Raw genomic sequence first — 256030 nt, forward strand, 5'->3', positions numbered from 1 at the left:
TATCTGTTTTCCGACGTCGATGTTTGTACATGTGATGCATTTTTATAGAGGCAGTTTTCGGATTATGCATTTTTGCGCGTAATGCATCCTCGTATCCATGGCTAAAATGGCGCATGGGGCAGAACTCGGGGGTATGCTGAGTATACAGAACTATCACACATCGGTGTAAGGGTAAAACCAACTTTTTAAGAATATTAAAATATTCTTTATCCCCGACAAAAAGAATTACAAAATATATCAAAACGTCGGACCATTGACAATTATGTTTGTCTTATGAGAAAATAGTTTGCTACTGAAACGTTTCTGAATGACAGACACCCTCTGCCAAATATGGCATGATGAAAGCAAATTGCAAAAAATTGTTCGACCCGAATAATTATTTCCATTGCAAAAAAAATGATCATGAGATACGATCAATCAATAAATTAATAAATTAAATGTCAATTGTATAGAGCGCCAAAACAACAAGTTTTCTCGAAGGCACCTAGGAACATATGAAAAGTTATAGTAAGTCTGCTTGAATAGGTGAGCTACGAGTGTATTGAATGAATGTATAAAAGAGCTTGCAATTATCATTTGTATAGGAAGCTTATTCCACACTTTGAGGCCGTGTACTCTCTGCAAAAGTGTAATAACATTGGCCCTCAACCATAGAGTTATATATAAGAACTAGAGGGCGCACGAGTGATGCTTCGTGCACAAACGCCACGGGACCGCAAGATGACAAGCACGCCATTCTGCACGCGCGTTGAATATGAACGCTCACGCGATGCTGTTTGTTCAACTTACAAAATGGCCGCACAAACACACGCTGTGAGATGCCAGTTTTGTCAACTTAGAAAATGGCCGCCTGGGCGCATAGACCTTATCGCAAATACCAATGCGCAAGCGCAGACTGTTGAATGAGGTGCATTGTGGGATATATATGGATCAAATTTTGATACCAGCAAGACCACAATGCACCTAATTCCAAGCTTTACGCGCGCGCCCCGGTATTTGCGAAAAGGTCTATAGACCTTGAGGTGCATTGTGGTCTAGCTGGTATCCAAATTTGATCCATAATCCCACAATGCACCCCATTCAACAGTCTGCGCTTGCGCATTGGTATTTGCGATAAGGTCTATAGACCTTATTGCAGATAGCAATTTTGAACAACTGCGCATGTGCGCGCAAAGGACTGTGGGAAAAATTTGGCACCTCGCTCAAAAAAGTAAACAACGTTCAACGTTCGTACACGATCGATCGGTTTGCAAAATGGATGTGGCAGGAGTGACCGAGAAAGAGCTGGTTGATAGAATAAATAGTTCTGGCATAGACAAACTAAGGTAATCTTTAGCTAAAGTGAATGTGACAAGACACAGTAGTTAAAGACAAACTCCAAATGCGACATTTTTTCGCGATAAAATTACTGTTTTTAGGTTTGCCCGTCTACGTCTGTAGGGCGTCGGAAGACTGACATTGACAAGGTCAATGGCGAGAAGTTGCAACACGGATCAGTGAACCTCCCACAACCATCAGTCACCCTCGAAGGATCGGAAATAACAACCAAAACTTCCCACCAGTGACTCCGATTTGTGCTGATAAATACTTCGACAAAAGCATGGACGACCTCAATGACAAAAGTAAGACATTTTTTCTGTTACAAAACAGAGAAACATTGCCAAGGTCATGATGATCGAGGACTGTCATGACTGTTTTACAAAAAATAAAAACATTTCTTATTCCTGGTCTAGATAGAGTCTAGATATAGCTCTATGGATAAAGCCCACCAATGGTTACATTGTCTTGATTCGATTGTATCTGTAATACTGATCAGCAATGACGTGGACGTAAATAGAATAGCTTTCAATCATGGTAGTTGTACATTTTTAAAACTTTATGTGGCAGATGATACTTTTTCCTTATTTCTCACACCATCAACTTTTTAGGTCTACCACTGATATGGTTCAAAATTAAAGTGACCAAAAGTGACTAAGTAATTGTGGTTTATGTTTATATTTATTAATATAAATCTATTTCTACCTCCATGGTTATACCGTAGATCATGACATGACAAGTACGACAAGGTTCTGGTGTAGGTCCTAGCATACTTCTAGTTTCTAGAACTTAGAAGTAGTCCTAGCATAAACATGTTTTTATCAAGGGTTCAGTTTATACAAGTTTGATGTACACGTATTGTACGAACATGATTCTGTGCATAATATAATTACATACTTTGTGCTTTGTTTTGTGCATGTATTACAAAAATGATACTTTTAGTACACTGTACCATAAAGCATCAAGTTATAAGCTTTATTGTTAGACCCTACTGGTACTGTAATAATGGTATGTTTGTTATGCCTATAATTTTATCATATGATATGAGACTATGAGTTTTTGTAGGTTTGTAATTCGAAAAGCAAGGACTAGGTCACATGAGCGAAACCCTTCTTAAGGTAGGAATTTGAAAAAAGAATATAATTTCTTTTTAATTTTTGTTTTCAAATAAGTTTGATTTATTCAACAACAAAAATAGATTCTGCATTGGGCATCCTCAAAAAATAAATCCTTTTGGTTTTACTTGGAAATTGTTACCATTTAACTTTATTATTTTGGGGGCAACTATCCCAATTAATACATTTTTGATTCTAAACGATTCTAAACTAATTATACTGATAGGTCTCATTTTGTAGTTTAAGTGGGTGAAAAGTCATTTCAAACCTTGCCATCAAAGAAGAAGTATTGTGAACACTTAAATGTGATTCTCTGCAAACTCTGCATCTTAAAAATTTGGATTTAAATTAACAAGTAAGTTGACTGGCACTGTGGTCAGGTGGTTCAGGGCCCACTAATAATGGGTTCAGTACTGCCAGAGGCAATTTGTAATGTATTAAGCTGTCTCATGACTTCACAAAGCCAACATTAAAACAATTGATATTTATTAAGCTGCAGCCACCTTTGGCAAACACGGCATGCATGTCAGAGTCCTTGTTCACAAAAAGACTCTAGAAGAGGGATCAGACTATCTTCTACACCCACAGGTTGGAATGGAATCTAAAGATGACAGTGCCATGATAAAACTGCAGCTTTGTATAAAACCTGTGACAAATTCTTGTTTGTGAATGCTATATCATGCATGTTGTGAGTTTAACTCCCGGGGTTGGTGTGAAAACAATTGTTCACAATCTAACCAGCATCTGTAATTATTTGACCCATTTTATGGTGAGAGTTTAAAGGTTTCATTGATAACTGTGGGTACACATAATTTAACTCTTGCTGAAAATAAATCCAAACCTGTCACACTTTTTGTTCAATATATTTGTTTACAAACACTTTTATTTACAATTTCCATCCTTTAATTTTTTTCTTCAAATATCTAAATTGGTAATATTAACTTTATAACACACTTGGTATTTTCATGGCCCCTTAAAAACACTTACATTGCAGTTTACTTCACTCAATTATTATCTACCCTTGTTTGCCTCAGGTATTGTTCATGTTGACTGTACTGAGGCGGTTAACTACAACCCTCTAGATCTTTGCAATTGCAACCCTTGGTATTATTTAAATCTTTGCATTATGAAGTATTATTGTATGATTTAAGTAACCAGAATAAATGAAGCTTTAAACTCTTCAAGACAGTGGAAATGGACGTTTGGACAGTGTTATTGTTTGTATTGTATTGTATTATTCTACTTTCTCTGAGAATTGTAGCCTACAACCGCAGGACGCCACGCACAGGCATATTAAGAAGCATTTGCGATACCTTCGCTTGCGTCACAGTTCACTCTGCAATTAACATTTATCTTTTCATCGCCAATTTACGTGTCATCAGTCAAAAATGGCCTCAAGAGCATGAAGACACACATACAAACACACAGCCTTTAGTCAATTCAGAAGATGGTCAATGAGCTCTCCTGCAGCAAAAGAAGTAGGATGTGGGAGGTCGAGTCCACAAAACAACAGTACAGATCACATCTTTGGAGTGAACACAGAACTGGGAGAATAACTGCTTCCAATATGAGTCCTGTCACGAAGCATGTTGATGCACAAGTAATTATCTGAAAGATAAAGCAGACAAAAACTAAGGGAATAAATGAGTGGTTACAAGTTCTTAAAAAGGCGTTTAAAACAGGCAGGGTCGTGGTCGTTCAGCCCTTGTTTCCTCTTTTACGTATCTTATTTGATGACCTGACATGTGTTGCATTTTAATGACTGAGACAGTTTTCGGATGCATTGTGTGGTGTGTGCGTAGTTAGTCTTGGTGCAAGACGTTTCTTGTTTTGCTTTCACACCCAGCGCGGCCAACTCACAAACATCACCCGTATCGGTGAAACATCTAGCACCAAGACCAGCACATATTATGCATCTAAACATATCAAAAACAACCGGTTATAAACATCTCCAGCTGGTCTTTATCACTCGTTAACTTTAAACACCCTGACCCCACGTGAAGCGCTCTCCACCACAACTCAACAGGAATGCAGATAGCGAAACTGATTGAGGCATTTATGAATGATCTTTTGCCTTGTAAATCATAACCAAACACTCTGCCCTGAAAGTCAGTCATGACTAATATGACTATGAGCTAATTAATGAGCAGTATCATTATCAGAATATTGATATTATAATCTGAATATAATATCAATATCTGTTATCTCTAAAAAATGTTGAGGAATATATAATTGAATAGGCCTATGTACGTTTCTTTTTTAGTTTCTACCACAAATCACACATAAATCTAGCCTATACAATACTCAAATTGTAGCCTACAGCTTGTTGGGTTTGACATGCTTGATGATTTAATCATGACCCGGTCATGATTAAATCATAAACAAGCTTTATTGATATTTTATTAAACTATTTTGTGTTCATTCAAAGTCAAAAGAACATACATGGACCTACCTACCTACACGTATGTACATACATGTACAGTCCCTCGTTCTTCCGTTGAGTCGCAAAGCACACACTGGTCCGATGGCATTATTGTCGTAGTTTTTTATATTAATATTACACATCTGGACTTGGCTAAATAAAGCATGGAGGTACACACATTCGTGGGTGAAACTGTCTTCCGCCACAGAAGCATGACCGTCCACCAAGAACAATGTCAATGTTTACAAACTTATTGTTTACAAAAAAACTTTGTAGAACACGTTATTTACGTGACGACCGTATAACTGGAGGTGCAAAATATTTCCCACAATCCTTTGCGGGACGTCGGATTTTTGCTATCTGGTGCAATAAGGTCTATGCCGGGGCGCGTATTTAGGCCAGTGCGCCCTCTAGTTCTTATATATAACTCTATGCCCTCAACAAATTAGTGTCGCACTCTGCTGATCTAACACCCGTCTGAAACAGTTAGAAAGATCGACTGTTGCAGTCGGTCGGAACGACTATGGAGCCCCTTGGTTTCAGACGTCGTTCTTGTCATGAGCCGTACCAATGTGAATGTTATGTTTAGTTCGACTGTGTGAAACCAACATTTATTCGGGTCGACCAAGAGTCACTCTTAATCTATTTGGTTCGGCGCGACTCTAGAGCGCCTGTGTCTAAAACGGGTGTCAGTCACCGTAAGCATTTCTCGAGTGATGGGATTGGTTAACTGTATATTATAGTTCCCCGTGTAAATGACTAATCACGTGCAGTATGTTTTAGAAGAACGTGCCGTTTACGTAATGTTATCGGTGACTAGTGGTGCCCACTGCACCGCATAAGTCATGTTTGCATGCTTTTAATTGACCCAGCTCCGCCCATTTCAAGAAACTTTACAACAACAAACTCTGATATTCTTGAAACTGTGTGTGCCAAGTTCATATAATAACCCGTAATGCGAAATGGACAAAATAATAACAACTGAGCCCGGAGGGAGCGGGTGAGTTGGACGACAACTCTTGACACTAAAGAAAGTTTTACAGCAGAATCGTGAGATCAAAGGTATGGCATATAAACTAGATGAAGAGTGTCAAAGAATTGGAAAAAAAATTCAGCTCGACGCCACCACTTTCTCGATTTTTTTTTTTTTTTGCAACTTGGATGTGTTTTATCAATTGGATAAATATAGAAAGTGTAGAAGTTTTCATGGGAACCGGTTTTAACTTTAATTTTTGTATGAATGTATATAACATGCGGTGACCCTTTTGTTAGGTAAGTTTAAAATTCAGTATAATTTGAGCAAATATAGTGCGGATAAATTGATGGCGTTCAACGGGAAAGTTGCACAGAATTGTCACTTGTGAATAATGGAAGGTTGCATGGACTGCAGCTAACGTATACAGATTTCGTCGGGCAGGCTTTCAATTTAAACGCACACGTTGTTTTTTAGAAGCACTGGACACGTTAAGAAAATTGTCAAAGACAAGTATTCTCACTTTGTGTAAATGTCATGTATAATTATGCGAAATGGAGGAAATTTGTGAACTTTTTTGCTCAATAGGTCATCATAAGTTGCAAGAAAATGATGAAAGATAAAACACCAATATTGCACAAAGTTGCAAGCTTTCAGATGCCTTAAATGCATTACATGCGTTCATGATCAGAGGGAGCCGTTTCTCACAATGTTTTATTCCACCAACAGCTCTCCGTTGCTCGTTACCAAGTAAGTTTGTATGCTAAGAAATATTCTGAGTGAATTACCAAACAAGTCCAGTGCCTTTAACCAACGCACATACCTTCGGATGGGACGGAAAGCCGTTGGTTCCATGTGTTGTGTAACGCATGTAAAAGAACCCAGTGCACTTATCGAAAAGAGTAGGGGTTCGCCCCGGTGTTCCTGGCTGTGGCTGCTGTATGCGCCGTAGCACCTTGTTAAACCCTTACAAGGTGCTAAATAATTGGGTCTCGGAATCCATCACTGCAATAACTTATCTTTCTGAAAGTTTGTATATACACTCGGCGCATTGAGTACCTTGTTTGGTAGATACGTGCGTTGTATAAGACTTCGATATTATTATTGTTAGCGGTATTTTCAAGTTGAGCATCATGATAGTAGGCCATAAGAAATACCACTACTAGGATGGTTTTTTTTTCGGGTATAATCCACTTCTTGCTGAGACCAATGTTATTCAAACTGATGCTTTGTTAACTCCACTGCAAATCAGCTTTTCCCTCCAAGTTTGTAAATACAATCCGCAAACTCGGAATGACCAAACTGTATTACATTATCTACCCACTTAATAACGAGGATAATGTTGGAAGTTTCTAAAAGCTTGAGCAATCTTACGCAAAGTGCTTTTATAGAGTCACCATGAGGGATTATCAGTCACCTATCTATTCATTCGTGTACTATAATAAAAGCTTGCCGTAGCAGGCACCGGTGATCACGAATAGGGCCGGTGACAAAACCAACCCAGAGTTGTGCATTGACCAGTTGATAATGATGGTCATTTGAAAACCAGCAACAAAAAACATCAGGATCGTTTGCAACTCTCGGACGGTTAAAAAGCTAATGGTGGACATACGCGTGTATTTTCCAGTGTGGACAACATGTAACCTAGGTATGTAAGAATACGGATACGGACACAAGTAGCTTCAGTACGACAGGTAGGTAATAGACATGGCACTTAACACAGTTTGGGCATGGAGGTTCCTTCATCCATGGTTATTATAAACAGCATAGAGAAAGGACCAATAATTCAATAATTCAATAATTCAATATACGTTTATTTCATACTCTTGTTGAGAACAAAAAAACAATTGTGAGAATTAGACAGTACATAGAAATTTAACAAATCTAAATTGTATTAAATTATACAGAAAAACAATATAAACTAAAAGCAAATAATAAATTAATAACTAGGAATTAACTATGTACAATACAGGAGCGAGAGCATGAGGCTGTTAGTTAAGCCGTGGCTTATAGACAACAGCCTTTATACAGACAAGAAAACAAACAAACAAACAAACAAACAAACAAATAACCACGGAAGGAGTTAGAACGAATATCCACAGGCACAGACCAATTACTCTGGCGATCACCTGAAGTCCTGGGCCCAATTTCATAGAGCTGCTAAGCACACAAATTTGCTTAGCATGAAATGTCTTCCTTGATAAAGACAGGGTTACCAACCAAATTTTCATTTGTTCCATATTGCTTGTTACTGGTTACAGCTGTAGTGTGCTTATTCTGAAAATCACGTGGATGGTTGGTAATTCTGTTTTTATCAAGACAAAAATGTCATGCTTAGCAAATTGTTGTGCTTCGCAGCTCTATGAAATTGGGCCCAGAAAACATTGAGAAAACATTAAAATAATATCAATTCTCGATAGCGAGAATTACGGATTTATTGTAAACACATGTTATGACACGGAGAAATGCGCGGAAACAAGAGTGGGTTTTCCCGTTTTTTTCTCCCGACTTCGATGACCGATTGAGCATAAATTTTCACAGGTTTGTTATTTGATATATAAGTTGTGATACACGAAGTGTGGGACTTGGACAATACTGTTAACCGAAAGTGTATAATGGCTTTAACCATCAACAAAACGCATAAATTAAAATAATAAATTGGTGGACGACGTTACGACCCTCGAGGCAGAGTATTCATGCGATTGCCCTGAAGTCAAACTCTTTGACTTTGTTCAACAAATGTATTTGTTGCTTGTGTTTAAGAAGGCATAGTTCTCCAAACTTTCGCGTTTTCTGCCCTGAAATTTCTGTCCAGAATGCAGTTTAAAGAATTTTCCAGATAGCAGACAAATACAAGTTCTTAACACGTGTATTTTAAGAACTTCTTACAAAAACAATTTGCGATGCGTTCATTTGTGCTTTACTTTGTCCCTGTATACACTTAACAATTCCCTATAGGGGACTTTGTACACAAGTTTTCATGTGGAGCACCCCAGTCCGTTAGGGAATCATTTTCTTTCTCTGTTTGGTTTCGTCCTTGGTATCGAGGACACCCTTTTCACACTCGGGGCCTTCAACCTTTTTACTCATAATGTGTTTCTGCTGCGTGGTTGGACCGTTGTAAAGCCTTTTTGAGAACCTATGTGGGATGCCATGATACGTGGTATCAGTTTGTTATTTTATTTATTTTTTTTTTTTTTTAACATAATATGTACTCGCAAACAAACAACGAAAATGCAAAAAGGAGGAAAAACATAGAAAACATATCAAGCAACGACTAAACCATAAACCCCACTTATGCATTGTGCTTGAGCCAATCGCAACCTTTTTTCTTATTCATGTTATATTGGAATTGATTTATTATCATAACTTTCTTATCATTGACCACTTTGCAGGTGCACCGCCATTTGTTCTTTTCCATTACGTCATATTTTTATTTTAGTTAATTAAGAGTTGTTGTTTGTAAGTTGGTTTGTTTGTTAGTTGTACGTCCTCTGTTTGTCACTTTATGTTGTCTCTGTCTGTCCACAGGCTTGTACTATCATTTTCTTTGACTAAAACACACTACTCTGTTCGCTGTAACATTGTTTTCCGCACCCTGTAACGTTTTGACAGTATAAATACATGAGTGAATTATGATCGGAAGCAATGGCGGACAGGTTTTGTTGATATTGGATAATGGATATTCACGGTGTAGTTGTAGCAGCGAATGTAAAAAAAAACCAACGTGAATGTCCCATGTCCAATATCGAAAAAGCAACATTGGATATTGGCTGTACGACAGGAATGTCCAATGTCCAAAGTCACATAACTTTACTGTCATTCGGAAGCAGTGTCTGGTACACAAGTGAGCGTCACAAAATTACTATTTATCGTTTGATTTGGGGTTGAATAAAGACAACATTTACTAGAGTGGGACTAGAACCAACGAACTCCGGATTAACGTGTCGGTGCACTGAGCTATCAAGCCCTATGTTGGCGTTCTTCCTATTTTGTCAATATCTTTGTTCGGGGATGCCAGTCATGACACAGAAGCCATACAACCGTTAACTGCCGTGTACCAGGGATCACATCCAAATTACGTTGCAACCTGGAGCCAATTTCATAGAGCTGCTTAAGGGAAACAAAAATTGCCTATAAGCACGAAAATAGCTCGCTTATTTTACACATGTAACTGGCCAAAATTTCATGCCATATACATTGCTTGTGACTGGTATTTTGCTGTAAAGTTGTTTTACTCAGCATAACACTTGAGTGGAGTCTTGGCCGGTAATCCGATTTTACTAAGCAAGGATTTGTTTGCTTATGCAAAACTTTGTGCTTAAGCAGCTCTATGAAATTGGACCCTGCTGGGAAGCAGCAGCCAGGGGATCACCTAAAAATTTAGATCATTACCCAGTCAGTTTCCCTTGTAGTTTATAACACTTGCCGTCGATTTCACAAAACTCTTCTTAACTTAAGACTAATCTTAGGACTTATAGGACGAGTCCCAACCCTGCACTGTAGCATGCAAACCCTAAGATTAATCCTTAGGACGAGTTACTCGTCCTAACTCGAGATAAGACGAGTCCTAACTCTTTGTGAAATCGACGGTTGGTACCATAATCGCTGGTTGATCTTACAACACTTTCAAGTAGTAAATATTATGTGGTAACGGTTTATATACACAGTGTGTCCTTGAACAAGATTATTCAGTTCATGGAAAACAAATTTATTGGTTTCGCCAATCAAGGAAGTTAATTATTGTATTACTATACATGTAGTTTAAACTGAAAGTGAAAAGACTGGTTGTGAGAGATGATTTTAGCCTACAACTCTATCTTCTCTATTTCTTATGATTACTGATGCAGACTTTTTAATCGCTCGTCAATTATTGGTATGTACGCTCTATTTTGGTTTTATTTCTGATTATATTTACTCTGTTTTTAATAAGACCCGTCACTTTTCCAATCACATACACTGCAAAAAACGTGATGTTAAAACGGGTAGTGGACACCATCTAGTTGTTTTTCAATAACAACAATGTAAGGTAATTTCAAACTCTAATTAAAAAAATATTACTTCAGGCCTGCAGCTTTTTTATCAGGCATCTGAAAACACACGAGTGTTTTTTCTTGCATTGTTTTTCTGCAACTTCAAAGATCAAGTGAATCCAAGTGTTCACAGATGTGTTATTTAATGCATTCTTGGGTACCAGTAGATGTGCCTTTAATTTTTTTTTTTTTTAAGTTTATATATATTTCCTTATTTTGTTTCAAATTACGGTTTGTCAACTAATTTTAAATCTTAGGAACTTTAGAATCGTTAAACCGAATTGTTTTGAGGGTTGGTTGTTTAGTGAAAACCAAAAAACCTAATTTCGTTCAGTATTCGAGAGGGCGAGGCCTATTTTAATTTTGCAAAGGGCACGTCCATTGGAAATCCTTAAAGTTTATTGGATACTTCCGAAGGGGCACCAAGGCCAAGACTTTTGTCTCATTTGCCTCCGTTTTAATTCCACGCCTGGCACAAATTAGTTAAAAAATGCGTCTTAAAGGATTTGGGTACCTTTCAAAATGTCCATAGATTTACATTAAACTTACAGGGTTTGAAGATAATGACAGTAGTTATTGAAAAATGAGTAAAACAATGTCATGAAAATACGTTTGTAAATAATAAAAATAATTTTCGTCTCATGAGACGAAAATTGTTTTCATGACATTGTTTTACTCATTTCGCAAAAAAACTACAGCACCTCAGCACGTAATATTTTCAGGGAAGCTTTCTACTGTCATTATCTTCAAACTGTGTAAGTTTAGTGTTAATCTGTGGGCATTGTGTTTTTTTGTCCTACAAACGTTACATAGACCATTTAATCTAGTGAGGAAATGTTTACTTGAGATATTTGAAACAAATGCTAGTGATAGTTATATGGACGGTTTTGATTTAGCCCTGGCAGCCGAACACTTTCGTATTATACTACAGCACCGAGGAAGAGTCTTATATAGGGCTAGTTGGGTTGAACTCAAACCAACTGCATGCATGTGTGACAACAAAACCTTTTTTTTTTTTTAGTTAAAACTATATTACAAGACCAGTGAGTATGAACTGTGGAGAGGCCCTCTAAAAACCCCAAACTAAACATTTAAAGTTGGTATTTTTATTAAATAATAATACATAAAAAGGCTACAACCACTACACATTATTAAAGACACTGGACACTATTGGTATCTGTCAAAGACCAGTCTTCTCACTTGGTGTATCTCAACATATGCAAAAAATAACAAACCTGTCAAAATTTGAGCTCAATTGGTCGTCGAAGTTGCGCCGAGATTATAATGAAAGAAAAAACACCCTTGTCACACGAAGATACTTGATTTCGGGAGCTCAAAATCTAATTCTGAGGTCTCGAAATCAAATTCGTGAAAAATTACTTCTGTCTCGAGTAATACGTCACTTCAGAGGGAGCCGTTTCTCACAATGTTTTATACTATCAACAGTTCCCCATTCCTCGTTACCAAGTAAAGCTTTATGCTAATAATTATTTTGAGTAATTACCAATAGTGTCCACTGCCTTTAAAAGCAAAACAAAAGCAAAACAAAATCATGAAATGTATACAAATCAAACCAAAAAGGCAAAAACTTTAAAACAATATTTAACGAGGGTTACCCATCCAGACCTGATTATTTCGGACCCTCACATAATATAAAAATACATCAAAGATAAAACACAGAAGGTGAAAAGACTTGGCAGAAGGACTGTAAAAAAGGATGTTACGACTGAGCCATTCATATAACTATTCTAGAAGTTTCTTCGAGTTCTTTTTGTATTCAAGGCCTTGAAACAGAAAGTAGCAACATGCCTGCCGGGGTAAAGCGAAAGGAGGGGATCCAGACTGTTATTAGTCAGTCCTTTTAATTCGGAGTAAACCGGGAAATACCAACACAAAATTAGTTTCGTTTATAGGCCCAAAACAAAAGCAAACATTCCATTTTGTTTTGTTTTTGATTAATTTGCAAATGCAGTTTCAAAACTCGTAAAGGAACCAAGAGTAAGCAACTGGGTTCTGTGACAGATTTCAAGATTACGGTTGTTCTTTCATCGATAGCATCGATGGTTCTTAACTGCAAGTCATGTTTTTAATAAGCCATTTCTGAATTGAATAATGATTTTTGATGTTTTTTTTTTTGGTTTTTCTTTTTTTGGGGGGAGGTCTTTTGTTTTTGTTATCTTGGCTTTCTTATTTTTTTTAATATAAAATGTTAATGTAGCCAGTAAAATCAAGCTTCTGAACCTCAGTTGTTTTGTTCATTTTTTTTATTTTGAGCCATATGCCATTGACTCATTTTCCTTGCTGTTTTGTTTTGCTTATTCATGTTATGCCGAATAAATAATAATATAAATAGTAATTCCCCGAAGGACCAAGGACGCCAACATCTTTTTTTGATGCGTCATAATCATGACTTTGTTGTTGTTTTTGTCTTTTGCAGATCGTAAAAGACATTTGATCAACCCATTACTTACATCAGGCCAAGTGCTGGCCAAGCAGCCAGCGGTATGACGCCACCGTCATACGGCAAGCTGTCCAACTGCACCTTGATGAAGATCTGGCTGGTCTTCATCTTGGGCGTTGGAACATTCACCTTGGAACCGGTGCTAGCCAGTTTCATCCGGTTCAAGGCGGACACAGAATACATCTACAATTTCCAGTCATCAACAGAACTGAAGACCGTTGAAACACTTCTTGCAAAATCCAAGGTAATAGTTTGAAAAAAACATTTAAATTTCAAGCTTAAAACACTACACTAAACAGCAGTTTATGGACAACACCTGAAAACTTATCTGGAATATACTATGGAGATTTGTGGTTTTACAGTGGCTCTTTTTTTAATGAATTTCAGGAAGTAGTTTGTGGAAAATTCATTACGCCTGATAAGTGAACTTCAGGGTGATGCACTACGTATAGGTCAAGCTCAGGTCGAAACACTCGCCGGAAATCGGCCTCAGTCAAGTCATTTTAGCTCGGGCTCAACTGGCAAGCAGACACGGGAACAACACATGTTGTCCCCTCTCTGTTCCCCACCCTTACCTCCGGCTTACAAAGCCTCTAATCCACTTGCTGCCAAGGAATTAACTCTTGTGATTGTGATTTGACTCTTGTGATTTGCGCAAACTTTTGATCCAAAAATGTTTTACTATTACACTATTCAATGCAAATTTACGTATATGAATACATGAGATGCAAATGTTTTCCAAACTTATGCGCTACATCTTAAAAAGTTAATTGTTCATACGAATTCAAAACGGGGAGACCGCAAACATGGAGCTAGATATATTATAGCCCAGTTGGTTGGGCAACGCCACGTTAAATTCGTAGGTCGTTGGTTCGAGTCACAGTCGAGTAACTTGCTCTTTGTTCAACCCCGAAATCATTTAGAAATTTAACCAGTCGGGGTTTGATTTCACACAGAGTTAAGACAACTCTTATCTCGAGTTAAAGGCAGTGGACACTTTTGGTAATTACTCAAAGAAATTAGTACATGTAGCATAAATCATTACTTGGTACCGAGTAATGGGGAGAGGTTGGTAGTATAAAACATTGTGAGAAACGGCTCCCTCTGAAGTGGGGTAGTTCTCGAGAAAGAAGTAATTTGCCACGAATTTGATTACGAGACCTCAGATTTACAATTTAAGGTCTCGAAATCAAGCATCTGAAAGCACACAACTCCGTGTGACAAGGGTGTTTTTTTCTTTCATTATTATCTCGCAACTTTTTCACAGGTTGGTTATTTTGTGCATATTCTGAGATATAGCAAGTGAGAAGACAGGTCTTTGACAATTACCAATAGTGTCCACTGCCTTTAAGACAAGTCTTATCTCGAGTTAGAACGAGCTTAACTTAGCCTTAATTCTTTAATATCCTAGGGTAATAAGGACTAGTCTTAAGTTAGGACTTTTTTCCTAACTTGGGACTAGTCCTAACACTTTGTGAATTCAAACCCAGTTTCCCTTGTGGTTTATATTGAATTCAAACTTTGTGTATATACTTTTTCTTAAAGATTGGGTTTCTGGTGGTAACAAGTCCTTATACCGAAGTCGGATTTCAACATATCTACCTGCGGGTTCATTCAGCAGCAATCACCAGCAGTAACAATCAAGGTAAAACGAAAGCTCTGTCTGCATTTTCCATTCGGATAATCAATCAGACCAAAGCTTGGTTTTGTTAACAATTAAATAATTTTTGAAATATTAAATGAATAGTAGCACTTAACAGAGTTTATAGCAAGAGGGGTATTATGCCTCCCTAGTGGAAAGTACTTTGTATTTTAGTCTGAATATCTTGTATTTTGTACCTGTATTTAAATAAATATTTTTATTTCTTAATGTTTTTCTGTAATTTTAAAATAGTATATATTATATTTTCTTATGCTCTGTAATTTTAAACGCAATTCAGCCTTTGGGCTGCCAAGTTTGGATGTTTTTAAATAAACCAATAAATAATATAAAAAAAGAAAAAAAAAATTAATAATAATTGTTATGAAGATTTCTCCCCAGCGTGTGGAGTGAGAATCATGTATTGAAAAGCAAGCTTTAAAGACACTGATCACCATTGGTAATTGTCAAAGACCAGTCTTCGTACTTGGTGTAGCTCAACATTAAAATAACAAACCTGTGAAAATTTGAGCTCAATCGGTTATCGAACTTGCGAGATAATAATGAAAGAAAAAACACCCTTGTCACACGAAGTTGTGTGCTTTCTTTTGCTTGATTTCGAGACTTCAAGTTCTAAATCTAAGGTTTCGAAATCAAATTCGTGGAAAATTACTTCTTTCTCGAAAGCTATGGCACTTCAGAGGGTGCTGTTTCGCACAATGTTTTATACCATCAACCTCTCCCAATTACTCGTCACCAAGTAACGTTTTATGATAATAAAATGCCTTTAACATAATAATTAATAATAATTGTTATGATAATTTCTCCTCGCGTGTGGAGTGAGAATCATGTATTGGTGAAAGGCAAGCTTTAAAGACACTGAACACCTTTGGTAATTGTCAAAGACCAGTCTTCTTACTTGGTGTATCTCAACATATGCATAAAATAACAAACCTGACATGTGAAAATTTGAGCTCAATTGGTCGTCGAAGTTGCGAGATAATAATAAAAGAAAAAAACACCCTTGTCACACGACGTTGTGTGCTTTTAGATGCTTGATTTCGAGACCTCAAAATCTAATTCTGAGGTATCGAAATCAAATTCGTGGAAAACTACTTCTTTCTCAAAAACTACGTTACCTCAGAGGGAGCCGTTTCTCACAATATTTTATACTATCAACAGCTCTCCATTACTCGTAATCAAGAAAGGTTTTATGCTTATAATTATTTTGAGTAATTTCCAATAGTATCCAGTGCCTTTAAACAAGTTTGAGGTGTCATGTGCAGTTATAAGTTACAGAATTACGTATCGTTGTAGTATTCCAATTTCATATTGATTACCACCTTACGGTGGCCGAGAACAAAAGCGGAAAAGGGAAAGCAAAATATCTTCACAGGGGAATACTGAAGGAAATTCGGCGCTTGCACAGTAAGCGGAGAATCTTGATCGTAAGCACCGAATTCGGCCACAGTAAAGCTGACCATGAGGTTGGCACTGAGCTTAAATGCAGTGGACACTATTGGTACTTGTCAAAGTCTAGCCTTTACAATTGGTGTATCTCAACATATGCATAAAATAACAAACCTGTGCAAATTTGAGCTCAATCGGTCATCAAACTTGCGAGATAATAATGAAAGAAAAAATTCAAATTCGTGGAATTTTACTTCTTTCTCGAAAACTATGGCACTTCAGAGGGAGCCGTTTCTCACAATGGTTTATACCATCAACCTCTCCCCATTACTCGTCACCAAGAAAGGTTTTATGCTAATAATTATTTTGAGTTATTACCAATATTGTCCACTGCCTTTAAAGTGCAAACGGGATTGTTTTCATGTTACCCATAGCAACGGCCAACAAACAAATTTCTTTCAAATTCCCGCCTTTCAACAAAATACACAAACAGTGTCATTACTCACTCGTGTGTGTGATGGCCGTGGCTGCTTATTGTTACGTTGCGTCAAACCTACCCCAAGGGTTTAACAATATTGAAAGTTGTTTGTTTGTTACGAGGTTAACTTGTTGTTCAGATTTTGCCCAGGGGGTTTTTCTTATAAAACTAGGCCATTGTTAATATACTAAGCGAAACGTACCTAATCCGCTTTTATGAAAAGGTATTTTGATACCTCCGTTACTTATAGCAGATTAGGCAAACACACGATTAGATTCACTTGTAAACATCCAATGATAAACCTTCAGAGCTCATGTATATGTAAGACGTATTTAAATGCACGAGACACTTTTTGGTAGTTACTCAAAATAATTGTTAGCGTACAATCTTACTTGGTAACGAGCAATGGAGAGCTGTTTAAACAATATTGGCTCCCTCTGAAGTAATTAAGTAATTTTTCACTAAAATATTTGAATTTGATTTCGAGACCTCGGAATTAGATTTGAAGGTCTCGAATTCAAGCATCTGAAAGCACACAACTTTGTGTGACTATGGTGTTTTCTTCATTGTTATCTCACAACTTCGACGACCAATTGAGTTCAAATTTTAACAGGGTTGATATTTTGTGCGTATGTTGGGATACACCAAGTGAGAAGGCTGGTCTATGAAAATTACCAATAGTGTCCAGTGTCTTTAAAATACATCAATCAGGCAAATAAGGAGAGAACAACGTCGAGCTCATCGTATTTTTTTTTGTAGACTCCCAAAATATCTAGTTCAGACAGATTTGAGAGCCCAACAAAAAGGTTTTAGTGTGAACTTTTTCCCCCAAAATGTGACCTTGAGGTTGTTGACTTCCAACTCGATGTATTTTGAAAGAAAATCGCCCCACAAAATGGGGTATGCTCGAGCGTTTGGAAAAATTACACTGGTACCCACCAGTATGGGAGTAGGTGTTTTTGCTTGGAGGGGATTAACTCGACGAGACAGGGACTCACCATAGTTATATCAAATTAAGCAGAGTGTTAAAGTTCAAGAGTCAATGGATAATTTCCCCTTTACTAAAAGAAACTGTGAGAATTATAAGTATTGTTTGTGTATGGTTTAATAGTTGCACCGAATGTTATGGGGAGTTTGTTTAGTTGGGTGCAACCCAGTACGGTTGGAGTTCACCAATAGTCTAGTTTTAAATTTTAACTTTTCCAGTGCATTAACAGAAAGTACAGGAAGTTCTGGTTTAGAGTTCATAATCATATGAAGGAAATAAAAGGTGCAGTTGGAAACCCAGTCAAGCCTAAATATTCTTTGATCGGAACCGTTAAAACAGATTTGTTTCAACTGCACTCTTAATTTTCGTTTAAAGGCAGTGGACACTATTGGTAATTACTCAAAATAATTATTAGCATAAAACCTTACTTGCTAACGAGTAATGGAGAGAGGTTGATAGTATGAAACATTGTGAGAAACGGCTCCCTCTGAAGTGGAGTAGTTTCAGAGAAAGAAGTAGTTTTCCACGAATTTGATTTCGAGACTTCAGATTTAGAACTTGAGGTCTCGAAATCAAGCACTCTGAAAGCAAACAACTTCGTTTGACAAGGATGTTTTGTTTTCATTCATATCTCGCAACTTTGACCACCAATGGGAGACTTTCTGGGACGATAGAGGGCAGCAGACTTACCGGGTAAATCCATTGTTCTCAGAATTATGCGCATGTTCAGAACTACGTAAACAATGGAAATTTACCCGGTATGTCTGCTGCCACCTAGCGTTGGAAAGTCTCCTATTGAGCTCAAGTTTTCACAGGTTTGTTTTTTATGCATATGTTGAGATACACAAAGTGAGAAGACTGGTCTTTGACAATTACCAATAGTGTCCACTGTCTTTATAAGGGATACTGAAACTTTCTTTGTCGTTTGTTGAACCATGCAGTGCAGCATTCTACAGCAGTTCGGGTGCTCCAATTTACAATCGCAGGAAATATGAACCGGACTTTTGTTATTATATTTTCAAATAAGTGCTCAATTGTTCACCCATTTGCTTACGTTTTTCTTTTCAGTTCTTTTGAACGAGGAGCATGACTTTGAAGGATGGTAAGTTTGTTTTTCATTCAAATTTTGTGTCAAAAAACGGAAAGCGCTGATCCAAATCATAATGTATTTCTTTCTCAAATTTGTATTGCCAGGATACCAGTCGCAATTTTTACACGTGGCATAGAATTTTGGCTGGTAACCTTATTCTGGAAGGCATCATTTTGTAATGCTTAGCTACTATTTTGGTGCTTAAGCTGTCAGCAGCTCTATGAAGTTGGAGGCAGGGCCCAACTTCATAGAGCTGCTAAGCACAAAAATTACTTCCTTGATAAAACAGGATTACCAACCAAATTTCAATGTGACTTTCAAGATAAGCAAACAACAGCTGAATACCAGTAAAAAAAAACATAATGCAACAAATGGAAGTTGGTTGGTAATCATGTTTTTATCGAGGAAGAAATTTCATGCTAAGCAAATTTGTTTGCTCAGTTCTATGAAGTTGGAGGCAGGTCATCGTTCTTTATTTTATTTGCTGTAAACAACTACACAATTTCCCACTGATATGATTGCAATACCCATTCAGAACTCCCCGGCCTGTGGTTAAGTTTTGCTTTGTCTAATCATGAACGATTCTGAACCCCTCTTTTTCATTTTTTTCAACAGAGACAGACGTGTTGATGTTTCAGATTTGTAAACAGTATTTTTGTAGTTTGTTGGGATGTTTGTTGTAGTTTCCCTGACAACCATGGTTTTGGTTGAACAATATAAACCAGACGTATCTATTTTGCAACTTATCTTGATAACAAAGACAGACGTGTTGATGTTTCAAAATTTGTAAACAGTATTTTGCAGAATTTGTTGGGGATGTTTGTTAGTTTCCTTGACAACCGTGGTTTTGGTTGAACAAAAGATCAGGCAAATATTTTACATGCGGGTTGACTTGGGTAATTACCTGAACAATTACTGGGATATAGTCGATTAGTGATGGTCTCGCATGAGGAATCCAATTAAATCTGATGAAGAGAGTTAATACTTACTCATTTAACTAAAATGTGTTTCATTGACACTAATAACAAATCTCAGTTAAACTTGTGATGTGTTGTGTCAATGAAACTTACTTTATTTATTAACACTTGAGTTTTGACACAACAAATCATATATTTTATTTTATTTGTGATTTGCTGTGTCAGTGCAACTTATTTGAGTTATTATAATAATAAATGAATTTCATTGACACAACGAATTACAAACTTAAGTTGTCACAACTTAACTTGTGATGTGTTGTATCAGTGGAACTTATTTTTTGTTTCTTACATAAATGAGGTTCATTGACACAACAAATCACAAAATGAATTTTGAACGTGTTGTGTGTCCATGAAACTTGTTTTGGTTCAACTCCATGGTTTAATGGAGGAAAGATGCAATAAGCTGAACATCTGACTTCGTTTTCAAGAGCAGGTTGCAACCGTTTCCAAAGCGTTTGAAACCGTTTCTTATAAAATGCATCATACTCTATATGGTTGTAAAAAATGTTTTAGAATATAACGATCCACATGCCTCGAATTGCATGGTTTTCCCTTTAACATTGTGAAGTTACACGCTCGTCCATTTTCTGGAGTAAAACAAATGTAATGTTATTGCCCTTTATTTTTAAGAGTGAATGTCAAACGTAGATAGAAAGAAAACGAACAGTGGCCGTCATTATAGTATCATGAAACGGAAACTCAATGTGGTGCATGTGAAAATTTTGCCAAGTGTTTGCTATACTTAAAAAAAAAAATACTCTCTTTAAAACGTGAAATTGGTCTATGCATTTTTTCTTTTTTTAAGGTTCTCGTTCGAAATCAGTGAAAACGGTACGATTGGTCACGTGTACTACCCTGGTGATGAGAGTGAGCACGTGATAGCAACCAAGAAGGGTATGGCGAGCCTATTGGCTGCAAATCTTCAGCATCCTCTCGATGGATCGGTATGCAGTAAATACATAAACTATTAATTGTGGTTTTGTATACAGAATTTCAGGTCACAGTTCATTTGTTTTAAACTGTTCCCTCGCCCACCCCATTCCCTGCGGTTCCCTCTCCCACCTTTGCAACTCTAGAGATACTTGCCAAGTAGACCACCGCGATTACCCCGGTAGCTAAAAAGGCAGTTTGAATCCTATTTTTTTTAGCAGCGGGAAATTCTATCTGGGATAAAGAATATTAATTTTTGTTGTACCCACATTCAGATTGATGGGCGGTCTGACTGGAGCTACGATTGCAACGAGACAGGTCACGAAGGTCACCATGAGTCGTCATACAATGCCCGGATGTCAACGGACAATGATGGCATCATCGTCTTCACCAAAACCAGACGAACGCACCCGATACCGTACGGGAAATCCATGCATCAAAAGGTATGATCGGGTGCAGTTTGACAGTCAGGCATGTCAGGTGAGGGGCGACCTCTGTCGATCTCCAAAGTCAGAATAAATTCAGGAGTATTTTTTTAAACAGTCCATTTCATCCCCTTTTTATACGTTCTGAGGTTGTATTAACAGTTGAATGATACGGTTGTTGTTGATGTTTTGTTTTTGTTACTTGGTGGTGTGTTTTTTTTTTTTTTTTTTTTTTTTTTTTTTTTTGGAGGGGATATAGGGTAGGCGCGGGGGTCGTGCAACCAAACCATACTTCAACCGCTTTTAAGCCCAACCGCTCAAAATTCTGCAATTCCTTAAGACCTACAAGACAAATCACAACTGAGACAAGTGAACAAACCACTTTATTTGGTTTTTATGTACAACACCCAACAGCACAATTTGGCCCCAAAAGCCAATCACCATAGGACGGATAGTTAACGAGAAGAATTAATGTTCGGTTTAAGATGTGGTAGGAAAACCCAAATAGGGAAACACCTACGTTATCGAGAAGGGTTCACAGAGGTGAAAGGAAGGGATTTAAAAACCACGACACAATATATATGGGAGGACAACCCCAATAGTTAAAACCCGCGGAAGGTAGGGACTGAAAACCCAATCCACATGTAAGACTCCAGTTTGAGGTGGGATACGAACCGGGGTCCAAAGAAACCACTAAGCCAACCTGCCTGGTCCCCAGTTATTTGGAATCGTTGCTCTCTAAATGTAAACGAGTGAAAAACACCACTCTTTACATTTCGAGCTGTCCCTCATATGGCTCTTCAAAAAGAGTGGTGGTTATTTCACTCTTTTAGAGGGGTTTCACACCAGGACAGAGTGAAAAATCACTCAAAAGGATGCAAACTTCAATCTAATAGAGTGGAAGACCACTCGAAAAAGAGTTGTTCTTCATATGGCTCTTCAAAGAGTGCTTTTTCACTCTTTTATATTAAGAGAGTGGTTATTGACTCAGTGTGTCAATGTATTTGGTTTTACAGGAGATTCATTATCACCCCGGTATGAAGCTACCAACTCTCGTCAAGATTCTGGATCACTACGAGGCACCAAGAGAATCAACACAAGAGTAAGTAAAATACAATTGTTAGCGGGGAAACATGCCCAGGGAAAACAGACCTTGAAAACAGTAATCTTTTTAGGAAACGTATATTATGCACATTGCCGTCACTCATATAGAGTCTGTACATAGTCCATCAATACATTTCTTCTTGGGTATATCAGATAAAATGTTTTTTATTAGCTTATTAAACTATTTCTTTGACGTCACTCTTTTGATGAAAGTGTAGATTATTTTTTTGCGAATTTAAACTTGAATAATTGTAAACTGATCAAAACATGGTGCTCGGTAATGTTGCAAGTACTATAATGTGCTTATAAAATTGGCAAAATTGAAATGTAACCAAACATCGTTTGCCAAAGTACAAAGTTTCGGGAAAATAGTTAAAGACCTGCTTGAACGAAAGTGTCAAGTCGTGAACTTTGCTGAATTCCACTTAAAATGTTTTCGATGAACAAGGAAATCGAATCATATGATTATAAATAGGTTTCAATTGTGTAAAAAAACAATCATTTTGTATGCCCTTGTCCAGAGCTTTACTGCGAGATTTGCGAAAAGCCCCGTTACGTAATCACTCTCAAAACGTCATAAGTAGATAAAGCCGCTTTGTTGCAGCGTGGATGTATAACAAAGCAAACTCCCACAAATGACGTCAGCGGCATTGTCCTTTGACGCCCGCTAGGTAGGGGCCTGATTTTTTACTCGATAATTACGAAAAGTTCAGAAGTGTACACATATCAAAATTACATTAAAATGGTAAACAAGTGCATTATAAACAAGTAAAAATACCATTACTGTTGAAAACATTCCGCTCAGGTAGCTGTTTAGGTCCGATAAAAGACAGCAGTTTTATCGTTTCTTTTTTCCTGTTTTCAGGTTTCAGGATCAGTTTAAGGAGAGTACAGACAAAGAAGGGTTCGGTAAGTCTTTGAAAGTTGTAGGCTTATATTTTTTTCTTGCGACTTGTTTTTTGGGGGGTAGATTTATGTTGAAACAAAGCATTAATTTAGTTTATGTGGGTTTTGTTCTTGTTCTTAAACTGGAACAACGGCTATAACACTTCACTCATACGTGCTTGTGTACAATTTTTTTTTAATGAAGTAGGCGCATTAAAAAATCAACTCATTTGTATTATTATTAATAAATTAATTTTATGGTAAATAAATACTTCTTGGCAATCAATTAATGAAGCCCATGTCGTCTCTGTTTAGACTTTCCAGAGATGCGAACTGTTTCAGATGGTCAGCTGACATTCGTGCGTGAGATGTACTCCCCTTCTCTGGCTCCGCCCACTAATGGGGATCTTGTGACAGATACAATTCACATGAAGAAGGTAAATTATAATACAAAACTGAATCCGAAATAGTTGAACAATTTAGAACTTTGTTTAAGTAGAAATATTGTTGCAAAAAGCAACTTGGCAAAAAGGCATCAGTGTCAATTAGTTGACCTATAGGGGTTTTTTTTGGTTTTAAGTTCGTACCATACCTTCTGAAAACAAAAATCATTTAATACTTTTAAACTATGACGTCACTATGAAAGTGAAGAATCTTTACAAAATCAATTTAAATGCTACTTCAACTGAAATTTAATGCTTTTCCAAATTGAAAGATATTCAACACGATGTGCAAAGCATAGCTGAACACATTATTTTAATATTATTTCAGTTTCCAAAAACATTTGCCAGTTAGTTAAAGGGAAGGTACACGTGTGGTAATTACTCAAAACAAATAGTAACTTAAAAACCGACTTGTAATGAGCATTGGTGGAGAGTTGTTGATTGTATAAAACATTGTGAGAAACGTAGCATAGATTTTGAGAAAGATGTAATTTCTCACTAATATAATAACCAGAAGTCTTTTATTCCTATCTGAAAGCACACAAATTCGTCCAACAAGGGTGTCATTTTCTCTCTTTATTTTCTCGCAACTTCGATGACCACATCACAGGCTTGTTATTTTAAGCTTATGTTGGGATACACCAAGTGAGAATACTGGTCTTTGACAATTACCAAACGTGTACCTTCCTTTTAATTTAAAGTACATATGTTGTAAACTGATTAAACCATGGATCTCGGTAATGTTGCAAGCATTTATAGCAATTGTCGTTTTACATTAGAGTACATGTACAAAGTTTTTGGAAAAAAATAATTGTAAAGGTCGGCTCGTACATTCATCCAAGAATCCTATACTAACTCGTCCATTCTCCTTTACATACCGAACTTCACCATGACTGTATTAATTTGGGAGTGTCGTGGCCGAGCGGTTAATAGCACCGAATTCAAACTCTGGTGTTTCTGATCAGCAGAGTGTGGGTTCGAATCCCAAGCCGTGACACTTGTGTCCTTAAGCAAGACACATAACCATTGCTTCGTCCTTCAGATGGGACGTAAAGCCGTTGGTCCCATGTGTTGTGTAAACGCATGTAAAATAACCCAGTGCACTTATCGAAAAGAGAAGGGGTTCGCCCCGGTGTTCCTGGCTGGATTGGCAGCATATTGCGCCATAGCATCTTTTAAACCATTACATGGTGCTTAAGGATTAGGTCTTATAATCTCAAAATTCACCCACTCCTTGCAGTAATAATACCTGGCGCTTTGTATCCTTTGGCAAAAGGCGCGTTATAAATACGGTCATTATTAATTTGTTCTTCATAAACCATTCTCATTAGTATTTTACCCAGTTGATTAACCCCTATTTGTTGTCGCTTGTCTACTATTCTGTGTCGATGCAGTTATTAAACGGACAACATCTTATTGATGACATTACAACACTGAAGGAATTGGTGTCTGGTAACCTGACGTGCATGAGGAACGCGCCACTGAAAGGTATTGTTTTAAATTATGAACCCAACTCCACACATAATTATTGTCTTTGTTCAACCCAAAATTACCAAAAATTGTGGTTTCTTACTTCAAGTTTAACGTTTCTTTATTAGAATTTGATATTTACAAATGGGTGGGGAAAATTACACGGCGCGAGGCATGGGCCCAATTAGCAAGCTGTATAGACCATGAACTTTGTTTACAAAATTGTGACCTTGTACATTCTTTGAGTATTCTGGCAGGCAAGATACTACACTGGTCCTATGGGAAAATTGACATTTTGTGTCGTAATGTCCACATAGAACCTAGAGTTATGAAAGGAAAAGCTGGACAAGTTTTGAGATGTGCCCCCTTTCATCATATCAAAAGTTGATAAGAATTAGACAGTGTGCAGTCTCCATAAAATATAATATTTTATGTTTTCTTCCATTGAGCTGTGTACAAATCATGCCTGTAGGAAGTTCAGGCTCTGTGGCTCTTTTGTAAACATGTGTTGTCACAGGTCACATCGTCTACATAAAGAAGAACATTCTTTAAAGGCAGTGGACACTATTGGTAATTGTCAAAGACTAACCTTCACAGTTGGTGTTTCTCAACATTTTATGCATAAAATAACAAACCTGTGAAAATTTGAGCTCAATCAGTCATCGAAGTTGCGAGATAATAATGAAGGAAAAACAACCCTTGTCACACGAAGTTGTGTGCGTTTAGATGGTTGATTTCGAGACCTCAAGTTCTAAACCTGAGGTCTCGAATTCAAATTCGTGGAAAATTACTTCTTTCTCGAAAACAATGGCACTTCAGAGGGAGCCCTTTCTCACAATGTTTTACACCATCAACCTCTCCCCATTACTCGTCACCAAGAAAGGTTGTATGCCAATAATTATTTTGAGTAATTACCAATAGTGTCCACTGTCTTTAAAGCAGTATACATCACATGTCTATCTATCTATCCAGCCTATGTCGCTCCACTGCAGAAGGAAGGCCTCTTTATCACCATTTCAACTTGATCTTCCTTGTGCTTTAATTGTCGTATCCATGTGATGCTTCTAAATTATCTGATGTTTCTAAATTATCTGATGTCGTCCATCCAACGTCTCGTTTGTGTGTTCTTGGGATCTATTATGTCATACATCACATGTATATATTAATTTTTGTTAATCTTCAATAATATTAATACTCATTAAGATTTATGTTTAAAAAAAATCATCCGAAATGATTAAATGTTGTTTTATGTCAGGGTCACACGAGAGGAGTCATTGCTATCAGGATCTCGTACATACCATGCAGTATAACATCGATGAACGGAAACTTGCTGAGATTGTCAAACCTTTGTATCAACTTCCACTCTCCAGGTATTTAGATTAACATGATCTTAAATTAATACATTGACAGTAAAGCTAGTTTGATATTGGATGACGCAGATTTACTAATGATTGTACAGTGAATATCGATGGTGCTTTATCGATATTGACATTCGACATTCCCGTAGGTTTGTACAATGAATGTCTACCTTGTACATCGATATTGGACACTTTATTAGGTTTGTACAACGAACATCGATACTGCTTTTACCCGACCGTCTGTGAAGATATCGTCGAATGATTTTGAAGGCCCATGAGCAATGTTGGCGGCATTGGTGCTGCTGCCGAAAGTTGAACATGTAGAGGCGATGCTAGATTCCAAACACAAGTTAATTTTACAAGTTAATTTTACATTTAACGGACGTCCAATGATAGCAAAGGACATACATATTTTTTTTTTTTTTTTTTTTTTTTGGGGGGGGGTATATGAAAAGTAGCATATTTTATGAATTATATTCAATTTGCAGTATACAACCATTTACTTTGCTGTTCTTTAGAACTTGTATTGCTATATTTATTTATTTGTTATTTTCTGGCCAGTTTGAACTGGTTGTCTCTGTTCCTATATGCCCTGCTGTTTCCTCTCCCAGCCCATTTCATGTCTTACCCAATCTACACTCATCTCCAGCTCTCATTTATTCTTCACATGTTCCTTGTTGCATCCAAACCTTCTGTCACTTATCTTTATTCAACACCAGTTCTTTAGTTTTGCGGCAAGTATTGTTTATGTACTTTGTGAGATGGCCAAAAAGATGATAATAATAATAATATTTTATTCTGCAGCCTGAAGCAGGTTTTGGGAGACCACTTATTAGGTCTTTAAACACATATTTTGTTTTCTTTTAGACGCCATCGTGACAAGGAAGACAGGCTCAATATGTTAGATGCTGTAACCGCGTTGGAAACCGACTTCTCACAGTCTCTCCTGGCTGATCTCATCCTCCTGTCTCCAAAACCAAACAAAGACCTGGTGGAGAGACTACTCATCGCGTCTGCCGGATTCACTCGAGCTATATCAAAGGTATAGTACGCTTCATTTGATAGTATGTTCTCAAGGCGGTGTGTTTCTATTTTGCACCATCGGTAGCGAACTGAATGGAAAAATCTTTCATTTTCACAAAGTCAGCTCAAAGTATATTTTGCACAATAATACATCCCGCTGCCATACTTGTGTGCAGCCAGTAGACCGAAAACATATTTTCGCTAATAACTTGATCAACTTTTAGCAAAAACAAAAGAAACCCTTTCAGTTCTATCATCAGACAGACCCGGCCGATATGGTATAGGAACCTCTAGACAGACTAATAGATTCGGATACCTCCGGTTAGAAAACACTATCTACATCTATGCTTGTGCACACACAAAACTGCAGTTTTACAGTGTACTCGGTGGTGTACTAATAACACTTTTTAAAAGAATAATATTTGTTACATTTTGTTTTCCATATTGTGTCTTCAACATCTGGGAAATAGACAAGTTACCAATATTTCTGTAATTGTTGTATTCTTTTCACAAGTTATAAGGAGTTTTAAAACTTTTCATGCTTTACCCTTAAATTATATTCCTTTAACCCTTAAATTATATTCCTCATTCACAGCATTATCTAGAAACATTGGAGGATATTGTTTTCAACCCTCAAGTCTTTCCAGGTGAGCCATTCTTGTTCATTCAGGGGTTTCTTCGTATTATTTGAATAAAAAAATATACTACAGTATGTCCTCGCTCTACTTTTAAGCGTTTTTTTTTTTTTTTTGTAGAACACAAAACACAATTTCCACAGATTTACATTAAACTGTTTACACGGTTTGAAGATACTGATGGTAGAAAGCTTCCCGTAAAATGTCACTTGCTAATGGGTTGTAGTTTTTGAGAAATGAGTAAAACAAAGTCACGAAAATAATTTGTTTCTCGGGAGACACAGTACAACTGATTTATCAGTTATTGTATTAATTACGCGACTATAATAACGTTCGTTTCGGGCGGGCCCGGGCTACATTTAGGGCTCGGGCTACATTATGGTGCCGCACAGGCGGGAGACGAAAATTATTACAGCGTGTATAACGTCCACAAAATTGAATTAACGCGACTCTCCTGAAAACATCGCTAAGTAGTTTTCCCTTTCTCCTCGAAAGTTTTATGTCTAATGAAGCTAAACATTCTACTGGTAAATTATGTTACATACATCTTAATTCATAGTGAATAAGAATCCATGGCCAACAAGCTAATATACAAAAGGATATCAGAAACCCTCTAAATCTTTTTGCTTTTAAAATAAATTAACAAATAAAGTACACCTCAATTTTGCTTATCAAGAAGCATCTTAGTATCGGTTCATTTTGATTGTTTCAGAGCCATTACGTGACCCGGAGATACAGCGAGTTGCTGTGATGGTACTCGGTGCATTAGCTGGTAACCTATGGACTGCTGGATACAAGTCCCAAGCTGAGGCGATCGTTGTGAAGATTGAGGACAAACTTGGTGTTCACGGTAGGTTTAGTTTGTTTACTATTTTGATTAGATGGTTTTCCCGCCAAGGGACCTCGGCAAACTCCCACATGGGGATGTAAAAACCAAACTGGCGACAGCCAATATCTCTCATACAAACACCTTGTTTTACGTCTATATGATTATGAATTGCACAATGTCAAGAAATTGCTATACTTTTTACATTTATCCTGCTTACTGCTACTTCAAGGCACTGGACACTATTGGTAATAACTCAAAATAATTATGTACGCATAAAAACTTACTTGGTAACAAGTAATGGGGAGCTATTGATAGTATAAAACATTGTGAGAAACGGATCCCTCTGAAGAAACGTAAGTTTTGAAAAAAGAAGTAATTTTCTACTAATTTGATTAGATTTAGAGGTCTCGAAATCAAGCATCTGAAAGCACAGGTTTGTTATGTTGTGCATATGTTGAGAGACACCCAGTGAGAAGCTGGTTTTTGACAATTACCAATAGTGTCCAGTGTATTTAATGTTTACTATAGTTACATTGGATTGTACTTTTTTCATGGAACTATGGAAATTACACATCCAATGTGTATTTCAATTGATATGAACTGAGATTAACAGATGTTCAATAATTAATTGCACCTTGTTTGAATCACTAGATCCATGGAGATACAGCAATACTGTCACAACTCTTTCTGAGGATGAGCGGGACGAGTTCCACCACGACACGGTAGCGTGTATTGAAGCTCTCGGCAATGCTGCCCTCCATCGTTCCTTTCCACACATCCATAGTTATACTAACTCGACCACCACCCATCCTCTGCTGAAAAGAGCTGGTTTACACTCTATGAGAGACTTCCACCACGACAAGGTAAAGGAGCTTACTAGGCTAAATTAAATTTTAAAAAAACAGTTTAGCGTCCGGCCATTGTTTTCAAAGTGGCCGCCCGACACATTTTTAAAGACAATCGGCTGGACTTTTTCTCAACAAAAAACAATTTGTATGAGATTGTCAAAGGGTCTGTACTCTTTGTAGGACACAAAACGTAATGTCCACATAATTAACATTAAACTTACACGGTTTGGATATAGTGATAGTAGAAAGCTTCCCTTAAAGTATTACTTGCTAGGGTGCTGTAATTTTGAGAAATGGAGTTTTACATACTCGGATAATGTTCGTCTCCTGAGACGATTTTTTTTTTCGTGCCTTGTTTTACTCATTTCTCAAAAACTACAGCACCTCAGCAAGTAATAGTTTCAGGTAAGCTTTCAACTATCATTATCTGCAAACGGTGTAATAATGTAAAAATTGTGTTTTTTTGTTACAAAAAGTAGGCCTACCAAAATCCTTTAAATGTCAGTCTCACCCGTTTGAATACAATGTTTTGGTTTCCATTGCAGGCTGCAGGTATCCTGCTCAAGTCGGCCCTGGATGAAGATGAAGACGAACATGTTCGATATGAGGCATCATTGCTTTACAAAGATCATCCAAACGGTGTCTACAAACATGCCTCAAAGTTTGTCAATCCAGAAGAGTAAGTAGGATTTTACTTCATGAGTTTAAAGGCACTGGACACTATTGGTAATTACTCAAAATAGTTATTAGCATAAAACCTTTTTTTGGTCACGAGAAATGGAGAGAGTTTGATACTATAAAACATTGGGGGAAACGGCTCCCTCTGAAGTGACATAGTTTTCGAGAAAGAAGTAATTTTCCACGAACTTGATTACGAGTCATTAATTATCTCGAAACTTCGAAGACCAATTTAGCTCATATTTTCACAGGTTTGTTATTATGCATGTTGGGATACACCAAGTGAGAAGACTAGTCTTTAACAATTACTAAATGTGTCCAGTATCTGTAAAAGGTAATAAGTTGTACGCTCAGTGTTTCATTCGTCATCATCATCTTCAATTTACTGTGCAGAAACTGGAGTATACTCGCACTTGGTTCAAACTAGCAGGTGCAGACAAAACTCCATGCATACAAAGATCAGCATGTGAAAGTAAATGCAGTCATTTATGTTAATATTTTGTGCGAGGGATTAGTAATTTAGGTGAAATGTTTTCCGAAGTATCTGCTCAAGTAAGTTTAATATTAATTACTTTTGAAAATGTGTATGCAGTTATCCTTTGGGAATCGCTTACACATTTCCGTGGAAAAAACGTAGTTGCTGGATGTTGTAACACCAATTTTTATTATGAAGTGGAATAACAAAAATGGTTCCGGTGTTCCTCCGTAAATGTTGACATTGATGTTTATCTTCCTTTCCTAGATACATGGGCTCCACCAACTCGTCCGAGATGATGTCCACCGAGGGAGCGAGTTCCCCGTCCAGACGGCGAGTACGGCGTGGATTCTGGGAGGGGATTGAGTTCCACTTGGCCAGCCCAGCGTATCAGTGGAAGAAGCTTATTGGAAGCCCCGATACCGGAGCAGAGTTTGGGTTTACTATCAGAAATGCACTCGACATCAAAATAGGTGAGGCTGATTAATAATAATTGAGTCCCTCCATAAAAGAAGTACACATGTACAGCAAGTAGGCCTTAAAGTACAAGTGCAAGTACAAGTCAGATATAACCTATCCCGCATAAGCACACAAAATGCGAACAGACTGGGCCTAATTTCATTAAACCTGTAAGCACAAAAGTTTGCTAAGCATGACATTTCTTCCTTGGTAAAAAAAACAGGATTACCAACCAAATTGTTATTTGTTGCAAATTGCTTGATACTGGTATTCAGCTGTTGTTTGCCCAATCCTGAAAATCACTTTGAATTTGGTTGGTAATCCTGTTTTTACCAAGGAAGAAATTTCATGCTAAGTAAATTGTTTGTGCTTACAGGCTTTATGAAATTGGACCCTGTTGAAAACCGTGCGATGGCCTCATTGAAGATTTAACCTATCAGAGACACTTATGGACTAACAAGGACCCAAAGTGCTTCCTCTCTTTTCCGAACTTATTGACAAATTGAAAATAACTTTGCCACATTTTTTAACGTTCATTGTCGCAGTTCCATATGCAGACAAGAACAATTGAATAATTGCCAAAAATGTATGCGGCGATCTTGGGTCAAAACTGTGGGGGGGGGGGGGGGTTACAAGTAAAAAATAACTAACAATTATATATACACTGTTTCAGTCCCTTTTAGGGCTATATTAATCAAGTTTGTAAAACAAAGGTTGAGCATATAAGAGGCTTCCCGTTTCGGTAAGCAAAAACGTTACAACTGCATTTGTTTTTATTACTATACTTTTTGATATTTTCAGCTCCTCTCAGCGGCCATCTTCGTTTAGACATTCTGGACGATGCTTATGCAACGGTACTAGTTGGACTTGTGGATACGAAACTAGATATCGCAAGAGCACGCTTCTGTTTCAACGGACACATTGAGTACAATTTGAATATTCTACAGGTAAGCCTACGCTTTGAAACATGCTTCCTAACAATCTCCCTAACAACATAAGATAGTCAAATACAATACATATTTTTTAGACATCAATCCAATCTAACCTGTTTACGAAAGCTTACTGTACGGCACCATGAGCGATGATTGTTGAAATATGACGCCATATAAATGTTAAGATTTATTTGTTGTACATGTATTTGATCATGTTCAGGTTTCAATGTTTTTTTTCAATGGTGACGTTATACGGAGGAGGTTATAACACGTTTTAGATTTCAATGGTGAGAATTTTTCGAAAACTGTCACTGCATTGTTAAAAGTTTCCTTTTAAATTTAGGTCCAGCGATCGAATTGTCCCTTTTTAGTCCGGATGCATCTGTCAACCAATCAAACTAGGAACGCCGAGATTGCGATTCAAAGATTCTCAGCCATCTGGAAACTTTTGATTTCATTAAAGGCACTGGACACTATTGGTAATTGTCAATGACCAGTCTTCTCACTTGGTGTATCTCAACATTTTTATTTATTTTTTAACAAACCTTTGAAATTTTGAACTCAATTTGTCAATGAAATTGCGGGATAATAATGGAAGAAAAAAACGACCTTTACACACGAAGTTGTGTGCTTTCAGATGCTTCTCGAAACCAGATTCAAATATTTTAGTGGAAACTTACTTCTTGCTCAAAAACTTCAGAGGGAGCCGTTTCTCACAACAGCTCTCCATTGCTTGTTTACAAGAAAGTTTTTATGCTAACAAATATTTTGAGCAATTACTGATAGTGTCCAGGGCCTTTAACAATTGCTTTATAAAACATTGTTTTTGCGTTTTTCCAATTAGGAGTTTGGTGTTGAACGCATCAGCGACCTGGTGAAAGTCTATGATTTAGTCATAGAGCGAGTTGTTGGAAACATAGTGAGGGCGGTAGACATCGTTGTTGACCTCTTCAATGGAGATACCAGTATCAACAAACTTTTTGATGACTTCGTTGAGGCACTTGAGAATATCCCGAGCCGCATCAGTGTAAGTGGGTTTTTTTTCTTCAAAAATTACAAAATAAAATAAAGTGTTTTTTTTTTTTTATGTAAATGGATAGCAAAACTTATTAAGTTTGTCCCGATTGCATCTTACGATTACACCTTACATACAAACAAAAATGTGTGTATTCGTGAAAACCGTGCAACCAAATTCGAAACATCATGGTTTTTGTTGGTTCTTGTATTATTCTTAGGAACAACAATTTCGAACCATTCAATTTATAATTCACATTCAACTTAAAATCCAAATGTTGACAATTCTTTTGTATCCTGTCATTGTAAGATTTTTGTATATAAACACTATGCCTATATCCAGAAAATTTATTTCAATGGGAGACTTTGGAACGCTAGGAGGCAGCAGACTTACCAGGTAAATTTCCATTGTTTTCGTAGTTCTGAGCATGCGCACATTACCGAGAACAATGTATGTTTACCTGGTAAGTCTGCTGCCACCAATCGTCCCAAAAGTCTCCCATTCAATTTATTTTTGTAATTTCCAGGGTATGCGATCGGTAGCGGCCAATGCCGTTGCTAGACTCTCGCAGTTTGATCCGGATCAACTCCCGCCCTCAATCCGTGGCGTGATCATGGTAGTCAACAAGGCAGCTCAATTATTCAGTGATATAAAGACGGACGTCATGGAGTTCTACCAGGTAAGTTAAGCCTGTTGAAGAGCCGTGTCCTAAGAGGTGCACCGCACTAAATAGCGGCAAAATTCATGAGCCAAGTCATAATTTTTAGGCCCTCAAAATATGTTGGATAAGAACGTTTTGGAGAGCTGTTCCCTATAGGGTGTACCACCATAAATCAGCGAACATTGATGTGCCAGTAGATTATCATAATTTGAAGGCCCTCAAAATATGTTGAACAAGAACGTTTTGGGGGTCATGTAATTATTATATTGGTGGATTACAACAATGTTTCGGAACCTGGGGGATCTGTGCTTCAACTTTTGAGGAGAACTTATAAATTTAGGCTTTAAATTCAGTTCGGTTTGACTTTGGAGTTGGAGGAAAGCGTCGTGGAAACTTGCAGCCAGGCGGTTTTGGAAATAACACTTTTTTTTTTTTTTTTTCTGGGGTAATTTAGCAAAAATTACAAACAGCAGACCTGCCGAAAATTGAAAAGAAATCTAAAGTTTTAGTGTTTGAAATATATCTGATTGGTTTCCAAGGCTGAGAGACTTTGAATATTGTTGAATATTTTTTAATAATAAGCATTTAGCATTAGTTACTATAGGAGTTTATGATGCACCCAGTACGTGCGGGCGTTACACAGTGCGCCACCAAGAGTGTGTGCCGTAGAAGTTATTTTTTACGGAAGGTAGTCAACAATCACAGTATGATATGACTATAAATGACGTCGTCCTTTACCAACGTAACTGCACAAAAAAGACATCAATATATTAACTAAACGAATTGTAAATTTTAAGTCGGAAACATTATTTTGAATGAACATTACAAGAACAAAACTTGTATAAGGTCTTATAATGATGAAAGTAGAAAACATTCCTTAAAAATTATCTTTCTGAAACGTAACATTTCGTGAGAAATTAAACAAAATTAATTTCCCTTTTGGAGTTATCAAGTGACACTTTAATTCATTCTTGTTTAATTGGCGTCATGCAAAAACAATCGGTTTTCATTATTATTCTCGTGACTCAGGTGGCCGATTGATCTCAAACTTCTACAGGTTTGTCAATTTATGTATATGGTGGATTACATTAGGTGCTCACACTGCCAGCAACACCGGGTCTGTAATGTTCCTAAATAAAAAAATAAAAATGTTAGTTTCTGATTTTGTGTTTTTTAATTTTTGTTCATTAGGCTGTAAATGAGGCTATCACCGTGACCTTACCCTGGGCAGCCGAACAAATACAGATGGCTATAGAGAGTATATCTGACGTCATCGGAGATTTACTCAAATCACCACTCAAGGCCATTGGAGACATACTCAAGGGAGTTATCAAGTGAGTCTTGAAAGTCAACAGAAGTCAAGTTTCCCCTGTAGTAGAAAAATAAGTTAGAATAATACTCAAATAAAGCAAACAATAATACCAGCCACATCTTACTGAGGTAGAAATTACTGATTCACTGTGCCCTGTAAGTTTTAAAGGCGTTGTACACGCTTGGTAATTGTCAAAGACCAGTGTTCTCACTTGGTGTATCCCATCATAAGCATAAAATAACAAGCCTGTGAAAATTTTAGCTCAATCGGTCATCGAAGTTGCGAGAAAACGATGACAGAAAAAACAACCTTGTTGGACGACTTTGTGTGCTTCAGATAGGAATAAAAGACTTCTAGCTAGAAGTCTTTTATTATTTTAGTGAGAAATTACCTCTTTCTCAAAAACTACGTTACTTCAGAGGGAGTCGTTTTCCACAATGTTGTGTATACTACCAACAGCTCTCCAATGCTCGTTACCAAGTCAGTTTTTAAGTTAATATTTGCTTTGAGTAATTACCAAACGTTTAACCTTCCCTTTAAAACATTACCTTACTTTGTAACGAGAAATGGAGAGCTGTTAATAGTAACAAACATTGTGAGAAACAGCTTCCTCTGAAGTAAGGAAAGAAGCAATTTCTCACTTAAATATTTGAATTTGATTTCGAGACCTCTGAGATTCGGATGTCTCGAAATCACGCATCTGAAAGCACAAAACTTGTGCAAAAAGGGCATTTTTCGACGACCAATAATTGGGCTCAAATTTTCACAGGTTTGTTGTTTATGCATATTTTGAGGTACACCATGTGAGAAGACTGGTCTTTGACATTACCAATAGTGTCCAGTGTAAAGGGTTTTGGTACCTCTAATCGTAAATCACGTTTTTGTCTAAGACATGGATCCCAACTCACTGTGCATAAAGATGTATAAAATAAATCTGTGGATTACAAAAAGTACCCAAACCCTATAAAGCTTTACAATGTGTTGTACCCTGACACCGATGTGTATTTCATCCCTCTGAGTCCTGTGAATAAATTCATAGGTAACAGTCAGGTAGATCTTGTCCCTGAGACCTCCCATTCTGGGGCATTTGTATTAGCAGCAGGTATACCGCAAAAGTTTAACTAAAATATGTTTATGTGTAGCTTTCAGCTTATTGCCCCCGTTACAGTCATGTGAGAAGAAAAACAATTATGTCATTTCTCAACTGACTTGTCTAATCTCTGTTTCCGATCGTCAGTAATATAGATAAATATATTCTAAACTGGAAAAGGGCAAGTTGTTTGGCCAATATGTTGCTTTATTAATAACGTTTTGTCTTCTTTTCAACAGCATAAAAACAGCCGTTGATGCAATATTCGAAGCTAAGAAGCAAGTGGAGGAAGCAAACTTCTTTAAGGAAGGTACGTACGGGAAAGATTAACGATCAGTGCCCAATTTCATAGAGCTGCTTAAAGACAATGGACACCTTTGGTAATTGACAACGGCCAGTCTTCTTACTTGGTGTATCTCAACATCAGAGCAAAATAACAAACCTGCCAAAATTTGAACTCTCGCAACTTCGGCGACGAATTGGGCCCAGTGGAAGATGAGAGTATCAGAAACGTTTGTGAACTCTTGTGTTTCCTTTTGAATTTGACTTGTTTTTTGGTGTGACATTTTCATTAAATAGGTCAAAGACCATACTGGTTTGATCTACCCAAAGTCATTGGCGACATGATCGAAGAATTGGCCATGCATCTTGGAAACATCAAAAGAGATCTTAAAGTGTGGGTTGATGAGGTTCAGAGTGCAGATGATCCCATCAAGAAGTTGACTGGTGGCGCCCTTGACTCGGTAAGATATATTGCAAAGTGCCAAATATTGTGATGTATTATATGTATTTTATTTTAAATTTTTATTTTGTTATTCTTCGGACAACACAATAATTATAAAAAACAAGCAGAGGCCGTCAAGTGAAAGACAAATGTAAAAAAAAAAAAAAAAAATCAAAAAAGATGTGCTCTCCCAGACCTTGCTCGCAAAAAGGGTAAAGTTTATATTATACTACACATAATACATAAATCTAAAATTGTAGTGAGAATTAAACCAAAAGATGGCAAGTAAAAGCAATACACAAACGATTATAATTATAAAAGAACCACCGTACAAAAGCTGAGGCCCCTATTTTTGTCAAATGAAAGCAGAAACGCCAACCAGACGAGATTAATTTGGGGAAAAAAGTAAAATAACAAATAAATGAAATAAAACATTTGTATTTAAATCAATGATTACTGTATACGTAGTCTCCCATATTTGGGATGTTTTATTAAACGTAAAATAATGAAGACTTTTCGCACATAAAAAAACACATTGGGCACACCCTCTTGTGGTCTTTCGTCCAGAGGCGTGGGTACTGGGTCATTGTGGCTGTGTCTCACATGCCAAAGTGGGAGATTTGGCAACCCTTGTGTAACAACCTAACAAATTATCTGAACACGGACATTTGTGCTTGAATTCCAGCTCCATTAAAGAAACACTTAGTAAAAAAATGAACTGTTGAGAAGTGTGAGTGGAGAGGGAATCGGGCTGCTTTTAAACCTGTTGGTTGTACACTTAATTGAGCAAAGTTTGTCAGCATTTTTGAGATTATTCTTTATTTTGGGTGGGAGCAAATGTCTGTAGTTATTAGAACTTAGTTGTTTTTATATTTTTAAATTGAATTGATTTCATGTTCTCAGTGCACCCTGAGGACTCAAGTCCAGTCAGAGATCGAGTCAATCTTGATGGATCTGATGGGACCAATTGAACCAATCAAAGAACTCCTGGCTCCATTCTTTGAGATCTACGACCTCGTCTTTGACACCATCAAGGCAGTCAAAGAGGCTTATCAGACGCTGAAAGTTTCGTAAGTTTGTGTGGTATCAATTTCTTTGTAAAAAGAAAAAACTCGACAATACGCCTCTCTTAAAATTCATGCATGATGTGATTAAATGAAGCTACAGCGCACGTCCACCACTACTTGCAGTTGCTGCACTAATGGCCTCGTTTTTAGGTTAGAATTGCGACATACCCCAATGCATAAATGATGACCGGCTCTACAAAAATGAGTATTAAGGGACATAATAAATAAATTGAGTTACATACACAGCTGAATTTGTTTTACTATAAGCTTTATTTTGGTGTAGGTTTGAACCCTGTGGCATTTTGCCTTCTGGACATTGATATTTGCATATTTTACAACTCAATGAAAGTGCCTTTCATAGATACAGCCCCTTAAACATAGCAAAATTTTAAGGAAATTCACTAAAATTGATACAAAAACCTTTGTTTTTAAAACCCCCAAAAAAGTAAAGAATATTTCTTTAAATAAAATATGGAGGTTCTTTTTATAGAATAGAATCCAATAAACCATGAAAGAAAAAATCATGTTGATGAATTTGTTTTCAGCAATTCCACATTGAACGCCTCTTTGAATGTAGTTAGCATAGCGTCCCTTAATACCATTTGTTTGCAGAGCCGGTCACAAATATTAAAAGAAGCGTATACAGCCCAGTTCATTCCCCCTGCGAATGCGATACAAATATTGACGTCAACAAATCACAACTAATAATTAGCATCAGTTGAAATGTGCTCAACTCCTGCGACATACGCTGCCAGCCATGTGAGATCAAAATTCGCTTCGAAATCTCTTTCGCAGGGAGTATGAACGGGGCTTTGGAGAGCCAAATTTAAACAGTTATATCCCAGCCGATTCACTAGCTCAGTCTAAAAACAGTTTCACTTTAATTGTTTTACAACAGTCATAAAAGTAAAACTTTGTTACATAGTTTTGGACTCTTTTCATTATTTAAAAATTAGTTAATGTCCTGATTTCGACCTTTGATGACAGAGTCTTTCTCGAAGACTAAAGAGAAAGACTCTTCGAGGGATCGAAACATCGAAACATCGAAACATCGAAACCAAATGTGGTTGGTAAGGAGTTTGCAACAGTTAATTCTTTTTCCTGTTTTCATTATTGACTCTTCCTTTTGATTTGGTCGGTACACTTAAACATTGAAATCATCTCGTAGATTAGTTTAACATCCAGCCTTTCACCAAAATGTTGTATTTCTTCAGATACCAGAAGTCCTTAACTCTTGTTATGAAGCTGTTCGGTCCGAAAGCTCACAAGCAGTTTCCGAGGAAGTACCGTTCACCGGGGACCGGAGAGTGCGCCTCGGGTGGGTTCTATCCAACTGACTCAGCCGGACACTACGAGGACCAGGGTGTCGATCTGGAGATGCCTCAAGGAGCAAAGGTGGGTAATTCAGAAGATTTCACATACAACAATAGTAAACACTATTCTCCCCCCTTGTTTAGCCTGCCTCATTCACTTAAAGACACTGGACACCTTTGGTAATTGTCAAAGAACAGTCTTCTCACTTGATTTATCTCAAAACATGCACAAAATAACAATCCTTTGAAAGTTGGAACTCAATTGGTCGTCGAAGTTGCGAGATAATAATGAAAGAAAAAACAACCTTATCACACGAAGTTGTGTGCTTTCAGATGGTTGATTTCTGGACCTAAAAATCTAATTCTCAGGAAACTAAATCGGGGAAAAATTGTTCTTTCTCCAAATTATTACTTTTTCCCCCTTGATAGGCCTATATTCCTTTGTGTTTCAATCTATTTGTGGTCAACCAAGCCCCTTCCCTCCAACCCCCTTTGCCTCCAACCCCCTTTGCCTCTCTATTCATCTTTTACCCTTCTTTTTCTGTGTCTCTCTCCATTTGAGTATTTCCACTTCACTGAATGAATGTCTTTCGAACTATACGTGAATTTAAGATGTGAAATCTTATGCACTTGTTTAGCTTGTTTTCTCTTTTTTTCTTTTTTTTCTTTTTTGCGCCAACAATATTTTTATTCGGGCTAATGTTTCACTATTATCTCCTAAACCGAAGTTCATGTCTATTTTGAAATTGTGTAATTTGTTCTTACTTTTAAATTGTGTACTCTGTGTATACTTTCTTGTAAATCGACCCTTGGTCGCCATGGGCATTTGTTTTCTACGAGTAAACCATTAACAATGAATAAATATACATATTATACTATTCAAATTTCCAAAATCTGTTAAATGCTTTTAAATATCTTCGTCTCTGTTTGATGTGGTTTGTAGTTGGTGGCGCCCTTTTCCGGTTTGATCTACAGGAGCTCCAGTCAGCCAAACCAAGTCATACTTGAAGCGAAGGGAGGTTCATTCCGCAATATTAAGATATTCATTGATAACATTACACCAAATCGTACAATATCAGCAACCCGATATATGAATGTAAGTACCGAGTTTGTTTATATTTTTATTTACTTCAAGAGCTAGCTTTTTTTTAGTATCCGTTTGCTTCAAAGACCAGTGTTCTCACTTGTGTATCTCAACAAATGCATAAAACAACAAACCTATGGAAACTTGAACTCAAGTTGCGAGAGAATAATGGAAGAAAAAAGTTGTGTGCTTTCAGATGTATTCAATTTGAGACCTCATCTGAAATCTCTTTTTTAAAGTTCAAATAGTGACAAGTTACTTCTTTCTCAAGAACTACATTACTTCAGAGAGAGCCGTTTCTCACAATGTTTAAAGTCACCTGGAAATATTTTTTTTTTTCTTTCAAACATAAGAGTATATGTTTTTTTAGTAATTGTTTGATTTATATGTTTTAAAAATATATAAAGTTGTTTGGGGCTGACTCCGCCTACCCCTTTTGTGAGGTCAATCGAGGCAGACTTTGCCTGCAATGCGTATAGTAAACACACTTGCAAAGTACATGTACGTCCAAGTCGTGAGTTGGTGCTTTTCAAAAAGTGTTTTTCTGCATTTAGCAGCAATACACCTGGTCGGCATTGCCGGAAAAAAAAAAAAACTCACGACTTGGTCCGTACATGTACTTTGCATTTGTGTTTACTCTACGCATTACAGGCAAAGTCTGCCTCGATTGACGTCACGAACAGCGCCCTCTCGGGTCGGGGTCTACTCTTAAATTTGTAAATAACATAACAACTGATTTTTTTAAACCTTAGTTAACTGTTTATTCACATTCCACACATCAAAACACATATATTAGTGACAAAAGCTTTATTTTGAAAAAATACCACTTCCAGGTGACTTTAATATTATTAACAGCTCTCCATTGCTCATTAACAAGTAAGTTTGTATGCTAACATTATTTTGAGTGCAATAGTATTGTCCGGGGGTCGATTTCACAAAGAGTTAGGACTCGTCTTATCTCGAGTTAGGATGAGTAGTAACTTGTCCTAACTTAGGATTATTCTTAAGGTATGCATGCTACAGTGTAGGGTTGACACTCGTCCTAAGTCCTAAGATTATAGTCTTAAGTTAGGAAGAGTTTTCTGAAATCGACGGAAGTGTCTTTAAAGGGTTTTGACGTAGATACAAAAAAAATTGCGAAGACATGAATCCCTACTCGCTGTGAATGAGGATCTATGTAATATAATTTAGCTCTAGAAATTTCAGCTTAATTAGTCGTCAATTGTTTTTAGAGAAACAAGTGGAAATAACCGAGCAGCCGATTTCACAAAAATAGTTTGTAACTTGCACCATATCGCAAAGTTATGGCACCTTAATGTTGCGCAGCTGCACCACTTCCTTTGGTTGCATGTGTGGTACTTACTTAATTTTTGAAATGTTCCTATAACTTGAATCGTTAATACTTTGGTGCTTTCCCTAAAACAGGTAATTGCCGGTACTGAGATTGGCAGAGTAGGGAGTGCCACAGCTTGTGCACCACCTAACTACATCCATCTATCAATGAAGAAAAACAAACCAAACCGTCTAGCTTCGATTCTAGACAGTGCTCTTAACGACGACCCGACCGCTGCAGACTTGGCTGCAAAAGAAGGATACGTCGATCCCAGTAACTACCTGGCTAAACGACCACTGGAGATACCGACATGGATACAAGTCTGTGACGATTACAAACTAGTTTGGAAGGTAAAGATTCACATTTTTGTTATGCAAGTCACCCAAAACAAGGCTAAAAGCCACTCTAGTTAAAGGGCTACAAGGAAGAAAACATAGACATGCAGAAACTCAATGGAGCTGAAGGTAGGAATTGACATTCCTCTTAAAAGATGGAAGATCATAGGATGAAGGGAAACATGCACCAGGCAAGGAGTTCCAAAGAGATCCAGTACGACGGAAAAATCTACTGGAGTAGCTCTTCGTTCTACTCTCGGCACAGCCACAGTATAAGGATGAGAACAAGCAGAAAGCCTGGTCTCGCGCTCAAACACCCTGACAGGACATTCAAATAATAATACCCTTTTACTGTTGATGACGTCACAAAAAAACAAGTTTGTTTTCACCAACAAGTCAACGCAGAAGGCCACTTGCATTAGTCCCCACCTTTTGATGAAAGGCTACCATTGGCGTATGAGAGTTGTGCCTTTTTCCATTGTTTTTATATCAAAGATGCACATTCGAAAAATTGTTGACACCAACCACACATTCGAAAATGACAATATTTTTACACCAACCAGCAACCACACATTCGAAAATAAATTAATTTTTGAAACCTACCACACATGTTACACCAACCACACATTCAAAAATCATTAAAAAAAAGATACCCCCTTTTGACACCAACCACACATTCAAAACTAAAAATATTTTTAACACCAACCACACCTTCGAAAATCTAAATATTGTTTGACATCAACCAACACATTTGAAAATCTTGAAAAAAAAAAAGGCACCAACCACACATTCGAAATTAGAAATATTTTTTTACACCAACCACACATTCGAAAATAAAAATATTTTTAACACCAACCACACATTCGAAAATAAAAAAAATTTTTGACACCAACCACACAGTTGAAAATAAAATTATTTTTTGACACCAACCACACATTCGAAAATAAAAGTAATATTGTATCACCCAATATCAATCTTAGAGATATTTTTGAGGCGCAGGGACAATGTAAACAAAACAATAATTTTTTATGTACGTATCCAGTGAAATGAAAGCAAAAAAACAATAAAATTTACATTAATTGACAATGGAAAGCAACCAAACTATGCATAGAAAAAAAAACCATATTGAAAAGGTGAGTTTAGTTTCTGGGCAACTTTGAACTTGTGTATCATTGGAAATAATAGGGAGTTTTGAGGGAGTTCGTTCCAGAGGTAAGATCCAGCGTGTGGGAACGATCCCCCATAAGGAAGAACAAGTGAAAATGAACTTTAGAGGGATGGTAATGAATGAGCATATATTGGTCTCAAGAGCAGAACCCTATAGGCAATAAAAAAAAATAACCAAGGTAACAAGTGTTATAAAATAACTTTGTATTCCTTCAATCACTACGAAATATAGGGCAGAACTGTGAAAGAAGGATCTTTACTGGGACGCAAGAATAAGAAGGGTAAAAAGAAAGACACGACTCCGAAGCGAAAAACACCTCCACCCACCTCAACAAAGAGGCCCGACCGAGCTAAGCAACCTCCCCCGCGGCAATCAGCTCTGAAACAGGCAAATACACCGAGTAAGATATAAAAACCCATTATCCTTGTTCTTTTGGGATCTTACTAATGAACAAGTATTGTTTGGAGCTTTGCATGGTGTGGATTAATATAAAGAAACTATACATGAATAATAAGTTAACTTACAGTTGGCTTCAAGTCGACCTTGCGTGTTGCGTCAACAAAAAACAGTCGGCGACTAACTTTTCAGGATCACACTGCGCCTGAGCTAAGATCGGGAACTTTTCAGTCGGCGATTATTTACGACCCGAGCGTAACTGTGATGATTTTAAGACAATCTGATAAAATTAACAGTTGCAAGAGTAGAACGATTTCAATTTGTAGGACGTGATCCCGACGGTCGGGAACCAATCGCAGGCGCACAATTTCTCAGCTTTTGTGCACGTTGCCGATTGTTTGTTGCGGGCGTTAGAAAATCGTAGGTCGACCTGAGGCCGGCTTAAGGGTACAGCTTTGTGTAAATCTCTTTTCTGTGAGTGGTGGCTCTGAAAAGAGCTGGTGTGCTCTCGACGTTTCCAACAGTATTCTCTGCTCTTCTTCTGCTCGTCCTATTGTGTTCGTTGGAAATGACGTGTGAGTAGTTCACATTGAAATGTATTTGATTGTTCACCACTGTCAGGTAGTCGAAATGACACCAAGGAGTCCCTCGGCCTTCCAGAACCCGAAATGGGCTCTGGATCACCCTTCAAGAACTTCACTCTTCGGAATCTGAAGATAAGCTCCATTCTAGCGTTTGCCCGCAAGCTCAAACTGGAGGATACATCAGACGAACTGCTTAAAGTTGTCAAGACGATAGTCGTAAGTTTAAATAATAACAATAATAGTATTACTAGTTTTATATAGCGCTTATACACACATGAAGGGCGTCTCAAAGCGCTGCCAGCATTATTACCCCTCGATCATTACGAAACGTTACGCTACGTTATGATACGTTATGTTACGTTACGTAACGTTTGAAATGTTGATATGTTACAATTTGTTTTACGTTACGTTACATTACGTTATATTTTGCATTTTACGTTACGTTACATTATGTTACGTTCTGCTACGAGTACGAGATACTTACGCCATGGACCAAGACTGGTATGGAGCACATTGGGCATAATAAGCTCGGGAGGGGACTTAGACGAGTGTGCGTTACAAACAATAATAACTGGAGAAAAAAAATACATTTCTGTTACCGGAACGTAACTACTCCTATAGTCGTCAAAGTATGATACCCTACACAGCCGCATGGACTCCCACCATTGTCAGCATAAGGGAAAATGCTTCCTTACTAAACAAAAATTCCTTTGTTTTTTTTTTAATGTAAGACTCTACAATGTCAAGTCAGTGTAATTCCACCAAGGCAGCATGACTGTCGCCATTATCAAAAACAAAATATGAATTGTTTGTAATAGTTTCTATGATAAAACTTTTTATATTATTACTAGAAACTTGTGAGCGACAAGCCGTGTGTTCTTCCAGAGTCTATGACAAACGATGCTTTAAGGATTGAGCTTCAACAGAGAGGTCTGAGCTCACAAGGAGACAGAAAGATGCTCCTCCAGCGATACAAAGAACCCGAAGATCGTAAATGTTCATTCTCTTTTAACGTCTACCTTTGGATTTTGGAACTGCTCGATTGTTTTAATGTTATGTAAATGTAAATAGCAAAGTTTAATTTCAAAAAGTAAAGCGTTTTTGAGATATCGCCGAAATGATACCCCAGTAGTGGGTCTCCGTTTCAATTCAGTTTTAAACGTTCAAACTTTTCTCTTAAAAAAAGTTTTTTTAAATGCACTAGATCGTATTATCACAATCAGGACAACTAGCTGTTGTTTAAACTTTTTTTTCAAATTTAATTGACTTCAAAATAATTTGAACGGTGGAGAATGGTCAAGTTTATGATAAAAAGCTGATCAAGATCATAATATGAAGGTTTTTTGAAGATGGAAGTTTACATCGGGGGGAAGAACTTTGATTCTGTTTTTACCCATATACACCGATGAGTGTTGCACTGTATGTATTCAATACTTTTCCAAGCTCTGTAAACAAAAATCACAGTCATATCATATATACTCGAACCCACGACCTTTGCAAATCTAGAGTAGTGTCTTACCAACTAGTCAACTGAGATTGCCCAGTAGCTAAGGTCGTGGGCTCGAATCCCACCCGAGTTATCTATGAATGGTTAACGTGAATAATAACAAACACAAAGTTTGTTAGTATTAAAAGACTACTTTTTGTTTTCAATCCGCCAAATAGGTTGTCCTCTACTTCAGTTATCCCTACCTAAGAATGTCTATTGTAAGATTGACGAGAGCTGCCTGGGTGTAGAATGCTGTATGAACATTAAACTCTTCATGGTGTCTCTGGCTTTCAAGGCATTCATGAGATTTGATCCCTGTGAGTTTCAGTTCATCATTGGAGTCAACTCGTGGAACTACACTGTCCAAATCCTGACGGCAGAGTGGGGTAAGTGAGGAGTGACGTCACTGAAGTAGGGCGCCTAGAGATAAAAAAGGATGATGTTCGTTAACGCTGTGCGCATACACAAATCAATGCGATTCCATTGTTGTGTAGTCGGTTTGTTTGTATAGAATTGACATCCTTACAAATTTTCCTTGTCTTTTTTTATGGATTCTCTTTTTTTAATCGAAAACAAATTTCCTCATTGAAAAGCACCAAGACAGTTGCAACTTTGATGAACAAAACAAATGCAGTCGGATTACCTCTAAGATGGCAGCTTGACGACATCAATGTAGAATATTGGAATAGTAGAATATTGGAATAGTAGAATATTGGTAGAATATTGGAATAGTCTTCCCATACATTTTAAGCAACCTTCTACAATCAGTACATTTTCACGAAAACTTAAACACTACTTGCTAGATACTTATCTGTAATGCCATCAAACTCTAATGTTGTTCTTTTTAATCGTTTGCTTTGTTTGGTCTCAGCTGTCAGCTTGTGTATACCTGTGTGTCTGTTTTGTCTCTCAAATAGGGAATACTTTGGTACACTAGTAGTAATCGGCGTCTTACTTCACGAAAGCGAGATGACGTTCTTTTGTTGTTGTTTTTTTTTTTTTCTTTTCATACTGTTGCATTATTTTGTTCTCTGATTTTTATCATTGATATTAGGCAAATTTATGTACAATTTAATCGGCAATAACTCAAGCTGTATTTTCGAACAAACTACAAAAACTGCTACTCAAATGCATATTCCTTATAACCCTATAATTCATGACTTTAATAGTACGAGTCCATTTAATGATGACTCGCCTTTGTGTTGTTTGTAGGCCTACACCTATCGTCTGACCATGTTGTCCCTTGTCTTTGTCTTTGTTTGTGTTCCTTAGTATCATGTTTGTCTGTCAATAGGTAAGAAACAAAAGCATTTTGCTTAACCTTACACCTAAATGTTGTCTTTAAATTACTACTTGTTTATTTTTTTTTTAAGTATTGTGTACCTAATCATACCTCATACTATATTGCTTGTTTTAATTTTGACATAAATGTACGTTATTGTATTATTGTTTTGTATGACAGCATTGAAATAAATGTACTGAATACTGTATATTCCACACTTTTTTAGAAAGACTTGATACTCAACACACCACCTTGTCAACCATAACATGGTGCTATGTACATGAAGAAGGTCTCAAATTCAAACATCTCACAGGAAAATACTGAGTGTGCGTTTAGAAACAACCGTATTAAGCGCCAAATAATACATGATATGTACTATTAGAAAGTTGCTCTCTGATGAGACGAGAGGTCGTAGAAAATGAGCTCGCTGTAAAAAGTGAATTGTGTGATTTTCAGAAATTGTGACTGCAACTCCGGAGACTATTAAATCCCATCTTTACACAATCTGCGCATTATCTAATGGTTTTATTTGCATATTAATTCAGGTAAACAGTGGGAGGTACCAGTGCCCTTTGATGTACCGTTTGTTGATGACATGACACTACATCTTAGGTAAGATCGCTTCTGTAAATAAAATAATAATCATTGATTAAAGGCACTGAAACATATTGGTAATTACTCAAAATAATTATTACCTATTACTTGGTAAAGAGCAATGGAGAGCTGTTGGTAGTAATAACACATTGTCAGAAACGGCTCTCTCTCTGAGGTAATGGTTTTTGAGAAACAGGTAATTTCTCACTCAACTATTTAAATCTGATTAAAGACTTATGGCCTAAATCCTTTGGTGGTATCTGAAAGCACACACACATTGTGCATTCAGGGTTTTTTGTCTTTCATTCTTCTCTTGCAAGTTTGATGACTTTTTGAGTTCACATTTTCATACATTTGTTTTTGTTATGCATATGTTGGGATAAACCAAGTGAAAATACTGGTCTGTGTCAATTACCAAAGATGTGCAGCTTGTATTAAGTTTAAGCATGTTTTTTAAGTTACTTTTTAAGCATTAAACATTAAGTTTTTTAAACTTACTTTAAGCATTCAAGTTGAGAAGCTGTATATTCATTGGATAAAGTGGTATAGTGATTGTAACATCTCATTTGAGTAATGGTAGCTTGGAAATAAGAGTGATCTAAAGGATTAATCAATCTTTAACTGATGGAGAACAATTTATTGGATCTGTCGAGTTGGTCATTGAAAAGCGCTTGTAACCTTTTTTAATAAAGTGCATATGGGTAGAAAGATGTTGTAAAAATAGAATACAATAATCCACGCAAACACGCCTCGAAATTGCAGGGTTTTCCTTTTGCCTCGTCGACTACCACGGTCGGCCATTTATGGGAGTCAAATTTTTGACTCCCATAAAAATGGCCGACCGTGTTAGTTCGCAAAGTAAAAGGAAAACCACGCATTTTTGAGGAAAATCTGTGTGGATCGTTGTATTCTACTTTTAAAACATCTTTCCAACCATATGCATTTTATAACAAACGGTTACAAATGCTTTTTATAAACCAACTCGTCCGATCCAAGGCAACGTGGTCCTTTAAGGCTCAGTTACAGTACAAGTAATTTTCAATGTTAATCAATTTGTAGGTTCGGCATTGAAAAGACAAGAACTCAACTTCTTGCCAGCATGAGTGTGGGTTTCTGCCCTAAGAGTGGGGACGCAGAGTGCCTGGAATTCCTTCATGTACTTCAAGATTCCGCTGTACCACTTCCCACCTGCAATCCTGATGGAACATTCACTTGGCCAGAAAGTAGGTCATTTTAAATCCAGTGCCCATTTACATAAGGTTGCTCAACACAAAACAACAAGTAGCTGAGCACAACAATTATGCTAAGTGGAATAAGGTTACCTGCTAAAATACCATGCCATGTGTACAATATGCGACTGGTATCCTGCTTGTTTTTGCATAATATTGTTAAGCATCATTGTCTGCTTAAGCAGCTCTGGGCAAAACACTCTAGGAAGTTTGGCGTAGTGGTGTAAACCCTGATTGGACGAGTTAGTTCGCAAAGTAAAATGAAAACCATTCAATTTAGAGGGGGAAAAGTGTTGATTGTTATATTATTCTACTTTCAAAACATTTTAACCATGCATTTTATAGCAAACGGTTTCAGCCGTTTTTCATAAAACAACTCACCCCAGCCAAGGCAACATGTCCCTTTAAAACAGCTCGCGTTCCTCACTAAAATGACCATCTTCCTCTCTCGTGAGTGTAACCCACCGAATTGACTTTCTTACCCCATTGTTTTCCCCATACGCTTCATTTGATACAAAAATCAATCCATTTCAACATTCAATGCTTTACTATAAATCACACGTGTTGAAGGTGCAGTTTGAACAAGCCCTGAGCAACTTTCCCCAGTGGAGAATGCCCATTTCGCAATACTTTGGGATTAACAACTTTTTTTCCAAAAAATAACATCACAATTAGGCCAAAACTGCAAATTATTCGTAATCCTCTTTTGTCTCACCTGAGTAATATGCCTGTGGGGGATTTTCACAGAACTCGGGAAAGTACTGAACATACAGTGCTAAAAACACACATCGGTGTACGTACACCAAAATGAATATTCTGTATTCCCGATGCAAGTTTAACATCTATTCAATCGTCTTTTAGTTGACGTCAAGGAGTATTTCAGTCGTGGCAGGCTGAAGATGTTGATCCAAGAGACAGGCGAGGAGCTTCTCCGGGCAGGGCTAGATGCAGCGATTGAGTATGTCCTGGAGGAACTTGGCATTGATAAAGTAGGTATCATTGTTTTAAAGGCAGTGGACACTATTGGTAATTACTCAAAATAATTATCAGCATAAAACCTCACTTGGTAACGAGTAATGGGGAGAGGTTGATAGTGTAAAATATTGTGAGAAACGGGTCCCTCTGAAGTGACGTAGTTTTCAAGAAAGAAGTAATTTTCCACGAATTTGATTTCGAGACCTCAAGTTTAGAATTTGTGGTCTCGAAATCAAGCATCTGAAAGCACACAACTTCGTGGGACAAGGGTGTTTTTTATTTCATTCATATCTCGCAACTTCGACGACCAATTGAGCTCAAATTTTCACAGGTTTGTTATTTTATGCATATGTTTAGATACACCAAGTGAGAAGACTGGTCTTTGACATTTACCAATAGTGTCCATTGTCTTTAAAGATACTGGACACTATTGGTAATTGTCTTCTCACTTGGTGTATCTCAACATATGCATAAAATTTGAGATCTGTTGAAATTTGAACTCAAATAGTCGTCGAAGTTGTGAAGGAATATTGAAAGAAAAACACCGCTTTCGCTCAACTTGTATGCTTTCAGATGCTTGAATTCGAGACCTCAGCTGATCGTATCGAATAGTGAGAAATTACTTCTTTCTCAAAAACTGTGTTACTTCAGTGGGAGCCATGTGTCACAATGTTTTATACTATCAACCATTGCTCGTTACCAAATAAGTTTTTATGCTAACAATTGTTTTGAGTAATTACCAGTTAGCCCAGTGCCTTTAAGGGGATCGGGCAAGTTGGTCTGTGAAAAGAGTTTGTTGTGAAATGCATAATTGGTTAGATCGATGTCTTAAAAGTAAAATATAGTGATCCACACAAATATGTTTCGAAATTGAATGGTTTTCCTTATACGTCGTGAACCAACACGGCACGCCAGTTTGTGGACGAGTCAAAATTGTTGACTCAACAAAGTGTTCAACCGTCTTTTAGTAAAAGGAAAACCACGCAATTTCGGGGCTTATTTGAAAACGTTGCTCTTAAATTTTCACCATTTCTAAAATGTGATTTCGAGACCTCGGAACTAGATTTTACGTTCTCGAAATCAAGCATCTGAAAGCACACAACTTCGTGTGACAAGGGGTATTTTCTTCCATTGTTATATCGCAACCTCGACGACCAATCGAGTGCATATGTTGAGGTACACCAAGTGAGACCACTGGTCTTTGACAATTACCAAAAGTGATGAGTGCCTTTAATATACGCAGTTATCTACACTGATGCAAAAACATTTGGGGGGTGTGCTATAACAAAAACACAAAACTTGCAATGACTGATGACACGCATTAGTTCCGTCTCCCATCTCCCATTTGTCTATTAACAGGAACTTCTGGATGGAAAAGAACCTTGTCCAACACCAGCCAGTTTGAGCGACTCTCAACTCATTGGTGCACTTGAAGGCAGGGATCTTGAAACAACAGGAAATAGAACCGAGAAAGAAGTCCGACTCTCAGATGATGAAAGAAGTAGGTTTGAAAAAGGTGCAACCGTTCACAAGAGGGTCAATCGCTCTTATGGTTATTTGGAAAAATGCTAAAGCCAAAAGTCCTTTATCACGCTGTCACCAACTTGTTCATGTTCCTGATGCCAATAACAGTAACGAATGCTAATATTCAATGCGCATGGCACCAGACTATTATTTCGTCCAGCCTCAGTTTGGTAACAACGAGTTGGAATGGAGTAAAAATCAAGTTGACCACACCGTGATAAAGGTCTATGCCACGTTGGGCCTTGCCATGGATGGAATGTGTTTTATAAGAATAATTCATTTTTAAAGTTCACTTAGTGGAGGTAACTGATTGCCAAATTACTTTTTGTTTGAATTAAACATTTCTCTCCATGCAGGTTGTTCAATATTTACACTACCAGCATTCTCCGAGAAGGTTGCAGAGATTGCTTACTGCTCACTCAGTGAGAGCTGTCTCCGTCTTGATTGCTGTCTTGAACTGAACATCAAAAGGTTGAAGTTCCGCCGCTCCTTCAACGCATTCATTGATGTCAATGCTTGCGATTTCACGATTACAATTGCCTTTCAGCATTTGCGCTACTCTAAGTTGCTGCTGAGTTACGACTGGGGTGAGTGTTTACTGAGTATGCACGGCCCATTTTCATCGAGCTTCTTTTAAGCAGAAAAAGTAGGCCGTGTCCGAAACGACGACTTCGGCCACAGCTACGTCTAGATCAGCGCGTCTATCAGTGTTGAAGAATAGGCAGACGCGCGCGATCTAGCCGTAGCTGTAGCCGAAGTCGCCGTTTCGGACACGGCCGTAGCTATTTTAAGAGAATTAACAAAATAAACGCTCACCAGAATAAAGTTAACAGCCCAACTACCATGTACCGAATTAAGCGGAACACTAAGCAATATTTCCTGCTTAAGCGGCTCCATGAAATTGGGCCCAGCTATAGAGGAAATGTTTAGAATTGGAACAAGTGCATCTATCACTTTTAATCGAGTGAAGGATAGCATACATTTTGCATTTTGTGCTTAGTGGACGGATACATTCATTGTCAACTTCAAAAGATGGTGGTAGAGTACAAGAACAGTATAAGAGAAGGCAGGAATAGAGAGACTGGATGTACACTGGGCTAACCAGGGGGGATAGAATAGAACATAAGAGTGAGGATGATGGTGGTGGGAGGTCATTAGAAAACCATGTATTTATTTAAGTACTAGAGACCCAGTCTGGACACTGGTGTTTCGGGTGGACATTGTATTATTTGGGATGGGTTGTAAGCAAAAAAAAAGGATGTACGAGGCGCAACAAAATACAAGCTCACATTTTGTTGTTGTTTTTTCTTTTCTTTTTTGCAATATTTGTTCCTGCCTTTTGTGATTTATGATATTTGGGTGCTTTTGAAACTTGTGCGAGCAAAGTAATTTCTTCTTTTTTGAAAATTGATCAAGTTTCTAATGTCCTTTGTCTTGTGGATTCTTTCAGGCGATGTGAAGCAACAGAGGATCGGACCATTTACGCTGAGTTACACAATCGATAAACTGGATGATGAGAAGCAGTTCCAGATTGACTTCGGAGCATCGGTTTGCCCCAACAACGGGGATGACTGCATCTTTGACATTGACATCATTCAGGACTACAGAGTGCCGATTCCGTTCTGCAATTCTAACTTTTCACTGTCTCTACCAGGTATGAACTTAACTTTAATCATGGCATTATTGACATGGGTTCCCTACTTAAACAACATTTGTAACTTGTTTAAGGAGTTAAGAAACAGAGTTTTGGGCGAAATAATGAAACAGTATTAAATCCTCATAAACTAGTAATCAACCTTATGCACATGACGTCATTTCAGTGGGGCCCCCTCACCTACAGGTCAAAAGGAGGTTGTTCATTGGCCAATCCTGTGTGCCTCGCGTACAAATCTGTGCGTTTCGATTGTTTCGACACCGTTTTTCCACTAAAATGGCCGCTGGATGACGTCAATGCATAAGGTCTATTGGATGAAGAAAACATAAATTGCTATGAATCTAAAATGTTCAAATAGAATAACAACCGTTTCATTACTCGTTACCAAGTCAGTTTTTATGCTAACAATTATTTTGAGTAGTTACTAATAGTGTCCACTGCCTGTACTTTTTGACAATTGTCATGTGTTTATACTTATTTTACTGATATATTAATTTTGATACACAGGGAAGAATAGCCTGACTGATTTTATCACTCAAGTTGGTCAAAATGCCGGTCAGCAAGCCATAAACATTCTTCTACAGTTTATTGGTCTAAGAGATAAGATTGATGATGGACCATGTGCCTCCACGACTCAGGATGGTATGAACAAATAATCAAGTTGTCCATTAAAGGGTGGTTTTAAAAACACAGTGTACAAACTTTCTGTACTTAAGTTCATATTTCAGTTACTTGTTTCTTCAATTTTCTCGCAGTTTTTTCGCAGTGTCCTTTTTGTAGTGGGAAACATTACAACACACGCCTCTCTTAATATCCATGCATGACTTAACCATTCTAACCCAAAACGTGGCCGGTGGCGTGTCGTGCGCCGATGGCCTCGTTTTGGGTTCGAATTATGACATCATGCATGAACATTAAAGGAACACGTTGCCTTTTAAGGTCGAGTTGGTCTTTGAAAAGCGTTTGTAACCGTTTGTCATAAAATGCATACGATTAGAAAGATATTTTAAAAGTAGAATAATAATGATCCACACAAGTATCACTCGAAATTGCGTGGTTTTCCTTTAACCTCGTGGACTAACACGGTCGGCCATTTATGGGAGTCAAATTTTTGAATCCCATAAATGGCCGACCGTGTTAGTTTGCAAAGTATAAGGAAAACCACGCAATTTCGAGGCAAGTGTGTGCGGATCATTGTATTCTACTTTCAAATCATCTTTCTAACCATAATTGTTATGCATTTTATAACAAACGGTTACAAACGCTCTTCAAAGACCAAGTCGACCGATCAAAGGCAACGTGTTCCTTTAAGAGAGGCGTTTAGTAGTTGTTTCATATTTTGTAAGCTTCTCTCTGTTTTCAATGAACAATTTGTTTTTGCAGTACGAACAAATACACGTACAACCTGATTTAATAAAATAAGTGAAACAAAAAACAAAATTGTTCTGATAAAATATCTTCAAAGCAGTCTTCTTCGTTTCTGTATTTCAGTGTGCACTGACGTCACTCTCCCTCGTCTTCCAAGCACATTGACCTGTGACCTTTACGATCGCTGCCTTGGTGTGCGATGCTGTGTTGATCTGGATCTTCAAATCACTGTGTTATCAAGTACTGTATGGCTGGAACTTGATCCATGCGAGTTTGCACTATCCATGGGCTTTGGAAAGTGGTCGATAACCTTCACCATATTTGACTACCATTGGGGTGAGTATTTTGTAGCTAAGGCATTGTTATTAAAACCAGATCAGGTGTTTTCTTAAGGAGTCAGGAGTGTCGCCTCCAGACTTGCTCGGGAAAAAAATATATATATATTTTTTTTTCCCTGTTACTATAATCCTATTTGCAATTACATGAATGTTATTGTTCTTTATGAAATGGCCGAATAAATAATAATAATAACAATAATAACACCATCTCGAAACTAAGATGAATTGGGGAAAGTGTATCTTCCGTTTATTATTATTATTATCAGGCACCCAAGAGGAACTAAAGATCGGCAAGGCCTTAACCTTGATCTACACCATCAACAAATTGACCGAAGACAAGGTATTTGTCTTGGACCTCGCGCTGTCTCTTTGTCTTCCCGATTCTGATTGCGGTACAGCGCCCTCTATTGACATCTTGAAAGGAACACGGGTACCGATTCCATTTTGCAATGAGAACGCAACATTTGCTCTTCCAGGTATGTACGAAATATATTATGTAAAGATATGAAAATGTTTGTGAAGATTTGAGAAGAGTTTTAGAATGGTCTCAACTATACTCTAGATCTTGGACGGAACAGTAATATATAATGTAGCCTATTAGCGTGTTCGCTCGTCCCCAGCGCCTTGCTTTAACCAAAGGCGCTGGGATGGGCAAACGTATCATGCACTGTCATTGGTCTAATAATGCGCAGTCCAATCATGCATCACACTCACACTGCGCCATATTTCTATGCACTGTACGCATGACGTACTTCCTGAACAAGAATCTGTTCAAGCGATTAGCCCAACCCAGCGGTCCTGGATAGATAGACTGGCCGCTGGTGCCGAGCGAAATTAGCTTGTACAATACTAGGCTGTGTAGTCGTTCTCGTCTGGTCCCCTGTCTGTATCCGCACGAGTGATTCCATTGGATACAAAGATTCCGTTGGATAAACGTGCAGTGACGTATAGCTTTCTATATCTGGAGTTTGATTGGTGTCACGTTTTGCAGCTGCACTTTCGGTCGTCTGCATATGAATGTAAGTGAAAGGTGAAGATGGACAAGGATTGACCTAGGTTAGAGAGGCCACTCTCTGGCGTAATTTACGAGCCTCGAAGCGTGACGTCAGATGCTCATGGTAGATCAAATTAAGCATGTAGCTGTACATTAAATAATGAACTCTCACCCAGAATCAGGTTTGTTGGGCTTTCGGTTTGAAAGGCCGCGCAGAAAAGAGCAATTTGATTTGAATTTTTTATTATTTTTACTAAATACAAATTATAAGTGTAAAATAATAGTTAGCTGGTATATGTGATGTCTAACTAGGAAATAAAGAATATATTAAAAGCAACTTAGAGCAATTCTGTAATAAATCGATTGAAAACTCAGCCAATAAAGGCCAATACAGTTTTTCTGTTCTCCATAATTTGAGGCCTATATTGCAGTTCTCAAAGTACACACTGAGCTAAAAGCCAATTTCGATGACGACCGAGATATTACCAACAGAACATTGACTTCCACACAGTGTATGCAAATCAGTGTCTACCCATCATTAAACAGACCAACAATAGATACGCAGTGTCAACAAAATCTGACTCTGATAATTGCTATAGAACCTTTGTAGGTCTCTGTTACTTTAGAAAGCTAAATTGACTTTTACTGAATAACAGACCTAATGGAAAATTGATTAATCCACGGACTAATTTCCTCTAGTGACGTGCTTGTTTACAAACTTCCTGAATAGGGCCCTATTTCATAGAGCTGCTTAAACGCACAAAGTAACTATAAGCACAATAAAAAAAAAAGGCTTACCAGAACAAGCTAGGTTACCAGCTAAAATACCACGTGCACAACTACGATTTGTGTCTGGAATCCTGCTCATTTTTGCTTAGCAGAAAATTGTTAAGCAAACTTTTCTGCTTAAGCAGCTCGGTAAAATTGTGTGAGGCCAATCATCAGTCTGAAGGTTGCCTAATAGCGAGACCCTTGTAAATTTGAAACCTCTGTGATATGTTTACTCGCTATTATAACAGTTTGAGAGGCTGAAACTCCAACTTAGTCAAACGTGAGCTGAACTACTGGAGACGACAGGCAATTGCGGTGCCTTTGTAAGACACAATTTGTCTCAGAACTCATCTACTAGAGACGACAGGCAAGCTGTGCCTTCGTAACACAAAACATTTTGTTAGCATATTATGCATTTATTGAAAATTGATGGCAAAATTACTATGTCTATTTTGACCATGAACTCCACAACAGCAGTACCTTTGGGTCTGTCTCCAGTCCTCATCGCACTCCGCACTTGTTTCATCGCCATCATTGCAATGCTGATTATATGTGGGAATATTCTTGTAATTGCCGTGACTCGCCGTGTAACCAACTTAGCTGATAGCACCAAGGTTCTAATGACGTCACTGGCTGTACATGATCTCTTAGTCGGCGTTTCAGCAGTACTCTGCTCAGTGGCATCTGCTCTTGATAGATGGCCTTTTGGTGAAGCTGGCTGCTATTTCAATGCCATTTTTATGACAGTTGCGATCTCCATGTCTATACTCTCGGTTACTTGTCTGAATATTGAACGCTACATAGCTGTCACCCGACCATATAAATTTCCGTTATGGTGTACAAGACGTCGTGCAATAACACTTGTAGTCATGGCATCAATAGCTTGCTTGTCTTGTGCACCTTTACCATTGATATTCGCAATATCGCCAGATTACTTTGAAGGTTCGTTGCTTTGCTTTTACAGTAACACCTCGATATATCTCAATCTTGTCTTTCTTCTTTCTTGCAATGTGTTCCCAACGATATTGATGTCCTGCATTTATTACCACTTGATAAAAATCAGTCGCGATCATGAGCAGCGGCTGAATCGAAACGGCAACAATGAGGCAAACAACAATCATGACAACAAAGCTCTTAAGACATTCCTTGTTGTTACGTTGACATTTGCTGGTTGTTTCTTTCCATTTTCGCTTGTCAGGGTAGTGGAGTGTTTGACAAGTGAACTTAGTCCAAAATGGCTTGAGTTCTTATCAGCGTGGCTGGGTACAAGTAACAGTATGTTCAATGTGTGGATTTACTGTCTGTTCAATTCATCATTTCGTGAAATGGCAAAGACGATTATCTCAAAGCGGTTTTCATGTTGTAACCGGTCAGTGGCACCTGCCGTTGCCTAACCACAGTGACAATAACTTCGACCCATCCAGGACCCAGACTCAAGCCACGACGCCCAAATTTAAGTTGGTCAAATATTCAGGGCAAAAGAATGACAACAGGTGACTAGTTGCGCACACAGTGATGACACTAACGTCCGGCAAATGTTTCTGGTAACTATGGGCCCATAGAGCAAGATCCCATCCACCATCCAACCTCTGGTAAAATACCTTATGACGTCATCCAGCCGCCATCTTAGAAGTAAAACGTTGATGAAAAACAATGGAACACACACAGATGTGTATGCTTGGCGCACATTGGACAATGAGCCTATGACAATGTGCCTATTTCTGACCTCTAGGCGAGGGCGAGCAAGATCCATCCACCATCCAACATCTGGTAAAATACCTTATGACGTCATCCAGCCGCCATCTTAGAAGTAAAACGTTAATGAAAACAATGGAACACACACATATGTGTATGCTTTGCGCACAAGATTGGACAATGAATAGCTTACTTTTGACCTCTAGGCGAGGGCGCCGCCCTACTCAAAATGACGTCATATTGACCATCCTCTGCGGGAAGCTAGACGCTTGAACTGGCATGGTTCCAGTCAGATGCCGGTGTTCCAGGGAATTCTGTCCGCTTGAGATTCGATCCCCCTCGTGGGAAATCAACGTGGGCTGAAAGAGGATGATTCAAAAGAGGGCGCCAATCGAAAGTAATTTGTGCACAGTTTGCCTCATCGGGGGACCGAATCTCCTTGAGACAGATCTTCTGACGGGTTTTGACACATGTTTGAGCTACTCTTGCATCCCCGCCTGAGACTCTACTCATCTTCATGATGCAGACACTAATATCGCCCAGTATTATAAGCTGACGCTATACAGCGCCTTTTTAGATGTTGCAAGCTCTAGGGTGTGTCCAAACCAGTTCAAAAATCAAACTCAAAGGTGGCAAAAAAAAAAAAAAAAAACTGTAGACGAAACAAGTGGGTTTTATTATTCAAAAGGATTAGAAGCACAATTTCAGCAAACAATAATTACCAGACGAACATAGTTAAAGATGCTGTCAGATTTTTTGCCCCAAACATTAAAAATAGATTTTTTTTTAGTGAATGGTATTTCAAAGAGCATCACCCGCTGTGACAAAAAAAGTTTAACTTTTACTTTCAATTGCCAGTAACCATAACAAAAATTTAAAACGTTTCTTATGAAACATATAAGAATTGGTCACGTGATATTATATTGTCGGGATCCGTACAAAAATAAATTTTGAGTACTTTATTTCACTGCTACTATTAATTGGTGGACTTTTTCGAGCAATGGTTCAAATGAAAGCTTGTAACTTTCTCGACCCCCATCAAAATACCTATTGAATTTCAAATCAAAATGTTTGGGTCAAATCAGCCAAAAATCTGACATAGCATCTATAAGTGCACTCACTACCTGATGTTATTTTGTAGATTAGTTTTATACAGTCACTAAAAACCATCTGAAAACATGTTTATTAGTTCTGTATAATCACTATGAGTACATATTGTTTCATATGTCGTGTTTCTCCACCACATCGTAGGGTATACTTGGGGAAGATAGGACACGGGGTAAGATGTAAACAAACAATGTCATTTCTGGCAAACCCATCCTATGCATAACAGGGTCGTCCATATCTGGTCTGCATATGTGGTGACCCTTTGTCGTTTCCTTTTTCTATACCGTTAGCGGCAGCAAACATAATGACGTGTCCGTTGTATAATTTGCACGCGTCAGGGGCCAATTTCATAGAGCTGCTTAAGCGATAATTTGCTTAAGCTTGAAAATAGCTTGTTTAATTAACACATTTACTGCCCAAAATGCCATGCCATAAACATAGCTTGTGACTGGTATTAAGCTGTTGTTTACTTAGCATAACAAGTCTTCGCCGGTAATCTGATTTTATTAAGCAATGATTTTTTTGCTTAAGCAGCTCTATGAAATTGGACCCAGGTTATAAGTGCGGGTTAAAATTATCCATTTGTTATTTTTGAAAGACTTTCATGATACAGTGTCATCAGTGTCGGCTGAAAGCAACACAGACCAACTGAATGCAGAACTGTTTTATATCAAGGTGCTTCTTGTGATCTGTCCCATTTTACCCCAGGCGGTTAATTTACGGGGTAAAATAGCCCAATTTGTCACCAGGTTATTGTGAAGTATGAACGGTTGGGGTAATTTGGGACAATTTTCATTGTCAAAAAAAACAATGTTAGAATGGCTATTTTCACAAATTCTTAAAACTGTAAACTAAATTGTTAACATTAAATTTTGGATCAAAACCAATTTTGATTCACTAACTCGTCGCACTAAAGACTGACGGTTCTGGTACTGGTCAAACATTTGTTTTGTCCCATCTTGCCCCGATGTGACCCTAATTAATTAACCCAAACAGATATTTAATATGCCAATCAAATTTAACAATTCACTTACCCGTCATTTCAAATGCGTGCGTCCTATCTTGCCCCAAATGGTGGGGGGAAACGGGATACTAAATTAAATTGTTTAATACTATCTAACAACTGTCAAAAACCATTGAAATTTCATTTAAAGGTGAAAGTAATAACAACCTTTAGTATCGGTTAGCCCATAAGACAAATTATGGTACATTTTAATTGTAATAATAATTTTTTAAAAAAGTGTATGTGTCCCATCTTCCCCCACTGTTCCCACACTATGAAAAGCGCGTCCTCGTTCGTGCAGTGATTATATTCCCTTTTCGGGAAAGATAAGGTGAGATGTTTCTTCACGTTGTTCTACCATTGTTGCTATTTTCAGTTTCAGGTTAAAGCCATTGGGACATTTTCGGTAAACAGCATTGTCCAAGGCCTACACTTCATGTATCACAACTTCTATATCGAATAACAAACCTGTGAAAATTTTGGCTCAATCGGTCATCGGAGTCGGGAGAAAATAACGGGAAAACCCGACCCTGTTTTCCGCACGTTTCGCCGTGTCATGACATGTGTTTAAAATAAATCCGTCATTCTCGATATCGGGAATTGATATTGTTTTAATGTTTTCTCAAAAAGTAAAGCATTTCATGGAATAATATTTCAAGAGAAGTCTTTCACCATTACCTTCTGTTAACCCTGTAAGTAATTTGTAAATCTGTGAACTTTTATTTTTTTTCTCTACTGAAAGTGTCCAATGGCTTTAAAAAATACAATAACCCGAAAATAGGTTTTGTTTACAATTGAATTGTGCTCTTATTTTGTGTGTTGGTATTGCTTTGTTGTTGTGTTTCTGGCGGGGTGGGGTAGAGGTGGGGCAATATTTGAGTTTAAAAAAGTATGTGCAATCCGATGTAATGATTTCCATACTGGAATGACAAAGAAAATATTGAATTTGTTTAATTGCAATTTATACGCATGAATGTCTTAAATTCTAAGGCCTAAGATCAGATCTGCATTTTATTTTGTTATTGAATTAAAGACACGAAGGTACTATATCAATCTTAAGAAGAACAAAGTTTGTCAGTGTTCAAAAACAGCTCTATGCAACTCGAGCCCTGCTTTTTACAAAACATACAGACAAATCCACTTTCAACTGTTCATGTTTGTTGTGTATTCATTTTAGCCTTCCAGAACGACTCATCTGGGTCGAAACGTCGGTCGTCATTAAGTGTTCTTTGCATTTATAACATCAGGCCTTTTAGTTGGGTAGTTGTTTGCAACAGCTAAGCCTATTTTCTCACCGTTGAACTGCATTACACAGGTGATGGGAGTGTGTCGGGCTTCCTGAAGATGGTGGGAAAGAATGCAGCTGAGTCGACTATCGAGGCTGTACTTACTGCTCTTGGATTGTCAGTAAGTAAACCAGACTGAAAGGTAGAAGGGGCAAAAGTATAATTGTTTGAAGCTTTGCATGGCTTGGATAATTATGAAAATACTACAAATAAATAGTAAACTTAACGGTACAACCACGCATACATACATCTTTTTTCATCTTTTTTTTTGTGGGAGTGTTTGCTCCCGTGACGTTTCAAACAGAATAACCTTTTCGCAAATACTGGGGCGCGCGCGTAAAGCTTGGAATTAGGTGCATTGTGGTCTAGCTGGTATCCAAATTTGATTCATATCTATCCCACAACGCACCTCATTCAACAGTCTGCGCTTGCGCATTGGTATTTGCGATAAGGTCTATGTACTCTGTACTGCTTGCTTTCGTCACATTTTCTTTTTTCGAAAGTAAAACAGGTTCTACAACCTCTTAATTGATTAACTGTAACTGTGACTGTACTACTGTTACGGTGTAGTACTCCTTTGGTAGGGGATTGCATAGGGATTTGGGATTGGACACTTTTATTGTTTTGGGGGTTTTCTTTGTTAGTATATGAGTTCAGCTTTTGTCAATTGTCATTATCTTTCCCTCGTGTTTGTGTCAGTTCGGTGTTTCATGCTGTTTACGATGAATGTAGTGTTCTGTATGATAAACAAATTCATGTTAATACTTTTATTTTCTATATTTTTACATACATGTATTCCATTTGTTAGCGGGGTCTGGGAGGGCACATCGCTTTGATGATAGACTAACACTTTTGCCTTTCCCTGGACTGCTTCTGTCGACAAAGAGTTGTGTCCGAAGATTTAAAAACAACTATTTTAGTGAGCATTAAGTTACTGCCCTCTTCATCCTCTTTGTAGTTAATTCTGAAATGCTCTTTAAGACAAGTTAAACCATCTACTCCGCGTTAGCAGAGAAGTCTCCTGAGTTCCGACAAATCTGTCCTGGAATATAAAGCACGACGAGTTCTCAAAAGAACATACACATGATCTTACCGCAAACCAAATACATTGAAACCTCATCATGCACTGCTTCATCAAATCCAATATTCAACCATCTAATTTTACGTCTTTTGTAGACTTTCATCAGTCAAGAGCCTTGTGTTCGACCGCAGGTCACACAGAATGGATGGCATAGAGGTAAGGTTTACATGGAGGTGAAAATTTCCTCCAGTTAAACTGGTTAAGGTAAACAAAAATACGAGCAGGGATACAAAACCAAGATGAACAAATGTCTTCAAAATATCTGCTAAGAAGGCCAATGACTGTATTTTTGTTGTTTATAATAATGTTGACAAATTGACCACAACATTTCAAGAGTGTCTTGTGAATCGCCATTTTTTAAGTAAACTGGCTTCACGTTTGGTTATATAAACTAGAAAAACAGAATTAAACAAATTAAATAAACTCTCACCGAATGTGGTCACTAATTTCTATCTATAAACACTTCTATAACCTCATAAAAACATCATTTTAACAGTTTGTCCTAGAGATGTCAGACTTCCACATCTACCAAGAAACCTCATCTGCACTCTTCCAGAGAAGTGTCTGGGGTTCGATTGCTGTTTTGAGCTTCCAATCCCGGGACTCACCCCAATCAGCACCAATGTCTCCTTCATCTTTGATCCTTGTAACTTCCAATTGTCACTTGGTCTGGGAAGCTGGAGAAAAGACCTACACATCTTCTCTTATCAGTGGGGTCAACAAGAAGAGGTCACCATTGGCAATGCCGTGTCTTTAAGGTAATCGGTGAAGGAAATTAGCAAAGGTTTTGTATTCTATCTTCAAGGCCCAATTTCATTGAGCTGCTTAAGCAGAAAATATTGCTTTACGTTTTTTCTACCAAGCACAACTAACCAGTTCCATTTTGTACATGTAAAACAGCACGTTAGGTGGCAACCTTATTTTGGTAAGCATAAATGTGTTGTGCTTAGCAATTCTTACGCTTAAGCAGCTCTATGAAATTGGGTCATGGTTTCTACATATTTTGTACATTTGTCTTTATTTAAAAATCTACCCCACCGGTTTTCCTATCGGTGTATCTCTCTGATGCCACTCACCAGATTCCAGTAAGCATAATTAATTATTGCTGAGCTATTTTTTTGTTCTTAAGCAGCTTTATGCAGGTCTTATCATAAAAAGTAATATCTGGCTATATGCGGCAGTAACATATTGTATGGCTTCTGACTACCCACGCCACCCCCCCCCCCCCCCCTTAACAAAGATAGTGACAAAATAGGGAGACCACTCAAATAGGGCTAGATAGCTCTTTTACTCTGGAGGGCGCTGGTTCAAGTCCAACCCTATTTCAGTTTCGTGGTTAAAACCAAAATATTGGTTTGTATTTATTTGCAAATGGAATCTTATTACATTGTGCAACACATTTTAAATGTATTTTTTGTTGTGTGTAGTTTAAGTACATACACAACGATTTTTAAAAACTTAAGCGTCTAACTTTAGCAAATATAAAGATTGTTCACATTGCAAAAAATAGGCACTTTTCTCAAAACTTTCTATTTGTAAACGATTGCTTCAAATTCCTCGCAGTCTAACCATTGACAAAGCCGAGGAATCCTTCCAGATCAATCTAGACATGACCTTCTGTCTGGACGGTGGATGCACTCCAATCCCGATCCTCAGTGATGCCATCATCCCCATACCATTCTGTAACCCCAATGCCTCATTTGAGCTTCCTGGCGATGGAAGCTTTGCTACACTAGCAAAGGACCTCGGGGGCAACGTCGGCGAGTTGGCGATCCAGGCTGGTCTACGTAAACTTGGAATCCAGGTTGGTCAACTAAATTAACTCAAGACCATGCTTCATCAGCATTTTGTATTTATTTGTATTTATTTATTTATTTATTTATTTATTTATTTATTTATAAATTTTTTGCAACCACAAGACAGTTCAAAGATGGTTGGATTAGAATACAACAACTTAAACGAAATCAAGGCGCTTACAATACAGCAGTACAATCTGCTACAAAAACATTACAATAACCTAAACTGATTTTAGCATTAGAGAAAGGGAAGAGCCAATAAATCTAGCGTACCAATCCTTTGGAATTTGTCCAGAAAATTTTTCCTTTTTGGTTTGACAAATCTGTTTTATTCTCCAGGAAATCATCACCAATCAGCACTGTGACATGGCGATACTTGCTCCATCAGAGCACAGTAAGTTGCTGTGTTTTCTTCCTCAGGAACTGTTCTTTTTGTTTGTTTATCGTAATAACAAGTGCCAAGGAAATACATAAATAAAAATTTAAGAAAAAAACTCTTGGCAAGTTTAAAACGATGGCTTAGAAAGCTCACGACAAAATATATTATTTATTTAGGCCTACTTGATATTTATATATGCCTCGGCCTACTGTTATTTTTGTTGAATAAGTAGACCTTTTGTTGAAAAGCATTGCTTAGCAGGAACAAGTTACCAGCCAAAACTACATTAAGTTTGCATTGTTGTGGCTTGTGCCCCACTCAATTTTTGCTTAGCAAAGAGTTTTTCATAGCAGAATGTTCTGCCTAACAACTTTATGAAATTGGGCCCCTGTATATACGCCTATATTAGTCTTAAAATGGAATATTGCAAGTAAATAAAAAACATATTTGTGTAAAACTATTCCTTCTAATAAACTGTTTAAATTAGAATTTGTGAGAAGCACTTCAAAAATCAACTTCTTCTTAATATAGTTAACGATAACTAGGAGCTTTATGATCTTTTACTTAAATTGCCATAATGATTCAATATTAATAAAAGTTATAGATGGTTATTTTTCTTTTAAGTTGTATTTGTTGACTTGTCATGTTATTAATAATTATTAAATTAAATTATTCTATAAATAAACCACATACTGAATATTGCTTATTTATCTATTTTCAAAACTCATGATTGTAACTTATTATTTATATATTCTTCTTTTTGTAGAGGCCAGACCCTGCACAAGCCTAGGCTTTCTGTCTGCGACCTTCCCTTACTGTTATTAAGTTCTTTAATTAGTTTTTCCCTTACATTGTACATGAATACATGGTATGGAGAATAAACCTGAAACCTGAAACCTGAATGTTTTAACCCAATAGAATGCCCACTGATGAACAAACCACCAGCAACGAACATACTGACCTGCACAGTATACGACCAATGTCTTGGTATCCATTGCTGCGCCTCCTTGGATCTTATCTTCACTCGACTATCTACCACAGCTTGGGCCGTTCTAGACCCTTGCGAATTCGAGCTGTCGGTTGGTTTTGGATCTTGGACTAAAAGCTTGACCCTCTTCGAGTATGACTGGGGTGTGGAAAGAACGGTGGACATCAGTGATGCTGCCCTGATTGTGTAAGCCAACACTACTTTAATTTTAGAAGTGTCTTAGAACTCATAGATCGGAAAACCTGATATAATTGTGAACCACACTCATAAAGTTGATGCTTGCACGGAAGGCCTAATTGAACATAAATCGTGTTTTAGTGGAGAAACACCTCCAATTCCCCCTTCACCGGAATATTTTGGTGGTTTAAAGACAGTGGACACTATTGGTTATTGTCAAAGGCATATGCATAAAATGTGAAAATTTGAGCTCAATCGGTCGTCGAAGTTGCAAGATAATGATGAAAGAAAAAACACCCTTGTCACACGAAGTTGTGTCGTGCTTTCTGATGCTTGATTTCTCTAAACTTGAGGTCTCGAAATCAAATTCGTGGAAAATTACTTCTTTCTCGAAAACTACGTCACTTCAGAGGGAGCTGTTTCTCACAATGTTTTATAATATCAACCTCTCCCCATTACTCAGTAATCAAGAAAGGTTTTATGATGATACTTATTTTGAGTAATTACCAATAGTGTCCACCGCCTTTAATATTTTATGTTAAGTATCGTGTATAGAGATGCTTGGAAACATAAACTGTTTTTATTAGTCATACGTTGTTTTTAGTGTATATATATACAACAACAAACGTTTTTGATAAGTTAATCTTGCCATATTTTGTTTTTAATTGTTACTACAATTTTAGACTTCTTTGTTATGTAAAGTATGAATGTTTACTCTTTTAAATTAGCAAGGTCTGGCGGAAGGCACATCTTTTTTATGGCATTTTTTTTTCTTTTCCTTTTTTTTTCCTGGACGACCCCCGCTTGCTATATTTATTATAATGTCCGAAGAATTAGTCAGGTGAGCAGATGATTCTGAGGGAAGATTGCACTGCCAGAAACGTGCAAGCAGAGGCAAGCCCCAGTTCCTAAAATAGGAGTGTAATCGGTGTACCAGAATCGACTCTTATTTGTTGTCATCTTTGTTTTAATTCCTCGTGACCAGGTTCACAGTTGACAAGCTGACAGCGCAGAAGGAATTCCTGATCGACCTCTCAGTGTCTCTGTGCATAGATGGCACCTGCGCACCGATCAACCTGTTACAGGGAGCCCATGTACCCATCCCGATCTGTAACCCAAATGCTACACTCTCCCTACCAGGCGATGGTTCAATCGCTGGTTACCTGGACACCTTAGCTGGTGAAGTAACTGATGTAGCTGTGGATTTGGTGCTTGACAGTTTGGGGCTGAAGGTGACTTTATTGCGTTTATAAATTATAATATATTTATTTTATTCAGCCAAAGTTCAACAGTTTAAACCAAAACATCGGAAATTGTTGTGCATTTCGCGAGCTCTAGATAATTACAGTAACAAAATTAGATCTTAAAACACTAACAAAGGAGCTAACAATATATATACAACAATATCAGAAGAAAACCAACCTCAGGACACACTAGTTCCCATTAAAATCATCAAGTCGAGCGCCATGTAGGGGCTCGAGCCTGCCCAGTGATTTTAGTCCAGATGCTCCAGTCAAGATGTTCAAATCCAGCATGCAGGAGCGTATAGTTCCTCAGCGCTGGCCAAGCCGGTGTCTCGTTTCAGGGTGTCTACGAAGGAGAGACTTCTTTTCCCACGAGAAGCCTTGCCTTTTGTGGACTCCCAGAGGATGGCTGGGCAAGTGGCAAGCTCATTAAAAGCACGAACTGATGTTTGTACAATCAGAACTGTATAAGGGCCAACAAAAGTACCTTTTAGATTTCAATGGCCAACATTCAAACTGTAATGACAAAACTTATTTGTAATTAAATTATTTTTCTTTTTATAGAATTTCTTATCAAGGGATTCGTGTAGTCTTCCTCCAGCAACTAATGATGAAGGTACGTTTAAGAAATAAGACATCAGAAACATCTATTACTCTGCAAAAAGAAGATATTACATTGCTCGTACAAGTTTTAATGTTTGTTCCTAAAGTGAACACATATGGACTGTTAAATCCCAATTCCTGTTAAATCCCGAAGCCTATTAGGTGAAAATGTCGTACAAGTTTTTGAAAGTACATTTTAACAATGTGTTTCATCCTTATCTATGATGTATTGAATCTATGTTGTGGTGTGGTTTATGTATTTTTCTCCAGAAAACGATCAGAGCATACTGATCGAAACGTCGAGTTGAAACCAACGGTTCTTTTCAGAACCACCCCAACTCATTTAGATAGTCAAATTACATGGTGTTACCACAAACCTTTCTATGTCGTATTTCCCCCGTGCAAAGTTTCAAGTCCTACCAAGGCCTATGTATTTTTTATTTGTACTTTTGATGTTTTCTTATATAAAGTTTTCACACCAGGCAAAATAACATTGTGTACTTTTTATTATGACTAATAAAATATTCAATTGAAATGTATCAAAATAATCTGTTCTGTCTCCCGAAATCATTAGGTTGTCCAGTTCAGTTTCCCACTGGCCTGTCCACGTTTTCCTGCCGTATAAACAGCCACTGCACAAGTCTGCACTGCTGTCTCAACTTGGACCTCAAAGTAACCCAGCTCAGCTCTAAGGCTTGGCTTGATATCGACCCTTGTGACTTCAAACTATCAGTAGGAATGGGAATGTGGTACTTCAACATCTCACTGTTCTCGTATGAGTGGGGGAAGATGGAAAGATTCTCTGTTGGGCAAGCGATGAGTGTGGAGTAAGTTTGTTAAAGGCAGTGGACACTATTGGTAATTATTCAAAATAATTATTAGCAAAAAACCTTTCTTGGTGACGAGTAATGGGGAGAGGTTGATGGTATAAAACATTGTGAGAAACGGCTCCCTCTGATGAAGTGCCATAGTTTTTGAGAAAGAAGTAATTTTCCACGAATTTGATTTTGAGACCTCATCAGATTTAGAACTTGAGGTCTCGAAATCAACCATCTAAACGCACATAACTTCGTGTGACAAGGGTGTTTTTTTCTTTCATTAATATCTCGCAACTTTGGTGACCGATTGAGCTGAAATTTTCACAGGTTTGTTATTTTATGCATATGTTGAGATACACCAACTGTGAAGGCTAGTTTTTGACAATTACCAATAGTGTCCACTGCCTTTAAATATGAGGAGTGTATCAAATATCTTTTTTAGCTAATCATGCAAACGGACCCACCGATTTTTTTCTCATTTATCAACATTTATTTGTACACGGCAGTTAACAGTTGTATGACTTCTGACTGGCACCCCAATCAAAGATATTGGAAAGAGGAAGACGCCAACATAGGAAGAAACTGTAAATAAATAGTAACTTGCGGGTACAACCATGTGTAAATCTCTTTTGTGTGAGTGTTGGCTCTGAAAAGAGCCGGTTTGGTCTCTTGGAGACCAAACCGTACCCGCAAGTTACTATTTATTTATAGTTTCTTCCTATTTCTCCAAACCATGCAAAGCTTCAAACACTAATTATTCTCACTCTAATCAGATTTTCCATTGATAAACTGGATGCTTCAAAGGAGTACGAGATCGATCTTGCATTCTCTCTCCAAGTCGACGACGAGACTACGGACTTCCCCCTCATGGAGGCAAAGAGAATCCCTATTCCTATCTGTAACAACAACTTCTCCTTGGCTCTACCTGGTGACGGCTCAGTACGGGGATTCTTGGAGGAGCTTGGAGACACTGTGGGACAATCGGCAATTGATTTGGTTTTGAGAAAGTTGAATCTAGACGTGAGTTTTAAGACCAATGTTTTGGGTTTTTTGTAATTTTAACAATAGCATCCAGTCAGTCTTATTTTCATCTAAGATGAATGACAAGGACAAAGGACAAAAGGATTAAATTATTATAAAAATAACAATGTTAAACATTTCTACACTCTGAAAACTCTGGGTCACAATTGACCCAGATTTGGGTCCCAGTGGGCTAGACCCATGTATGGGTTTGTTTGACCCGGAATCCGTGTCAATGTGTCCCGGAATCCGAGTCAAAATCCACGCTTTTAACCAAATTGGACATGGATTCCAAGTCGCATTGACACGGATTCCGGGTCAAACAGACCCAGAAATGGGTCTGGCCCCCTGGGACCCAAATCCGGGGTCAATTCTGACCCGGGAGTTTTTAGAGTGTAGTGCGCCGTGTCTGTTAACAAGAACTCTGATAATAAACAAGACAACCAAAGTTCGAAAGCTATGGTTTCCAAAATAGATATTTGTGAGATGTGTTTTGAATTTGGAAACAAGTACCTACTTTTCTGAGTTGCAGTAAACGCTGTTCCAAAGCAACGTTCACCTCAGGAAGATTTTCATTTTCAAATAATGTTCCATTTTATTGGGGAAAAAGTTAAATTACACTTCACTTTGCTTTTGGTTTGCTTAATACATGTACTTGTCCAGGATGTTGTGAGTGGCAGATCTTGTGAATTACCAGCAGCTATGGCAATGAATACAGGTGCAGTATTAATTTGTTATTGTTGACCAATTGTTAAATCTACTCTCTAAATGCAAAAGAGTGAAAAGGCACTCTTTGAAGAGCCTTATGAGGGACAACTCTTTTTCGAGTGGTCTTCCACTCTTTTAGATTGAAGTTTGCTTCTTTTTGAGTGATTTTTCACTCTGTCCTGGAGTGAAACCCCTCTAAAAGAGTGAAATAACCCCCACTCTTTTTGAAGAGCCATATGAGGGACGACTCGGAATGTAAAGAGTGGTGTTTTTCACTCTTTTACATTTAGAGAGTACCTTGTTTCAGTCTCCTGACGATGACTAGGGCAAGCTAGTCCACACGTTGAGACCAATTAAGACTCACTCCGCGGTAGTGCAGTAAGCTAAAGAAGTAGTCCCGGCCGGTTTTCTACTTTCTGCCCAGAGTTTAAAAGCAGGACAGTTTTTTCAGAACTGAGAAGTCTATATACACACATGGTGTTACCGCAAACCACCTTACCATGGAATGCCTCAAATCCAAGATTGTTTCAGCTTACAAACAAACAATCAAAACTATTCTTTTGTTACACAGAATCTTTGTCTTGCACAATAGTTCTTTCTGATTAATTATCTTATCGAAATGTTTACGGTTGTATGGCTTCTGACTGGCACCCCCGAACAAAGATATTGACAAAATAGGGACACCGCCAATATAGGGCTAGACAGCTCAGTTGGTAGAGCGCCGGCACGTTAATCCGGAGGTCGTTGGTTCGAATCCCACTCTAGTCAACCCCAAAAATCATTTCAAAATTTACCCAGTCAGTTTCCCTTGTGGTTTATATTGATAATTATCTCATCCTTACAATTTCAGGCTGCCCAATGATCTCACTCCCCGCCTTGGCAAACATCATCCAGTGTTCAACCGATGATCACTGTCTTGGTATCCAGTGTTGTGTCAATCTGAACTTCATCATCACCACACTCATGCTCGATGCTAGGATCAAAGTGGACCCATGTAACTTCCAGCTTTATGTGAACTTTGAAAACTGGGAGCGTAACTTTACTCTGTTTAGTTACACGTGGGGGAAGGTGGAAAGGGAAATGATTGGTGATGATGTAACTTTAAGGTGGGTTAGGACAATTTGAGAATTAGTATTTAACCATGTAGCTATTACATGATTATAAGTTATTGCAAAGTAAGTAACTTTCAGTGGTATTGAATATTTTAAAAAAACATTTGGTTTTTGCTGTGCAAACATAATGTGAATGTCCAATATCCATAACTAACATTACTGTCATTGGTAAAAATAAATAAAAAAATAAAAAATAATTGATTGATTTTTTATACATTGCGCCCATTCCATAAAACGCACACAAGCGCATAGCAAAATAATTAGATATGACTTAAAAATTAACAACTGGTAAACGAAAATATTCAGTAAAGATGCCAATATAAAGACAATAGAACAGTAAACAATACATTGACATAAAGACAGTAGATATACCACATTCATAATAAGTGGTTGTGTTATTTTGTCTTGTAGCTATTCGGTTGATAAGCTAAAGGAGAAGAAGGTATTTTCTGTTACTCTCGATGTTGAACTGTGCATTGACGACACATGCGTGACAACCTCCATCTTGGATCATGTCTGGGTCCCAATACCCACCTGCAATATCAACGCTGTTACATTCACCCTGCCAGGTGATGGTACGGTAGCTGGCTTTATCACGGACCTAGGAGGTCGTATAGGAGATTCAGCAATTGAACTAGTTCTGGAGAAATATGGATTGAATGTAAGAGTACTTTACTAATTTTCTTCAGTTTCGATGATTTGCTTTCTAAGATATTGTTACGTTTCCCTTTAAAGGCAGTATAAAACATTGTGAAAAACAGCTCCCTCTGAAGTGACAAGGTTTTTTTTCTTTCTTTCATTAATATCTCGCAACTTCGATGACCGATTGAGCTCAAATTCTCACAGGTTTGTTATTTTATGCATATGTTGAGATACACCAACTGTGAAGACTAGTCTTTGACAATTACCAATAGTGTCCAGTGTCTTTAAGAGAAACTAGACTAAAGAAATGTGGGAATAAAACTCATGTTGGGGAACTAAATTATAATTTCTTACCTTTAGTTAATTAGTAATAATAATAATAATAATAAGACTTGTAATGCGCACATATCCACCCTGCTGGGTGTTCAAGGCGCAGTAAAACCAAAAACAAAACAAAAACAAAACACAACACAAAGAAAAACAGACACAACAAAATTAGTCATTGAAAACCTGTGACATAAGTTAAGTTTTGAGAAGAGACTTGAATTTGGAGTACAAAGACAAGATCGAAGATTCAGTGGTAGAGAGTTCCAGATGCGTGGCGCGGCTGAAGGAACATTGAAAATAAATATATAAGTGGTGCGACCAACGCCCTGAAGTCATCTGAGCCAGTTCAATGGGCACAGGCTGTTTTATACGGGGCTGAACAATGAGGTCGATAGCGGGTTTACCAAAACTACAGAAAGGGGCTCAACAATACTGACTCTCTCCCAATTCCATAATGTCAGTCGATTGAAGAAAAGTAGCAAACAAAGTTTACTAATTGCTTTATTCTGCAACACAGCTATGTGGCTTAAACACGTCAATAACGGTCTGATGCATGTTGAAGTGAAATCTGTGAAGGTGCATTTTAGTTATAAGTGAAAGCTACGTATATTAATTGAAAATGTTTAACAGACATTACAAATTGTTGATAATCTGAACTTTTGTCCTTGCGTCCTTTAGAGGTGCAGCCTGCAAAATTATAAATTTATGAACCATAGAAAATTCAACAATTTCTTGTCATGTCTTTTCAATAGCAATATCTCCATAGTGAACAGTGTGATAGAGGAACACCGGGCACCCTAAGAAGCAGTAAGTGTTTCACAAAAAGTTGTCCATGAGATAAATATTTATTTGTACACTTTTTCAATTCTGTTGAGAACGTGAAATACCTTTATAAACTTCCTCCTCAGTTGTAAGTCTGCCACCTAAGACTGATTTTTTTTTTAATATGCACAAAAAAAACAGATAAAGACAACAAATCGCAAAATTAGTATCCAACAAAAATTAAACAAGAAAAGGCAATAAACGAGAAAACCTAAGACAAACGAAAAAAGGACAACAACCAGACAAAGAACTAGAACACTAACCAGATATCTGAACATTGGATAAACAATATTACCATGGGAGAAAAACCATAATTAAAACAGATGAGCCCATTTCTTGTTTAGTCCATCAGGTGATCCTTTTTTCATAGCAATTATGACTTTTTTCACTAATACGAAAAATTTGAAGAGGCAAATCTTGACAACTGTTATTAAAAAAAATCGCCTAAATGATTATAAAGCAGACATGACTTATACCTGGTATTCGTTCTGCTTAAACTGTTCTGCCATCTTGTCGCTAATACATGTATACAAACTCGTTGTGTCATGTCTTACATGTATGTTCGTCTGTCCTTTTGTCTGTCTGTCTGTTTGATTGGTTGGTTTCTTTGTCTGTCTGACTGCTTTTTTACAAGCTTCGGCTTATCAAAACGGCCCTTTACTCTGTTACATTTATGTTTACTGCTACTTAATATATTTTAGCATTACTCCGTAATACATGTAAGTGATGATATTTTTTATGGATGTATGGAAATGAATGTGTATTTGAATTGAATTGAATTCTAAAGGTTGTCCAGGTGTCGATCTGGACCAGCTTCCTGATTTCCTCTCCTGTTCCCTCACCGAGTCCTGCCTTGGCATTAAATGCTGTCTGGAGATGGACTTTAAGATCGTGACACGTACAGTCAATGCATGGCTCATCTTGGATCCCTGCAACTTCAACCTGTCCATCGGTTTTGAGAACTGGGAGCAGCGTATCACCTTATTCCACTATACTATGGGTGACTACAGGGACGAAGTTATTAACAGCGTGCTGACTTTGAGGTAGACTGTCACCACTTGTGTCTATATTGATATTGTCTTGGGATTTTTTTTTTTTTTTTCAAAAGTCACCACCGCCATTTTTCAGTTTTGACTTAGTTTCTTGCTTGTTAACAGAAAGCAAAGTGTTGTTAACAGCGTGCTCACTGTGAGGTATTTGTCACCAAACCTTCATAAATTCAAAAAGGGGTGTTGAGTCTATAAAAACAGCTGAATTTATGTTTAGTCCCGTACCCCTCTTATAGAAAGTTTATTACGATGAATTGAACGGACATGTTTTGAGAAGTTGTGTTACAGCAAGGTTTCTGTGAGGTAATGTCGCCCTGCAAACTTTTTGCATTGAAAACAAATTTTCTAAAAAAGTCAATGCCGCTATTTTTCAGTTTCTTGCTTGTTTGCAGATAGCAAACGTTTCGTTGCCAGCGTCCTTACTTTGAGATATTTTTCACCACACCTTTGTACACTCAAGGGGTTCTATAGTTTATAATAACAACTGTATTTATATTTAGCCCCTAACCCATTCAAAAGAAAGTTTGTAAGTGCTCAGATAAACAAAAGAAAATTACGTATGCGATGAATTGAACAGAAATGTTTTGGGATGACTCTTGAAACGTTGGATAGTGGTAGCTTGTTTGATGTGTAGAGGGAGATTGTTCCATAACGAAATGCAGCAAACCTTAACCGTATGATTTGGCGGCAATATTAGGGATTATAAGCATGACTTTGTTATATAGCTGGAGGTGGAATTTTGACTAGTAAGTAAAAGTTTGACACTTGAGTCTAGTTTGGTCTTGATTTTGAATTACAATGCTCTCAGAAATTGGTTACCAGCCAAAAGTCCTAAAGCTCATTTTGTTGTGCTCCACCCAATTTTTGCTTAGCATAGACATTTGCTAAAAAGCAGTATTTTCTGTTTGACAGCTTTATGAAACATGGGCCCTGATAGCTTGAAAAGAACAGTTTGGTATATTATTTTCTTTTAACATTTCGTTTCTTCATCTTTAACATAGGTGGCGTGTTGACAAGTTAACTGTAGAGAAGCAGTTTGAGTTGAACTTACAGCTTGTCTTCTGTTTGGATGGGGCATGTAACACTCTGACTGTGTTTGAGGGTAGCCGTCTTCCGATACCGCTGTGCAACACTGAAGATTCATTTGCTCTTCCCGGTACGTTTTTATAGTTTACCTTGTGTCAGAGCATCAATAACACGTTGGCTATCCCCCATTGTTGTACTGAACTGTGTACTACTTTTTTTTTTCATTGTCTTTAATTTCCATTTAATTCTATTTCATTTATTAATTTCACATGTAAAAAGTACAAAAGTAAGAGCGATAAAGAAATAATATACAAACACATAGGGGAGAAAGCAAAAATTATCACCCTGATGTTTTTTTCCAAAAAAGTTAAATAAATTACTATCAAGTAAATCTCCTGATGCCTCAATTCAAGAAACAGAAAAGGGGCATTATGGACATTTATAACACATGGCTACAGTATTAAAATATGAGAACTAATTTAAAATATAAAAGCTCCTGTGTGCATTTTAAAATACAACTTTGGTAAAAGAGAAATTCTGGTAATTTACAATGTAAAAAGCATTATGAATATTGAGAATGAATACACGCAGCGCGTTAATTGTTTGGGCATGTCAAAAATGGTAAACAGTTTTGGTCGAGGGAACTTCCTGGCCAGGGACTAATTAATTATTTCTGAGTGAATCTGAAAAACTTTGTAGTTGTATAATGACAATTCAAGTTCCAACATTAATGTCTTTTTATTCAGGAGATGGCACAGTGTCGGGGTTTCTTGGATATCTTGGAGGTAATATCGGACAATTTGCTATCGATGCAGCAATCCGACACCTGAATCTAGGCAGCTTCCTGTCAGGGAAGGCATGCTCCAATCATAGACAAGGTATATGGTTAGAATTTATGTTCAAATACAGTTGCCGGCCTGATTTCAATTCAGGCAACGACTTCCTCCATGCCCCCTGATCATTCGCTCGTCCCCAGCGCCTTGCTTTAACCAAAGGCGCTGGGATGGGCGAACGTATCATGCACTGTCATTGGTTTAATAATGCGCAGTCCCATCATGCATCACACTCATACTGCACCATATTTCTATGCACTGCATACGTGACGTACTTCCTGAACAAGAATCTGTGCAAGCGATTAGCCCATCCCAGCGGTCCTGGATAGACTGTCCGCTGGGGCTGAGCGAACCCTGATCATTGCCTCATAGGGTGCCCTTTAGCGAAGAGAAAATTTGTTTGTGCCCTTGCCCTTTCAAAAATGAAGCATACAGGCATGCAGTTGTATTACATGTATGTACACGTTTATAGCATAAACAAGTGTTTGGTTTCCAAACAAATTAATACAAAATTACCAGAGCGGGACTTGAACCTGCGATATCCGGTTGCATACTTTATCGTTAACTTGGATGTGATACCTGGCTGTGAACAGCAGTTACAGGTAAAGAAGTATTATTATTATTATTATAATAACGAATACAATAATTATTCTAGCAAAAAGCACACAATAAATATATTTAAAAAAAAACACAGAACAGAACAGAACATGACAGGAGGGCAACTAGATGAGCAAACAAAAGGAATGAATTGAAGAGGAGCATGCAGGCATGGGGAGTAAATCAACTGAGGGAAACAACTGGACAGACCAACAAGGAACAACTTATGTGGGTCAGGAACAACAAAAGTAAACTTGATTACTGTTGCTTGGAAGCATGTTGTCCCACGCATAAGTAGCACTAATCCAGAGGATTAAACGAAACACAAATGGACATTGAAGTGAATTCTGACTTGTACCAAACAAAGATATTGACAAATTGGGAAAACCGCTACAAAGATAACTAAGTTGGTAGAGCACCGGCACGTCAATCGGGAGGTCGCTGTTTAAGTAAGGCTCCAAACTGATATTTGTTCAACCCAAAAGTTTGTTTTAGTAAATTGATCTGAATTATGTTCTATTCCCAAAAGATGTTTGTTCAAGTGCAACTGGTATCCTTGGCGACTGCTCAATCGTTGGGGAATTCTGCACAGAGCTCCGATGTTGCCTCGACTTGGATCTGAAGATAGCTGATGTCTCGGCCACAGCGTGGTTTAAGTTTGACCCCTGTGACCTCACCTTCACGTTAGGTCTGGAGACTTGGATGTTTCATGGATCGGTCTTTACATATGAGTGGGGTAAGACAATAATAGTATGGCCATGTTTAAGATTTTGTCAGAACAATTTTTGTTTCAATATTTACTGCTTCTAAAATATGACTTTGTTCATTCGATCCACATTGTGCATTTTGAAGCCAAATGTGCTTTCAAAAAGTCTCATCCGTCACAAAATTGTTTTGTCATTATGAATTCTTGTCTCTAATAGGTGAAGCAACCACGGTTTCAGTTGCTCCTGGAATGAATCTACGGTAAGTTTTAAAAATCTGTCTTTAAAAGTAAACATTTTTTAATTCATGATTTTTTTCACACACATTATATAGGCAACATTCTTGTACATTTGTATATAAGAAGTTTGCTTTTGCATTAATTTTTTTTTTAAATGTTTCCAACATAAATGAAGTAACAATAGTTTTCTCTCAATGGGAAAACACAACATTTTATTAAAAAACCTTCAAAGATTCTAACTATCTTAAAATATTTATCTTCACTCGTAATTGCCATTTATTGCCTTTTGTTTTCTAGATACTCCATCACCAAACTCAATGAGTCCATGGAGTTTCAAGTAGACCTGACTCTAGAGTACTGCATCGATGAACTTTGTACCGACATCGATATTGTGCAGACCATACCTATCCCGATTTGCAATCAAGACTTCAGTAGTTATAACTTCTCAGGTCAGTTTGTACAAATATGACAATTCATTTCATGACAATTATTCAAAATAGAGCTTTTGTTTGCTGTAGTGTAATATTTTATTTACAAGCCTTTTGTACTGTCAGACAACCATTTAACAACAAGCTGGAATTGACGATCTCTCTTTTACATGCGTTGAGCAAATTATGTTTCGTTAAAGGCACTGGACACTTTCGGTAATTACTCAAAATAACAGTTGGTACAAAAACTCACTCAGCAACGAGCAATGATCTTAGAAGAGTTGTTGACAGTATAAACCATTGTTAGAAACAGCTCCCTTTGAAGTAACATAGTTTTTGAGAAAGAGGTAATTTCTTACTTACATATTAAAAGACTACGGGCCTGAAACCTTTGTTAAGCACCAAACAGCTTTTGAAAGCATACAAACCTGTGCAACAAGGGTGTTTTTCTTTTATTATTTTCTTGCAACTTCGATGACTAATTTGTACTCACCAAATTTACACAGATTATTTTAATTTATGCAAATGTTGGGATATACCAAGTGAGAATGTTACTTTGACAATTACCAAATGTGTCATGTGCCTTTAACCATTAAAACGCTTTTGATTGTATCTCAGGTGAAGGATGCCTTGTTTAAAGACACTGGACACTATTGGCAATTGTCAAAGACCAGTCTTCTCACTCGGTTGATCTAAACATATGCATAACATAACAAACTTGTGAAAATGTGAGCTCAAACGGTCGTCAAAGTTGGGAGTAATGAAAGAAAAAAACACCCTTGTCACACGAAGTTGTGTGCTTTCAGATGCTTGATTTCGAGACCTCAAATTCTAAATCTGAGGTCTCGAAATCAAATTCGTGGAAAATTACTTCTCTCTCGAAAACTACGTTACTTCAGAGGGAGCCGTTTCTCACAATATTTTATACTATCAGCCTCTCCCCATTACTCGTATTACCAAGTAAGGTGTTATGCTAATAATTATTTATATTAATTACCAATAGTAATTACCAATAGTGTCCAATGCCTTTAATAGAGCATTGTTTTTGACACCTTAACACATTTCCTTTCTTTGTTCACAGTTGATGGTTTCGTACAAACAGTGTCCGGACAAGTCGTCCAGGGAGCAACTGAGTTACTCTTAAATCAACTAGGCATCGAACCTGACTTCTTCAATGGTGATCCGTGTGTAAACCCGAATGGGATCCAGTCTTACAGACGTAATATCTCACTATACCTTGCTTTTTAATTAGTTTTTTTACCAAGGGACATATTTTTGAGCCAAACAGATTTCCTCAGAGATTGGTTGACAGTTCAGAAGTTACTGCCAGTAGTGGGGCGGCTTAGCTGATAACACTTTCCCTTAAAAGCATGAAACTATACACGTGGTTAAAGTAACACAATACAAGAATGTTTAGTCGAGGGTCCACCAGAAATTGCACTTCATCTTGGAATTAAAAATGGCCGCTATTTTGGACCTGTTTTGTTTAAATATCTCCTTAACTAGTACGTGGTGACATAAATATGGCGGCCACGGGCAGACTATTTTGCTAGATATCTCAAAAAGTTGTAATGGTACTAATGCCGTTGTTGAAAAATAGTCATTACATTATTTTAGCCTTTATTTATCAAATGGTATCCAGCACCGCAAAAAATTGCACTTTATAAAATTAATGAGTAATTCCTGTTTCAGATTGTCCCGACATGCAGCTTCCTGGCAACCTCGACTCAAGTGCGCACTGTGGAATCCTGGAATCCTGTTTCGGAATAAAGTGCTGCCTTGATGTGAACCTAGGACCACTCAATCACAGCTTCAGTGCCTCAATGGTGGTTGATCCCTGTCTTGGTCAGCTGAAGCTACAGTTTGGTAACTGGAAGTACAGTAAATCACTGTCACAGCTGGACATTGGTGTCGATAAGGAGATCACCATCGGAAACTTTGTATCACTCATGTAAGATTCGGGGGGGCGGGTTTGCCAAAGTATTTTATACAAAAAAATGCTTTGTAAAAATTTGCACAAAACTGAAAAATATGTCTAATCCTACCATTTCCTGTTTCCCCGCAATGTTATACCTACAATAGCACTTTTATGGTCCAGTAATCCACCCTTTCATACTGACCATCCTTTGGGGTCACCATTTTACTCTTATTGGTTCATATAGCCACCTATTGTTTATAAAAATAGTAAATTTTGCTATAAATTTCCCGCTCTTTCTGGATCCCTTCCCGTAATCCTTTGCTTCTCTTTTGCTACAAATGGATATGTATTTGTTTGTACTTGTTTATTATGCCTCTAAAGAAGGTCCGGTTTGGATCGAAAGCTAAGGCCATCTACACTTCTCAATTTATAATAAAACCGCATGTGCATAATGTCTTGCTTTATAGATTCAAACTGGAACTTTTGGATGGCATGATATCATCGAGTCTATCTATGGATGCATGTGTGGGTGAAGTCTGCACAGGTCGAATTGTTCTACTGGATGAATCAATATCTCCACTCCCTCAGTGCTACTCCAATGGATCAATCTCATGGACAAAGTTACCAGGTAAAATACATAAATCTTTTTTTAAGACATAATTCTCTCTGTTAACAGTGATAGTGACAATGTATTTTAATGGCAGGGATATTTATTTCCACACACGAATCTGTGCATGGGGTGCGTTCCATATGCGCAAACATATCGCAATCGTTCGCGCAAACGTCTTCGTTCATTGGAGCAAATGGTTACGCACTATTGATATCAATATTGCGGCACTTTGAACAAAGATGGCGACACCGTACGAAGTTTTTTTGTAACGATTTTTTTTTTGCTGTATTGTACATCATATTTAGCCCTCTTTTGTAATCATTGACATCGCCTATTTAATTTGATATTTCAACTCCACCTGACTGAGTTAGCCTACCAGTCACCGAAAAACACACTATGATTATTTTCGCGACAAGAAAACAGTGTCGTCTGCTTACCTTTTTGTTTTTAAACCAACCGACTCGTTCCACTCAAAATTGTTGATAAACTTGCGCAAACGTTAGAAAGGTTAATTGCAAAGTCGAACGCAAACAAAAACTTTTAATTAGTTTCAAAGACTAAAAAAAACGACAACTTTTCATTTCTTTAGCTGTTCTACGATGTAGGCCTACATGCAAACAAATAGCGTCCTTCCCAACGTATGTTGATGTATGCCTGGAGCTTGCACCTCTCGACAACAATTTTGATTGATTTATTTTCTAGGATTGACTTCAATTTCCCATCTGGGCAACTTAGATACGGGATTAGACGTTCTTGCGCAAGGTCTTGGGCTACCACCGCGTCTAGTTTCAGCGTCTCCATGTCTTGTAGAACAGACGAGTAGCTCCACGGGTAAGGTTTTTAATCGGTTTCCGGAGATCTTCAGTGAGGAAAAAAAAACAATTGTTAAAGGCAGTGGACACTGTTGGTAATTACTCAAAATAATTATTATCATAAAACCTTACTTTGTAACGAGTAATAGGGAGAGGTTGGTGGTACAAAACATTGTGAGAAACAGCTCCCTCTGAAGTGGAGTAGTTTTCGAGAAAGAAGTAATTTTCCACGAATTTGATTTCGTGAGACAACTTCGTGTGACAAGGGTGATTTTTTCTTTCCTAGTTATCTCGCAACTCGGACGACCAATCGTGCTCAAATGTTCACAGGTTTGTTACTTTATGCATATGTTGAGATACAGCAAGTAAGAAGACTGGACCTTAATATTAAAAATATGATTGCGTGTATCTACTTGCCCGGTGCTCAGAACTGTCTTGCTTTTCTACTGCCGCGGAGTAAATTTTCGGAATTCGGGAGACTATCCTGCATTTTAACTACTGTTTTAGTTAGGCTTATAGCCAAAAAGATGGGTTAGGTCTTGTTATGTTATAAAATATTAGTTAAGTGTGTATCACTGTGTTATACTAGACCTAAACCATGCTACTGTTTGGAATAATTAAAATTAGTTCGTTTTGATCACTCTTTTCGTAGTTCCAATACATTATAAAATACTTTTTACTAATTCCTTCTATTTTACTTATTGTCGACAGTAAAAACGCGTAGTTTAGCGGGAATTGAAAACATATTCTAAATATTGTTAAATCAGTTCTTATACAAATGTTCACACTTTTGCTTTTTCTATTTCCAGTGTGTCCCCATCTGCCTGTACTACCTGCTCTTCCATCAGGAGGAGTTTGCCAGTATTCGGATACATGCCTCGGGGTAGAGTGTTGTTTAACAACAGACATAGACAGCACTACTCAGACTTTACGGGCATGGTTGATTGTAGACCCATGTGAACTGACTGCTAGTGTCGGCTTTGAGAACTGGAGTTTCAATATTACACTCTTAAGGTAAAATTGCTGCTAAACAAAATGTCACTTGCCCTATTCGGCTTGAGGAGGTCACTCCTAACTTTTATGAGATTATGATTCAAATTGCCCACTTAAAGCCATTATACACTTTCGGCACAGAAAAAAAAAAGTTCACAGATTTACAAATAACTTACAGTGTTTACAGAAGGTAATGGTGAAAGACTTCTCGTGAAATATTATTACATAAAATGCTTTACTTTTCGAGAAAACATTAAAACAATTTCAAATTCTCGTTGTCGAGAATTACGGATTTATTTTAAACACATGTCATGACCAGGCGAAACGTGCGGAAATAAGGGTGGGTTTCCCCGTTATTTTCTCCCGACTCCGATGACCGATTGAGCCTAAATTTTCACAGGTTTGTTATTTTTTTATATCAGTTGTGATACACGAAGTTTACCGAAAGTGTCAAATTGCTTTAATGCAAAAAAAATAGTTTTGCACCTTGTGCTGGTAAAGCCTACAACCATTTCACAGGCAAACCTTTTGCCTACTGTGGTGAATCCCGTCCGGGTAAATTCTGAGTCGATCCGGTACTGCACAGTCGAGCGGCAGCCCTACAGTACATTCTTCTTCTGTAAAATAGAATTGCCAGGTATAGTCGGGTGCTAAGCTACAGTCAGAGCACTGCATGGACCCAAGAGAGACTAATCAACAAGGGCCGTGGGTTTCACCCTTGGTTAAAACTCATATACCTTAATCACCACTTCAGTTGAAGTGACGCTCCTTAAAGGCACTGGACACTTTTGGTAAATGTTTTTTTTTTTTAAATATTCGTTACAAAACTATGCAGGTGTTACACAAGCAGTAACAATTGTGTAACATCAATTTGTTAGTAAATAGTCAGAAGATCACATCAATCACTTAAAAAATGCCAACAAAATGTCTACTGTACTATTCATCCTTGCAATGAATTAAATACTACACATCTTTAATTGTTTGTTTTTTTGTAGTTATAAGTGGGGCAAGCAGATCAGAGAATCACTAAGTGATGTAGTCTCGATTTCATTCACCATTGACAAGACATCAAACAATCGGAATTTTGTGCTGTCACTCTCTGTTAAATTCTGCATCGCTGGATCATGTGCTCCTGACGTCATCATCTTAGATGGCTTCATGGCACCGATTCCTTTCTGTAATGCGACGGGGACACTGGAGTGGCCCCAGGATCTTGGTTAGTTGAAAAGGGTTTATTCTGTCTGTAAGCATCATTCCAAAATGAAAAACATTCTCAAAGTTAAATCCGATGACATTGAACATACTCCTTAGAATATTATTCCAATCCAATAATTCAATTTAATTCAATCAACATTTATTTCCATTTTTTTGTTCATGTACCGGAGCTTTGGAAAGTATTTAACCTCCAAAGTTTTGAAGAAACTTACCCAAAGTAGGCTTAACCCCATGTTCAAATGAGATTTGCAGTTACGCAGTGTTGCATACAGGACAACTTTTTATAACAGAAATGACACATTTATTGAAGCTCCATGGCTAACTGCGAACTTCATCTTTTGTTTTTCCAAGGTGGTAGTGTTACAGATTATGCAAGCAGTCTGGTGGTTAACCGCCTGGGTGTTAGCACAGATGTCCTTCTACCTCAGTCATGTAGTGGTCCACCACAACAGATTACACCTACGATCTCAGGTAAACTTTCTCAAGGAAAGACAAACTTAATATACGTATACTGTTAATGTGATATGCGTTTACTTCTCCGTTAAAGACACTGGACACCTTTGGTAACTGTCAAAGACCAGTGTTCTCACTTGGTGTACCCCAACATTTATGCATGAAATAAAACCTGTGAAAGCTTGTGCTGAAATGGTCATTGAATTTGCAATGGAATGATGAAAGAAAAAAAAACACCCTTGTTGCATTACTTTGTGTGCATTCAGATGCATAATAAAAGGCTTAAGCTGATTTTATTTCTTCCTCAAAAAAAACTATGTAACTTCAGAGGGGGCCGTTTCTCACAATGTTTCATACTATCAACTGCTCTCCATTGCTTGTTGCCAAGTTTTGGTACTAACAACTATTTTGAGTAATAACAAACGGTGTCCAGTGCCTTTAAAGTTCAAACAGCCTCAAACTTTGGACTGAAACTCAAAATTGTAATTCTGAAGAGAACAAATATTGCTATTTGTGTTTATCTCAGGTTGCAGTTCGCTCTCTCTTCCATCCTCCATTGCGTCTTATTGTTCCCTGGATGAATCGTGTCTCGGGGTTGGTTGCTGCTTGACCCTTGACCTGGACATAGTTCAAAGGTCATTCTCAGTGTGGGTGAAACTTGATGTATGTGCCGGTAGATTCTCCTTTGGTTTTGAGGAATGGAGTCACAGTGAAGTGTTAAACTTAGCAACATTGCAAAGTAAGTCAATGTCAATGTTTATTGCACTCTCGTAAAAAGTTTATTATGAAACAAAGTTTGTTAGATTATGGCTAGTAGGTAACTCTTTTAGCATAAACAATTATAGCATTCACATTTTGTATTTATGTTATCTGGAAACGTGACAAAATCAACAGAACAAACATGAGACAGAAAATGGAACAAGAAAGTGTTTATAATCTCCCGAGTTTTGCTGAAATAATCTAAAAAAAAATGTCTCGCTTTATTTTGAACTTTTAGCACATTCCCAGGAGAAAGATATCGGTAACGTGAAAATCAGGTAAGGTGTTATTTTCTCGAAAAAAAGGTGACTTTATTATTCATTTTAAAGGCAGTGGACACTATTGGTAATTACTCAAAATAATTATTAGTATAAAACCTTACTTGGTAACGAGTAATGGGGAGAGGTTGATATTATAAAACATTGTGAGAAACGGCTCCCTCTGAAGTAACGTAGTTTTCGAGAAAGAAGCAATTTTCAATTAATTTGGTTTCGATACCTCAGATTTAGAATTTGAGGTCTCGAAATCAAGCATCTGAATGCAGACAACTTCGTGTGACATGGGTGTTTTTTCTTTCACTAGTATCTCGCAACTTCGACAACCAATTGAGCTCAAATTTTCACAGTTTTGTTAATTTATGCATATGTTAATTGATACACCAAGTGAGGAGACTGGTCTTTGACAATTACCAATAGTGTCCATTGATTTAAGTGTTTTTTTATCTTCTTTCTTTGCATAGAATAAAAATACTCACAATTTCGATATCACCAAAATACTCTATTGCTTTTTGGATTTGTCATTAGATATGATATAGAGCGCCCCCATGAGTCTGTCTATGATGTTGACCTTGACCTCGCTGTGTGCTGGCAGGGGAGATGCACTGATCCCATTGTGATTCTTCAAGACACTATGTTCTCTGCTTCACAGTGTGGCCAGGAAGGAAGCAGTAGCAGGAGGAAGAGAAGAAATGTGGATGATCTGTACGTTCAAAATATATTTGTTATGGCTGTGGATAAAACCAGAGACTTTACATTTACAAACATTTTATTTTGTTTTGTTTTATTTTGTAAAGATACAATATAGAGCGCCACCATGAGTCCATCTATGACTTTCGAAATATCTGTGTAATGGCTGTAGCTATGACAGATTATTCAAAACAAAAAACTTTGTTCTTTCATAGTGCACGATTGTAACAAGGCTTTCAAACCTTACTGCGGTGCTTATAAAACACTCGACGAGCCGTTCTAAATGTTACAAGTTTTAAGTCCACTTACCTCGCTTATAAAAGTGGGTGATCTACCATGATGGCCAGATTGATCAAGAGTGGTTTGATGAGCGATGTAGTGACTGCTTGAAAGCCTTATTTATAAGTGACTGACAAGGTTATAGTCGAATCCGTTGTCCATAGTGTCAAACAAGTGACCAGGATATCAATTCTCAAACCCATCAATCCTATTGACGGTAAACTGATTTTAATGTCAAAGTTACAGTTCAGAAAATCACACAGTGTTATTTTACAGAGGAAATAAGTTGTGTACATTTGGGGTTTTAGCTCAATTGGAACAACGATGGATATCTAAGATTTGAGGCGTTGCATGGTGAGGTATCAATGTATATTTTGTTTGCGGTAACACCATGTGTGTATCTACTTGCCAGGTAGAGTTTGTTTTTAAAGAACCGTCTTACCGGATATATTTTTCATTAGTGACCAATTTTTGTCGAAAAAAAGAAAATATTTATTCATGTAATTTGTTACCACCATAGAACCAATAATTCGGAAGAAGAGGAAAGCATGATGGACGATTTCACCAGCAGCTCAGCCGATAAAGCTCGTGAATATTTCAGGAAAATTCTTCAGTCAGATTCGCCAAAACTTCCCTCAGAGGAGCACATCTTGATGAGACTTCAGCCAGAAAAGAATGTACCGCCAAGTGAGTTTACGCTTGTTTCGGAATACTTTGCAGGAGTATATTATGTTTATACACTGTACTAAATCATGTATTAGTGGGGGTTGAGTTTACTGTGAGAGGTTTGCGGTATTAAAACACCGTGTAAAGATCTCTTTTGAGCAAAGTTTGGTTCCAAAAGTAACCGGTGTTGAACGACTTAACGTGTTTGATCAGTATGCTCTGATTGGGAAGTAAAAAGAGAAATTCACATGGTGTTACCGAACACTTTTCTAAGTTATACTAATTGCACCATGCGAAGTTTCAAATCTTAAAAGTAGTACTTATTTATTAAGTTTAAAGCGCCTTGAGCGTCACTGAGTGACGGATATGCGCTGCATAACAATCCACTATTATTGTTACTAATACTACAAGATTGATTGTGAGTACATGTTTGTTTGTTTCTTTCTTCTTTTTTCATCACAGGGGTGGCTGAATCTGGTACTGAAAGTCGTCGAGCTTCGGGCGCCTTGATATTTGGGAACGAGGACGAGACACCCGTTCCATCAAGAAAAAGGAGAGCACTATCCCTCTCAGTAACATCTGGTAAAAAAAAAAAATTCACAAGAGATTATATTTTATCACTTGATATTATGCAACAGTATGAATTGGAGGCACTGGACACTCTTTGTAATTACTCAAAATAATTGTTACCATAAAATCTTAATTGGTAACAACAAGCAGTGGAGAGTTGTTGATAGTCTAAAACATTGTGACAAGTGACTCCCCCTGAAGTAACGGGGTTTTTTTCACTCATTATCTATCTGCATGAAAGCACACAAAGTAATGCAACAAGGGTGTTTTCCTTTCGTTATTATCAATACTGGTTTTTGATAATTACCAAACGTGTCCAGTGCCTTTTAAGGTCAAAGAAATCCATACCATTTTAATTGAACCGTTGTTGTGTGTTTGTATACAACAGGAGGAGCGAGTTTGTTTGACCTCAGCTTGGCCCCTGGAGCCGACTCTGGCGCCTGGCAGGGTGATGTGATCATCGGCGGTGGACTAACATGTACGTTTATTATTTTATCTTGTCTACTTTTGGACCTTAAAATTGATTCTTTCAGTCAATAATTGATTTTTTTTTATTGATTTTTTTGCTGACGTACGGGTTTGAATATTTATATTTTTAAATGATAGAACAGTATTTATAACATGCCTTCTGGATCACAGATCTCTCGATGCACTTTACAATTTAAAAAGGTTATATCTACAAAGATACACTATAGACAAGAATAACAGGTCAGTTGTATACAAAGATTAAATATGTAAAACACTAAAAACTTACTTCAGAAATTATGGCTCCAGCAGTAAAAACTACATTATGATTCATGACTTATTTTAAAACCTCACAATAAAAGTCACACGCTATAAGAAATAAAGATATAGCCTAGAAAACTCAATAATGAGCTAGAACACAAACTGGGACTTTGTTTTCGCACGATTTGCAAACTTTACAGATAAATAAATAAATTAACACCCTTTAAAACTAGTGATGTTAGCGGCAGGGATGAAATATTAATATTATTGTTTTGCAAATTTGTCTTTATTTTGGGGTGTTTTTTTTTTCAATTGTTTTTAGTGAAAGGTCTAGATGCTCTTGGTAATCGGATTGCAAACATGACGATTGGTGAGCTAGAGGCAATGCTGGATCTACAAAACATCGACCCTTTTACTGTCGTCCAACTCATGAAAGACCTGCGATCTCTTTTCCGAACCTTTGTAAGTAAATCTTCCTGTTTTAATTGTATGAAGAATTTCAAATACTGAGCTGCTTGCTTCCCCATGAAGCTTTGAATATCAAAGTTAATAATCACCATCATCATTTTTAGCGGTTGCAACGTCCATGTTGTTGGGAGGTCTGCGTCCTCTATTAGGGCAGGGCAGTCTACAATGTGGCGAGCAAAGCGGACGCGGTGTTGAGCAACAGTAGCGGCTAGAGATTGGTGGAATGTCTCTGTAAATCTGTTCTTTGGTCTACTAGTTATCCCGCCATGAGATGTTCTGCACCTTCATTAAAACCTGGTGTATGTGCCATCCAGGCAATCTTGACGCTCTTTTGTCATATATAGCTCAGATACCTTGATGTTTGCAATATCATTTTGAGAATTTGTTTCTTTTACATCTTTTACAAAAAGGTGAGCGAGTTTATAGACGTCTTTATTAATGGCGATGCAGAAGATGCGTTCAGTCAATTTGACATCGCTCTGAACGGAGAAATCCCATTTCCGAGGAGGGAAGTAGTTTTCTTCGAGTACCGGTATGGAGTCCTATTAGGTGGAATCATCTATTTAGAATTTAGTAAGTATCTCTTCCAAAAAAAAGTAAGTTTCCCTTGCAGCCCCCTTCTTCAACAAAATGATTGGTTGAGAGAATAGAATGAGCTGTTGCAAACCAAAAAGACCGAAAAGAACTTTCAATCTGTTGTTAATTTAGTAAAATGTAATTAGAAAGAAAGGTTGCGACTAGCTCAAACACAATGCATAAGTTTAACACAAAGTGGAGGTTTACGGTTTAATTAATTATTCAATGTTTCTTGATAAGGTTTTTATGTTTTGTCCTCTAATTTTGGTTTGTATGTTCGTGGTTTGTTGTGAGTGCATATATGTATGAAATTTAAAAAAAAAAAGTGCTTGCACTTAAAAAACAAAAAAAAGACCGAAGGTATAAATGCAAACAAATAGTTAATGGCCTGACGTTTCCAGCCTAGCAGAGTCTGTCTATAGAAAACTATTTATATCAACACAACCATGAGCTTACTAATAAAATTGTAACAAAGGCAGTGAAGTGGAAATACATGAATACATTCGATAGCTAGCTACAATCCCGGCCAAAATGCTTGGGCCACCCATTCCTTACGTTACATAAAACCAATCACTGTAGGCCTACACTTCCCACTGACAATAGTAATTTTTCCTCCGTCCCCCCCGCTCAATGTTGACTGTAACGCTGAAGACTGGCAATCAGAACCAATATTAAAAGGGGGCATAGGGGGGCAACGAGATTATGCGCGGGGTGGTAGACCAGCATACACATAGTTCAACTCGTTATATGCTTTTCAAAACCGTGTAACTACTGAAGGGGGAACGGGCAAACAGATGGGCTGGGTGAACAGCAAAGTTTCCAGATACGAAAATGACCCCAACTGTGAAAATGTTGTGATTTTCAATGTAATTTTGTATTGCACTGAAATTTAAATGAGTTATGTTTGTTTTCTGTAGGCATTGAAGCTGGTGGTTTTTTCGAGATGAATATACCCGTTTCTGTGGCCCTCGTGTCAATGACTGCTAAGGTAATGTATGCTTTAAACTTAAAGGGAAAAGTTAGTTTTTGGAACCGTTTGATTGGTTTCATCCTTAAAAACAATGTAGAACAATACAATAGAACTATATAAACAGTGACAATTTCACTTTAAAACGTGTTTTTTTAGATATTGCCGTAAATCTGGAACGTTTACGTCCACGCAGAAAGAATACATAACCTGAGAAAGGTTTCATACAGTATAGCGTTGGACATTATTCAAATTTTGGTGGATAAAAAGCCTATCTATATACTTGTTCAAAACAATATTACTTCGCAGTGAAATGGTTCTCAACATGCTTTGTACTATCAAAAAGCTGATGTACTTCTCACCAATAAGTTGTTATTGCCATTAACTGAGTGCTTACTAAACATAAACCTTCCATTTGTTGAGCAGTTGGAACTGTGGTCACACCTTTTATGTCAAAGATACATAGGGTTGAATTCACAAACAGTTGGTACTAGTCCTAACTCAGCACTAGTCCTTTGAGATATTAAAAATTAAGGCTAGTCCTATGTCATAAACTCGTCCTTTCTCCAGAAGACGATCAGAGCATACTGATCGAAACGTCGAGTTGAAACCAATGGTTCTTTTCAGAAGCACCCCAACTCATTAATTAGAGATAGTCATTACATGGTGTTACCGCAAACCTTTCCATATCGTCCTAACTCGAGATTAGACTAGTCCTTACTCTTTGTGAAATCGACCCCAGTACACGCTCTAAAGTATTTTATACGAGGACTATGTGTTGAAATTGACAATCAGTAATATCCCACAAAGGAAATTGACCAAATATTATGGTTATAATCTTCATTTATTTCTTATAACAGGGTGGTATAACACCAACGGTTGGTAGCTACGTCACTGCAGGCGTAACAATCGGTAATATACTGTACGGTGAATTAGTACTCAGGGCTGACGTCTTGCACACAAGCTTCCCGACAGTTGCAGAACTACTTTTTTCTAAATTCCCACTGGATGTTGGGTAAGTCACCGTTGTCTTTAGATTCAGATAATTTATTTGTGTCGTGCCCGAGTGGATAAGAGCACTAGGGGCCAATTTCATAGAGCTGCTTAAGCACAAAATTTGCTTAAGCATGAAAATAGCTCGCTTATTTTACACATGTTACTTGCCAAACTGTTATGCCATTTACATTGCTTGTGACTGGTACTTAGATGTTGTTTACTTAGCATAACAAATGAGTGGACTCTTGGCCGGTAATCTGATTTTACTAAGCAAGGATTTTTTCGCTTAAGCAAAATTTTGTGCTTAAGCAGCTCTATGAAATTGGGCCCTGCTCTGGGGCCGATTTCACAAAGCAATACAATCACGATCACAATACAGCCATCGCAATACAGCCATCGTCAGTATTATCATAGTGCATTGTGACATCAAACTTTACTGAGCAACTATGATTGATTTGCTGTAAAAATCAATCAACATCATGACTCAAAGCTCTTCCAACATTATTACCCCCTGATCACTGGGCATTTCCATTCCACCATCTCAGCTCCCTGGGAATTGTACAGCCTTTGCCGCCAAGTATGTAGCGCACTAATCTAAACCAACCACAAGAACCATCTCTGTCCTCACGGGTACCCATTTACCCCTGGGGGAGAGAAGCAATTATAGTTAAGTGTCTTGCTCAGAGACACAAGTGTAACGACCGGGATTCGAACCCACACTCTGCTGTACAGAATCACCAGATCTTGAGTTCTGTGCTCTTATCTGCTCGGCCATGACACCCCACCCCATATAAGAAGCCATTGTTATTAGGATTATTATTAAAGTCACCTGGAAATATATATATATTTTTTTTCAAACATAAGAGTATATGCTTACGAACAATAAAACACTTTTTTTAGTAATTGTTTGTCACGATTTATATGTTTAAAAAATATTATAAAGTTGTTTTGGGGGCTGACTCCGCCTACCCCTTTTGTGACGTCAATCGAGGCAGACTTTGCCTGCAATGCGTGTAGTAAACACACGTGCAAAGTACATGTACGTCCAAGTCGTGAGTTGGTACATTTCAAAAAATGTTTTTCTGCATGCCGGAAAAAAACCAAAAAAACTTGTTTTGAAACGTACAAACTCACGACTTGGTCCGTACATGTACTTTGCAATTGTGTTTACTGTACTCTACGCATTAGGCAAAGTCTGCCTCGATTGACGTCACGAACAGCGCCCTCTCGGATCGGGGTCTACTCTTAAATCTGTAAATAACATAAGAACTGATTTTTTAAAACCTTAGTTAACTGTTTATTCACATTCCACTCATCAAAACACATATTATTAGTTGACAAAAGCTTTATTTTGAAAAAAATACCACTTCCAGGTGACTTTTATCTCTAAGTCTGTGTCTTTAATCCTCAGTCTCAGGTTGGACATAGTGATGATACCATTGGTACTCCGACTGACGGGTAAAGTCACCCTGAAGATTCCATTCTTAGCGAAGGTGACGCTTTATGAGAGGGATCTGTGGCGCTACCAAGCCAACCCTATCCATAAAAACATCTTCGATATTCACACCAAGGACCCCGATACGTCTCCGCCAGAGGTTGTGGCCTACTCTACACCTGCGGTAAGTCCCAGAATGTTAAACCAACTCTCTTCCCGACTGTCGGAAATGCAGGATTAAAGCCATTTTACACTTTCGGAACAGACAAAAAAAAAGTTCACAGATTTACAAATAACTTAGAGGCTTTACAGAAGGTAATGGTAAAAGACTTGTATTGAAATATTATTCCATGGAATGCTTTACTTTGTGAGAAAACATTAAAACAATTATGAATTCTCGACATCGAGAATTACGGATTTTAGTAATAAACACATGTCATGACACGGCGAAACGTGCGGAAACAAGGGTGGGTTTTCCAGTTATTTTCTCCCGACTCCGATGACCGATTGAGCCTAAATTTTCACAGGTTTGGTATTTTATATATAAGTTGTGATACACGAAGTGTGGGCCTTTTGACAATACTGTTTACCGAAAGTGTCCAATGGCTTTAAAGGCACAGCCGTCAATTTCACCTAAGTTAGGAGGGGTTACTCGTCCTAACTCGAGTTAGGATTAATCATAGCATTTTGTGAAATCGGCTGCTGGACACCCTTGGTAATTGCCAAAGGTCATATAATTATGCATTATAATAAATTAAAAAAAATGAAAATTTGAACTCACTTGGTTGTCGAAGTTTAACAAGAGAATAATGGGGGAATAAAACCTTGTCGCACAAGTTGTGTGCTTTCATCAGATGCTTGAAATCGAGACCTTAGCTGAGGTCTCAAATTCAATTCAAATATTTTATTCAGAAATTACTTCTTTCTCAAAAACTACATTACTTCAGAGGGAGCCGGTTCGCACAATGTTTTATACTATCAACAGCTTTCCATTGCTTGTTACCATGCTAACAATTATTTTAAGTAATTACTAATAGTGTCTAGTGCCTTTTAGCAATGCAGTAAACAAATGTGACCTCATCGATACAGGGTGTTTACACACAAAAATTAATTGTTCCATCAAATTGGATATTTTAATAAATTATATGCTTAAAACCAGGTTGGAAGTTGAGGACAACCTAAATTAAATCTAAGAGCAACACTCAATGATGTTACGAAGGGTGCCGACACAGGGCTTCATAGCTAGCAGAGAGCGCCGGCACTTTAATCCAGAGGCTGCTGGTTCAAGTTGAGCTCTGGGCCCAATTTTATAGAGCTGCTAAGCACAAAAATTTGCTTAGCATGAAATTTCTTCCTTGATAAAAACAGGATTACCAACAAAATTTCCATTTGTTGCATATTGCTTGTTACTGGTATTCAGCTGTTGTTTGACCATCCTGAAAATCACATTGAAATTTGGTTGGTAACCCTGTTTTCATCAAATTTCATGCGTAGCAAATTGTTGTGCTAAGCAGCTCTTTGAAACTGGGCACTGTTAACGTGTATTTTGTTAAACTCAAACTAAATTAATAAATTTTACATCGGAATTGAAGTTTGTTTTATTCTTCCAAAGGAGGCCCCCAACTCCCGAAAGAGGTCAGTAAATATTGCAGAGCCTACCAGCCATTGTAGCATTGAGCAGGTGCCTGGTCTAGACTACACAGAACCCGCCTTTCAACTTGAGGTGGTCGCTGCTGATGACAAGAGCTTAGTGACGTTTTCCTATCAGGTTGGGACGGTACCTGGAGGGAGCGACGTACTCTCTAAGACAGAATATGGAGGACCATCAGCCATTATTTCACAGGTGAGGATACTTTGGTAATCACACCCAAGCCTTAGCTTAAAGGGTTTGTGTACCTTTGGTACGACACAAAACACAATCACCAAAGATTTACATTAAACTTACACTGTTTGAAGATAATGTGACGGTAGAAAGCTTCCCTTCAAAACTAACCTGCTGAGGTTTTGTAGTTTTTTAGAAAAGTGTAATAACAATGTAACAAAAATAGTGTTCGTCTCAGGAGACGAACACTATTTTCGCATGTACAACGCATTTTCGCGACTCTCCTGAAAACATTGCTCTGTGATTTTAACTTTGTTTTTTCAAACTTGACGACTAGTGAAGCTAATACATACATCTTCATTCACAGTTGGTAGGAATTCATATCATGGCCCAAAACAGTGATCCTTCTGCCCCACATTTTCTTTAGAGATTTAAAGTTTGTATCTTGTCTCTATGCCTCCTCTTATAAAGGTCTGAGACATTTGTTCCTGTGTGTGTTATAAAGGCTGCATTTCAAAAAATTGTTTTGCAGTTCTGTGTTTTTTTTTTCTTTTTCATATGTCTTTGAAAACTCTTATTACACACCACTTTACGACACTCTATCATTGGAGTTTTATAACTGTTTGTATTTGACAACATCCTTTAGGATTTTTTTTCTGCAAGTCGCCAGACACACACAAGGCCTTAAGGCCACTTCAAGGTGTGGGCTACACTCAACTTTTTTTCTAGGGGTCGTTGCCACCTACTCCTGGGGCTGAAACAAGTCTTATCGATGTATGCTTGCTGGGCATCATCCATAATATTGAAATATTTCCAAGTTTGAATTGAAATGTAACAATTTAAGGATTGACAACTTTTGTACACCGTTTTATCCACAGATTCTGCCTGGTGGACATCCACTTCACTTCACTGTTTACACCATGAACAATGGTGGAGGTACCACAACCGCAACCTGCAGCCTGCCGACCTTTGACACCACCCTCCCAACGGGTCGTATTACTCCTGACTTCACTTCAACCAGTCATCCACACATCCTTCGTGCCTCTGCAGTGGTGTATGATGACTCTGTCATTTTGATGCAAAAAGAAGGAGTTGGGTTCGGACCGGAGATCTGGGGTGATCAGATCGTACCCTGGCACACGGTAGACATCACAGAGCGAGAACAACTTGGAAGCTCAGGTAACTTTAATTCTCTTTGGGTTTTCCTCCCACATCTAAAACTTAATTTTTTTCGTCATCTTCTCTTCTTGTTTGGCTCTAATATTAGAGCGTTGATAATATTTATCCATATCCAGATCCAGAAAATACATTTCACTGTCATACAAAATCGGTCACACTCATCAAACGTAAACCTTGAAATAATTTATGTCAGTCTCAGAGCTTTTTAAGGCAGGTTAAAAATCTCAAAAGTAGATGTAAATCCCTGGTTTCCGGGACCATTATGACAATTTACTGTGCTTCAAAATTTAAGTTTAAGGAAAACAAAAAATATCTAAACAATCAACTGAAACTTCTGGAGATTGTGATCTTAGCAGAATTATTTTTAGATATAGATTTCTATAAGTATAATGTTTGCGGTATTACTGAGATAATCTTTAACTGAGTTGGGGTTGTTAAGAAAAGTACCATGTGTTTCAACTCTTACCACAAACTTTACTCAATCGTTATTACACCATGTAAAAGTTTCAAATCCTACTTAAATATAGATTTGTCAATCAACTTTTTTTTCAATCACTTGTTTCAGTCAACGACTTTCACTATTTCACCACCGCCAAGAAAGGACGCCTCATCTCAACACCAACATCAACCATTACTCACATTAATCCTAACTTCTGTGCCCGTGACTGCCTCGGTCTTCCAGAGACAAAGTGTCTAAGTATCAACTATGATTACGATTCCAAGATGTGTGAGCTGCTTGAAGAGATCGAGGGCCATGGGGTCGAGGTTCATGAGGTATCTATACAATTTTTTTTTATTTTACAAATATAACAAGGTCGATATTAGCTCCCCGAGATATTGGAAGTTGACAAACTAGTTCCCGAGTTACCAAACTTTCACAGGTTTGTTGTTTTGTGCATATGTTATGATTTTTTTATTGATTTTTTTCAATTCTTGTTTTTCTTCTTCTACTCTGGTTTGGGGGGGTGCAGAAGGTTTAAGCTTTCTGACAGTTTTGTTTTGGAAGTTGACTTCATTTCAGAGGGAAATATTTTACAGAAAATAAAGTGTTCCGGTAAAGAAATGTTCTAATCAGTGAACTTTCAGACCAAAAGTTAAAATTTATGTATTTTTTTTACCAATCTCATATATTATAATAATTATAAAGTTATGCACTTTGTAAAGTGTAATCATTTCTAACTTTTGTTTCTGCTGTTTTTGCCTTTCGAACCAAGTCTGGTAAGTTCACTCATTATGAGCGTCTCGGTATTGGCCACGCTGTTGAGTTTAACCACGAGTCCCTCCTGCTCGACCACAACAACATCTACTACTTCAACATCGAGCTCCTGAACTATGTAGCGTATGAAAACATCGTATCATCTGTGGGTATCGTGACAGACTTTACAGCTCCAGAGCCTGGTTTGATCGTCAATGCATCGAGGGACGAGGTGGTACATGAACCGTGTGTTCAGTTTACTCCTGATGAATGGGAGAGACGATGTATGGAGGATACACCTCTCGATAATCATAGGTAAATCAGGAACCTTGCCCCTTCAAGAATAATACGTGGGACGGTTTCTCCATTTTGATGGTTGAGAGGATATCACGTGGGGGTGTTTAAACGGATGATATCACCACAGCCAGAAGTGTTTAAACAAATGTGTAACCCCTAAACCATCATAAGGAGTATCCATCTTGGATTTCTGACGCCATGAGCTTGTTCATTTCTTTGTATTTTCACCGAACCAAGCTGAATTTATCCCCGACAGTTTTAGGGGGTCTGAAGCTTTGTAAGATTTAGGGTAGTGGGTGACTATATTTGAGATTTTTTTTTTTACAAATTCCTATTTAAAATTGTTTTTGAACAAACAATACAATTATTCATAATGAAAGAGCCTGAGATCAGTGAGTGAATTTCGTATGCGGCAGAATAATTAAATTTTTGGATTCCCTTATTATTATTTGTATAGCGCCAAATCACCAGAGTACACAAGGCCTTATCAGGAGAAAATAAAGACGAATGTGACGGTGACAACCAGCTGCAGTTTGGAGAATGAGTCTTGAGACCCTCGTTTAAAATCGTCTGGGTTACTTTTCATTTTTTTAGATACATTATCGATGGGCCTGGTTCAATGACTGTCTTCAATGGCGAAATGGAATTGGTGGACATGCTGTATACAAGAAGCAATACCTACATGGCAGGTAACCTGACTAAATCGATCAAGACTATAATCATTCTCTGAAAACAAAATAAACAAGTGTTATTTCTGCGCCTTGAACACCCAGCAGGGTGGATACATGCACATTACAAGTCTTATTATTTTTATGGAAAGATTCGTTGGTTTCAACTCACACCAACTCATTAGAACCACCCCAACTCATTAGAGATATTCATTACATGGTGTTACCGTAAACCTTTTCCACCTTGCAAAGTTTCAAATCTTGTTTTATCTATAGTTAACTTTCCTATCTTTTTGTTCATAAATTGCTTTATACATATTGTATTACTCGTTTGTTACTTGTTTTACAACCTGATGTGGCGAGGCATGTCTATGGACCACAGTAATTATTTTGCTTTTGTTTCTCCTAGCCCATCTGAATGTATTTTTTGTATTGTCATGTATTGTTGAAACGGCTGAATAAATAATAATAATAATAATAATAATAATAATAATAATAATAATAATAACATCCTACTTATTATTTTTACTTTTATTACTGTTTTTATTTCGTTATTAACTTAACTACTGCGGAGTGAGTTCTTAATTTGTCTCAGCATTTTGACTAGCTTGTTCTAGTCAATGCAGGAGACAGGCAGACAATGACCTTCCGCCCAGGTAGTAGTTAAAAAGCAGTGCAGTTCTTTTCAGAACTGAGAAGTCTCCCAAATTTTGAAATTCGACTCTGCGGAGTTCTTTAAAGAACAAACTCTACCTGGCAAGTAGTAACTAAATTTAAACCTCACCACGCAATGCCTCAAATCCCACATTAAATAATAAAAAACAGTAACTTCAGATCACTCTGTCTCTTTCTCCCGTTTAGTAAACTATTGTTTTTATAGCAGAAGTTGTGATAGAAAGTGTTTTCGTTTTTGTTTTTGTCCTCCATATTTCAGCAAACTGGGACGGTATCCATGATAACGAGACTGGTATCCATGGCTACACTTGGTCCATTGGTTACAGCGTGTGTAATGATAACGTCAGCAGCCATATAGATCCTCATGCACACCTCTTTGATGAATCACAATGGCACCACCAGGGACTGGTAGTCAACGTCAACCTCCCAGGTACAAATTCACATAATCAATATTATGAAAAGAAACATGATTTCAACTGCCTACGTTTTATAAACCATATTTATATATTTCTGGTAAATATATTATCAACACATTAAAATTGAAGCAGGCGGCCCAAAGATACAAAATTGCACATTACAAAGTTACAATTACAAAAGTGTCAATAAAAACCACAAGGGAAACTGACTGGGTAAATTTTGAAATGATTTTGGGGGTTGAACAAAGATTTGACTAGTAGAGTGGGATTCAAACCAACGACCTCCGGCACGTTAATCTGGAGGTCATTGGTTCGAATCCCACTCTAGTCAATTCTTTGTTCAACCCCCAAAATTACAAAAGTACAACAAAACAGCATTAATATACAGCAAATTGAAAGGAAATCAAGTTGAGATTTAAAAAAAAAAAGGGGGCAAGATGGTAATTGTTGTAAACCACAACCACAAGTTTTTGTCTATTTGTATCTACCTAGATGGTGCCTATTTTATCAGCGTACGTGCACTGAATAAGGTGGAGTTTGGAGGCCCGATGGCACTGACTGTATGTCACAGCACGCCCCTCATCATTGATAACACTCCGCCAATAGTTGACGGCATTAATAACATCACTTATGATTCCTCTATTGGTAGAATCGGATTGCAAGTGGAGGCAGGGTAAGTATTTGTTTTCCCCAAAAAATGACAGCGAGTTAATAAACAGCTTGAGATAAATTTTCAATCTAAGATCTAATACATATATATATATATAATATATATGTATATACAAGATGTGATTACGCAATCGTACTGACAACCCTATAAGAAAAATGGTGGGTTACACAGTCATGGCTTTCCCAATCATCAAAGAAATTTTACTCCGAGCTTTCACATTGCTGTAAAAACTTTACCTCCTGAACGGTTTGTAATACTCACAATTACATTTCACAATGATGGGTTACACCGTCCATGTCTTCCCCTATCATCAAAGGAAAATCACTTCCAAACTCCAATGTCACTGACAAAAACAAAGTGAAACTGTTATATCGAAACATCTGACCCGTTCTGCAAAAATGGCCCTTAGGTCACAAAGATTGCACTCCTGGAGTTTCATAAGTGTATCGAAAGGCCAAACTCTAAGCTTTAATTTGGTGTATGTTGGAGTTCTGTGGCATTTTGAAATCTGCCAAATTATGAAAGTTATAGTGACCAAAATCAAGTTATAAACCACAATATATTATTGAATTGTTTACAGAGATCCCGAGTCTTACCTGTTTGAGTACCACGTTGCAGCCGGAAGAACACCTAGGGATATATCTCTGCATGACTGGGAAGCCCTCGGTGTTACTCAACAACTCTACATCAACTTCAAGATTCCAAATGGCATACCATGCTGGCTGATCGTCAGAGCTGTCAATAATGGTATAAAGTTAACATGAGAAGTCCAATACATATGCGCAGGAAAATGATGTATTTGTGTATTGGGTCCAATTTCATGGAGCTGCTGTGCACAAAATTTGCTTAGCATGAACTTTCTTCCTTGATTAAAACAGGATAACCAACCAGATTTCCACGTGATTTTCAGAATAAGCAAACAACAGCTGAATACCTGTAACAAGCAATATGTAACAAATGGGAAATTGGTTGTTTTTTCTGTTTTTATCAACGAAGAAATGTCAAGCTTCCAGTTCACACAAAATTCTACGGTCAACGTTCCTTCAAATATGCTTCACCTAGACTATGGAACTCTCTTCCCAACAATCTCAAAGACTGTTCCACGCTAGAACAATTTAAATCTAAACTTAAAACCCATCTTTTTAACCACAGAAGCGCTGAGAGACTTTATTTGGTAATATGCGCAATATAAAGAACTGTTTATTATTATTATTATTATTATTAGTATTATGCTATGCAAATTAGTGTGCTTAGCAACTCTATGAAATTGGGCCCCGGTGTTAATAACAATGAGCAGAGGTTTACTGGTACGGTTTACAAAAAGGGATACAAAAGTGAACTTTAAACAAATGACAACATTTAGGTCCGGGTTGAAGCAACATTGTTCCCAAGCCTATCCGGACGGACAGGCAAAACGCCAGACACACTTGAAAAGATGGGATATAAACGAGTGTAAGACAAAAAATAAGGCCGTTATTATTCCCTTAATATACAAACTCACATACAGTAAATAAGCATGGATTAAAACAAAAAGTGTTTAGTTTTCTAGCAAAAAAAAGAAAGAGTTATGATTTAAAAGATTCATCCAGACTGTTCCAGAACAAAGTGCCACGCTGGACAACACCATTTCTGGCCAACGCGGTTCTAAAATAATCAACATAAATTTTTTTCATAGCAGTGCTATGGGTATATTAGGAATGGATAGTTGATGATGTTTAAGGTTGACTGGGTTTTCTTCTGTTCAATCCAAGTCACAATCGAACTGCCGGTCATTCTCTTTTGATTTTTTCTTCTCCATAGTTGACCTTCGAACTGTAGATCACGCTGATAACCCAATATTAGTTGATGACACGCCACCAATTGCTGGGGACTTATTCGATGGACCTTATGCTGGACGAGATCTTGTGTTCACTAAAGACAGGAACGAGGTAAACTAGGGATCCCCATAAATTCCTTTTAATGTTTTTGTTGTTTATAGGGAAACTTACCTCAAAATCTTTTAAAGGTTCAAGGTTCATTTATTTTCCACAGTATCGAAAAGAGAAAAGACATTATCACTCCAGAGCGATCAGTTTAAAGAATACATTACATTAAAGATACATCAAGATGGAAATAAATATGAAACTGCAAAGGGGTCCATTTTAGAAGCAGAGCTTGTAGCCTACAAGGGTGTTGGCATAGTGGATAGAGACATTTATTTGTATTATTTTGTACGTAACTATCCTTTTCACAGTCAACGTGCTCAAATGTTAGACGGCAGGACTTGCAATCACAAAGTTGTGGGTTTGAATCCCCCAAGCTAACCGCACAATAAATATTGTCGTCCAGTTACTGAATCACAACTTCTTGATTTGTGCAATTCATAATCATAGACGTTAAACTAATGTTTGGATGAGAGAGATTGGTCGTTGCCAGCTTGGTGTTTATATCCCCTTGTGGGAGTTTGCCGAGTTCCCTTGATGGGAAGATCATATATAAACAAACAAAAACAAACAAAGTAAATACTTCTTAAGGATTTTGACAGCATTTTTTTTAAGTGTAATTAAGACAGGTAAACTTTTAGTAGTCACTGTAGCTATATAAGTAGTTGTTTATAATTGAGTCACTAATACAAATTAAAGAGAACTTGGACAACTGTTCATTAAATGTTTCAGTTTGTTAAAAGTTTACAACCATAATTAGGTCAAATGACTAATGATCTCAAGCCTATATATGATTTGAGGCATATGGTGACGTATCAATATATATTTGGTTTGCGGTAACGACCAGCTTGCTCTAGTCATCGTTATAATGATCTCAAGCCTGTAATAGCTGCGGTTCTTAATTTTGATTTTAAGCTTATACAGCGATTTGTGTTAGCACTGTATACTGTACTTTCCCGAGTTCTGTGAAAATTATGCAAATTTATATCCTGTTAGATTAGTCTTTTAAAAACAGTATTTAGGCATTGTCTCATCTATCTGTTAATCTGATGTGTTAAATTCTTTAACAGATTTGTGGAAACTGGTACAACTGGTTTGATCCCGATTCAGGTATTTCCTCGTACCTGTGGGCCGTTGGAACCCAACCGCTAACAAGCAACGTCGTGAACTTTGTCAAAGTGTCTCGCCGAGAGCATGGGACCTGCTCTGGGTATGTCACCCTCCAGCACGGCGAGACCTACTACTCAACGCTTGTAGCATTCCACGGTGGTTATGACAAGTTGAATGTTTCGGCTTCATCAAATGGAGGTCAGTTTACAATTAACCCACTGCATTTTTGCTAATCTATATGCAGATAATTCATTATCTTACATAGAAGAAACTGGTGTTTTCTTAGTATTTCGTTAATCCTGCCAGAAAGGTATTCTATAAAGGGTGTGCCATCAGAAAGTGACCCTCAGAAAAGTTAAAATAATTATTTGAAACAAACAAATTCTCCTCTTACTCAAAAAAATTAAACAAAACCTTGACATAAAGGAAAATATTTACGGGGTTTTTTTTCTCGACTGGAAACTATGAAGAAATTCAAATTCAAAATAATTCAATTAAAAATAAACTGAGGTTCAGTTTCTCACCACTTCTCTGAGAGCTTACTATTTTTAAAGGCACTGGACACTATTGGTATGGTCTACTCAAAATAATTATTAGCATAAAAACCTACTGGGTAACAAGCAATGGAGAGCTGTTGATAGTGTAAAGCATTGTGATAAACAGCTCCCTCTGAAGTAACGTAGGTTTCAAGAAAGAAAATATTTTCCACTTAAATTATTTGAATTTGATTTCGAGACCTCAGAATTATAATTTGAGGTCCCGAAATCAAGCGTCTGAGAGCACACAACTTCGTGTGACGGGTGTTTTTACTTTCATTATTATCTCGCAACTTCGACGGCCAAGTGACAAATTTTCACAGGTGTGTTATTTTGTGCGTATGTTGGGATACACTTAGTCAAAAGACTGGTCTTTGACAATATAACCAATAGTGTCCAGTGTCTTTCACTTCTTATGTTTTACTTAGTTACCTGTTCATGTTTGTTGTGTTGTCATTTAGCCTTCGAGAAAGACTCTGCTGGGGTCGAAACCTCAGGCCATTGACTATTTTTTGCATTTATATTATCGGTCCTTTTGGTTGGTTAGTTATTTGCAACAGCTTATTCTATTTTCCTATTTTGAAACAAATTAAAATGATGCTCCTATGTTCTGCCAGTGACTGTTGATCTAACTCCACCCGTCCAAGGAAGCGTCTATGACGGCCTCCTTCCAGGCCCAACGGACCTGGAATTCTCTTCCAAACAAGCCACAGTGTCAGCTCAGTGGCAGGGATTCTCTGACCCTGAGTCTGGTATCGAAGACTACCAAGTCTCAATTTACCGCAAGCACGATGACAGGTAGGTTCATGTGAAGAGAAGAATTTTACAAAATGTAGGCTCACGTTAATTTGTTTAATAAACAACTCTGTGTACAGATCTAACAAATTGTGAGTTTGACAGTGCAGAACCCACATCAGTATACCATAAAATTCAATTCAATTATTTTCGAAATTGGTTTACTTTAACTCAAAATGGCTCAGATAAGCTATAATTCCTAACCGCTTCATACTATCAACTCCAGACTGGACAGAAACCTGGTCTGGAAGAACTTCTGGGTGAAATGGATATAAAAGTGGGCAGTGAAGACTAGGTGGGCTTATCAGGGGGTGGTTTTTTAACGGTGGAAGAAAAGATCACACGCCTTATCTACTCGAGGTTAAAGGGGCAGTTTAAAAGTGTCTTTTAAAAGTGTTAACAATGCAAAGATATCGAAAATAATTAAAACATCTTATTTAAAAAGGAACCTAAAAAACATTTGTCACAAATGTTTTAATTGCGCTGAAGATAAATGAGTAACTAAAACATGTTTGTCTTGAGTTTAAGGCACAAAAGAAGTCCGATTTATAGTTTATTCAAACCATATTGCAGCCCGAAGGCTGAATTTCGCAGTGGTTACAGTAGGTACAAAACATCAATACACAGAAGAAATTTTAACAATTACACAGTCTATAAAAACTATAAAGCGCCAAAAAACACAGGCAATGAAAACTTTGAAAAAAAGCAGGGCATAAAAACAAGCACAATCCCCCACTGAACAAACACGTTTATTAAAATGGCATGTAAGCAACCTAGTTAGATACCAGCTGGGGCTATTATGGAATTCAGTATAAACACATTATTATACATAAGATAGAAACTAAAAAAATTAAAAATTAATCAAATTGATTTTATTCATTTTGTCAGTGAAAATGCAACCAATGACTTTGAGGTTATCCATGAAGCCGAGTCAGTTGGTAATGACGTCTCTTTAATTGAGTGGCATCATTTCCATCTACACCACAAGGACCAGGTGTACGTCAATCTACGTACAATCAACCAGGCTGTCAATCACATTGATACTCCAACCAATGGATTCCTGGTGGATTTGACTCCTCCCATGCTACGATCCCTTGGAGACGGGCTTGTTGTTGGACAGGATGCAGACTTCCAGGTTGGTTTAAAATATTTTGTTAACTCACCAAATCTCCTTACTCACCTTTTCCGAAAAGATAAGATTAATGTTGAGTTGATCTTAAAGTTTGAATCAATCATAATTACTAAGGTAAGTGAGATGTCGCAATACAAATTAATATGTTGTACTGAAAAAAATTTTTTAGAAGATGGATCTTGGTGCTTTTGGAAATCAAGATCTGGGCTCGACGTAGACTTGTGGACAAGGCGTTTAATGGTTTGTCGCATTGATTGTCGAGTCGTGGTGGTGGCGAATTTGCGGAGAGCGTCGGAACGCAATCGCCGTGACAGACATTTAACTACTTGTTCACAAGTCTAGGCTCGACATAACCCCAAAACACAAATTGTACGTCTTAATGATATTGTCTTAATTGAATTCCTTGTTTGTTTACTACAGACACACAGTGATAGCCTTGCTGTTCACTGGGACTATTTTGATGACGAATCTGGCATTGCTTTGTTTGAGTTGGCTATCTACGAAATGCGACATGGTATAAAACAAAAGATTTTCCCAGCAGGTAAAGTTTTATCTATTTATTGAAAGGAAATTGTATGAAACAAAACATTTAAATCTCGTTTTTAATTGATGAAAATGTATTTACAAAAATTATTTATTTCTTCACTAATAATCGGCGGAGGGATGGAGTCTCACGCATTATTAAAATTGTCCAGCTAAATTTGTTCTTGCTTCAAGCACTAGCACTGTAGTGAAATAAACTCAACCACTAAAAGGGCTAGTTCCACCACTCTGCAGAATAGCCAGATTTAGAAAATCCACTAATCATAGATTTTAAGGATTCTTTAAATTTGTACAATAGCGGTTTTTTCTTCTCTCAATTTTATACCAGGTTATGTATTAGTATCTATTTGTCTTTTGTGATTAGTTGTTGATCTTATCTATTCCAGCAATCCAGTTTTTTTTTTAGAATGTGTGTAGCATTGTGTGTTCTGTCTTTTAAAAAAGTTATATCTTGTGCTTATCTTTTTTGTTCTACTCAAACTTTTGCTAGTTGAATTTTTATCGTAGTATTTTGGTACTATTTCTTATCTTGCTATAGCCCGGTTTTGTTTTTAATTGTCTGTTAAACTTATGTATTTTTTTGTTTTGTGTTCTGTCTTTTTAAAAAAGTTAAATCTTGTGCATATCTTTTTTGTTCACACTGAAACTTTTGCGATAGTTGAATTTTTTTCAGAATATTTTGGAACTATTTCTTATCTGGCTATAGCCCGGTTTTGTTTTTAATTGTCTTTAAACTTACATTTGATCTTTGTTAGCATGTCTATTTTAGTATTACCGTGTGAAACTACCAACCATGTTTTAGTGTTTTTCATTTATGCTGTGTTCATCCAGTGTAAGATCCATTCATTTTAGTTTCTTGCAGTTCTGAGCCATGTTGTTCCTGCATAAACCCCTATGTCACCTCTCCATCTTCTTCTCTGTCTACCTCTTTTCCTTTTCCCTGTTCTTGGTTGTCAATCCATTATTCTTGTTGTCCATCTGTTTTCATTTCTTGTTTTTTTTTTAGACCGAAACAAAAAATAAAATGACTCGCCCAACTTTTGGAAAGATCAAATTCTTACCTATGTATTTCTCAGCACAATCTTCCTCTTTTTCAGACTTGGACCCAAATACTTTTGAGCCGATACTAGACGTTACTGCCAGCTCCCACGTGCAAAGTGGATTGTCACTTCGTGCAGGAGCCATCTACATCACACGGATCAAGGCTCGAAACCAGGCTAAACTGATTACATCACATGAGACTAGTGGTATCAGGGTAGACCCTACTCCACCTGTGGTGAGTGCAGATTGTTAGGCCGAGTAAAAAAAAGAAACCTGTTTAGCCGTCCGGGTTTCTCAAAAAAAGGAAGGAGGAGGGGCTTTTTATTTTTTATTTTTTATTTCAAGATGTCCGCCATTCTTTTTAAAATGTCAAATATGTAGTGTTTGTTTTACTGCTCAAACACACAATACATAAATGAAACATTTTGGTCAAGACATTCAGACAAGACATTCAGATTGTTTTAGCTGACATCGTCTTAAATAACCTTTTTCATTAAACAAAAAAATCAAAAAAATGTGCATAAAAAAGCGGGCGGGGACGCTATACATGTTTCTTTTTTTACTTGGCCTTATCAGACTTGCATCTAAATTTCAATTATAACTAATCTACTAAATATATGTTAAATATGTGATATTCGTCGATATTTTTAAGCAGATCACAATTTTTATAAAACACTCAACATTTCGAAACAAAAATCTTCTGATTATAAATTAAAATTGTTTACTTTCTTGTATAGTTTCAAAAGTAGTTGGTATAAGGGATGTTTATTGGCCCAATGACCAGGGGACTAATGTAAAGCGCATTGATACGGTTTATTGTGAAATGCGCTATTTAAGAATTTGTTATTATTATTTGTTATTATCCCATTTGAGTATGACTATGGGTTTTTACACTGAGCTCGGGAACACACGTCGGTGTATACACAAAAAGTAATATCCTATATAGCCTATATATACAGCAAGTTATCATGATCAGTATACAAAAAAATCTTGACGATCCTGATCCAAATTTTGTATTTTTTGTTTAAGATGAGGTACGTCCGAGGTGGGAATCTAGATGGAGAGGTTGAAGAAGTTATCAACGGATACCTGTTCCAGAACAGTCTCTCTACCATTAAGGCTTCTTGGCTTGGAGTTGATGGTCAAAGTGGTATTAAGAACTACTGGGTCGCGGTTGGAACATCTCCAAGTAAGACATAAGGCAAATTTTTATATAAAACAAACCGGTTTAGCTCCATGCTCGCTTCCTTTTGAAACGCCACCTCCTTTTTGTTTTGTTTACTTTTGTTTCCTTTTTTTTAACAAAAAGGACGCTAAACATGTTTAGATTTTTTTTTAATTAAACTGTGCTTTGAATTTGAGTAGATGTCAAAGTTTCCTGAATTAATTGAAAACGAAATTAAGAAAAGTCTTTCTTTAATCTTTCTCGTTAGAAGTTTTGTACATACAGAGTTTGGGTCTAAACTTGTCTAATGTAATTGCAATCGTATCTTCAAATTAAATCAGATCAAGTTTTCTGTTTCCTCTGATAGTTCAACAAATTGGTTATTTTTATTCAACCCTCATTTACTTTCTTATAGACACTGAAGACATCAAACCGTTCATAGCCATAGGGTCAAAAAATAATGGTGTCTTACTGGACCTTAACCTCCAACTCACTGACCAATCAACGTGTAATGATGATGAGTTTACTGCGAACTGCCGACCTGTCTATTACGTATGCGTGAAAAGCGAGAATGGTGCGGGTTCTTTCAGTGACGTAATTTGCTCCTCGCCAATCAGAGTCGTAGAAGAGGATCAAACAGGTATGTGAGATATGCAATTGTTGATGGAGGGTTGTGCAGCCGCATGTAAACAGGGGTCGAATTCACAAAGACTACGGACTAGTTACACGTCCTAACTCGAGATAAGACCAGTCTTAACTTTAGTGAAACCCCTTCACAACAACATCAAAAAATCACCTGCTTAACTGCGCATTCATCTTTTCACTTTTTTGAAAGTAAATTTGACAATAATTTGCAGAAACGGTGAACTTCCTGTGCATTCAACAACTTATTTATTTGGCCTAGCGGTGAAGAGCATCTGAATCGAGCTCTTGTATTTGTCAGCGGAGTTTTGGTTCGAGTCCTGGCCGTGATACTTTTGCTCAAAAGCAAGACACTTGATTGCTTCATCCTTCGGATGTGACGTAAAGCTTGACACACATGAAATAATGCACACTGTTCTGAAAAGGAGAAGGGGTTCGCCCCGGTTTTCCTGGTTTGTCCATGCATTGTGCGCCACAGCATCTTCTAAACCATGGTGATAATGTATAAGGAGTAGGTCTCATAATGTAAACATAGTCCGGCATACCTTGCTTGGAAATACTGTATGTTAAAGCGCCTTGACCGTCACTAAGTGACGGATGTGTGCGCTAATATGAGAATCCACTGTTATCTTTGATCAACATTTTTGCTTACTATTACTTGTTCTTGTTTCAACGTCGTCCATTACAGGTTATGTAACAGATGGACCAGCCATGCTTCATGATAAAGACTCTCAACAAGAGAGAACCACTGTTACTATTTGGTTCGATGACTTTGAGGTGAGACTGGAATACCAATAGTCACTTGAAATACTTTTTGCAAATTATTGTGATTTGAAGATTTTGAACAAAGAACCTTTAACTAGGAAAGACTTGAACATGCTACCTCCGTAGTAATCCGGTGCTCTATGTAAAAGCTGAGCTATCTAGCCCCATTTTTGCCAATATCCTTGATCGGCATGCCATTCAGAAGCCATTTAACCCCATCCAACAGTCAGGGGTCACACACAACCACGTTTCAGATGCAACCTGACAAGCGACAGGCACTTTCCCTTGTTTTCCCTTGTTGGGTATAGGCACTGGACACGTTTAGTATAAATTGTCAAATTTCAGTACTCTTACTTGGTGTATCCCAACATGAGTTAGAAAAACCTGTGTTAACATTTTGGACTCAATTTGTCATCGAATTTGCAAAAAGAAAAAAAAAAAAAACATCCTTGTAGCGTTACGTTGTGTGCTTACAGATGCAAAATTAGGGCTCAGCTGAAGTATTTTATTATTTGAATGAGAATTACCTCTTTCTCAAACACTATACGTTATTTCAGAGGGAGCCGTTTCTCACATTGTTTTATACTATCAGCAGGTCTCCATTGCTGGTTACAAAGTAAATTGTTACGCTTACTTTTTCAAATAATTTATTTAATTTAATTTAGTTTAACCTTATTTATTATTGTATTTAATTCTGTATTTATTTTCCTTATTTATTGCTTTTTTATAACTGTTCTTTTTTCCCGTTAATGTTCTGTCTTGTGCTATTGTAACTTGTTTGTTGTACCTTGTATTGGTCGAATAAATAATAATAATAATAAATAATAATAATTATATTTTGAGTGTTAACCAATATAGTGTCCAGTGCCGTTAATTATTGAATTTTATGATTTGTTTTTACAGAGCCAGTTGCATGGTATTTCTTCCTATGAGTGGGCAGTCGGTACGACCCCAGGAGGAGAAGACATCCAACCTTTGACCTCAGATGGAGTTGTGCATGGAAGTGACCCTGATATACCAGGCAAGTCAACAATTATTTTGGACATACTATATTCTCTAGGTATGACGTATACAAAATATTACATAGATGAGCAAAATAATAAGTACAGAGGATTGAGGGGAAACAGTTAATCTATGTAAAACAAAATAAAGAGAGTATGAGGCTGTCAGATTAAGCCAAGGCTTGTATGAAGACAGCCGAGACAGACAAACTACAAACAAGGAGACAAGACAAACCCTTTATTAATTATTATATTGTTTTTGGGGAAAGTGATTTGGTTCGCTGTTGGGCAATCCCTGTCTCTAATGTTTTCGTATTTTTTTTTTTACATTTGAAGTATTTTGTTGCAGTGTGTTTTTTTGTTGTTTTTAAAGACTGAATATTGAAGAAATATAAAAAATATATGGGGAAAAAACAGGTAACCAAAAAAAATTCCATGTGTTTCATATTTTGTGTTTAACAGGTCTTGCTGGCCAGGGCAAGGCACAGTCTCCACTACCTCTCCAGCATGGTGTGACGTATTACAGCACTGTCCGTGCCATCACCAATGGTGACAATGTCTTAGAAACTGTCTCCAATGGTTTCACGGTAGATGTTACACCGCCAAACATTAACATCACTGACTATGGTCAATATGACACAACTGTGGATTTGGTGAGTGATGTTTATAAGAACAACCAATGACATAATATGTTTGATATTTTCCTAATGTGATTGTTTTCGTGCTAGTTTTACAAAATTTGCAGCATATTGCGCCACAGCACCTTGTCATCAACCATTGGTGCTATAAAGTGGTATGTTTATTTATTTTATTTATTTAAAAATCTCTATCCAGGATACAAATATCAGCACTAGAGCTGTTTTACAAAGTTGTCCTGTGTCTCTTATTCACACGTAGTCCCCCATACCTTGCAGGAAATACTGTATGTTACAGCACTGGGGGCGTCACTGAGTGGCCGATATGCGTGTAATTGTACAAGACATTATTATTATTATTATTTTTGTACTGTTAAAGCCATTAGACACTTTCTGTAAACAGTATTGTCCAAAGGCCCACACTTCGTGTATCACAACTTCTATTTAAAATAACAAACCTGTGAAAATTTAGGCTCAATCGGTCATCGGAGTCGGGAGAAATTAACGGGAAAACCCACCCTTGTTTCCGAACGTTGCGCCGTGTCATGACATGTGTTTACTATAACCCGTAATTGTCGCTGTCGAGAATTGATAATTGTTTTAATGTTTTCTCAAAAAGTAAAGCATTTCATGGAATAATATTTCAAGAGAAGTCTTTAACCATTACCTTCTGTAAACCCTGTAAAGTTATTTGTTTATCTGTGATTTTTTTTGTTCTGTTCCGAAAGTGTATAATGGCTCTAAGACGACCTTTCATGTTCAGATCTTTTATTTTGTACCCGTTTACTTCAGGGCTTTGGTGGTGTCAAGCTTTATCAGTCATTTGTAGACTCTATCGATGCGATGTGGGACGTGGAGGATTTGGAGAGTAACCTCAATGCAGCATACTTTACCGTGGGACAGTATGCAGGAGCTAGTGATGTGTTTCCTCTGACACAAACAAACAAGTCCTATGTTCCTTCGTCTGAGGTGAAACCTACTTACGAAGGTAATTTAAAAAGCATAAGAAGTTAGAACAAAATAAAACCTTTCAAAAAGTTTATGAATTATTGTTTTTCCAGATTTAAGAAAAAGTGTTATCCTGTAAGTATTGGAGATTGGAGATTGTTCTTTTAATAATACAAATTATTATTTTGATGTCAGGTTTGCCGAATATTCTGACTGTCCATGCCATCAACAGTGTTGGACTGACGCAAACAGTTTATACAACCAGTTTAACCGTAGATACCACACCGCCAGATGCTGGTCAGGTATGTATCCTGGGTGCAAACAGTGTATAAATAGTGGCTGCTGCACAGGGCAAAATTTTATAGAGTTGCTGAACAACAAAAAACTTATCATGAAATGTTTTCCTTGTTTAAAAAACAAGATTAAAACCAACCATTTGTTGCATATCGCTTGCTACTGGTATTCAGCTGTTATTTTCTTTTCCTGAAAATGATGTGGACATTTGGTTGGTGATCCTCTTTGTATCAAGGAGGAAATTTCATGCTAAGCAAATTGTTGTACTGAGCAGCTCTGAAATTGGGCCTTGGTTGCTCTAAGGACCCTTTCGAAACCACAGCTTCAGTCAGATTAGGCTCAGGCTAGCTTGGCCCTGCAGTTGTTTTGACAATATTGTGCATGCGTTGCATTAGGCTCAGGGTATTAGACGATCGAGAGGACGGAGCCTGAAGACGAATCCAAAGCCGAAGCCGTTGATTTCGAAAAGGGGCAATTAAGAGCTGTCATAATGGCTTACTGCTTTTTTTCCATAGAGCAATATAATATTTTTATAAGAATTAGAGGGCGCAACGGTGATGTTTTGGCACAAACGCGACGGGACCATAGATACAGAAATATAACTCTATAACTTGTTCTCCCTCTGGAAGGTCATGTGCCCATCTTTCTTACATGCAAACAGCGCCCTCAAGTGCAGCTGGACTGATTTCCTAGATGACGAGTCAGGAATTGAGTCCGTGAGGTTTCTTGTTGGGACTGCAGAGGGTCTGAATGATGTGTTTGTGTCGGACAAATTGCCTGGCTATATGATGCACTACAGTGCCACAGGTAAGAACTGCTAAGATAAAAGTTTTTTTAGCAACATTTTCCTCTTTCACGTTTTTCCTTAAACTGTTCGTCTTCAAATTCTCCTGAAAACGAGCAGGTTTACTGTTTGAAACGTCGAGACCAGTCCAGCTCTTTTCAGAGCCAACACTCCCACCTACAAAAGAGATTTACACATAGTTGTACCCACAAGTTTACTATTTACTTACTAAGTTTCTTACTATTTTTGTCTTACCTTTTAAAATAAATTCAGAACCTAATTTGATCATAGACATGTATTTGCTTTTGTTTCCTGTGTTGGCTTTGCTATGTATGATGTTTTTTCTTTTTTCGCGGGCATCCTGTTTGGAAGTAGACCAATAATGCAGTAGTATCTTTAATCAAGAGACGGTTTTATTAAATTCTTTCATTTTCAGGTTTGGACTTGATGCATAACAAACTGTACTATGTCACCATCGAGGCTTTTAACGCCGTCAGCCAGAGTACATTCGCCTTCTCTGGACCCATTGAAATTGATGACACCCCGCCCTCACATGGTGTTGTGGTGGAACTTTCTGGTGTTCATAAATTGAGCCAGAACGATCTAGAGAGGCAGTTAAGCTGGGATTGCAGTAACACGGAAGACTTCCTAGAGCTGGATGGGGAATGTTTGGAGTCCATCACCCAGATTCAGATCCTCTGGGAACCTTTCAAAGATGAAGATACTCAGATCACTAAATATGAAGTAGCATTAGGCACCACACCGGGAGGAACTCAGATCAAATCGTTCTATGAGGTGGATAGGTACCAGACTTCACAGCTGATAACCAATCTTGATTTAAGTGATGTGCGAAGAGTCTATGCGTCAGTGAGAGGATACAATGAAGCTGGTCTGACCAGCACGGCAGTCTCAAATGGCATCTTCGTCAGTCGATTCAGTGCAGGACTTCAGCCACTAAGACCTTTCAAAATCAAAGATGGAGTCACTTCCAATGACCTCCATGACCTTGACTTCCAGACATCTTTGACTGAACTAAGTGCTTCTTGGGATTTCAGTGGTGACCCTTGTCCAATCAGAGAGTACGAGTGGGCTATTTATAGAATTGACGGAGTGGAAATTCAGCCTCTAACGGATGTAGGAGGTAATTTTTACGGAAATTAAAATCTAAATATTTTACTTCTCTAGGAAGAATACAAAACCTTTCCTTTTGGTGTTCCGGGTTTTGTGTACAAAATATTATAATTGGCTACAAAAGTTTATATCAAATGGATTGAATGTTGGTAGTGCATTATTTGGTTTCCAGCCGATGTCCCAGGGAAATCTGACCACTCTAGATTCTGTCCCCATTATGGGAAATTAACAGGGGCTGGAGGAGGAGAATTCAAAAGAGGGCGCTAACAGAAGAAGTTTGTACACGGAACGCCATATGGGGGACAGAATCTCCAAGCGGGACAAAATCTCCTGCCACACCGGCGTATGGTCTGACTAAGTATACCAATTGTTTTAACACAAATGTTTAAAACTATAGAAGCTTTCTTTGTTCAAATTGTTACTCAAAATTAATTTGGTTACAGACCGTACTTCAGATACAAACACATTCATTGAAATGATGGACGGCGAGACCTACTACACCGTGGTGCGGGCAACCAACGCTCTGAACATACCCATCACACTCCGCTCTGATGGAATCACCATAAAACGAGACCCACTCATACCTGGTCAAGTTTACGATGGTCTCCTTGCAGGCTTTGATCTAACCTACCAGAAAGAAACTGACACCATATCGGCAAGCTGGAGTGGCTTTGGTCAAGGAATGCCCATACAAGAGACGATTGAATATACAGGTAAATTGTTGGTCACTTTACTTTTCACACGACAGCAATTTAGCAAGGGTCTCTTGTTTGTTTTAGCATGGTTGAATATACAGGTAACTTCTTAGTCATTTTTATGGTCTTAAAGGCCCCTTTTACGCGACAGCAATTTTAGCAAGGGTCCATTGCTAAATTTTAGCATGGTTGCAAAATTTTACCAAATGCATCTCGTATATATGAAAGGCCAATAATGTTATACTGTCTATATAAAAGTACGGCAAGTTTGAGATATCACCATGCAGGGCCCTTGGATAATTCAAACATTGTGTCCATTCATCACATGATGTGCAACTCATAAAGTATAAGGGACCCCTGCTAAATTGCTGTCGTGTGAAAAGGGCTTTAACTAAACTGTTTTGCTGTAGGCTGATTTTGTTTTCTGATCTACTAACCGTTTTGGGGGTTTATTATTCAGGAAATGCTATGATGACCAGAGACCATGTTACAGAGCAGGCTGTTGACTATTACGAGGTTGCAGTGGGCACCGATCGTCGCTACCCAAAGACTAGAGACAACACAGTACCCTTCACTAACGTTGGTCAGAATACATCGGTCACCTTCAATAACCTTGATCTACAGGCGGTGACTGCAACATACTATGTGACGGTCAAAGGTCATAGTGCAAGCTTCTCTGCCGCTGAGGTCACATCTAGTGGGATACATGCTGGTGTGGATAGTCAAATCTCTGGTAGGTTTCGTGCATTGTTGTTTTGACTTTATTAATTAGCAAACACTATATTAGATACTTATTTGTCTTTCCAAATGCTTACGTCCTACCCTCTGAAAGGCGTTGTGCTTGGATACAACTCCAAATGGCTTAAATTACCCTGGGTTAACATGGGTTACCTTACTACTATCGTAAAACCCAGTAGTCGGCCTCGGGGAAATGCAAATATACACCAACCACAAACGAGAGTTAACTTTGATACTTCGTGCATTAACTTTTAAGTCTAGTTTGAAGTCAAGAATTTGGGGTACTACAACGACCAATTGGCATTTGCTGATTGTGCTTCATTATTATCTAACAACGCAAGGAGTTAGGCCTTTTAACTAAATGTGTTTTTGTCCAACCAGCTGCGGAGATTAAAATACCAGAGTTCGTCAATTCGCTCTCTGAAGTCAAACTCCAATGGGAAGAATTCGATTCAACCTTCCCCATCCTACTCTACTATGTCGGCCTTGGCAATGCCGCTTCGGCTACTGTGTCACCAGAGAACATGGACTGTTTGGACATGCTTCTAGCAGCAGACGAGACCAAGACTACGTTTAATGAAACAAAGATGCATTTTATTGGCCATGATACCTATCAGGAGATCAAAGGACTGAGTCTTCAGCAAGAAGGTTCATACTTTGTGACGGTAGTTGGTAAGTTATGCTTCACTGTAGACTAAGTTCTTTACTTGTAGTTGTTCCTGAGTCACTCATGTAGAACGGCTTTCTGTGTGTGTGTTTGGGGTTTGGGCGGAGCCCATTTGTGGGGTATTTTACACAGTTGAACAATGGACCTCACAAGTGAACCCTTTGTTCAAACTAGACCCTACAAGAAAATTATTATATCTCTATTATTCAAGCAGTGAAGGACTCTAAAGCACTGTTGTATGTTAAATTCTTGTATTCAAGGAATGAACGAAGGAGGGCAGTGTAACTCTTCTACTAGTCACTTCTCGGTAGATATCACTCCGCCCATTGAGGGGCGCCTTCGTGCTGGACCCTTCTATGACATGGTTAGTACACATCTTGATAAAAAATAATATCTTAAATTATTTTGGAAACAATGTTATGGAGTGCAGAACACGACTAATATACAAAGGATCTGTTTTTCTGGTGTTTTATGCAAGTCGCCAGCAGATATACAAGCCAGCAGATAATCAACCATTTTGCAAGGGGCCGTTGCCACCTACTCCCTGGGGCTTAAACATAATTACCCCCTTTACAGTACATACGGATGTAGGCTTCATTCATCATAAGCATGGCTGGTGGAGCAATAAGACTACTTTCTTAATGTAAAAGAGTGAAAAACACCACTCTTTACATTTTGAGTTGTCCCTCATATGGCTCTTCAAAAAAGAGTGGGGGGTTATTTCACTCTTTTAAGGGGTTTCACTCCAGGACAGAGTGAAGAATCACTCAAAAAGAAGCAAACTTCAATCTAAGAGAGTGGAAGACCACTCGAAAAAGAGTTGGCCTTCATATGGCTCTTTAAAGAGAGGTTTTTCACTCCTTTACATTTAGAGACTAGTCTTATCTCGAGTTAGGAAGAGTTACTCATCCTAACTTAGGACTAGCCATACTTTTAGGACTAATCTCCTAGGACTCATCCTAAGTTAGGACTAGTCCTAACTCTTTGTGAAATCCAACTAGTTTATAAATACTTCTCTCAAAGCAGTCTTCTTCTTTTTTTTTGCTTGTCGTACAAAAATTTACTTGAATTTAATTGAATGGTTCACCGAATACCCAAAGAAGAAAAAAATTGAATAAAAACTATTTTGAGTGCTGAAATAGTCTTTCATTTGGACTCATATCAATTGTTTGTGACAGCTGGTGACATACACAGATAGCACGGAGTCAATTCACGTGGCATGGGAGGACTACATAGATGAAGAGAGTGGAATTAAATCCTTCAATATCCGTCTTCTTGAGGCTGCATCTTGTAGAGTGGAAGACAGCGGTAACCTTACTCCAGTTCCTGGTCAAGATTGGATGGTTCTTGGCCCGGGTATCTCGGAATTTACGTATGTAGACTTGAGTTTAGTGGTAAGTTTGTTTCAGAAATTCTATCCTTTCCACCTTATTCTTGAATGCAAAATAAATGTTCTTTAAAGACGATATAAGGTTGGTATAATGGTGTCTTGCCTCGCCTTCCACCTCTGGGACCTCTGATCGAAATCCGACGGGGACACTATGTGGAATGGGTTTTCAGTCCTTTGACAGCGAGGTTTTCCCTAGAATAATTCTCTGGGGTTTTCTTCCCACCTCTATAAGCTGAAATTTCTGAATTTTTTTTTCTAACGAGCGTTGAGACGTGTATCCAAATCCAAAAAGTGATTGCTTAGGGAAATGTCCAATGAAGAAAGTTATTTTTCGGGCGCAGAAACCGGTTTGCCTTTTGCCTGATTATAACAAGAAAACCCAGTTATATATCTCGTAAAAAGAGTTGCCTTGCTGTACTAAATGTCACACTTAGTTATCTGTTTATGTTTGTTGTGCTGTCATTAAGCCTTCGAGAAAGACTCTTCCAGGGTCGAAACGTCAGGTCATTATTTCTTATATTTATACCATCGGTCCTTTTGGTTGGTAAGTTATTTGCAACATAATTCTTTTTTCTCAATGTTCTTCTCATAGACCAACCACCCGTATTTTGTTGAGCTAGAAGCTGTGAACCGTGCAGGGGATAGCACTGTTACCAAAGTAGGACCAATCTTTGTGGATAAATCAGAGCCTATTTCTGGTTTAGTTGTTGATGGAGACGACTTCATGATGGATCTGACAGATGTGTATAGTCGAAGCCAAGTCACTGGTAAATACAGAATAGTGTTTACTGATATAATAATAGTAATAGAAAGATTTATAATAATAAGAAGAAGAAGAAATACTTGTATAGCGCAAATCAGTACTGCAAGTACTCTCAATGCGCTTTACAATACACCCCCCAAAAAATTGACAAGAACAAGCAACAAATTAACCAAACAATAAAATATTACAAACGAGATTGAGTAAACAGCCGGTATCCATCACAAAAGATGCTCATTTGAAAAACTAATTGAAAAAAAAAATATACACAGCTACTACAAACTGCGAGAACTTTAAATAAGAAACACAATACAGAACAATTTGCTTGAGTGACTAAGTATGTTTTGAGAGTTTCCTTAAATTAACTCAAAGAAGATCTGAAACGAATATCTTTGAGTAAGTTCTATGATATCAATTCATTTAATTATGCCTTACAGTGGAGTTCCTATAAAGCCGATTTTCTTGTCAAAACAGAGAGAGGAATTTTTAAATACAATTTATCAATAATAAACCATTTTAACACCAATCTGACTTAAAGTGACCCCTACCTCCCTAACCCATTAGCACAATATTAGATTACTTTATATTTTCACGATTCCATTTTCCTTTATCCCAGGAACAATCTTACACCAGCCCAATCCAGAGGGTCCACCCTGCCCTCTGACAGACACTTCGTTCACTGATCCAAAATGGCAGGCATTGGATTTCAATGGACTTTGGAATATGGGGATTGACAACTGGGATATAGAGTACCAGAATCAACAGGTAAGATATCCGAAATGCATAAAATAACAAATAATATATAATAACTTTTTGACTTATTGGTCTTTGAAGTTGCAAAAGAATAACGAAAATGTGTTTGTTTTCAAATGCCGAAAAATGACTTTAGGTCCTCATTTTCTTTTATCAGATTCAATCAAATATTTGAGTGAGAAAATACCTCTTTCTCAAAAACTACGTTACTTTGGAGGGAGCAGTTTCTCACAATGTTTTATATTATCAAATATTTGAGTGAGAAAATACCTCTTTCTCAAAAACCACATTACGTAAGAGGGAGCAGTTTCTCACAATGTTTTATATTATCAACAGCTCTCCGTTCCTCGTTAACATAAGTAAAGTGCGAAATGCCAGATGTTACAGATGCTAGTACAAACTAGATTAAAATAATAACAATAATAATAATAATGTATTTCATTGATTGTGCGCCATCTCTACCGAGGATGTTCGAAGGCACAAATAACACACAAAAAGTCCATACAAATGCAGCAAAGAAAATATTACACACAAAATTGTAAAAACTAACACAGATCAAATTGTTCTTATATGAAACAAATCCAATTTTGAAAGACATTTAATCATTTTTGAGAGTCATTATTATTTTCACCCGATTGCTTCTCTAAGGTATCTGCATCGGATGAAAGTGTGTCTCTCAAGATGGAGAGGGATACAAGAGGACCTCGTATGCTCTCCGGAGCGTATGTCATTAATGCACAAATTGTCCGGAGCTCTGAGTTTGAGGTAAAGGTTCTAAAGTTTTTGGGGGAGTACAATCCAATACATTTTTAAAAAAAACATTCAGAATTGCTTTTTGCTAACAAAATAATTGCTAGCAGTCTAAGCACTTTATTTAATCCACCAGCATACATAAACTGACAAAACTGTAGAAGTTTGAGATCGATTGGTCGTCTAGATCTTTGCATGACATTGGTTAAGAAAAATTGAATAAAACGCTCACTGAGCGATAAACTAAAACCGGAAATTAGTTTTATTTATTACTCTTCAAGTATGTCACTTCAGACAAAAACAAATTCAAGGGATGATTTCTACTACCGTCATTAGACTGTGTAAGTTTTATGTAAATCTCTGATCTTTAAGACAGTCATTTTTTGTCTTCTCAATTATGTTTTAGATTTTAGACCTAATTGCATTTTTAATATTTCAGGATTTCTATTTATTAAGTTTGTTTACTAGCTGGTTGAATGTTTTTAAGAATTTTTACTCCCGTTGTTATAATTCCGTATGTTCTTATTTTTTAGTTTGTCTATTTTTCCATGTTCAGCGCCCTAAAGCATTGTTACATGATTAGGGCGCTATATAAGTTTTGGTATTATTATTATTATTTTTATTATTATTATTTTTTATTATGTAATGTTCCTTTAAGATAAACACTTTGAATGCCCTAGAGTACTACCAAACGGGCTACCAGGATTATTGGAGCAGACACTAAGGGCATGCAAGAATTTAAGGAAGATTACATGGCTCAGTTTAAACAGATTCTTTGTGATCCTTACCACCCTAAGAAACCTCAAATTACCCCAAATCACTCAGGCAGGGTCCGACAACCATATCTAAAGACCAACGGTAGTAAGTAGGATTTGAAACTTTGCTTGGTGGAAATACGATGTGGAAAGGTTTGCGGTAAAACCAAGTAATGACTATGAAATGGGGTGATTCTGAAAAGAACCGTTGGTTCCTCCAGAAGACGACCCAGACGACGGTCCAGCTTTCTCAAGAAGACGATCAGAGCATACTGATCGAAACGTCTAGTTGAAACCAACGTTTTTTTTTTTCAGAACCACCCCAACTCATTAGAGATAGTCTCTACATGGTGTTACCGCAAACCTTTCCAAAACAGTAATAAGGTTTTTGTTCTGCCTTGAGAAATCAAGCTTTTTAATTGTAGATGGTTGAGATAACTTGGTTTACTTTCTAAGCCAACTTTACTTTCTGTTACCAATACTATAATTGTCTTTGCATCATAACTATGAGTAGGTTTGATGATACTATACTAGTTTTTAAATCTGCCAGTGTTTTTGGTCAATTTTCTTGTTCAGTTTGATCTGTTGGCTGCATCATCAGACCTTCATAGCGTCACAAGTATTTTGTTCTGGGATGGTCCAGACAGAGTGGTCGGAGAGTGTGACTTTGGTGGAGCTAAGAATTGGCAAGAAGGGATATGCCAGTGTTGCTATGCAACACCCTTCAATCAGGTATTGACCTTTTCTGCTAAGGAGAATGCACGAGAAAGTGTAGATTCGTGGGTAGAATGTAAGAGCCGAAGTCGAGTGCTTTGTAGTCACGAATCTACACTTAAGAGTCTTACTCTCAAACTTAGACTATTTTTCCAAAACGTTGTACTTTGTTAAACGACGATTGATCTTGTATTTTTCACAAAATTTGTTAGCAAACATTATGAGTGCTTTTAACATTGTCAAGTACTATATTTTGTAAAAGAATCTACACTTTTAGCATTAAAGTGACGTCACATAAACAGTTTGAAGACAGAGATTTGTTTCATAATTTATTCACCATCTTCAACTTTTTAAAAACGAGAAATCGAGAACTTCATAAATGGTATCTCTGTAATGAGAGCTTGGCATTCGATCTTCAAAACACAAACTCGTTCAGGGAAAATTTGTTTGATGGAGCAGAGAAGTTTACAGAGAAGAGTGCAGCACCGAAGATTTGAAAGTCCATATAAAACTGTGAAACTTTCAAAAACTCATTTATATATAGAATCATTTTTGTAAACTTGTTTTTCTAATAATGTGATAATACTGTCATTGCTTTTTGGCTGTTTTCGGGGGTTTTTCAGCAGCGCCATGATATCGGTTCTTTAAAAGTTTCCATTATTATAACTATTACCAATATCAATAGTTGAAAAGTTATGAATTTTCTCTTTATTATCTCTCATCAGTCCGACTGCTCTCAATGCAACTGTGAAGATTTCCTCGGACTAGACGAATCAACCACTGATTACTCAACAGTTAACAGCACAACAGTTGAGTTAGTGACCACGGACACGGCAGACACAACCACTGCTGATGAAACGGCAGACATGACCACTGTGGATGAACCGGCAGACATAATAACCACAGCAGACTCCGTTCAAGTTAACACTGAGGTAGTTACAATGGCTACACGAACACCCTGGACCATTCGTAAGAAAGATGCAGATGGTGACGGCATTTCTGATGAAGATAGCGGCAGATGGACTACCCAGAGAGCATGTGGTCTGCAACTCCGTCCAAGTTAGTAACTTTTTCAGAGCTCTTGGTTTTTCTTCACTAAAGACACTAGACACCTTTGGTTATTGTCAAAGACCAGTCTTCTCACTTGGTGTGTCTCAATAAATGCATAAAATAACAAACCTTTAAAAATTTGTGCTCAATTGTTCATCGAAGTTGCGAGATAACTTTGACAGAAAAACACCCTTGTCACACGAAGTTGTGTACTTTCATAATTGACTTTAAATAACATAAATGTTATATATGAAAAAAAATAAGCTAAAAATAATAGCCATCAGTATCAAAGTTCTGGTTGAAAAAAAGGTTTAAAAAAAATGCTTCTTTGGTTTGTATGTTATTTTTACTGTATAGGAGATACCCCAAGTTAAATAAACTCCAAACTTTCTGTTTCCTTATTTCTTAAGCATTTATTGAAATAACTATATTAATTCCATGTTATCCTTGTTTAAACAAGGAACACCAAGCCACAGTTTATAATGACACTGTTTTATTTCTACCTTAGATGGCAATGCGTCACAAGCCGTGCTGTGGTGTCGTCATTTTAAAGATGAATGGCCGATGACGTCACAGTCTGTAGATCTGAACTTTGACCCGTCCATGGAGGAACATCACTACTCTATTCATTTCAATGTCATGCCTTTTGATGCAAAAGAGGTACATTAATTATTTGTAGTTGTATGGCCGCTCACTCCTCATCACAACTAAAACCAACTTTCTACCATCTTGAATTCCTCCTTGGAAACAACAATTTCAAGTACATATTTTTAAAACTAACTTGCCGGTACAAACATATGTGTAAATATGCTCATAGTTTCCTCCTTATCCAAAGCGAAGCTCCAAAAACAATACTTACATATTTTTGTTATTCAATTGTTCGGCTAATTTCCCTGGAAACTCGAAAGAGGCGATGATCACTACTTTTCATGGACCTTTATAAAACTTTAAGGGAAAAAATCATTGCGTATGACATGGTGAAAAAATGTATAAATGAATCATTAAATATGACTCTTCAAACGTCTAAATCATTTGATTATTTGCTTTAATTGATGACATGCTGTATATCTCCCAAAATCTGGACAAGTTTCAAATCAACATTGTTGACGCAAAGAGCAGTAATTTTCTGTGCAAGATGCAAATAATCAATTAGGAGGTTCGATTTCCAAATCAAAAAAATAATGTAGATGTTACTTATATATAATTTCAATTTAATATAAGTATCAACAATCCAGATGAACTTGTTTAATGATTTAAGATGCAAATGGCTTTTGTTGTTTTAATTATTTGTTATTATGTTTTGACAGGACGAGTGGTCATTTAATGTCTACATCGATGGCAATCTTCTCTCTTCTTTGACCGGTATCCCTGTCATGTTTTCATCCACCAAACTCATCCTTCATGTCTTCAACAAAGATAACTATGTTGTCGATCTAGATAACCCATTCAACCCACCGACTGCTACAGCAACCATCAAAAACTTAAGGTAATATTTGCATTTTCTTCTAACAAAATCCTTGGCTTACACATTAAACTCTCTTAATGTAAACGAGTGAAAATTTCACTGTCTTGTTTGAGTGGTGTCATTTTCGCTCTTTTGAGAGTGAAAGCCAACCTGTGTCACTCTTTTTGAGTGAAATTGGAACGAACTTTACTCTATCGCGTTGAAAGTACCCGTCTTTCATTCTCAAAAGAGTTGTTTGCCATATGGCTCTTTGCAAGAGTGATATTTGGCGGACAAAACGAGTGGGTTTTTTTTCCCACTCTTTTACTTTGAGATGAGAGAGTATAAATGGATATTGTTCTCTATGCACAGACTGACACTTATATCACTTTACCATAAATTAAAATGTTATTGCAAAATTCACATCATAAGACATAAAATAAATGAATAAAACAACTAAAATAATGAATAAAACAAATTAATTTGTTTACAGAATGCCCCCAGATGCTAGTATGCTATGCCGCTATGGGTTACCATTTAGAGCGGGTACCAGTCCTGTGTCCAGATATTTCGCTGGTGTCGGTAGTGAAGCGGGACTGACCGACATTGTGGCATTTGAAGAGGTAAGGTTCTTAAAGACAGTGGACACTATTGGTAATTACTCAAATAATTATCATCATCAAACCTTAATTGGTGACGAGTAATGGAGAGAGGTTGATGGTATAAAACATTGTGAGAAAAGGCTCCCTCTGTAGTGACATAGTTTTCGAGAAAGAAGTAATTTTCCACGAATTTGAGAACTTGAGGTCGCGAAATCAAGCATCTGAACGCACACAACTTTGTGTGATAAGGGTGTTTTTTATTTCATTATTATCTCGCAACTTCGACGACCGATTGAGCTAAAATTGTCACAGGTTTGGGTATTTAATGCATATGTTGAGATACACCAAGTGTGAAGACTTGTCTTTGACAATTACCAATAGTGTCCACTGTTTGTAAAGGGTTTAGGTACTTTTTGTACGACTCATAACACATTGTCCAGAGACTTTCATTAACACACTACACGTTTGGTAATTGTCAAAGACCAGTATTTTCACTTGGTGTATCCCAACGTTACACACGCAAACAAAAACTGTAAAAATTTCGGCTCAATTGGCATTGAATTTGCAAGAGAATAATGAAAGAAGAAAAAAACACCCTTGTTGCATACTGTATGTGTTTTCTAATGCACAATAAAAGGCTTCGGCTGAAGTTTTTTTTCTGTTGGGATACACTTAGTGAGAATACTGGTCTTTGATAACTACCAAACGTGTCTAGTGCCTTTAAAGAGAACTGAGTTACACCAAATGTTGTAAAGAAATCAAGATAATTACTGTCTAAATGTTAAAGAGTGAAAATCTGAACTCTTTACATTTCGAGCTGTCCCTCATTATGGCTCTTCAAAAAGAGTGGTGGTTATTTCACTCTTTTAGAGGGGTTTCACTCCAGGACAGAGTGAAAAATCACTCAAAAAGATGCAAACTTCAATCTAAAAGAGTGGAAGACCACTCGAAAAAGAGTTGTCCTTCATATGGCTCTTCAAAGAGTGCTTTTTCACTCTGTTACATTAAGTGAGTAAGTTTCACAAGATTAAAATGCAGACCTGATGGTAATAAGTTTTGTCTACATTTTGCCTAGATTTCCCGGCCGTGTGTACCGTGTATCAATCCATGTGATTGGTACCAGTGTAATCAGTCATGCTCCATGGAGGAAAGCTCCATTATATTCACACTCTCAAACCTGACTCTGCCGAAGCTGGAAGTCCTAAACACCACAAGGAACGACACAAATAATACTTCATCTGCTTCTGAGGAGGATGGCTTACCTTCTCCTTTCTTCTTGACAGGTAGGTTTGAAAATAATTATAAATAGTTTTGAAAAGAGACTTAAAGGAACACGTTGCCTTGGATCGGGCGAGTTGGTCTTTAAAAAGTGTTTGTAACCGTTTGTTATAAAAAGCATATGGTTAGGAAGATGATTTAAAAGTAGCATACAATGATTAACACAAATTTGCCTCGAAATTGCTTGGTTTTCCTTTTACTTTACTAACTAACACGGTCGGCCATTTATGGGAGTAAAAAATTTGACTCCCATAAATGGCCGACCGTGTCAGTCGATGATGTAAAAGGAAAACCACGCAATTTCGAGTGATACTTGTGTAGATCATTATTTAATACTTTTAAAATATCTTTCTAATCATATGCATTTCATAACAAACGGTTTCAAACGCTTTTCAAAGACCAACTCGTCCGATCCAAGGCAACGTGTTCCTTTAAGGGTTGGCGATGACTAGAGCAAGCTAGTCGAAACGTTAACACATATTAAAGCCATTAGACACTTTTGGTAAACAGTATTGTCCAAAAGGCCCATACTTCGTGTATCACAACTTATATATAAAATAACAAACCTGTGAAAATTTAGGCTCAATCGGTCATCGGAGTCGGGAGAAAATAACGGGAACACCACCCCTTGTTTCCGCACGTTTCGCCGTGTCATGACATGTGTTTAAAATAAATCCGTAATTCTCGATATCGAGAATTTATCATTGTTTTAATGTTTTCTCAAAAAGTAAAGCATCTCATGGAATAATATTTCAAGAGAGTTCTTTCACCATTACCTTCTGTAAACCCTTTAAGTAATTTGTAAATCTGTGATTTTTTTTGATTTTTTCTGTTCCGAAAGTGTATGAGCTTACACTTTTCGGTAGTGAAGTTAAAAAAAATTCCACCATTTAGCTTAAGTAGTAGTCCCGGCCGAGTTAGTGTACCTTTCACCCAAAATAGTATATTTAGAAAGCAGAACAGTTCTTTTCAGAATTGAAGTCTCCCGGATTCCCAGAAAGTTCGCTAAAGAACAATCTACCTGGCAAGTAGACACACACAAGGTGTAACCGCAAACCCAATAATATACTGATACCTCACCATGCAATATGCTTTAAATCCCATAGACGAAAGGTTGTGAATAAACAATTCTGAATATGTGGGAAAATTGAACAGCAGATCTGTGAAACTTCCCCAATGCCATCATCAAATGCACTTATAAATGACTAACTTTAGGTGTTGTTTCTATATGTATCTCCTTAGTTAAGTGTGTCCTAGGGAATGGTCAAGAAGCGTCTTCATCTTCGAATGGTTTCTACATTGACGATACACCAGCAAAGCTTGATTTCTTATACTATGTGGATATCAATCGCAGCCCGTATGAACCAACAAAGTTCCAGTCTTCCAATTCCACAATCCAAGTTTTGTGGAAATTCATAGACATGCAAAGTCAAATCAAGGTAAAATTTTAACTTGTTTTATATTTGTTGATGCTGATGATTTCTTAGTTAAAGGCACTGGACACTATTGGTAATCAGTCAAAATAATTGTTAGCATAAAAGCTTACTTGTAAACGATCAATGGAGAGCTGTTGGTAGTATAAAACATTGTGAGAAACGGCTCCCTTTGAAGTAGCCTAGTTAAAACAAAAAATAAAACAAATTCTCACAAAAATATTTGAATTTGATTTTGAGACCTCAGAATTTTATTTGCATAAGCACACAACTACCCATTGAGCTAAATTGTTCACAGGTTTGTTATTTTGTATGCATATGTTGAGACAAACCAAGTAAGAAGACTGGTCTTTGACAATTACCAATAGTGCCAGTGTATTTTTCAAAACTTAAATATTTTAATTGAGAGTAGGTATTTTGGCAAGTTGTTTGGCAAGTTTCGGCCCAGGCTAGCTTGGCCTATACGGTTGTTTTTAAAAAATTGCGTGTGCTTTGCGTATACGTGCTCAGGGCTTCAGATGAGAGGACGGCACCGAGCCTGAACCCAATCTGTGGATTTGAAAATGGCCATATACTGATTGGGCAAGAAGACAAAATTAACTCGAACAAGTTTTGTCATAAGATCGGTTTTGCTTAAATTTGAATTCAGTTTATAAACTGAGTCTGATAATGTGCTTTGTTCTTTGCAATCATTCAGGAACATTACTGGGCCATTGGAACATCCAGAGGTGCTGTGGACTTACAAGACTTTGTCAATGTTGGGTTGAACCAGACAGCTTACAATAGCAGCTTAGAAGGACAACTACAACACAATACATCATACTACGTGACTGTCAAGTGCATCAATGGAGCTGGTGTGGAGACTGTTGTAGAATCTGATGGTAGGTAACGAGACATGGATGTTTGAAATGATTGCAAACGACTAGCCATTAACACACAAATTACCTGCATGGCTACCTTTGTACCCTTATATTAAAGTGGTTTAAAGGAACATTAACAGAATTGGTAAGAGAAAAACCTTGTCTGACACAGATTTACATATAACTTACACAGTCAAATGATGATGATAGTAGAAAACATCCCTTGAAATTTTTCTGTCTGAAATGCCATATTTGATGAGAAATTAATAAAACTAATTTCCAATTTGGAGTTTAATGCTCAGTGAGCGTTTCATTCACATCGATGCCATGCAAAATTTGTATTCGGTTTTTCACTATTTTCTCGTGACCCAGATGGCCGATCGATCTCGAACTTCTACAGGTTTGTACAAGTTTGCTCCACTTTCACTCAAAAAGAGTGACACAGATTGACTTTCACTCTCAAAAGAGCGAAACTGCTACCACTCGGAGAAGAGAGTGAAATTTTCACTCTTTTACATTAAGAGAGATAGTGGTGTACCAGGAATGATTTTCGGAACTAGATAATGGTAACACTGATTGCTGTTGATCCTCTGATCTATGGCTATTTAAGTTGAACCTTTTTTATCACTCCAGGTGTTACACCGTTACGGTTCTCTTTGAGAAACTCTCTGTGGATGATGTCAACACCACTGTTAGTTTAATGTAAATCTGTGGATATTGTGTTTTGTGTCCTACGAAAAGTACCCAGACCGTTTAACTTGAACCCTTGTTTCACTCCAGGTGTAACGGTCCTCTTTGAGAAACCCTCCGTGGATGATGTCAACACCACCTCCATGTTTAGTCAGAAGTTTGAAGAGGAAGTCTTTCCACCTGACGTCCAGAAGAATGACGACCCAACAAAGACAGGCACCTCCTGGTCCAAACCTGAAGATGAATCCATCAGTCGTTATGGTACAATAGTGTTTAGTGTGGAAGGAACTAACTATAATATTTATGTGACGGTTTTTATTCATGAATAAGACTTGATTTCAGGTCTGAGACTGTGGTTATTTCTCTGCATCGCCACGCAGAATTCCCCCGCAGAATCGCTATATCACACGCTCTAAATCGCAATCTGTAATCGTAGGCTTATCAACAAGAGGGCGCTGTTTCAGCCAATACTATATTGGCTATTATAGGACTATTAAAACCTCGATCACAGACTTGGAACGAAGTCTAATAAGCCAGCGCCAATCTAACAATGATAAGAGCAGTATAGCCATACATGAATTGCTATTGAGGGTTCGGGTAGTCAGCATTGAATTATCATCTTCCACACCCTGAATGGCACATCACCTGAATTCATGTGTACAAACCTCCCAGACAGCTTCACTCCTCAAACAACCTGCTCCTGAACATTCTACGCTGGACTCCTGGGATGATCACTGTTTTTCACATCCCAGGCCACCTCTAAGGAACAGCATCCCACTTATAAATTAGACTCAGAAAAGCAGACACTATGTTCTCAATTCAAAACACATCTCCAAACGTATCTATTTTGGAAACAATAGCCTTCAAAGTTTTGGTTGTCTCGTATATTTAGCAGAGTTCTTGGTTTTTGCGTCAGGAGTGTCATCATTAACGGACATGGCGCACTAGAATTGGTCGATGTTTTACTTTATTGTATATATTTGTTTTATTATAGTTTCAAAAACAATGGTGTAACTAAATGTAACCAAATCGTTCTATTTGACAGAGTATTGTGTAAGCAGTTCAGCAGAGTTACTGGATGACATCGTCCCTTGCATGGTGGTTGGCACCAATGCATCCGGTTCGGTGGCTATAAGAGACGGGATGATTATTGTTACGGCTGATGACAGAGAGGAGGTGTACAACCTCACTGACTTCCAAGCTAATCGAGAAGATAGTGATGAGATGACAAGTCAGCAAAATGCGAAATTTAACATGGAACCTGGAAAGTAAGTTAACTCAAGCAGTCAGACAAGTCTAATTATTGATCGCTTTATGGGGGCTACCCAAGTGAAAATTTCATACAGCCTGTATTAGCACAAAAATTTGCTTAGCACAAAAAAGTATTTTAGGCCTATTAATTTTTCATCGTAACCGTGCACTTACTTTAGCATATTCCTTTTTTTCAAGTTACCATATCCTTTAACAATCACCTATTGTACTTTATTATTGTTGCTAGATGTCTTTACTCTTGGATGAAGATGTGTAACCCTGCTCTACTTTGTCAAACACTACCAGCAGGAAAAACCACTGTTTTAGGTGAGTTTATCTTTTAAGCTTATAGCACTTTTTTAAATTGACAGAATGTGGTCTCCCCTGTAACCTTGTGTTCCCGTATCTTAAAAAAAATATATATATATATTCCTTTTTTTCACTTGATATTTCTCAGGAGAGGATGACATGATGATGACGTCACCAAACGGTACAGATCTCGCTCTGGCATCTCCACAGAGTAACAGAAGACGACGGAGGAGGGCGCTAGACAACAATTTTGAGTTCGCCATAGCTACAACTGGTGGTGAGCAGAACAATAAATATATATATTGAAGCACAACGAAAAAAAACATAATACTAAATAAGTAAGAACATGTTTTATACATGTAAGTGTAATAGTACATGATATCAGATGAGTCAGAAAAAGCGATAACAAAATCTCTTAAAGGCACGGGATAATTGCTCAAAATAGTTGTTAGCATAACAACTTACTTGTTAACTATCAATGGAGAGATGATAGTACAAAACTTTGTGAGAAACGGCTCCCTCTGAAGTAGCGTAGTTTTTGAGAAAGAAGTTATTTCTCACTTAAACTTTTGAGTTTGATTTTGAGATCTCGAACTCAAGCGTCTTAAAGCACACAAATTTGTGCGACAATGTTTTGTTTTTTTCTATTATTCTCTCGCAACTTCGATGACTAATTGAGTTCAAATTTTGTTATTTTATGCAAATGTTGAGATATACCAAGTGAGAAGAATGGCCTTTGACTAGCCAATAGTGTCCAGTGCCTTTAATCCTGATTTTGTTTCTAAACACATCCAACCCTTCTTCACTATGTGTCCCAGGTCTCCAGCAAGGTGGTTCATTAATCCTTGGTCTGCTAGATGGCAATAAAACCAATGAGGATTTTACATCTGATGCTAATCCGGATTATGTCTCCTACATCAGTAATCCCCTCGACACCATACAGAAGACATCAAGGATTCTACGAAGAAGGTATATATTTGTCTTCTTAATCTTGTCTTTTACTCCGGGGAAAAAAAAACAGCAACTTCAAAAAAATGTGATGTTAGGCTTATTTATTTTATAAAAAGTAGCATTTGCTTTTCATGGGTTATTTTCATACATAACAAAAGCAAGCAGTTGCTAACAAGCAAAAGCTCTAGTTTTAAGAAAAATCAAAAGCTAGTTTGTTGCAAGCAAACATTACCTTGATTAACAGTTTCGGCAAACAAAATGTTTGATCCTTTGGTCTTATCAGTGGCTATTGCCACAGCAACTTCTGTGGCTATTGCCACTTATCTTCCAGTACGCTAAACCACCAATCAGAAGCTCGAACAAGCAGATTTCTGAAATCTGCTTAGCAGATTTCAATTTCTGCTTAGCAGATTTTCATTTCTGCTTAGCAGATTTTCATTTCTGCTTAGCAGATTTTCATTTCTGCTTAGCAGATTTCGATTTCTGCTTAGCAGATTTCAATTTGTGATTAGCAGATTTCCGAAATCTGCTTATTTCCGAAATCTGCTTAGCATGTAAAAACGTATTTTTCATGACATTGTTTTACTCATTTCTCAAAAACTACACCACCTCAGCAACTTAGATTTTAAGGTACGCTTTCTACTATCACTATCTTCAAACGGTGTAAGTTTGATGTAAATCTGTTGACATTTACAAAAAGTACCAAAATCCTTTATTTCCTTGCTATTTGGTAGTTGCGATTTGACTTGTTTATTGACCAAAGCTGGAACTCTCTTGTTGATCACATTTTTGACATGCTTTTGATCACTACTCTGTGTAGACTTGTGGACAAGTCGAAATCGGGGAGCCACCAGTTCGCGCGAGAGCAGTGATCTTGCGAGAGCACTATCTCAGCGCGTGGGCCGATTTAACGACTTGTCCACAAGTCTATACTCTGTGCAGCGTTTTCGAAAAATCGTGTAGAAAAAGCAAAACTGCTTCTATAAAGCTCAACATTACGCATGCTTCATCGCACATGAGTAGCGCTTTATTTATTTCTCATCAAGTATGAAATTTCAGATTTAAATATTTCAACGATCATCATCATAAAGTTTGATGTCAATCTTTGATCTCAGACGATTGTTTTCAGTACCAATTAAATTAAGGTATTTTTAAAACAATGATCTATACCTGTTCCAGAATTTTAAACCCCCAAAATAAATTCTTCTTAAATAGCAGATTATTTAAATTGTTCCATTTCCAGGATACGTTTTGTGTATGAGCCTCTCTTCTACGTGACCAGCCTGGGGCAGACTGAGCTGCAAGGTCCATTGATCATCAACCTCACTCTCAATACACCAGGAAATTGGACAGAGGCCAAACCTAGACTGGTTTATTGGGACAGTGGTAAAGTTGAATTTTTGTTGAGAGTTTTAAGTAAAAGAATACAAAATACTGAAAGCAATTACTCCATTTACAAGAGTTGCCGTCGTAAAATGTACTTAAAATCTCACTCAATATCTTTTCAGACAATTCTGAGTGGCGAGATGTAGCTAAAACATGCAGTGATGTGGATCAGCTGACATACAATGAGGTAGATAGTCTGCTCAGTGTGGAGGTATGTCATTTTTTCTCAATAGCGATGGTTAAAAGAGATTCAGTTGAAGAAGTTCTCTATATACCCAACTGCACAGAACAACTCATTGAAATATTGTTGGGATAAAAGTCGAGGCTCAACTTCATGGAGCTGCTTGAACAGAAAACATTGTTCAATTTCACAGAGCTTCTTACGCACATAAACTAGCTAAGCACAACAAAACTATGCTTACCAGTAAAGGTTACCAGCCAGCCTTCCATGTCACATGTACAATTTGTGACTGGTATCCTGCTTTTTTTTGCTGACGGTGTCATTATATTGAACATCAAGCTGAGCCATGACCATCGTTCAGTCTCAATTTGTTTGCAAGAGAAGCAGCGAAGGAGGGCGCTAGACAGCAAGTTAAAGTTTTACCATTTCTCCAACTGGAGGTGGGCTGAAACAAAATTGAGTTGGAAGAGAAAATTAATCATCTGTAATAACTTTGGTGGATGCTTTCGTACCAGGTATGTGCAACTAGAGAAAAGACCTCGGCAGCAGGGAATCGTCAACGCCGCGCTACGGAGGAAACTTCCTTCTTTAGCCATGAGACCGAGTTTGCATTGGCAGATGTCCTCAATACCATCCCAAATGACCCGCCAGAAATCACAAATCCTGTTGGCAACTTTATAATGGATGAAGACGAAGGTAGATCGAAGATACATCCTATCCCAATTTCATAATAAAAAATTTAAAAATAACTATACTTTCCGATTCACATTTATTTTCATACTGTCAAAAACACAGCCTTACATAATAATAGCGAACAGAGTAGTTTTTAAGTTTTATACAGTAAAAGAAAAATGAACAGTATGGATGTCGATTTGATAAGCCGAGGCTTGTAGTTAACAGCCTGTGGACAGACAGAGACAAGATAAACGGACAAACAGAGGACGTACGAATAGGAACATTTGAAACACCTTACAACTGACAACGCTCAAAAAACTAAAATGAAAATAGTAGGTATGAAAAGGAGCAAATGATGTACCTGGCAAAGCAGTCAATGAAAAGACAACTATGTGACCAAATGAATAAATCTGAAGCGATGCGTTGAAATGTACAGTGTTTTTTTTTTTTTTTTTTTTTTTTTAATTCAAGTCGCCAGACACACAAGGCCTTAAGGCCACTTCATGGTGTGGGATACAATTATTTTTTTCCAGAGGCCGCTGCCGCCTACTCCTAGGGCTGAAATAGGGTTACCCCCTTTTACAGTCCACATGGATGTAGGCTTGGGTATCATCAGTAAATCAGTCAGTGTTATTAGCAGAGGATTATCAGTTCATATCCTTTTGTTGTCACGCTGATCAATTTTTATCACACCTTTTATTTTTGTTTTTGCAGGCACGCTTGAATATTCTTTTGAGGCTTCAGACCCTGACGATGATGTCTTGGTCTTTGAATTGGGTCTTGATAATGAAACGACACTAGGTTCAGCAACCATCACTGAGGATGGTGTCTTCTCTTTTACACCATGTCCTGACTGCCATGGCAGATTCACTTTTCAACTCATTTGTAAGTATCAGAATAGGTCTGACCCCTTGCATTTGCCGCCATTGCTGAGGTCAAACAATGTGCAGGAGTCATAGAGTTATATATACGAACTAGAGGGCGCACTGGCCTATATACGCGCTCCGGCATGCGCGCAGGCGGCCATTTTCTAAATTGACAAAACTGGCATCCCACAGCGTGTGTTTGTGCGGCCATTTTGTAAGTCGAACAAAACAGCATCGCGTAGCGTTCAATAAACACAAACTCCAACATGTGTTACATATTCAATGCGCGTACATAATGGCGCGCGCGTGTCTCCTTGCGGTCCCGTCGCGTTTGTGCAAGAAGCATCACCAGTGCGCCCTCTAGTTCTTATATATAACTCTATGGCAGGAGTATACATTGTGTATACCTTTCTTTTGTACCGATCACAGCCCGAGATTCTGCCATCCCTGGTTGGAAAACTATGAAAAGCCATGCGTGCAAATCCAAAAACAGATCGCTACTGTTTGTAACAATGTTACAAAAATATTCAAATATTTTGTTGATATTGTTAAAAACAAATCAACAAATAATGGGAGGTATTTTATTTCATTGAACGTTTTTAGAATGATTAAAAGATCTGTTTATATGATTGAGTGTTTTACAAACACTGGGCAGTCCATGCCAACCAAGGCGACTTGTTTATCAACAAGTTATTGTACACGTGCCACGCACAGCTCAACAAGCTCATGTGTGACTTTTGGGACGCTATAGGTGGCAGCAGACTTACCAGGAAATCCATTGTTCTCAGTAATATGCGCATGCTCACAGAACTACGAAAACAATGGAACTGATAAGTCTGCTGCCACCTAGCGTTCCAAAGTCTCCCATTATAGTTCTCCGTTGACAATTGTAAGGGCAGTGCTTGAGTCGTGTGACATCATGTGCATGAGTCTATTAGAAAGATTAGTTGAGAAATAAAAATGTTTGTGTAAAATAATCACTTCTCCGAAGGCAATTACTCTCATCTCAATTTAAAATTTAAAATGAATTTTTAAAAGGTAGTGTTTTTGTAATAACGTTTTACATGAATTCTTTTAACTTATTATTACTGCATACTTTTTCTGGTAAACAAAGCATTGTTATTAGATTGAAGTCTTTCTTGACAATTATTTTCTTAATCTGTTCCTAGTGAGAGAGATACAGACATTGGTTGAGATCGAACCTCTGACTACTGTTGTTAATATCTCAATGGAGGTCAACCCAGTCAATGACAATCCATTCTCTTATGTCGCTTTGAATGGGGAAATTGCTGGTAATGGACGGGAAGCAGAGGTAAGTAGTTTTACACAATCAAATAATACAACGGTTTATTACAAAATTTCCTTTTCTGCATTTTTGACTAGTTTCCCTTTTTATCTTTTGACTTGAAGTACAAAATATCCTCAATTCAGCAATTGGCTGCCATGGAATATGTTTGTATAAATCATCAATGAATGAATACAGTGAAGAATGGTGCCTTATATTAAAACTAGGAGCACATCTTTTCGTCAAGAAAGTGTTGAGGACGATAATGATGTCATGATGTGGGTGACACCTGGGCCCAAATTCATAGAGCTGCTTAAAGGCAGTGGACACTATTGGTAATTGTCAAAGCCTAGCCTTCACAGTTTGTGAATCTCAACATACACATAAAATAACAAACCTGGGAAGGTTTGAGCTCAATCGGTCATCGAACTTGCGAGATAATAATGGAAGAAAGAAACCCCTTGTCTCCTGAAGTTGTGTGCGTTTAGATGGTTGATTTCGAGACCTCAAATTCTAAACTTGAGGTCTCGAAATCAAATTCGTAGAAAATTACTTCTTTCTCGAAAACTATGTCACTTCAGAGGGAGCCGTTTCTCACAATGTTTTATACCTTCAACCTCTCCCAATTACTCGTCACCAAGTAAGGTTTATGCTAATAATTATTTTGAGTAATTACCAATAGTGTCCACTGCCTTTAAACATCAAAAGCAGCTACGCCTTAAATAGTTTTGCTTACTGAAATATGGTTACCAACCAAAATATTATGTCACATGTGCATTTTGTGACTGGTGCCCTGTTCATTTCTGGTTAGCAAAAAATTGTTAAGCAGCATTTTCTGCTTAAGCGGCTCTATGAAATTGGGTCCTTATTATACAAGCTGATATTCCAATCAAAACCTGTTTTAATTTCCCAACATTTACCTACACTTTAAATATTGTTACGACAGCTAACAGTAGAGCAGAACACTGGAGCCAACATTGCCTACAAAGACCTGGTGGTCACGATAGGTGCCTATGACGTTGACACCAATGATAACTTGACACTTCTTATTCAACCACCAACGTATGGTGTACTAACAATGAGAGATGAGGTTAGATCAATCCCGCAGAGGCAGAACTGTAGTCAACTTCCTCGTAATATCACAAGTCAAGAGAATGTACTTCCATGTGGGTTGGAGACTCCTCAAGAAGCGGTGAGAATTTTGTTATTATTTTCAGCAATCTTAGTTCAATCTTATATAGGTTGTCTCGGTCAAATTCGGCAAATGAGCAGTCAATTTCATTTTCATGCGTTCGAATTAAAGCTGTTTTGCCCCTCAAGAAGTTGTTATTGCGTTTCAAACTCGTAATATGGTCAATCAATTTCGTTTTGAATCCAGTCAAGTTCCTTTAGCACTCTGTTCAATTTAGCGTATCGTCATTCTTTTTCGTGACACACATGCCTCAAGAAGCGTCTGCGAATTTGAATGCTGCTTTGATAATTGTTAAATTGAATGACTTTTTTGTTAAATCGAATGACGCAACATTTCATTTGACTAATCATACAACGAAAATCGAATTACCATTTTCAGTAGCATTCGATTTCGCGCGAAATAGAATAGCTTGGTGGTTAAATTGGCTGCTCAGTTGCCGAAACTGGCCGAGAAACCCTATAGTAAAAAAACAACACAATAATCACATTGAAGATACTAAAACCCGGCTCATCTTACTGTGATTGAAGATGTATGTAATATAATTAATTACCCGTAAAAGTTTCAGCTTCAATAGTCGTCAAGTTTTTGAGAAATAAAAGGGAGAATCACAGAGCGATGTTTTCAGGAGAGTTGCGTCAATACGGTATTATTTTAGTATTTACCAGTATTGGGCCCAATTTCATAGAGCTGCTTAAGCACAAAAAGTAGCTTAGCATAAAAAAGTTATGTACAATTTGCGACTGGTATCCTTCTCATTTCCTGCTTAGCAGAGAAATTCTAAGTAATATTTAAAGCAGCTCGATGAAATCTGGCCCTGGTTTTATACCAGTACTGGTAAATAAAACACGTTGTATGCTAAAATTATTTCCGTCTCCTGAAACGAAAATTATTTTTGTGAAATTGTTTTACTCACATCTCAAAAACTACAGCACCTCATCCAGGTACTAATATTTTAAGGTAAACTTTCTACTATCATTATCTTCAAACCCTGTAAGTTTAATATAAATCTGTGGATATGTTTTTTTGTGTCCTACAAAAGATACCCAGACCTTATTGTATTTTATTACGTGCATGTTTCAACGCTTTAGAAACCCTAGTATTAAGCGCTATATAAATGCATGTTATGATTATTATTATTTTATTTTTTTATATCAACCTTTTAAGGTTTAATTACCTTGACTGCCAATCTAATCTAAATAAATTGTTGATTTGGTTTGGATTTTTTTTTATTTCAGGAGGTGATGAGTTGGGTATCATCTACGTTCACCTACACCCCTAATCACAACTTCCATGGAAAGGATAGTTTCCTAGTCTTGAGTAAGGATGAATCAGGTGCAGTGTCTCAGCTACTGACGATACAGATTGCAGTCTTGGTGAATCCTTGCATCAATGAGGGCGTTTGTGGAGGTATTTATTTCATTCATTTCATTTCAAGACATTTATTTTCCCTTTTTTGTTGAGACTTATATTATACACCAATCCGGCCTTTCCCCGGGACCACGCACCACGACGCGCTATGGCGATCGTGCTCTTTCAGTCATAGCTCCAACACTTTGGAACAAGCTACCCATCACACACACACACTCAAGCGGCACTTTCATTGGACACATTTAAGTCAATACTTTAAACCAATCCGTTTTGTCACTCTTGTTAAAAACTTGCGTATTTAGCGCTCTATAAATGTTTTAATAGATGTTAAATTTGCATCAGGATACAGAATATTCATTTTGGTTTTGACCCATACGCCGATGCGTATTTAAGCACTGTATACTCATAGTACTTACCCGTTCTGTGAAAAAAAATCACAGGCACAAATCGGAGGGGTAAAAACCAAAATGAATATTATATAAATGTTTTTATTATTAATTAATATTATTATAACCCTCATTTTTTTCCCTCAGGACCTGCCGATGATCCAGACTGCACTTCCCCAGATCGCAGTTCTAGTTTTGATTCTTATTTCTGCATCTGTGAATCGGGATGGGTTGGTGACTTCTGTGAAATTGACTATGACGAATGCACATCTGCACCATGTGAATTCCCGTTTGTCTGCTACGATCTCTTCAATGGATTTGAGTGCGCATGCCCATTGTCCGACCCGATGTGTACAGGGCTTGATTGGAGGTCAGATTTCATTTTAGATGTTTCAATTTTAGTTGACAGAATATTGCGGTAGATGAATAAACCAATGAAGATCTAGTTGTTGATAATAATAATAATAATAATAATAATAATAATAATAATAATAATAATAATAATAATAATAATAATAATAATAATAATAATAATAATAATAATAATAATAATAATAATAATAATAATAATAATAATAATAAGGTTGAACATTTCTAGTGCACCAAGTCTCACAATGATGACAATCTTGGCGCATGAAAAAAACAAAAACTCTGCTTATACACAAGACAACCGATTTTTTTTAGAAGGCTATGGTTTCCAAAGTAGATATGTTTTGAGATGTGTTTTGAACTGGGAACACCTTTTTGATTTTCTGAATGAAAGCTGTTCCAAAAAGATGGCCCGCCACCTCTAAAGGGCAAGCTAATTTAGTAGAGAGCCACAAGATTTGTGTCCCAATATTATACACATTTCAACTGTCTGTCATAAAGGGCGCAGCGCAGCATACTTAAAGACACTTGACACTATTGGTAATTGTCAAAGAACAGTCTTCTCACTTTATGCATCTCAACAAATGCATAAAATAAAAAACCTGTGAAAATTTGAGCTCAATCGGTCGTTGAAGTTGTGAGATAATTATGAAAGAAAAACACCCTTGTCACACGAAGTTGTGTGCGTTCAGATGCTTGATTTCGATACCTCAAATTCTAAATCTGAGGTCTCAAAATCAAATTCGTGGAAAATTGCTTCTTTCTCGAAAACTACGTTACTTCAGAGGGAGCCGTATCTCACAATGTTTTATACTACCAACCCCTCCCAATTACTCGTTACCAAGTAAGGTTTTAGGCTAATAAATATGTTGAGTAATTACCAATAGTGTCCACTGCCTTTAATAACTACTTTAATTATGAAGAAAAAAGCTACACAAAAACTGACTGTATTGGAACGTAATCCAAAGCAATACTTTAATCTCAATTATGCGAAAGCCTTTAAAAATATGTCTTATTTCTGTTTTAGGTTGGAATTGGTTTTAACTTACACATACTGATTAAAGCTTTCTTAGTCATATTTTGTTAAGCAACCCCTTTATAAATAACATTGACTGATGTGTGTTAGCACTGTATACTCGGTATAATTTTTTTTTTTAACATAAACAAATTAAAAATAATAATATTCTTTTCCCCGATGGCAAATTTAACATCTATTATTGAAACAGTTACTGAAAAAAAAAAACACTAATTTTTGTTTTTACGTTTTTCAAAATTGCTTCAAAAAAACTTTAACCAACCTATACGTAGTGCCTATAAATAAATGGTAAACTTGCGGGTACGACCATGTGTATATCTTTTTTATGGGAGTGTTCCCGCAAGTATAATGTTTATGAATTCTTTCATATTATTTTATCCACGCAAAGCTTTAAACAATACTTCAACCAACCTTTTAACCTGAAATTTTTCACATTACGTTTTTTTTTTAATTACTGTTGTTTTTTTATTCTTGAAGATTCAAGATTGTGATCGGCGTTTCCTGCACTGTGTTTGGATTGTTTCTGATCACTTTGGTTGTTTTCGTCTTCTTCAAGAAGGGCTATTCTATAAAGTAAGCGGAACCATCAAATACTCCTGCACACAATGCATGAAATGTTTCGGAACCTTATTAAAAAAAAAAAAAACTTTACCTAAACAAATAATGCTTGATAAAATGTATGTTCATCACCCCCCCCCCCCTTATAACATCGAGTGAGAAACTTAAAGGAATTATTTTAATTGAAATGACACCAAATAAATCATTGGTTTTGCGCTTTTCAACACTTCTATAAAAAAAAATCTTCAAAGGATCTTGTTTGTATTACAAAAGAACACAATTCAATTCAATTCAATTCATGTTAACATTGATTTCATACTACTCTTCTCAAGATATAATGTAAACAAAGTATTACATAGATAAGCAAAATACTAAGCACAGAGGATTGAGTAAAAACTAGTTAATCTATGTCAACCAAAATAATTATAGAGAGTATGAGGCTCTCAGATTAAGCCAAGGTTTGTAGAAGACAGCCTTGACAGACAAACTTCAAAAAAGAGACAAGACAAACAGGTAACAAGAAAACATTTACAAAAAACAGACTGGTTTGCTATGAGAGAATATGTATTAACTAGCTGGGCTATAGCAAATGACTGATGACATCATTGGCGGGAAGACATTATTTGTAAGTCTTAGAATACTTGAGTCGTGATCCAAATGACCCAAAAGTGTTCAAACATCGCATTGAATTGAATAACGTATTGAATTTGAATTTTGAAACTGAGTTTGATTCAAATTGACAAACTTCGTGACCCGAAGGTCAAATTACAGAGTCATTACAATTGTTTAAAAAAGATATGACGACACTCAAGTGACATGTGTAAACACCGATTTTCCATTTGCAATAGGTCCCGTATTCATCCCAGCCAAGATGATGAAGAACAACTTGTACAGACACCGAGTGAGTCGAACAGTTTCGAGAATCCAGCCTTTCAACTCGATGAAGACGTCGCTGATTCACCACCGATGTCTGCTCCTCCGGGTCCCTCTACCGTCTCCCCAAGCACTGCCCAGTCAAAGAGATCACCAATGGGCTCCCTGCTATCCATAAGGCCCGATGGGAAGAAGAAGTCTAGAAGACCACGTTCTAGTAACGGCCGCTCAAACTCAGTGGGAGTTGCACCATTGACCGCTGCTGAAGTCCCCGTACTGGCTGTTATTGAAACTCCTCGCTCCAAGTCCGGAAGACCTGGCTCTCTTTTTGGCCGATCAAACGCTGTGGGAGTTGCACCGTTCACCGCTCCAGAAGTCCCCGTACTGGATGATGTTCAAACTCCTCGCTCCAAGTCCGGAAGATCCCGTTCTCTTTTTGGCCGTTCAAACGCCGTAGACGTTACACCTTTGATCGATGCAGAAGAGGAAGTTGCCGTCCGGGATGATGTTGAATCTCCTCCCTCCGAAGCAGAGCTCTCTGATGATGAGAGCCCGATCAAAGCTGAGAAATGGGCGGCTACCACAATGCCAAAGGGTAGCCCCGGAGATAAAGTCAATGCCCAGGAGATGGTTGAGCGGAATAGCGTCTCAGGCCGTTTGGGAAGACCGGAAGAGGATGTTGATGATGAGGTTACAGGCACAGGGGGTTGGTTTGGGTCTTCCTCAAGAGATGGTCCAAGCTCATCCAAAAAGGAGACAGCTGGCTCTCCGATTCAGGTATGAAAAAAAGGATTAGTTCTCTAGCATTATCCTCAATACAAAAATACAAAAATTACTTAATTACTTACTTAATTTTGAACCGATATGAAATAAAAAATATATTACACTTCAAGCTGATACTTGCAGAATTCAGTCTCAATAATGAAATATAATAATGTAGGTATTTATAAAGCGCCTTGTGGTACAATAACAGAAAATTACAAACGGACAATTACAGCAAGTTAGTAGACTTGCAGCCGGTATCCAATGGAAATCTGTCCGCTGGATGAGGAGCATTTAAAAGAGGGCGCTATTAGGAGTAGTTTATAGACCTTTCTTTTGCAAAGTCACAGCCCGAGTTTTTGCCAACCCAGATTGGAAAACTGTAGAAAGCCATCAGTACAAATCAAGAAAACATAGCCATTTTTTGTAAATATGTAAACAAATTGTTTGATTTTGCTTAAAACAAAACAACTACATATGAGAGGTATTTTATTTAATTGAAAGTTTGCAGAAAATGTTGAATTTTGTTGTAAAACATCTGTTTTTACGATTTAATGTGTAACTAACATTCGGCCGACCATGCCAACCAAGGCGGTTTGTTTATCAACAAAAGAAAGGTCTATACACAGTTTACCATTTTGGGGACAGAATTTCCGGGGGACAGAATCTCCTGCCATACCGGCAAATCGAGTAGGCATGTGGTCACAGAGAAGGGATTTAGCAGAGCGAGGGGTATACAGTCATTAGAGGAAAAGGAATAGAGATCTGAAAGATTATCTCAAAAGTTGTTCTTTTTTTATTCAAATTTTGTCTCTTGCAGCTTCCTGGATCTATGGTCAGCATCAAAGAAGAAGAAATGACTCCTGAAGATATTGAGGAGACGGATATGTAATGATTCATCTTTCATTATTGCAGTCGTAGTTCAAAGTTTTTACTATCAAGATTTTTTGAAACGATATTAATCATTGTTCAAAAGCAAAACACAAGATTTGTTTCAATGAACCTCATATGAAAACTTGAATGAACCTCATACGAAACTTTAGTTCATTTTCATGAGAAAATTAAATCACATTTGAGAGAAACGCCTTCTGGTACACGTTTTTTTTAAGTACAACAATTTTCAGTTACAAAGGTGTAACAAAGTTACACCATTGTCAAAACACTCTGTGGTAAAGTTTTAAATTAAAAGTTTTTTAGAATCTTGAGAGGGATATGTTTTACATCACAAAAAAGCAGTGCACAAATAAATTTGAAAATCGTTTTTTTTTTTAAGAAAAACAAATGTTTGAACAAAGTAATAGTCCTCATAAAGTTGTGGTTATAGTCATACGACTAATCCAAAGTGAACAAAAAAAACTTGGGGTGACATTTTTAAAACATTTTAACTTTAACTGTGATTGTTTTTAAGGCAAATGTAATATTTTTACTCAATGTATTTTTGCTGGTGTGATGAGATTTATGACTATGAATACTCCAATGAAATTGAACTGCAAGTGCCTCTGAAAACGCCACTTTTGTTGCTTTTTTATCTCACCAATGCTTCGATAAGAGCAGGTCAGAGGTTAGAGTTCATAGCGCTGAACGAAATATGTCACTTAAACGATAAAACAAAAGAGTGTGAGTTCAAATAATGCAAGACATTAGCTTGGTATGTAAGGAGGTTAGTTTTAGATGTACGGAAATTGTTAGGAAAGGAACAGACAATATTTTTTATTTCTCCTTCGATGGTATAGGATCAAACGGTCCTTGCAAACATTTTTTACGTTTAAATTTATAGACTTATGGTTTTAAATATAATGGGAAATAAACGGTGGCTGGAGGAGGATGTTTCAAAAGAGGGCGCTATCCGTGTAGTAGATTGTACACAATTCGCCATTAGGGAGACAGAATCTTCATCCGGCCGGCGTGCCTCAATGCTAACGCTGAACGCCACGTAGGGATAGTATCTGCATCTAAAAGTGGCGTGATATTAACATAACTGCATACAAGTCTACTGATAAAGGAGAATTTTCTGCGTAGTGTTTGTTTTTAATCTCGTAACAAAATTATTGGAAAGATATTTTACTCAGATGGAGAAGTTCTTTAAATACCTTGTTTGAGTGACCTTGTACACACTCCATTAATTCTACTGGCAGCAGAGACACTGAACTGGTCATGCGGGACATTTTTTGTCTCATAATTTACACACAAATTAAAGACTTATGATTATAAAATGATAGCAGCTAACCAATTTGCGATGTGCCTCCCTTCTGCATACGAACGCAGTTTCAATACAATCTAAGGCCCTTTTCGAAACCATGGCTTCGGCTCCGGATTCGGCTCAAGCTAGCTTGGCCCCGCGGTTGTTTTGACAATTGCGCATCATTTACGTACGCACTCGGCATGGCTTCAGACGAGAGAACGGACCCTGAAGCCGAATCCAAAGCCGTAAACTGTATGTGTTCTTCCTTTTGCTGCGTACAAATCGTGCCTGCGGAAGCAATTTTGTCTGAACATCAAAATTGCCACTGTCGCAGTGCTTTTATGGGGAATTTTTCGTTTTTCTAAATCGATTAAAAAAGGAATATGAAAAAGAAAATATGAGGAACATTGGGGTGGCAATTATGTACTACAGGGGGAAATGACCTGCATAAGACCGGGTTCTTCGGCCCTTGTAAACATTTTGGTGTCACGGACAAGTAACATGGTTTATTATTTTACATTGTAATGATTTTTACTCCGAAAGGTTTTCGCTTTTTTTTATTGATATACACAGAAATTGTTCAGACAAAACAGGACATCAAAGGATGAAAACAACAACTAACACGAATCATGTAGATTCAACTTATCTGGTGATTTTTTGTACTATAAGCACGATACCCGCTTTGTTAAAAGATAAGTTCTACCATTCTGCTGATGTTCTTTGTTTCGAATATAGTTGAAATGAATTTGGGTGAGAATAAAATGTTTTTAAAGCAAAGAAAACTCTTTTTAATTGTCTTTTCCTTCCGAACTTCTTATTCATACACAACAATCATTTTGCTAAATTAGCTCTCAAAGTAACCAAAGCTTAAATGCACGGGACACCTTTGGTAATTGTCAAAGACCAGCCTTCTCACGCGGTGTATCTCAACATAATTCATAAAATAACAAACCGGTGAACATTTGAACTCAATTGGTCTTCGAAGTTGCGAGAGAATAATGGAAGAAATTACTTCTTTCTCAAAAACTATGTTACTTCAGAGTAATTTCTCTTGATGTTTTATACCATCAGCCGCTCTCGATCGCCCGTATAACCAAGTAAGTTTGTATGCTAACAATTATTTTTAGTAATTACCAATAGTGCCCACTGCCTTTAAGGTATTTCAGTAGAACCAAAATCTCTCTTGAATGCGTCTGGGGTTTTATTCCAGGCTAGGGCTCCACGATAGAAAACAATAGGAGACTTTCCAACGCTAGGTGGCAGCAGACATACCGGGTAAATTTCCATTGTTTACGTAGTTCTGAACATGCGCATAATTCTGAGAACAATGGATTTACCCGGTAAGTCTGCTGCCCTCTATCGTCCCAGAAAGTCTCCCATTAACTACATCAAGTTATACAGACACACAATGAGGCGGACGGAGAAACAGACGGGTGTTTTGTAACCTTACCACTTTGAAATAAAACTCGGTGAAACAAGTTGTTCCGGTTAGAACGATTAAACGCATGTATTTCCTTGTGAACATACAGTAATACAAGAAAGATGAATATATACATTTGAAATTGTAAATTACGCGGGTTTTTTATGGAGTAATACTTCCTGCGAATTCGAATGCGATACGAATTTTGACGACATCAATTCGCAACCATTGATCTCTACTATAATAGTAGAGACCATTGTTCGCAGCAACTACTTCGAATCAGTTTAAATATGCTAAACTCCTGCGAAACATTCGCAGCTTAAATAGGGATGCGACGTCAAAATTCGTGTCGCATTCGCAGGAAGTATGAACCGTGCTTTATACCCGTTGAAAAACATTTTGACGATTGTTAGGTGTTTTCAAATGGTATCAAAACGCTTTTTTTCTGTTTTATAAAAAAAACATTACAAACTTTGTTTAACACTTATTTTATCGAATATTCTGCTAAAAGGTAAATATTGTGAATAGAATGCGTGTTCACACACTCCTACTGATAGCCTTAAATATTTACATCGTGCAAAATTTACTATGAAACAAGTTCGAAGATTAAATAAATCTCCAAATTTAAAAGACTGATTTTCTTATGAAAGTCAATTTTAAGTCAATTTAGACGAGGTGATTTATTGTACAAATCCAGGAAAAGTTACTACTAAATGCGGCAGTAGTTTACAGGAGCAGAAATGTTTTGGGTAACTACTACTTTTTTCTTAGATTTATAAAACAAAAACCCTTTGATTATTTTTTCAAGCTTAAAGGGACATTACAGAAATAACAAAACAGTTGCTGTCAGTGTAAGCACTTTATGTAATCCACCATATACATAAACTGACAAACCTGTTGAAGTTTGATATCGATCGGCCATCTGGGTCACGAAAAAAATACAAATTCTGTAACATTCAATATAAGGTAATATAACAAACTTTAAAGGCAGTGGACACTATTGGTAATTGTCAAAGACTAGCCTTCACAGTTGGTGTATCTCAACATACGCATTAATTAACAAACCTGTGAACATTTTAGCTCAATCGGTCATCGAAAAAAAACCTTGTCACACGAAGTTGTGTGCGTTTAGATGGTTGATTTCGAGACCTCAAGTTCTAAATCTGAGGTCTCGAAATCAAATTCGTGGAAAATTACTTCTTTCTCGAAAACTATAGCACTTCAGAGGTAGCCGTTTCTCACAATGTTTTACACCGTCAACCTCTCCCCGTTACTTGGTTTTATGCTAATAATTATTTTGAGTAATAACCAATAGTGTCCACTGCCTTTAATCAACAATATTAATTGCTCAACTGGTGCCTTACATTTGGATTAATTTCAAAATTTAACAAAACTAGCAATAAGCTTTGTATTGTTCACAATACAGGGGTACACTGTTTGGTTTGAGTGTATTTCAAAGCTCTAACCCCAAACAAATAAAACCTCTATAATGTTCGTTACAATATTATTATGCGGGGTTTCATTACCTTTTTTTTTTTGAGCATTGGTCATGATGTTAAAAAGTAAGATTTGAAAAAAGGTATAACAGCGGTGACGTTCCAAACGGTACACCAATTCAAGCAATCAATTCACGACAGCGTCAACCTGAGTTTTTTACAACTCGTTTACTCGTCTGCTTGTTTTAGAACCAATGACAGGTTCCTAAAAAAAACTATCTGTGCTTTTTCACAAACTGTCTTAAAAATTGAGGCAATATGATTTTATTTTGTTGAAGCAAACAGTTGATAAAACTGCAATTAACAAAAAACCATCACAATAGGGGGAGGTGAATTTTATGTTTTTTTTTAAAGGAACACATTGCCTTGGATCGGTCGAGTTGGTCTTTCAAAATTTGGACTCCCATAAATTGGCTGATCGTGTTAGTTCGCAAATTAAAAGGAAAACCACGCACTTTCGAGGCAAACGTGTCTGGATCATTGTATTCTACTTTTAAAACATCTCTCTAACCGTATGTATTTTATAGTAAACGCTTTTCAATGCAACGTGTTCCTTTAATGTGATATTGAGCTTTTTTAATACCACCTAGTCCATAAGTTATTTACATTGAGTTGATCTGAATAATGCTTTAAAAAAATGAGATTAATTCTTGAAAATAACTACCTAATATTGTTCAACCTTTGATTGTGTTTTTAACCTTTAATTGTACCTTAAAAGATACTAGCTAATGATCTTTGTTAACATTTGATCAGGAAACTCATTTTCCTAATTTACGATGAACACAGCAAACATCTCCTGTTCATTTGCTTTTAAGATATAAGACGGATTTTCATCTCACAAGTCTTCAGTGACTCCACGTTGTTCCAAGTGTTCCATCTTAAATAGTCCCGCGACACAACATCAGCGCCGGTTGTCCTGCGTGGGTAATACTTACCGTTCAGATCGCACCTAGTGCAGTCGTTGTACCACCACGCCCCATGGTATGTCACAGCACAACCAACTTCGTCATTATCATTTTTCTTGTCTTTCGTGGAGAACATCATGCCATCTTGTTTGAACCTCTCCAAGACATGTAGGATAGCGTCCCCTGCAGTGCTTCTTTCGTTGAATGAATCAACATTAAGCCGAAAGTTATCTCCAGAAATACGGAACCCTTCGTATTCGGACCATGCTTTCTCGCCAAACCAGTTTTCTAAGTCGATTTTCAGCTTCCACCTTCCTTCAGATTCAGTCAGACCGCGTAGGTTGTCGTTCCCGAGCCAGAACTCACCGTCCAAGTCACCAAAACCATTACGATAGTCTACCCAGTTGCGGTAGAAGTCCACGCTACCGTCTTGACGCCTTTGGATTACGATCCATCCCCCGCCATCGGTCTCCATGTCGCAGTACACCCTCAGACCATCACTAAAGCCAGCGGGAAATATTTTGAAGAGACCATTCTTAGTATGACCTGCTTCGAGTAGCTTCTTGCAACTGCTGTAACGAGGCTGAATTGGGGTTGGTGTCACAGGTAGTGTAAAGGGTTTGGGGTCAGGCAGAGAGAGGAGAGGCGTGTCCACATCGGCATCAAAGTACACACTCCCAAAGTGTGTAATGAAGTGGTCAGGATACCGAGCCCTGGTAGCATTATTCTGATCACACAAGTGAGTGTCAATGTGGTAATTGACCGATAGGCACTGAGGATCAGCATGGCAATTACTCACACATTGAACATGAGATCGTGTAACAGTCTGCCGGTAGTAAACTTGCCGCAATTCTTTGTTTTCGGCAGATAGAAACTCTCTTTCTAGTTGATGAACACATAGTATTTCTGAAGCATTAATACGTGTGCAAATTAAGAGAAACACAATACATGCTTCGACTAATAACAACTGTTTTGGTGAGTAAAACCATGCCTCCTTCATGGTTGCCGATGTGCATCTGCTTAAGCTCAGTTGAAAGCATACACACCATTCAAGCTCTGTCCCATGTGGGCAGGGGCTCCATCCGCCCTCCTGGTCATGCTTTAGTAATAGACCGCGTCTTCAGTGCAGTGTGGTGGAGGACGTTGCGCCGTTGGCCCCCACGAACAGTCCCATACGAAGGCCTCCGACTCTGTACTTATAAGTTTCTCTGACCCGAATTATTTATTTACAAGCAAACATAAATTTTTGTTCAGTAGGTTGGAAGCGTTAAGCTTTCTTAAAGAAACCCAGTAAATAAAAGAGTTATCAAGCAAACACCAAGAATTTAGACAGTCGAGGATATCGCAGCGATTTCACACATGGTGTTACTCTTAAAAAAGAAGAGACGAAAATGACGTTCTTGATGCAGAGCGCCGAGCTGGGGTCTACCCTGGTGTCGTGGCTATTGCTGATTGGCTGATTGTTGGCCAATTCGTCTGGCCTCCAAACTAGAGCGGCAATCTGGGTCTCGTTAGCTATGGATGGTTGCCTCCATTAAAATGGATATTGAGGTAGTGCGCCTGACAATTTTATTTTCTTTAGCTGGAGGTTCTATTCATTAAGATTATTTCCTACTTCGTTGAATTTAAGTCAGAAATTGTCGGCCAAGGTGTCATGGCTATTGCCGATACATTAAAAAAATACATATACATCATAATTCTATAAAAATATCACGTGGTAACGCTTAGTATCAATGAAGGACAGGAATTATGATATTGCTTATTTTGGTCGAAGAAAAAGGTTGGCTGATTGGCTAACTCTCCTGACCTCTAAACTAGAGCAGCAACGGATGTTAACTGTTCTGAAGAAATTCAATGGAGTATTGAGGTGGCGTGTATACAATTTATTTTTATAAACTCTATTTAGCTGGGGCCTCTACAGCGATGGAAATCGGGTTTCTTCTTTGTTGGGTTGATTGCAAAACCGAGGGTCTACTGTGGTGTCGTGTGGCAATTGCTAATTAAAATGCTATGGTTTTCTTCTTTGTTGGGTTGATTGCAAAACCGAGGGTCTACTGTGGTGTCGTGTGGCAATTGCTAATTAAAATGTTATGGTTTTCTTCTTTGTTGGGTTGATTGCAAAACTGGGGGTCTACTGTGGTGTCGTGTGGCTATTGCTAATTAAAATGCTATTTAAAAAAAACCATAACAAAAGCATAGTCCATGAAAATATCAGGTGACATCTCGTGATATCGCTTGAATCAATGAAGGAATAGAATCGTGATATTATACATTTTGGTTGAGGAAAAAGTTGTATACAGTAAATAGTTTGTGTGATGATTTACACTGAATCAATATTGGTTTTCCACTACTGCCATGACTGTGTTTAGGTTTTGGGCGTACTATAATGGCGTCCGGTGACCCATCGTTGACCTTAGTATTGTGTACGGTTAAACCTTGACTGGAGGCTTTGACATAAGTAGCCTGAACATCGGGCGTCACACTTCGAGGCTCGTGACTAACGCCAGAGACCGCCCTCCAGCCGGCGTGTTCACATTCACCTTTGACCTACATTTATTTAACATTTTGGGTGCGTTCGTTTATGTTCCCTGGGTCTACCCCGCAGTGCTCACTCGGGTGAGCCCCTGACAAGAACTAATCGAAAGATTACACTCGCCCTCTCGTGGTGACGGCATGCACCTCAGGTCACCCCCAAGTGACCCACTCCACAAGCAGGGCACTGGGGGCTGACCCAGGTGATCCCCGTAAAAGCTATTCGAATATACCGGGGCAGACCGGGGTCGACCCAGGGAAGCTAACTGAACGCACCCAAAGATACGTGTCAAATTCTACACCAAGATTACATGCAGGTACATGCACATGCATGTACAATACACACGTACGGGGACACAGCAAGCAGCAACCAAAAGTAAGCTTTCCATATCTGTGTTTGATTGGTCGTCCGAGATGACCTCAGACCAATCAAAACAAACCCAGCTACGATAGCTTTTAGTCACTGCATTTATTCAATGATATCATCGTATCCAATGGAATCACGGGATCTGAGTAGCAAGTGTCTACGACATAAAAGCGCGCTTTCGATTTTTGGCACGGAGCACACAGGACGGGAGAGAGCATAGCACAGTAATCTGTATTCTCACGCTTGAGTGTTCCCGTCCTGGATGTTGTGGACCGCATGGTGATATAGAATTGATTCAAGTCCCAGTCCCCATGAGGGTCCTTTTTATTTACAGTCCCATCGCCTAAACATCAGACAACTTTTGCGATGTTGGCATCCCCCAACCTAGCCCCCCTGTGCCTGGCCATTCTCGGGACCACAATCGGCATTTCAGCATGCTGTCATTGCGGGCTTCATATACTGCCGCTGCGAATAATATCCAAACCATTTTTTTTTCTTCGTATGAGTGCTTTTTTACCTGGCAACTTACTACCCTCTTTTGGATTCAGGGTCACTTGAATTGACCCGGAATCCGGGTCATTTCAAGTGACCCGGAATCCGGATCATTTCAAGTGACCCGGAATCCGGATCATTTCAAGTGACCCGGAATCCGGGTCATTTCAAGTGACCCGGATTCCGGGTCATTTCAAGTGACCCGGAATCCGGGTCATTTGAATTGACCTGGAATCCGGGTCATTTCCAGTGACCCGGATTCCGGGTCATTTCAAGTAACCCGGAATCCGGGTCATTTCAAGTGACCCGGAATCCAGGTCATTTCAAGTGACCCGGAATCCGGGTCATTTCAAGTGACCCGGAATCCGGGTCACTGGAAATGACCCGGAATCCGGGTCATTTCAAGTGACCCGGATTCCGGGTCATTTCAAGTGACCCGGAATCCGGGTCATTTCAAGTGACCCGGAATCCGGGTCATTTCAAGTGACCCGGAATCCAGGTCATTTCAAGTGACCCGGAATCCGGGTCATTTCAAGTGACCCGGAATCCGGGTCATTTCAAGTGACCCGGAATCCGGGTCATTTGAATTGACCCGGAATCTGGGTCATTTGAAATTTCCCGGAATCCGGGTCACTTCAAATGACTATTTGATTGGAGGTGTGTTAGCATTCTGATTTTTGTAGGAAAATAAAAGAGAAAAATCAAGTAATAACTCACACAATTAATAAGACAACTAATGGACGCATGTGTCACTTTTGAGGCGATCGTGGCCGAGTGGTCATGTACACCGGACTCAAGCTCCGGTGTTTCTGGTTAGCAAGGTGTGGGTACAAGTCCTAGTCATGACCTTTTGTTGACCCAGAATCCAGGTGGGTACAAGCTGAGTCCTTTTGAATGATCAAATGTTTTGACCTGGATTTCGGGTCAAAAAGTTTTGACCCGGATTCCGGTCCAAGTAAAATGACCCGGAATCCGGGTCATTTCAAGTGACCCGGAATCCGGGTCATTTCAAGTGACCCGGAATCCGGGTCATTTGAATTGACCCGGAATCCGGGTCATTTCCAGTGACCCGGAATCCGGGTCATTTCAAGTGACCCGGATTCCAGGTCATTTCAAGTGACCCGGAATCCAGGTCATTTCAAGTGACCCGGAATCCGGGTCATTTGAATTGACCCGGAATCCGGGTCATTTCCAGTGACCCGGAATCCGGGTCATTTCAAGTGACCCGGAATCCGGGTCATTTGAATTGACCCGGAATCCGGGTCATTTCCAGTGACCCGGATTCCGGGTCATTTCAAGTGACCCGGAATCCGGGTCATTTGAATTGACCCGGAATCCGGGTCATTTCCAGTGACCCGGAATCCGGGTCATTTCAAGTGACCCGGAATCCGGGTCATTTCAAGTGACCCGGATTCCGGGTCATTTGAATTGACCCGGAATCCGGGTCATTTCCAGTGACCCGGAATCCGGGTCATTTCAAGTGACCCGGAATCCGGGTCATTTCAAGTGACCCGGAATCCGGGTCATTTCAAGTGACCCGGATTCCGGGTCATTTCAAGTGACCCGGAATCCGGGTCATTTCAAGTGACCCGGAATCCGGGTCATTTCAAGTGACCCGGAATCCGGGTCATTTCAAGTGACCCAGAATCCGGGTCGTTTCAAGTGACCCGGAATCCGGGTCATTTCCAGTGACCCGGAATCCGGGTCATTTGAATTGACCCGGAATCTGGGTCATTTGAAATTTCCTGGAATCCGGGTCACTTCAAATGACTATTTGATTGGAGGTGTGTTAGCATTCTGATTTTTGTAGGAAAATAAAAGAGAAAAATCAAGTAATAACTCACACAATTAATAAGACAACTAATGGACGCATGTGTCACTTTTGAGGCGATCGTGGCCGAGTGAGACCTTTTGTTGACCCAGAATCCAGGTGGGTACAAGCTGAGTCCTTTTGAATGATCAAATGTTTTGACCTGGATTTCGGGTCAAAAAGTTTTGACCCGGATTCCGGTCCAAGTAAAATGACCCGGAATCCGGGTCATTTCAAGTGACCCGGAATCATGGTCATTTGAATTGACCCGGAATCCGGGTCATTTCAAGTGACCCGGAATCCGGGTCATTTCAAGTGACCCGGAATACGGGTCATTTGAAATGACCCGGAATCCGGGTCATTTCAAGTGACCCGGAATCCGGGTCATTTGAATTGACCCGGAATACGGGTCAATTGAAATGACCAGGACTTGTACCCACACCTTGCTAACCAGAATCACCAGAGCTCAAAAAGTTTTGACCCGGATTCCGGTCCAAGTAAAATGACCCGGAATCCGGGTCATTTCAAGTGACCCGGAATCCGGGTCATTTCAAGTGACCCGGAATCATGGTCATTTGAAATGACCCGGAATCCGGGTCATTTCAAGTGACCCGGAATCCGGGTCATTTGAATTGACCCGGAATACGGGTCAATTGAAATGACCAGGACTTGTACCCACACCTTGCTAACCAGAAACACCAGAGCTTGAGTCCAGTGCACTTGTATTGCATCTCCATGCAAACTCCATGCGCTAACAACATGAAGCGTCCTCCCTCTTTCGATTGGGACGGTAAGGCCATGGAGTTTTCCTCCATAAGGCACACGTTGTTATTGTACCTCATCTTCCCTGGGGAAAAAAACACGCTTAGAATTTGTCTACCGTCCTGTGTCCCTACCGTGGTCTTTCGAAAGCACGCTACTAATACAAACACAATGTTCAAGTTATCAACGGTTGGTGGCGTGCTTTATATAACAGAATCCATCACAAACCATAGTGGCAGCAATGGTAAATGTATGGTATTTTGGCTGGTAAACTTGTTTTGCTAAGAAAGATTATTTTGTGCTTAGCAGATTTTTATGAAATTTTGCCATGCCTCCAAGCTTCCTCCGTTTAGTTGTTATTTTGATTGTTTGTAAAATAAACTTATTTTCTTTGATTGATGGAAAAGCAGAAGCTATTGTAAACTTCCTTTCTACCCAAATTACCTATGGCATACACAAATTTTACTTGAATCATAGAGCTAGGTCCTAGCTCTATTCTTTAATAAACCATTTCAGACGGCACAGCTATTAACAATTTCATGGCGCCGACCCTTCGTAAACAAAGTCACGCACCAGAGCCCAATTTTATAAAGCATGTATGTACAAAAACTTGCTAAGCAAAGAAAAACAGGTGACCAGCCAAAATGTCACTACGTTTACATTGTTGTGACTGGTGCCTCACTCAATTTCTGCTTAGCAAAGAAATTTGTCAAGCAGTATTTTCTGCTTAAAAAGCTTTATGACATTGTACAGGCTGATCTGAGGAAAACAAACAAAAAATTGACAATCAAGTTTTTAACTTTATTTTAATTTCTAGTTTATTTATTGACGCCAACATAGACTTCGGCCTAATTGTTGTAAACTGCAGGTATTACCAAAATGACCTATGGTACAAGTGTTATAAAAAAAAAAACATTTGCGATACCCCGGCAAGGAGCAAAATCGTACTGATCCCTGTACGCATCAGTTCATTTTGCCTTATGGGGAATTGTGTAAGAAATCTACGCATTTGGATTCGAACCCTATAACTGGTCCAGATCTGTATTGTATAACTCTATTGTATAATTTTATGGGTGGACCTACACACACAAGAAAAGAGAAAGAAACTGAAAACAGGTGGTGATTGTGGAATGTCACCTTAGGAAAGACTTCTTGTTATGCAAATAAGGTGATCTGGACCGCGGTTTTTCGAAGCCCTCGCTATTGCTGATACAACCACACGGCATTACTTTGTAGGCCTACGTGTCGCGCTGATGGAGGACAGCCATTGCCGTATATCTCGGCTCAACATGGCATTTGAACGTCGCGTTTTGCGATGATCTTTACTCGTAAATTGGTCAAAAATCTCGCCAGAGTCAGTAATGTGTATTAAGAAACATTTCGTCAAAACTCTATCATGTTTACACTATGGTGTTATTCTAAAAGGCATTGGCAGGTTTTTGAAGTATAGGGCAACACAACAGCAACACGAAGTTAATGTAAGATCGTGTGTGTTGTTGTCTCGTGGCTTGAAAGGTTTACTGAAAACTGCACTTTCAAGCACACAATTCACTTTTGGGCTCTCCGCTACATTATTGTCGTGAAATCCATCAAGTTCTTTAGTTCCGACTACGACTTTTTAAAGCAAAATAAACTTAGGAGTTTTGAGCTCGATTTTTACACAATACTGCAGTGTTCAATACACAATTCACTGTTGCGCTCTTCACAACATTATTATCGTAAACTCCACGAAGTTCTCTCTATAGTTCCGTCTGCAGACTTTTTGAAGCAAAAAAACTTCGGAGTTTTGAGGTCAGGTTGCTGGAGAGAGTCCCCGTGGACTGTGACTGAAAGCCGCATGAACAAATCAAGCCTACGACATCTTGTTCAGGTAAGGCTGGACACAATATTGGTAATTACTCAAAACAATTGTTAGCATAAAAACGTACTTGGTATCGAGAAATGGAGAGCTGTTGATAGTAAAATATTGTGAGAAACGGCTCCCTCTGAAGTCACTTTAGTTTTTGAGAAAATTAAGATCTCATTTTGAATAAATTAGTAATCACTAATTGATTTCATAACAAGTAAAAACGTGGTGGCAGGATAAGGTAGATTGTCCGTTATTTCATTCCCTTGAAATCATTATTCAAAGAAAATTATTTCATTCCCTTGAATTTGTTCACCAAAAACCTTTTAATATTTTGCCAAAAAAATAATAATATTATTTATATGTTAAAAACAAATCTTTCTTGTTCTTTTTAGGGCTCCACCATTGTGCCGACTGCTCCCAAGAGACTTTATACCAAAATGGGCGTTGTTGATCTATGGATTTGTGGTTTGTGTGACGAACATTGGTATCTGTGGATTGTGGTTTGTGGACGAACATTGGTATCTATGGATATGTGGTTTGTGGAAGAACATTGGAGTCCTCGCCGGAGTCCTCGCCGGAGTCCTCGCCGGAGTCATCGCCGGATTCAGGTAAGGAAAACTTGGCACCATCCGACCTCAACTTTTTAATTTCCCCATCTGAAAAAAATCTGGACTTTCTCGCCCTTAATTGTTTCATCTCTCAAATGGCAGCAAACACAATCTAGTACGAATTATAAAGACCCTGTACGGCAATTTTTCAAAACGTTTTTATTATATTTTTAACAATTTTCCCAAACCTCTCAATTGGCAGCAAACACAATCTAGTGAGAAGTACAGAGACCATGTATATACTGCAACTTCTCAAAATATTTTTTCACCCGTTTTTTTCTTTCTTTTTTCCCCGATTTTTTTATGATGAAAACAATTGAAAACAAGTTTAATCAGATTTCAAAAGTTACATTACTGATAAAGCCCAATAGTGGAGGTCGGATAACGCAAGTTATCCTAAATCAAGATCAAGACAAGACGAAGACTTCAAAGAGTAAGAGGAGATCTAACCCGTTCTCTTGCAGAGTCCCACCCCTCGTACCATCCCTTCCCCTCCAAGATGTTCGGCGACCTTGTTGATGTTGTCCTCGCTTGTAGAGTTGTCAAGGTTACTTAACACTTTCTTGGTATTTCTTGAGTTGCATATTGGTCGAAGCCAATGATGTTTTTAATTAGGAGACTAGTCTAACTGGAAATTTCTATGAGAGTTGATACATCAAGTCGTCATCAGTTGTCATGTTGAACCACAATTGTCATTTAACGTTTCAAATAGTGTAACATAAAGGAGGAGGTAACAAAATCATACTTAAACCGACGTCAAAATAGTGTTCATTAATTCTTCTAGAACACGAGCAAAAAACATATATAAATACTTTAAATAAATATAATGAATAGGATAGGTGGCCTTAGCTTTCGATCCAAACCGGACCTTCTTCAGAGGCATAAAACAAGTACAAACAAATACATATCCATTTATAGAAAAAGAGAGGAGAAAGGGATTAAGGGAAGGATCCAGAAAGAAGCGGGAAATAAATAAAATATTCTGCAATTAGGTCGTCTTTGCCACAAAGTAATTTAATAGTAACCATCATGCAGCCAAACATTCATGTGATGATTAATGTCTGATTTAGGAGTAAAAAATAGATAGTTTAGCCCAGCTAAACTACTGTTTACATTCCTAAAATCAGCATTACTTCAAATCTGAATGTAGACATCTTCACATAAATAAGATTTAAAATTGTGTAAAAATAAGGTAATAATAGATCATTAGTTTATAGCTTCTTGGATGATTAATGTTTTATTTGGAAGTATGTAAAATGACAATTTAGACGATCTAAATTCATATTTACATTCCATATATCAGCATTACATCAAATCTAACTGTAGATATCGTCAATTAAATAAGTTTTAACATTTTGTATGATTAATAAGGTAATAATTGATCATTATTTTATAGCTCCTTGGATGGTTAATGTTTGATTTAAGAGTATGTAAAAAGACAATTTAGACCAGCTAAATTAAAATTTACATTCCTTATATCAGCATTAAATCATTCTGGTTGTAGACTTCTTAAGTTAAAATAATAAGTTTTAACATTTTGTATAAGTATTAAGGTGTTAATATATCGTGAAAGATAATAAACAACATAGCCCAGTGGATGACTAATGTTCGATTTAGGAGTATAGTAAAAAGAAAATTTAGACAAGCTAAATTAATATTTACTTATCCGAATATCAGCATTACATCAATGCTAAATAAAAAAAATTAACTAATTAAAAACTAAGAGTAAAGATAAGATTATAAACAACATAGTTGTAACACTTGCCCACTAAGATCAAAGATGACATTTAAAAAAGGGGGACAACAGAAAACCTGATTTCTTTTTTAAAGCTGAAGTCCCGAAATGCAAATCTTTATTTATTTAGCTCGCACGGTTCTATGCCTTAGTCTGAGCGCTGCGAACAAAATAATAATACAAATAAAATAAAAACAAATTAAAAAACGAGAAAAGGTATTTAAAAAAAAAAAAAAAAAAAAAAAAAGATCGAATCCAGATAGTGGGAAGAGGGAAGGAAGGATCAGGAACAGAGTAGCCATTGGGGAACTTCAGTGATGTCTAAGTAGGCCTATGTATTAATGGTGAGTCAGTAATGGTCTAGAATATCTAAAAGGATACTCTAGACCTTTACCGTCACACCATTCTAGTTTAGGCCGAGAGATAAGACTAACTCTCCACAGATTTGGGATTTAACGTTTCTTTCCACAATAATGTGGGAGTTAACGTTTAATTCCACAGATTTGGGAATCAAACTTTTACTTCCGCAGCCTCTGGGGGAGGACCAGAGTGGACAAAACATTTCCCCTTAAAGTCTGGTAGGGTAAAAACAAAAATCATGTTCAATTAATAGTCCTTTCTCAAAGTTTGTTTTCTGCTATCAGAAATTTTGATGATTTTTTTTCCTCATACATAGTTTATAAAAAAATGGGGAAACAAATTCTAACAGCAGATAATGAAGATTTTGAAAAAGGGACTGTATTATAGTTTAAATGTATCATAGTTGAAACAAGTTTTGTTTTTACTCGACCATATTTTTTTTTTTGAGGGGGGGGGATGAGTTGTCCACTTTTGGTCCCCCAAACTCTGATCTGTCCTCACATCTAACATTTTTTTTGGTCTTCCTACAGAGTCTGTTCTTCCTAGAGTAGATGTTCTGGATGCAATTTGAAACTCACAAATTGAGCAAACAAAACAATCCTGAAACGTCTTTGGAGATCTTTCCAGCAAAGGTTATAAGTATCGGGTGAAGTATTTACTAAAGTAATGCGTCAAACTTCCTGCACGTGTCCCGCTGAATTACAAAACAAAATGGTGGTCATTGATAAAGTTTTCATCGTGACGTCATACACTTTGGTCAGCCCAAAGTGACCCGCTCCGCAAGTAGCTAAACACAACAAAACTGTGCTTACTGGAAGAACGTTACCAACTAAACTACCATGTCACAGGTACAATTTGTGAGTGGCATCCTGCTCAATTCTGTTTAGCAGACCATTGTTAAGCAAGTTTTTCTGCTTAAGCAGCTCTATGAAATCTGCCCCTGGGTCAACCCGGGAAAACTAATTAAGCGCACCCAACGCTTCCACCTACAGGCTAACTAATCCCCTTCTTTTTTTTCAACAGTCTGTAACCTGCATTATTGCTAAAAGAGGATGTTGTGTGGAAAGCAACTGTGCACAGATGTCAGCCCTGAGACACCGTAGATGGCATCGGTTTGGTAAAGTATTGGGATTATCTAAAGAACATGGCCCAATTTCATAAAGCCTGTAAGCACAAACATTTGCTTAGCATGAAATTTCTTCCTTGATAAAAACAGGATTAGCAACCAAATTTCCATTTGTTGCATATTGCTTGATACTGGTATTCAGTTCTTGTTTGCTTATCCTGAAAATCACGTGGCAATTTGGTTGGTAATCCTGTTTTTATCAAGGAAGAAATTTCATGCTAAGCAAATGTTTGTGCTTATACAGGCTTTATGAAATTGGGCCTGAGGCTGTCATCCTGAAGATGGTGAAGTGGCTTGCGTGCTGCAATTTCCACAGACAATAACAACCAGTCTTTATAAGACGATTAAACACACCCGATGGGCGTCTCGTGTGCACTTCCAACATTATAGCCCCTTGTCACTGGGCAATTTAATTCATGCCATCTTTAAACCATCTCAGCTCCCTGGATACAGCCTGTGCTGCCAAATATGCGCTATATACTAAGCTAGATTACTTACAAGAACCATCTCTGTCCTCACAGGTACCCATACACCCTTGGTGAGAGAAGAAATCATGGTTAAAGGCAGTGGGCACTATTGGTAATTACTCAAAATAATTATTATTATAAAACCCTTCTTGATTACGAGTAATGGGGGAGGTTGATAGTATAAAACATTGTGAGAAACGGCTCCCTCTGAAGTGACGTAGTTTTGAGAAAAAAGTAATTTTCCACAAATTTGATTTCGCGACCTCAGATTTAGAATTTGAGGTCTCGAAATCAAGCGCCTGAAAGCACACAACTTCGTGTGACAAGGGTGTTTTTTCTTTCATTATTATCTCGCAACTTCGACGACCGATTGAGCTCAAATTTTCACAGGTTAGTTATTTTATGCATATGTTGAGATACACCAACTGTGAAGACAAGTCTTTGACAATTACCAATAGTGTCTACTGTCTTTAAGTGTCTTGCTCAGACACCAGTGTCACGACCGGGATTCGAACTCACCACTCCACCCAGAAATTGAGTCTGGTGCTCTAATCAGCTCAGCCACGACACCCTACGACACCACAGCTGAGGTGATGCCTATCCATCAGGGACTGATAGTCCCGCATGAAAAAGGTTTGATAATGTATCATGTAATAAAGTTAGAAGCTATGCTGGTGTGGAAAATACGTACTAAGTTGGATAACTCCATCAAGAAATTTAGAAGACCACAAACATCTCTTATAAATGTATTGATTTACTTTGGAAGTAAAATCAAAACATGCAAAGTCACTATTTAAAGACACTGAACACTATTGGTAATTGTCAAAGACCAGTCTTCTCACTTGGTGTATCTCAACATAATATGCATAAAATAACAAACCTGTGAACATTTGAGCTCAATCGGTCGTCAAAGTTGCGAGATAATAATGAAAGAAAAAACACCCCTGTCACACGAAGCTGTGTTCTTTCATATGCTTGATTTCGATACCTCAAATTTTAAATTTGAGGTCTCGAAATCAAATTCGTGGAAAATTACTTCTTTCTCGAAAACTATATCAGAGGGAGCTGTTTTATCTATCAACCTTTCCCATTACTCGTAATCAGGAAAGGTTTTATGATAATAAGTAATTGGAGTAATCACCACTGCCTTTACATAATGAGTCGGCTCTTCTTGCAAATATAAATCATTACAAATACACTTGTTTTCATGCCTTCTGAATAGTTTTGAGCAGTCTCTTATGAAGTGGCGACTACAACCCGGACCGGTTTGGACTTTGTACCACCAGCTGAAGAAGGACTGTGTCTAGTCGATGTTGAGGCTTATATACCAACACTAATTGGACAGGAGTAAAAAGTCAACTGCAGACCACTTGGTAAAGTGGGGACAAAATTCATTCTAAAACGTTCTTTATGAAAGAGAAGGTTTATTCCAAAAAGTGAGGAGACTGGTCTTTGACAATTACCTAATAGTGTTCACTGTCTTTAAGAAGTGATTGAGATTTTTGTTTTTAAGCGTTTAGATTTGACTAGTCCTCGGAACAAACGGTACTTGTTTTAAAAGGGTTTATATATATCAATCTTTGATATTTCAACAAAACATAGGTTTTGAAGAGGGATTGTGTAAAGTCTAGCCAGACGACCATCATCTACAAGATTAACCACTCAAGGGACGAAGCGGTGTTGAGGTTCTACCTCCATGGTTGAGGCTATAACCAACACATTTTGGACGGGTGCAAAAATCAACTGAAGATCACTTGGTAAGTGGTTACGAGGAATGTATGGGGAGAGGTTGATAGTATACAACATTGTGAGAAACGGGTCCTTCTGAAGTTTTCGAGAAAAGAATTGATTTTCTACAAATTTGATTTCGAGTCCTCAGATTTATAATTTGAGGTCTCAAAATCAAGCATCTGAAAGCACACAACTTCGTGTGACAAGGGTGTTTTTTCTTTCATTGTTATCTTTTAACTTCGATGACCGATTGAGTTCAAACTTTCACAGGTTTGTTATTTTATGCATATGTTAAGATACACGAAGTGAGAATGGTCTTTGATAATTGCTAATAGTGTCCATGGTCTTTAAGGCAAAAAATCATTCTAGATTCTTCTTATATAAGCAAATTTTCTCTGCTAACCAAACATTGAAAAGGGGCACTAGTCACAACAATGTAAACTTAATGTTCTTTTGGCTGATAACCTGTTTTTGATTAAAGGCAGTGGACACTATTGGTATTACTCAAAAAAATTATTAGCATAAAACCTTTCTTGGTGACAAGTAATGGGGAGAGGTTGGTGGTATAACACATTGTGAGAAACAGCTCCCTCTGAAGTGCCATAGTTTTGGAGAAAGAAGTAATTTTCCAGGAATTTGATTTCGAGACCTCAAGTTTAGAACTTGAGGTCTCAAAATCAACCATCTAAACGCTCACAACTTCGTGTGACAAGGGTGTTTTCTTCTTTCATTATTATCTCGCAACTTCGATGACCGATTGGGCTCAAATTTTCACAGGTTTGTTATTTTATGCATAATTTGTTGAGATACACCAACTGTGAAGGCTAGCCTTAGACAATATTACCAATAGTGTCCAATGTCTTTAAGCAATACCTTTACCCCACACATTTGGCAAATGAGTTAAGGTTCGAAGGGTTCAATTCGATTTGAATGAATACAATCATTCACATCCTTTGGTGTGAAACAACACACTATACAAACAAATAACTATTTGCTTATGGAGAGAAGGTGCACCCAACAAATATTTTGTAAGGAATGTTTGAGAAATAGCAACTTTGGAGGTTTTGAAATCGTTGAATACATAAGTTTTCAATTAACCATGCAACCGAACTTGTAGTAAAACTTCATTTTAAAAGGTAGTAAAGTTTGGCAGAAAAGGATTTTGAAAACCTAGAAAGTTCAACAAAACCTGGAAAGTTGTGTCATGTTGTGTTCGAGTTTTCAACGATTTAAAAAATTGATTGAAGCTGAGGAGGAATCTTATTTATAAGCATTCAGACTTGAGTAGTATTCAGAACAACTGCTAAGTTTATCAAAATAAATCTTTGAAATTTCTGACCATAGGTTTAGATGATGGCCTGGAAGATGATATCTCGAGGCTGATTAACACATTTGGGACTTACCACCAGCTGAAGAAGGACTGTGTCAAGTCTAGCCTGATGAGTCTTTGTGGCGATGGCGATGTTGAGGCTTACCAACACTTTTTGAGCAGGAGCAATAGGTCAACCGAAGAAACTTGGTAAGTTTGAAGAAGAAAAAACATTCTAAAACGTTCATTTTTAAAAGAGAAGGTTTAACCCATATTTAGCAAATGAGTTGAGGTTTGAAGGTGTCAATAACATTTTAAAGAATACATAAGTTCGCATCTTTTCGTTTGTGATAAACACACCATACAACTAACGGGTGGGAAACTTGTCAAAAAAGATTTGTTTTTAATACAAATATATCAGACATTCTTATTGTGGGCTTTCCCTGGGTACTGTCCTTTGGTCCCCTTTTGAAACTGTCCCCAAACAAAAACTTGGGGTACACAATGCATTATTTGTTAGGTTTTCATTTAAAAGAAACTGCCCACAATGTAGCCGTCCTACACCTAGCAAAACCTGAGATGTTGAGTGATGCTGTGTTTGCATGTTCAATGAATTGAAGAACTGATTGGAGCTAAAGGAGATTTTTTCTTTGTAGGCATTTAGAGGCAACTATTCCTCAAAACAAGGAAAAATTCTTAATCGTAAAAAAATCATCCATTTTCTACAGATTGAGTCGACTACCTTGGAGATGACATACACGCAACATTGAGGCTAAACACCTTTTGGACTGATTGCCACCAGCTTTAAGAAGGACTGGGTCAGTCTAGCTCGGTGACTCTCTGCTACAAGTTCATACCATTCAAGTGACGTAGGAATTTTGTGAGAATAAACACCCATTTTTGGACCGAAGAAGATCTGCCTCAAATGGATAAGACATGCACTACTCTTTTCAGAGCCAACTCTCCTCCCAATGGAGATTTTACACATGGATGTACCTGCAAGTTTACTTGTTGTATAGTCACGTCTCAATACTTTTTTACACCATGCAAAGCTTCACAGCTTTTTGGAACTGTGGACAAGTTTAACCAGATGATCTCTGGCCTGAACCAGAGATCAGCTGTTGAGCAAACGAACATTCTCAATTTGAACTTTCATCTGTGCACATGGTGATTCGCAACATGTTCATCTGGAACAAGCTGGACATGGCATTGAACATTCGGAGTAACTCTCCAACAATCTCCACCCAGGGGAGATTTTACACATGATATTTACAACCATGCAAAGCTTAAATCCTGTTTGGACTGCCATTGACTGAAGAAAGACTGTGTCAAGTCTATAACTATAGATGATCCCCACATGTTCAACTGGACCACACTGGACCATGATGGCGCCTTACTGTAAGACGACACTCGAGAAAGGACTAGCTTAGGGTGTGTCTGATTGTGTGGTTGTGGCTATGGCTGTAGCTGTTGCTATGGGCGTTATATACCATACTTAAAACATGTTTACGTGACGATCAAGCCGCATCCACAGCCACTAACTCAGACATAGCCTAAATCATTGTTACATAATGGGAGACTTTCTAACGCTAGGTGGCAGCAGACTTAAAGGGTAAATTTCCATTGTTACGTAGTTCTGAACCATGTGCTATAATTCTGAGAACAATGGCTTTACCCGGTAAGTCTGCTGCCACCTATCGTCCCAGCAAGTCCCCTAACATAGACCTTTTTAAATCCATCGAAATCGATTACCATTTTGAGGAAGCTCAAAGCCCAGACCAGTTGATCTTGAAAACAATTGCAAGCCTGGCCTTTTGCAAGGCATCATGGGAAAACAAATTCATTAAATTCATGTACAATACCCGTTGGATTTTGATGGAGTCAGAGTACTTAGAAATGTGACTCTAAACATGGTGCAGCTTTCTTGTGTTTGCTTTCATGTTATTTTGTACATAATTTATTATTTTGTACATTTTGTGTTGTTTTGGTCGAATAAATAATAATAGTAGCTTTCATAAGGAGCAAACAATCCAATCAGGTTGCCAGAAAAAAATGTGAGAATGCCAAGACCAATGTCATGAGCCCGTGTTTGTACTTTTTTGTAAAACCTTAAGACTATCAAATTAGTGAAAACGCTCAGAACAATTAAAAGTTAATTTTATATTTGAACAAACTTAAAGGCAGTGGACACTATTGGTAATTACTCAAAATAATTATCAGCTTAAAACCTCACTTGGTAACGAGTAATGGGGAGAGGTTGATGGCATAAAACAGTGTGAGAAACGGCTCCCTCTGAAGTGACGTAGTTTTCGAGAAAGAAGTAATTTTCCACGAATTTGATTTCGAGATCTCAAGTTTAGAACTTGGGGTCTCGAAATCAACCATCTAAACGCACACAAGTTCGTGTGACAAGGGTGTTTTTTCTTTCATTATTATCTCGCAACTTCGACGACCAATTGAGCTCAAATTTTCACAGGTTTGTTATTTCATGCATTATGTTGAGATACACCAAGTTAAAAGACTGGTCTTTGACAATTACCAATAGTGTCCACCGTCTTTAAGTCACCTAAGTTCTTTGGCATTTTAGACATCATGGCAAGAAAGCGCTGGTTTAGTAAATTTTCTGTATAAATTAGTTTATTTGTTGAAGGTAGAAAACATGACGAAATGTCCAGACAAATTTGCAATGTAATTGTGTACAACCATCTCGAAGTATTTTGAGGTAATAACTTCGTTTTGTGAGACTAAATCAGTAGATTTTTTACTAAGCCCTTTATCTTTACTTTGTTAAAGGTAAAATTCACATTGATTAATAAATATAATTCAAAGATGTGTAATGTTCAAAGTGAACACTTGAGTGCTAAATAGACAGAATGCATGTTTAAAGGGTCTATGTAACTTTTTTAGGACAAAAAAGCACAATGTCCACAGATTTACACTAAACTTACACAGTTTGGAGATATTGATAGTAGAAAGCTTCCCTCCATGTTCCCTACATACAGCTTTCCTTACAATGTCCATAGATGTACATTAAACTTACAGGGGTTGAAGATAATGATAGTAGAAAGCTTCCCTGAAAATATTACGTGCTGAGGTGCTGTAGTTTTGGGGAAATGAGTAAAACAATGTCATGAAAATAATTTTCGTCTCATGAGACGAAAATTATTTTAATCATTTAAAAACGTATTTTCATGACATTGTTTTACTCATTTCTCAAAAACTACAGCACCTCAGTAAGTAATATTTGAAGGGAAGCTTTCTGCTATTATTTTCTTCAAACCCTGTAAGTTTAATGTAAATCTATGGACATTTTGAAAAAGTACCCAAATCCTTTAAGCTGAACATGTTTTTTTTTACACTGAATGTTTCATGCATTATGTTAAATGTATGCAACTGAAGAATATAATATGTAGCATTTTAAGACTCAAATATCTTGTTTATTTTTCTCTGCCTCGTTAAATGGCATTGTTTATTGGTTACTCCTTAATAAAAAGGTATGTACTGTTTTCATGAGGTATGGATATAAACGCAAGTTTGACTTGGCAGTGGGAAACATATGGCTGTACATTGACGAAGGATTTACTTATATATTCAAATTATTGATTGTAGTACTTTATAGTGTCATTATTTTATGTCTAACTATTGAGAAATTATATTAGAAAATTATATGAGAAAACCGAATGACAATAAATTCAAACGGAATAATAAAAAGAATCTGCACCATACCCAGATGCTTAGTGGGGTGATGGTCAACCCAAGTCTTAGTTTGTTGATTTGTGCACGTAGGTTACTGTGTAAAAGTAATAAAACAATCACAAGGGGTAAGTCCAGCAGTTTTATCAAATTTGTGTAAAAGTAATAAAAACAATCACAAGGGGTCAGTCCAGCAGTTTTATCGAATTTGTGTAAAAGTAATACAACAATCACAAAGGGTAAGTCCAGCAGTTTTATCGAATTTGTGTAAAAGTAATAAAACAATCACAAGGGGTAAGTCCAGCAGTTTTATCAAATTTGTGTAAAAGTAATACAACAATCACAAAGGGTAAGTCCAGCAGTTTTATCGAATTTGTGTAAAAGTAATAAAACAATCACAAGGGGTAAGTCCAGCAGTTTTATCAAATTTGTGTAAAAGTAATAAAACAATCACAAGGGGTAAGTCCAGCAGTTTTGTCAAATTTGTGTAAAAGTAATAAAACAATCACAAGGGGCAAGTCCAGCAGTTTTATCAAATTTGTGTAAAAGTTATAAAACAAACACAAGGGGTAAATCCAGCAATTTTATCAAATTTGTGTAAAAGTCATTAAGCAATCACAAGGGGTAAGTCCAGCAGTTTTATCAAATTTGTGTAAAAGTAATAAAACAATCACAAGGGGTAAGTCCAGCAATTTTATCAAATTTAATGTGTCAAAGTAATAAAACAATCACAAGGGGTAAGTCCAGCAGTTTTATCAAATTTGTGTAAAAGTAATAAAACAATCACAAGGAGTAAGTCCAGCAGTTTTGTCAAATTTATGTAAAAGTAATAAAACAATCACAAGGGGTAAGTCCAGCAGTTTTTTGAAATTTGTGTAAAAGTTATAAAACATTTCGCAAGGGGTAAGTCCAGCAGTTTTGTCAAATTTGTGTAAAAGTTATAGAACAATCACAAGGGGTAAGTCCAGCAGTTTTGTCAAATTTGTGTAAAAGTAATAAAACAATCACAAGGGGTAAGTCCAGCAGTTTTATCAAATTTGTGTAAAAGTTATAAAACATTTCGCAAGGGGTAAGTCCAGCAGTTTTGTCAAATTTGTGTAAAAGTTATAAAACAATCACAGGGGGTAAGTCCAGCAGTTTTGTCAAATTTGTGTAAAAGTCATTAAGCAATCACAAGGGGCAAGTCCAGCAGTTTTATCAAATTTGTGTAAAAGTTATAAAACAAACACAAGGGGTAAATCCAGCAATTTTATCAAATTTGTGTAAAAGTCATTAAGCAATCACAAGGGGTAAGTCCAGCAGTTTTATCAAATTTGTGTAAAAGTCATAAAACAATCACAAGGTGGTAAGTCCAGCAGTTTTATCAAATTTGTGTAAAAGTAATAAAACAATCACAAGGGGTAAGTCCAGCAATTTTATCAAATTTAATGTGTCAAAGTAATAAAACAATCACAAGGGGTAAGTCCAGCAATTTTATCAAATTTGTGTAAAAGTAATAAAACAATCACAAGGAGTAAGTCCAGCAGTGTTGTCAAATTTGTGTAAAAGTAATAAAACAATCACAAGGGGTAAGTCCAGCAGTTTTTTGAAATTTGTGTAAAAGTTATAAAACATTTCGCAAGGGGTAAGTCCAGCAGTTTTGTCAAACTTGTGTAAAAGTAATAAATCAATCACAAGGGGTAAGTCCAGCAGTTTTGTCAAATTTGTGTAAAAGTTATAACACATTTCGCAAGGGGTAAGTCCAGCAGTTTTATCAAATTTGTGTAAAAGTTATAGAACAATCACAGGGGGTAAGTCCAGCAGTTTTGTCAAATTTGTGTAAAAGTTATAGAACAATCACAAGGGGGTAAGTCCAGCAGTTTTGTCAAATTTGTGCAAAGTTATAGAACAATCACAAAGGGTAAGTCCAGCAGTTTTGTCAAATTTGTGTAAAAGTTATAAAACATTTCGCAAGGGGTAAATCCAGCAGTTTTGTCAAATTTGTGTAAAAGTTATAGAACAATCACAAGGGGTAAGTCCAGCAGTTTTATCAAATTTAATGTGTCAAAGTAATAAAACAATCACAAGGAGTAAGTCCAGCAGTTTTGTCAAATTTGTGCAAAAGTTATAGAACAACCACAAGGGGTAAGTCCAGCAGTTTTGTCAAATTTGTGTAAAAGTCATAAAATAATCACAAGGGGGTAAGTCCAGCAATTTTATCAAATTTGTGTGAAAGTTATAGAACAATCACAAGGGGTAAGTCCAGCAGTTTTATCAAATTTGTGTAAAAGTTATAGAACAATTACAAGGGGTAAGTCCAGCAGTTTTGTCAAATTTGTGTAAAAGTTATAGAACAATCACAAGGGGTAAGTCCAGCAGTTTTATCAAATTTGTGTAAAAGTAATAAAACAATCACAAGGAGTAAGTCCAGCAGTTTTGTCAAATTTATGTAAAAGTAATAAAACAATCACAAGGGGTAAGTCCAGCAGTTTTATCAAATTTGTGTAAAACTTATAAAACATTTCGAAAGGAGTAAGTCCAGCAGTTTTGTCAAATTTGTGTAAAAGTTATAGAACAATCACAAGGGGTAAGTCCAGCAGTTTTATCAAATTTGTGTAAAAGTAATAAAACAATCACAAGGGGTAAGTCCAGCAATTGTATCAAATTTAATGTGTCAAAGTAATAAAACAATCACAAGGGGTAAGTCCAGCAGTTTTATCAAATTTGTGTAAAAGTAATCAAACAATCACAAGGGGTAAGTCCAGCAGTTTTATCAAATTTGTGTAAAAGTAATAAAACAATCACAAGGGGTAAGTCCAGCAGTTTTGTCAAATTTATGTAAAAGTAATAAAACAATCACAAGGGGTAAGTCCAGCAGTTTTATCAAATTTGTGTAGAACTTATAAAACATTTCGAAAGGAGTAAGTCCAGCAGTTTTGTCAAATTTGTGTAAAAGTTATAAAACATTTCGCAAGGGGTAAGTCCAGCAGTTTTGTCAAATTTGTGTAAAAGTTATAGAACAATCACAAGGGGTAAGTCCAGCAGTTTTATCAAATTTGTGTAAAAGTTATAGAACAATCACAAGGGGTAAGTCCAGCAGTTTTGTCAAATTTGTGCAAAAGTTATAGAACAACCACAAGGGGTAAGTCCAGCAGTTTTGTCAAATTTGTGTAAAAGTCATAAAATAATCGCAAGGGGGTAAGTCCAGCAATTTTATCAAATTTGTGTAAAAGTTATAGAACAATCACAAGGGGTAAGTCCAGCAGTTTTATCAAATTTGTGTAAAAGTTATAGAACAATCACAAGGGGTAAGTCCAGCAGTTTTGTCAAATTTGTGTAAAAGTTATAGAACAATCACAAGGGGTAAGTCCAGCAGTTTTATCAAATTTGTGTAAAAGTAATAAAACAATCACAAGGAGTAAGTCCAGCAGTTTTGTCAAATTTATGTAAAAGTAATAAAACAATCACAAGGGGTAAGTCCAGCAGTTTTATCAAATTTGTGTAAAACTTATAAAACATTTCAAAAGGAGTAAGTCCAGCAGTTTTGTCAAATTTGTGTAAAAGTTATAGAACAATCACAAGGGGTAAATCCAGCAATTTTATCAAATTTGTGTAAAAGTCATTAAGCAATCACAAGGGGTAAGTCCAGCAGTTTTATCAAATTTGTGTAAAAGTCATAAAACAATCACAAGGTGGTAAGTCCAGCAGTTTTATCAAATTTGTGTAAAAGTAATAAAACAATCACAAGGGGTAAGTCCAGCAATTTTATCAAATTTAATGTGTCAAAGTAATAAAACAATCACAAGGGGTAAGTCCAGCAGTTTTATCAAATTTGTGTAAAAGTAATAAAACAATCACAAGGAGTAAGTCCAGCAGTTTTGTCAAATTTGTGTAAAAGTAATAAAACAATCACAAGGGGTAAGTCCAGCAGTTTTATCAAATTTGTGTAAAAGTTATAAAACATTTCGCAAGGAGTAAGTCCAGCAGTTTTGTCAAATTTGTGTAAAAGTAATAAAACAATCACAAGGGGTAAGTCCAGCAGTTTTATCAAATTTGTGTAAAAGTTATAAAACATTTCGCAAGGGGTCAGTCCAGCAGTTTTGTCAAATTTGTGTAAGAGTCATAAAACAATCACAAGGGGGTAAGTCCAGCAGTTTTGTCAAATTTGTGTAAAAGTTACAGAACAATCACAAGGGGTAAGTCCAGCAGTTTTATCAAATTTGTGTTAAAGTTATAGAACAATCACAAGGGGTAAGTCCAGCAGTTTTGTCAAATTTGTGTAAAAGTTACAGAACAATCACAAGGGGTAAGTCCAGCAGTTTTATCAAATTTGTGTAAAAGTTATAGAACAATCACAAGGGGTAAGTCCAGCAGTTTTGTCAAATTTGTACAAAAGTTATAGAACAACCACAAGGGGTAAGTCCAGCAGTTTTATCAAATTTGTGTAAAAGTCATCAAACAATCACAAGGGGGTAAGTCCAGCAGTTTTATCACATTTTTGTAAAAGTATAATCAAACAATCACAAGGGGTTAGTCCAACAGTTTTATCAAATTTGGGTAAAAAATTCACTTGGGGTTACATCCAGAAGTTTTATCAAGTTTGTGTAAAAGTAATAAAACAATCACAAGGGGTAAATCCAGCAGTTTTATCGAATTTGTGTAAAAGTAATAAAACAATCACAAGGGGTTAATCCAGCAGTTTTAGCGAATTTGTGTAAAAGTATATAAAACAATCACAAGGGGTAATCACAATCACTAATGATTAAAGTTAGCAACAAAATTTGCCTCAAAAATAAAAAATAAAATCACTACGGATAGGTCCTGAAGTTTAATCTAATTTTGTTCACAAAAGGAGCAAGTCCAGCAGTTTTTTTAAATTGTGGGGGGATGAACAAAGTGTTAAAGTTAGGGTTGTGATTGGGATAAAAGTTTGGGCTAGGATTAGCAGTTTAGTCTTGGCCTCATATTTAAAACATAACAAGGGTAACTCTATTTATTAAGTTAAAGCCAACAATTGAACATAATCACAAAGGATAAGTCCAGAAGTTTTATCAAATTTGGGCCTTAAATTTCAAATAAATTGCGAGGGGTAAATCCAGCAGTTGTTTTCAATTTAGATTAAAAACAAATTTGAAACGGGGGTTATGGCCAGGGTAAGAGTCAGGGTTATGGTTATTGTTATGGTTAAAGTTGGAGTTAGAATTGTGTTAGGGTTAGAGTTAGGGTTAGGGTTAGTGTTACGGTTAAAGTTAGAGCTAGGGTTGGAGTTTAAGGGTTAGGGTTAGGGTTAGGGTTGACACATATTCTTTCGCCTCATGAAATCAACAAGTCAAGATGTTTATTAATTAGAGACAAAAATACATTTATTCTGAATAACAAATAAACTGTCAAATAAAAAAACTTTACATTATTTGATTTTTCCAACCTCAAAACAGTATAAATGACAATCGAAATTGGTTTATAGCTTAGGCCTAGACTAGTAGACCAAACCTGCAACCCTAAAGATAGAGCAAATGACCGACCAAGGCTGTAGTTACCGTGGACATTGCCTCAGTGAAGTGAAGTGCTGCACGGCATAGGCGTTGCCTGCGACCCGGAAGCGTAATTTACTACATTTAAAATAAAAAAATCCTGGTCAAAATTGAGCATGACCTATTTCCGGGTTGAGTTGACCCGAAAACTGGCTAAAAATGTTGTTTTTCAGATTGTCCTTCAGATTCTATGTCAGTTTGAAGAATTTCTTTGGGTTGTGTTTGTTTTTGTTTTTCTGCCTGTTTACAGGTCAACTTGACCCGGAAATAGGTCATGCTCAACGGAACTCGGAGTCCGGGTCAGTTCTGACCAGGGAATTGTTAGTGTGTTATACTAGCTTCTGACAGATGATAGAATGAAACCAGTAAGTCTATTAAATCATTGTTAATAACATGAATTCAGCTATCAGGAAAACAAAAAACATGAAAAAGTGTGAATTATTACAACAACAAAAGTTAGCTAAAAATGTATAGAGGGAATTTTGTTTTGCAAACATTTGGTTCAGTGCATCTCAGCTGTGATTGGTCCGTGCATCAAAGACGAGGCTTAACTGATCAACCAATTACAGTCATGACCAAAAGATATAGTCTAGGACTTAAACGGGCTCACCAAGTTGGAATGAATTTCAGTTCATTATTTCGTAGTGACGTTATAACATATAAAAGACACTGGACACTATTGGCAATTGTCAAAGACCATGAGTCTTCTCACTTGCTGTACCTCAACATTTGCATAAAATAACAAAACCTGTGGAAATGTGGACTCTATTTTGTCGTCGAAATTGCGAGAGAATAATGGGAAAAAAACAAGTTGTGTGCTTCAGATGCCTTGTACTCAAGACCTCAGCTGAGGTCTCTTATTGAACTCAAATATTTTAGTGAGGAATTACTTCTTTCTCAAAAACTACATTACTTCAGAGTGAGCCGTTTCTCACAATGTTTTATACTATCAACAGCTCTCTATTGCTTGTTACCAAGTAAGTTTTTATGCCAACAATTATGTTGAGTAATAACCAATAGTGTCCAGATCCTGTAAGGGTCACATTGCCTAGAGCTTTTGTTAAATTCGCGTAAAGACAATGGACATCTTCGGTAATTAGACCAGTCTTCTCACTTGGTGTTTCTCAACATAAGCACGCTAACGACTACTTTGAGTAATTACTAATAGTGTCCAGTGCCTTTAAGTGTCTACCATAAACCACACAACACCGTCATCCATCTTAGTAGTGGGCTAATCCAAACTCTTATAAGATTCTCTCTTGGCCCTTGACCTGACCAAGAAGAAAGCGCCCCCACCGACGATGATGACTAGAGCTAAAGCTCCGATCACTATGCCGACAATCATTCCCGTGTTGTCGGTTTTTGATGGGGCGTTGGTGGGTTTGTCTGCTTCGCACGTTTCCACTGTTAAAACGAAAAAACACAGTGATACAAATCAACTTAAATCATTGGAATAACAATGGGCGACTTTGGAGCGCTGGGTGGCAGCAGACTTATCAGGTAAACTTCCAGTGTTTACGTAGTTCTGAGCATGCGCTCATTACCGATACCAAACGATTTTACCTGGTAAGTCTGCTGCCACCGAGCGTCTCAAAAGTCTCCCCATTGCTGAGAGAATTGAAGTCCATACTTAAGTCAATAATAGAAGACAAGCGAGTCCCAATCCCTTGATTTGGAAAAAGTAGACTTGTTTTGGGACAGACAGTGTAGAGGCGGTGGTGATTTATACAAAATTATACAAAATTAGCGCACGGGCTCCTTTCCTCTTGCTCCCACAGGAATTGTGGAAATCGAATACAAATTTCTTGAAATCTATTAAAAACACCAAAACCTTCAAAACAACAGGGCACATACCCTCAGTTGTAAATTGTAGCGCGACTTCCTACTGTATGATTTAACCAACTTGACTGCCTCACACAACAGTAAATTGGAAAATAAATACAAATACAACATCTAGTCTTGGCCCAAAACGTCAGTGTAGTGGATGGTGTACTCTACCCTCAGTTGTAAATTGCTGTATAGCGCGACGTCCTACTGTATGATTTAACCAACTTGACTGCCTCACACAACAGTAAATTACAAAAATAAGTTCGATTAATGGGACGAAACTATTAACTCACCGTCCCCAAAGTTGCCTTTATCTTCTGATTCATCAGCGAAAGGTTGAAACATGAGACCCTTGAAGGTGACGACTGCAGGACCCATGGTTAATTCCTGGTTTGTACACTGGTAGGTATTCCCAACTGATCCTTTAATATTGATATGTTTCTTGTCGTTGAGCATTGTCTCTTCCAGTTCACCTTGAAGCAATGACACACAATAGAAATTATCACAAACACTCGAAAGGGTGTCTCGAAAAGAACTATACACTTTTTGAAATGGCTGCCAAATAACAAATATATGAGGGGAGGGAAATGTTTAAAAGTAAGGATAGCTTATGGAATGAACTTTCATAATGACACCACAAATGTCCAAAAATATTTCATGCTTGGGTGAGCACTGCTCACTTTAGTAAAGGGTATCAGAAGTAGGCTGCGCAGGAATTAGCCTTCCCTTTTTTCCCACTATTATCTCGTAACTTCGACGACCAGTTGAGTTCAAATTTTCACAGGTTTGCTTTTCAGTGTATATAATTGAGATACACCAAGTGAGAAGACTTGTCTTTGACAGTTACCAAAGGTGTCCTAAACATTTTGAAATAAAATTTAAAACCTCATCAGAGATACACATACCAAATAACGTAGCGTTTTCATTAAAATACGGCGTCTCATATTTCCATTCGAGGATAACGGTTGTCAACTCGAAAGTCTTCTCGACACTTGTGAACTCCAGGCGAAGGAACCAGTTTGGTCGATCGTTAATGTTAATGGCGAAGCTTCTAATACCTTTGACCGAGCAATTACCCGATGGGACGGAGTTGGGTGCAACGTCAATAACGGATACGACGTCTCTACGTACCTGTGTGAAACATTGGTGGATTGAAATAAACAAAAGCCATTTTCCTAAGTTGAGCTTAAAGCTACTGGACATTATAAACATCAAAATAATTGTTAGCATAAACCCTTATAGTAACGAGCAGTGGAGATATGTTTATATTATAAAACAAGGGTGTTCTTTCTTTCAATATTCTCTCGCAACTTCGATGACCAATTGAGTCCAAATTCACCTGTTCTCTGACAGTTATTACAAAAGTCTTTAGTTACGTATTACGTTACGACTGCACCAACACGTTTTACTAACACCCCCCCCCCCCCCCCCCCCATCTCTTAAAAATGCGGGGATTTTATTTAATTGGAAAGTAAAGTAGAGAATAAGAGACAATATAATATATATACAGAAACAATTTGACGGAAACTGTTTCTTTTTAGTATAATGGCGGAACAGCTGCACAGCACTATTGGCCTTTTCGAAACCACGGCTTCGTCTCCAGATTCGGCTCAGGCTGGCTTACGCACTCAGGGCTTAAGACGAGAGAACTATAGCATATGAAGCCAAATCCAAGGCCGAAGCTGTGGTTTCGAAAAGGGACTATGTGTGTAAAACCGTAGATACATTCACCAACAGTGGACCCTTCATGCTAAACATAGTTTGAATAATGTTAGTTTTATTAGATAAAACTGTCTCTCCCTAAAGGAACTTTGAAATGATTATCACACATGGTGATAATGGTGTTGATTTGATGACGAGCTATGGTTGGGATAAAACAAAAGGATAAAATAAAATATGTACATGCACAAGGACGTGACTTGCTGGATTTTGAGAGGGTCACAGTGCACAATATTGGTATAACTTAAATAAGTAAATGTTTACAGATCATTGGACATATTTTTCCCTCTTTGCTTACTAAAGGGACTGGACACGTTTGGTAAGTCAAAGACCAGTCTTCTTTCTCACTTGGTGTATCCCAACAAAGTATAAAATAACAAACCTGCTGTTGAAATTTGGGCTCTCACTTGGTCATCGGTGTTGCAAAATGAAATAAAAACACCCTTGATGCACAAAGTGTGTTTGTTTTTAGATGTATAATTAAAAGACTTTACCTGAAGTGTTTTATTATTTAAATGAGAAATTACTTCTTTCTCAAAAACTACGTTACTTCAGAGAGAGCCGTTTCTCACAAATGTTTTTACTATCAAAAGCTCTCCAGTGATGTTTACCAAAGAAGTTTCTGACTAACAATTTGTTTTGAGTAATTACCAATAGTGTCAAGTGCTTTTAAACTGCTTTGCTCGAAATGCTCTGCTTTGTATAAAGAGAAATTACCGAATTAACTTGATCTCACGAGTGACGAGTCCAAAACCTGCTGTTTGAAAACAGTGAAAAATTTCCCGCCTTTTTTTCTCATACCTCCAAAATCAAAGACCGATTGAGCTTCAACTTTCACATTAACTTGTTGTCATTTCATGAATACAAAGTAATGTTTGTTCGCGTTAACTTCGGATACTTGGTCTTCGACACTGGGTCAAATACTAAAAAATAATTTTCAGCGTAAAAACTTGCATGGTAAGGAGCAACGGAGAGCCGTTGGTATAGTATAAAAGATTGTAAAGAACAGCTCCTGGTGAAGAAGCGTAATTTTTGAAAAAGGGGTTATTTCTCACTCAAGTACTAAAAGACTTGCAGAGATGAGACCTTTTTAAGGCATCTGGGCTGGAAGTAGACAAAGTTTCACAACAAGGGCGTTTTCTTTCATTATTCTTAGTGCAACTTCATGGTCCAATTGAGTCAAAATCTGAGACTATTGATCTTTGACATTTACCGAGAAGTATCCAATGTCTTTAAATACAAACTTTGTTGAAACTTTGTTTGTAACTTACGTTTCCCTCCCAGTACGAGTACTCAATGTCAATCTTTGCATAGAACTGCATCAGAATACACCTGCCGTCAGTATCGTTAACTTCATATCTGTGAATAAATTAAATAAATACAACAGCATTTGCGTTATCCAAACTCACGGGTAATTACAAAATATAACGCATTTTGTTTGGCACTGGACACTATTGGTATTTATTCAAAATAAGTGCTATAGCAGATGGTAACGAGTATTGGGGAGCCGTTGATGATATAAAACATTGTAAGAAACACCCTCCCCTCCCCCCCCCCCTGAAGTAAGAGGCAACTTCTCAATCAAATATTATAGTACTTTTTTGTCATCAGCCGTCGATTTCACAAAGAGTTAGGACTCGTCTTATCTCGAGTTAGGACGAGTAACTCGTCTTAACTTAGGATTAATCTTAAGGTCTGCATGCTTCAGTGCAGGGTTGGGACTCGTCCTAAGTCCTAAGATTAGTCTTAAGTTAGGAAGAGTTTTGTGAAATCGACGGCTGGAAGCACACAAATTTGTGCAAAAATGTGGGGGTTTTCTTTTACTTCTCTTGCAACTTCGATGACGACCAATTGAGTTCAAATGTTCACAGATTTGCTATTTTATGCATATGTCGGGATACACCAAGTGAGAAGACTGGTCTTTGACAGTATTAGTATACCAGACCATGATCTATATCTCTTGGAGACATGATTAAAAAATAAATATTTCAATCACCACTCTTCATGTTCGATTGCAACAAAGCCTATGTACCTTGTTGGGCCAGGCATCATAGTTACCGGCCGGGTGGTCGCTCTCATGAATGTCGTAGGTTCGGTAGTTGTCCCATTGGTTTCCTCGGTCGTGGTGTTAACTGTTGGTCCAGTCGTCATGTTGGCGGTCGATCCGGTTTCAAATGTGGTCGTGAGATCAGTCGAATTTGACTCTTTTGTAGTCATACCAGCAGTGGTAACAACCTTAGATGTCGTCGTTGGAGCCAGGCTGGTTTTGGTTGGACAACAGTGTGCGATTTAAAAAGACGTTGACCGGGATTAGTGATGTTTTTCAAAACGAACAATTGACACTCAGGAGATCAGTAAGGCATGTATTTAACAAGCACACTCTCTTGCTTATTGGGGGGAAATGGAATAAGTTGATCATTCCTGAGAGGAGTTATGTCTATTTTAATCAAGGTACTCCAAGCTTTCCATGGAATACTTGACAAAACAAAGAATTGCTTTTGTATACCCTTTGCCTCTTTACTTTACTCAGATGTTTAGATTCAGTCAAGCATTAACATTCCATGGACAGCTTCAAACATGAGCGCTTTCAGCTTAAAACGGGCGTAACTTCTCTTAGAAATTATTAATTGGTTTCATTCTTCTTCTTTTTCAGATGAGCAGGAAAGAATGCTTAGTTCAGGACTACAAAACAACCAGGAATCTGCGATCTTCAAATAAATTCCTTCATGACTTCCCCAGATCAAAACCAAGTCGTACGGTTCCCGCTCTTTCCAAAATGCAGCAGTTCAGTTATGGAAATTCTTCCAGAGGTTGTTAAACAGGCTGAGACATCAGAAAAATTCAAAACCCGGTTAAAAACATATCTGTATACTTTGTACAATAATTGTTGATTTTCTTTTTTACAGCGCACGGTAATATGCGCAATATATAAGAATGGTTTTATTATTATATTATTATTATTATTATTTAGTAATAACAATAGGTGTTTTTTCTTCTTCTTTTTTTTTCTCATAAATCTCGGTCACCTTCTTTTTGACTCACCCTGTTGTAGTTCGAGCTGTTGTTGCTTTGGTCGTTGTGGCCTTTGCAGTGGATGGGATGGCCACTGTTGTTGCTGTCGTCAGATTGGTTGCTGGAGCATCACTGCTTGCCGAAATTGCTGGTCCAACACCTTGGACAAAGAATCACAAATTGAGCACATTTTATTAAATTAGCCAAACTCTTTAAAGGCACAGCACTATTGGTAATTACTTACTCAAAATAGTAGTTTGAACGAGCAATGGAATAAAACATTGTTGGAAACGGCTCACTCTGAAGTAACGTAGAAAGAGGTGCAACAAAAGTGTTTTTGACGGGAGTTTTGTAACTTTCTTTGTAATTGGTTCCAATCCCAATAACTCTGTTACTAATTTGTCCGAATTTATTACTTTGGTTGGTTGCATAGAGGCTTGTGTACTTTAAATCAAATCTACTATTAGCTTTTAGTAACAAAGAATACAACACCAGTTACAGGCCTTTTGTAAAACAAAATATTTTTATATTTTGATAAAAATTCCCTCTAAAACTCACCCAGACACAGCAGAACAAGGCACAGAGCTAGTTTCGCCATGATGTCACCTGTATCGTCACTCAGAAAGAAAAGAAAAATAACAAAATGGCAGAGTCTGACCAGATCTCGTGATTATATCGCTATAGATAGCGATATATGTTGTCTTATGAAATAACACGTATTATTATTATTATGTATAAACCTTTATCAATGGACTTTCATACCCTCGTGCTGTTGATTCGATGTTGACAAACCGTGCTAATATGACAATGTTGGCAGACTTGTGTTCACAAGTTTAAAGGAACATTACAGTATCTCAACATATGCATAAAATAAAACCTGTGAAAATTTGAGCTCAATCGGTCGTCGAAGTTGCAAGATAATAATGAAAGAAAAAAAAACACCCTTGTCACACAAAGTCGTGTGCTCTCTGATGCTTGATTTCGAGACTTCAAATTCTAAACTTGAGGTCTCGAAATCAAACTCGTGGAAAATTACTTCTTTCTCAAAAACTACGTCACTTCAGAGGGAGCCGTTTCTCACCATGGTGCGACAAAGGTGTTTTTTCTTTCATTATTATCTCACAACTTCGACGACCGATTGAGCTCAAATTTTCACAGGTTTGTTATTTTATGCATGTTGAGATACACCAACTGTGAAGACTAGTCTCTGACAATTACCAATAGTGTCCACGGTCTTTAAGGGCACTGGAGTCAATGACAATTACTCAAAATAATTGTTAGCAGAAAAAAACTTACTTGGTAATGAACAGTGAACAAATATTGTGAGAAGTGGCTCCAAATATTTACAGATTTGTTACTTTATGCATATGTTTGGATACACCAAGTGAGAAGACTGGTCTTTGACAATTACAAAGGGCATCCAGTGCCTTTAAATAATAAATCGTGCAAACTTTTCAAACAATTTGCTATGGACGTCATCCAACTCGGCACGGATCCAAGTTTTTGTCAAGTGTTTGGAGCAAAGGTCAAAATGTTTAAAGGAACACGTTGCCTTGAATCGGACGAGTTGGTCTATAAAAAGCGTTTTTAATCGTTTTTTATAGAATGCATATAGTTAGATAGATGTGGTAAAAGTAGAATACAATGATCCACACAGGTCTGCCTCGAAATTGCGTGGTTTTCCATTCACTTTGCGAACTAACACGGTCGGCAATTTATGCGAGTCAAAAAATTGACTCCCATAAATGGCCGACCGTGTTAGTCGACGAGGTAAAAGGAAAACCGTGCAGTTTCGAGGCATGTTTGTGTGGATCATTGTATTCTACTTTTACCACATCTATCTAACTACAGTGTATATGCATTCTATAAAAAACGATTACAAACGCTTTTCAAAGACCAAGTCGACCGATCCAAGGCAACGTGTTCCTTTGAGTAGTCAACATTAAATATCAGTCGCAGTTCGGCTCAAAGAACATGGCAAAAAGAAACCAAGAAGAAGAGGAAGAAAAAAACAAGCAAACAAAACACAGATATAGCATGCAATACACTACACAGCTATTATTTGAGGGATATGATGTCATATTGATAAGAAAAAAACAACTGACGTCTTCTCTTGTGACGTGCGATTTCCAATATAACTTGAACTTTATAAAGTACTTGACACTATTGGTAATTACTCAAAATCATTTGTTAGCAGCAAAATATCATTAACCCTGATACCACCACTCACATCTCTCCATTGCTCGATGCCGAGTAGGTTTTTATGGTAACGACAATTTTGAGTAATTACCAATAGTGCCCAATGCCTTTAAGCAGCTCCATGAAATTGGGCCATTGTCTAATAGAAATAAAGTCAATTATCTAAAATAACACACAAAAAAAACACTATACTTCTATATGAACATTCATATTATTTGCAAAGTTTCAAAATATGCACCAAAAGTATCAAAAACAATGTTTCAAGGTCATTTACTTAGCAATTATATACATTTTGTTCATGCCTAACGAGCTATCATTAGAACAAGTAAACCACACTGCACTTTGTTTATTAAAAGTTACTGTATCTCCATCGTAGTGTTTAATATTTATGTAAGGCCAAGCATAAAGAAAGGACCATGGGCCAAGTATTAAAAAAAAGCAGTTGATCGTCCGAGTTTTTCCATAAAAAGGAGGATAAGAGCCTTCTCATTAATGTTTTCTTTCAAGGTGGCCACCAAGCATTTTAATTCAAACTGGCCGCATGTTTACCAGTTTAAAGTAACCATCCACTTTATGTAGTAAACAAAAAATAAGTTCTTGAAAGAAAAACTTGTCTTTGAGAGGAAAAAAAATGTAAAAAATATTTTTTTTTTTAAATAAAAAATAAAAAAGGTACGGCCTCAAAAATAGGGGACAATCAACTTTTTTTTTTCCTAAACCAAAAGCACAATAACCATTGGGAACTTGAGCATTAGGAAAAATTTAATGTTTCTTGTGTGAGATTGTAGGACAGCGTCGTAAACTAGAGGCAACTCCATTAGATGTGCACCCCCCCCCCCCCAAACCCCCCATTGAAATCTTGACTTTTTAGATTAAGAATACCAGAGTAAAATGTTACATTTTACAACCTTTATTGTTAGTTAAGAATTTCCTAAATTTTAAAACCTTTTTCCCCCAATGTTCACCATAGTAAAATGTTACATTTTTATAAGCCGTAATGTCAAAATTTCATTATGATTAAATAAATTTTCCCCCAATGTTCCCCGGCGAGTAAAATGTTACATTTTACAAGCTTTAACATCATACTTTCATTAATTTTAAAACCTTTTTTTTTTTTTTTTTGGCCCCAATGTGCACCGAACAATTTCTGCTTTTTATTTCAGATTATCCTATAAAAAAAATAGCAAATGGCATAACACAAGTGCAGCTGAAATGGCCCTTTTTAAGGAAAATTAAGTTGTTAAGTGTCCAGTCGTGCCCACAAGAACAAATGGTGCACACCCCCTGTGCCCCTAGTATTGCCATAGTATTATATGACCTAAACACAACCAAGCTTTAGAAGCTTCAGGCAGGATTTTATCCCCGTTAGTTCTATAATAAAAAAATATATAAAAAAATATAAAAAACTATACTAGTTCTATAAAAACAACTCTATTTTAAAAGTTGCTTCCTATTTGGCCAGCATTCCTTATATCTGAATAAATATATCAGTTAGCAACAAAAAGTTTCTAAAAATGTATATAATTATTTTCTGCTAATGTGTAGATTAAAAAAAAAATAGAAAGCAGTAGATTTCTTCACATAGTTCAGCAATACATCTTAACGTGGCTTTAGACTTGGCTCAAGGTGTTGTTCGTTATCAGCTGCTTTTACAATCCACTTTGTCACAAGACTTATTCTTAAGAACAAAATTGTATGAAAGAACAACTTGTAGCAAGACTAAACCTACCCTTTAGAATACCAGCATGGTACAGAATGCAGAGGTCAGGGATTAAAAATTCCTATAATATATTGTTCAACCACATGACTAGAAAATGAAAGCACAGAGTATACAAGCTAATTACAAAAGGACAAACCAAAAACAAGGTTTTTCTGTTATGGATAAACAAAAGTCAATTTGGACCTGTTCACAACAGGATTCAAACTTGTCCGGAGGTCAAGACTAGGCACTCTCAGTATCCCAGGGGTCAAGATTGGGCACTTACAGTATCCCAATGGTCAAGACTGGGCACTTACAATATCCCAGTGGTCAAGACTGGGCACTTACAGTATCCAAGTGGTCAAGATTGGGCACTTACAGAATCCCAGTGGTCAAGACTGGGCACTCTCAGTATCCAGTGATCAAGACTGGGTACTCTCAGTGTTTCATTGGTCAAGACTGGGCTCTCTCAGTGTTCCAATGGTCAAGACTAGGTTCCCTCAGTATCCCAATGGTCAAGACTGGGCACTTACAGTATCCCAGTGGTCAAGACTTGTTTTCATGTGGGACTCGAGAGAGGGACTAAATTTACAGGCTTAACATCTGTGTAAGGATTGAACTAAAATAATATCCTTTATCCCCGATATCATTACTAGTAAAAAAATCTTCTGTCGCAGAAACCACATCATCTTCAGTAGTCCTGTATAAGGCCAATGTGGTCACTGGCTGGGACCCGTTTCTTTTTGTTATAGTAATAGCATCCAACAGTTCCCAGGAAAAATACAACAAAGATGGCAGAAACTACAAAGGTGGCAGCCCTCCAAGTATGATTCTGCTCAGGTGTCTTGGTAGTAGGAACTTCTGGCACGTACGGACATAAAACACCTATGCAGGAAGGGATATCGACAAAAAGTTAAAATGTTTCTTATAAAACACATAAGAATTGGTCACGTGATATATTGTTGGGATCCCGGGATCCCGACAAAAACTAATTTTGAGCACTTTATTTCACTGCTACTAACAATTGGCGGGCTTTTTCGAGCAATGGCTCAAATGAAAGCTTGTAACTTTCTCGACCCCCATCAAAATACCTATTGAATTTTAAATCAAATTTTTTGGGTCAAATCGGCAAAAAATCTGACATGGCATCTTTAAACTAAGAGTAACTATAAATATAAATATGAATAGTAAACTTGCGGGTACAATCATGGTTGTACCCGCAAGTTTACTATTCATGTTTATATGTATAGTTACTCTTAATCTCCACACCATGCAAGACTTCAAACACCATTGAGTTTAAACTACTGAAATACTGTAAAGAAGTGTTAAGATTGTAAAGCATTTTGCCCATATAACCACCCCTATCCCATCAAAAATCAAACTACACATCTTAGAACAAAAGACTGTAATCTATGTCTATTTTGTGCATCGTGCTTTTATTTAAAGACAAGGGTGTATATGTTAACTATTTTAGACATGGCTTATAATAATAATAATTTAAAAAAAAATAACTAATTCTTATATGGCGCATTTCATAATTGAAAGAAATACCAATGCCCTTTACAATAAACAAAAGGCACACAGCAACAAGTAAACAATGAATACAATAATAATAGGGAAACAAAAGGATTCAACTGAATAATGGGCAATAGAAAACAAATGCGGACATGCAACACATATGCAAGAAGGGATATTATTAGGATAACAAAAAATGGTTTAATATTTGCAGGGCTGGCCCTTTTACACTAGCCTGTCCTACATTGGCTAGTATTGATATTTATGATTTGATATTTGAAATAGATAGTTTCATCGCCTCTCATTCTCAAAAAGACACTGGACACTATTAGTAATTGTCAAAGACCAGTCTTCTCACTTGGTGTAACTCAACGTGTGCACAAAATAACAAACCTGTGAAAATTTGAACTCAGTTGGTCGTCGAAGTTGCGAGATAATAATGGAAGAAGACAAAACACCTTTGTCACACGAAATTGTGTGCTTTCATGATGCTGGATTTCGGGACCTCAAAAATCTTATTCTGAGGTCTTGAAATCAAATTCGTGGAAAATTACTTCTTTCGCGAAAACTACATTATTCAGAGGGAGCAGTTTTTCACAATGTTTTATACCATCAACCTCTCCCCATTACTCTATTATCCTAATAACTATTTTGAGTGACTAACAAAAGTGTCCACTGCCTTTACAGATATTATTTTAAATATTCAAGACATATGCTAACTTACTCTCTCCAAATTTCCCCCCAGTCTTGTCTGCAAAAGGCTGCAGTTTGACATCCTTAAATGCAATGCTTAGGCCATATTTCTCGTCAGCTGATGAGATGAGCTGAGAAGGACAGGAGAATGACTTTTTCATTGGTGCCTTTATTCCTCCCAGTGGATCCTTAGTCGAGATGTAGCTGTACACAAATTGTCCTGTCAAATAACACAAACAAAAAATAATAATAACAGCTGGTTTCTTGTTAGACCTATGGCATGCATATCCGTCACTCAGTGCTATCACGGCGCTTGAATATACAGTATTTTCCTGCAAGGTATGTGGGACTACGTCTGAATTATGAGATCAACTCCTTTTACATAGCACCATGTAATGGTTTACAAGATGCTGTGGCCAAATATGCTGCCAATCAAACCAGGAACATCAGGGCGAACCCCATTCCAAGTGCATTGGGTTCTTTTACATGCATTACACAACACACGGGACCAACAGCTTTTACCTCCCATCCAAAGGATGATGCAATGCTTCGACTGGGACTCGAACACACTTTTCTGATCCGGAACACCAGAGTTTGAGTTTGGCCAAGTGTCAGGAAAGGATGGTTGAGTGATATAAAAATACAAATTTAACCTCCACCTGTGACGTCATGCTATTGTTTCCGTTGCCCCATTACTCCAAACGAATGGTGCGATAGCTACATTTACACAATATCACGCCATTCATGCGAAATAATGGAGCTCTGTATCAATAGAGCATGACATCACAGGTGGAGTTTAACAACAGATAATGCCCTCAGTGTAGGCACCATTCGTGGGACACAAATGGCGCGTACCTTGGGCATTTTCCTATGTGTTATTTTTTCCCTGCAAGGTAATACACAATGACAGTGAGCCTTTAAACAGTAAAGTTCCGGTAACAAATTCGTCACCTAGCATATCAGATTCAGACATTTTTGCTTGATGGCAGCTAGCCTGAACATCTGACGTCACACTTTGAGGCTTGTGAGTAACGTCAGAGACCGGCCTCCAGCCAGCGTGTATATACACCTTTGACCTACATTCATTGCACATAAAGATATGCAGTCAAATTCTATGGCGGAAGTGATAATGTAGGAGTAGGAGTGTAATGCTGTCACTAAGGGAATAAAAGGGTAGCGACTTGTCTTTCACGGCCAATTAGAACCTTCGGCTCGACGCAAGGTTTTAAACTACCGTGAAAGAACGAGTCACTACCCTTTTATTCCCATTCATAAATGCCTTTTTTGGTTAAAAGGCGCAATATAGTAAGAAACTCTGTAAAACTTATCTGTTTCCTTATCTTTTTCTTTTGCGTGAGCTCTGTATGTGCATGTATGATGTCCGTGTGTTGCATTGTTATGACCGAGACGCCTCTATTTCCGACAGTTTCCAGCTCCGTTCGTGCGCATGCGCGTATAGTCTTGGTTCAACACGTTCTTGTTTTCCTTTCACAAACAGCGCAACCAACTTACCGACAGCCCCCGCATCGCTCGTAACAAGAAACGTCTTGCACCAAGAATAGCGCGGAGTATCCGCTCACAACCTGTTATTAACACTGGTCATTATCAAAGGTTTAAACACCCCCACATGATGCGCTCTCCACCAATATGAATAATGAAACTGGTTGAGGTATTCATGAATGCAAGTTTATATCCAATGATATTGTATCTAATGAAATCACTGAATCTGAGTAGCAGGTACCTGTCTTTATCCTTTGCGGATAAAGACAGGGGCCCAGTCTAAATGACAGCTTACCTTCATTAGTCGAATCAAAATGGTTGTCATATTTAAGCTCAAATGACAGAGAAGTCAACTGAAACGTGTCTGATTCAACAATTTTGAATACAAATCGCAGGGTCCAGGGGTCGGCACTACTATTGCCATCTGGGAAGAAGCTCATGGCGAATGTTCTCTTTTCCATTGAGGAGCAGTCACCGGATACATTTAAGAGTGGCTCCTCAATCGGGACTAACACTTTCACATCAGTAGGCTGGAGAATGAAAAGAAGCAGATTTGTTTTCAAATATAGACAAAAATCAATATGTTTTTGGGGGGGAAGTACCCTTGCACTCTCAATGGGTGCGTTCGATAAGCTTCCCTGGATCGACCCCGCGCTGCTCACTCGGGTGAGCCCCTGACAAGAGCTAATCGAACGATCACACTCGCCCTCTCGTGGTGACGGCATGCACCACAGGTCACCCCCACAGTGACCCACCCCACAAGCAGGGCACTGGGGGCTGACCCGGGTGAGCCCCATCAAAGCTATTCGAACGTACCGGGGCAGACCGGGGTCTACCCAGGGCAGCTAAACGAACGCACCCAAAGTGAAACTCCAGGCCTATCACGCCCTTAGTTATTGGTTCAAAAGGGTCTTACACTGTGTGTCTAACAAAATTATACACAATTCAAATGGCTGCCGGATAACAAATTTATGATTCTGGGTGAAAAGCTTTAGATGTATGGATAGCTTATGGATTCAACTTTCATTTGACACCAAAAAGTCCGAAAGAAAACGCATGCTTGGGTGAGCACTGCTCACTGAAGTATAAGAAAAAAGGAAATCATGGAGTGAATTTTGTAAGCTCCAAAATAAACTTACCTCTCACAAATTGGAAGGCTAATTACTGCGCAACCTATTTTCCTATCTTTATTTTTTTTTTTTTTTTCAGACTTGTTGGTGTCATATGAAAGTTGAGTCCACAAGCTATCCGTACATTATAAACCTTTTCACACAGAATCATGTATTTTTTTATTCGGCAGCCATTTCAAAAGTGTATGTTTTTTGGGGTTTTTTTAGACACCCTGAAGGGTGGCATTGCAGATGCGTGGGGATGTGATGTACATGTATATGAAGAAGTATGTATTTTCTGACTTACAAAAAGGGACCAAATAGAAATGGAAGTCCGACACATTTTTTACAGGCACTATAGACACCTTTGGTTATTGTCGAAGACCAGTCTTCTCACATGGTTTGTCTCAACATAAAATAACAAACCTGTGAACATTTGAGCTCAATTATTGGTCGAAGAAGTTGCGAGAGAATAATGGAAGAAAAGAAGACCCTTGTCGCACAAGTTGTGTGCATTTAGAGGCTTAAATTCGAGACCTCAGCTGAGGTAGGTCTCTAATTCAATTTAGATATTTTAATAAATTAAATATTTCTCAAAAACTACGTTATTTTAGAGGGGGCTGTTTCTCATAATGTTTGACACTATCAACAGCTCTCCATTGCAAAGTGGAAAGGATTCTTTTATTTAAAATAAATTGTTAAGAATTAAAAAAAGGGGAAAAGGGGGGAAAAAATAAAAAATACAAATTAGAAAGGAAGCAGCCTCTAAAACGGAAGCGGGTGGGGATCAAATCATGTTGTTATTTTTGCTTGGCCTTACTAATATGTGTATTCAACTTACCATGCCTGCTGTGTTGTAGTAACTGATGGTAATATTTTGTGAGAACCACATCACCTGGCAGGTATTGTTGCCGTCCATCACCTTCCAAGACATCTTAGGTGTGGGCGTGGTCTGTGGAGGAGGCGTGGTCTGTGGAGGAGTTGAGGTCGGTGGAAGAGTTGTGGTCTGTGGAGGAGTTGTGGTCAGTGGAAGAGTTGTGGTCTGTGGAGGAGGCGTGGTGGTCGGTGGAAGAGTTGTGGTCTGTGGAGGAGGCGTGGTGGTCGGTGGAAGAGTTGAGCTTGGTGGAAGAGTTGTGGTCGGTGGAGGAGTTGTGGTCGGTGGAGGAGTTGTGGTCGGTGGAGGAGTTGTGGTCGGTGGAAGAGTTGTGGTCGGTGGAAGAGTTGTGGTCGGTGGAAGAGTTGTGGTCGGTGGAAGAGTTGTGGTCTGTGGAGGAGTTGTGATCCTCGTGGTCGGTTGAGTAAACATACCTGAACCACGATAAGAAAATTTACAATTGCAACTCATCTTTTAACAGAATCTATAATATGTCTATCCACTACTGTGCATCAATATTCAAACCACCAACTATATTTACAGGAACACGTTGCCTTGGATTGGTAGAGTTGATCTTTGTTGTGAAATGCATATGGTTAGATAGATAATTTAAAAGTAAAATATAATAGCTTAGTTCGCTACACAACACACGGATATGGCATAAGCCCGGTTCATACTTCCTGCGAATGCGAATGCGAAGCGAATTTGACGTGAATTTGACGCCACAACTCTCCTTTCGCACAGATATTCGCAAGTGAGTTGAACACGGCTCAACTCAGTGCGAATTTCGTTGCGAATTTGTGACGTCAACATTCATAACCCAGTCGCATTCGCTGGAAGTATGAACCGGGCTTTAGCCCTTCGCTAAACGTCGCTCTTTTGTCGTGTCGAACTCGAATGATCTTCGCGCGACAAAAATGCGGCAATTGAACAAATCGGTGACAAACGTCAAACTTATTTAATTAGTTTGCCGCACTTAAATTAATTCAAAATGGCGATGCGGGAAAACCGTTGCTAAAGAGCCATGTGACATGATGATGACAATTCGAGCTGTGACACTAAAAATTGCCCAAGTGAGAATTTAAGTCGATTCGACACGGCAAAAGTGCAACGTCTGTCACCAGGGCGTGCAACTGCCGTGCAGCAAGGCAGGGCTTGGCGTGCCCACGACGGTGATGAACTCAAATAAAACGTTTGCACTAAACGTCGCTCTTTTGTAGAATTCACCATTTTGCAATTATTTCAGTTTGACACGGCAAAAGTGCAAGTTTAGCGCAGGCCTTGACACTTGACAAGGTGAAGTATAAAAAAAACACTAATAGTATCACCCTCTGAACATTTTATGAGAATTAGTAGCCTACAGTGTCTGAACACGGTATTCATGTCCAATTAATAAATGAATGGTGTTGTTCTACAACAACATCCATGCCTGGGCCCAATTTCATATTGAAGATGTATTATTTAATTCAATAAATATAATTTACTTAATTATTTTGTTTATTTATTTATTTATTTATTTATTTATTTTGTTTATTTTGTGTTCTCTTGCTTTGTTTTCCTTGAATCTACTTTCTGCTCCGGACTAGGTTCGTCTGTTTTTGGTACTCACAAGATAGAAATACTGCACAATCCAAGGATAGCCCCAAAAAGCTAGAGTCTTTAATAATAATAATCATAATAATAGTAATAATAATAATAACCGTATTTATAACGCGCCTTTTGCCAAAGGATACAAAGCGCCAAGTATTATTACTGCAAGGAGTGGGGCGAATTTTGAGGCACCATGTAATGGTTTACAAGGTGCTGTGGCGCAATATGCTGCCAATCCAGCCAGGAACACCGGGGCGAACCCCTTCTCTTTTCGATAAGTGCACTGGGTTCTTTTACATGCGTTTACACAACACATGGGACCAACTGCTTTACGTCCTATCCGAAGGACGAAGCAATTGGTTATGTGTCTTGCTTAAGGACACAAGTGTCACGGCTGGGGATTCGAACCCACAACTCTGCTGATCAGAAACACCAGAGTTTGAATTCGGCGCTCTTAACCGCTCGGCCACGACACTTCCACTTTAGTTATTAGCTTTTTATTTTGGGGGCTGTCCTTGGATTGTGCAGAATGTCTACCTTGTGTGTTTGGTTAATCTTATTTCCTTGTCTTATCTCCTGTTGTTGCGTATGTCATCGGGCAGCATGCTCTATGTTCCTCTGACCCGTTTATCCAGCTATGGGGACAGGGCATTCAGTAACATTTCACCCCGTCTCTGGAACTCTCTGCCTCAACATCTCAAGGACACACATGACATCTAACGATTCCAACATTCTCTCAAAACCCATCTCTTCAGATTAGCCTATAAAAAGATATCGAGTGAAATTTTCTTCTTGTTCTTGACCAGCCCTTTAAATGTTAAACAGATAAGGTGCGCTTTAAAAATGCTGTGTTATTATTATTATTATTATTGTTATTTTTGACATGACTGTTCTTGCTGTGTTTTTATCCAAATAAATTAAATCAATCAATCAATCATAGAGCGTCCTACGATTGGTTATGCGTTCAACCACTTTTCTTTTCACTTTAGAGCTTTTCACTCAAAAGGCTAGAGAGGGCACCATCTAGACGGTAACTTAGACACTATAGACACTATCAGTAATTGTCTTCTCACTTGGTGTATCTCAACATATGCATAGAATAACAAACCTGTAAAAATTTGAGCTCAATTGGTCGTCGAAGTTGCGAGATAATAATGAAGAAAAAACGGCCTTGTCACACGAAGTTGTGTGCTTTCAGATGCTTGATTTCGAGACCTCAAATTCTAAATCTGCGGTCTCAAAATCAAATTCGAGAAAAAAAAATTCTTTCACGAAAACTATGTCACTTCAGAGGGAGCCGTTTCTCACAGTGTTTTATACTATCAACCTCTCCCCATTACTCGTCACCAAGTAAGATATTCATTGTCAGTTGTTACCAGATAGTGTTCGTCAAAAATAAAGAGGAAAATGCCAGGCTATGCAAATTACTGCAACATACACAACTTTGTACCGTGCTTTCAATTTTCAATGCTTGTTTACTTAATTCTTTTGTACAGGCTGTTAAAGCGGAATTCAAAACAGGTTTTTTTTTTCCCGGTGCAACTTAATCATCCTGAAAGAATGTTTTTGCTTTCTGTTTGAGTTCCTAGAAAACTTTAATGCCTGATTGAATTTTGTCAGATGAGGTCACACTGCTGCCCTTCCTGGAGACCCCATTGAATTATTCCAGAAAAAAATTGCATAATTCTTTTTAAAAAATAAAGTTCTGTTAAAGACACTGGACACATTGGTAAAAAAGTGTCAAAGACCAGTCTGTAAACATTTTGGCTCAATTGGTCATCGAAGCTGCAAGAAAATAATGAAAGAAACAACGCCTTTGTTTCACAAACATGTGTGCTTTCAGATGCCTAAAAGGGGCATCAGTCATTTAATATTTGGGTGAGAAATTCCTTTTTTTCTCAAGTCAAAAACTTAGTTACTTCATACTCAGAGGGAACTGTTTCTCACAATGTTTTATGAAAAGATTGCTCATTACCAAGTAAGTTTTTGTGCTAACAATTATTTTGAGTTTTACCCCATGTCTTTTGATTTTGGGCGTATTGATTGGTCACTTCCATTTTTAGTTCAAGTTTGACACATTTGCGGGCAGATTGCGATGCATAGTAATTGCCTTCATGCCCCTTGAAATGTCCAACTGAAATCTACATTCTGTAAGTGTCTATTAAAGGCAGTATACACTATTGGTAGTTACTAAAAATAATTATTGGCATAAAACCTTTCTTGGTGACGAGTAATGGGAGAGGTTGATTGTATAAAACATTGTGAGAGACGGCTCCCTCTGAAGTGCTAAAGTTTTCGAGCAAGAAGTAATTTGCCACGAATTTGATTTCGAGACCTCAAATTTAGAACTTGAGGTCTCGAAATCAACCATCTAAACGCACACAACTTCGTGTGACAAGGGTTATTCAATTCTTTCATTATTATCTCGCAACTTCGATGACCGATTGAGCTCAAATTTTCACAGGTTTGTTATTTTATGTATATGTTGAGATACACCAACTGTGAACCACCAAATTAATAAGAATCAACAATAAAACAAACTTTTGCAATTTGTGTGACTCGACATGAAAAAAAAATGGCTAAATCTGGTCCTCTATTATGTACACTAGTGTCGTAGTAAATCACTCGTGTACTGTGTGTGCAAACACTCGGTTGTCGTTTTTTAACACTTCTTCCCACACACCCCTAAAACATGGTGTAGTGACAGAGCACAGTGACATATGTATTACAACCTACATACACTGTACTATATTTCAAGAAAGGGATATATTTACCTTCTCCGACGAGCAGCAGAACCAAAACAGCAAAGAAATTCTTCATTTTAGAGCCGGAATGCAACGAGGAATGCAGCGAGGAAAGCAGCCAGGCCTTTCAAAGAACTGAACTGAACTGCTAGTAGTAGTAAATTGAACCACACTCTGGTCCACGCATTGCTAATTCTCGAATATTGCATTCACGGGAATTTCCAACAGTATGTGAAACATTCATCAATTCTTAACACTGTCATGAGCTGTGTGAGTGTGTTGGTCGAGTTGGTATTGTTGTTTGTTTGCGTACAGTAACACTGCTACTTCCGCTTTTGCCAACATCACGTGCTACTAGCTGCAAAACGATTACGTAATCATTGGCCCGTTTCCAAACCATGGCTTCGGCTTTGGGATCGGCTTCAAGCTCAATCCTCGCGTCTGATGAATCCCTGAGTGCCTACGCAAAAACCAAGCTAGCCTGAGCCGAATCCAAAGCCGAAGCCGTGGTTTCGATAAGGGCTATACAGCTGTGTAGCAGCACTGATGCATTAGTGTGTACATGTACATTGATACTTTGAATGCACGCGCGCTCTTTTAAAGGAACACGTTGCCTTGGATCGGTCGAGTTGGTCTTTGAAAAGCGTCTGAAACCGTTTTTTATAAAATGCATATGGTTAGAAAGATATTTTAAAAGTAGACTACAATGATCCACATAAATTTGCCTCGAAATTGCGTGGTTTTCCTTTTAGTTTGCGAACTAACATGGTCGGCCACTTATGGGAGTCAAAAATTTGACTCCCATAAATGGCTGACCGTGTTAGTCGACAAGGTAAAAAGAAAACCACGCAATTTTGAGTGATACTTGTGTGGATTATTATATTCTAGTTTTAAATATCTCTCTAATCATATGCATTTTATAAAAAACGGTTTCAAACGCTTTTCAAAGACCAACTCGACCGATCCAAGCCAACGTGATCTTAAAACTACCAAAATGCATCAGTCGAACAACTAGACACACCCTCCTGACACACCCCTTTAAACTCAAAAGCGTTTGATTCAGTCTTTGGTTTGATGTATATATAAGATTATTTCTAGGTGCATTGTTTGCGGGTTTTTTGTTTTCATTTAGATTTTCAAAGGCTAGGCTCCTGTATAGAGATTTGAATCCCTTCATGGTTATATTGCATCGCTGCTTCTGGCAACCCCCCCCCCCCACCCCTCTTCAGAAAAAAATAGCCCGCCCCTAAATTGGGCAAGATCCGAAATGGGTCCATGCACTACACGTCTACAAAAAAAAAGTATTTTTATAGGAAGTTTCATGGACAGCGGTCGACTATGTTAAGGCTTAGCAGTGTTTATCAAATAATAATTAGGATAGCTGCAGAAACGTAGGGGCTTTGATGAACTAATTGTGTGCTGCTCCAAAGCAACTTGTTCAGTGCGTCCCGGTGTCCCAGGGAAATCTGTCCCGCCCCGGAGATTCTGTCCCCCTCTCATGGGACATTTTAAAGTGGGCCGGCTGGAGGGAGGGTGATTCAAAGGATGGCGCTATCACAGTATCAGAAGTAAAGGGTGCGTTCGTTTAGCTTCCCTGGGTAGACCCCGGTGTGTGGCGGTTTTTTTCTTTCTTTTCAGGACAACCGTGTGTAATTATCTGCACACGTTCGTCCTAGACAAAAAAAACGCCATACACCGGGGTCGACCCGGGAAAGCTAAACGTCGTACGAACGCACTCAAAGTGTACGCATTTTTCCATAATGGGGGACAGTCTCCGGGAGGACAAAATAATCCTGCCACACCCAACCTCGTCCCCAGGGTGTGTCGAGCGGTTGCAAGGTTGAGTAACCGCTCTCTCACCCTGGTATTGGATCATTTGCACATTATGGGTGCGTTCGTTTAGCTTCCCTGGGTAGACCCCGGTGTGTGGCGGGGTTTTTTTTTTTCCCAGGACGAACGTGAATAATTATTTGCACACGTTTGTCCTGAAAAAGCTTAACGAACGCACCCACAAAGATTTTGGATACTTGTGCTAATTCAAATAGTCTGGCTACTTCCCGAAATTCACATCTTCGTCACAATCTCGAAGTACGTTACCAGATCAAATAGCTTGTTTGTACATTGTTAGTTGCCGGCGGCTGGCTGTACTATATGAATATGGAACGTATTCTATTAATTGTAAAGTCGTTGTCCAATCAGGGTCCAAGTAAGGAGTTTCCATCCCAGGGTTTACTATTGTAAACATGGTTGAAAATAAAGTAAACCATGGGGACGAGGTTGTGCCACACCGGTCTGGGTTTTTTCTTTAGTGTTTACATCGCAGCGAGAGGTTTTGCACTAGGCCTCAAACTTCATGTCTTGGGATGAGACAATACGTTATAAATAACGATGATGCACATGTTCCCTTTTTGGAGGATTGTTTCTATAGGGAAACTTAGCCTGAATTCCATATATTATTATTCAAATGCGTTGCAACGTAACCCCTACCTGCTGCGGTGTGGGAAACAAAAACCCGCTGCGGTGTGGGACACAAAATCATTTTTTAGTGCTCCCGCTTTCGGCGGCGGAACCGAAGCAAAGCATTTTTGTGAAAAGTGTGGCACAAAAGATCCGGAGCTTTTTGTGTGTCATTGTCCTTTCTCTACGGTCAAACACAATGGTAAAGGAATGATGTATTTCTGGTGCGCATAATCATTATGTTGTATTTTGGTTGGTAACTTTTTCCCCGGAAGTATAGTCGTGTTTAGGCTTAAGGTACACGTTTGGTAATTGTCAAAGACCAGTCTTCTCACTTGGTGTATCCCAACATAAGTATAAAATAACAAGCCTGTGAAAATTTGAGCTAAATTAGTCGTCAAAGTTGCGCGAAAATGGTGAGAGAAAAAAACACCCTTGTTTAACGAATTTGTGTGCTTTCAGATAATAATAAAAGACTTCTGGCTAGAAGTCTTTTGTTATTTTAGTGAGAAATTACCTCTTTCTCAAAATCTATGCTACTTCAGAGGGAGCAGCTGTTTCTCACCATGTTTTATACTATCAACAGCTCTCCAATGCTCGTTACCAAGTCAGTTTTTAAGTTAATATTTGTTTTGAGTAATTACCAAACGTGTACCTTTCCTTTAATACGCGTATCTTCACCCGTTCCACTCGTACTCCAAAAACTAAGAGTTCAATGCAACACTTAGGCTTTGAAAGGGGTAACTTTCTGTATGGCGCGCCACCACTATTTCACTCATTTTTACAAAAAGGGATATCTCATTGAGGTAAATAATTAGATACTATAATTATTACATATTGATTAAACGAAAAAGTGGTGGCGCCATACGGACAATTTCCCCCCTAAATGCACTGTGGCATTAAAACCACTGTTGAATGTACAAAAAACAACGTGAAAAACTGCTCCCTTTGAAGAACGTATAGGCCCTACAGTTTTTGAGTAGGTCTAAATTTTCTCACTCAAAGCCTTTTTATTATGCATCTGAAAGCACACCCATGTTTGTGTGCAACATGGGTGTTTCTTTCTTTGATTAGTCTCTTGCAACTTCGATGAGCAATTGAGTCATAATTTTCACAGATTTGTGACTGCATGCATAATGTTGGGATACACCAAGTGAGAGTAGAGGGCCCACCTTCATAAAGTCTGTAAGCACAAAAAAAATTGCTTAGCATGAAATTTATTCCTTGATAAAAACAGGGATGCCAACCAAATTTCCATTTGTTGCATATTGCTTGATAATGGTATTCAGCTGCTGTTTGCTTATCATGAAAATCACGTGGAAATTTGGTTGGTAATCCTGTTTTTGTTAAGGTAGAAATTTCATGCTAAGCAAATTTGTGTGCTTCTGGCTTTATGAAATTGGGCCCAGGTCTTTGAACTACCAAAATGTGTCCAGTGCCTTTACTAAGGGTCGGGTTATTGACAACTCTTTGTTATGTAAAGTTAAACTCATCTGATTTAAAAGGGAGGCTACAACATAATAGTATGTCAGATCTAACTTTGACAAAGTTAACTTTTTCATATTGTTAATCTAACTGTTTACTGAGTTCAACACTATAGACTATGTTTACATTCAAACCACCCTCTGTTGACAAAACACTGTACACGTCATGTTTCGTCTGGCAAAAAGATGCGTAGTCATGGTAAGATTGCGTGTACTTTCTAGCTGGCTGCAAAAACAAAAAGGTTTTGCCCGGCTTAGCAGAGTTTAGCATGATACCAGTCACAAATTGTGACATCATGACATGGGAGGAGACGTGGTTGTTGGGCTGGTAACATTATTATGAAAGCTAATTTTTTTGTGCTTAAGCATGCAGCTATTAAATTGGGCAGAGTTCTTTTCAGGGACCATTTGAATCAACTTACACTTCCCCTACGGTATGTACAACTAATACATGAATAAATTGGAAATGCAGGTTTGAAGTAGGCATATCGTGGCACAATTAATCTTTTGTGAATAATAGTGTGTTTCTGGAAAGGTAAACTGTGCTGTATGTCCGCCGTCCGGAAATGACGATCTCACAAAAGAATGTGTGGCATGGTGTAAAAAAAATCGTTTTGTCCGCTACGCACTGTCTTGCAAAGATCCATAATGGCAAACAACTCTCAAGAGAGAAGGACCCTGAACTCGATTTAGAGTAAAGTTTGTTCCAATTTCACTAAAAAAAGAAAAGTGACACAGATTGACTTTCACTCTCAAAATGAGCAAAACTGACACCACTTAGACAAGAGACTGAAATGTTCACTCTCTTACATAAAGAGAGTAGGCCGACCTATCCTCCATCTTAAAATGGAGTTCACACAGAACAAATAAATGAACCCGCAATTTATCCGTACCTGTTGATAATTACTTCAAACCTGAGTCTGAAATTGAGTTCACAACGGAACAAGAAAATTAATCTTCAGACAGTGTTCAACAACCAATTTGAAAAAAGACCACATTATAAGAGTCAACATTATGAATTTCAGCTAAACATTTCTCGCGAGGCAAACATGCACGTTTTATTATCCCAGCAAATTAACAAATCATTTTCAGAAAGTCAATTTTTCAACGTTCCGAATTTATAGCTTACCATCAGTTAAAATGTAAAATAAGGAACTTTTTTCCCCTAGAGGAGGAACTTTATTCAAGTTACTATAATGTAAAAAGCTACACAAACTACTGGTAAAACCAACTACTTATATAAAGATACTAATAAAGAAATGGCAAATTGCAAAAACGGAAAATCTGATAGGCTCCCATTATTGTTTTGGTAATGAACGCTAAAGGTTGTTATTCTTAACAAAGATCTTTTTTTTTCCCGTAACAATTTGTTTTGTTTTGATAAGAATGAACGAGGGCTTTCTGTCATTCATCTTCATGCGATATTTGTATGAAACCGGCAAAGAATGCAAATTAAATTAAGAGCAGACCATTTTCTATTCTATATTTATATGAAAACGGCATAGAATGCAAATTAAACTAAGAGCAGACCATTTTCTATTTTCCAAACAGCGTGGTCGTGTTGTCAAAATTAATATCAATGTTTAGTACATTGGTCATCCAGTGTTTTTTCTGTCACCAAAAATTAAGAGTCTCCTTCTCCTTACAGATACATCCGTTTTACCAAAAGTTAGAATCCTTCCGAACAATTTTAGAAAGAAAGGAATTTACACCCAGAATTCTTTAAAAAAAATGAGACATAGACACTAGGCAACCACAGAGAGACTGTGCGTTTGAGTAGGGAGAAACTCTGGATTAGACACCTCCAGACCATTCAACCCCATGGTCTGAACATCCAAGAAGGAAAAGACTAAATAGTAATAAACCTTTTGTTTTGCCGTCTCCTTTTCCCCATAGCCTTTTAGCCTGAGCCTCATTCGCTAATAAATTACTTTTTACCCAACCTCACCACCCTTGATGTTGTCCTTTGTGTTTCCATCTTCTTGCCAAGCCAGTCCCTTCCCTCCAACCCCCCCCCCCTTTTGTCCCCCTATTCTTTGTTTACCCCCTGCTTTTTTATGTATGCTTTCTAACCCGATTCATGTATTTCCACTTCACTGCTTATGTTTCACTTAGTTACCTGTTCATGTTTGTTGTGTTGTCATTTAGCCTTCGAGAAAGACTCTGCTAGGGTCGAAACGTCAGGCCATTAACTATTTTTTGCAGACTAGAATATAATAATAGTTTATATATAGCTGGGTTTCTAAGAAAGAAACAAAATCCGGATTAACCAAAGTTAACCATACAACAATAATTGAGCCTGCATTTATACAGATGGGCACCTATTGTGCTGAAGTGCACCTGGTACAATTTTATATAAGTTGCAAAAAAACTATGAAAGGAAATACCAGATTTTATACTATCAATCAAAGATCAAGGCCAGTGCCGAGATTTCCTTTTAGCGTTTGGTACCACCACCAGCGTGACACGGGCGCACACCACATGAACTATTCTATGGAGTGGGTTTTTTTCTTCTTCTTTTTTCGGGGATTTTGTGAACAACCAGAATGTGCTGAATAGATTTGGCAAAGAAGGTTTCTGGTTTCTGGTCATCAACCATTTTCAAGCGGTATTGTGCAACAGAGAGTTTTCCTAAAAGATGTTAAATTTGCACTGGAGAAAAAACAACATTTATTTTGGTTTTTACCCAAATACACGGATGTGTGTTAGCACTGCATACTCAGTATACTTTCCAGATTTCTGTGGGGGACAAAAAATAGAGGCATATTACTCGGGTGGGATTCGAATCCACGACCTTTGCAATTCTAAAGTAGTTTCATATAATACCAAAACTATAGACCACCGAGATTGTCTGGTAGGAGGCAGTTCGGATCCGAATTAGCACCGGGTACTGCAAACGATTTATATAGATGTTAAGAGTTGTTCCTTCTCCATTATTATGTTATCAAAGCCTTCTTGTTTTCTTTTCTATTTTCCTTTTTTTCTTTCTTTTTTCTTTTTGACAATGTTCAAAATATCAATCAGTTTCTCTCCCTATTGTTAATTCCTGTTTTTTTTTTTTTTTTTTTTTAAACGTGATGTTCCCATGTTGCGCAATAAAGTTTTTTTTTACTGCGATACATGTTTTTAATTAACTATAGGTTTTCTCGGTCAAATTCAGCAAATGAGCAGCCAATTTCATTTTCATGCGTTCGAATTAAAGCTGTTTTGCCTCTCTAGTTATATATTACTGCGTTTCAAATTCAGAATTCGGCCATTCAATTTCGTTTTGAGTCGAGTCAAATTCCTTTAGCACTATGTTCAATTTAGTGTATCGTCATTCTTTTTCGAGACACACACGCCTCAAGAAGCGACTGCGAATTTGAATGCTGCTTTGATGAATTGTTAAATTGAATGATTATTTTGTTAAATCGAATGACGCAACATTACATTTGACTAATCATAAAACGAAATCGAATGACCCTTTTCAGTAGCATTCGATTTCGCGCGAAATAGAATAGCTTGATGGTTAAATTGGCTGCTCTTTTTCCGAAATTGGCCTAGAAAACCTATATTTTAATGACAAGTAAAGTGAGGCCAAAGGCCCTAAAAGCTGGAATATTTCCATCGAGGCCCTTTTTAAAACTCGAAGACTATAAAACAATTGACTGCATGGGTTTTCCCTCTCTGGGGTGCACACCCTCCCACATCCAATTCTCCATCTCTCCACAACTTCAAGATTACAAAACAGTATAAGGCAATAACACAAACATTCATAGCCGTCATCATGTGAACTTCCTTTATTTTATTATACAAAAAATATATACTTTTATAAACTTTATAGACTTGGGACGAGTCTCAGGCTTGCACCGTAACACTGTAAACCTAAAGATTACTCCACAGTTAGGACGAGTTAGTTGGTCGTCGAAGTTGCGAGATAATAATGAAAGAAAAAACACCCTTGTCACAGAAGTGTGCTTTCAGGTGCTTGATTTCGAGACCTCAAAATCTAATTGTTAGCATAAAAACTTACTTGATAACGAGCAATGAGAGCTTATGAGAGTATAGAACATTGTGAGAAACGGCTAAAAATAAAATTCTCAGGTCTCCAAATCAAATTCGTGGAAAATTACTTCTTTCTCGAAAACTACGTTACTTCAGATCAGAGGGAGCCGTTTCTCACAATGTTCTATACTCTCAACAGCTCTCATTGCTCGTTACCAAGTAAGTTGTTTTGCTAACAATTATTTTAAGTAACTACCAATATTGTCCAGTGCATTTAATACTGTATTCATATGGTGATTATCGGTTTTTTAGGCAAGCACAGTTTATGAAAAGAAATACCGGATTTTATACTAACAATCAAAGATCGAGGCCAGTGCCGAGATTTCCTTTTAGCGTTCGGTACCACCACCAGAGTGACACGGGCGCACACCACATGAACAGTTCTATGGAGTGGTGGGGGGGGGGGGGGGGGGTCTCGCCGTTTTTTTTTCTTCTTCTTTTTTCGGGGATTTTGTGAACAACCAGAATGTGCTGAATAGATTTGGCAAAGAAGGTTTCTGGTTTCTGGTCATCAACCATTTTCAAGCGGTATTGTGCAACAGAGAGTTTTCCTAAAAGATGTTAAATTTGCACTGGAGAAAAAACAACATTTATTTTGGTTTTTACCCAAATACATGGATGTGTGTTAGCACTGCATACTCAGTATACTTTCCAGATTTCTGTGGGGGAAAAAAAATAGAGGCATATTACTCTGGTGGGATTCGAATCCACGACCTTTGCAATTCTAAAGTAGTTTCATATAATACCAACTATAGACCACCGAGATTGTCTGGTAGGAGGCAGTTCGGATCCGAATTAGCACCGGGTACTGCAAACGATGTAGATGTTGAGAGTGGTTCCTTCTCCATTATTATGTTATCAAAGCCTTCTTGATTTTTTTCTATTTTCCTTTTTTTTTTCTTTCTTTTTTCTTTTTGACAATGTTCAAAATATCAATTCCTGGTTTTTGGGTTTTTTTTTTTTTAAACATATTTGATGTTCCCATGTTGCGCAATAAAGTTTTTTTTTACTGCGATACATGTTTTTAATTAACTATAGGTTTTCTCGGTCAAATTCAGCAAATGAGCAGCCAATTTCATTTTCATGCGTTCGAATTAAAGCTGTTTTGCCTCTCTAGTTATATATTACTGCGTTTCAAATTCAGAATTCGGCCATTCAATTTCGTTTTGAGTCGAGTCAAATTCCTTTAGCACTATGTTCAATTTAGTGTATCGTCATTCTTTTTCGAGACACACACGCCTCAAGAAGCGACTGCGAATTTGAATGCTGCTTTGATGAATTGTTAAATTGAATGATTATTTTGTTAAATCGAATGACGCAACATTACATTTGACTAATCATAAAACGAAATCGAATGACCCTTCTCAGTAGCATTCGATTTCGCGCGAAATAGAATAGCTTGATGGTTAAATTGGCTGCTCTTTTTCCGAAATTGGCCGAGAAAACCTATATTTGAATGACAAGTAAAGTGAGGCCAAACGCCCTAAAAGCTGGAATATTTCCATCGAGGCCCTTTTTAAAACTCGAAGACTATAAAACAATTGACTGCATGGGTTTTCCCTCTCTGGGGTGCACACCCTCCCACATCCAATTCTCCATCTCTCCACAACTTCAAGATTACAAAACAGTATAAGGCAATAACACAAACATTCATAGCCGTCATCATGTGAACTTCCTTTATTTTATTATAAAACAAATATATACTTTTATAAACTTCCTAACTCAGAAATGAACTTATTGAATAAATCCGCACAACTGTTTCAAAACAACGAGCAATAAATATTACGGCAATATTGACGCCATAATGTTTGGTCCTTGTAGAAAGAAAACGTCTGCAGGACTGGCGAGGAGAAACTCTTCTGTGTAACATAAAACTCTAAAACAACCCCAAAAGTAAAAATGCTGGAGAATAACAAATAAAAAGAGTTGTACAGTATCTGTGAAGCCTACTTTCTTTAAATTTTATTGAAAGACAATGGACACTATTGGTAATTGTCAAATATCAGTCTTCTCACTTGGTGTACCTCAACATAAATATGCACAAAATAACAGTCCTGTGAAAATTTGAGCTCAATTAGTCGTCAAAATTGCGAGATAATAATGAAAGAAAAACAGCCGTTGTCACACGAAGTTGTGTGCTTTCAGGTGCTTGGTTTCGGGACCTCAACTTCTAAATCTGAGGTCTCGAAATCAATTTCGTGGAAAATTACTTCTTTCTCAAAAACTACGTCACTTCAGAGGGAGCCGTTTCTCACAATGTTTTATACTATCAACCTCTCCCCGTTACTCGTCACCAAGTAAGGTTTTATGCTAATAATTCTTTTGAGGTGTTACCAATAGTGTCCACTGCCTATAAAGTTTTTTTTATTTTAAGAAATATTTCGGTCTAAAGTAACAAAACACCCATGGATTTGGGAGGGGTAACGTTACACTAAACAACCCCAAAAGTATAAAAATGCACAAAACCAAAACAAAACTGGATGAAAGAGTTGTCTATTTATATCTTAATCTGAAACTGATTAAAAGGTTAGGGTTTAGAAATGTTTCTGTCTAGAGTAACCTCCAAGGACTGGGGAGGTCGAGGCACTCTTTTGTAACACTCTACAACCCCAAAAGTATAAAATACACAACAACCAAAACCAGCATGAAAGAGATTTCCATTATCTTATACTAAAAGCTTACTTCCCTTAACAAACAAATAATCCCGTGGGATTTATTGATCTCATGGTTAACACCAGAAAGAAGCAAATAACATTTATAATATATGAAATAGGCCAGATTGTTAACATATATATAACATCACAGATTATTTACAACCAAGATGTTGTGAAAGATACAGTTTTGTGTTGGTAAATGTTTGGTATAAAGTACCACCATGCCCCCCCCCCCCCCCCCCCCCCCACCGCAGGCTAAAAATGTTTTCCCCAAACGACATTGCAATGATTTGGTAAAAGAGCAGGCCAATTTCATTATGACGCCATCTGACGGAAAGAGCCAATCACAGCAGAAGGGGGAAAAAATTATTGCAATGTCATTTGGGGAAATAAAATCGCCCCCGCAGAACCAAGGAATTGCAAAAAAAAACAAGAACTTTGCAGTATTGTATACATGTACAACTAATTGAATATCTTCACTTAAGAGTAAAATACCGCCTCTAATAAAACGGGATGTTTCAATTAAAGGTTAAAGGCATTGGACACTATTGGTAATTACTCCAAATTTGTTAGCTAAGAACTTACTTGATAGAACGAGAAATTGAGAGCTGTTGATAGTATAAAACATTGTGAGAAACGAGCCCTATGAAGTAACGTAGTGTTTGAGAAAGAGGTAAATTTCTCACTCAAACATTAAAAGACTCACAGGCCTGAAACCTTTTATTAGGGCATCTGAAAGCTCATAAACTTGTGCAACAAGGGTGTTTTTTCCTTCATTAATCTTTTGCGGCTTCGATGACCAGTTGAGTAAAAAAATTGAACCGATTTGTTATTGTATGAATAATGGGAATACTTTCAATTCAATTAAAATTTCTTTCATGATTGAATGGTACAGGTTGTTTACAATTATATTGTCATAATATTGTGAATAATTAATGTCACAATAAACAACGCAACAAAAACACGAATCTTCGAAAATATCAACAACCCAAAAATCATACAGCATTGTACAATCATAGCCAACGTATAGGAAAAAAAATTAAGCATAATATATTAGTGCTTTTACCTACGACAGACAATGACTTTGGCAGGACAATGACAAAAACAAAACGATGATAGAGACATGGAGTGCGTTGTGGCGACCCCAACCAAAACCAAAACGATTCCGGTTGGTCTGAACAGCATCGTCACCGCGTTCAACCGAACACGCCAAAACGCTCAACCGATAACCAATGTTTCTGGTTGGGGTCGCCAACAAGCATTGATGGAGTGCGTTTTGGCGACCCCAACCAAAAGCTGTTTCTGACGTCATAACCAAAACGGTAACCGAGCTCACAACTCGGTTATCGTTCAGTCTGAACAGCAGAACCAACAACCAACAACCGAAACAGTTTCTGGTTGGGGTCACCAACAAGCATTCCAGAGAGATAGATGTAAGACGACTGTTATCCCGAAATATCAAACTATAAAACCTTTTTTCTTGTAAGAATCATTCCCAAGAGATTCGACACAACTACAAAAAAAAAGTTTCTTTTAGTATTAGCCTATTACATTTAACAATGATGTTTGTTAAGTTCGATGGTAAAAGACTTAAAGGAACATTACAGAATAGTTGTTTTGCTAACAAGACAGTTGCTGGCAGTGAAAGCACTTAATGACTCCACCATATTCATACGCTGACAAAGAAGTTTGAGATCGATCGGCCACCATGGGTTACGAGGAAATGGTGAAAAACATATTACCGTTTTAGAATGACGTAATTGTTAAACAACATGAATAAAACGATTACTGAGCGATTAACTCCGAACGGGAAATTAGTTTTATTTATTTATCATGTTTTCGATCATCATCATCATTAGACCGCATATAATTTTTATGTCAATTTGTGATCTTTAGACGATTTTTTTTCCTTACCAATTATGTAATGTTCCTTTAAGTGTGATGGTAAAAAAACTGAACTGTAAGATACTACATTCCGGTGCCTCAAAGGATCTATGTACTTTTTGTAGGACAAAAAAACACAATGTCCACAGATTTACCTTAAGCTTAACACAGTTTGACGAAAATAGTAGTAGAAAGCCTCCCTGAAAATAATATTACTTATTGAGGTGCTGTTTTTTTGGACAAACAGGTGAAACAATGTCGTACAAATAATTTTCGTCTCGGTGGTCATGAGACGAAAATTATTTTAGCATGTAAAAACGTATTTTCACGACATTGTTTTACTCATTTCTCAAAAACTACAGCACCTCAGCAAGTAATATTTTAAACAGCCAATAAAGGATCTCAATATTTTAACTATTACCTTTTTTATGGCCAAATAGACATAACCATTTTACTGTCAAAATTTGCATTTAGTAATAAATAACTGAGTCAAAAATGCACCCAGCCGCGCGGCTTTTTCAGCCGAGAGTCAAAAACGGCTCTATAATGACCCCTTGACGCCAGTAACGATTTTCCCCTAATTGGGTTTGAACACAGTTCTCCAGCTTTGGCAAACTGAGGGTGCTATTCTACACATCAAATAGCCGCCATTTTTACCATGTTTTAACGTGAGGTAAGAGACTCGTTATATTTGTTGTATGTTTCCTATGGACTGCAGCTATTATATATTTGAGATCATCCTTTATTGGCTGTTTAAGGTACGCTTTCTACTACCATTATCTTCAAACGGTGTAAGTTCAACGTAAATCTGTGGACATTGTGTATTGTGTTACAAAAAGTACCCACATCCTTTAAGCTGTCAAGGTTGTGTAAGGTGCTGCGGCTGACCTCTTTCGTTTCTTCACCACAATGACAACTACCAGAGTAACAGCACCGAGGAGTAAAAAGACGCCCAAAACGGCTACAAGGATGCCTCCAAAACTCGCCGCCGCAACATGACAGGGTTCCGCTAGAAATAGAAATGAATACCAATCGTATTACATTAAAGCCATTGAGAAAACATTAAAACAATATCAATTCTCGATAGCGAGAATTGAGGATTTATTTTAAACACATGTCATGACACGGCGAAACGTGCGGAAACCAAGGGTGGGTTTCCCCGTTATTTTCTCCCGACATCGATGACCGATTGAGCCTAAATTTTTACAGGTTTGTTTATTTTATATATAAGTTGTGATACACGAGGTCTCGGACTTGGACAATACTGTTTACCGAAAGTGTCAAATGGCTTTAATGTTGACAAGTAAAGACTTAGCAAATGAATTTTCCATAAGTTGATATCTATTTTTACCAGCCTGACGAACTTCTTTCATGATATTCGTCAAAGGGAAAGACTTGTTAAAAGGTAATGGGTCCTATAATTTTAATAATGATGTATACTTGGCCAAGTCGTACAGACACTCCGATATACTCTTTCAGATATTTTAGACAAAACACTTTTATTATCTGCTGTTTTTAAAATTGTCTATTTTTCATTACTTCCTGTTTTTTATAAGCCAGTAGCAAATGAAACAAGGGCCCCAGGCCAAAGTTGTTAGGTTAAAAAAAAAATCTGCCAAGAGTTGCTGGCTCTATTGTAAATTGTATGATCGTCATTTTAGTCATGTGTGAATAAGGGAATAAATGTGTGGTGAATCGAGGTTTTCAACTATAATATAGTGGTTTAATCCCAACGAAGCCTGATTCTTGATAATTTTACCGAGACGAAGTCGAGGTAAATTACAACCACTAGTTGAAACCGATTCAACACACTTTGATTCCCATTCATAAATATCTTTTCGGTCAAAACAATATCATCACTTTTTGGTCAAAAAATAAAATAAATGCAAAAATTATAATTGTTAGATGATTTCTTTCAACACAACACCCCTCCAGCTATGAAATGGTAAAGCCCTCCGCCGCCCTCGGGTAAACAACTCCCTATAAGGGAATGCTGTGCACGTCCCGCGTATCGCGTGATGTGGCACAACTGTTTCAGCCGTTGCTCTCGACCAATAGGAATGAAGAAACTGTCTTATAAGAACAGGTGCAAGGTCGCGTGTCACGCCCATGAATTAACACTTTTTACCGGTCATAAACAAAAGGTTTATACACACCCACGTGATGCGCTCTCCACCAATAGGAATAGCGAAACTGTCTGAGGCAATTATGAATGCCGAATAAATAATAAGAAGAAGAACACTGGGCAAAGAATAACTCTGCTAGTGGTGGTATAATTATAAAGCCAATCCTGAAGTACTAAAGTACTTAAGTGTATTTTCAAGTTAGTTTTCATTATTTCATTTCATTTATTAATTTCACAAAAGTAAAAATACAATGTACAGTAATAAGAACAATAAAGAAAACATAAACACAAATAAACATGTTGATTCTTCACTCATCTTCATATTCATCTTGTTTATTTTGTTCAAATAAGCAATTACAACAATGGGAAACTTTGGAACGCTAGGTGGCAGCAGACTTACCAGGTAAATTTTCATTGTTCACGTAGTTCTGAGCATGCGCACATTACCGAGAACAATGGATTTTACCTAGTAAGTCTGCTGCCACCAAGCGTCCAAAAAGTCTCCCATTAGTAATAATGGTTACCTTCTCCGAAATTGCCGTCGGCCTCTTCAGCAAATGGTTGCAGGTTCATATCCCACAGCATCACGGTGGCTAACCCAGTGGATACTGTGAGTGGTTCGACGCACGAGTAAGATTTCCCCAACTCTACCGACTGATCAAGAAGGTTATCGGTCCCGTAACTTTCTGACGAGAAACCTAAACACAGGAACAATGAACATAAAAGGATTTGGGTAATGTTTGTATTTAACACAGAACACATTGTCCACAGATTTTTACATTAAAGGTCGTGGACACTATTGGTAGATGTCACCGACTAGCCTTCACAGTTGGTGTATCTCAACATGTGCATAAAATAACTAACCTGTGAAAATTTGAGCTCAATCGGTCATCAAAGTTGCGAGATAATAATGAAAGAAGAAAACACCCTTGTCACACGAAGTTGTGTGCGTTTAGATGGTTGATTTTGAGACCTCAAGTTCTAAATCTGAGGTCTCGAAATCAAATTCGTGGAAAATTACTTCTTTCTCGAAAACTATGGCACTTCAGAGGGTGCCGTTTCTCACAATGTTTTATACCATCAACCTCTCCCTATTACTCGTCACCAAGAAAGGTTTTATGCTAATAATTATTTTGAGTAATTACCAATAGTGTCCACTGCCTTTAAACATACACCGTTTGAAGGTAATGATAGTAGAAAGCGTATCTTAAAATTTTAGTTGCTGAGGTGCTGTAGCTTTTGAGAAATGAGTAAAACAATGTCATGAAAAATACGTTTTTTACATGCTAAAATAATTTTCGTCTCGTGATTACTGAGACGATTTTATGACATTGTTCTACTCATTTCTTAAAAACTACAGCACCTCAGCAAGTAATATTTTCAAGGAAGCTTTTCAACTACCATTATCTTCAAACTGTGTAAGTTTAATGTAAATCTGTGGAAATTGTTTGTTTTTTTCCTAGAAAAATGTTCATACACCCTTTAAAAACAAACTTGGATTTTTAATAGGTTTTGCGCAAAACTCAATAGACCCAATCAGTTGACACTAGAAACGGGAGAATCAAAAGCTTGTTGTTCCCCTTCCATATGAAGACAAAGACAAGCTTTTAAAGGATTCGGGTACTTTTTCAAATGTCCACAGATTTACATTAAACTTACAGGGTTTGAAGATAATGATAGTGGAAAGGATTCCCTTCAAAGATTACTAACTAAGGTTGTGTAGTTTTTGAGAAATGAGTAAACCAAGTCACAAAATAATTTTGGTCTCATGAGACCAAAATTATTTTAGCATGTAAAATTCCCTTAACCAGTTATGATATTATACCAAAACCATAGCATAACTGGTTAATACGTTTGTACATACTAAAACTGAGACGAAAATTATTAGTTTTACTCATTTCTCAAAAACTACAGCCCCTCAGTAGGTAAAATTTCAAGGGAAGCTTTCTACTATTCTAATCTTTAAACTGTGTGAGTTTAATGTAAATCTGTGGACATTGTGTTTTTTGTTAGGAAAAAGTACATAGACCCTTTAAAGCCATTTTACACTTTCGGAACAGAAACAAAAATAAAAATTCACAAATTTACAAATAACTTTCAGGGTTTACAGGAGGTAAAAGTAAAAGACTTCTCTTGAAATATTATTTCATGAAATGCGTTACTTTTTGAGAAAACATTGAAACAATTATCAATTCTCAACAACGAGAATTGCGGATTTATAGTAAACACATGTCATGACACGGCGAAACGTGCGGAAACAAGGGTGGGTTTTCCCGTTATTTTCTCCCGACTCCGATGACCGATTGAGCCTAAATTTTCACAGGTTTGTTATTTTATATATAAGTTGTGATACTTTTGGACAATACTGGGTGCGTTCGTTTAGCTTCCCTGGGTCGACCCCAGTGTGTGGCGGGGTTATTTTCTAGGACGAACGTGGGTTATTATATGCACACGTCCTGGGGAAAAACAATGCCACACACCGGGGTCGACCTGGGGAAGCTAAACGAACGCAACCATTGTTTACCGAAAGTGTCCAATGGCTTTAACGTATCGAGGAATTTTTTTAGATAGGGCCTACCAAAAAGTGATGAGTCGACGAAACGACTGTCGTAGTCCCAAGATGTCGACACCTTTGTGAGAGCATAACCTCCCGATGTCTTCTCGAAGGACAGTGAGAAGCTCCAATCGTAATCAGTAGCGAACGGGTACACGTCAAGATCTCGAGACGGCTTGCCACTTTTACAAGTACTGGTGACAACAGCCTCTCTCGGACTCAGGTTCATTATAACCGTTCCTGCCTAAAAAGTGGACGCCAAAATAAATAAAAATGATGTCATTGGTTTGAAGACACTGGACACCTTTGGTAATTGTCAAAGACCAGTCTTCCCACTTGGTGTATCTCAACATATGCATAAATTAAAATAACAAACCTGTGAACTGGTGAAAATTTGAGCTCAATTGGTCGTCGATAATAACTTTGAAAGAAAAACAAATTAATTTGTCACACGAAGTTGAGTGTTTTAAGATGCTTGATTTAGAAACCTCAAAATCTAATTTTGAGGTCTCGAAATCAAATTCGTGGAAAAGTGCTTCTTTCTCGAAAACTACGTCACTTCAGAGGGAGCCGTTTCTCTCACTATGTTTTACTAAATTATCAACCTCTCCCCATTACTCGCCACCAAGTAAGTTTTCGTGCTAATAATTATTGTCAGTAATTACCAATTGTGTCCACTACCTTTAAAACTTTTGGATTAATTGTACCTTAAAAGTGGATATTACATGGAGTAAGAACATAAATTTGAGTCTTAATTAAATCAAATTGTGAACCCACCGTTCCATCTACTTTGGTGTATGACACATTCATTTGGGCGGCAAACGACATCCGCATGCAGTTTTTCCCCTTTTTGTTTTTCAGTGTCCAGTTCCCAACCGTGGTGGGCGGTGGCACTACGGTCGTCGGCGACCCCGTTGTGATTGGCTGGGTGGTGGTAGGGGCAATGGTGGTGTTTGCGGTCGTGGTATTGGCAGTGGTGACGGGGGCGGCAGTGGTGACTGGGCCAGTGGTGGTGGTGCCAGTGGTGGTGGTGGGGCCAGTAGTTGTATGGCCAGTGGTGGTGTGGCCAGTGGTGGTGTGGCCAGTGGTGGTGGCAGGCTCAGTGGTGGTAGGGCCAGTAGTGGTCGCCACAGGCGTGGTTTGGGTTGTCACGGTCGTTGTAATTGTATTCCCGACACTGACAGACGGGGTGGGCCTACTTGGAGTCCCTGCAAGCAGAAACGGTGACGTTCTTTCACATAAAAGGGGTCAAGGGTCAATCAATGACCTCCTAATATCGTCACTTTTGAAGCATGTATTAACTATTGCTCGTTTAAGTTTAAATTTTAATTTTAATTTCTTTCTTTTTTAGAATGTTTATATCTCTTGATACATCTAGTGAGAGTCTCTCAAACTTGTGTCTTGACCAGCACAGATATAACTAAATTTACATTTACAACATCATTAAAGGCAGTGGACACTATTGGTAATTGTCAAAGATTAGCCTTCACAGTTGGTGTATCTCAACATACACACAAAAATAACAAACCTGTGAAAATTTGAGCTCAATCAGTCATCGAAGCTAGATAATAATGGAAGAAAAACACCATTGTCTCACCAAGTTGTGTGCGTTTAGATGGTTGATTTCGAGACCTCAAATTCTAAACTTGAGGTCTCGAAATCAAATTCGTGGAAAATTACTTCTATCTCGAAAACTACATCACTTCAGAGGGAGCTGTTTCTCACAATGTTTTATACTATCAACCTCTCCCCATTACTCGTTACCAAGTAAGGTTTTATGCTAATAATTATTTTGAGTAATTACCAATAGTGTCCACTGCCTTTAACAGAAGATGGAGAGATGTAATGTAAGTACATACAGGGGTATTGCTTGGCAACAGACAGCGCAAAAGAGGAGTGAGGTGGATATTTGGTGAAAAGACTTTCCTCCTGCAGTGGAGTGAAACAGACTAGACGACGAGACGAAGAATTACATCATCCTTACCTACATGTGGATGAGGACCTCATATCGTAGATGACTTTAAAACATTGTGCTTCTTTTCTGGTTTTAACAACTGCTCGTTTAAATGTTAAGCTGCCGGTACAGTAGTTTATTTTATTTAAATTTCTCATTTTATAAAATGTGTTTCTCTTTTTAAAATTGACACATCTATGTCTATGATAGTTATTAAAACTTGTGTCTTGACCTGCAAAACAATTAATAACATTTATTATTATTTATTTGTTGTCTGAAGACTTTTAAATTTAAAACTTAATAAAAATCAATAAATTAGCTCCACCCAACAATATGAAAATGGCATTGAAAAAGGTGTATCTCTAACGAAAATTCGAAATGTTTTAGAGCTGTCTTTAAATAATGTTCAAGATATATTTAAACACATTGAAGACATCGTTGTTTTAAACACTGCTAATGCTGATACATTTGCTACTTCAGCTAGCCGTTTATTGATTTAGCCTATTTTGCATTTTGTTGTTTTTCAAGTTGAACAAATTCAAACACTCAACGTGAAATCTTTAATGGAAGGAACTTCTCCCGGGAATCACATTTTCTGATCTCGTCTTTATAACAGAAAACAAATTTATGTTTATATCGTCTTATCAGGCGATCTGTCAAATATTTGTAACAATGAAATTGACATTCTAAAAGTGCAGACGAACCGTGGAGAGCGAATTGTTACCAACAATAATAGAAAAAAATGAAATGGCGGTCGTTTGGACAGAAATATTACTTCGCTGTTCCCAATTCACTTCGGCAAAATAAATACCATGCTCCCCTGGGCCACCATGTATCAAGACAGAACAAACAAGGTGTTCAGTACATCACTCGTGATTGGTTCGCGACCAATACAAATTCACAACAAGTGGTATACAACATTACGTCTGTTCAGCACATGATGACAATCAGTTTTGCACGCCATACCCGTGGAGGACCATTGAGAAATTTCCTTCCTCCGGGCTTATATATTTACTCAAATAGTGTTCAGCTTTACAGAAGATCAACAAGTTCTCACTCTACCCGTACACCATACCAGACTGGATTAAAAATCATCCAGACTTGCTGCCATTGAAGACGTAACATGACCTATGAGTCTGACCCCCAAAACGCATTTTCAAATTAACAAATGATTTAGGTAGCCTGCCACATGCATGACAAATCTGTGTGTCTACAAAGCCACTCCATGCGTTTTCATACAGTATAGAAATTTCTGAAGGTTCTGAAGGTTCATGGTTTATAGATAGAAGTGTAATGGACAATGTTCCATATGCCCACACAACGCGTATGCAAGGATCTTGCATTTTCTTGCATGTAGGCTAGGCCTACATGTAGACATAATGTACAGTCCAATATGTTGTGATTTGCATAATTATAGTACACTTTAGACTGAGAAGTTCCAGAGTACATCACATCTGGTACACTTTAGGCCTATCTGTGCTAGGTCAGACCATAGAGGTAGAAATAGTCAGACAGTCCCACCAGCAGAACTTACCATAGGCACATGTGGATAGGTGTCCTGCTATAAACAAAATAGTAGGGTCATATCTTTGGATTCCGTGACCATTTTTTTGCTACCTTTTTTTCTTGATGGATTTGACTTCAGGAACCATTTAAAAGGAAAATTAGCTCCTATGAACCTCTGAAATGTGATAGGAACTTTTTTTATTGCGCAATATTCAAAATGGCCGCCGACGCCATCTTGAAAAACATAAATTGTAATAGCTCTGGCACCAGATGACCTAGATGGACAAAGGAGATGTCCTTTTCCACTATATCTGACATGACAAATACACAGGAGTGTTAATTATAAGGTTTGGGGGCCATCTTGACCTCTAAATACAATATGGCCGCCGACGCCATCTTGAAAAACATAAATTGTAATAGCTCTGGCATCAGATGACCTAGATGGACAAAGGAGATGTCCTTTTCCACTACATCTGACATGACAAATACACTGGAGTGGTTATTGTAAGGTTTGGGGACCATCTTGACCTCCAAATCCAATATGGCCGCCGGACGCCATCTTGAAAAAACATAAACTGTAATAGCTCTGGCACCAGATGACCTAGGCGGACAAAGGAGATGTCCTTTTCCACTATATCTGGCATTACAAATACACTGGAGTGGTTATTGTAAGGTTTGGGGACCATCTTGACCTCTAAATCCAATATGGCCGCCGGAAGCCATCTTGAAAAAACTAACTTTCATTGGCTCTGGCACAGATGACCTAGACGGACAAAGGAGATATCCTTTTCCACTATATCTGGCATGGCAAATACACTGGAGTGGTAATTATAAGGGACCATCTTGACCTCGAAATCCAATATGGCCGCCGAACGCCATCTTGAAAATTTGAAATGTGAAAGCTGTGGCACAAGAAGAGCTATTAGAACAAATAGTGTGTCATTTCCCACTATTTCTGGCATTACAAATTAATTTAAAAAAATTTTTTTTTATAGTTCTGGAACCATCCTTACCTCTAAATTCAAGATTCACATCATAGCAGCTTCACTATCACAACCTATCTCACTTTTCACTGACGCTGCCGCTGTCACTGTTGTCATGTGTCTGCGGGTTTGTTGGTAGGGACATGGATCAGGGAATGGGGGCTTAGTATAACGGATTGGCAGACACAAGCCATTTGCAAGATGCAACCCATGGCCTATAGGTGAGGGGGTGACTTCTTAACTTAGTTAATATGCACGCTCCAAGTGTGGACAGAGACTGTCCAAGTCAGGCACAAGCCAAATAGTGCTATTTTTCCTGCACTCTTCACTTGGCAGCTCGGACTTCTCCCAGGGTCTTGCTTTTACAATCGCCATACACGTATGACAAATTGCTCCAAATTGCTGATAATCTCTTGTGTCACAGGGAGCTGTTTTATACTGCTAGCAGGTCTTGTGCCTCTTTGGACTTTTCAACCCAATTGATCCATAGAAACCAGAGTTATTGTCACACCCAAAGAACATAAAGTGGTATGATGGAAGTGGCCATTGCCACATCTCACTAACATGAGAAACATATGCCACTTGTACAAAGTTGTCAGTGTTCTCAGTATCAAAAATGACTGCTTCTGAGTAGCCTTCAGAACAAAGCACAATGTAGATGGTGAATATGGCAGTGTCTGCCTCTGCATGGGCACAATATTAAGCTCTGGCTTCAGACTGCCTGCGAGATTCTTAGCAGTGCTGCCTACTACACGTAGAAGATCTCAATACTGGTTGACTCTGCTGTTTTTAGGAAAGCTTCTTGGAGGAAAACTTGAAGGCGGATCTTGCCTTGTTCTCAGGTGTGCTCAGGAGAGCATGGAAATTATCGATTTCATGAAAACATTGCTGATTGGCAGTTTGTCTTCAGTGGTAGAAATGGTCAAGCGCCATATGAGGCCCATATCGATGATCTATGTGTATACATCAGGCTCTGGAATGGCAGTCGAAGTAAGATTTTTGCTGGAGCTTGCTTTTCTGTGTGTTACGCATGGTTCCATTGTCGTTGAAGATTGCAAGGCACAACACGATGCTGCAGGATGTCTTCAAGATTGGGCACCACTCGTTTCGACCAGCCAGAGAACAGAGGGCAAAGCTTTACACTCCATTTCCTCCATCCTTACTGCAATTCTCGAATTGAAAAGTTCTGATGCTTGCTATTTCGAGTGTCTGAAAGGAGTTGCTTTTCATTGTTTGGAATTGCCAGTCATCCAGATTTCAGCTTAGAGCCCTTATTCATTGTTGGCTCTATCCAAATGTCATGGGCGACACATGAATATGGTTTTCCAATCATTGAGTGCGCAACATACCATATTCCTTGATTGCAGCCTGGTCTTCAGGAAGGGTATCAAGTACTGCCGTAAAATCGGGAGGATGCCGACCATACGTGTCATTGTCATAGATTCACATCCATGGAAGCATGAGGTTGAGTGAAGACTTGAACTCTGTCCAGTTGCTCGTTCTGATGACATGGGTACTTTGAGTCAGAATCTCCACCATTTCGATGAAGGAAATCCAGTATTCTGCTTGTTGGGAACCCTCAAAGTCCTTGAAGAGAGTGTCAACTACAATCATGTAGGTCAATCAGATCAGCATTGTACTTAAGTTCATCATGTGCATCTGAAAGTTCTTGAGCACTAATTGAAAGTCGGAGCTTGGCAAGTAAAGCCTCAATAGCAAATACGCTTCAAGTCATGTGTTTTTGTCCTGGCATGACGGAACAGTCTCGTAGTAGAGTTATACAGGCATCGAACCCGCTCTTTTCCCACGAAGGGCCGAATATTAAACAGAACCATCTGCAATGACACCCGCTGCAACCAAAACATCTAAGATGCCAGATCCCTTTAAACCTCTTGAATATAGCATAGATGAGTGACATATTGATGTGGAAAGGTCCCGTGAAAGGTATGATTTTGTGGAAAGTTTACAGGATGGTCACCAACAATTATTGCGAAAGGCATTTTTATCTCTTTGATTGGCTTTACAAGTTTACACATCACATCAAATAAATCGTCTTATCAAGTGGGTTGGGGTATGTCGTATGAAATTGCTCGACTTTCCTCTGGTTTTGACATGTTGGCTGAAGCCCTGAAAACCCTGGCACAGTCTGTTCTTCTGGTTTAGGTCTCACATGGTCATCTTGGCCCTGGGCCAATGCAAGGATTACACAGCGAGTTCTTTGCCCTATGTATCGAGAGTGCTTGAATCAGTTAGAATCAGTTGTAATGCTCGAAATGGTTGAAAATTACAACATATTTGTTTGTACAGCTCTTCTTGTGCCTGAACTATTACAATTCATATTTTGTAAGATGGCAACAGCGGCCATCTCGGATTTGGGGTTTAGGATGATCCCCACACTCTACAATAACCGTTCCAGTAGACTTGTAATGCCAAATTTAGTGGAAAATGACATCTTTTGTCTGTCTAGGTCATCTGGTGCGATAGATAATGAAAGTAATGTTTTTCAAGATGCCATCCGGTGGCCATATTGGATTTAGAGGTCAAGATGGTCTCCAAACCTTACAATAACCACTCCAGTGTATTTGTCATGCCAGATATAGTGGAAAAGCATATCTCCTTTGTCCGTGTAGGTCATCTGGAGCCAGAGCTAAAAAAAGTTATGGTTTTCAAAATGGCGTCCGGCGGCCATATTGGATTTAGAGGTCAAGATGGTCCCCAAACATTACAATAACCACTCCAGTGTATTTGTCATGCCAGATATAGTGGAAAAGGACATCTCCTTTGTCCGTCTATGTCATCTGGTGCCAGAGCTATTACAATTTATGTTTTTCAAGATGGCGTCGGCGGCCATATTGGATTTAGAGGTCAAGATGGCCCCCAAACCTAACAATTACCACTCCAGTGTATTTGTCATGTCAGATATAGTGGAAAAGGACATCTCCTTTGTCCATCTAGGTCATCTGGTGCCAGAGCTATTACAATTTATGTTTTTCAAGATGGCGTCGGCGGCCATTTTGAATATTGCGCAATAAAAAAAGTTCCTATCACATTTCAGAGGTTCATAGGAGCTAATTTTCCTTTTAAATGGTTCCTGAAGCCAAATCCATCGAGAAAAAAAGGTAGCAAAAAAATGGTCACGGAATCCAAAGATATGACCCTACTAAAACGCAGAGCACACTCCGGAAGACTGCCATCAAAACGAACTGAGTGTTAACCACAGACCGAGAGAAACGTCCTGTATATCAGTTACACACCGTCACAATTTGAGGATATTCTGTAATGATTATGAGTAATGTAGAAGCATGGCAGGCCCACCACGTTCAATTTGCCGTATATTAAGAGGTGTAGGGTGTTATGTACATGTACATACACATTGTACAATAAGGTTAAAGGTCATGGTTACACACAGCTTACTGCAGGCACTGCGATGTACAAAATAGTTTTTTTCTCGTTATATAGTACAACTGTATGTTGATAATGTCAAGGCCACCCGGTTTGCCTATTATTTTTAAAGGGACATGTTGCCTTGGATCGGACGAGTTGGCAGTATAAAAAGCATCACTTGCCTCGAAATTGCGTGGTTTTCCTTTTGCTTTGTGAACTAACAAATGGCCGACCGTGTTATTTAGTCGATGAGGTAAAAGGAAAACCATGCAATTTCGAGGCAAATTATTGTGTGGATCATTGTATTCTACTTTTAAAACATCTTTCCAACCATATGCATTTTATAGCCACCGGTTACAAACGCTCTTCAAAGACCAACTCGACCGGTCCAAGGCAACATGTTCCTACGGAACGTACAATGTCCCAAAAAAAAGGCGCATAGACGCCAGCTTATTTTCACTATTGTGTTATTTTGTGCAGTTTTATTTTGGGTGTTTTATTTTAGACGTGAAGTTCCATTGATACCAATGGTATTTTTTATAGCTTGAATATGGTGAATATAAAACTGTAATGACATCAATTTTTGTATGATGGCGAGTGAAAAAAACTTACTTAAACAACTGGATGGAATATAGAAGACGGCAATGCAAAACTTGTTTCAATTTAGTTGGGGAGCAATGTTGAGAGAAAAGGGGGACGTCGAAGTCATTGATAATGATAAAATGTTGTGGGTTGTAAGGCCGTGTCCGAATTGGCGACTTCGACTACAGCTACGTCTAGATCAGCGCGTCTACCAGTGTTGAAGAATAGCAGACGCGCGCGATCTAGCCGTAGCTGTAGCCGAAGTCGCCGTTTCGGACACGGCCTTGGTCTAATTATTGCCTGAAATAGCGCCCTCTTGTGGATTAACCTCCATCATAGGACGTTTGATATCTGCTGTGGGGATAAGGGGAGGTTGCGTGGCTGATGCTGATTATGATCGCGATCAAGTTTGAAATCAAGTCAAGAAGTGGTGCGAAACAGACGGATCCTTGATCTGGGGACAGGGTTGATGTTTTCGTTAAAAGCAGAGAAAGAAGTAATTTTCCACGAATTTGATTTCGAGACCTCAGATTTAGAACTTGAGGTCTCGAAATCAACCATCTAAACGCACACAACCTCGTGTGAAAAGGGTGTTTTTTCTTTCATTATTATCTCGCAACTTCAAAGACCGATTGAGCTCAAATTTTCACAGGTTTGTTATTTTATGCATATGTTGAGATACACCAATTGTGAAGGCTAGTCTTTGACAAATACCAATAGTGTCCACTGCCTTTAAGGCTAGATTCAGTATAACCGTTGAGGTTGACAAAGCTCGGTGGATTCTGATTTGGTTTTGTTTTGAGTGTTTGTTAGGGGTGGTAACTAAACACTGGTCTCCCGTGGTTCCCAGCTTGTACAAAGACGAAATACAAATAAAACTTCAGGATATTGGTAATCATTCAGGAAAATGAAACCTCTTCGGACTTCGGAATAAATCAGTATAATAGATAACCAATCTCAACAACACACAGGCATATATTTACCCTGAGCAAATCGCATACCATTTTTGGCCACATTCCATCAGATAAACGGATAATTCTTGCATCACATGATCATAAGCGTAATCCCATTCACAATCAGAGCCCGGACATTAATTTAAGCTACTAAGCACAGAAATAATGTTGGGCAAACTGTTTGCAAACGTTAAGGGCAGTGGACACTATTGGTAATTGTCAGAGACTAGCCTTCACAGTTGGTGTATCTCAACATATGCATAAATAACTAACCTGTGAAAATTTTAGCTCAATCGGTCATCGAAGTTGCGAGATAATAATGAAAGAAACAAAACACCCTTGTCACACGAAGTTGTGTGTGTTTAGATGGTTGATTTCGAGACCTCAAGTTCTAAATCTGAGGTCTCGAAATCAAATTCGTGGAAAATTACTTCTTTCTCGAAAACTATGGCACTTCAGAGGGAGCCGTTTCTCACAATGTTTTATACCATCAACCTCTCCCCATTACTCGTCACCAAGAAAGGTTTTATGCTAATAATTATTTTGAGTAATTACCAATAGTGTCCACTGCCTTTAAAACTATAGTACTAGTAGTAGGCCTACTCGAGTTGCATTTTGGATTTGAGGCATTGCATGGCAATATTTGCGGCAATCTCTGGTTTGCGGTAACACCACTGTGTGTACTTGCTTGGTAGAATGTTCTTGGGAGAACTTGGCCTTGCCTTATGTTTTACTATCGAGGAGTAGATTTTTCGGAATTCGTGAGACTTCTCACTTCGGGAAAAAAATACTGTCCTGCTGGTTGTATTTTGTGTGTGAAAGTTGGTTGCACTTGCAAAATGTAAATTTATTTTGTATTCTTATCAGTTTAGATAAAGATTGAACCTTTGGTCTGTTTAATTATCATCTCGCGGTGTACTGTTGAAATAAAACTGCACCATCACTCGGTGATAGATGTACTAACAACTACATGTGCTGTGGAGTTTTCTGCATGTAATTGGGTTTACAACATCGAGAGCAAGGACCAGTTTACTCGGGGATTCACGGGAACTTTACAAGATGAAGTCTTTAAGATGCTCTCTAGTACTCGTCCTCATATTGGGTAAGTTTAAAGGCATGGACACTAATTGATTATTACCCAATCAAAACATTGTTAACATAAAAACTTACTTGGTAAAGAGCAATGGAGAGCTGTTGAAAGTATAAAACATTGTAAGAAACGACTCCCTCTGAAGTAACGTAGTTTTTGAGAAAGAGGTAATTTCTCACTGAAACGCTTCATGTATGAAGCCTTTTATTAGGCATCTGAAACTTTAGCCTGTCAACTTCTGCAACAGGGGTGTGTAATATGTCATTAGTCTCTTGCAACTTGCAACGATGGCCAATTGAGTCCAAACTCTCACGGATTTGTTTATTGTGCAAAAATGATACACCAAGTGAGAATACTAGTTGGTCTTTTATATTTTACAAAGTTTACAGCGCTTAGGTCCTGAGGTTTCTAATTAATGGTTGATATCATGTTGATGTAGGCTACCTATTGTTTAGTAATAGTGTTGCATCCCGGGGAACTGTCAAACTGTTTCATCAAAAGACGTTTTTAGGAGATATAGATTCAAAAAAGAGAAGAGTTTTGTGATTCAGTTCTGTGTAATGTATATACTTTGCTCATGCTATACAGGGTGTGCATTGGTTGTGGACAGCACGACTACATCAAAGCCAGTCACAGGGACCACTAAACCAATAGCTCCATCTACAGCCACTACAGCTGGGACCACAACAAAAGCTACTCAACAACAAACCACATTGGCAAAAGTTACCACAAAACAACCAGCAGCCAAGACGACCTCTGCAAAAGAGACCACAAATCAACCAACTACAGCAAAAGTTACCACCAATCAACCAACTACAGTTAAAGTCACTACCCAACAACCAACCACAGCCAAGACGACCACAGCAAAAGCTACTACCCAACAACCAACCACAGCCAAAGTTACCACAAAACAGCCATCAGCCAAGACGACCTCTGCAAAAGAGACCACAAATCAACCAACTACTGCAAAAGTTACCACCAATCAACCAACTACAGTTAAAGTCACTACCCAACAACCAACCACAGCCAAGATGACCACAGCAAAAGCAACCACTGAGCAGCCCACCACAGCAGTCAACATGACCACAGCAAATCTAACCACCGAACAACCAAGCACCGATAACATGACAACCTCACCCTCAAACACAACTGGAAATGTGACCACCATGGTTTGGACAACTATGAACGGCACTACAGCGAGCACAACACTGGAACCCAAGACCGCCTCTCCTGTTACCAAACCCACCCCCTCCCCTAGTAATAACACTGGGATGGTAGTGGGCATCGTTGTAGGAGTAATCGGAGGTGTAGGTATCATCATTGGGGTCGCTGTTTACATTGTCAAGAAGAAACAACGAAATGTCGCATACGGGAACCTCGAGTGAATGCAGCACTAGTGTACTTCTTTAAAAAATAATTTAAAAAGTTATAAAAAAGAATGATCTGGTGCAAAGTGATTTAATTTATAACTTCAGTTAAGTTTTTTACAGAATTGTATTGACGAATGTAACCGATTTGGTCAGATGCAGGGGATTTTAACCAAATAATATACTTAAAAGATCCTGAATTTTGCATCCAATTCTAATTTGTAAATTGCTATCAACTTTTCACTGGGTTTGAAGAACAAACTAATTACACTCACTTTATGATATGTACAGTATTGTAGTACTCTCTTTAATGCTTCAATTTTTCATGGCATTATTTAAATCAAACAAGTCTCTTAATAATGCACTGGACACCTTTGGTAAAAGACCAGTAATCTCACTATGGTGTATCTCAACATACGCATAAAATATCAAGTCTGTGGAAATTTTGACTCACTTGGTCGAAGTTGCGAGAAAATAATAGAAGACAAGTTGTGTGCTTTCAGATGCTTGAATTCGAGACCGCTGAGGTCTCTTATTTAATTCAAATATTTGTGTGAAAAATTACTTTCTCAAAAACTACCTTACTTCAGAGGGAGCCGTTTCTCACAATGGTTTATACTATCAACAGCTCTCTGGTTACCAAGTGAGTTTTTATGCTAACATTTATTTTGAGTAATTTCCAATAGTGTCCAGTGCCTTTAATAAGCACAAAGTAAAAGTACAATAAATTGCATGCAGAGTGATACTGACGTTATTATTATCTATGAAAACATGTCACATAATTACAATAGATATAATGGTATCAAATGAATAGAATTTAATTGAATTTATGTGCTATGGACGGAATAGCATTTTGAAAATCAAGCATTCAAAAAGACACTTCACATGTACATGTAATTATTAGATCAACCAACAAAAGCCACAAAACAACTTGATGTGTGTCACCATTTTAGATGAATCCGGGATGCAGCAGCGGGCCTATTTTTCTGGATAAGCAGAAATTGAGCCTTGGCCAGTGAAAAAAAAAAAAAACGTTTTTCCGACAGATTATTTGAAGATCCACGCCACTCTGGCAAAACCTGAAACTTCTTGCCATTTAACATAATGCACAAAATCCATGAAAAAGTTTTTTTTTTAAATGAAGCCAGGGACGTTTTGGTTGGCAAAATCAGGGAACATCGCGCTGTTTTGTACACGGCCAATGGGTGCGTGACGCAGATGCGAATGCGCGTCTGCTTAGTGCACAACTCTTTGGCGTTTGCCATTCAACAGGGTATGTACGCATGCGTGAATGTTGTTAGCATATTATTTCATGGGAAGGTCCATTGACTGAAGACCTTGACCAGTGAACAAAAAAAACGTTTTTTCCGACATATTATTTGAAGATCCACGCCACTCTGGCAAAACCTGAAACTTCTAGCCCTTTAGCATAAAGCATAAAATCAATGAAAAAGTTTTTTTTTAAACTGAAGCCAGGGACAAATATCGCAAAACTTCATGCCCTGTACCTGAATCTCATTATTGCAAATTGTGACAAAGTTTAGGGTTTTGCCAGACCCAGTCATGCATAATCATATCTTTATTAACAAAATCAAGTCCAATTTGAGAAACCTATGGGGGGGAAAGTGACTCATCAAAAATAATATTCAAATGAAAAACTATCAATTCGTACCGTTACCCGAAGAAGATTAGAAATCTATTAATTTTTTGAAAGGCCACAGAAAGGAAGCAGTTGAGAATTATAGGAATGCTACATGTAACCCATTGATTTGGTCAGTGCTAAATGTTGAGACAAACATGTCACTAAAGTCACTGAAAGTTCCACAATGGTTTAATTACAAATTATTGCATTATGATTTATTCAAGAGGAGACAAAATGTTATTCTAAGAGGAAACGTGATTTTAGAAAATTTCTGCCTGGAATGAAAAGTGAGGCATAAACAGGGAGCTACCTTTACAGTTAAAATACCGCGACTTTTCTGTAGAATGACACAATTAAATCCATTGGGAATGCATGGTAAACTGATCCTCCCCTGTCAACTTACCGCGACTGTGATGTAAAACGGGCCGAAAGAGGTCGCGGAGAACTTCCTCCCCTAAAAGGTCATAATGGGAATAGCCCTGGCCCGGCCTTACACTTTCGGTTTGTACTACAGTGAAAGAGTTCTATATAGGGCTAATATGGGAACAGCTTCGCGCTGTAAACCTACCGCGAACACGCTGTAAAACCTTATGCAGTTGTCGCGGAATACAAGTCCAGGTTGAAACGCACGGTAGAATTACACCAAAGTCAGTCACGGTAACTTTCTGGGCGGCAGCGGAAGAAAAAGGTCAGTGAGAACACAGCTTAAGTTTTGACTCGTGTTGAAACTGACACACGCGCTTTTAGGGGTTTTGCAAGAGTTTGCACATCCTGAAGTATAAGTTCAAGTGATAGATTATGATAAAGTACAGAGAAAAACAGCAGTACAAAATGTTAAGCTGAAACATGTTTGTACACAAACATGGATGCACCCACACCACCACACATCTGCAAAACGCAGCGCAAGTTAACACTCTAGTAAATATAGGTAGCTCTGTGGACAAAACACAAGCATGATAATTTTGGTCCTAGAAAAAAAAGTAGGAATATTCATAACTACATGTAGTACACAGGCTTGCTCTATGGGCTAACCAACATGGAATAGGCTTTAGTGGTCTTTTCAGGCTGTTTTATCACAATTTTTTCTTCTTGTTCAAATGGGTCAACAAATCGGAAATAAAGTCTGAAGAATATTATGCCTGGTAACACAATTGCTATGCTACAATGTAGTCAACACATATCGGCTAGATTAACCCTTATGTGTGTGAAAAACACGCATGGAACAAATCCATCACAAAACACCTTCAATAAAAGCTCACACAAAACCAAACCCTTCAATGAAAGGCAGGCCTGTATGTTTCGTTTTCTGAAAGGGCAATGACACCAAGGCATTTTCTCCTTAGTAAAGGGCACCCTGTGAGACAAATTGTAAACTTCTACTGGTGCATTTCAAGGGCACCAAGGCAATGACCGGGGGGCACAGAGGCAACAAAGGCAATTGCCTCATTGAAGTATCAGTCCTGGAAAGGTCACACAAACCCCCAGAGATCTCACAGTTAGGTCAAAGGTTTGTTACAGACAAGGGAGGGTTAAGGGTCTTTAAAGATTGCAAGTTTTTATCTTTATTGCTTTTAAACAGAATTCACAATCATCTTACGAAAACAATGGGCAGACCAGCATTAATGTCTTTTCTTTCCAAAGGATGCATTTTCAATCCAGGATGAGACGAGTCTCTTCACCGCCAGATTCGACACGTGTTATCTTTGCTTCCTGCAGATCGAACAAATGAAAATGAATTGTTAAAGAAAATGTCCTCATTGCAAGCTTTTTAATCCTTTGCAACATAGCAACTTATACTGTGCCAGATATTGGGCAGTAGGAATCCCCCCCCCGTCTCGGATGAAAAGTTTTGTTCTTACTGTAACAAAAAATAATAAGCATAAGTGTATTTCACAGGTTTAAGTAAGTTAAGCGGCCATCTTGCGTTAATTTGTATTATTACGTCATTCATTTTCATACAGTAAGCACCAGCCGGTTAGCATAACTTGTAACATGGTTACGGTTAGCAGTGCTATGAACAAATATCGCACAGTCAGCACAAAATTAGCTGTTAAAGGCAGTGCAGTGGACACTAATGGTAACTAATCAAAGTAACTATTAGCATAAAACCTTACTTGGTAACGAGTAATGGGGAGAGGTTGGTATTATAAAACATTGTGAGAAACGGCTCTCTCTGAAGTGGAGTACTTTTCGAGAAAGAAGTAATTTTCAACGAATTTGATTTCGAGACCTCAGATTTAGAACTTGAGGTCTCGAAATCAAGCATCTGAAAGCACACAACTTCGTGGTCATTATTATCTTGCGACTTTGATCACCAATTGAGCTCAAATTTTCACAGGTTTGTTATTTTATGAGATACACCAAGTGAGAAGGCTGGTCTTTGACAATTACCAATAGTGTCCAGTGTCTTTAAGCAGCTCTATGAAATTGGGCCCAGTGCAAGGCAAATCTCTACTGACCTGTAATGATGATACTGCCCTCGTAGTTGAATGCACAACTGAAGATCTCGTCCGTGTGTCCTTCTAGAACTTGCAGACACTTTCCTGTCAGTGGATCCCACAGTCTGGCCGTCTTGTCCGAGCTCGCTGTCAATAACTTACTGCCTTGAGGGTTGAAGGTAATCTGTAGGAGAAAGAAAAAAGATCAAGGTGGTATTAGGTCAATTTATGCTTAACTAGGGAGCTTTCTCCACACCAACGCCTGGACCCAATTTCATTAAATGTTAAGCAAAAAATACTGCTTCACAAATTTCTTTGCAAACTTTTTATTTTGGCTGGTAACCTGTTGCGCTAAGCAATACTTTTCTTTGCTTAGCAAGTTTTTGTGCTTACAAGATTTAAGAAATTAGGGCCTAATGCTTAGTTGGTGTATGGAGATCAAGTAACGCCATGAGGAAAACTTAAAGAGAGAACTTAATAACAGATTACCTTTGATATTTCCCCTTCATGACCTTCTAGCTTGGCTATACAATTATGGGTGACAGCATTGTACACCCTGGCTGTACCTGCAAAAACAAACACAAGAAAACAAACAAAATTTTGACCAATTGAAATTGCAGCATATTGGTAGCTGTCAGACCTACATGAAACAGCTTTTGAAGGCATCGGACACGCTTGGTAATTACTCAAAGTATATACGAGCACAAAAATTTACTTGGTACTAGCAGCGTAAAGCTGATGACAGTAAAATAAATTGTAAGAAATTACTCAATCTGAAGTAGCGTAGTTTTTGAGAAAGAGGTAACTTCTCACTCAAATATTTGAAACTAAGACGAACCAAATTTGAACCAATTGAAATTGCAGGAGATTGGAAGCTCTCAGACCTACATAAAACAGTTTTTGAAGGCATTGGACGTGTTTTGTAATTACTCAAAATATATATTAGCATAAAAACTTGCTTGGTACGAGCAATGGAGAGCTGATGACAGTAAAACAAATTGTGAGAAATGACTCAATCTGAAGTAACATAGTTTTTGAGAAAGAGGTAATTTCTCACCGAAATATTTGAATCTGAGACTCAGGCACACAAATTTGAGAAAACAGGGTGTTGTTCTTTTCCCAACTTACTGTCTGCCGATGCTGATGCGATGTACTGTCCGGTGAAATCAAATACAACGTCTAGGACCTCGTCTTCATGACCCCGCAGGGTACCGATGCATTTGCCGTTACTAGCATCCCATATCTTGCAGGATTTATCCATGGAACCAGTGACGATCAACGAGCAGTCGTAGTTGAACTGGGCGGAGCTGATCTCTCCTCTGTGACCGATGAGGGTGTGGATCCGTCTGGGAAGGTGGAACAACAGAAGAAATAAGAAAGGTCTCCTTTCAAAGTACAGACCACAGACCATGGAGCTTAACTAAACATGCCCAGACTAACTTTCTGAACTATGCCAAAGCAAGTTGTCTCCCATCCAAGTAGAGACCAAGTAGAGTCAAAAACTTAACTCCAAAAAATAGTGTAACAAGTTAGTTCACTGCGAAAAAGGAAAACTGTGCTATTTAGAGGCATATTTGTATGCGTAATTATAGTCTACTTTTAAAAACATCTTTCTTACTATGTATGCATTTTCATAGCAATCGATTTCAAATTCTTTTTCATCAGTGTTCATAGACCAACTCGCCCGCTCCAAGGCAACGTGCCCCTTAAAGTGTCTTGCTTAAGGACACAAGGGTCACGACCGAGACTCAAACCCACACTCTGCTGAACAGAAACACAAGAGCTTGAGATCGGTGCTCTTATTCGCTCAGTACATACAATGCCAAAAAAAATTGTCTCCCACCCAAGTACTGAGTACAGACCATGGAGCTTAACTAAAGTGTTTCCCCTACTATTGCATGTTTGTCCAGTCGACTGTTCTTCACTAATGACTGTAATGACAGTCATCTAAGTACTGACTAAAGTCAATGTTGCTCAACTAAACTCTTGCCCCTACTATTGCCTGTTCTTCACTAATTACTGTAATGACAGTCATCCAAGTACTGACTACAGTCAATGTTACTCATTGCCCCTACTATTGCCTGTCTGTCCAGTCCACTGCTCTCCACTAATGACCGCCTGATTATTCAGCTCTTACCTGACAGAGTGTACATCCCAGACAGAGACGGTACTAATCACAGACAGTGGAGCTTAACTAAACTCTTGCCCCTACTACATATATTGCCCGCTTTTCTGGTCCACTGCTCTCCACTAATGACTGCCTGATTATTCAGCTCTTACCTGCCAGAGTGTACATCCCAGACAGAGACGGTGTGATCAAACGATCCAGTGATGATCCGATCCCCAGTTGTATTGAACGACAAGGAGATGATCTCTGCTGAATGGCCCTGTGGCAGAGAACAAACGCAAAATTCCATTCAAAACAATCAACTCAATTTATATATCGTTGTGGTACCCGCTGATTCGAACTGCCTCTAGCTACCGGGCAATCTCGGTAGTCTAGTTGGTAAGACACTGCTCTAGAATTGCAAGGGTCGTGGGTTCGAATCCCACCCGAGTATCATGCCTGTGATATTTTTTCACAGGACTCGGGAAAGTACTGAGTATACAGTGCTAACACACATCGGTGTATGGGTAAAAAAAACAAAATTAATAACAAAAATTAATACAACTCAATTTTGTTTTCCATATTATTGAAAAACAGGGAATAATAAACAAATTAAGTAAAATTATTGAAGTCAAAAACAGTCAAGAACCTTTTTTTTTTAAAGTGAAAATAATGTAATGAACATGGAGCAAAGCAATATTCAGGTCAAACGTAAAAATCAATCAGGGCCCAATTTCATAGAGCTGTTAAGCACAAAAAATTTGCTTAGCATGAAATTTTTGCCTCAATGAAAACAAGATCACCATACAAATTTTCATGTGATTTTCAGGATAAGCAAACGACAGCTGATTACCAGTAACAAGCAATATACAGCAACTGAAAATTTAATTTGTAATAATATTTTTATCAAGGAAGAAATTTCATGCTAAGCAAATTATTTGTGCTTAGCAGCTCTATGCTCACAGCTATGCTCTAACACTCACAGCTAATGTTGAGATTTCATCCCCAGACTCGACGTCCCACAGCTTGGCGGTTGTGTCCATACTACCTGTGGCTAGTATGGTACTCTGTGGGTTGAAGGCTACACATACCTGCCATTGACAAGACATTAGACATAAGAAACTTTATTACTCTCCAAAAAGGAGAAATTACTTTGCTCGCACAAGTTTAAAGCACCACAAATATCAAAAAGTTAAAAATTACAAAAGTTAAAAAGTTATTAAAGCCATTGGACACTTTCGGTTAACAGTATTGTCCAAAGGCCCACACTTCGTGTATCACTACTTGTATATAAAATAACAAACCTGTGAAAATTTAGGCTCAATCGGTCATCGGAGTCGGGAGAAAATAACGGGCAAAACCCACCCTTGTTTCCGCACGTTTCGCCGTGTCATGACATGTGTTTAAAATAAATCCGTAATTCAGACAACGAGAATTGATAATTGTTTTAATGTTTTCTCGAAAAGTAAAGCATTTCATGAATAATATTTCAAGAGAAGTCTTTCACCATTACCTTCTGTAAACCCTGTAAGTTATTTGTAAATCTGTGAACTTTTTTTTTTTTTCTGTACCGAAAGGGTCCAATCAAAAAGTTTAAAAGTTACAAAAGTTAAAAAGTTACTAAATGCATTTATAATGCACAAGAAACAATGCACAAGGATTTAAGAATAAAATCCATACACAACAAGTACAGTAGAAACAACGGTCAATATTTACTACAACAAAGTTGATCTGTTTTCAAACATTCTCAACGTTATTTGGGAGACCAACCTCTGGGTATGTAGTTAGAAAAATTCCCAAAATCTTAACCTGGCTTCTTTATTAGGGGAAAAAGGCAAGCTGTCTTATGACTGTCTGGGAAACTACCTTGCTCAAAGGACTTATTCACATTAGTAGTAATAAGAGGTGCAAGAACATTGATACACTTTTAGCAGAATCAATAACATGAAAAATACATCTTCGGTTTGCAATAACACAATATGATAAAATATATACTTTGCTGTGTAGATTATTCAAAGTTAAAGCCATTGGACCCTTTCGGTAAACAGTATTGTCCAAAGGCCCACACTTCGTGTATCACAACTTCTATATAAAATAACAAACCTGTGAAAATTTAGGCTCAATCGGTCATCGGAGTCGGGAGAAAATAACGGGAAAACCCACCCTTGTATCCGCACGTTTCGCCGTGTCATGACATGTGTTTAAAATAAATCAGTAATTCTCGATATCGAGAATTGACATTGTTTTACTGTTTTCTCAAAAAGCAAAGCATTTCATGGAATAATATTTCAAGAAAAGTCTTTCACCACTACCTTCTGTAAACCCTGTAAGTTATTTGTAAATCTGTGAACTTTTTTTTTTTTTCTGTACCGAAAGGGTCCAATGGCTTTAAACGACAAATACAGGTACAAAGCAGTAAATAAAGTACTTACAATTTCAGCTGTATGTCCTCTGAATGTGTGGTAGCATTTCCCAGTCTCTGAACTCCACAACTTACACGTCTTGTCAAACGACCCAGTTGCTATTTTATCCCTGAATTTCATGAGAAAATTTGTGCATGTCACAGAAGTTAGTATTATTATTATTATTGCTATTGGTTTATTCATACCATATTGCAGTCCAAAGGCTGAATTGCACAGTGGTTACAGTTGGTGAAAAATGTCATCAACACACAGAAGAAAATTAACTATTACATAAAGCGTCCAAAAAACACAAGTGATGAAAACTTTGAAAAGAAGCAGGGCATAAAAACTAGCACAAACACCACTGAAGAAACATTTGTTTTTTTATAGCAATCCATTTAGATACAAAATAAGACTATTATGAAATCCAGTATAAAAACATTAATTTGTACAAGATAAAAATATGATAAAAATATGATATCTAGACTATCATTGACTATACTACCATACACTCAGAGTTAATAATAATAATATCATGTCTTATATTGCGCACGTATCTACCAAACAAGGTACTCAAGGCGCTGAGTATTATACAAACTTTCAGAAAGATAGGTTATTGCAGTGATGAATTCTGAGACCCAATTATTTAGCACCTTATAAGGGTTTACAAGGTGCTACGGCGCATTAAGCAGCCACAACCAGGAACACCGGGGCGAACCCCTTCTCTTTTCGATAAGTGCACTGGGTTCTTTTACATGCGTTACACAACACATGGGACCAACGGCTTCACGTCCCATCCGAAGGACGAAGCAATGGTTAAGTGTCTTGCTCAAGGACACAGTGTCACGGTTGGTCAGATTGTGGTTTGATAACTATGGTCCTTGATCAAACTTGCTCATAAGGTTTATCGCGAACCCTCACAGAGATATAGGCAATGCGTGAGCACGTCGTGCATGACACCATACACCGCGGTGCTGAATGTCCCCTCTCTCTCTACCTATAACGCATTGCGGTTCTGAATTGCGATAAACCTTTAATAGTGTCAGGTAAAACCCAATCAGACTGTTTTTTTATCTTCAATGCAATACATCATCATAATAATAATAATACTAATAATAATAATAAACCCTGCTGGGTGTTAAAGGCACAGTAAAACCAAAAACAAACGAAAAGAAAACAACACAAATAAATTAGTCCTTGAAAACCTTTGACAAAAGATATGTTTTGAGAAGAGATTTGAAATTTGTGGTACAAAGACAAGATCTAAGATTTAAGTGGTAGAGAGTTCCATATGCGTGGCGCAGCTGAAGAAAAAGACCCTGCCATCCAGGACTGTTGAGACTTGGCTCCAATGAGAAGCAAGGAACTTAATCGCAGATTCCTTGACGGAGTGTAAACTTGAAGGAGTTCTGAGATAAAGTGAGGAGCCTTGTCGCTTAGTGCTTTGTGGACCATGAGCATCAGCTTGAAGATGATTCGTTGAGAGATAATCTTACAATACGATAACTGAAAACTCACCCGTATGGATTGTTGAACGCGATGGCGTACACTACATTTCTGTGCCCTTCCAACGTGTGAAGTTCCTCCCCCGAGGCAGTGTCCCATACCTTACAGGTTCTGTCATAGCTACCAGTGATGAAGCTGGAGCCAGATTTATTGAATGCAACATTTGTCAGAGGGAGGATGTGCGCTCGAAGTGCCTGTTAATAGAGGATCATTTTAGGAATAAAGAATTAGCTTTCGCAAACTGCTTACCAACCAAAAGGATCTACGGTATAATTATTGCAAAAAATAGTAGTTTTTAACAGCCATGGCCTCCGTTGCCCCTGGTCTTGGCCTTGGTGCCCCTTCAAATGTTTCCCTATACAAGTTCTCCTTCTATCCATGCACCGTGAGGATTTGGAACCAGTTGCCTGCAGCTGCTGTTCTGGCTACATCACCCACCGCCTTCCAGGAAGCCGCCCTGCCTGCCATCAGGGATGGGATGGGATGAGGCTACCGGTTGGCTCCAGGCTCCTCTAAATCTTCTAGTCAAGCTTTTTAATCTGCACCCTAGTTCTGATGGATTTTTTCAACTTCTTGTGCTTTTTGTCCCCACTTATTAAATTTCATTTCTTTCTTCACTAGCACCTTATGGCTGTGACGCCACGCTGCACCCATCCCAGCTGCAGTTTAGCCAAATCTGTGCTGCAAAGGGATCACCCTACTCAACACCCAATACATTGACATCAAAATGCATTTTGCCCTTTCAAAGATGAAATTCCAAGCCTGCTTTTATTTGGTTGACATAGATTTACTATTTTCCCTCATCCTCTGTGCTTATGATTTTGCTTATTTATTATATCTTGAGATGAAAAAAAAAGCATGAAATAAATGTTGACTTGAATTGAATTGAATTGAATTTAATTTAATGTAATTCACGCATATTGGAATGCTTAAAAGACACTGTACACCTTTGGTAATTGTCAATGACCAGTCACCAGTCTTCTCACTTGGTGTACCTCAACATATGCACAAAATAACAAACCTGTGAAAATTTGAACTCAACTGGTCGACGAAGTTGCAATATAATAATGGACGAAAAAAACACCCGTGTCACACGAAGATCTAAATAAAAGCATTCCGACTTCTGTGACGGACATTTCAAGATCCTCAAGAAAGTTTACCTTGAAAAGGTAGAATGTGTGCTCTTCATTCAGGCCGATCTTCTGCTGTAGTCTCTCTATAAGCTGTCTGACCTGTAATGTGCGATTAGCTGTGACTAGAGGCTCCTTACTCACAATCTCATCCAGAATGGCGTCGATATCACTCCTTGAAAAGAGACCATCAGGAAACCAATCGAAATTAAACACAGGTCTAAGCAAAATTCTTAAGAATTAATAAAACTGCATCTGTTTTAGTGGAAAATTACTTCTTTCTCTAAAACTATGTAACTTCGAAGGGAACCGTTTCTCACAATGTTTTAAACTATCAACAGCTCTCCATTGCTTGTTACCAAGTAAGTTTTTTTGCCAACAATTATTTTGAGTAATTACCAAAAGTGTCCAGTGCCTTTAATGACTAAAAACACTCACAATGTAAAACAAATCACCATACCTGCTGCTAAAATATAGGACTCAAACTGCCTCTAGCTACTAGGCAAGCTTGCTGGGGCAAATTTCATAGAGCTGCTTAAGCACAAAATTTGCTTAAGCACGAAAATAGCTCGCTTGTTTTACACATGTTACTGGCCAAAATTTCATGGCATATATTGCTTGTGACTGGTATTTAGCTGTTTGTTTACTTAGCATAACAATTGAGTGGAGTCTTGGCCGGTAAACTGATTTTATTAAGCCAGGAATTCTTTGCTTAAGCAAACTTTTGTGCTTAAGCAGCTCTATGAAATTGGGCCCAGGTCTAGGTGGTAAGCCATCTGCTCTGGTGGTAAGACATCTGGGCCAAATTTTCATAAAGAAAATTCTGCTCAGCAAATTTCTAAACTAAGCAAGAAATGACCGAAGTACCATTCGCAACAATGGTTGCTGTATGCTTTTTCAGGCTGGTAACCCATTTATAAGCAAACGTTTGTTCGAGCTCAACAAAAAGTTCAGTTTTACATGCTAGCGAAACACACCATAAGGTTTTTTTAATTGATTGATTTCTTACTCTGGCTTGAGATCCAAGAGGTCAATGGACTTTGTCTTGACGATGTTGGACTGCTCATATTCCAAGATGATACCTAGAGATAGTATAGACAGAAAGTTACAACTATTTCTTTGAAAAAAACTAACTGAGTGTTGTTAAACCATTGAGCACATGACCTCTTCTTTCATTTGCAAGTAAAAAGAATTTATTGCACATGAAGACAGTGGTGTAGTGACAGGGTAGGGGGAAATGAGAAAGGGGTTTGTGCCCCAAACGCCCGTCTCGGGGAGTGAGGGCGCAGCACCAAATTGAAAAAATAATAATAATGCTTGCTCTATTTTACTAGTTTGACATCCACCTCGAAAAGACTTTCAATGGCAAAGTGAGTGAAGGGGGATTATTAACTTACTTACAGCCACTGGGGAAAACTTTCCGTACTGCCACTACTTTCTCTCACCAACTTTTTTTACATAAATAATATGTGACCATCCACCACCAATAGGCTGTAAAGTTGCACTTGTACATTGCAGAGCCTATTAAATTGTTTGGGTTTTCAAGAAAACTTTGAGAAATCTGAATAAAAAAGTAGGTGGCTTTGAGAAATCATAACTTCGTCAAGAAAAGTCTGATTTAAATGTGGATGGTATCATTTTGAAGCTGATTACACACTCTCTCCAAAAATGCATTGAGCCCATAACAGTAAAAGTGTCAACTTTACAGCCCATTGGTGGTGGATGGTCACATATTTCTATTTAATTTCATATTACGAATGGTGGCATACAGACAATTTTCAAAATTTAAAACTCTCATAAATAAGTCATATTTGCAATTAACGATTCTAGTTTTTGTTCCCTCAAGCAACACTACTGGAGAATCAGTAGCGGCCATGCAGGATTCCATAATTTTTCCATCAATCATAAACCGAACGACAAAGTCAATGATATTGATATTGAATCATTGATAATAAACTAAACAAATTAATTCATGCATATTTTTAGCACTAACCGTACGTCCATCCACTCACCGAAGGAATTATTAAACAATCTATGGAAAAGTTTCCGTATGGCGCCACCACTTTTTCATCCGATATGAAAATGAAATAATATAGTATCTTATTTACCTCAATGATAAATCCCTTTTTGTAAAAATGGGTGAAAAAGTGGTGGCGCCATACGGAAAGTTATCCCAATCTATCAATTTACAATTTTATGAAAAGTTTACACAATTTACAAATGGATGAATGCCCAACCAAGCATTAGCATGCAATAGCATGCATGTCCAGGCATTTTCACCATACGAAAATTGGTCTGTCCAATTTCTACTACTTTGAAAAGTGATAACCAGCCAAAAAGTAGCTAAATCTTACCTGGAGGGTAGTACCTCAACAGAAATCGCTTTAGCCTCATGATTCAACCAGCTTTCTAACCTCAAAACGTTACGAATAATGCTTGACAACGGCACAAATTTCCACAGAAATGTGTATGGCGGAATTTTTTGTGGTTGCTGTAGAGTAAAGGGCGCCGCCAACGTTTATACAATACACACAACAAACAGAAATCATGGCGGCCACAGGCGGTACCTCAAACGCCCAGCCCAGTGCTGATTTTATCCGAAGGTAGGCGTGTTTCAAGTTTTATTTCTGAAAATAATAGTGTTATGTGTAGTTCTTTGTTAGAGGACCTAATCTTTGGTTTAGTTGTTAGGTCATGCCATGCTTGAGAGAGCAGGGAGTTGTTCTGGAACCTGCTTTGCAGCGAGTCTGCGGGAGTTCCGAAACAGACCGTGTGTATGTACTGTCTATTTTAGCGTGAGGTCAAAACCATCGTGCGCCCCGCCGGCCGCGCGGCCGGGCAGCTCGGACGGGCGGACCCCATGGCAGTTGCCACTGTCATCAGTGAAGCTCGCTCTGTCATTGGGGTCAAATCGTTGTTGTTGAAACACCGTCATCTTAAACATTAAAAAAAACATACACAGAGGTCGATTTTTTCAAAACTTTCATAATTTAAAAGTACTTTTAGTTACTATTTCTTACAATACATTGTTCTTGACTTAATATTTGTTTTACAATTTTTTGTATTGCTGTTTTACTTTTTAATTTAATAATACAAAAATTTATCATTATTATAATACTAAAACTATGATTAAAAGTTAAATAATAATGAACTATTTAAACTAGAATGGAATATAATAAAACCTCGTTTGGGGTAGTTGCGATAACGTTACCCTCCTGTGAGGGTTACATTAAATTGCAACTAAGTTCGGGGAAGTTTTTTGGGGTTGTTTACAAAAATACAAAGGTGTCATAATTTGAATTGTAAGGGATGAACATGGTTTCAGGAGAGTAAATCATATTTGATAATCCACTACTTCTAGAGACTGGGGAGCCTTATATTTTCTAGAAGTACTCTAATCCACTGGGCCCAATGTACAACAACTTCACAGTACATGTACTTGTGATTTTGGTATCTATTTTTACATTGGTGCGTTCGCTTAGCTTCCCTGGGTCGACCCCTGTCTGCCCCCGGAAAGTTCGCAATAGCTTCGACGTCATTCCAGGGGCTCACCCGGGTCAGCCCCACTTTGGGGCTGGCCCCAGGTGCATGACGTCACCACCAGAGGGTGAGTGGTCGTTCGATTAGCTCTAGTCAGGGGCTCACTTTGGGGCTGGCCCCAGGTGCATGACGTCACCACCAGAGGGTGAGTGGTCGTTCGATTAGCTCTAGTCAGGGGCTCACCCGAGTGAGCACCGCGGGGTCGGGGAAGCTAATCGAACGCACCCTTAGTAGCAGCATGTCAAGCAATATTTCTGCTTAAATGCAGCTCTATGAAATTTGGCCCTGCTCTACACTACTGTCCAATGTAACTGATGGTGTATTGTTTTGAGTAATTGGAAAGAAAGGCAACTCCCTAAAAACAAAGTTGAAAAGGAAGGAAGCTATCAATGGATTTTGATACTGGCCTGGTACTACTTCACATGCCCCTGGTCATTGCCTTTGTGCCCTTGAAATGCTCTAATAGAAATTTACAATGGTGTGCGGTAACACCATGTGTGTATCTACTTGCCAGGTAGAGTTTGTTCTTAGAGAACTCTCTTGCTTTATTCTACTGCCGCGGAGTAGATAATCGGAGGTTCGGGAGACTTCTCAGTTCTGAAAAGAACTGTCCTGCTTTTTAACTATTACCAGGGCGGATGGTATAGAAAATAGGCTGGGACTACTACTTTAGCTTATAGGATCGTAATTAACTGTACTGCCGCGGAGTCAGTTCTGAATTGGTCTCAACGTTTCGACTAGCTTGCTCTAGTCATCGTCAGGAGAAATTTACAACTTCCAATCCTCAAAGAGGGTGCCTTTTATACATACGTGTACCAAGGAAAAAATGCCTTGGTGCCCCTGTCCTTTCAAAAACGCTTTATTTACATTCACAATTAGTTCTTGAGGTTTCGCTCTGTGTTTATATTACATTTTAAACTGTTCTTATAAAACATAGATAATATATCCTTCCTAGTAGATCTTCTCTTTTATTTATTTTAACTGGCTTAGCAAGTCTTGAATTTTGTAAAAAATATAATAGATGTATTTTCTTTTGTGGAATCTGCACAGAAACCAAACCTTCATGTCGCAAATAATCTCCATTCTTGGTCAATAAATAATAACAACTTTCAACATTATTACGCCTGGTCACTGGGCCTTAATTCATTCCTTAAACCATCTCAGCTCCCTGGGGAGTATACAGCCTGTGCAACAAATATGCGCTGCTCAGCTAAAAATCAATCTATATTAATTATACAGTATGTACAGAGTTTACCGTAATAAATATTAATTAGATAAAAGTATGCATAAAATTATGATCTTCACCGAAGCCTTCAGAGGTGAGAAAGAATTAAGCTACATACATGTACACTATCTGTCTAACCACCCCCCCCCCTTCCCCATCCCACCCATCCATGTCTTGTGACACGACCGTGAATTACAAACAAATGTAGTGTCAAACTATGTTAGCATAATTGTGCATTGTCCCAATTCCAGATTCACAATCAAACTGATTAAAATTATTGATTTGTCATTATTTGTGGCATGTGTTGTGGAACACCAATCAGACATCTGTGTACCTCGTCCTATTGTATTCATATGAAAAAAGTCTGCTCTTTTAATTTTGTTTTTTTCTCTCTGTCATTGAGTATAGGTGTGTATCTTTTAATTAAAAATTCCAGTGTGATTCTAATAAAGGTTTCAGGCTACAGTTAACTTCACCTTAACCCTGAGTCAAGAAAAATTGCAAAGCAAGTGGTTTGTAAAATTTGCGTACTTTTAAAATTAGCATACAATCCCCCTGACAATAATCCATGCGTGAAACTGGCTTCAGCAATTAATTGTTTTTTTGTTTACAATTAATTTTGTTTTTTTACTTTTAGCATATAAAATTATTGTTTTACTAACTTGGGTCCCTTTATTGGAACGTTTTTTTTACAGAGTACACTATTTTAGTGTATTACTTGTTTATATTTTTTCATGTTTTTGGTGGGTTTTTTTGCCGGGGGGGTTTTTGTGTGTTTTTTTCATGTTTTTTTATTAATGTTATTTTATATATGTGGACGTTTGTGTTTCGTGTCTACAAAAAGTATCCAAATCTTTTAACCTCAATTCACACTTTTCTTAATAAGGTTTACGAGATAAAAGCGTGTAGCATTTAAAACTAAAAAAAATTTAAAGGGACATTCCTGACACTGTCAACCTTCATTCCATGTTATAAATGCAAATCTTTCAACATATCTATTTTGAATCTTGCCAGTGTGAATGCATCATTTAACTGTAGGCTGTACATTAAAAAGTGTTTCCTTTGTATGATGTTGTCGTTGCCCTTCCTGTAATGAGTAATCCAGGATACTTGTCCACATTTGTAAACAATTCAGTCGGGATGTGAACAAGATATACTGTTCTGTTATTTTGTAATAGTTAAAAATAGAGTTAATTCCTTAATGACTTCTGGTGAAACAAAGCAAGGCCACATTAAAGGCGCTGGACATTATTGGTAATTACTCAAACTAATAGTAAGCATCAAAACTTACTCGGTAACGAGCAATGGTGAGCTGTTGATAACATTGTGAGAAACGGCTCCCTCTGAAGTTATGTAATGTTTGAGAAAGAGTTTATTTCTCACTCAAATAAAGACTTCAGGCCTGAAGCCTTTCAGGCATCTGAAAGCACACAAATTTGTGCAACAAGGGTGTTTTTTCTTTCATTGTTCTCTTGCAACTTTGATGACCAATGGAGTCAAAATGTTCACAGATTTAGTATTTTATTCATTAAATGTTGAGATATAATGTACCAAAGTGAGAATACTGGTGTTTGACAATTACCAAGCGCGCCCAGTGCCTTTAACAGCAGGAATGAAATTTCACTCTCGGTCATGTCATCAGGAGCCCTGAAGCCCATTCTAGCAAGCTCACCGACATACAGTCTGACCATTTAATATCATTCACTGTGAATTTGGTGCCAGCCTGCAAATGAATGTGTCAACTACACTTTCAATAGGAAACTAAACTAATTATTGACTTTTCTGTAGTACATAGAGTGTTGTTTCCGGGTCCTGCTGGTATAGTTCCATCAACTAAAACAATATTAGGTTCGTACCTTTTACAGTAGGCTTGCACGTAATGTACATAAGTTACAAAATTGGTTAGAAAAAAACTCGTCTAAGATCACTGCCGTCGATTTCACAAAACTCTTCCTAACTTAGGATTAATCTTATGACTTGGGACGAGTCCCAGCCCTGCACTGTAGTATGCCGACCTTGAGATTAATCTTAAGTTAGGACGAGTTACTCGTCCTAACTCGAGATAAGACGAGTCCTAACTCTTTGTGAAATCAACGGCAGATCTACATAAAATGATGATGATGGTAGCAGATATTTCTGTCTGAAATGTTGTATTTGATGAGAAATAAATAAAACTAATTTCCCATCAGTGAGCGTTAATGTTAGAAGAAACGCCGTTTTCAGCGCAACGCAGAATCATCCCAAGTACTGTCGTAGACATTGAGGGATGACTGTCCTCAAAGCCGACGCATGGGCAGGTGACGCCAAATGTCGTCGTTACCATGGTAGAACCATCCGTCGTCGTAAACAAAAACTCCCTTTTGTAGCTCTGCATGTACTGTACCAAGAGAGCTTTATGGATAACAGCACATCTTTCAAACTCAAACTCAACATTAATTTTGTTTGTTTCTCCCACAGTGAGATTGATGCCTATGGGTTCAGGCGGCCAGACGACTTTGATTATGAGACGTACGAGCAATTCATGTCACAGTATCTTAGCGTACTGGCAAGGAGAGCAGGAAAATGGGACAAAGTCATGGATGGAAAGAAAAATGTCAAGAAATCATTCAAAGGTACTTGTACAAACCTCTGTATACAGAGCCAAATTATAAAGAGCTGCTTTAAAGGGAAGGTACACAATTGGTAATTACTCAAAACAAATATTATTTTGAAAACTGACTTGGTAAGCAGCATTGGAGAGCTGTTGATAGTATTAAACATTGTGGGAAACGACTCCCTCTGAAGTAATGTAGTTTTTGAGAAAGAAGTAACTCCTCACTAAAATATTAAGAGACTTCTAGCTAGAAGTCTTTTATTCCTATCTGAAAGCACAAAAATTCGTCCAACAAGGTTGTTTTTTCTTTTATCATTTTCTCGCAACTTCAAAGACCAATTGAGCCCAAATTTTCACAGGCTCGTTGTTTTATGCTTGTGATGGGGTACACCAAGTGAGAACACTGGTCTGTGACAATTACCAAACGTGTACAGTGCCTTTAACAGGAAATAACCGCTAAGCACAACAAGTTGCTTACCAGAATAAGGTTACTAGCAAAACTACATGTACCATGTCACTACATGTACAATATGTGACTGATATTCTGCTCATTTCTGCAGACGAAGTGTTACGCAATATTTTCTGCTTACCCAACCAAATCCTCAAAAATGCTTTGAAGGGTGTTTTCTGATTTTGGAGGATTTGGGGGCTGTAGGCCCAAGTTGCCGGGCATGGGCCAGGCATCTTGGCCCAATTTCACAGCGCTGCTTAACGATATAAGCAAATTTTGCAGAAAACTTTGCTAAGGTGTAAATTAGGCGGCTGTCTTGTGACTCCCCATGTATTTGTATTGTAACATCATTCTTTTTCCTCCAGTAAGCACCAGAAGGTTAGCATGCCTTTTGATGTTCTTACGGTTAGCAGTGCTATGAAATGAAATCGAAAAGTAAGCACAAAATCGGCCGCTAAGCAGTGCTATGAAATAGGGCCCTTATCAAAGTCCAATTATGTTGGTTTTCAGTGACCATAGAGTGGAAGATTTAGAGTGGACTCTAGCCAAAAACCTTGGGGTACTAAGGTTAACAAAAAGAAATGGACTTGGGCGACTGCTTTTCAAAATATTTATCATTGGCTTATCCCAACAGTAAAACGTTATGTCCGTAAAGGCATCTCTAACGAGTACCGAGGTCTGGTGTGGATGTACGTGAGTGGAGCCGAAGCAATGAAAGAACAAAACCCAGGCATGTACCAAAGACTTCTTGATGGACCTAAAGATGCTGAGCTGATGGAGGTCATAAAAACAGGTTGGTTGGGTTTGTCTTTAGTCCTAATCTCGCGGCCTAGCTGGCCTCAATACAACCTAGCTGGCCACGATACGGCTTAGCTGGCCACGAAACAGCTTAGCTGGCCATGATACAGCCTAGCTGGCCAGGATACGGCCACAATGCGTCCTAACTACCAAGAACTAGCTGGCCACACTGCGGCCTTACTACCAAGGCCTAGCTGGTCACACTGCCTCCTAACTACCAAGGCCTAGCTGGCCACACTGCCTCCTAACTACCAAGGCCTAGCTGGTCACACTGCCTCCTAACTACCAAGGCCTAGCTGGCCACACTGCGACCTAACTACTAAGGCCTAGCTGGTCACAATGCGTCCTAACTACCAAGGCCTAGTTGGTCACACTGCCTCCTAACTACCAAGGCCTAGCTGGCCACACTGCCTCCTAACTACCAAGGCCTAGCTGGTCACACTGCCTCCTAACTACCAAGGCCTAGCTGGCCACACTGCGACCTAACTACTAAGGCCTAGCTGGTCACAATGCGTCCTAACTACCAAGGCCTAGCTGGCCACACTGCCTCCTAACTACCAAGGCCTAGCTGGCCACAATGCATCCTAACTACCAAGGCCTAGCTGGCCACACTGCGACCTAACTACTAAGGCCTAGCTGGCCACAATGCTTCACCTTCATGCCTTTTGGTTCAAAATTTCAATTAATAATTCCCTAGAGTTTAAAGTCAGACCTGATACTTCACAGAGGCAATAGCCTCCATGCCCCCTGTCGTCGATTTCACCAAACTCATCCTAACTTAGGATTAATCTTGGGACTTCAGACGAATCCATAGACATTGGGACGCATTGAACCCATCCTAAGTTAGGACGAGTTACTCGTCCTAACTCGAGATAGGATTAATACAAGTGTTTCGTGAAATTGGCTGCATGTGCCCTTTAAATGCTACAGTAGAAATTGCCTCATAAAGGAAATGCCTTGGTGCCCTTGCCCTTTTTAAAAATTAAGCATACAGGCCTGTAAAGTTATTCAAGTTGATACTGCTTTTGTTTGACTTGGTGCGCTGTCCTGATTATTTTTTGTTTTGTTTTTGCGACAGATCTTCACCGCACATTCCCAGAGAACATTTATTTCTGTAACGACTCCACGGTGAGTAAACGCACCTCCCTGCAGAACGTCCTGGTGGCGTTTGCGCATCATCACCGGGCGGACGGCTACTGCCAAGGGCTCAACTTCATCGTAGCGCTCATGTTGCTCATCCTCAAAGACGAAGAGAGTTGCTTTTTCCTGCTGGAGACCCTGGTCAAGAACATTCTACCCGGTTCGTCTAAAACTTAAAATCATTACCTTTTAGCGCTTTGCAGCAATGTGTGTTATAATTTGTTCAGATTGAATGATGTAGCTTGGTGTTAATCTGTCTGGCCATTCAATACTATCCACAGTTTGAATAATATGTAGTGAACTATGCCAAACTGCATTCATGGTGAATTTACAATATTTATCCACAAAGTACACAGTCAACCCTCCTACTGTCTGACCATTCATCCTCACAGTGTTGAATGATAGAAGCACCATGCTAGCCTGTATTTATCATATCATGTGGTGAATAAACAATGTATAAACAAAGTTCACATTCAACCCTCCTACTGTCTGACCATTTAATATCATCCATACAGTTTTGAGTGATAGAAGCACCATGCTAGCCTGCAATATGATATCACGTAGTGCATGTACAATGTGTCCACATAGTACACAGTCAACCCTCCTACTATCTGACCATTCAGTATCATCCTCACAGTTTTGAGTGATAGAAGCACCATGCTAGCCTGCAATATGATATCACTTAGTGCATGTACAATGTGTCCACATAGTACACAGTCAACCCTCCTACTATCTGACCATTCAGTATCATCCTCACAGTTTTGAGTGATAGAAGCACCATGCTAGCTTGCAATATGATATCACTTAGTGCGTGTACAATGTGTCCACATAGTACACAGTCAACCCTCCTACTGTCTGACAATTCAATTTCATAATTTTGAAACCGGGGCGTGATTTTGTTTGTGTTGTTATATAGCGTACTACACCCCTCAGATGGCCGGACTGAAGACTGACCAAGAGGTACTAGGGGAGCTGGTCAAACAGAAACTCCCTGCAGTGGCTCAGAGAATGGAGAAAGAGGCAGTACCATGGTCAATACCAACCACAAAATGGTTTATCTGCCTGTTCCTTGATGTGCTACCTATTGAGGTAATAGTTAAGTTGTATTGGTGCTGCTGCACTGGAAACTATTGGTAATTGTCAAAGACCAGTATTCTCACTTGGTGTATCTAAACATAAAATAACAAATCTATGAAAAATTTTGACTCAATTGGTCATCGAAATTGCAAGTATAATGAAAGTAAAAACACTGTTGTTGCACAAATTTGTCTGCTTTCAGATGCCTAATAAGGCTTTCAGGCCTGTCAGGCTTCAGGCCTGAAGCTTTTTAATATTTGAGTGAGAAATTACCTCTTTCTCAAAAACTACATTACTTCAGAGGGAGCCGTATCTCACAATGTTTCAAACTATCAACAACTCTCCATTGCTCGATACCAAGTAGGGTGTTGTGGCCGTAGTGGATAAGAGCACCAAATTCAAGCTCTGCTGTCTCTGTTCAGCAGAGTGTGGGTTCGAATCCCGGTTGTGACACTTGTGTTCTTGAGCAAGCTTTTACCTATAATTGCTTCTCTCCACCCAGGGGTAAATGGGTACCTGTCAGGGCAGACATGTTTCCTTGTGATTGATTTAGCCGAGTGGCGCGATTTGTTGCACAGGCTGAGATGGTTTAAGGAATGATTTAAGGCCCCTTGACCAGGGGTAACAATTTGAAGCGCTTTGAGACGTCCTATTGGTGTGAAAAATCTTGATATAAAAACTCAGGATTTAGTTTGTATACAATTGTTTTGAGTATTAGTGTCTAGAGTCCTTAAGGATTTATACAATGTCATAATATGGTGTTGAGACATACAGTTTTATATAATATTTTCCTACAATTTGTTTATCTTGCCAGACGGTGTTACGGATCTGGGACTGTCTCTTCTACGAGGGTTCTAAGATTCTGTTTAGGGTTTGTTTAAGTCTCATCAAACAGAACCAAGACGCCATCCTGGGTGCCAGTAGCTTCCCTTCACTCATTGAATCCTTCAAGACGGTCACGCTGCATTCTAGGAACACAGATTGCCATACCTTCATGCAGGTAAGGCATAGGGAGGGTACCTTTATACAATTGATGCATGCTGTGACAGGTTCAATGCGTTTTGTACTCCCAAGGGGGCAAATTATGCCCGGAGTTTGCCCCAGAGGCAGCTTTCCTTCACTCATTGAGTCTTTCAAGACAGTCACGCTGCATTCTAGGAACACAGTTTGCCATACCTTCAAGGTATAGCATTGGGAGGGAATAGTAATAATGATAATAACTAGACATAGAATTTTTGTTAATTACAAAAACACGGTGTTCGGTTGGACGTTACGTGATGACGTAGTTCAAAAACATTGAACCATAAAGATGACTTTTTCTACAACGTGTCGTTAATTTTTATAGTTAAACTTGTATCACAGTTTTTAACAACTCCTTTTTTCTTCACAAATGCAATATGTTTGTGTGAGATTGGCTTTAGGTTTTAATTTGCAATTTATGGAAACCCTTTAAAAAATTAGCTACCCCTGCACGGGATGATGTACACAGATTTGATAATCAACAGCGCCCTCTTTTGTTGGACAAACAAGAGCCCTTTTGGGATTCCCCCAAAAACGTTCACGCCATATGATTTTTACACATTTTAAACGTTGTTTTATTGTTATTTAATACCTGATGACGTCATTAGGCCTGTGTTGTCTTTAAAAAAAATAAGGTTCAACTATCTCTAGAGTTTCAAGGTTTAAATCGATCGCAATCTTGAGTTATGCCGTAGATAAGCTCAAAAGTTGTTTTTTTTTTATGAAAAAAACACAAAGGCGAACTTTGACCCAGGGTAACGACCCGGAAGTTAAGGTCGTACGATTTTGGCGTTAACTTTTCAAATGTTGTCCAAGTCTTTATCTATCCGATGCTGAAATATGAACATCATAGCTTCAATATTCGTTGAGATACAGCAACAAGCAAATTGTAATTTTTCAACATTAAAAACCTTGCCATGACGTTATGACGTCATCAATGACCTCATCATTCCCAAAAAGTGGCGGTTTCATCTACTCACTATTACCTATGTACTAGTAAGTTTTAAGTTTGTACAAGCTTTACTTTTGTTTAAAATTGCTGGAGAAGGTTCGCAGGGAAAGAAGAACACGAGGGGAAAAAAAACAAAAAACAAAAAAACATAACAATAACAATAGTTGTTCGGCTGTTGGCCGAACAACTAATAATACAGCAATTGTAAGGCGCACTTTCCTGTAAACCACTCAAAGGTGCAAAAGCATTGTCAAATTGTTAGGAAAGTAAGCAAGAACAATCAGTTTTTATAATAATTTTGGTTTTTACCCATACACCGATGTGTGTTAGCACTGTATACTGTATACTGTAGTACAATTTAGTAAAATCAACTTTTAGTTTCTGCTGGAAGAGAGCAATGCTATGCAAAGGTCTTCGGAAAGTGATTTCCAGAGTCTTGATGCTGTATTAGAAAAGGCCTTGTCCCCATAACTGGCCAGGCGAGTTCCAGGGTCATGAAGCATATTGCTTATAGAGATCTCAGGCCCGGTTCGTCGTACAGGGCGTCAACACTTGTTATTTGGAGTGATTATTTTGAGTTGAATTTGCTGATTGACAGGTAGCCAGTGTAGTTTTTAGAGTATAGGGGTGAGGTGGTTGAACACTCTACTACCAGTTAGCAGACGTGCTGCATTATTCTGTATGGACTAAAGACGATAAACAGAGCCCTCTTGGTTGGTGCACTCTCCTGCCCAAGTGGGGCTTCTTCTTTTTGGGTCATATTATGCCAATCTCCCAAACTGAGATAACATTTATTTATCTGTGGCTTTTTTCTTTTTTCTTTTTCTCATCCAGAATGTTTTTGCAGATTCACAACCTCTCAGTCGAGCGCTCATCGAGAAGTTTCGGACCAAATCCAATGAGGACGAGACAAATTAGCGTCACTTTTGGAACGGTTTGAGGGGCGTCAACAAGAAGCACATTTTTGCCTTGGCAGTGAAGAGTACAAACAAAATCCATAAATCCATAAATAAGTCTCTATGGGTGCGTTCGTTTAGCATCCCTGGGTCGACCCCGGTCTGTCCCGGTACGTTTGAATAGCTTTGACGGGGCTCACCCGGGTCAGCCCCCAGTGCCCTGCTTGTTGAGTGGGTCACTTGGCGATGACCTGAGGTGCATGCCGTCACCACGAGAGGGCGAGTGTGATCGTTCGATTAGCTCTTGTCAGGGGCTCACCCGAGTGAGCACTGCGGGGTCGAGCCAGGGAAGCTTATCGAACGCACCAAGTATAGGGACAAGCAATTTTGAACGTACGTGTAAAGGCCGAGTCACACTGCAGCGATAACGAAAACGATAACGATCACGACGCAAAGAGAACGCATTGTATTGGTTGAATTGCTTCACGCAGATCACACACACGCTCATTAAACCAATAGAATGCTTTCTCTTTGCGTCGTTATCGTTATCGTTCTTGTTATTGCTGCAGTGGGTTATCGTTATTGTTATCGCTGCAGTGGGACTGTGCCTTTACAATTTCCTTTGTATTTGTATTTGAGTTGTGCTTTAGCTGACATGGTAAATGGAGGAACACTACAGGAAGAAATGCGTATCACTTCAACAAGCTACAAAAGTTGCAAGGGTTCGTTGTTGTTTTATTTTCTTATTAGAAGTTTTTGATTTGTCTAGAGTCATTCCTCACAGATTCAACTTCGGTAGCTTGGTAGTAACTTACAGCTTAAAATGCCTTGCTTTTTACGTTTTTAATAATACAGGGCACTGCTAGGGTTAAAATTGCTAAGCAGTAATGCTAAGCAGTCATATTGAGAACAAAATGGCAGGAACCAGTCTTTACTAATCCACATGCCATGTCATTTTTAGCTTAGCCCAATTTCATTTTGTGCTTACAGGCTTAATGACATTGGGCCTAGTTGTTTGGAAGTTTTTTTACAAGGCCCCATTTTATTCACTGGTCCAAATCTAAAGGTATACGTTCAATATTGTCATATCTATGGGCTTGGTTTATAACACCAGTCAAAAAATTAAACAAGGCTCACATTGTTGCTGCTCCAATCACTTCACGCTGAGCTAAGAAATTTGCTAAGCAGTGTTGTTTGATGTCAACAGCTTCATGAACATTAGGCCCAGGGCCAAACATTGGCATGCAACTATGTCAAAAAATACTACTAAAATTGTTATCCAGTACTAGAAAGGCTTTAAGAATTTGAGTTTAAAATTTAGCTGATCATTTGCCGATTATCATTAATTCAAAGTTGTATAGTTAACGTTTTGTTTGTAAAAGTTTTGTTTGTAAAAGCTTTGTTGGTTCTCATATAAAGGAATTGAGAAAGTTGCTGTATATTCTTGGCAATGGACCATAGACCTTTTTGCAAATACCCATTGTACAAGCACCAATTGTTGAATGAGGTGCACGCTGCACTGGCTCCCTATCTCTCACCGAATCATCTTCAAGCTGATGCTCATTGTCCACAAAGCTCTTAATGGTAAGGCTCCCCACTATATATCTGAACTGCTTCAAGTTTACACTCCATCAAGGAATTTTCGATCAAGTTCTATGATCTCTCCTCATTGAACCCAAGTCTTGACACTCACAGGGTGACAGGTCTTTTTGTTCAGCTGCGCCACGCATCTGGAACTCTCTAGCACTTAATCTTAGATCTTGTTTTTGTACCACAACATTCAAATTTCTTCTCAAAACTTATCTTATGTCACAGGTTTTCAAGGAATAATTTTGTTGTTCTTTGTTTTGTTTGTTTTTGGTTAGTACCACGCCTTTAACACCCAGCAGGGTGGATACGTGCCCATTACAAGTCTTTTTATTATTATTATGATGGTCTAGCTAGCAATCATTCTAGCTACCAATCGCTAGTGATCAGCTAGCTAGAGCAGCATGCACCTCTTTCCATGCCTAACGCACGCGTACCGAGTATTTGCGATAAGGTCTATGATGATGTCGATGCAAAAAGTCCATTTTGGTTTCTTGCAAGGGGGGTTTGGTTTTGGGGGTTAATTCGATGACAACCAAATTAAATCTGGATTAGTCAAAACAAAATTGAGACTTTATCTTAAATTTAATGTACGTAATTTTATGTGAGCAAATCATTTTCAAGGGATATTTTAGCACTTTTGTAATATTCAGTGACATTTTAAGATGTTTTTTGTGCAATTAATTAGGATCTACAGACGGCACCTCTATTAAAAAGGTATTTTGTGAGCTAAAGTTGTGTCTCATGTACAATGACTTGCTTGGTTTAAAGTTGCATTACTCACTCAACATAGTACAGGGCTGCATTAATTATGATAGTAAAGAGTCGTTATAGATCACTCCATGGTCGTATTAAAGTGCTTATTGTGATTAAGACAGGATTCCAAAGTTTTGAAACATGAAAACCATTTATATCAGCACCTTTGCGAAGTAAGATGCGGGAAAATCTATTTTTTTGTTTTGTTATCCAGGCAAGTCATTTTGTCAGAGATTTTTAAAAAAGTTCTGCTCACAAACAACATTTTTTTTTCCTTCTTTTTTTCATTAAATTTATGTACAAGTGTATGGTTACAAATCTATTTGTGAACCATCCTTACCAATATTTGCTAATTAATTCAAACAATTAATGTTATAAAACTTAAATTGATACATAATATTTGTTTGAAAAGAAGATGGGCTGGTTAAGTTGTAAAACAGTGGTTTATTTTGCTGCTATGCTTATGTTAGGTGTCACACATGTAGATGGGCCTGGAATTACATTGAGACCACGGCCTCTGTTGCCCTGGGCCCAATTTGATAGAGCTGCTAAGCACACAAATTTGTTTAGCATGAAATTTCTTCCTTGACAAAAACAGGATTACCAACCAAATTTCGATGTGATTTTCAGGATAAGCTATCAATTGCCCGAATACCAGTAACAAGAAATAGCAACAAATGGACATTTTGTTGGTAATCCTGTTTTTTATCCAGGAAGAAATTCAACTTTTCCTTGCTGGAAGATTGTGGAGGAGTCTTAAAGTCGCCTGCTCTGAAGAAACTTTTCTCCCCCCCCCCCCAAACAAAATTTTCAAATATATTTTTGATGAGATGAGCAAGAGCAAAATGAAGGTATGAAACTATGAACAATTTGTATCCCACTCCGAGTATTAGTTGGAGAAGAGTGTAGTTTCTTTTTGCTAAAACTATACAAAAATATGAAATTTTGAATTAGCATTTCAAAGCCTGCAGACAGAGTTGTAAACAAGTAAACAAGTTCCCTCGAACGCAGTACTGAAGACTTTAAGTGATAAGCTTAAAATCAGTCTTTTTGTACTTTTTGTAGAGTTTTGTATATATTATATAATGTACTATTAATGGAAAAAATATATTTATTATTTGAAAAAGATTGTGACAAAATTTAACCTTGCCAACATTTTGACTAGGCGTAGGAATTGCCTCCCTTTCTGAGCTTTTGATTTATCTGTCCCCGATGCAAATTTAACATCTATTAGTATGAATGTAATTGTTCGCAAACAGATGAGTGACTGTTCGCGTAGTTTGTGTAAACCATACCAAAACATTCTATAAACAATGTCAAGTAGACACCCACAGGGCGTTACCACGAACCAAATAATATAATTCTAGAAACAGTAACATTTAATGCAAAGACTTTAATAATAATAGTGGCTTCAAATGAGAGGGCTCAAATCTGTCACTCTGCAATTTTTGCTTTTTATCTTTAATAAAAACAGTAATAAAAGTAACCTTTACCTCGGATTCAATTTAAATGTGTTTAAAATGTGCCATTCTTGAGTTATAATATAAGAGAGCTTAAAACATTCTATAGCTGCGTCCTGGCTTTATCGCTGCGTCCTTGCTGAAGCCATCATTATTCAAATTGTTATATTTATTGTTGCGAGTTACTTTGGTGTTTAAATAAATCTTAAAGGAACATTACAAAATTGGCAAGAAAAAAAACTTATTTGAGTTCACAGATTTACATAAAACTTACACAATCTAATGATGATGATAGTAGAAAACATCCCTTGAAATATTTCTGTCTGAAATGTCGTGATGAGAAATAAATAAAACTTATTTCCCGTTTGGAGTTTATCGCTTATTCATTTTTTGTTTTAATCGATGTCATGCAAAAGGTTTTAACAGTTTTTCACTATTCTCTTGTGACCTAGATGGCCGATCGATCTCAAACTTCCACAGATTTGTCAGTACATGTATATGGTGGATTACATAAAGTGCTTACACTGCCAGCAACTGTTTTGTTAGCAAAAACCAATTCTGCAATGTTCCTTTAAAGGCACTGACCACCTTCAGTAATTGTCAAAGACCAGTGTTCTCACCTGGTGAATCTCAACATAAAAATTTACGCATAAAATAACAAACCTGTCAGCACAATTGAGTGTTTTACTAACATTCGGTCGTCCATGCCAACCAGCCGTTGTTTCTACACTATTTGAAAGGTATATTGGAAAGGTATTTATGCCCAATCAAAAATGGCATAGCAACACCACTTAGTTATGGTAAAAGATGACTCTCTAAAAATAACAAGAAATGTGTACTGTTATTTTCAGAGTATAAACCGCACTTCCCCAAATATATAGAAACAAATATTTAGGTGTCGGCGTATAAAACGCCCGGCATATAAACCGCAGTCACGACAAGCGCATTTGCAGTCATTTGTGGCGATGTGCAGTGACTGGCGGTCGTCACATATTCAGTCAAGTTGCGTTGCAACTCTGACCGGCATAAATTTATTCACAATTGTTTACATTTTCATTGAAAAAGGATGAAAATTAAAGAAAAAACTTTGTTGTAAAATCCTTGTTAACATGCGTTTTTGTTTCTGTGGAAACAATTAAAACAAATTTATTCTCCAAATATTCTGTTTCCATAACCTCATTGTGTGTCTCTATGTAGTTTGAGAAGAGCGAATAAATCAAACTCACACAAAAGCAAAAACTTTTGATTCTGTTGCCCATTTTATTTATTTATTTAATTTTTTTATTAATTGAAGAAACTCTATAGAAAATAAAAACCACCCTAAACAAATATTAAAGCCAATTTTGTTCTACTCTACAAGTCGTCTATTCTGAAATCATAATTCCTTGTACAGATTAATCCTTTCTTTAAGTTGCACAAATTGTTTTGTAAAAATCAAAAAGCCTAAAGCGAAATCTTATAGTACAAGCAATTTTTTCAGTTTGTCCTCGTTCTACGCAAGGTACGTTTACTAAAAATCCCCCAAAACTTGCTGTAAATGTAAACATACTCTCACTATCCCCAAAACAACAAATGGGGAGCGAGCCAGAATACTTTTTAAACATTCGGCGAAAAAGACAACTTTTTAAGTTTCCCGACCCACTGTTGGTCTAAAGAAGGAAACAAAATGAGAAAGTAAAGCCCCTTTCACACGAGAGCATTTTAGCAAGGGTCCCTTGCTAAAATGCAGCTTGGTTGTAAAACTTTACAGAATGTACCCCGTGTGAAAGGACAATTTTTTCTTCTGTCCAAGTTCTCCTGCAAAATCTTGTCAAACATTGCTACATTTTACACCCATGCTAAAATTAAGCAAGGGACCCTTGCTAAATTGGTCTCGTGTGAAAGGGGCTTAACAATGACATGCAGCAATCAATGTACAAAAAGGTGCTGCATTACAGCCGTTAAATAATGTTATATCTGTACACACTCTAACATTTTTTCGATTGTTTTATAGAATTAAAACCAAACGCTTGCCATAACTAGTTATAGTACTTTTACTTTTGTAACATCTCTCGTTAACGAAACACGTGTAAACGATTATTAACTAGATAGAGTGAGTTGAATTCAAGAACCATTGAGCATGGTCGATTCATTAAGCGACACACATTGGCACACTTCTTTAAGTTCTGAGCAGTGGTTCCAGAAGCAAACTATACTTTTTCTTATCATGATACATCTTCCTGATTTCCTTCCTTTCTTATTATCACCAACAGACTATTTGGTAGAAGTTAAGCAGAAATTACTGCCTAGCAAACATCTTAGCTGAACCCAATTGCACGACTCTGCTCACTGTCGTTGCCCTGCAATTTCTACGCTAGCTGTGTAAGCCAAAAATGCCGTGTAACTTGCACAAACCAAACTTGTCTTGCTAACCAGTGACATACGCTAGATGTAAGCACAAAATTCCCTGCGTCCGTAAGCGCCGATTCTTCGTTAACATTAAGCATCCATGAAATTGGGCCCTGATGGGACCATAATGCAATGGGTTTTTGATATAGACAGAGGAGTAGGGTATAAACGTAAGCCGTTTTCTTGTGTAAGAACAAAATGCTTCAAGGCCCCTATTAGTTTACATTGTAACATTTGTTTATATACAAACAAAATTAACTGTTTTTCCCTTACTATTTACACTTTACTGAATACAACTGGCATGCAGTTTTCACACCATGTGTTTTTTTTTTTTTACACTCTTGATAGATAAAGCCCTACAAAACTAAGTGAGAAAATTAATTCATGAAATATTTAAAATGGTAACAGACAAAAGAGGTACAAAAATTACTGTGACAAAAAAAAAATGACCAGGGGTACATGGCCAGGGGGTACATCTATAAATTGGGCCCCCAGTTAAAAGAGCTGCCTCCGGGAAAAAAATTACCATAAAAATTGTCTTGACGAGGAAAAATAAGTGAGGCACCAGTCAGAAACTGTACACTTGATACAATATTTTGGTTGGCAAAATGTTTCTGGTACGCAAATTAGTCAATAAGTGACAATGGGAGACTTTGGTGCGCTCGGTGGCAGCAGACTTACCAGGTACATTTCCATTGTTTACGTAGTTCTGAGCGTGCGCACATGACCGAGAACAATGGATTTTACTTGGTAAGTCTGCTGCCACCAAGCGTCCTGAAAGTCTCCCATTAACATTTGTTTAGCTTACAAAGCTCTATGGGATTTCGCACAGAAGTTTGACTGGCTGTATGGCTACTAAATGCACTTTAGGTTTCCTAGTTCCTGCTCATTCATTTTTGTTTTTGTTGTTTAATTTTATTTTTTTAGAAGGGGGGGGGGACACCAAAGACCTATGGTTGCCTTTATTTACCTCAGTATCTACGAATACAGATTTGTCACATTTTATTTGTACAGTTGTGGTAGCGTAGTACATGAAAATCAGTTCAAATTAAACAACATGCTTTGTTTGTTTTAAATCAATCAATATCCAACAGAAATGAAATACAATCTTCAGTCCGATCAAGTTTGCATGACAGAAGTCGATCAAGTTTGCATGACAGAGGTTGTAACTACATCAAAACATGTTACTTTGAAGTTTGGGCTAGTACTGATTTTAAACCTTTTTTTTTATTACATCAAACAACACCATCATCATAAATTGTAAGTACTTTGAGCTCAAATGCAAATTTATGCAAATGAGTAGTATATATCAAACTATAGTACTCGTTAAAAATGTAAAATTATGTCAGGATCATTGCAGAACCCAAATCTAGTACTTCTCAAATTTGCCATTATGTTAATCTTAGTAGATTCGGATCAGTCTGGCGAGTAATAAATACAGTACTTTCAAACTTTATGCAAATTTATGCTAATGAAGGACTGAGGGTCAGAAGCATTGATGACTATATCTAGTGCATTTTCTTATGCAAATTTATGCGAACAAAGAGGGTCTGAACTTGGTATAACCAACTCTAATACTTCTAAAGTCTGACATTAATATGCAAATTAAAAGTCAGAAATGCAAACCCAACCAGTGTCAGTGTAGGGCTGGCTTTAACAGCTACATGTAAAAGAAGCTCATCACATGTAAAATGTGCTTCTTTAAAGGGTCTGTACTTTTTGTAGGACAAAAAACGCAATGTCCACAGATTTACATTAAACTTACACAGTTTGAAGATAATGATAGTAGAAAGCGTACCTAAAAATATTACTTGCTGAGGTGCTGTAGTTTTTGAGAAATGAGTAAAACAATGTCATTTTATAACATTTAAGTAACATTTTACTTTTTTAAGACAACTTTTTTTTCTTTTTTTTTCTTCTTACTTGAGATAAGACACACCAGCGGTTTCTTTATTACATGGTTAAATATGGCCTGGTTCAGTACTCGAGTTGAAAAATGGCTGTCTATGTGAAGCCAGTTTTTCTCTACTACATGTAATCACTCACAATTTAGAACAATCTTTCAAATGACTCTTATTTCAAAAAGACTTTATAAGGAAAAAAAAAGTGCTTGCATAGTTATATTTATCAGGGCGACGTGACACCCCATCATTCTGTACACTGTACACACACTTGTTTCTATCTCATTATTTTAGTAACACAAATAACTTTTATCAGTCACATGATAGTGAAAAATAACACCCAAATGTTTCGCAAGAGTTGAGAATATTTCAACTGATGCGAATTATTCGTTGCGAATTTGTATCACATTCGCATTCGTATTCGCAGGAAGTATGAACGAGGCTTAATAATCCAAGAAAATAAAGTAAAATGGAGAAATCAAGGGGTTGCACACCACTCGTTGCTTATAGCATGAAACATTGCTTTAATAGTTTCAGTGTATGTATTATAATATTGACTTCTAACTAACAATAGGAGACTTTCCAACGCTAGGCGGCAGCAGACATACCGGGTAAATTTCCATTGTTTACGTAGTTCTGGACATGCGCATAATTCTGAGAACAATGGATTTACCCGGTAAGTCTGCTGCCCTCTATCGTCCCAGAAAGTCTCCCATTACAGCATCATGTTTTTGTAAATTGTCTACAACATGTCGTTAAGTTTGTGAGTTGAAACGTAACATGGTGTCAATGTACATGTACCTCAGTAGTGATACAACTTTTTGTATTCAGACTTTCATGCGAGTTTCTTAATAATAAATAACAATTTGGGAGACTACTAGTACTCAAACTTACTCTCTCAGCTGAGTAGCTGAATGGAAAAAAAGACGCGGCTAAATCGTGGTTGAACCACAGGCATGTAAAGGCGCCTTTTTGTAGCCAGC

General features: G+C 37.9%; 8 protein-coding genes and 1 long non-coding RNA gene across 9 annotated transcripts; 4 read left to right on the top strand and 5 right to left on the bottom strand.

Annotated features, from left to right (window-relative positions):
- Positions 1-7411: 7411 nt before the first annotated feature.
- Positions 7412-145156, top strand: LOC117298838. Its single transcript, XM_033782183.1, has 133 exons — positions 7412-7521; positions 13298-13565; positions 14867-14966; positions 18905-18938; positions 20709-20847; positions 21109-21276; positions 22275-22360; positions 23228-23271; positions 23563-23684; positions 25085-25178; positions 26416-26530; positions 27386-27560; positions 28137-28188; positions 28889-29026; positions 29657-29868; positions 30399-30532; positions 31274-31479; positions 32267-32412; positions 33242-33424; positions 33939-34091; positions 35265-35407; positions 36715-36785; positions 37055-37218; positions 38103-38269; positions 39481-39661; positions 40523-40675; positions 42089-42346; positions 43731-43899; positions 44517-44695; positions 45331-45469; positions 46145-46354; positions 47796-47862; positions 48904-49067; positions 49935-50062; positions 51408-51549; positions 51929-52159; positions 53023-53226; positions 53734-53868; positions 54718-54930; positions 55199-55408; positions 61818-61909; positions 62965-63025; positions 63366-63627; positions 64433-64673; positions 65005-65059; positions 65963-66218; positions 67195-67441; positions 68018-68069; positions 68631-68883; positions 69648-69894; positions 70558-70612; positions 71453-71708; positions 72126-72375; positions 73436-73490; positions 74293-74548; positions 75556-75710; positions 76327-76458; positions 77540-77746; positions 77934-77976; positions 78251-78402; positions 79463-79600; positions 80074-80332; positions 80767-80927; positions 81612-81740; positions 82531-82735; positions 83710-83930; positions 84281-84400; positions 84909-85121; positions 85380-85419; positions 85945-86121; positions 86906-87072; positions 87514-87633; positions 88010-88099; positions 88670-88809; positions 89226-89388; positions 90309-90379; positions 91219-91373; positions 92766-92973; positions 94402-94632; positions 95490-95790; positions 96356-96564; positions 97005-97300; positions 97877-97971; positions 98885-99055; positions 99534-99714; positions 100292-100458; positions 101512-101639; positions 102704-102941; positions 103897-104077; positions 104963-105209; positions 105627-105747; positions 106847-107025; positions 107820-107979; positions 108371-108595; positions 109286-109374; positions 110266-110383; positions 110826-111016; positions 111791-111986; positions 112142-112248; positions 112870-113047; positions 113461-114165; positions 114599-114868; positions 115311-115583; positions 115970-116260; positions 116516-116619; positions 117434-117649; positions 118238-118412; positions 119022-119170; positions 119807-119923; positions 121240-121395; positions 122103-122436; positions 122936-123087; positions 123735-123913; positions 124365-124494; positions 125549-125756; positions 126994-127190; positions 127882-128065; positions 128825-128995; positions 129780-130002; positions 130233-130312; positions 130443-130571; positions 131113-131263; positions 132489-132631; positions 132754-132842; positions 133328-133508; positions 134202-134372; positions 135523-135665; positions 136585-136830; positions 138066-138237; positions 138732-138954; positions 140467-140562; positions 141396-142197; positions 143003-145156. The coding sequence occupies exons 2-133, from the start codon at positions 13365-13367 to the stop codon at positions 143072-143074; spliced, it is 22875 nt and encodes a 7624-aa protein (XP_033638074.1). The 5' UTR covers positions 7412-7521; positions 13298-13364; the 3' UTR covers positions 143075-145156.
- Positions 145157-148090: 2934 nt separating this feature from the next.
- On the bottom strand, positions 148091-149185 carry LOC117298709 (ficolin-3-like). The gene has a single exon (XM_033782026.1). The coding sequence runs from the start codon at positions 149183-149185 to the stop codon at positions 148091-148093; it is 1095 nt and encodes a 364-aa protein (XP_033637917.1).
- A 12734-nt stretch (positions 149186-161919) lies between these two features.
- Positions 161920-164396, top strand: LOC117298805. Its single transcript, XR_004519996.1, has 3 exons — positions 161920-162050; positions 163369-163543; positions 164062-164396. It is a non-coding gene; the product is annotated as an uncharacterized LOC117298805 (long non-coding RNA).
- A 9095-nt stretch (positions 164397-173491) lies between these two features.
- LOC117298574 (lysosome-associated membrane glycoprotein 1-like) lies at positions 173492-179914 on the bottom strand. Its single transcript, XM_033781893.1, has 7 exons — positions 179653-179914; positions 179125-179254; positions 178115-178342; positions 177354-177441; positions 175269-175494; positions 174657-174836; positions 173492-173940 (listed from the first exon to the last, which is right to left on the bottom strand). Exons 1-7 carry the CDS (start codon positions 179690-179692, stop codon positions 173768-173770), a joined length of 1065 nt encoding a protein of 354 aa, XP_033637784.1. The 5' UTR covers positions 179693-179914; the 3' UTR covers positions 173492-173767.
- A 1571-nt stretch (positions 179915-181485) lies between these two features.
- On the bottom strand, positions 181486-193528 carry LOC117298485 (uncharacterized protein PB18E9.04c-like). The gene is made up of 5 exons (XM_033781763.1): positions 193048-193528; positions 188651-189117; positions 186996-187230; positions 185232-185420; positions 181486-183877 (listed from the first exon to the last, which is right to left on the bottom strand). Exons 1-5 carry the CDS (start codon positions 193091-193093, stop codon positions 183684-183686), a joined length of 1131 nt encoding a protein of 376 aa, XP_033637654.1. The 5' UTR covers positions 193094-193528; the 3' UTR covers positions 181486-183683.
- A 12787-nt stretch (positions 193529-206315) lies between these two features.
- On the bottom strand, positions 206316-218037 carry LOC117298401 (cell wall protein DAN4-like). Its single transcript, XM_033781654.1, has 6 exons — positions 217829-218037; positions 213708-213746; positions 210997-211427; positions 210244-210463; positions 208190-208363; positions 206316-206549 (listed from the first exon to the last, which is right to left on the bottom strand). The coding sequence occupies exons 1-6, from the start codon at positions 217854-217856 to the stop codon at positions 206392-206394; spliced, it is 1050 nt and encodes a 349-aa protein (XP_033637545.1). The 5' UTR covers positions 217857-218037; the 3' UTR covers positions 206316-206391.
- Positions 218038-220474: 2437 nt separating this feature from the next.
- LOC117298402 (salivary glue protein Sgs-3-like) lies at positions 220475-222059 on the top strand. The gene is made up of 2 exons (XM_033781655.1): positions 220475-220683; positions 221260-222059. Exons 1-2 carry the CDS (start codon positions 220641-220643, stop codon positions 222054-222056), a joined length of 840 nt encoding a protein of 279 aa, XP_033637546.1. The 5' UTR covers positions 220475-220640; the 3' UTR covers positions 222057-222059.
- Positions 222060-225065: 3006 nt separating this feature from the next.
- LOC117298403 (dynein assembly factor with WDR repeat domains 1-like) lies at positions 225066-235703 on the bottom strand. The gene is made up of 11 exons (XM_033781656.1): positions 235618-235703; positions 234273-234345; positions 233294-233438; positions 232146-232327; positions 230658-230757; positions 229209-229316; positions 228399-228505; positions 227247-227464; positions 226608-226684; positions 226140-226302; positions 225066-225390 (listed from the first exon to the last, which is right to left on the bottom strand). The coding sequence occupies exons 1-11, from the start codon at positions 235655-235657 to the stop codon at positions 225356-225358; spliced, it is 1248 nt and encodes a 415-aa protein (XP_033637547.1). The 5' UTR covers positions 235658-235703; the 3' UTR covers positions 225066-225355.
- Positions 235704-235775: 72 nt separating this feature from the next.
- LOC117298404 (growth hormone-regulated TBC protein 1-A-like) lies at positions 235776-247142 on the top strand. The gene is made up of 7 exons (XM_033781657.1): positions 235776-235866; positions 240486-240640; positions 241707-241865; positions 242949-243170; positions 243927-244099; positions 244902-245087; positions 246894-247142. Exons 1-7 carry the CDS (start codon positions 235811-235813, stop codon positions 246975-246977), a joined length of 1035 nt encoding a protein of 344 aa, XP_033637548.1. The 5' UTR covers positions 235776-235810; the 3' UTR covers positions 246978-247142.
- Positions 247143-256030: the final 8888 nt, after the last annotated feature.

This window comes from Asterias rubens, chromosome 13, assembly GCF_902459465.1.
Source record: "Asterias rubens chromosome 13, eAstRub1.3, whole genome shotgun sequence".
Lineage (NCBI taxonomy): Eukaryota > Metazoa > Echinodermata > Asteroidea > Forcipulatida > Asteriidae > Asterias > Asterias rubens.

Excerpts from the sequence above, each read along its gene's own strand:
- LOC117298574 (XM_033781893.1), bottom strand. The coding sequence starts at position 179,692 with ATGGCGAAACTAGCTCTGTGCCTTGTTCTGCTGTGTCTGG. Across the intron at positions 179,255-179,652 it reads CCTTGTTCTGCTGTGTCTGG|GTGTTGGACCAGCAATTTCG; the intron begins GTGAGTTTTAGA and ends TCTTTGTCCAAG. Across the intron at positions 178,343-179,124 it reads ACAGCTCGAACTACAACAGG|CCTGGCTCCAACGACGACAT; the intron begins GTGAGTCAAAAA and ends AACCAAAACCAG.
- LOC117298709 (XM_033782026.1), bottom strand. The coding sequence starts at position 149,185 with ATGAAGGAGGCATGGTTTTACTCACCAAAACAGTTGTTATTAGTCGAA.
- LOC117298404 (XM_033781657.1), top strand. The coding sequence starts at position 235,811 with ATGGCGGCCACAGGCGGTACCTCAAACGCCCAGCCCAGTGCTGATTTT. Across the intron at positions 243,171-243,926 it reads GGTCAAGAACATTCTACCCG|CGTACTACACCCCTCAGATG; the intron begins GTTCGTCTAAAA and ends GTTGTTATATAG. Across the intron at positions 244,100-244,901 it reads TTGATGTGCTACCTATTGAG|ACGGTGTTACGGATCTGGGA; the intron begins GTAATAGTTAAG and ends TTATCTTGCCAG.
- LOC117298402 (XM_033781655.1), top strand. The coding sequence starts at position 220,641 with ATGAAGTCTTTAAGATGCTCTCTAGTACTCGTCCTCATATTGG. Across the intron at positions 220,684-221,259 it reads AGTACTCGTCCTCATATTGG|GGTGTGCATTGGTTGTGGAC; the intron begins GTAAGTTTAAAG and ends CATGCTATACAG.
- LOC117298838 (XM_033782183.1), top strand. The coding sequence starts at position 13,365 with ATGACGCCACCGTCATACGGCAAGCTGTCCAACTGCACCTTGATGAAG. Across the intron at positions 21,277-22,274 it reads GGAAATCCATGCATCAAAAG|GAGATTCATTATCACCCCGG; the intron begins GTATGATCGGGT and ends TTGGTTTTACAG. Across the intron at positions 44,696-45,330 it reads AAGTTGTCAAGACGATAGTC|AAACTTGTGAGCGACAAGCC; the intron begins GTAAGTTTAAAT and ends TATTATTACTAG.
- LOC117298401 (XM_033781654.1), bottom strand. The coding sequence starts at position 217,856 with ATGGCAGTCTTCCGGAGTGTGCTCTGCG. Across the intron at positions 210,464-210,996 it reads ACACCAAAGTAGATGGAACG|GCAGGAACGGTTATAATGAA; the intron begins GTGGGTTCACAA and ends TCCACTTTTTAG. Across the intron at positions 208,364-210,243 it reads CGTCGACTCATCACTTTTTG|GTTTCTCGTCAGAAAGTTAC; the intron begins GTAGGCCCTATC and ends TCCTGTGTTTAG.
- LOC117298485 (XM_033781763.1), bottom strand. The coding sequence starts at position 193,093 with ATGAAGAATTTCTTTGCTGTTTTGGTTCTGCTGCTCGTCGGAGAAG. Across the intron at positions 187,231-188,650 it reads ACTACAACACAGCAGGCATG|CCTACTGATGTGAAAGTGTT; the intron begins GTAAGTTGAATA and ends TTCATTCTCCAG. Across the intron at positions 185,421-186,995 it reads TTTTGATTCGACTAATGAAG|GACAATTTGTGTACAGCTAC; the intron begins GTAAGCTGTCAT and ends GTTATTTGACAG.
- LOC117298403 (XM_033781656.1), bottom strand. The coding sequence starts at position 235,657 with ATGAGGCTAAAGCGATTTCTGTTGAGGTACTACCCTCCAG. Across the intron at positions 229,317-230,657 it reads GAGGACATACAGCTGAAATT|GTATGTGTAGCCTTCAACCC; the intron begins GTAAGTACTTTA and ends TGTCAATGGCAG. Across the intron at positions 226,303-226,607 it reads ATGAAGGGGAAATATCAAAG|ATTACCTTCAACCCTCAAGG; the intron begins GTAATCTGTTAT and ends TTTCTCCTACAG.